This window comes from Dama dama, chromosome 13 (genome assembly GCF_033118175.1).
Source record: "Dama dama isolate Ldn47 chromosome 13, ASM3311817v1, whole genome shotgun sequence".
In the NCBI taxonomy this organism is placed as follows: Eukaryota; Metazoa; Chordata; class Mammalia; order Artiodactyla; family Cervidae; genus Dama; species Dama dama.
Genome location: NC_083693.1, coordinates 53,691,030 through 53,979,387, shown reverse-complemented (window position 1 = coordinate 53,979,387; position 288,358 = coordinate 53,691,030). Strand labels below are relative to the sequence as shown.

The 288,358-nt window shown below is 35.8% G+C and overlaps 4 protein-coding genes across 7 annotated transcripts; 2 read left to right on the top strand and 2 right to left on the bottom strand.

Moving 5' to 3' along the window:
• Positions 1-4,653: 4,653 nt before the first annotated feature.
• Positions 4,654-44,651, bottom strand: BRMS1L (BRMS1 like transcriptional repressor). The gene is made up of 10 exons (XM_061159183.1): positions 44,356-44,651; positions 40,794-40,884; positions 36,930-37,057; positions 35,062-35,141; positions 14,819-14,915; positions 13,693-13,776; positions 12,938-13,002; positions 12,206-12,245; positions 10,172-10,298; positions 4,654-6,264 (listed from the first exon to the last, which is right to left on the bottom strand). Exons 1-10 carry the CDS (start codon positions 44,495-44,497, stop codon positions 6,147-6,149), a joined length of 972 nt encoding a protein of 323 aa, XP_061015166.1. The 5' UTR covers positions 44,498-44,651; the 3' UTR covers positions 4,654-6,146.
• Positions 44,652-52,314: 7,663 nt separating this feature from the next.
• Positions 52,315-53,765, top strand: LOC133068116 (pyruvate dehydrogenase E1 component subunit beta, mitochondrial-like). The gene has a single exon (XM_061159182.1). The coding sequence runs from the start codon at positions 52,323-52,325 to the stop codon at positions 53,430-53,432; it is 1,110 nt and encodes a 369-aa protein (XP_061015165.1). The 5' UTR covers positions 52,315-52,322; the 3' UTR covers positions 53,433-53,765.
• Positions 53,766-67,230: 13,465 nt separating this feature from the next.
• On the top strand, positions 67,231-271,475 carry RALGAPA1 (Ral GTPase activating protein catalytic subunit alpha 1). 4 transcript variants are annotated; one of them, XM_061159179.1, is made up of 41 exons: positions 67,231-67,524; positions 103,469-103,579; positions 104,135-104,184; positions 107,014-107,071; positions 110,742-110,785; positions 112,733-112,910; positions 114,773-114,888; positions 119,449-119,587; positions 120,614-120,822; positions 122,617-122,856; positions 132,199-132,396; positions 137,088-137,225; positions 141,180-141,328; positions 144,627-144,756; positions 146,435-146,672; positions 147,896-148,057; positions 162,110-163,654; positions 165,383-165,507; positions 166,418-166,634; positions 167,917-168,093; positions 169,814-169,966; positions 172,782-172,975; positions 173,214-173,312; positions 174,062-174,217; positions 175,560-175,688; positions 178,586-178,711; positions 182,266-182,324; positions 184,544-184,652; positions 185,935-186,045; positions 194,804-194,872; positions 198,653-198,787; positions 199,180-199,363; positions 205,473-206,337; positions 209,080-209,151; positions 220,838-220,961; positions 225,645-225,800; positions 242,335-242,493; positions 243,795-243,922; positions 261,244-261,368; positions 261,973-262,003; positions 270,123-270,260. In XM_061159179.1, exons 1-40 carry the CDS (start codon positions 67,419-67,421, stop codon positions 261,978-261,980), a joined length of 7,491 nt encoding a protein of 2,496 aa, XP_061015162.1. In that variant the 5' UTR covers positions 67,231-67,418; the 3' UTR covers positions 261,981-262,003; positions 270,123-270,260. The 4 variants fall into 4 exon arrangements, with proteins under 4 accessions (XP_061015162.1, XP_061015161.1, XP_061015164.1 ...); XM_061159178.1 differs by lacking the exon at positions 261,973-262,003 and having other exon boundaries at positions 67,234-67,524; positions 270,123-271,475; XM_061159181.1 differs by lacking the exon at positions 261,973-262,003 and having other exon boundaries at positions 67,240-67,524; positions 162,110-162,277; positions 270,123-271,475.
• Positions 271,476-273,532: 2,057 nt separating this feature from the next.
• On the bottom strand, positions 273,533-275,164 carry INSM2 (INSM transcriptional repressor 2). Its single transcript, XM_061159671.1, has one exon. The coding sequence runs from the start codon at positions 275,162-275,164 to the stop codon at positions 273,533-273,535; it is 1,632 nt and encodes a 543-aa protein (XP_061015654.1).
• Positions 275,165-288,358: the final 13,194 nt, after the last annotated feature.

Sequence of the window (288,358 nt, the reverse complement as noted above, 5' to 3'; positions counted from 1 at the left end):
ACCTTATTTTTGACAAAGGAGGCAAGAATATACAATGGGACAAAGACAGCCTCTTCAATAAATGGTGCTGGGAAAACTGGACAGCTCCCTGCAAAAGAATGAAATTAGAACACTTCCTAACACCATACACAAAGATAAACTCAAAATGGATTAAAGACCTAAACGTAAGATGAGAAACTATAAAACTTCTAGAGGAAAACATAGGCAGAACACTCGATGGCATAAATCAAAGCAAGATCCTCTATGACCCACCTCCTAGAGTAATGGAAATAAAAACAAAAGTAAACAAGTGGAACCTAATTACACTTAAAAGCTTTTGCACAGCAAAGGAAACTATAAGCAAAGTGAAAAGACAACCCTCAGAATGGGAGAAAATAATAGCAAATGAAACAATGGACAAAGGATTAATTTCCAAAATATACAAGCAGCTCATACAACTCAAAACCAGAAAAACAAACAACCCAATCACAAAGTGGGAAAAAGACCTAAATAGACATTTCTCCAAAGAAGACATACAGATGGCTAACAAACATGAAAAGATGCTCAACATCACTCATTATTAGAGAAACGCAAATCAAAACTACAGTGAGTCAGTTCAGTTCAGTCGCTCAGTCATGTCCGACTCTTTGCGACCCCACGAACAGCAGCATGCCAGGCCTCCCTGTCCATCACCAACTCCCGGAGTCCACCCAAATCCATGTCCATTGTGTCAATGATGCCATCCAACCATCTCATCCTCTGTCATCCCCTTCTCCTCCTGCCTTCAGTCTTTCCCAGCATCAGGGTCTTTTCCAATGCATCAGCTCTTTGCATCAAGTGGCCAAAGTATTGGAGTTTCAGCTTCAACATCAGTCCCTCCAACGAACATCCAGGACTGATCCCCTTTAGGATGGACTGGTTGGATCTCCTTGTGGTCCAAGCGCCTCTCAAGAGTCTTCTCCAACACCACAGTTCAAAAGCATCAATTCTTTACATTACATTACCATATGTAAAATAGAGAGCCAATGGGAATTTGCTGTGTTGCTCAGGAAACTCAAACAGGAGCTCTGTATCAACCTAGAAGGGTGGGGTGGGGAGGGAGATGGGAGGGAGGTTCGAAAGGGAGGGGATAGATGTATACCTGTGGCTGATTCATGTTGAGGTTTGACAGAAAACAGCAAAATTCTGTTTTTGTAAAGTAAAGTAAAGGAATTATCCTTCAATAAAAAATAGATTAATTAAAAAAAAATTTCCCAGCACATGGCAGGCATTCAAATTACAAGCATTATTATTGCTGGCTGCTCACGAGCCAGGGATCACACTGGTCCAATAAACAGGGCAGAGGGGCAAAGTACATAGTATAGAAAGAACTGAGAGGGGGGCTGTGCATCTGGCCTTCACAGTGAGATCCCAGTCAGCAGCGCACCAGGAAAAACCAAATCAAAAGCTAAAAATGGAGTTGCCATGATTCAGAAATCCCACTCTTGGGCATACATCCAGACAAAACTGTAATTAAAAAAGATACATGTGCCTCTATGTTATGTTCATAGCAACAGTATTTTACAATAGCTAAGACATAAAAACAACCCAAATATTCATCAGTAAATGAATGGAAAAAGAAGATGTGGTGTTGGGACTTTCCTGGTGATGCAGTGGCTAAGACTCTGCACTCCTGATGCACAGGGCCTGGGTTCGATCCCTGGTGGGGGAACTAAGATCACATATGTCTCAACATGAGTCCGCATGCTGCAACTAAGACCCAGTACAGCCAAGTAAGTAAAAATACACATTAAAAAAAAATATATGTGGTATATATGTACAATGGATTACTAACCATAAAAAGAATGAAATAATGCCATTTTCAGCAACATGAATGGACATAGAGATTAACGTACTAAGCGAAGTAAGAAAGAGAAAAACAAATACCATATGATATCACTTATATGTGGAATCTAAAATAAAGCATAAATGAACATATATATAAAACAGAAATAGATTTCCAAGCATAGGAAACAGATTTGCAGTTGCCAAGGGGGAAGCAGTGTTGGGGAAACATGGATTCGCAGTTTGGGACTAGCAGATACAAACTATACAGGATGGATAAATGACAAGGTCCTAATGTATAGCTCAGGGAACTATATTCAATATCCTGTGATAAACCATAATGGAAAAGAATATGAATTAGAAAATATATGTGTACAAGAATCACTTTGCTGTAGAAAAGAAATTAACATAAGATTGTAAATCAATTACACTTCAATAGAATTTTTTAAAAATCAGATTATAACAATGTGTCCTGCATAATGAGAGGATGGGTGGACTCCCTAAGGTTTCAACAAAACAATCTTTGGATTCCAAGTTTGATTTCACACGGATTTTCCTAGACGGAAACAATATGCCAAATAGTTGACTTGAGTCAGGTCCCCTCCTCAGTTATATTTCCCAATGTAAATTATTAAATTGACACGCAGCTGTCACTTCAATCCACTGTGAATGAGTTGGTCTAACTTTCCCAGAGTGGTCAACTCAGGGCGTGTTACTAGTTTGACAGACTCGCCGTAACAAATACCACAGACTGGGTGGCTTAGACAACAGAAATGCATTTTCTCACAGTTCTAGAGGTTAGAAGTCCAAGATCAGTGTCAGCAGGTTTGGTTTCTCCTGAAGCCTCTCTCCTTGGCTTGCAGGTGGTAGACTTCTGTCTTCATATGGTCTTTCCTCTGCGTGCACACATCTGCTGTCCAAATTTTTCTGTGTCCAAATTTCCTCAAAAGAAATTTTGAAAATAAAAAAATATAAGGACATTAGACTGGATGACGGCCTAATGTAAACACCCATTTTAACTTAATCACCTCTTCAAAGGCCTCATCTCCAAATACAGTCACGTCCTGAGGTAATGGGTGTGATGGCTTTAACATATGAATTTAGGGGGAGGGGCAGACACAATTCAGCCCACAAAAGAGCATATGGATAAAGTTTAAGTTCTGGGGCCTATGAAGGTAAAGGACAAGACTCTGAGCCACAGTGACCAATGATGGAAATGCCTCAATTAATCCCACCTGATGTATCAGGCATACTTCTGGCAGTTCATCCATGAAGACAACGTAAGGAACATGTGTTTTCTCTAACTCCATTCTGAGCTGGCTTGTTCTTTTAAAAATACTTCAGATTTCCTCATCTTTAGCAATTAAAATAGTTTATATTCCAACTTGGCAAGAAATCACATAAATCCTAACTAGTTTATACATTCATCCTACATCCATTTTCCTTATCTTATAAATTCATTTTAATTCAATTTTAGTGTACTGGACTTAGTGGATCCAAAATCAAAATCAGAAATAACAGACAACACCCTTGTTCTTCTTTTAAAATAATTATCAATTATTTAATATTGTATATGGTTCTGTCCAGAGGTATCTGAGTACTGGGTAACAATACATATATCAAAACGACTTTTATGTGAAAGAAGTTTGCAATGAAAAGTACTCAGTGGCCAGTGAGAAGAAGGGACAAAAAGGAGTGTGCATTTACCGTTCGCTAACTATTTTTAGTGATGAACTAGATTAGTAATGATTACATTATTTTAATGGGAAATGTTGGGGAGGGATAGACTAAACATGAAATCCTGGAAGTTAAGACAGGAAAGGCCACATAATGATCCTAAGACAGAGGCTGATTGTAAGGTTACCAGCAGCTGCTACATCACATTTTGCAGATTCCAACAATTCCCCTAGACAGCATATTAAAAAGCAGAGACATTACTTTGCCAACAAAGGCCCGTCTAGTCAAGGCTATGGTTTTCCCAGTAGTCATGTATGGATGTGAGAATTGGACTGTAAAGAAAGCTAAGCACCAAAGAATTGATGCTTTTGAACTGTGGTGTTGGAGAAGACTTGAGAGTCCCTTGGAATGCAAGGAGATCCAACCAGTCCATCCTAAAGGAAACCAGTCCTGAATATTCATTGGAAGGACTAATGCTGAAGCCGAAACTCCAATAACTTTGGCCACCTGATGTGAAGAACTGACTCACTGGAAAAGACCCTGATGTTGGGAAAGATCAAAGGCAGGAGGAGAAGGGGATGACAGAGGATGAGATGGCTGGATGGCATCACCGACTCAATGGACATGAGTTTGAGTAAACTCCGGGAGTTGGTGATGGACAGGGAGGCCTGGCGTGCTGCAATCATGGGGTCGCAAAAAGTCAGACACGACTAAGCAACTGAACTGAACTGAACTGAACAGTTCCCCTAAACTAAACTATTTGACCAGAAGTCAAATGGCAAACTGACAACAATGAAATCTATTTTATAGTACTTCAATCACAGACAAGCATATGCTTACCTGAATCAGTATCAATTTTATGGAATTTGTTTTATATGATATAAACATTGAAGTTCTGAAAGTAAATGTGCTAAATCATGGTTTTTAGAATAAAGACTTTTACTTAAAATTTCAGAACTTATTCAATATATTTTTATTAAAGTAGAACATATATGCATATATTTAAGTATAACTTAGCCATCTTAAATATCTGCAACAGAGGTTGAAACAGAGAAGCAGTAACATTTGTTCAACACTCCATATCTATTCATGTAAACTGGCTCAAATCCTTCTCAGAAGTAGACAGGTTATAAATAAAAGAACTCATGCACAAGTCATTCAAGACACTACGAATGACACTCAAACACATCTTTTTATTATATACTAAATTTAAAAATACAAATCTTATTAAAAATGCTTATGAAACATTGTATACATAAGTACTGTCAAATACTATCAGATTATGACATTATGTACATTTGCTAAGGTTAATTAGAAACAGAACAACATTCATAATTTTGCTGACAACAAATTTCAAAAGTCAAATATTTTAATTAACATTTGGCAACTTTGAAGTAGTGATCTGCACAGGAAGATGTCTGTAGAGGTAAAACAGTGAGAAAACAAACGGAAAAATGCAGATATTCCTGCCCTAAGTGTTAATAAGTAGATCTCTTCTTCATCCTCTTAAGTCTCAATATAACAGAAATTAAAGTGCATAAGACCGCCAGGAATACCTGATTTGGTTGTACCCTAATACATACTACAGCCAATTGTGCTGCCATATTGAGGGCTTCGATCTCTGTACTGTTCCCGAGGTTTTAGAAGTTAATTTTGAATGTGACTAGGGGAAGAGAGGCCAATACTTTCTAAATTGCACGAAGCGGCCTTAAAGTGTAGAAACACCAAAGATAAAAGTATTAATTTGGGAATAGATTCAAGGAGATCATCCCTGTCTATTTTGCCCTAGAAATAAAATTAGGATATGAACCTAGTTTTACCTCTGGAAAATGCTTACTAAAAATCTGTTTCGAAAGATCAGACATGTATAGCAAGTACCACAATACTGTCAGTTACTGTCCACCCACTTACATACTGTATCATAAATACCAGGCATCAATACCTGCCCTCCAAAGATTCACAAGAAACACAGGAAGAAGCATGTTATTACTTGACACTAATCTTGCTAATCAACATAAAGCATGATCTGTAAAAACAGGTCACAACCATACAATCAAGGAAGAGGAGAAGGAAAGCTGCTAGTTGATAAAAGTGCTCCTTTTAGCTTTCAAGCCCAATAGCTTAATTTACGGTAAAATAAGATTGTAAAGTAAGGCCATCAGTTTCTAAATAAGCTGATGAAGCCATCTATACATATGCACGTATATACGTTTAAATTGCAGTTCTGATTTAACACGAATGTGCTATTACAAACCATTTATAGGAAACATCTTATCAGGCTTATTTACAAATATATGATCAGAAAAAAGATCTTGAAAATCAAGAAAACTGCAGATAAATGTAGCCATTGCTAACACAGTTCACTAAAGGTAAGACAGATTTACATAAAAACCAAAGAAAAAAGTTTAGTAAGAAACCCCTACCATATACACCTATTGGTCATTGGATCAAAAAGGCAAATAAATGTAATGATCATGACTAAACTTTTATTACTGTCTCTTTTAATAACATATCAACATGAGGTTTACTTAGAATACTACCTATAAATACACAGTCTCTCATGATTCAATGAGAATATTAAGTTATTGAATACATTTTTTTATTCCCATGGCACATCATACTTGGTAACACTAATAAGGTAGATTTAGATAACACTTAAATCATGATTACGAATGTTTAATTGAGTATTTTCCTTTCTGTAGCTGTGAAATGTAAAGCTTAGATTTGCTTCCATCAGGCCTCTTAAACCAAACTTCATCATGGTTAATTGTTGTAATTACAGCACTAAAAAGAAAAAAAAATATGAATGAATGAATGACAGTATGCCTCCTCCACTCATTTTAGAGCATTAGCTATAAAACCACAATAGCTGGACTGTAAGGGCAGACTCAGGTATGTAATTGTCATTTATCAGAATGCTACTAGCAGGGCATGCGGCCAAAAATACCACATTCAGCAACACAATTATCTCCTTTCTTTTCTTAATAGAGTTGTTAAAATTTACTCTTGGAACCATTAAAAGCACATTGTCCATTCCCACTCCACCTCCAAAAGACAAAAAAGTGGAGCTAAAACCACTCCTTATCTATGGTATTACAGCTCCAACTCATATTGATATGGTTGTAGGATATGTTCTAAATACAAATCTTAATTCCCAGTGTCAAGCATCTATGATACTCAAACAGACTTTTTTTTAAACACTATTAATCTTTAATATATTAGGGTGGTGCAAAGGTAATTGCGGTTTTGCATTGTTGAACTTTGCCATTTGATATTGGAATACATTCTTAAATAAATGTGGTTATGTTATACATCATTTTTTAATATACACTTCTCACTTTATGTATTTTTGCTAATGACTTATTACTTGCTGTGTATTTTACATTTATGTTAGACAAGGGAAATGATGCTAGACAAAAAGCAGATTTGGGTGATTTTTCTTATTCGAGTTCAAAATGGGTCGTAAAGCAGCAGAGACAACTCACAACATCAATGCATTTGACCCAGAAACTGCTAATGAACAGACAGTACAGTAGTGGCTCAAGACGCTTTGCAAAGGCGCCGAGAGCCTGAAGATGAGGAGTGCAGCGGCTGGCCACCAGAGGCTGACAATGAAACTGAGAGCCGTCATCGAAGCTGATCCTATTACAACTGCACGAGAAGTTGTTGAAGAACTCAACACTGATTATTGAGATCAAATCGCCAACACCCGCTGGATATCGAAAAAGCAAGAGAGTTCCAGAAAAACATCTATTTCTGCTTTATTGACTATGCCAAAGTCTTTGACTGTGTGAATCACAATAAACTGTGGAAAATTCTGAAAGAGATGGGAATACCAGACCACCTGACCTGCCTCTTGAGAAACCCCTATGCAGGTCAAGAAGCAACAGTTAGAACTGGACATGGAACAACAGACTGGTTCCAAATAGGAAAAGGAGTACATCAAGGCTTATTTAACTGATGTGCAGAGTACATCATGAAAAACGCTGGGCTGGAAGAAGCACAAGCTGGAATCAAGATTGCCGGGAGAAATATCAACAACCTCAGATATGCAGATGACACTAACCTTATGGCAGAAAGTGAAGAAGAACTAAAGAGCCTCTTGATGAAAGTGAAAGAGGAGAGTGAAAAAGTTGGCTTAAGGCTCAACATTCAGAAAACTAAGATCATGGCATCCGGTCCCATCACTTCATGGCAAATAGATGGGGAAACAGTGGAAACTGGCTGACTTTATTTTTTTGGGCTCCAAAATCACTGCAGATGGTGACCGCAGCCATGAAATTAAAAGATGCTTACTCCTTGGAAGGAAAGTTATGACCAACCTAGACAGCATATTGAAAAGCAGAGACATTACTTTGTCAACAAAGGTCCATCTAGTCAAGGCTATGGCTTTTCCAGTAGTCATGTATGGATGTAAGAGTTGGACTATAAAGAAAGCTGAGTGCTGGAGAATTGATGCTTTTGAACTGTGGTGTTGAATAAGACTCTTGAGAGTCCCTTGGACTGCAAGGAGATCCAACCAGTCCATCCTAAATGAGATCAGTTCTGGGTATTCATTGGCAGGACTGATGTTGAAGATGATTCTCCAATACTTTGGATGACCAGCTCAGCGGTTGGACCAAGAAGCAGCTCCAAAGCACTTCCCAAAGCCAAATTTACACCAAAAAAAGGTCACAGTCACTGTTTGGTGGTCTGCTGCCCATCTGATCCACTACAGCTTTCTGAATCCTGATGAAACCATTAGATCTAAGAAGTATGCTCAGCAAATTGATGAGATGCACTGAAAACTGCAATGCCTGCATCCAGCATGCAACAGAAAGGGTCCAATTCTTCTCCACGAAAACACCCAAACACACATCGCACCACCACCGTCTCAAAGTTGAACAAACTGGGATACGAGTTTTGCCTCATCTGCCATATTCACCTAACCTCATGCCAACTGACAACCACTTCAAGCATCTCAACAACTTCTTGTGGGGAAAACGCTTCCACAACCAGCAGGGCGCAGAAAATGTTTTCTAAGAAAGAGTTCATCACATCTCGAGGCATGGATTTTTGTGCTACAGAAACAAACTCATTTTTCGTTGGCAAAAATGTGTTGATTGTAATGGTTCCTATTTTGATTAATAAAGATGTGTTTGAAGCTAGTAACAATGATTTAAAATTCACAGTCCAAAACCACAATTACATTTGCACCAACCTAACAGAATTCTTTCTAAAACTATGTTTATGTTTAATCCTCTTTTATGCTATTTTATCTCCTTTTTAGGCTACCCTGGTGGCTCAATAGTAAAGAATCCACCTGCTAATACAGGAGACACGGGTTTGATCTACGGTGCAGGAAGATCCCCTGGAGCCTTCCCCTGGAGAAGGAAACGGCAACCCACTCCAGTATTCTTGCCTGGGAAGTCCCATGGATAAAGGAGTCTGACTGGCTACAGTCCAAGCGGTTGCAAAGAGTCAGACACAACTTAGTGACTGAGCACAAGCATTTCCTTTCTAACCACATTTACGCTACACAGTAGTAGTTACATGTCTCAAAAGCAATAAGATAAAGCAAAGAAGCCAGGGGTATTTTATATATATATAATATAATATAAATGCTTCCCAGGTGGTGCTAGTGGTAAAAAACCTACCTTCCAATATTGGATATCTAAGAGACATCGATTCGATCCCTGGGTCAGGAAGATCCCCTGGAGGAGGGCATGACAACTCACCCTAGTATTTTGCCTGGAGAATCCCGTGGACAGAGGAGCCTGGCAGGCTACAATCCATGGGATCACAAAGAATCTGACACAACTGAAGCAACTAGCATGCACACACACAGATTCTAAGTAGTAGTAGTTATATGACTCAAAAGCAAGAAGATAAAGCAAAAAACCCAGGGGCATTATATATATAACCTAGTAATTAATTAGCTCAATGGACTTTTATGAGAAAAGTTTGCTCCTGAAATGAGTATTCAATACTAAATGCAAACACTTTATTTACTATTACTACCTAGAAAAAGTTATTTTCTTATTGTAGAGGACAAAAAAACCTCTGAGGATTAAATAATAAACTACTAAAGGAACTAAAGAAGTTAGGCACATTAATATTTTCCAAAGGTCACATCAGAGAAAACTTAGAAGGCTCTATAAATAATTATACAAACTTTATTTAAGCCCAGACAGGTTGAATCTTTTAAAAGGCAATTTTCAGTTTGCAAGTTATACTTTAATTACCATCACTCTAAATTTTCATTAATTTTCAATTCCTTTCCCATTCTAATTGACGCGATTTTTTTAATAGAAAATACTAAAATATTCCCCCAAAAGTTAAGAATTAAGAGCCACACAGTGGAAGCACACTGTCAAATTTATAGTAGTCTGGTTTAAAGGTCATAACACGAGAATCATTAACAAGTCATCTACTGTAAGAATTAACAAATGGGATTTCTTACCTGGCTAAATAATTCTAATCTTTCCACTTATGTTAATGCTTGTGTCCATGAACTTAATATGTAACTCTAGTGTATAACATTAACACTGGTGTTCAAACATGCTAATCAAATCATACATCACAAGAAGAAAGAAATCCATAGGCAAATATTAATGTATTATGAATGTACTACACAAGCAGCAAAAATTTACCGACAACAACGCAGTATACTCTAATACTAAGCAGCATTGAAACAATAAAGGCTTTTTACCTTGTAGGACATTCATCTTTTTTGTCAATACATATCGTCTGTCCACGTATATACCATTCACCATCATAGTATAACCTTCCCTCTTCGGATCTAGCACTGTGCAGGTGTTTTTCCAGTTTCACGGGTGCTAAAGGGATCAGTTCAAAAACCATCATATTAATAAGACATTCTCAGAAGAACAAAAGTGCAGAACACTTAAGCGTTAATACCAATCCACGCATATATATGAAAACACACTAAAAATATTTTTTTAGATAACAAACCTACATCTAATAAAAACAAAGAGAATTTCATTTCCTACATTTTTTATATAATTCACTGTTTTTAATAGAGCTGTTTAATAAAGCTAAACAATATATAATAAATCAATTAACTAGACAAGTGCAAGAGGGCAGATATATTACTCATTATTAATGCCAGTTTTAAGTAAGATTTAAAATCTGAGTTGTCATATTTCCACTGAAAAACCCTGATGGCTCAGACGGCAAAGAATCTGCCTGCAAAGCGGGAGACTCAGGTTCAATCCCTGGGAGGGGAAGATCCCCTGGAGAAGGGAATGGCAACCCAGTATTCTTGCCTGGAGAAATTCCATGGAAAAGAGGAGGCTGGTGGGCTACAGTCCATGGGGTTGCAAAGAGTCGGACACAACCGAATGACTAACACACACACACAAACAATATATAATAAAGCAATAACTAGACAAGTGTAAGGAGGAGAGACAATGCACTCTGCTTTACTAGTGCCAATTTTAAGTAAGATTTAAAATCTAAGTTATCGTAATTCCACTGAAAATTATATTTTTTCATATTGTCTCACCTGACACTTTATTGTCTCAACTGACACTTTCAAAAGAGCAAAGTTTAACATATATTCCAAGAATTTCCCAGGCCTTTGATTCTAAAAAGCAAATACCCTCAGTAGAATTTTCATTTTGAAATTCTAGAAATGGTTTGAGATTCATCAGATAAACTCATGCAGAAAAAAAAAAATTCTTTATGGAAGCACACTGTCAAAAGCACACCATGAAATACGCCCCTCTGCATCATTCAAATGTCGCCACCTCAGAAAGGTCTTCCCCAACCACTCTACCCACTCCTCGTTAATCTTCCTCACAGCTTTATATTTCCTTCATAGCAATTATTACAATTTGTCATTATCTAGTTAGTTATCTATTTACATATACATTATCATTCTGCCTCCCTCAAGGAAGTTCCAGGAAGATTCAAGTCTTGCACCACTGCATTCACTGACCTCAAAAAGTGCCTGGTATGTAAAAGGTTTTCAGTAAGTATTCACTCATTCATTCATTCAACAAATGTTTTCTGAGCACTGTGACTGAAACAGACAGATTTCTGACCTTTGTGGAGCTTACGATTCTCTCAGGAGACAGGTAAACATGTAAACAATCAAAAAATTACAAATTGTGGTAAGTGCCATGAAGAAAACAAAGAATACACATGCTAAAGATAACAGGGGCTGGGGAGGAGACGCATTCAACAGTGTAGTGAGACTTAAAGGAATCCATGGCTCAAATCTATATAGTGAAAGAAGGTAGAAACAGAGAAATTATTCTAGACAATAATGTCTGTCACTACTTTGGCAGTGATTTCTGGATTTTTGATGAACCCCACTGCAAGCATTCTAATCTCTCTCATAGAAAATATAGGTACAGAAGTAATTTTGCCCACAATTCCACAATTCCTATTCACAGTCTCTCTGAAGGCCATCCACGGACTCCAGACACCTCCCCTATAGAATTATTGAGCCCATTAAAAAACACTAAATAAATACTTTTAAGATTACTGATCCATTATCAGCAATTGTAATGCAGTTGAAATACTAAAAGAAGAAATACATTCCATTTAGAAATTGTGAAACTTTTACATGAGGCAAAGACTCCAGAAGAATTTTTCACAGTTCTGCATATAGTGTTCACTGATGACATGAAACCAGTGATGGGGGAGTGGTTTACTATGTAGATGACTTTAAAAGTCTCCAAAGAGAAGATTTCTGAACTCAGACAAAATGACTTACGTTCTGTTTTCACTCTATGTGGACCAAGTGTAGCCATTGCCTTAATTAAAAAAAAAAGAAGAAAGATGTCTGAGTTCAAAATCAAAGTATATTTCGATATCCATTAACTTACAAGCTTAATAACAAACACAGTGAAACATGATCTGCTTCAATAAATCGGTAATTTCTAAAACCATGGGAATATAAAATTTCTTCTAGAGATGTTATCAATACCTAATATAATCTCAAATTCTCAACTGAGAAGCTTCTGAGAATGGAAAATTTTAATGGGAAAATAAGTCTCCACTTTCAAACAAGCACAGAAAATCTTCTAACATTTCAATGTTTAATGACAAAATGCAAAAATGTATAATAAAGGTTCAAATATTCACTCACTTTCATTCATTCAACAAATATATCTGAGTGCCTTCTGTGAGCCAGTACCAGGCTAAGAACTAGGCACAGAATGGTAATTCATTACTATTTTGGGGCAACCTAAACACTTTTCCATACTTTTGCATAAATTATTAATTACGTTATCACAGGAAAAAATACAATCAAACTGCTAACATGCCTCTCTTAAAATACTCTTGCAATCCACAGTTATCTGTATTAGTAATGACTGCCTTAGAGAGACTGTTGCAAAGTAAAGCATATTTACAACAATATTTTCATATATTAGTGAAAAATTATAGACTCTTAAAAAGTAGACTACAAAAAATATACTTGAATTCCATTGCTCTTTAATCATACCTTCCTTATTGTTGTCCAGTCTTCAAGAATATCAAGATCTTGTAACATATAAACTATATATGGACGTTAAAAAGTCAAGGTCAGTTTAGCTGTAAGAATTTCAATTTTACACTACACTTTCAAATTTCTGTTTTTCAGAGACTGGAACAATGACTTAAGACAGAAACCTTCAGCATGCTGAATTCTGACTCCAAACTGTTTTTCAAAAAACTTAGTATCGGCATAAGTATGTTCTAGTACTTCAGATATTATAACTATATTCTCTTAATCCTATGGTGTCTCTGACACTAAGATACACCAACAACCTAATCACTATTTTGAGGTGGGTGAGGGGAAAGTAGGAGCCAGCGGAGGGCACCATAGGGAATGCCAAGATTGAATGTATACATTAATTTAATTTAAAGACATACCAGTTTCAGAGACATTAAAAATGTTAAAAAGTACACATGAGAATTAACCAATCATGCTATATAATAAACAGCTGCTTCATTTCAAAGCCCTTGTGATCTACAAAGCCATATTAATTTTCAAAGTTGAGATCATGGCTAAATTTCTTATCCTCTCTACCTCGCTTAATCTAAACTATACCCTTCTGCTTTCAATCATTTTTAAAAATCATGTTTTCTTATTACAGGATTATGCAAATAAAGACAATGTATACTAATAAAAGTTACAAAGATATGCACAGTGCAAAAAAGTACATTAAAACAACAACAAAAAATTTAAAAAAAAACAGAAAATTTGAAAAAGGATATCTGACACAACAACTGGCTTCTTTTTGTCAGGACTGAAAGGATCCTTCCTCTTTTTTCTTGACTGAAGCTCATCGTTCCACAGCTCTGGCAAGTAAATAAAAATTAAGTATTATCTGACTTCTTGAGATCAAAGGGAAAAAAAGACTATAATTTCATAGTAGCAAAACTGCATTGGTGGCTATGTTTATATGATATAAATATGGGTATATACTGTATATATATATATATATATATGACTAGATATAATTTCATGAGCAGCTATATATTCATGAATTTTCCTCTGCTTTCATTAGAGCAAAATTCAATTTGGCACTTAATGCCTAGTAATTGATGAACATAAATGTCAGGCACTTAAATATTCATCACATGAGTGGTCTCAACTAATCTTCGAAGCTACCTCTCAGGCAGACAGTTTCATTACTTCAATCATACGAAGAGACTGACTCAGAAAAGCTAAAACAACTGTCACCCATGGTCACCCAACTAATGGAACAGTGGCACAGGAGCCTGCCTACTCCATACTGGAGAAACAGAATTCATAACAAGTAACATAGTACACATGCAAGAATTATAGGATAACCAGGAAATCTTCCAAGGTGTAGAAAGCCTTTCCCTGAAAAAGCCAATTTCACTTGGGCCTAATCTAATTGTTAATAAATATTTCCCTTTTTTAAGACAAAACTCTGCCTCCTTATAATACCCATCCTTTTGTCCTGGTTTGTGTAGGACCAAGAGAAAAGGCTTCTATTCCTTCTTCCACGTGACAATCTTTCAAGACTTAAGAGGAAAGAATATATACTGTAGCTGTCTTCCAATACTAACTACTCTTCTGTTGTAGTAATATTCTTAACTATTCTTACAGTACATTATTCTTATGCCTGTTGTTCTGTCGCACTTCTATTTCATTCCTTTTCATGTGCTTCATTTTCTACATCTTCCTGAAGTATGAGGCCAAATTAAAGCAACACTCACAATCACAGCAAATTCTTTAGCAGTCTTCCTCCTTGCCCTCTCTTTAGGACACCTGATTTATATACCGTTTGTATAGGAGGCGAGATGTGATGAGACACCTCAGTAAACCAGAGGTTCAGTGTCACTTACACCTGAGTCACAGCCTTCCCTTTACCTGAGGTAATATCGATGCTGTGCCGGTCCTCTTCAAGCCTTCTGATCTTCTCCTCCAGCTCACTCTGTACTGTATCATATAACAAAAGCTTTTCACTCTAGGATAAAAAAAAACAGATCACATGTAAGTAGGAAGAAAAGAATCGTTCCATATTTAACTAACAGTATCAAATAACTCACTCTTCAAGTATTTTAACATATGGTGCTTTTGTTGAAATTCAACTTAAAAATTTTAATGATGAAATGTCAAATATATGAATGAACTAAGACTAGAAAGTAAAGAATCTAAGCATACAGTGAACTATACACAATTAAATTGTTTAAGAACATCTAAATCTTAAAAAAAAAAAAAAAGAACATCTAAATCTGCATGTGATAAAGAGGCAAATATTTACTTCATAAAAAACTCATAGTGAGCTCCTGTAGCCCCTTTTAAATACCGGCAGGTCCCCTGTCAGCACAATGGAGAGCCTGTCCTGTAAAATGCATCATTGTAAAACAAACTATTTTTTCTCCTATCAGAACAATTCCTCACTAATATGTCAATCATATTAAAAGAGATTAATATATCAAGAGAAAAAATTCAAGTATAAATTTTATAATTATTTAAACAATTCAATTAAAGATAAAATTGTAAAACTACAGGCTAATTATATCCCAATCTTTCAACAAAACTATAGAAAGACTGAGCCACTGGCTAAGAGACAAGACTATTTACTAGTAAATCAGACTAGAATCCAGGTCTACTTGTTCTAGCCCATTGTTTTTTTTATTACAAAATACTGTATCCTTTATTTTAAAAGCCACAAGATGAGCATCAATATAATGTGTGTGTATGTGTGTGTGTGTGTGTGTGCACTCAGTAGTGTCCAACTCTATGTGACCCCATGGACTGTAGTCCATCAGGCTCCTCTGTTCATGGAATTTTCTAAGCAAGAATACTAGAGTGGGTTGCCATTTCCCACTATAATTTTATATGATAAATCGCATAGATTTATCATCTAAAAGGCTGTGACAGATTGCCACCCACCTACCACATGCATATCTCTAGTAAAAACAATAGCCTGTTGGGATATGGCTAGATATGACTGTCTCATAGCAGCTACTGGAATACAGTTAGTTATGATTTCTTGTGGAAGGCATAAGTCATGCCCATTTTCAGCATTTCCAGTGTCAGTCATGAAGTCTTCTTTTTTGGGGATTGAAATTTAGAGTCTACATATGCTTGACGGTTCTCCCAAGTGGTAGAGAAAAGATGGTTTCTGTAAATTTGAAGCAATCCCGGAGGTAGAGAGAAAGCAGAGCTAAAGAAGGCTAAAACTAGATCTCCTTTGAAAAATTATCTCATTACATGTTACTCTCTATGCTAACTTCCTTTTACTTACTCCTCTGCTTTTGGTAAAATTTTATTGAATAGTTTAGCATTATTTACATTGTACTACAAGAATTGGGAACTGTTACATAGCAGATAAGAAGCAAGAACAGGGTGCAACCACAGTTAAGATTGTGTGATGGCTATGAATAGAACTAGATTCTCCAACCAAAGAGGACTCTGAAAGCTAAGCAGGGGATAAAGACTTTGCTTTCAAGAATATTTCAATGAAAAAATTTTTTGTAAAAATTACCATTAAAAAAAAGAATATGGACTTTAAGCTGGTAAATTCTTTGTATTCCATCGATATATTTGCCCTAGGCCAAGCAGAAATTCTGAAATAAACCTACCAGTCATTGTTTACAATTAAAAAAAAAAAAGGTACAGTGGGACTGAAATGTTTGAAGTTTTGAAGGCATCTCTAAAAAATATTATAGGTATACTTTAAATTACACAAATAGAAGTGTCTTGACTCTATCCTCATTATTCTTTGTTCTTCTCTCCCTTATCCCCAGCCCCTCAACAGCCTCCCATGAGAAGAAAAGAAAGTCATAAATGAAGCAAGTAAAAAGCCAACCAGAAAAGAAAGAGGCATTCAAACTCCCTTGCTTTGGTGCCTCTAGAGCCTTCTATACTGAATGGGTAATTTAGCTTTTTTAAAGTATTACTAATTATAACTACATATTTGGCTTCAAAATCCCACCCCCCTCCAATCTTCACACGTATACGTAGTGAACCTGCTCACTGACCCCTTTCACCAGCTGAGACCATGCTCCTTCTCATCAGAGCCATGTTGGGAAGTGCCAGGAAGGTGGCTCCAAGGTTCCATGTTTGCACTGGTCTCCCTCTGGCCTTGGTTCAGAACCAACTGCCTGTTGGCAGTTCCCTGACTAAAGCATCTCACAGTTTTGAACCTGAACTAGCGTCTTGGGAGATTTTCAAGGGCTAGCATTACCAGAGAAAGAACAAAACATATTAATAAGGCTACAGTCTTTTTTTTTTTTTTAAGTATGCTGCATTAAAATAAAAAGATAAGCAGAATAGGATTTAAAAGCCAAGAAACAGACTCCGGTTGTGGAAAATGTTACAAAAAGGTGACTTTTCAAATCATTTGAAAACCAGATGATAGTAAATGACAAAAGAAAAATGAGTTTAACTGTACAGAGAAAAACAAGTTGGCTTAAAACTCAACATTCAGAAAACTAAGATCATAGCATCCATCCCCATCATTTCATAGCAAATAGATGGTGAAACAATGGAAACAGTGAGAGACTTTACTTTTTGGGGCTCCAAAATCACTGTAGATGGTGACTGCAGCCATGAAATTAAAAGACGCTCCTTGGAAGAAAAGTTATGACCAACCTAGATGGCTTATTAAAAAGCAGAGACATTACTTTGACGACAAAGGTCTATCCAGTCAAAGCTATGGTTTTTGCAGTAGTCATGTATAGATATGAGAGCTGGACCATAAAGAAAGCTGAAGAATTAATGCATCTGAACTGTGGTGCTGGAGAAGACTCTTGAGAGTCCCTTGGAGATCCAACCAGCCCATCCTAAAGGAAATCAGTCCTGAATATTCACTGGAAGGACTGATGTTGAAGCTGAAACTCCAATACTTTGGACACTCGATGCGAAGAGCTGACTCATTGGAAAAGACCCTGATGCTGGGACAGATTGAAGGCAGGAGAAGGGGACGACAGAGGATGAGATGGTTGGATGGCATCACCGACTCAATGAACATGAGCTTGAGCAAGCACTGGGAGTTGGTGATGGACAGGGAAGCCTGGCATGCTGCAGTGCATGCGGTCACAGAGTCAGACATGACTGAGTGACTGAACTGAACTGATGCAGAGAAAAAATTCTATAACATGAGGTTCTTTGCCTTATGTTATACAAAAAAATTAATGGACTAAACAAATTTATAAAATGAAATTTAAAGGAAATATATTGGGATGAAGAAAGCTTTTCAAAGCCCAAAAATCTGAAGGACAAGTTATGTTTTTTTTTAACAAGTTATGTTTTAAAAAACTATTTGTGCACACAGAAATTAAAGACACATTAAAAAGCAAGCAAAGGTAAGAAGAAAGCAATAAAAAATATCTGCAACATGACAAAGCCTTAAAACCATCAGACGAAATTAAACAAGCATAGATAAATCAGTAAGAAAAATCTAAATACTGTCCATACTCACTACCAAAAACAGCCAAAAGAAGAGACAGAGACAAATATAAGGGCAAATTAAATGTGCAGTATGTAATATTATTCTTCACTTTGGCAAAGTTGTTTTATTCTTTTCAATTATAATAAACACCTACCAGAAAAATAAATGACCCAATCAAAAAATAGGTTAAAGAACTAAACAAACATTTCTCCAAAGAAGACATACAGATGGCTAACAAACACATGAAAAGATGCTCAACATCACTCATTATCAGAGAAATACAAATCAAAACCACAATGAGGTACCATCTCATGCCAGTCAGAATGGCTGCTACCAAAATTTCTACAAACAATAAATGCTGGAGAGGGTATGGAGAAAAGGGAACCCTCTTACACTGTCGGTGGGAATGCAAACTAGAACAGCCACTATGGAGAACAGTGTGGAGATTCCTTAAAAAACTGAAAACAGAACTGCCATATGACCCAGCAATCCCACTGTGGGGCATACACACTGAGGACACCAGAATTGAAACAGACACATGTACCCCAATGTTCATCGCAGCACTGTTTACAATAGCCAGGACATGGAAGCAACCTAGATGCCCATCAGCAGATGAATGGATAAGAAAGCTGTGGTACATATACACAGCAGAATATTACTCAGCTATTAAGACGAATGCATTTGATCAGTTCCAATGAGGTGGATGAAACTGGAGCCAATTATACAGAGTGAAGTAAGTCAGAAAGAAAAACACCAATACAGTATTTATTAACAGATATATATATGGAATTTAGAAAGATGGTTAACATCAACCCTATATGTAAAACAGCGAAAGAGACATAGATATACAGAACAGACTTTTGGACTCTGTGGGAGAAGATGAGGGTGGGATGATTTGCGAGAATAGCATTGAAACATGTATATTACCATATGTAGAATAGATCACCAGTCCAAGTTTGATGCATGAGACAGGGTGCTCAAAGCCAGTGCACTGCGACAACCCAAAGGGATGGGGTGGGGAGGGAGGTGGGGGGGGGGCAGTTCAGGATGGGGGACACACGTATACCCGTAGCTGATTCATGTCAATGTATGGCAAAAACCACCACAATATTGTAAAGTAATTAGCCTCCAATAAAAATAATTAATTTAAAATAAATAAATAATGCCAACTGATACAGAGAATACAAACCAACTCAACAATTTAGAAAGTAACTTACAAATAAGTTTTAAGGACTTCACTGACTATATCCTTTGATCTAGTAATTACGCTGAGGATTCCATCCTAAAGAAATAACAACCTTGGCCAATGTTGCATGGAAAAGGATGCCCACAACAGCAATACTTATAATGCATAAAACCAGGAACAAAGTAAAATCCAATAACAGAGAATTGGCTACAGAAATTATTGTACTACTCTGCAGATAAACAAACATTCAGAATTCAAAAAGTAGGGGAAAACTGCTACAGTAAAATTACAAATGAGTCCAGATCATAAACTCTCTCTTCCCGAAGACATAATGACGTAAACAGAAAACATGTACAAAATAAATCAACAAACTACACTTATAGTTATCAAAGGAAAGAGCACAATGCCATGCCATAACCTCTGAACATGATAAATAAACTGAGACAGAACCCCAAGATCTGCATTATGTACACTATACACACGCAGGCACTCTGTAAAGAAAGAATTTGAGAGGGGGGAATACTCGAAAAGTCTGAGTCATACTTCCAAATCTAGAAAGAAATGAAGAAGGTCTGGAGAGGGGAAAATACATGGGAAGCCCCAAAGAGAGAAAGGCTCACCAGTGAGAAGAAAACTCCTAGAGCTCAGCAGCTGACAAGCTCTGCACACAGGCAGATTTTATTGACTCACTCCTAGATATGAATGATGGCCAAAGGTGGCCAGTTGTTTGTGAAAAGCATCAAAATGAAAGACACGGAGACAAATGAACAAAAAAGAAGTATAAAGAAACAAAAACAAGTCAAGATACAGAAAAGAAGTTCAAAACAACTGCATTTAATACCCATAAAGGGATGAGATCACACCCATGAGAAAAGAATAGGAGTTGGAAAAAATATAAAACATGGGTAATCAGAGGACATAAGAGCTCCTGGAAATTAAATACAGAATGGAAATAAAATATTTAGTAGAAGGATTGGAAAAGAAAGTTGAATATACTCTTAAAAAGAATAAAATAAGAATGAAGGGAGGAGGTGGAGGGAAGCACAATAAAAATATAATATGTAAGATTTACATACTATGTAGTAATATAACATATATATGAAATATAAGAAAATTCAAAGATCAATCTTGGAGGTTCAGCAATTAACCAATAAGAGTTCCAAAATGAGAAAACAGAAAATAATGGAGAAGAAACAATATAAGAAACTTCTCAGAATAAAAGATATGTTTCCTGATATAAATGTTCCTCTGAGTATTCACATGAACGAAAAGAGACGCACATATCACTTTGCTGTTCCATAGCATCAAGGATAAAGAAAACATCTTACAGCTATTCAGGAAGAAAACAGGTCATGTACAGGGGATCAGGATTCACAATGATAACAGGCTTCTCAAAGCAATACTGGAAGCTAGAAAACAATGGAAAACTGCCTTCAAAATTCCGAGGAAACATCATTACTTACCATCTAGAATTCCATACTCTGAAAGGTGAGTTAAAAGATGGTTCCAGACATGAAAGATGTTAAGGGTTTTAAAACATGTCCAATAAATCTTTGACATGCCTCCCTCAAAAGGTAGACCCTAATTCCAGTCCCCTTGAAAGTGAGCAGGACTTAATGACTCATCTGTAATGAACAGAATGTGGAAGAAATCTAGGTTATTAAAAACACTGTCACTTCTGTCTTGCTCTTGTGAACCATTCACTCTGGGAGAAGCTAGTCACAAGGTCATGGGAGCCCTCAGTCAGCCTGTGGAGAGGCCTATGGGAATAAGGCTTCCAACCAACAACCAGCAACAACCTGCCAGTCTTTAAGTCACCGTAGAAGCAGTTCCTGCAGTCCCAGTCAAGCCTTCAAATAGCTGCTTCCCTGGCTGACCTCTTCACTGCAATTTCATGTGATTCCCTGAGCCAGAACCACCCAGCTAATGCTCCCAAATTCCTGACCATAGAGACTGCAAAATAAAATGCTGATTACTGTTTCAAGTGACTAAATTTTGGAGTAATTTATTATAAAGCAATAGATAACCAACACAAGAAATCTCAAAAAACTAACTTCTATACACATTTTCCCAAGAAGCTACTCAACAAAACTGAAAAAAGAAAACAAGACTATAGCAGGGAAAGAAGTTAAAGGGAATTACTTTACTTGTGAAGAGATACCCATGAAGACAGAGAAGCAGCTGGCATAGAAAGTATCTGAAGGATGGAGCAGAAAGCAACAGGGTCTAGGGATGGAAGACTTGCTCCCAGGATGGAGAACTCCAGAAGGAAATGGGTCTCATGGATTACCTGACACATCTGACCATGTGGAAAATGGCACTGCGGGTTTTCATAAATCTGCTGGAGTCTCTGGGGAGAACTGATAAATAAAAAAAAAACTAACAATAAAAGAAGCAATTAATTCCAAGGCAAAAAAAAAAAAAATAGTTGTACAAGAAGGGAAGTTTGAGCAAAGCATAACTCTGGGATCAGTAAAAAATAATTATTGTTACAACAAAAACAAAAATTGTGACATAACAATATTAGAAGAATGAGATGAGGGAAACTATTATGGAATCCTCAGCTTTCAAAAGGTACTATCCAAAACTGATATTATTTAGAAATGAGGCTAAACTCCAGAAGCAGTAGATAAAAGATTTAGATAGACAATTGCTGCTTGCATGTAGAACACAGAGATGGGAGTGGAGACTGCTGTTTTGCATTATAAGCCTGTGCTTTCAGAAATATGTATACACATTACCCAGTAAAAGCAGATTTTTAAGAGTATTTAGGGAGGGGGAAACTGGTTGAAGGTCATCAAAAGGTACAAACTTCCAGTTATAAAATAAACAAGTACAACATGATTAATATAATTAACACCACTGTGTGTTGTATACTAAAGTTGTTAAGAGTAAATCCTAAGAGTTTTCATCACAAGGAAAATTTATTTTTCTATCTTTTAATTTTGTATCTATATGAGATGATGGATGCCCATTAAATTTATATCATGATGCTTGTAAATTAAATCACTATGATGCACACTTTAAACTTACACAGTGCTATATGTCAATTACATCTTCATAAAACTAGAAGAAAAAAATTTTTTATTGAAGGATAATTGCTTTACAGAATTTTGTTGTTTTCTGTCAAACCTCAACATGAAACAGCCACAGGTATACATATATCCCCTCTCTTTTGAACCTCCCTCCCATCTCCCTCCCCATCCCACCCCTCTAGGTTGATACAGAGCCCCTGTTTGAGTTTCCTGAGCCACACAGGAACTTCCCATTGGCTACCTATTTTACATATAGTAATGTAAATTTCCATGTTACTCTTTCCATACATCTCACCCTCTCCTCCCGTCTCCCCATGTCCATAAGTCTATTCTCTATGTCTGTTTCTCCACTGCTGCCCTGTAAATAAATTCTTCAGTACCATTTTTCTAGATTCTATATGTGCATTAGAATATGATATTTATCTTTCTCTCTCTGACTCGCTGCACTCTGTATAATAGGTTTTTGGTTCATCCACATCATCGGAAGTGACTCACAGGTGTTCCTTTTCATGGCTGAGTAACATTCCATTGTGTATATGTACCACAACTTATTTTTCCATTCATCTGTCAATGGACATCTAGGTTGCTTCCATGTTCTAGCTATTATAAATGTGCTGCTATAAACAATGGAATATATGTGTCTATTTCAGTTTTGGATATGCCTAGGAGTGGGATTGCTGGGTCATATGTTGGTTTTATTCTGGTTTTATTCCTAGTTTTTTAAGGAATCTCCATACCGTCTTCCATAGTGGCTGTATCAATTTACATTCCCACCAACAGTGCAAAAGCGTTCCCTTTTCTCCACACCCTCTCCAGAATTTATTGTTTGTAGCCTTTTTGATGGAGGGCCATTCTGACCCGTGTGAAACAGGACCTCATTGTAGTTTTGATTTGCATTTCTCTAATAATGAGCGATGTTGAGCATCTTTTCATATGTTTGTTAGCTGTCTGCATGTTTTCTTTGGAGAAATGACTGTTTAGGCCTTTTTCCCACTTTTTGACTAGGCTGTGTTTTTCCGGCATTGAGTTGTATGAGCTGCTTGTATATTTTGGAAATTAATCTTTGTCAGTTGTTTCATTTGCTATTATTTTCTCCCATTCTGAGGGTTGTCTTTTCACTTTGCTTACAGTCTCCTTTGCTGTGCAAAAGCTTTTAAGTTTAGTTAGGTCCCACTTATTTACTTTTGTTTTTATTTCCATTACTCTAGGAGGTGGGTCATAGAGGATCTTGCTTTTATGTCATCGAGTGTTCTGCCTATGTTTTCCTCTAAAGTTTTATAGTTTCTTGTCTTACATTTAGCTCTTTAATCATTTTGAGTTTATCTTTGTGTATGGTGTTAGGAAGTGTTCTAATTTCACTCTTTTGCATGCAGCTCTCTGGTTTTCCCAGCACCATTTATCGAAGAGGCTGTCTTTGCCCCATTGTGTATTCTTGCCTCCTTTGTCAAAAGTAAGGTACCCACAGGTGCCTGGGTTTCTTTCTGGGCTTTCTATCTTGTTCCATTGGTCTATATTTCAGTTTTTATACCAGTAACACACTATCTTGATGACTGGAGCTTTGTAGTATAATCTGAAGTTAGGAAGGTTGATTTCTCCAGCTCCATTCTTCTTTCTCAAGACTGCTTTGGCTATTGAGGGTCCATTCTGTTTCCATATGAATTGTGAAATTTTTTGTTCTAGTTCTGTGAAAAAATGCTACTGGTAATTTGATAGGGATCACATTGAATCTGTAGATTGCATTTGGTAGTATAGTCATTTTCATAATATTGATTCTTCCTACCCAGGAACATGGAATATCTCTCCAGCTTTTTATGTCATCTTTGATTTCCTTCATTAGTGTCTTATAATTTTCTGTGTACAGTTCTTTTGTCTCTTTAGGTTAAGTTTATTCCTAGATATTTAATTCCTTTTGTTGCAATGGTGAATGGGATTGATTCCTTAATTTCTCTGATTTTTTGTTAGTATATAGAAATGAAAGTGATTTCTGCATATTGATTTTGTTTTTTTTTTTATATATATATATATATTTTTTTATTATTATTATTATTTTTTTCCAGTGGGTTTTGTCATACATTGATATGAATCAGCCATGGATTTACATGTATTCCCCATCCCGATCCCCCCTCCCACCTCCCTCTCCACCCGATTCCTCTGGGTCTTCCCAGTGCACCAGGCCGGAGCACTTGTCTCGTGCATCCCACCTGGGCTGGTGATCTGTTTCACCATAGATAGTATACATGCTGTTCTTTTGAAATATCCCACCCTCACATTCTCCCACAAAGTTCAAAAGTCTGTTCTGTATTTCTGTGTCTCTTTTTCTGTTCTGCATATAGGGTTATCGTTATCACCTTTCTAAATTCCATATACATGTGTCAGTATGCTGTAATGTTCTTTATCTTTCTGGCTTACTTCACTCTGTATAAGGGGCTCCAGCTTCATCCATCTCATTAGGACTGGTTCAAATGAATTCTTTTTAATGGCTGAGTAATATTCCATGGTGTATACGTACCACAGCTTCCTTATCCATTCATCTGCTGATGGGCATCTAGGTTGCTTCCATGTCCTGGCTATTATAAACAGTGCTGCGATGAACATTGGGGTGCACGTGTCTCTTTCAGATCTGGTTTCCTCAGTGTGTATGCCCAGAAGTGGGATTGCTGGGTCATATGGCAGTTCTATTTCCAGTTTTTTAAGGAATCTCCACACTGTTCTCCATAGCGGCTGTACTAGTTTGCATTCCCACCAACAGTGTAAGAGGGTTCCCTTTTCTCCACACCCTCTCCAGCATTTATTGCTTGTAGACTTTTGGATAGCAGCCATCCTGACTGGCGTGTAATGGTACCTCATTGTGGTTTTGATTTGCATTTCTCTGATAATGAGTGATGTTGAGCATCTTTTCATGTGTTTGTGAGCCATCTGTATGTCTTCTTTGGAGAAATGTCTGTTTAGTTCTTTGGCCCATTTTTTGATTGGGTCATTTATTTTTCTGGAATTGAGCTGCAGGAGTTGCTTGTATATTTTTGAGATTAATCCTTTGTCTGTTTCTTCATTTGCTATTATTTTCTCCCAATCTGAGGGCTGTCTTTTCACCTTACTTATAGTTTCCTTTGTAGTGCAAAAGCTTTTAAGTTTCATTAGGTCCCATTTGTTTAGTTTTGCTTTTATTTCCAATATTCTGGGAGGTGGGTCATAGAGGATCTTGCTTTGATTTATGTCGGAGAGTGTTTTGCCTATGTTCTCCTCTAGGAGTTTTATAGTTTCTGGTCTTACATTTAGATCTTTAATCCATTTTGAGTTTATTTTTGTGTATGGTGTTAGAAAGTGTTCTAGTTTCATTATCAACATAATAAAAGCTATATATGACAAACCCACAGCAAGCATCACCCTCAATGGTGAAAAATTGAAGGCATTTCCCCTGAAATCAGGAACAAGACAAGGGTGCCCACTCTCACCACTACTATTCAACATAGTGTTGGAAGTTCTGGCCACAGCAATCAGAGCAGAAAAAGAAGTAAAAGGAATCCAGATAGGAAAAGAAGATATAAAACTCTCACTGTTTGCAGATGACATGATCCTCTACATAGAAAACCCTAAAGACTCTACCAGAAAATTACTAGAGCTAATCAATGAATATAGTAAAGTTGCAGGATATAAAATTAACACACAGAAATCCCTTGCATTCCTATATACTAACAATGAAAAAACAGACAGAGAAATTAAGGAAACAATACCATTCACCATTGCAACAAAAAGAATAAAATACTTAGGAGTGTATCTACCTAAAGAAACAAAGGACCTATACATAGAAAACTATAAAACACTGATGAAAGAAATCAAAGAGGACACAAACAGATGGAGAAATATACCGTGTTCATGGATTGGAAGAATTAATATTGTCAAAATGCATATTGATTTTGTATCCTGCAACTTTGCTGAATTCACTGATTAGCTCTAGTAATTTTCTGATACTACCTTAAGGGTTTCCTATGTACAGTACCATGTCATCTGCAAACAGTGAGAGGTTTACTTCTTTTCTGATCTGGATTCCTTTTATTTCTTTTTCTTATCTGATTGTTGTAGCTAGGACTTCCAGAACTATGTTCAATAACAGTGGTGAAAGTGGACACCCTTGTCTTGTTCCTGATCTCAGGCGGAATGCTTTCAGTTTTTCACCATTCAGAATAATGTTTGCTGTAGGCTTACCATATAAGGCTTTTACTATGTTGAGGTAGGTTCCTCCCATGCCCACTTTTTGAAGAGTTTTAATCATAAGTGGGTGCTGGGTTTTGTCAAAGGCTTTTTCTGCATCTATTGAGATTATCATATGGTTTTTATTCTTTCAATTTGTTAATATGGTGTATCACACTGACTGATTTTCATATATTGAAGAATCCTTGCATCCCTGGAATAAACCCAGTTTGATCATGGTGTATGAGCTTTTTGATGTGTTACTAAATTCTGTTTGCTAAAACTTTTTGAGGATTTTTGCATCTATGTTCATCAGTGATATTGGCTGGTAGTTTTCTTTTTATTGTGTTGTCTTTGTCTGGTTTTGGTATCAGGGTGATGGTGGCCTTGTAGAATGAGTTTGGAAGTGTTCTTTCCTCTGCAATTTTTTGAAAGAGTTTTAGAAGGATAGGCATTAGTTCTTCTCTAAATGTTTGACAGAATTCTCCCATGAAGGCTTCTGGTCCTGGGCTTTTGTTCTTTGGGAGATTTTTGATCACAGCTTCAATTTCAGTGCTTGTAATTGGGTTGTTCATAATTTCTTTCTCGTTCAGTCTTGGAAAATTGAACTTTTTAAAGAATCTGTCCATTTGTTCCAGGTTATCCCTTTTATTGTCATATAGTTGCTCATAATAGTCTCTTATTTCTGTACTGTTTGTTGTAATGTCTCCTTTTTCATTTCTAATTTTGTTGATTTGATTCTTCTCTTTTTTTTTTCTTGATGAGTCTGGCTAAAGGTTTGTCAATTTTGTTTATCTTCTCAAAGAACCACCTTTTAGTTTTATTAATCTTCCCCACTGTTTCTTTCATTTCTTTTTCATTTATTTCTGCTTGGATCTTTATGATTTCTTTGCTTCTACTAATTTTTGGGGGGGGGGGGGGGTTGGTTCTTCTTTTTCCAGGCTTCCAGGTTGAATTCTTCCTTCCCTTTGGTTTCTGCCCACCTAAGTTTGGTCCCAGTGGTTTGTGTAAGCTTCATATAAGGTGAGATTTGTGCTATGTGTTTGCTTGCTTTTCCTCGGATGGGCAAGGCTGGATGAGGTGGTACTCCTGTCTACTGATGATTTGGTTTATATTTTTGTTTTGTTTGTTGTTTAGATGAGGCATTCTGCACAGGGTGCTCCTGGTGGTTGGGTGATGCAGGGTCTTGTATTCCAGAGGTTTCCTTTGTGTGAGTTCTCACTATTTGATACCACCTAAGGTTACCCTGGCGTGCTGCTATTCATGGGGTCACAAAGAGTTGGACACAACTGAGCAACTGAACTGAAGGTTAGTTCTCTGGTAGCATAGGGTCTTAGAGGCAGTGCTCCCACTCCAAAGGCTCATGGCTTGATCTCTTAAAGTGCTAAGGAGCGTGGCTTGATCTTGCACATACTATTCTGCATCCCTTTCTGAGCTTTAAGTGAATAACTCTGTATTGTTCTGGGTTCCAAAGCTGAGACCTCATCAGAGCAGTGAATGAGCCAGTGGTTTCCTGAATGTTCACTCAGTTTTGAACTGAGTTGAAAGATGTCGAGTTTCTGAAGAGATTATAGACCTATCTCATGCAGGGCTGGGTTTGTCATTAATGAATCCCTACAAACAAAATCTGAGTCTGTCAACTAGTAGAAGTTTGTCTGTTCCTTTTCTCAACTGCCAAGCACTGAGGGCAGCCAGGTCACTGTAGGGAATCTTGAAGGAAAGAACCTCAGGACAAATGGTCCCAGCAGCTGCTAGGGTCTTGTCCCAATATTCCTTGATCAGGATCAGCTAGCCACGAGCAGCAGGCTCCTGGCTAGCTAAGCCAAATTGATACTGAGTCCAAGCTTGATCTGCTCACTGCATAACAGGCCAATGAATCTAAGAGACAAGGGGCTGAGGCCAGAAAGAGGCTTTTTTGGGGGGCCAGCTGATCAAGAAGATGGCAGGCTTGTGCCTTAAAAGAACCATCTAATTTTTAAAAATAAACAATAAAACACAAAATGACCCTTTAAAAAAAAAAGTATTTAGAACAATAAGGATATGCTTATGAAATGCTGCTTATAAAAAAGTTAGGATACAAATAGTATACACAGAGTCACACCAGCTATGTGAAAAACAATTATACAAACATATGCACACTTAGGGCTTCCCGGGTGGCTCAGTGATAAAGAATCTGCCTGCATGCAGGAGCTTCAGGTTTAATCCCTGGGTTGGGAAGATCCCATGAAGAAGGAAATGACAACACACTCCAGTATTATTGCCTGGGAAATCCCATGGACAGAGGAAGTTGGTGGGCTACAGTTCATGGAGTGACAAAAGGTTGGATATAACTGAGTGACTGAGCATGCATGCACACTTATTAACAGTGATTACTTCTGCTTAGTAGATTACAGTTACTTTTATTCTCTTCTTTAGACTTATTTCTCAAGTTTTCTCATCAAACACTTACTAATGTTATAATCAGAAAAAAAAATAATCAAATGAATTGAAAGCCAAAAAAAATCAGAGCTCTGAAGAGCTCTCACCAATTTTTAAAAATAGGAATGCTAACCCTGAACCCTAAGGGCCTGGTTGAAACCTCGCTACCACCTGCCATCACATCTTAAAACTCATTTCCAGCTCTATGGGGAGGCTTAAATGAGATAACCTAAATAAAGCATCTCTACCCATCTTAGTGTGTGAGGCACTTTATAGTATTCTATAAATATGATTTTCTTCCTTAATTTGACACAAACCATCTGCTGCCTTGATTGCCTCTGTATACTCTCTATGTGCAAACCTGCGTGAACCTGTCTAGTCTCTGGTCCTGGCCCTTCTTTTCTATCTGCTGCTAATCAAACTTTCACTCTGACAACTGGCAGTATGCCTTCCTTCTTCCCACTTCCCTTGCCCCTCAGGTTATTTCCATTATTAATATGTGAGTCAAATGAAGAACTAAGGAATAAGCAGATACAAAGCCCAGTATAACAAAGTTCAGATTTAACACTAAACTACATAAATAACTAGAAAAATCAAACAAAGGATTTCAATCCTTGTTCTGCTGCTTATTAACTGTGTGACTCCCAAGCAAATTACTTAACCTCTCTGAGTCTTTGTTAACCTATTCATAACAATCAAGACAATTCCTATTCTATAAAATTGTTGTAAGGATTAAAATGAGAGTGAATGTAAAACACATAACACTAAATATTTAAAGTTCCTATTCACCTTCTATTTCCTATCTAAAATGCCCTTAACTACTGGTGAGTATTTTCAGATTAACTATATAATTAAACAGATTAATTATAATAGTAATTATATATTAAACATTTAAAACATCAAACCATAACTAAACCAGAAGAAACTGAGGTAAATATTCAGCATCTCTATGAAGAAGCGAGGACTTTCAAAGCTGAAAAATGATGGAAGAGAAAGAATATCAATACAATTGCCTAAGTAAAAAACATTACTTAAATGTATTTTGTTGACTTTTAGTTATGGCAATGTAGAACACTATATATTCACAAAAAACAAAACTAAATAAAACTCCCAACACATCTAGACATTCTAGATAGAATACCACAAAATATCTTTTTAAAGACATAGCTAATCTCTCAAGAAAATAAGAGATATCCCCAAGGATCAAACATAAACAAGGAGCTAGAAACCAGCATGCTAACCTGATACTGAAACTGTGGTTTCCTTGAGGGTATTTGCTGGTTACTGAACAGAGGAGGCATGGTTTTTAGTGGCTGTTTGGTTAAAAGAGAAAGATCTTGGAGGTAACTGAGATCCCTGCATGGTTCTGAAGGGTTACTACATTTTATGAAAAGGCTGACTTAAACGATCCACCTGAGGGAAATCTCTCAGCATAGAGCATAAGTGGAGAAAAAAGTTTTCCCTAAACATGTATCATCTCAGGTCTGACTTCTACATATCTGAGATTTAAACACAGAAAATCCCAAGCCAAAAAACTAAAGCAGTCATGTGCTGGTGGCAGATGAGGATACCTGGCTAAAACAACTCAGCAGAAAAAACAGCAGATACTATTTGAAGGGGGCTTCCCAGGTGGCACTGTGGTAAAGAACCTGCCTGCCAATGCAGGAGACGCAAGAGACAGGGTTTGATCCCTGGGTTGGGAAGATTCCCCTGGAGGAGGAAATGGCAACCCACTCCAGTATTCTTGCCTGGAGAATTCCATGGACAGAGTAGCCTGGCGGGCTACAGTCCACAGGGTTGCAAACAGTCAGACATGACTGAGCATATGCACGCACACACATACACACAATCTCAAGAGCCACGTCTTCTGTCCAAGGCTCACAGAATTCCTACCAATAAAGCCTCCAGAATCATGAAATAAGGAAACAAACTGTGAGGTTTGGCAGAAATAAGAAACAGCAGAATTAGGCTCTGAAGAATGTCTGATAATGACTTACTGAATAAAAATATGAATTCACTGTTAAGCAGTATGAAAGACAGAATGAGGACTTACATATGACTTATTAAAGTTCCAGAAGATGGAAGTAAAGACAATGGAAGAGAGGTAATACCAGAAAAGTTAACAGCTGAGAAATCTTCACATTTTTTGGATTTAATTGAAATGGAATTAATGGAATTAATTGGAATTTCCATTTCAATTAATGGAGGGACTTCCCTGCCAGTCCAAGTGGTTAAGACTTCACCTTGCAATGCAGGCAGTGCAGGTTTGATCCCTGGTCAGGGAGCTAAGATCCCACACACCTCACAGCCAAAAAAACAAACAAACAAAAAAACATAAAACAGAATTAATGGAAAACAAATTCTGCGATGCAGAAGTCACAGCAAATCCAAGTCAGGAGAGAAAAATAATCCTGTGGAGACACACAGTATAGAAACTGAAGAACAACAAATGGAAGAGTTTTTACAGCCAGTAAGGGGAAGGGAAAAAATTATCTACAAATGACTGTAGGCATCTAGCACCGACTGTGGAAAGCAAGATCCTAAAAATATTAACAGGAAATAATTGTCATCCTAGAATGTTATAACCCCCTAAACTGTTATTCCACAATGTTTACAAATAAAGCTATTTTTGAACAAATAAAAACTGAAATAAAAGACTTGCAGGGAAAGAATGCCTAGGATATTCTTCAAAAAGCAAAACATAAACCTGCAGGGAAGGGTTGCAGCTAAAAAACAATGAACAAGAGGCTGCACTGGTGGTCCAATGGTTAAGAATCCACCTTCCAATGCAGGGGATGTGGGTTCGATCCCTGGTTGGGGAACTAAGATCCCATGTGCCTCCAGGCAACTAAGCCTGCATGTGGCAACTACTGATCCTATGCCCTCTAGTGCTCATGTACCACAGAGAAAGATCCCTCACGCAGCAGTGAAGATTCCACATGCCACAGCTAAGATCTGATACAGATAAATTAATTAATTTAATAATTAAAAAACAGTTAACAAGTAACTAGTATTAATAAAATATGGATAAACTTAAACAGAACTAAATCTATGAGATCAAAGTAATGTCTCATCTAAAGTATGAAATGTAAGAAATTGTGAACAACTATAACTTGCAATTTGGGAGGGAGTAACTGCAGTTAAGAGTTCTAAGGTCCTTTATACAGGAATTCTATCGAGAAGAACAGAGCTATTGATTGGTATTTAGATTCTACTAATGGAGGTATGCATACTGAAAATTTAAGATAATCTTTAAAATATAGAAATGGAAAGTGTGGAGGTAATCAATTAAAATAGAAATAGAGGACATACATTTCTGATGTAATTTTAAAACTCAATAAATCACACACACTTACCAAAAAAAGGTCAGAAGAGAATTTTAAAAAAGGATAAAGCAGAACAAATTAAAAACACAGAATAGGCTGGACTTAAATATCAAAATAATTGGACTAAATTTATCAGTTAAAAGACAAAAATTGTTGAATAGTTTTATTTTAAATCAAGGTATATGTTATTTATAAGTAATACACTAAAATACAAGGCCAGAAAAAAGTTGAGAGGAAAAAAATAAAGAATGAAAAAACCTTTTATTAGGCAGATGCCAAGCCAAATAAACCTGGGTACCTGCTTTAACTGTCAAGACAAAATAGACTTTAAGGCAAAAATCACTGTTACAGAGATAGAAGGGTATAAAAAAAGGATAAAATGTTACACTCATTAAAAATACAAAAATTTTAATATGTGTGTGCTAATACAGATTCTCTCTCTCTCTCTATATATATATATATATATATGTATATACACATATATAAAGCAAAAACTGATAGAATTAAGGAGATATGGGAAATTAAAAATCTCATTTACAAGAGTATCTAAAATAATAAAATACTTAGGAATACACTAAAGTGAAAGGCTTGTATACTGACAATATAAGACACTGATGAAAGAAATTAAGGAAAATACAAATAAGTGGAAAGAGAGCCCACGTTCATGGATTGGAAGACTTATTATTGTTAAAATGTCCATACTACCCAAAGCAATTTAAAAAATCAATGTAACCGCTATCAAAATTCCAATGACTTTTTAACAGCAATAGAAAAAACAATCCTAAAATTCATATGGAAATACAAAGGATCCCAAGTAGCCAAAACAATTTTGAGAAAGAAGAACAAATGTGAGGAGGCCTCACATTTCCTAATTTTAAAACATATTATAAAACTACAGTAATTATAACAATATGGTAACAGAATAAAACTTAGAGCAATGGAACAGAAATAGAGAGCCTTGAAAATAAACCCATGAATGTATGGTCAACTGAACTTCACCAAGGGTGCCAAGAATACATACATCACTTTCACTGCAGCATTATTCACAAATCACATTATTATTTATATGATGATTTATTTATATTATTTACACTCTAAATTAAGAAAGGGTAACATGGTTGGATATAGTATCAATATATAAACTCACTCATATAAACTCTTCAATATATAAAGCTCACTTTTCTAGGCAGCAGCAGAAAATAAAAAGTAAAAAAGGTAATTTTTAAAAAGCTGTTACTAAACAACAAATAAAATTAATAATAATAGCAACTGTAAGAAGAAAAAGAGCAAGGTAAAATTATTAGGCTATTGAGTCATCAACTTATTAGAATGAAAGCTGTAAAAAGAGAAATTGTGATACTGGTGCAAGGGGAGCCAAAGAGACCACTGGAACAGATGGAAAAAACACTAAAAACAAGCCAGCACATATGTGGATATTTGGTATAAAAAAGAGATGGAATTGCTGATTAGTGGGGAAACAATGAAGTATGTATTAAGCAGTGAGATTACCTATCCATAAGCAAAGAAGTAAAATTAGATCCATACTTTAATCATACACAAAAATGAAATAAACGTAGTTTAGCAACAAAAAGCAAAATTTCAAATTTTAAAAGAAAACATATCGTTTTAATCAAAGTGGGGAACACACAAGAAACATATACAGTATTATAAAGGAAAGATGATAAATTCAACCACATTAAAATGTGAAATTTTGTTTAAAAGGTCATCAAAAAGAGTGAATAAGATACCCCACTGCCTGGGTAAAAATATTTGCAAAGCTTATAACCAGCAGTGCATTTGTATCCAGAATATATGAAGAATCTCTATAGTTAATGAGGAAAAGACTAAAAGCTCAACATAAAGGCAAAAGATATGTACAGGTACTTCTTAGAAAAGAAAATCCAAACAGCCAGTAAACATCAAAAGATGTTTCATCTCATTTATAACCAAGAAAATGACACAGGCTCCATCATTTTTATATCTATCTACTCCCAGTATTTTAATAGTTTATAAAGATATGGTACATTAAGATAAGAATCATCACAGAACTTGTTCTTATTTTCACTAGTTATTTATGATCTTGTCTAGGTCTTATGAAAAGTAATCTGCAAAATCAACACTATGTTTTCCAGCCTTATTAAAAATAAACAGAATATAGAGAATCCATTTTTCCCCCATAGAGAATTTTGCCCTAAGATATAGAAACAGATCTAAAAATTGAGAAATTAATAGAACTACTGGATATATACATTTTTTGAGTCTTTAGCATTATACTAATTACACTATTTGGTGATGCCAGATGACATAATCATTACAGAGTCTTTTTAAGGTGAGCAAAACTTCTAAAATTATATCACTAGTTCTTTTGTATGATTGTTTCTTTGTGTCCTATTTCCAATATAGCTTCCAGTGAAACTGTATTTTAAAAAAATTGCATAAGCAGACTGAGCTAAAGTACTATTCAATTTTGTTTCATTTATTTTACTTTTTTAACTGCTGCACTAGAAGAAGACTTGAAGAATTGAAATCAGCTTAAAAGTTAAGCAAAATAACAGTACCTCACAGTGCTGGCGAGAAGCTTGAATTTCACATTCATATTTGTTCTTTACAGATTCTAAGCAGAGCTCTCTATAGATTCCTGCAACCAAACACAATTACTCTGATTATGTTAGCAATAAGGAGTTTCATTATCACTTCCCTGTAAGAATTCTGTCCTATTTTATAAAATGAATCAAGAAGAAATTGGCAGGTCTAACTTTACCCTTAAAAACTAGAAATAACAAGGCTCAGTCAAAATATATGTCAAAGAAGACTACAAAACTAAGAGTTTAAGAGCTAGAGAGAAACTACACTACAAATTTTAGTTCTTACCCATTTTTCTAAAGAATATTTCTAAATGCTTGATAGAGAATGATTAAAACGAAAATAAAACTCTTCACCTATGAAAAACAATGTCTCAGGACTCATAAGGGAAACAGAGTCAAAAAACTCTGGTTTCTCAATCACATATACCCAAACTAACAACTGGATACCGTAAACATCGAAACCACTCTTTTTTAACTATTACTTATTTTCAGAGTCCAAAGCTTCCAAGAAGACTAAATGTATAAACTAATATAACAAAATTTATAAATTAACCCGATGTTTGAGTGCTCCTAACAGAGCTTTACCTAGAGGATGGATGGTCAAGAGAGTTTAACTTAGAGGTACCGAAACAACCACATAAAATAGGCACCCTAAAAAAAAACACATAAAATAGGCCATGCAAATACACCATCACAAAAATGGCAAAGAGGTCTAGATGTACATACTTAACTCTATGCCATAGCTGCCCCTAGAACTGCAATACTCTTTCCTGTAGAGTAAAGGCAAGGAACAGATATCTGGAACTATGTCGTCAGCAACACAGTCACACACACGACTCTTTGTACAATCAAAAAGCAAAGGAGGCCACCTAGTAGCAAAGTGAATAACTGACTCAAGTAATATTTTCAAAACATTAGGAAGTCTCACTTAGTTCTTTTCAAATGTCAAATAAAACTAAGGACATGTTTACTTTTAAGGATGTCTAAGTCAATATGCAAAGATAGCAGATTAAGCATCACATTATCTATACACTTAATATTAAGCACTCAAGACTAAAATTCGGTTTAAGGAGGATTCAGTATAAGAACCTATTATCAACAATGCCATACGTATTATTCATAAATAACAGGTGTATGAGGATCAATGATTGTTCCCCAAAAAGAAAACAATCAGTATCTCCAGTAAATTTCAGTTTTTAGTTTGACTGTGAAAAATCATTACATGATCTTCAAATAGACATATCCTTTGTTAGGCATGGTAGGACACAATTCTGAGGCCAGATCCCAGTTACAAACAGAAGACTGAAATTTAACCACACAAATAAAATACATCTTCATTTATTCATAGTCACAAATGCGTCACCAAACTTTTCAAAATAAAAACTTATAACTGAACTACAGGTTTGAAGGTTAATTCCCTGTTCTTTAACATCCTGATCAAATTTTTTTTAATGCTTTATAAAGAAGAGCTCTTTATCACTCTTAAAGATGAAAAATACTAAGAGGACTTAAATTGAACATTAATAGAAAAATAAATTATGGTAGTAACAGTATCTCTTAATGAAAATATCCTGGTTTCTAATTGTTTCACCTGTGGAAATACCTTTTCAACAACACTGTGACCAATTTGAGGGCTTTTTTTGTTTTAACCCTCCATAGCAGCAGAGAAAAGCAGGAGGCATTTAATAAAATAACTGTGGGTTGATTGATAGTATAATAATCTGGTCAATGTAAATACATTTGTACTTCTGTTAACAACAACCACTCATTTGACAAACACCTTTTAAATCTATTGAATAATTCATATTCTACTATACGGAAAAGATGTTTCACTTTCCTACCTGCTACCTTTGTACGAATTTGCATATTTTCTTGTAAAGTTGCCAGTGGTTCCAAATATTCTGGTGCTTTTCCAGCTATGACTTCTTGTAGTTTTGCATCCACCTGACTTAATCGTTCTTTATAAAGTCTTAACAAAGCAAAAATTAAGATATTAATTTTAAAAGCCCAGCAAAGGCTAACAATTTACCATTTCTATACATTCTCTCTTAATATCCTTCATATTCTAATAGCCTACCAAATGTATTTTTTCCTTGATCTCAGATGACAAGAACACAGTTACATCATTTGACTTTTATGCAAATAATCACAAAGAAATATTTTTCTATTTTTTAGATATATCGCTTTTTAACGGTTAATTTACAAATCAAAAAAAATACAACCAAAATAACTACCTCTGGACACTGGAGATGTTTTTAACTGCAGAATAAATCAATTCTAAGAGAAAAGGTCAAATAAACACTGAATTTAAAAGGAACAAATCATTTTGAGTAATTTAGATACAGGCATTACTAGCTGTCAGAAATAAATAATTTCCTGTCTCATCTCCAAATCTCTTGAAAAGGAGTCAGTATAACAATATTCAGCCTACTTAATTTTTAAGAGAACAAAGAAGAAGCAGAGTGATGAAGGTAAAACCAAAGGCTAGGGAACTTAAGACCTGGCATACTCAGCTCATCTAGACTGTGAATGAAGAAGCTACAACAACAAGAGTTATTCGGCAGATGGGGAAGTGAAAAGTGGGGCAAAGAATCCCCGTTGCTCTTTTTAAGAGTCTACGTGCAAAGAGGCCTAATGTAACAGCTGTCACATCAACACCTTCAGCGTGATTATCAAAGATGGTATGTGAGGCAACTCAATGTTTATTTTTACCAATAGTCCTACAGGATAGAACTTTTTTTAAAAGAAAATGTTGAAGCTGTCATTCTTTATGAGAAGCGTTTCTAACCCTGGTTTTGTGGCATTTCAAAGATATCCTAAAATTTCAAAGCAGGTTAACAATTTAAGATCATTATGTAAAAAAAATTTTTTGCCATTTATTACTGCATCATAGGTGAATATCTCACAATACATCACAAGGATGTCATGTAGTACCTCCCAGGAGAAACCACTGATCATGCTTATAGTTGTCTGTATAAATAGCAGTTGACTATTGAAAACATGATACATGGCGTTCATATAATATTCCACTCTTTCCTCTTGAAAATACCAACTAAGACAACTAATATTGCCTATTATTGATCATTATATTTAGCATAGCAATTTATATAATGATTTTAAAGGAATAAAGCAAGTTTGAGTGTTCATACTAGTTAATATTCTTTTTTTTACAACCAGAAAGGAAAAATTATCTGAATCAACTTCCAAAATAATACATCATCATGTCTGGGTTAAATTTTTCTAAAACTCAACATACAATGTATGAAATCCAAAAAGTATAACACGATACTAATAGTTTTTGAAATTATAAATACAACTTCAAACAAAATGCTAAAAACTAATACAAAAGATGACTGCACCTGAAAAACATCAAACTCATACAAAATATGGATAATAAGGTATCCTGAATACGTGAATATCCTGAATGAAGAGGATATGTGAATTAACAGTATTCAATTAACTCACTTTAAAAAAAATCAGATTCCTCAAAATCAGTATAATTTCTACAACCTTGGAATCAAGTATAAACTCATCAAAGGCAAGGATCATGAGTCCTGCAGCAGAAACCACAATACTATTCACAGAACAGAAGCTAATTAATGTTTGTTGGATGTTGAACACGGAAATGAATGGACACTTAGGTGGGACAAGTCCCTCTTTCTTTTTAAGAAGGTGGAAGAACTCACCTTCCACCACTTTACAAACTGCAAATTGTGGATTTTCTGCCTTAGGAAAGGAGTGCTATATGTGCCCTATAGTGCTAGAACAAGCAAAGCAGGATATTTATTATTATTATTAATATTCTATTTCCCACCTCTTCCAAAGAGGATTTGAGACAGCTTAAAGAGATACACAGTATGAGAAGACAAAAATAAAAAACAAAGCAACAGGGTAAGACAAAAAAATAATTATAAACCTTATGCCAGGATTTTTTTTCAAAAACATATTTATAGATACCAATTCCTTGAGAAAGAATCCTATTAAATAGTGTTAATGAGTCTACTTTTAATACTTTCAGAAATGAATAATGCTGATAAGGGAACTGGCAGGTGATCATGGTGAGCCATGAGAAAGCAAAAACCAAGGCAACTGCCTGCCCCAAGGGGAACAAGATCAGACCAAATGACTCACTAGATGCAAACTTCTCCTATGTAATATATTATACTAGAGCTTTACAACAATTTTCATTTCTTGGATAACCAAAAAAGGCTCTATAAAAGCTCAATACGTGTATCTTAAATAACTGTTTAAGACTCACTCATTCATGGATTTCTTATGCTAAAATACAAATTTGCTTCCTCTTTTCCAGAATGATCCCAAATGAACTGAATGAACTCTCTGTGCTGCCCAAATAATGGATTCCTGGGAATCCAAACTAATTTTAACTTCAAATTAGTAATGTAAATCTTTAGCATTAGAAAATATCATGCTTTTTAAAAGCAAAATTTTACACTATGGATTATTTTGGATTGCTTATATTAATTTGTCACACTAGCATAAAACATTATCTATATATTCATCACTAATACCAATGAAAGTTAACACCAGAAATGGCATAAACAGCAGGATTTGTCTGGTAACGAAATCTGTCTTATTTCAGGCTGGCAATTCCAGATATTAAATGGGCTTTCATCTCTTCTTTGGGCCTCTCTAGGGAAGAAGTAGGAGAAAGAGAATAAGCAGCAATATCACAAAGAATCCATAAACTAATAGGCAGCTTCTGAATAAGTTAAGCTATCTATGGTCTCAAAGGTTTCTCCCTTTCATTTATGTTTCCTAAAGTATATCATGCCCCATGACCTTGCCAGCAAGTTCCAAACTGAATGTTCACCTTTAAGATTTCTTTAAAATCTGCATCTATTCTATTCTCTCCAATCACCGGAGCCCCTTCTTGCATTACCAACTTTACATAAGAGTTCTGGCATTATAAAGAGGGGGAAAAAAACAGTATCTGTAAACACACACTACATGTCAGACAAATGGCCGAGAATTTTATATACTGCTCATTCAATCTTTACAATGGATAATAAAGAACCTATTACTATATTTTTAAAATCTGTCAAGAAAGCCTGGATTCAGGCCCTGTGATTCCACCATGATTCCTCCAAAGTAATGTGCCTTAGTGGAAGGAACACGATAGCACCTAAGATGTAAAGCCTGGCTTAATTTATCACCTTCTGATAAACTATGAACAAGTGACTTAACCTGTGTGATCAATATTCTCAAGAGTAAATGAGAGATAAAACTATCTTCCAACCTTACAAACTAAACAATGCATGTAAAAACATGCATTGTATACATTATTCAATGTTAAGATATAAATAAAAATCACCATGCTATCTCTTGGAAATAACTCTTATTCTCAAATTTTTAAAAAAATGTTATCTTTATCCAGTTATTTAACAAAGGAATGAATGAAGTATATTAGAACCAAGGGTGCAGCAATCCAAGGAAAACACTTTCATTACCAATACCCACATAAAAATCTTATTAAATTCCCCCCCAAAACCAGCCTCAAAACCCTTGATTAGTTAGTTAATGAGGCCTTCAACAGGCAAACAACAGTTGAAGCCTTTTTCAGGTCAGTCAGTCCCATAAAAAACAAAAAGGAAAATAGTTTAGAATGAATATAATTTCTCTTATGCCAGTATACATGTGACAAGGTTGAGATTCAGTGACAGTGACCTTCAGAAATTACTACTTACTGATCCTTGAGATCGGTAAATTGTTTTTCAAGATTGGACATTTCATCTAAACATTCCATTCTTCTTCTTTCACAGTCTTCATCGTCCATTTCTGTTAATAAAATGCAAATATCAAAGATAAAACTAATGCTATGTTCCAAATACATCTGAATGTTAATTAGAATGGTTAAAAAAAAAAAACAGAAGTACTACTTTAGGACTTAAACATTTATCAAATATAATTCCCACTGTAGATTTAATGTAAAATACAGATAAGAGTTAAAACAGTTGCTAGTTCTTAATTTTATTCATTTTTTTAAATAATTGTATTTATTTATTTTTGGCTATGCTGAGTCTTTGTTGCTGTGTGGGCCTTTCTCTAGTTGCAATGAGTGGAGGCTACTCTCTAGTTGCGGCACGTGGGCTTTTCACTGTGGCAGCATTTCTTGTTTCAGAGCGCAGGCTCCATGGAGCCCGGACTTCCAACAGCTGCAGTACTCAGGCTAGGTAGTTACGACTCCTGGGCTCTAGAGCACAGTCTCAATAGTTGTGGTGTATGGGCTCAGTTCTTTACAGGATGTGGGATCTTCCCAGATCAGGGATCATTCCCGTGTCTCCTGCATTGGCAGGCAGATTCTTTACCACTGAGTCACCAGGGAAGCCTCTTGATTCACTCTTAAATCATTTTATTAAAGGGCTGATGGGGCAGGGGTCCAGCAGTTAAGACTGTGCTCCCACGTGTAAGGGGCACAGGTTTGATCCCTGGTCAAGGAACTAAGTTCCCACGTGCTGTAGCACAGCCAAAAAGAAAAAGGCTGACCTTAAACTGTGACTATATAGTAATTAGTCCACTTTTGGCTTGTTTTTCACCAACTCACCAAACTTAAGCACCAAAATGATTATGTCCTTTAAAGGTTAATATTGCTCAAGAATACTTATGGAATTCCATTTATGGAATGCTCACATGGATAATTTGCAAGTCAAATAAAAAAAAGAAGATTAATCTCAATACCACAGAGCATTTTGGTTTCCTACTCCTAGGCCCCCACTGTTCCCACTCCCCAATTACAGTCAGTCAGTGAGAAAGAGGAAGGAGGAAGACAAGCAAACTTTTCAAGGAAAACAACTGACAGCTACCAGCTCTCTCCTATATTTCACATTGTCTGTTTTTGTCAATACATCACATATAGCTGACAACATCAGAATAACTTAAGCACAAAATGATGTTCATATTGATCATCATCAAATAAAGGTCAAACTATGAGAAAAAATTAAATTATGTTCAGTTACTTTCTACAGCAAGTTAGTATGATTTTTTTTTTAATTTTTCTGAAACAGATTAAAATTATTTCTGGCTCTTAAGAGCTTATTCCTTGACTCTTTAAAATGTGGTCCCTCAAGATGATTCACTCCCCAATATCTCTAGATAGAGTTTTTCTGTAGCCTTAAGACTGGCCCAGTACCAAGGATGGAGAAGAATAAAATTGTGGGAGTTTAACATGCAAGATAAATGGTAGAAAAGAGATGCAAAAGCAACATGCAACTGAAAAATTTATTTAATTTCTTTGTACTTAAAAAATCTGACTTGTGCTTCAAATCATTATCATATTCTTCATAAATTAATGTGTCCATTATTTTTTGGGACAGAACAAAAAACAGTTAAAAAAAAATAAAAACCCACAGGATCAACATAAAAATTAGAGAGGCAGAATTTTAGTAAATAGATGTCATTTTGAGAGATCCTGACTCCCATAAAAACAAAAACAAAGAACAAGTGAAGATAAAATGTTTTACAGATCCAGAAAACATACTCACATATAGTATAGATATTCTCTGTATTCCTCACTTTTGAAATCTCACCTATTTTCATGACTAAGCAGGTGAATTCCAAACTATGCTTCCCATCCCAGGCAGGTTCCAATGCCACATTACCACCTGTCAGTTGGGCACTCTGACTCAAATATACCATTAGGACCTCGAAAACAACATGTCTTTCATACTTTCATCTCAAATCTTTTTTTTTTTTTTTTTTCTGTTTCTGTTCAAACTACCACCATTCTCCTTGTATTTGGGTTTTTCTTTTTACATTGACTCCTAAACTTGTATTCATCAATACCACTTTCTGCTTTTTTTCAAGTCTTACACACCTATATCTTTTCCTTTTCTAGCTCAAATCCTTCTGCCAACCAAACTGGTTTTCTCATCTTTTAAATAAAGCTTAAGTTCTGGCCTTGCACTTTTTCTTATATTGCTTCTTCTACAGAAAACACCTGAACTTTACCACTCCAATCCAAATTCCACCCATTCTTCAAGATAATTTAGGTAATCCCACTAGCCTTTGCTGACCACCCTGTATTGAAAAGATTTCCTCTACCTCTGAATTTCCACAGTATTGTTTATAAATAAGCGTTCATTTGGCAATTGAATCAAGTGGTGACCTATGACAGCTCTTTAATTGTGATCAGATCATAACTATTTATACCTTCCACTGAGTAGAACCCAATACTGCAAAAGGAAGTCACTCAGAAACACTTATTCGGGGTGGCTGATTTATCGACTGAAATTACATACTTCCATGGAGGTTTTCTCTGAAAGGGAAGCCTAAAAAAGACAGTGTCACGGTGATAGGCTGTCGTCAACCTGTCATCAATCCTTGCTTCACATGGCCAAAATCAGGCCAAAACAAAGAAATAAGTCTCATCTTCATTGTATGGACAGAAGGAAAAGAACCCACATAATCATAAATTTCATTTCTTTTTAAAATAACCATTCCTAAAAGACTGCAAAAATTGATTTAAGGTGTTAACCTGCCCCCCTCCACTCTATCCTATCCCACGCCCTTCAAAACAGAAAACAAAAACAAATAAACAGACAAAAAAACCAGCACAAAGTTAGAAAAGATTGCAGGGGAGAAGATTTGGAGAACTTCAAAGCTGCCAAAAATCAGCCAGTTATTTATAAGCATATGAAGATCTCCAATCAGTCCTGATGTTGGGCTGTTCTTCTCAGTCTTGAAAAGTTCACAGAAATGATGCAGATGACCCAGCTCCCACGTCAGCCCCCCGAAAGAGGACGAATGTCCAGTACGGACTGACACGCTAACTTGGAAGCTGACATTAATAAATTCTAAACCATCCAAGAGCGAGTACCCTCGGGTCCTGACAACCCACACACGCTGAGAAGGGCTGCAAAGGTGCAAAATAAGCCGGCGGTGTGGGCAGAGGAGGCATTTCCAGCGTCTGCTAGACAAGATGCGGGACATTTTCGCTCCGGATAGCCCGAGGCACTACCCAGAGGTCCCAAGGGCGGGGCGGATCGAGAACGGAACCGAGCATCGTCCGTGAGCCGGACTAGTCCAGGCCCGCGCCCTGCCCCGCTCCGCCCCGTCAACCAGGACCCGCCAGGAGCTGGGCAGCGCCCCGCGAACAGTTTGGGTGCCTAGGAGGGCCGGGAGCCAGTCTCCGCCCCTTCCCTCGCTCCCCGCCCCGCTCTCCCAGCAGGACGCAGCTGCCCGGCGTGCGGAGAGCGGCCTGTCGCTAGCCTGGCGCGAGGACTCGGGGTCCCAGCCCGCTGGCTCGCGTACCTGAGCTATCTCCATCCTCGGAGACCGACGAGCTCTCGGTGTCCTCGTCCTCGGAGCTGCTCCCCTCGTTTTCGGCGTAGTCCACCTCCATCTCATCGTGATGGTTCGTCTCCTTCTTATCCCCTCGGGAATGGACTGGCATTTTCCAGCCGCGCCGTCGCTTCCCACTCCCGGCGCCCAGCCCGGCCACCGCCGCTTCAATGAAGGGCGCGCCGAACGCCCCGACCCACCCAGCAGCCGAGCTCGTTCAGAACCCCCTCGGCTCCTCCCCGCCCCCGCCGGAGCCTCACAACCTAACCCGCAGGCTCAGCACTGAGAGCTCTGCCATTGGTGGAGGCAGCCCTCCCGAGCCGGGGGCTGGAGCTAATCCTGCTCCGGTCCGGTTGGTTGCCGGTAATTACGGCGCGGCCTCGGGATGTGTGTCGGGAATTGTAGTCCTTACTGTTCAGACCTGCAGGGGCCGCCGGCTTCGAAGCTTCAGCTACCCTGATCGCTTCTCCCCTCTGGACTTCAAGTCCCACAAGGCACGAAAGCTGCTAGACTCGGTCGCAGTTTATAAACTAAACAGAAACAGATTGTGAGATTTTGGTCTGTGTTTATTCTTTTCCCGCCAAGTGCTTGTCTGAGCTTCCAGGCCATCCAGGATGTTACTGTCAGATGTGAGAAGGTCTTTTGCCTGAGGGTTTTTCCTCCTCTTTAAGGCTACAGGAACTGGAGAAATGTCTCTTTACCAAAGCCCTTTTATTACCACTATTAAACTATTGTTGAATTAGTTTCTGCAGACAACTTGCACTTTCTATGTTACACAAAAATCTTTAAATTATTCTTGAAACTTTTGCATTATGAAAGGAAAGGAAGTTTTATCTTGGCAGTTTTCTCTAATATGTTTTACATTTGTTTTTTACCATATGCGGGTTTCCCTGGTGACTCAGATGGTAAAGAATCTGCCTGCAATGCAGGAGACCAGGTTCGATCCCAGGGTCCGGAAGATCCCCTGGAGATGGGAATGGCTATCAACTCCAGTGTTCTTGCCTGGAGCATTCCATGGACAGGGCAGCCTGGTGGGCTACAAGTCCATGGAGTGAAAAAGTCGGACACAGCTGAGCGACTAACACAGTTCCAGTTTACCATACGCAGCCTGAATATGCCCCCAGTCTTAACTTCAGTTTTCAATGAAAAATATTTATTTGACTTAATGAAATGTTTTATTTTTTCAATAGTAGGGATGATAGACAAGGAAAACTCATTATATATCCTAATCATAATAACATACTAATTGACCACTTTTACTCTGTATCAAATACCCTGGTAAGTTCTTTACATCACTTACATTGAGTTGAATTCCCAATTTATTAGCCCTGAGTTAGGTGCTATTATACCCATTTTACAGATAAGGACAAACCTAAAAACTGTATTTTATCCATTATAAAGACAAGGCTTCTTCCTGAAGTGGCAATTTGCTATTGAAAGAGATTTCATAGAATATTGTGGGTTGTAAATTTCTTTCTCAAACACAAGGTCCAAAGACATTTGACAGAGAATGGTTAAGAGTATCCAAGCATAAATGCATTAAAGTTAGATTTAGAATTTAATGACAGAAAACATCTCAAGGGCTATCCACCTCTTGGCTGAAATCCAAATTAAGGGACTTTTATTATCTAGTGTCAGCCTACTTGTCCTTTTCTTACTGTAGTCTCCAAAACTGGACTCATCAGTTGAGAAACAGACGAACTGTTGGCCATTTCAATGTTCTTTGCGTATCCTATTTCTCTGCAACCCTCTTGCACTCCTTTTTTTCAAAGCCACTTTCTTGACAACATTCATCACCAGCAACCCCTCCACCATTCAGTACATGCCCCTGTTCCTTCAGATTACTGCTTGGCAACTTTGTACTTGTTTCTGTCAGACTGTATTGTGGGTTGTTTAGCAGATGCATCTCACCAATTGGATTGTGAATTCCTTGAGAACAGGGATTGTCTTAGCCTGGGATGCGGTTTCAGAGTCAAGCTTGTGAATACATTATGTGAATGGTGTGTACTAAAGCTGGGTAGCTGCTTTTAGCTCCAGCCAGTTGTTGCTACATCTGAATTTGAGGCTAAGTGTCAGACCTTCTGATTTTCAAGAGAAACTTAGAAGTTTACGTGAAATTTAGAAGTTTACATGAAATTACCAGATTTGTAAACATTATTTCAAGTGCATTTTTTGCTGTTACTTTGGTTTGGTTTGGTTTATTAAACTCCAGACCAAACAAAAGCAGCTGTGAGTAATATCCCTGGCCTCTGTTAATCTCTGTTATATCAGCAGCTAGCAGAGTACGTGCTAGATAGCAACACTAGCTTGGATTTCTGGTCACTCTTCATGTTCCAAGCACTGTGTTTGCTTTAAGGAGATTAATTCATTTAATCATTATAACAACTCTATGAAGTAGATATAATTATGCCTTCCATTTTGTAGATGGAGAAACTGAAGCACAAAGCAGTTAGGTTGCTTGGCCAAGGTCACACAGCTAATAAGTAGCAGATTTAAGATCTGAACTTCAGTAGTCTGACCTCAGAGCCTGCAGTCAACTATCAGTACACAGTGTCCCACTAGCAGATGATTTCTGTGTTTCCGCTGTTTAGAGAAAAACAGAAGGAAATTGGAGAGGAGGCATGGATTCTAGCCCTGGTTCTGCTAGTAACCAGGCAAGTCAATTTGGCAAATCATATACTCTCTGGTCAGTTGTAAAATGAGAAGTTTGCATTATGTTATCTTTAAGTTCTCGTCAAGCGTCAAGCTCTAAAATTCCTGTCCTCGATGTGTTTATGTTTAAGGCAGACAAAATAATGGGAGATTAGGCAATTAGAGTTGCACAAAGATGTATTGCTTAAAAGGAGTTTCTTTCTCCTCTCCCCAAACAGATTTTAGAAAAGATACATAGGAAATGTAAGAGGAACCATAAGGGGAAAAATGAATAAGGCTGGAAAAGAATAGTGTCACTTTTAGAAAATACAAATTAACGTTAAAAAAAATATGAAAGCAGAATGAAGTTTTCTCAGTTGAGGCATTTTAAAAGGTAGGAATGATGCCTTCCATTTACGTTTACATTTCACAGAGTTTATACAATCATTAGATACATTTTAAGTCTCATTTTTCATTAATCCTTAATAAGCATTCATTTATTGAGAGCCTTCTAAAACTCATGGTCGGTCCATCAGCAAAATCTGCTATATCGTTACCCTCTTCTCTGGAAAGGTCCCTTAACTTTCCTGTTCTGAAGGGAGCATGGCGCTCTGCGAGGAGCCTTGTCATGGATAGGTGTACTTGGTGTCCTTGTTCCTTCTAGATGATCATTTCCACCTCCCCTCCCTAAAAGCCCCCAGCTTGTCATCAGGATATGCCACACAGTCTCTTTACTTGTGGCTGGTCTGTACATACCTCCCAGGCTCACCTCCCCCCCTCATTTTTTGGAGATTTTAGCTCTTGGCTCATTCTCTCCCATGGTATGCCCACCAGAATCCTTAGTCATTTTAGTATTCAGTAAATAGGCCAATGCCACTCCATTTCCTACTGGGTTTGCTCTGGCTTGTGAAAGTCGTTCAGCCATTTCTGACTCTTTGTGACTCCGTGGACTATATAGTCCATGGAATTCTCTAGGCCAGAATATTGGAGTGGGTAGCCTTTCCCTACTCCAGGGGATCTTCCCAACCCAGGGATCAAACCCAGGTCTCCTGCATTGCAGGCGGATTCTTTACCAGCTGAGCCACAAGGGAAGCCCACTCTGGCATAGAGTAGACGTAAAATAATTCTGGCTTTTTCTTTGTAGTTTTTCTCCTGTACCTCCTTTAGTATAACTTTTCAATCTGCTTTATTAAAATTTTAACATTGACATGATAATTTAAACACATAGAAAGGTAATTCAGAATATTATATATATAACAACAGAATGCCCTCTAAGCTTTGTCAGATCTTATCATTTTATTGCATTTGTTCCACATCCATCTTCATTCCCAATTTTCTCCTTCCTTCTCCAGAATAACCGTTATTCTCACTTCAGTGTTTTGATTGCCATGCATGTGTACATTTCATTTTTTCTATATTTAGAAATGATTATGTGTACATTTCATTTTTTGTATATTATAGAAATGATTATTTAACATATTTTAAACAATCGTGTAGTAGAGTAGTGTTAGTCATTCAGTCATGTCTGATGTTTTGTGACCCGATGGACCATAACCTCCAGGCTCCTCGGTCCATGGAATTCTCCAGGCAAGAATACTGGCGTGGGTTGCCATTTCCTTCTCCAGAGGATATTCCCGACCCAGGGTTTGAACCTGGGTCTCTTGCATTGCCAGGAGATGCTTTATCATCTGAGGCACAGGGAAGACCTAAACAATCATATCATATATGATACATATAATACATATGTATTATATAATGCATATAATACTAAAACTTCCTTTATCCTCAACAATGTTTTTGAGACGTATCTATTATGATACAGGTAGCTCTAATCCAGGTAACTTTGATCTGCTCTAAGGTAGTCCCTTGAGTACACTTATTCCATTGAATAAATATTAAAAGTTTCACTCACACACACAAAAAATTCACTCACTTACCTATTAATGGACAGGTAGGTTGCTTTCAATTTTTTCATTACTAAAAATAGTTGCCTCTATGAATATTTTTGTATTTATCTTTTGGGGCCTGTGTGTGAGGATTTCTCTAGGTCAATGGTCTCCAAAGTACGGTGTGTGTATTCAGGGAGTATATTCTAGGGGATAGGAATAAAAGATTAAAACTTCAGTGTATAAAATTTTCAATTTCATTTTTATTTGGAGTAAAGTAGATATAGGGAGGAAGCTACAAGCCCATTTTTTTTACTCTGATTTATCCTCATTATGGTTTCCCTGGTGGCTCAGGGGTAAAGAATCCACCTGCCAATGCAAGAGATGCAAGAGATGCAGGTTCAATCCGCTGGAGAAGGAAATGGCAACCCTTCCAGTATTCTTGCCTGAAAAATTCCATGGACAGAGGAGCCTGATGGGCTAAAGTACAGAGGGTCGTAAAGTGTCAGACACGACTGAGCAACTGAGCAGCGCACATGAACTTAATTCCAAACACTACCACGTGGTGGAGCTGAGACATCAACTGTACATCCACAAACCTCGTCACAACTGACGGACCCAGGCCAGATGCCAGTAGCTAGAAAAACAAAGGCAGGAGGCAGTAACTAATGGCTAATACTCAAATCAGGGTAAACATTTTAATCATTCAAACTAAGTCTAGGTCTTTAGAGATCTACTAAATAACTAAATAATAATAATCCACTAAATTGACAACTAAATAAGACCAATTTATTATCAATTATATGAGACCATGATAAAGAACCCGCCTGCCAGTGCAGGAGACATAAGAGATGCGGGTTCAATCCTTGGGTCAGGAAGACCCTGGAGAAGGGTATGGCAACCCATTCCAGTTTTCTTACCTGGAGAATCCCACGGACAGAGGAGCCTGGCGAGCTACAGTGCATAGGGTTGCAAAGATCAGACACAAGTAAAGCGCATTACATGCACCATGATTTCAGTTGCTTAAGAATGAAACTTTTTTTAATGTTAATCATTTTATTGTTATAATAAGACAGATGACAGTTTTTCATATCACCATTGCACTCATGCTAGGGATAACAATACTTCCTGTACTAATAATGCTACTTGATCTTTTTAAGATATGTTATTTACTAAGCTTGGAATATCTGGGAATGCTTAATGAAATAAAAAATTATAAAACATTCCAAATTGTTCTTTTACTTAAGCAAAATACCTAATTTTATTCAATTTACACACAACTTATCACTTAGAATGAAACTATTTCACTTCTGACATTTAACAATTATTAGTATAAGATTATTAACAATTACTTTTAATAAAATCCATTCCCTTCTCCAGGGGATCTTCCCAACCCAGCAATCGAGCCAGGGTCTCCTGCATTGCAGGCAGCTTCTTTACCAGTTGAGAAACCAGGGAAGCCTAATATAAAATTATTATAATTATTATTAATATAAGAATAGATTCTGGGAAAAAAAAGAATAGATTCTGTCACCAATATGATGGCCTTGGCATCTCACATATTACGTTTGCAGTTTAAATTAAGTCCTATTTACCAAGCCAGGATAATGAATGCATGCATGCTAAGTTGCTTCAGTTGTATCCACTTCTTTGTTGCTTCAGTTGTATCCACTTCTTTGTGAACCAATGGTCTTATGGTCGGAGGACTCCTCTATCCATAGAATTCTCCAGGCAAGAACACAGGAGTGGGTTGCCATGCCCCTCTCCTGGGAAGAATGAAACTATTTAAAGGTTCTTGAAATAGCCTGTTGACAGTACAGGGCCCATCCCTGTATTAACTGTCTATTTGCAGAAATTAGTTCTTGGATTAGTTCAACTATAAACCTGATAATATTCTATTAGCATATTTGTTATTATTCCACTATCTCATAGCTCATATTATCATGTTCTTTTGTTGTCAATAACTGATTTTTTTTTAAGTAGAGAAATTTTTCTTTTCTCTTTTAAGATTTTTCTCAATGATAAACATTTTACATACAGTTTTATTTTTAATCTGTATTTTTCCTCTTCAGATAATTTTTCAGTATAGTTACAGTGGGAATCTTTTAGCCTCCTCAATATCCATCCCCTTTTTGAAGGAATAGCTCTTTGATTTTCCCTTCAATAACTCCCTCTGCTTCATTCTTCCCATGTGGTTCAAGTGGCCAATCAGAATATTATATTCTCTTGGTCCAGGGATGGACACGTGGACCAACCTAGGCCATGATGGACATTGACAGACTTCCTGTTGGAGCTACTGAGGAGTTTTCGTCTTTAGAAGTTAAAAGGTCCATGAAGCCTATGAACCTAGCTTTGCTAGGGCCATTTCTCCTCTACGTGCAACTTGGGGAAGCAGGGAGGCAGGCGTGGGAAGCAACAGAAGAGCAGAGAGAAAAAGCAAAGATTCCTGATGACTTTAATTTAAGCACCTGGAACCACATGTGTTCAGTGTTAAACCTTAGACTTTCAGTTACATGACCTAATGAGCTACTCTTCTTATTGGAGTGGTTTTTCTGGTTATTCTTACTTTCAGCTAAAAGAGTTCTGAGCACAACAGACAGCTAATTATTTTTTCTTTAAAGTGTGATTTGAAAAGCAAATAAAATATTTTAAAATCTCCTATCGTAATTTCTTCTCTGTTCTTATCAAAAGTCCCCTCTCATATTCACTTATATATTAGCTATTTATTGAATGTGTATTGTGTTTCAGGTAGTGCAGTGGTTTCAGGAGATTCATTGATGAACAGAACAAACAGCGTCTGCTTGCACAGAGCTCAGAGGAAAGTAAAGAGGTAAATATTAAACAGTTAATTCTGCAAATTAAGGGATGTTCTCTACTGGTGTTACGAGAGTGTAACACAGAGACCTGTGGAAGTGGGCATCAGGTAAGACCGCTCTAAAATAGTAATATTTCAGCTAATATCTGACAGTTTGGCATTAGGACAGCTTGTATGGAAAGGAGGAATATCATAAACGGAAAGAACAGGATATGTAAAGATCCTGATGTAGAAAAGAGCTTTCTCATGTTCGTGTTTGAGGAATTAAGAGATCACTATGGACAGTCAGTGTTTAAGGGTAAAAAGGGCACAAGGTGGGGTAAGTTAGAGAAAGGCCACATCTCTCAGGGCCTGGTAGATTATAAGGATATTTGATTTTTTTCTAAATCCTAAATGCAATGGGTTGCCATTAGGAAGTTTGTACGAAGGGATGCCATTAGATTAGTGGTAAGATTATACTAACTTAAAATCAGACCTTTAAAAAAAAAAAAGATCACTGGTTGCTTAGTGGAAAATGAATTGAGTAATAAAGGAAGAAATCAATCAGATATTGAGGTAAGATAATGGTGGCTTGGACAGGAGTAGAGGCTGTATGGCAAAAAGAAATGGACGAAGGGCTAGAGGACACGGTCAAGATGGCGGTGGTTGCTGTGTTGGTGCGGAGACCCCTTGAGCAGGTCTCCGGGCTGCTGAGGAGGCGGTTCCACCGGACCGCGCCGGCTGCACTGCAGGTGACAGTTCGTGAGGCTATAAATCAAGGCATGGATGAGGAGCTGGAAAGAGATGAGAAGGTATTTCTCCTTGGGGAAGAAGTTGCCCAGTACGATGGGGCATATAAGGTTAGTCGAGGCCTGTGGAAGAAATATGGAGATAAGAGGATCATAGATACTCCCATATCTGAGATGGGTTTTGCTGGAATTGCTGTAGGTGCAGCTATGGCTGGGTTACGGCCCATTTGTGAATTCATGACCTTCAATTTCTCTATGCAAGCCATCGACCAGGTTATAAACTCAGCTGCCAAGACCTACTACATGTCAGGGGGCCTTCAGTCTGTGCCCATAGTCTTCAGGGGGCCCAATGGCGCCTCAGCAGGTGTAGCTGCCCAGCACTCACAGTGTTTTGCTGCCTGGTATGGGCATTGCCCAGGCTTAAAGGTGGTCAGCCCCTGGAGTTCAGAGGATGCAAAGGGGCTTATTAAATCAGCCATTCGGGATAATAACCCAGTGGTGGTGCTGGAGAATGAATTGATGTATGGAGTACCTTTTGAACTTCCTTCAGAAGCTCAGTCAAAAGATTTTCTGATCCCTATTGGAAAAGCCAAAATAGAAAGGCCAGGAACACACGTAACTATAGTTGCTCATTCAAGACCTGTGGGCCACTGCTTAGAAGCTGCAACAGTGCTGTCTAAAGAGGGAATTGAATGTGAGGTGATAAATTTGCAAACCATCAGGCCAATGGACATTGAAACAATAGAAGCCAGTGTCATGAAGACCAATCACCTTGTAACCGTGGAAGGAGGCTGGCCACAATTCGGAGTAGGAGCTGAAATCTGTGCCAGGATCATGGAAGGCCCCGCGTTCAACTTCCTGGATGCCCCTGCAGTTCGTGTCACTGGTGCCGACGTGCCTATGCCTTACGCAAAGATTCTAGAAGACAACTCTGTACCTCAGGTTAAAGACATTATATTTGCAATAAAGAAAACACTGAATATCTAGTTTGGACATGAAGTTCAGGTCATTGGAATTTGCTTAAAATACTTGCTGACTCTTCATCTGGATTGTCCTAAAGACCTTTTAATTCATAAAGTTATCTCTGAAGCAACAACAGATTTTTTTTTTACTGGGAAGAAGTTTAAATGTGTTTGTGGTAAAACTCTCCTAAGTTCCATGTTTTTTTGGTCTGTTACAGTACCATGTTCTTTGAATAAGATTCATGTGCAATTTTACCCTCTCACTGGAAGAACATGGTGTAAATGTGGCAGAGTCCTGATGAAAGATATATCCAAAAAAGGATAACTTATATGTAAAAATAAAAGCATTTAATCTACATTTACTGTTAAGATTGTTTTGATAAGGAATAAAGGAATTCCTAACTATGAAAAAAAAAAAAAAAGAAATGGACAAATTTGAGATAATGGGAGATAAAAATCAACAAAACTTACTAATGGATTAAGTATGGGGCATGAGAGAAAGGATATACAATATAGTTTACTTATCTATCTTCTCTTTGAATTAATTTCCTGATGCTATTAAATAATGTTAGCAGCCTTTGCATCAACACATCTCATTAAAAATGTATTTCACTTAAGAACTTCTATATTCATTGTAATACTATTTTCAGCATTTTCTGACCTTAACCAATCATAAAGTTTCTTCCAATGCTTCTTTTTTTTTCCAGTTTTACTGAGATATCCTTGTTCAGTTCCGTTCAGTTGCTCAGTCGTGTCCGACTCTTTGCGGCCCCATGGACTGCAGCACGCCAGGCTTCCTTGTCCATCACCAACTCCCGGAGCTTGCTCAAACTCATGTCCATCGAGTTAGTGATGCCATCCAACCATCTCATCCTCTGTTGTCTGCTTCTCCTCCTGCCTTCAATCTTTCCCAGCATCAGGGTCTTTTCCAAAGAGTCAGTTCTTCGCATCAGGTGGCCAAAGTATTGGAGTTTCAGCTTCAGCACCAGTCCAAATGAATATTCAGGACTGATTTCCTTTAGGATTGACTGGTTTGGTGTCTTTGCCGTTGAAGGGATATCCTTGACAGCACTGTGAAAGTTTAAGGTATGCAACATAAAGATTTGATTTACATACATTAAGAAGTGATTATCACAAGTTTAGGATAAACCCATCATCTAATATAGTTACAAAAATTTAAAAAATAGAGAAACAAATTTCTTGTGATGAGAACTCAGGATTTACACTCTTACTAACTTTCATACATAACATATATCAGTTAATTATATTTATCATGTTGTGTATTACATTCCTAATTCTCCTACTCCTTCTTGGCTTGTATGTAAATGCTACCTGTTTTCCCAAAAAATTAAATCATAATGTATAAAATTCCAACAGAAAGAAATTACAAAATTTATTGACATTGGAAGTGAAGGTACAAAAGCAATGATAAGTAAAATGGTTGGCACATTAGCATGAAGGCAGTGGTACCAAATGATATCAACATTCATTGTATTCTTCATCACCAATTTCACTTATGAATATCCTAGATGAATCAAGAGAGATTATTCTTTATGTGATCCCAAGCATTGAGTGGGCTTCCCTGGTGGCTCAGTGATACAGAATCCTCCTGTCAATGCAGGAGGCATGGATCAAGATCTCTGAGTCAGGAAGATCTCCTGGAGAAGGAAGTGGCAACTCACTCCAGTATTCTTGCCTGGGAAATCCCATGGACAGAGGAGCCTGGTGGGCTACAATCCATAGGGCTGCAAAAGACTTGGACACAACTTAGAACCTAATCAACCAAAGCACTGAGTACATCATTTTTAATATTTTCTGTGGCAAATCCTACATACTAAAGTACAGTGGTGGTCTTCAGGAAGAATACTTGCACAGTTGAGTTGTAAGCTAACCTAGCAACTTGATTCAAGGAATGACATTTTTATTTGAAAGAACTGACAAACTATAGTTTTTCAGGCTTGGATATTTGGCAAATATTTTCACAAAATATCAAATAAACAAAGTGAGCCTGTCACTTTTAGTAAAACAATTGACAGTATTTGTTACTAAAGGTTAAATTCAAGCTTCCAAATGATAATTAGGAATTCAGAAAACTTTTATTCACCATGGTGAACATGACAACTTTCTAATACTTAAAGGATTTTCTGATGTATTTGATTTTTTAAAATATTTATATTGTTTAATGAAATGTATTAACATTTGGAATATCTGTATATCTCAGTGAACAATTATTTTCCAAATGGTAAGTGTATAATGCTACAAAATTATGCATAGGTAAAAGTTCCACTTAAAGTGCAAGATTTTAATGTAAAGAATACAAAAAGTTTATTGATATGCTTTCATAATCCATGTTACAACTAATATTTAAGAAACTACCCCTCACTGAGTTTAGTTTTAGTAGAGTGGCCACAATTATCTGAAAAAATTATTAAAATATTCCCCTTTTCCAATTATCTATTTGTTCTCACAAAACATTTGTTGTCTTTTAAAAAAGATTTTTTTTCATAAATATGTCAGTTCAAAATACATTTTTCAAAAAATTATGAATGTTATCTTGCAATGGCATATCATTGTTATTTTATGCATATTAAAATAGGTTCACAATTTCTCAGGTTTAATGATTTAAGAGACTTTATTTTTAGAACAGTTTCAAATTTATACAAAAAATTGAACTAATACAGGGAGAGTTCCCATTTGCCCTGCATCCAGTGATCCAACAATGATACATCATTAACTAAACAACATAGTTTATCAGGTTTCCTTGGTTTTTACCTAATGTCCTTTTTGTATCCCAGAATCTCATCAGAATTCCTTGTTACCTTTAGTTTTCATTTCTCCTTAGGCTCTTCTTGACTATGATAGTTTCTCAGACTGTCCTTGGTTTTGACCTTAACAGTTTTGAGGAGCACTGGTCAACTGGGATTTGTCTAATGTTTTCCTCACGATTCGACGGAAGTTATAGGTTTCAAATAGGAACCACAGAAGTGCCATTTTCATTGTATTATACCAAGGGTCCGTACCCTCAATGTGATACCTCGCTGCTGATTTTAGCCTTGGTCACCTAGCTGAGTGTGTGTCATTTCTCCACTGTAAAGTTACTCCCTCTGCCCCTTCAGTACTCTACTCTGGAAGAAACTCTTAATGTGCAGACCACACCTAAGAACGAGGGGCTTACTCTCCATCTCCTTGAGTCTCTATATAAATTCTTTGAAAATCTTCTTGAATGGGAGATTTGTCTCTTCTCCCCCATTTACCTTTTATTCAATTATTATTTACATCAACATGGACTCATGGATGTTTATATTTGTGGTTATAATCTAAGATTACCTTGTTTATTTTGTTGTTCACATTATCTTAACTTTTGCTATTGAGTGCTCTTTCAGTTGATATATTCCTGTCATTTTTGTGTGTGTGTGTGATGGGTTTCCTTATTTCTGGCACTACAAAGTGCTCCAGGCTCATCTTGTAGATGGGAGAAGGCAATGGCAACCCACTCCAGTACTCTTGCCTGGAAAATCCCATGGACGGAGGAGCCTGGAAGGCTGCCGTCTATGGGGTCGCACAGAGTCTGGACACGACTGAAGCGACTTCGCAGCAGCATCTTGTATAAGTGAAACCTAGAATCAGCTCCAGTCCTAGAACCAGACATTTTTCCAAAGAGCTTTGTTGTTGTTTTTTAGTTGGAAAATGGTATTAAAGCCAACATCTGGCTATCAGGGTGCTTGCTGCTACTAGGGTGTCATTGCTTCTAAATCCTCTCAGCTGACAGAGCAAGGAAATACACATGTGTTTACTAATCCATCCACATATACCTATCTGTAAATATTTCCACATGTAACTGCCTGTATCTGTATTAAGATAAACAAGTTCCTGGTGATCTCTTCAACTCAAATCCACTACCAAAGGGATTATTCTACCCACCTCCCTGTGCTTATCTGAAAAAGTCCCACTCCAACAGGGAGAAGCTTGGGTCCTGCCATCTGCTGTCCACTTACATAGTTATTTAATTTCAGTATACATGTATACCAGTATCAGAATTAAGCCATACCCTCATGGGAAAAAGACTTAACCAACTAAAGTACGGTGTTTACATACATTTTCTTTAGTCTTTAGTCTTATAGATTTCTTTCATTTTCAAATGAGTATGTTTTCCCTACCTTCTTCAGTGAAGCTGGCTCATACATGTAATAGTGTTAAATTATTTTGTCACATTCTGTGTTCCAACTTGGGATCCTATAGCCTTCTAAATGATTTCTTTTAATTTGCATGTATTAAGGTTCACTAGAGGTTCTATAAGTTTCTATGAATATTGATAAATGCATAGAGTCAAGTATCCACAATTAACATGTCATATAGAATAATTTTACCCCCTAAAAAACTGCCTGTCCTTTACCTATTCAACCTTCTCTCCCTCCTTTCCAAGCTCCTGACAACTATTAATTTTTACTGTTGCTATCATATTGTCTTTTCCAGAATGTTATATAATTAAAATCATAAAGTATGTGGCCTTTTCAGACATTTCTTTTATTTAGTAACACACATTTAAATTCACCCATGTGTTTTCTTGGCTTGCTTTTTTTTTCACTGATGAATAGTATCCCATTGTATGGATGTAGCACAGTTTTTTATTCACTAACCTATTGAAGAACATCTTGGTTCTTCCAAATTTTGGAGTTATTAATAAAGATAATACAAATATTTGTGTGCAGATTTTGGTGAAGCCATATTTTCAAATCAGTCATATTTTCAATTTCAAATACCTTGGAGTGTAACTGCTGGATCGTATTGTAAGAATACGCTTAACTTTATAAGAAACTGCCAAGCTGCCTTCCAAAGCAGGCTGTACCATTTTACAGTCTCACTAGAAATGATACTTTCCCACCAGTATTTAGTGCATCATTGTTTTGAATTCTAGTCATTCTAATATATATGTAGTAGTATCTTACTGTTGTTTGAATCTGTAATTCTCTAATGGCCAATGATATTGAGCATCTTTTCATTTGCTTATTTGCCATTTGCATATCTTCTTTGGCAAGGTGTCTATTCAGTCTTTTCACCATTTTTTTAATTGAGTCACTTGTTTCCTTGAGAGTTCTTTGTATATTTTAATCAAGTCCTTTATCACATATGTATTTTGCAAAGATTTTCTGCCAGTTGGTCAGTTATCCTGTGATTCTTTTAACCATGTCTTTCCTACAGCAGAAACTTTAATAAAATCTGACATCATTTTTTTTCTGTCATGGATTATGCTGTTGGTGCTATATCGAAAAACTCACTGCCGAATGAAAGCTCACCTAGGTGTTCTCCCATTTTTTTTGTTAGTTTTATAGCTTTGTACGTTACCTTCAGGAATGCTCCATTTTGAGTTAACTTTTGTGAGTTGAAAGGTCTATATTTAGGCCTTTTTTTCTGTATGTGGATGTCACTTGTTTCAGCACATTTATTGAAAAGATTATCTTTTCTCCATTGAATTGCCTTTGCTCCTTTGTCAGTTGACTATATTTGCATGACTCTATTTCTGTTCCATTGATGGTTCTATCTATTCTTTCACCAATACCACACTTGTCTTGATTATTACAATTGTTAAGTGAGTTTTCAAATAAGGAGGTAGCAACTTTGTTCTTCTTCAGTGTTGGTTGGCTGTTCTGGATCTTCTATCTTTCCACATAAACTTTAGAATCAGTGTGTTGATATCTACAAAATAGCTTCCTGGGGTTTTGATTGGTATTGTGTTCAGATAAGGTTGGGAAGAACTGACCTCTTTAATAACCTGAATGCTCCATTCCATGAACATGAAATATTTCTCCAGTTATTTTTGGTTGCACTAGGTCTTCATTGCAGCATGTGGGCTTTTCTCTAGTTGCAGTGAGCGGTCACAACTCTTCATTATGGTGTTCAGGCTTCTCATTGTGGTGTGTGTGTGTGTGTGCTAAGTCGCTTCAGTCGTGTCTGACTCTTTGCGATCCTATGGACTGTACCCGACCAGGCTCCTCTGTCCGTGGGATTTTCCAGGCAAGAATACAGGGGTAGGTTGCCATGCTCTCCTCCAAGGGATCTTCCCTACCCAGGAACAGACCTGCATCTCCTGTGACTCCTGCATTGCAGGCAGATTCTTTACCCCAGAACCACCAGGGAAGCCCTCTCATTGTGGTAGCTTCTCCTATTGCAGAGTCCAGGCTCTAGAGCATGTAGGCTCCAATAGTTGTGCCTCTAGAGTTATAGTGGGCTCAGTAGTTGTGGCACATGGGCCTAGTTGCTCTGCAGCTTGTGGGACCTTTCTGAACCAGGGATCGAACCTGTGTCCCCTGCATTGGAGGTGCATTGCTATCCATTGCACCACCAGGGAAGTCCATTTCTCCACTTATACACACACACACACACACACACACACACACACATAATTTCTTTCATCTGAATTTTGTAGTTTCCTCAGCTTTAATTTTAATAATGTTATAGATTAGCAAAAGCTATTTGTGTGTGTGTGTTAGTTGTTCAGTCATGTCTGACTCTTTAGGGACGATAGCCCACCAGGCTCCTCTGTCCATGGAATTCTCCAGGCAAGAATACTGGAGTGGGTTGACCATTCCCTTCTCCAGGGGGTTGTCATGACCCAGGGATCAAAGCCAGGCCTTCCACGTTGCAGGCAGATTCTTTACCACCTGAGCCACCTGGGAAGCCTTTTGGAGGCCCTCAATAATTTTGATCCTGAGACACAGAGGTTTGAAAACTATTAGTCTCTCTCCTGATCACTTCTTTTGGTTTTTAATTTTGTGTTAACTTCAGTTCCTTGCCATTCATGTCTCATTAGGATTCAGCTGGTAAGCATTCTGCTCCTCCTTTTACTAATGCAACACAGTTGGAATTTCAACCTTCTCATTCACAAGTAGTGAAACTAAAACTGACGCCATGTCTAAATAGAAGAAAATGTACAGCTTTTATAATAAAATGCAGTCAACTAATAATGACTCACATAGTGATTTTCCTCCGAAGAGGATGGTAGGGAAAAGCCAAGAACAAATCAAAACAAAACAAAAATTTACATTGGAGAAACCTGCCAGTACTTTAGTCAGGTGATCTAGGTCGACATCAACAGTGGAGGTCAGGGTGATAGTACTTACCATTGATACGATGTGATGAAAATGGCTTTGCCTCTGTGATCTTCCTCCCCCAAACCCACAACTTTAGTCTAATCATGAGAAAAACAACTGACAGATTTCAGTAGAAGGGCATCCTTCAATAAACCTGACCAGTACGCCTCAAAACTGTTAAAGTCATCAAAACCAAGGAAAATATGAGAAACTATCACAGCCAAGGGGAGCCTAAGGAGAAATAATAACTAAATGTAATAAGGTATCCTGGATAAGATCATAGAATGGAAAAAGGACATCAGATAAAAAATAAAACTGTGGAATGTCGTTAATAATGATAACATGTCATTTTTATTTTTTGGCTGCACTGGGTCTTCATTGCAGCCCAAGTGCTTAGCTGCCACCAGGCATGTGGAATCTTAGTTCCCTGATCAGGGGTTGAACCCCCATCCCCTGCACTAGAAAGTGCATTCTTAACCACTGGACCCCAGGGAAACCCCTTGTTGGTTTATTAATTGTAATAAATATACCATACTAGCAGTTGGGCACATGAGAAGTCTTTATACTATTGGCCTAATTTTCCTGTAAGTGTTTTAAAAAATGAGTCTGTTCAATAAAAAGATCAGTGGTTGCCAGGGGTTAGAGAGAGGGATGAATAGAAGAAACACAAAGGATTTTTATGGCAGTGAAAATACTCCATTTGATATTATAATAGTGGAAAAATGTCATTATACATTTGTCCAAGTCCATAAAATGTGTATCACCAAAAGTGAACCCTAATGTAAACTATGGTCTTTAGGTGACAAGGATATGTCAGTGTAGGCTCACTAGTTGTAACAAATGTACCATTTTCATGGGGGATATTGCTAAATGGGTGAGGCTGTGTACATGTGGGGGCAAGGAGCATCTGTGAGCCTAAAACTGATTTACAGAAATAAAGCCCATTAAAAACAGTTTTTAAAGGTCTCTTCAATTTGAATAAACTTGACTTTATAAAAAATAGTAATGTAATGTTCGCATATGGGAGTTTGATGATGACATATTTTTCTTGGGATGCTCATGATTTTAAACTTAAGTTTGAAGTCTAGTTTCACAAGCAGTATTATAAAGATAATTTTCTAGGTTTGTCTTTTCAAAATAAATATGTCTCCAATGGGGAGAGCATTTAAAGAGAAAATCAGGCAGTGGATTGGGCATGCTATCTCTAAATTACATTTGTGCCAGCTTGTTTTGCTACGGTGTTATGGTGTTTCCTTTTTCCTCAGTTGTGCCAGCCATATAATTATTAATGATATGTTACATTTTTTGTTTTCTAAAATTATTTCATTCATTCATCAATCATTTACTGAGTGCCCTGCAAGAGAAAGGGAAGGGGACTGACACTCATTCTTCCATTCAACAGGTATTTATTGAGAGCATTTTGTACTGGGCATTTTGCAAGAAAATGGGATATAGGATAGTGGGGTTGCAAATTTTTATTTATTTTTTTTATTTTTTTGCAAATTTTTAAACAATTACACAAGTTGCTCCACTAAAAGTCTATCAAGGAAATGAAAGGGAAGTAACATTATATATCAGCCATTGTAGAAGTAACTTTCAATACCACTTCTTACCTAATTATCACAATTACTGATATGGTTTACGTTTGAAGAAAATGAGGCTTAGAGAGATTAAACTATACACCAGAGATCCCTGATAAAGTAAATCCTGAAATGAAAGGTCCAGCTCAGATCTCCCCAACTCTAAAGATCGTGGCTGAAAACACTATTATTTCCTGAATTTCACAAATCACTGAGCGCACACCTTATCTTGACTTTCCTAATGAGAAAACTGATGCTGAGAGGAACTAGAACCCAAATCCCTTGAATAATTCATCTTTCCACTGAATCATAATGTTTCCTCAAAACAAGCTCTGTAACTTTCATGATACAAGCTATGCATGTGGGAAATGAATAATTTTTGTAAACTTAAAAAAAGGATATATTGTCATTGAATTAAACTACTATTAAGCAACACATTGGGGTGGGTTTTTTTTTTTAACATGTTGGGGTAGGTCTTACAGCTCTCTTAGCTGAATTTAAAATTTTTTCTATGCTAATCAAGTATTTCATTGTATTTTAGACAGGGCTATTGATATGGGTCAGGAAAACAGTTTTGCAAACAAGCAGACTTACTCTTATTTTATAGGAGAAATTTTCCAAGCACAATTTCAATTTATACCATTCAGAATTTTACAGATTTTTTTCAGCTATTGCAGATTCTTTTGGTGACTCCATCAATGTAATAGGACATCCTGAATTTTTCTTTGCAGAGGAAAGTGTTTTTCTTTGCATAACCATGTTTATATGAGGTACAAATAGGGAAAGAGGATTTAAAAAACCACAATAATAGGAAAGGAAAGCAAGATTAATTTCACAGAAAACATATAGCTCTGCTTAGAAGCCTTTCTGTTTGCAGCAAGAAAAAAAACTGGGATATGATATAGCAAATAGAGAAAATATATACAAAACAAACACAGAAATAGCATGCGAAATATTCTTAGTAATACATTTGGGACAGAATGAATTGCCCAAAATGTAGCCTCCAAATTTATCTTTCTGCTTGAGTCTCTGGGGACCACAGCTTATGTTCATTTTCATGGATAAATCATGGAAACATTTAATAAAGACTACTTTTCTTTTCCCCTATTCCTTGCATCTTTATTCTTGTCTCAATCATGTACAACTTTCTCATCTTTTAAAGCTTTAATAGCTGTTTGACCTTCATAGTTGAAATAGATCAACATAAAAGATGGAAAAAAAAAATTCCACCTCAAACCCTAAGGAAAATATAGAACACGTTTCCCCGTGAATTGAAACCTGAAAAATAATCAAAGATTGACTTTGCTTACATGCTGGCCTGCCCCTACTGAGCATTGTTTCTCCCTCCTTAGTCCTCTTTCCATCATCCTCAGCGGAAACTGCAACTATTATCTTTGCATAAATTCAGTAGGCATTTACTGAGTGCCTAGTGTTTACTTATTCTTTCTGTAAATATGTATTGAATGCCTACCTCATGCCAGGTAGCACTAGAGAGAGCAGAGAAAGAGACAGAGAAGACAGAGGAAAAGCAACTCTTGGAGCCTGGAATTATGCAACATAGGAAAAATTTTAAAAACCTGCCTTAAAGACAGATTACAGCTTAATATAATGGAGATGAAGCATAGAATGACTATAACATAGAGTAAGGTGAGTGTCATGGTGGAGAAAAAGTGCCGGAGGACTTCAGAAGAGGGTTGTAGTCTTGCTTTCAAGCAGGTTTTTTTTTTTCTTTTAAAATTTCTACTCCCTATTCAGCCTAGCAGAGTATCTTTAAAATGTCTAAGTCAGGAACTTTTCCTATTGCAAGTGACTGAAACCCAAGTGAAATTGGTTAAAGCAAAAGAAGGACTTTGTTGACCTGGGAAATAGAAAAGACCATGATACTTCAGGCAAGTTGGATGCAAAAGCCCAAGTAATTCAAGACTTACTCTCTACTTAACTATCCCCTCTGTTCTCAAGCGTATTGGCCTTGTCCTCAGCAGATTCTTTTCACCTGTTAATTCCTAGCAGTTCCAGGCCTTCATCTTGGAAAAAAGAACTTCTCTTTTGCAGTAGTTATAGGAGAGAGTTTTATTAGACTGAATTGGTCAGGTGCCCATCCCTAACACACTTTCTTTGCCGAGTGCTAGAATACCAAAGTCTAAAGGGGGCAGTGCAGCAGCATATCAGATGAGACCAAGAGAGGGGTGGCTTTCCAAAGAAAAATCTGGGTATGTTACCAGATGGTAGGCAAGCTAGCGTGTATCCACCACAATCAATGTGGCTAATTACTTTTTTTAAAATTCCACTTCAATAAGTTTAGAAAGAGCAAGAGTCTAGGTCTGCTTTTCCTGCATCATCTTAACAAACTTAGAGACTGGTTATAATCACTATGAAGTGGGAGCAAGGCATAAAATCTGGACATGTTTATAGCCTTTCCTCAATATGGGTTTTGTTCTTTGATCGAAAGTGCTGTGCATTTCCTGGCTATAAAATATATCCTTAAGCAAATATGTATACCAAAAAAAAAAAAAGAAATGTCTTGATTTATCCATGCCACATCTTTTCCTCATTAATACAGATATTCAGGGACTGATTGCAAGACCATTGGGCATCTTTTTTTACTCTTAAAATTTACTTAAAAAGGAATGGGTACTCAAATCTTACTAAGATGTGGGGGTAGGGAGGAAACCCCTGCCATTTCTAGCATACATGGCTAGAGATGGTGAAGCCCTGAGCCTGAACAAAGGTGGTGATAAAGGAGAGAAGAGGACTAAATCAAGAAATACTTAAGAAGTAGACTCATCAGGTGTTGGTAACTGACTAGATGGCAGAGAAGAAGAAGCCTTAAGGTGAAACAACTGGATTGAAAATCTGAGCTAATAGTGGTAGTACCAGTGAAGATATTTAACAAAGGAGGATCAGGTTTGGGAGTGGAGAGGACAAAGATGATGAGTGTTGTTTTGTATACACTGAATTTGAGTAGCTTGTGGAAGCTCAGAAAGGAGACTTGGGTTACTAATAGGGACATAAGTGTCTAAAATCACCAAATAAATGATAGTCAGAATCATGGGGTTGGATGACTCTTATACTAGCAAAAGAAACCATTTTAATGTAAACATAATTTAAATATCAACAAATATTTATTCTGTACCACAGTAGGACATATCATAAATTTTTCAAAAAAGGCTTTATTTTCAAGGAGTTTCTATTCCTACACATACATCTTAATTTGTTTTGTGAGTTTAAAATTAGTACATTAGATTTTCTTAATTTTCTTTAAATAGACTTGTTAAGTCGTGAAAGCAATATATAACTTTTAGTTTAAAAAAGCTAAGCAAAAATGTAAAGAAAATGATTAAATTCACCTGTGATTTTACTTTGCAGCTATAATCACAATTTTGGAGGCTTTTTGACTTTTTTTCTAACTACATTTTACATGCATAGCTTCTTCCACAGTTTTGATAATATCTTCAGCATTGTATTGCTTTTTCGTTTAATAGTGTCTTGAGTATTTTCTATGTCATTAAAAAGTCTTCATATTAATAATTTTCATGGTTCTGTGACATTCCACCTACTGGATGTTTTATCTCCTAATAGACATTCATTGTTTCCAATCTTTCAGTGTTATAAATCATGCTTTAATATTTTTATATAAATATTTTCCCATTTCTGATAGTTTAGAATAGGGTCCTAAAAGTGAAACTAATGAATCAAAGTATATATAAACATTTTAAAGTGTCTTGATACACAATGCCAACTTTTGTAGTCATTACTGCTTCTCTCTAGTAAGCAGTCTGCTGCTGCCTTCACCTGCTGTAAGATGACTAACTTAAACTCCTAGTTTGACCAATGAAATGTTACATTATTTTAAAATAAGTTATATTGAGTGTAAGAAATCAGACAAGAGTATACTATAAGCATACATTTCCATGAAACTCTAGAAAATGCAAATTCCAGGTGACAGCAAATCAGTGTTTGGCCAAAGACCAGGCTGGGGGCAGTAGGAGGGAGGGATTACAAAAGGGCAAGAGGACCATTTGGGTGCTGATGGGTATGTTCACTATTTTGACTGCTTAAGTTTTCATGGTCATATGCAAACATCCAACTTCCCAAACTGCACATTTTGAAAATGTGCAGTTTACTGTATATCGAGTAAACGTCAATAAAAGCTGTTTAAATTGTTTAAATATATGTTGTTTTAATCTGATTTTTAAAAATTACCCACGTGTGAACATTTTTCACATGTGTTAGTTGAGCACATACTTCTGTAATACTTGTTTCATGTTTTCTACTAACTTTTCTACTTGTGCTTTAGCAATTTTCTCCTGGATTTGTGAACTCTTTACAGATGAAGAAAATTAACCCTTACAGCTCTCCAGATTTCTTTTCCCTGTAATTTTTCTTTCTACTACAACAAGCTTTTGGGAGAACTCATTTGTGCAAGACAATTTTAACCAAGAGGATGTACTACCACAAATCTCGAAACTACAGTAAATTATTAATCATCACTTTGCCATAAAAACAAAAATTCTTTATACAAAATTCAAATTAAGGAAATTAAGGGGTGTTACAAACAAAGCCTTCAGAAATGGCGTCTAAAATACACTGCACATCTACTCTGATGTTCTGGAGCTATGTTCTTAAGTTACTAGTAAATAGCCGGGACAGGCGGAGGACCTTTAAAAACAGACTACTCTGTGGGCTTGGCTAGGAGAAACTGTGCTTTCAAAGGCGCACGCAGGATTTCCGTTCCCTGATTCCCTCAGGCTACTCCTCTGTCTACTAACACAGGAAACTAAAAGAAGGTAATGCCACGGGTGATCTCACGCTGGCGTGACGTCAAGAACTCTTGACGTCAGAAGGTGGTTGCCACGGGGACCATTCGCCACCGACGGCAAAGTCGTGAAACCCCATCACCACACTCCGTCTCCTTGGCGGCTGCTAAAGAAGATTTAACCTTAAGGGGGCCTCAGGGAGAGAGTGCTGCCGCTGCCGCCGACAGCCGCACCTCCGCGGCTACGGGTCCTGGGTGCCCGGCCCCGGCCTGTGGCGGCGAGCGGCGGCCGGAGGAAGCGGCGGCGGCGGCGGGCGACTCGCCCGGGTCTCCGTCCCTCCGTGCAGAACTGGAAGAGGGGAGCCGCCATATTGGAGCTAGAGGCGAAGGTGCCTTGCAGACGCCGCGCGAGTCGGGTGGAGGTGGCGGCCCTGGCCTTGGTCTGGGAGGAGTCGGCCGCGCCGGGGCCCGCAAGGTTGGGGAGTGAATGAGCCGCTCGCACTAGTCCCCTCCCCGCCCACTCCCTCCACTTTCCGCCGCTGTGACCTGGCCGGGAGGGGGCCGGAGTCGGCCGTGGCGGCGGCAGGATGTTCTCCAAGAAGCCGCACGGGGACGTGAAGAAGTCTACCCAGAAGGTGCTGGACACCAAGAAGGACGCGCTGACCCGCCTCAAGCACCTGCGCATCGTCATTGGTGAGGGGCGAGGGGTGACGGCGTCTGGAGGCCTGGGTTGCCCGGCCTTCCCTCTCCTGGGAGCCCTTGGGGACTCTCCCCCCGGCCCTGGCGCGATGCTCTAGTGGAGGGCGAGGCATCGCCTCTACAGACGCGGGAGGGCGGATAATTTGGGGAAGGGAACCCTTGATAGTTGGCAAACGCTAGTCACACACAGGGTTACCTTGTTTTGAGTTAATAGCCCGAACTGTTTTAAAAACATCTATTACTCTAACAACTTAGATTATTTTTAGACTTTCTGGAGACTTGTTGTTGCAGATAATGGTGTTTATAGGATATGTTTGTCAGATGACTACCGCCATCCCCACCCAAGTGAAAGGAAAAAAAACAAAGACAATATAAACCCTAATCTTTCAAGTTTCTTGGCTAAGGAGGGCAAGGAGGAAGCAGTTACACCTCTTTGGGAAGTGGGTGGTTCCCTAAAAGCTTGTGGGAAAGAGCCCCGCCCTTGTTAATGCACCTTGTTCATAATTACCCTCATTTAGAGGGAGAACTATGATTAATTGTAGAAAACAAGGTAGTTTATAGTTTCCTTTTCTTTTGGAGACTCATACAGCATTCTATTTTTAAATAAAATTTTCTTACCGTCTGTTACCTTCTGTTTTGCGTCCGACCAAACTACTCTTGAATTGTGGATATAGGGTTAAATGAGTTTCTTGCACTCTTGGTAATTTCGTGATCCAATAGATTGTAATAATACTTATGGAACAACTGGTCCAGAACTTGGATCTTTTTATACGAAGTTTGAGGTGAAAAGGAAAGTTTGCCTTTGTTGATACAGAGAGTTAATGGCAGAACTGAGTTTAGAACCCAGATGCCTGAATCCTAGTCCAAGGTTTATCATCTCGGGCTCTCTTCGTAAAGAATGTTCCTTTTGAAAAGTGACGTTTATTCAGTGAATTAAGTCTCTCTTATTTGAGGTGCATGTTTCTCTACTATGTGGTTTACGCACACCAACAGGATACTACCAGTACCCAACTTTTGTATGACACTTTACTGTTTACAGAATTATTTCACATAAGTGATAACTGATCCACACAATAACTTTAGAGTTAGTTAAATTATTATTCTCCTTTTTTACAACTAAGAGAGCTGAAGTTTGGGGCTGTTACCTGGTCATCCAAGTACGAGGAGGCAGAGTCAGAGCTGGAACCCAGATTTCATGTCTCCAGTTTGTTTTTCACTCTTTCTACATTTATGGCAGCAAATCTGTATCACAAGCAAATTATATTTATTCTTGTGTAATAGTAAGAAAGCAATTAAGTCCAGTTTAGCAATGTAAAAAGATATTTTTTCAAGAAAATACAAATTTTCTAGACATAGTTGACATTGTGATCTTTTTATTTTCATTTTACTTGAGAGTTAAACCATTGAAGAAAAAATTTGGCTAGGAGACTGCGACAGGGCAAGTTAAATGTGTAGGAGATTTACCACAGATAGTGGCAGTTTGAAATTGAAGACAATGATATTTGATAACCTACTTAGGACAAGATGTAGGTTGGGTAATGGCAGAGCTCTAAAGTTGAATTCCAATAGAGTATTGGCATTTTCTAAATTAATTGCCACGGTTTGTTGGTTAAGGAATGGTTTGTTTATACTTCTTTGGCCTTAGAAGTTTTTTTTTCCCACCCTGGAGACATGGCCTGAATGAAGAGGTCATAGGTATCAGGTATTTTGTAGGGCCTAACTTTCTCAGTTTGAAAACAAAACAGTGTTTGTTTGTTTTTAAAAAAAAAAAAAAAAAAAAAACAAAAAAAACCTTTGCTTTTTAGTAACTTATTATTTTTTTAAAAGGAGCATATACTATCTATAAACATTTAAAATATTCTTAAGAACTTTCAGATGGAGGACTCTGTTTTCAGACTCCCTTCCTGTGAGAGAAGGAGGTCCAGATAGATTACTGCACTCATTTTAGTAATTCTCAACAGGGACTGTTTTGCTCCCCTGAGGATAGTGAGAATTTCTGGAGACACTATTGATTGTCATAACTATGGAGAGATTCTTCTGGCATCTAGTGGGTAGCAGGTCAGCTGAACATCTTGAAATGCTCAGGATAATATAATCCCTCACAACAGTTTTCTAGCTCCAAATGGCAATAGTGCTGAAGTAAACCTTGTCAAATGTAGAACAAAAAAGATGGATCTCTAAGTACTATACTTGGTTCTAACATTAATTAATTGAATAAAATATTCTGTATTTCTGAGTGGTCACAGTGACTTTGAAATATAATTAGTGTAATTCCTAAGCTAATGAGTAGGGGAGAGTAGAACTACCAAGACTGAAAGATGTCTTAGAGGTCTCCCATTTTGCAGATGGGAGAGCCACTTCAAATCCTCTTTGCAAGTTAAGTGCAGGTTTTATTAATACATAACCATTATGAGGAAATAAGTTTGCAGAATAGGGTATTCCCAGTTACACAGGATTTTGATTTTTGTTTGGTCCCATCTAAACTATATTTTTAACCTTTAAATTAAACTGCCATTCACTAAGGGTCTTTTTAGAATTCAGTGCTTACCAGTATATGAGAACATAATTTAAGCATCTAATGTAAACCTTTGTCCTGGCATGTAGTCCCACTGAAGGACAATTCCTGCTGAATTTATAGAACTTGGAGGATTTAGATTTAAATCTGTGTTTATTGATAGTGTTGTATATTTGATTTTTAGGAACTGAAAGTTAGAATTATTACAGAATAGAAATAAAACCTTGTCTAGTTGCTAAAGTTTCCTATTACCGTCTTGCTGTGCCCCATCCCCTCCCTTTTTTTCCCCCAAGGAATGGCCTTAAGATGACAATAAGCACATAACTTAGTCTCTGACAAGTGGCTAGCCTAAGGCTTAGCATATAATGGATATTGACTAAATGTTAATTTTCTTGTGTGGCAAGGTAACAGTTCAGTCTTCTTGGCTTAAAAAAAGGTAAGTGCTTACGTAGCTAATATATTGATTATTTTGGATCATTCTTTCTAGTAACTTTATTGAGGTATAACTGATAAATGATGTAGCACACAAATTTAAAGCATATAATTGAATACTTTTTAAAAAGTTGTAATATGGTGATACACAATATTGTATAAGTTAGAGGTGTACAATATAGTGATTCACAGTTTTTAAAGGTTATACTCTATTTATAGTTATAAAATTGGCCATATTCCCCATGTTACGCACTGTGTCCTTTTAGCTTATTTTATGCATAGTACTTTGTACCTCTCAATCTTCTACCCCTATCTTGCCCCTCTCCCCTTCCCTCTGCCCACTGGTAATTACTACTTTGTTCTCTGTGAGTCTGCTTCTTTTGTTGTTGTGTTTGCTGGTTTATTTTTTTGATTCCACATACAAGTGATATCATAATATTTGTCCTTCTTTGACTTATTTCACTTAGTATAATAACCTCCAGGTCCATCCATGTTGCTTCAAATGGCAAAATTTCATTCTTTTTATGGCTAAGTAGTATTCCATTGTATATATACACCACATCTTCTTTATTCATTCATCCATTCTGGACACTTAGGTTGCTTCCATATCTTGGCAATTGTAAATAATGCGGCTGTGAACATTGGGCATAATTGAATACTTTTGGACATACATACACTTTGTGAAGCCATCATGACATCGTGATTAGGAATATAGTCAGATAATCAAGAAAACAAATAACATCTATAATCTTCCAGAGTTTCCTTTTGCCCCTTCGTAATCTCTTCCTCTCACCCTTACTTGCCTGCCTTCCTACCCCTGGGCAACCATTGATCTGCTTTCCTCTACATTAGTTTGTGTCTTTTGTATACATAACGTGTGTGTGTGACCCCTCTTTGTAACCTCTTGGACTGTAGCCCACCAGGCTTCTGTGTCCATGGGACTTCCCAGGCAAGAATACGGAGTGGGTTGCCATTTCCTACTCCAGGGATCGTCCCAACCCAGGGATCAAATCCACGTCTTTTTTTTTTTTTTTTCAAATCCACGTCTTTGACATGTCCTGCATTGGCACTGTGCCACCTGGGAGGCCCATGCATAACATAGACATGGAATTGACAGCGCTTACTCTTTTGGATTGGTTTCTTTTACTCAGCACACTTTGAAATTCCTCTGTATTTGTTGTGTGATGATGTCTGTAGTACATAGCTCTTACTGCTTTTCTTGTATGGATATGCTATAATTTGGTTGTCCCGGTCACATGTTGATAAACATGTGGGTTTTCAGTTTTGGACTATTACATGTAAAATTGCTGTGAGATACACCTATTGTGTAGACATATGCTTTCTTATTCTTGGAATCAGAACTTAGGAATGAAATGGATGAATCCTATGACAGTTGTTTTCTTTTTAGAAACAAATGTACTGTTTCTTGATTTTTGGTTTTTTTTTCAACCAATTTACAATCTCACAAGCAGTATATGAGAGTTGTAGTTCCTGCAGAAATGCACCACCACCACCTGATAATGGGCTTTCTTTTTCTTGTCAACCACTATAATAAGTTATGTAGCAGGTGTAGTTACTATTTCCCTGATATCTGATAACATTGAGCTTCTTTTCACGTGCTTATTTGCCATTGTATATGATTTCTTTGATGAGATCAAGTTCAAATCTTTCACCTATTTTTAAATTGAGCTGTTTGCTTTCTTACTCAGTTTTGAAGATTCTGAATATATTCTGTATGTGTGCTAAATCACTTCAGTCACATCTGACTCTCTGCAACCCTGTGGACTAGCCTGCCAGGCCCCTTTGTCCACGGGATTCTCCAGGCAGGAATACTAGAATGGGTTCCTGTGCCCTCCTCCAGGGGGTCTTCCCCACCCAGGAGTGGAACCTGTGTTTGTTATGTCTCCTGCATTGGCAGGCGGGTTCTTTACCACTAACGCCACCTGGGAAACCCTGTACTCTGTATATAAGTACTTTATCAAATACATGATTTGCAGAGTGTTTTTTTTTTTTTTTTAATATCTTTTAATTTGCTTAACATTTTCTTTGAAGGGATAGGAATTCTTAATTTTGATTAAGTTCATATATCAACTTTTTCTTGTATGGTTCATGCTTTTGTATCTGAAACCTTTGCCTAAGTCCAAGGTCATAGTAATTTTCTCCTATGCTTTCTTCTAGAGTTTTATCATTTTAGAATCTATGTCTGTGATCCATCTTGAGTTAGCTGTGAATATAGTTTGAGATAGGGATTGAATTTTTTTTTTGCATATGGATCGCCAAGTGTTCTAGCACTGTTTGTTGAAAAAGACTTTCCTTTTTCTGCTGAATTGCCTTTGTACTTTTCCAAAATTCAGTTGTCTCTATATGTATAGAACTATTTTGGGACTGTTTTGCTCTGGTGATCTGTCTGTCTGTGTTGCTGCCTATACCATGGTGCTTTTTATTATTGTTGTTATTGCTGTAACTTGATAATAAATCTTGAAATTAGATGGTGTATACCCTCCAACTTTTTTCTTCCTTTCCAAAGGTTTTTTTTTTTTTTTTTGCTGTAGGAGGAGGGAGCTATGCCTTGTCTTTTAACTTTCCATAAGATTAGCTTGTCAATTTCTAAAATAATTAAATGAATAAGTAAAAAATTTTGCTGGCAGTGAGATTGTGATGAATCTGTAGGTCAGTTTGGGAAAAATTGACAGTAATAATTTTTCTGACTCATGAAGAAGGTATGTTTCTTCATTTTATATAGAACTTCTTTAATTTCTCTAGCAGTGTTTTGTATTTTTTAATCTACAGGTCTTAAATGCATCTTTTGTCACTTATCCCTAAATATTTTCTACTTTTGATATCCTTGTAAATGGTATCTTCATGACTATTTCTGATTGTTAGTAAAATACAGTTGATTTTCATACATTGAGTTTATATCTTGAAACTGAATTCACTTGTTCTATTAGTATTGTATAGATTTCATTGATTCTTTTACATACTCGAACTCATTGTCTGTTAATAGAGTCTTTAAGTCTTCTTTTTAATCTGGATGCCTTTGTATCTTTTTCTTGTTTTATTGCACTTATTAGAATTTCTAGTACAGTGTAAAATAAAAGTGGTGAGAGTGGATATCCTTGTTTTTTTATTGATCTTAAAGGTAAGGTGTATTTTTTAACTAACCATATAATACCATGTTCATTGTAGCCTTTGAATAAATGTTCTTTGTCATGTTGAGAAAGTCTTACTCTCTTAGTTTGCTGAGAGTTTTCATCAGGAATGGATACTAGATCTGTCAAACACTCTTTTGTGTTTCTGTTGAGGTTAACAGGTTTTTAAATTTTTTTCATTTTGTTTTTTAAAGATTTTGTTGTTGACTTTTTTTAAAGTCTCTATTGAATTTGTTACAGTATTGCTTCTGTTGTCTATGTTCTATTTTTTTTGGCCTTGAGGCATGTGGGATCTTAGCTGCTGGACTAGGGATTGAGCCCACACCCCCTGCACTGGGAGGCAAAGTATTAACAAACCCGTGGACCACCAAGGAAGTCCCTCATTCTGTTAATATGATAAATTCCAGTATGGATTTTCAAATGTTGAGTCAACTCTGCAGTCCTCTGTAAGCCTAGGTTGATTGTGACATCTTGTCATTTTCATATAATGTTAGATTTTGTATGCTAGAATGTTTGTAATTCTGTAGTTATATTTTTGGGGGATATTACTTTTCTTGTAGTGTTTTTGCTTTTTTTAAACATAATGTTAACCTTATATTATTAATTGAGAAACGTTCCTTTCTTTTTAGTTTTCTGGAATTGTTCATAGAAAATTTGTATCTTTTTTTTTTTTTCGTGAACGTTTGGTAGACTTCACCAACAAGGCCATCTAGATACGGAGTTTTCTTGGAGGGAAGGTTCTTAACTACTTTAATAGGTAGGGGGCTATTTGGGTTATATGTTTCTTCTTGAAACAGAAGTTTGTGTCTTTCAAGGAATTTTCTTATTTCATATTAAGTTGTCAGATTTATAGGTATAAAGTTGTTCATAATGCTTCCTATTGTTCTTTGATACCTATAGAATCTATGAAGAACCAGTTTGTGACTTCATTGATTTTTCTCTATTTACTGGATTTCTGCTTTGGTCTTTATTATTTCTCTTTCCTGCTTAGTTTTAGTTTAACTTGCTCTTTTTTTAGCTTCTTTAAGTGTAAACAGAGGTTATTAATTTGACACCCTTTTTTCTTGATAATGTATGCATATGTTGATATAAATTTTCTCTAAACAGTGTCATACAAATTATGGCATTTTGTATTTTCATTTTCATCTAGGTCCAAAATGCATTCTAATTTACCTTTTGATTTCTTCTTTGATCTATGGGTTATTAACTTGTGTGTTCTTTAGCTTCAAATATTGGTGGAGTATCCTGATATCTTTCTGTTATTGATTTTTTTGTTGTTGTTATTGATTTCTAATATAATTTCCTTATTGTCAGAAAATGTATGTTTTATGACTTGAATTATTCAAAATTTATTGAAATTTGAGGGCCCGGAATATGTTTTAACTTGATGAATCTTTCATATTCACTTGAAAACAGTATATATTCTGCTGTTGGGTTGAATGTTTGAAAAGTGTCAGGACAAGTTGTTTGATAGTATTGTTCAAGTCTCCTATATCCTTGCTGAATTTCTTTCTTCTTTTATGAATTATTGAACATGGGGGTGTGAAATTTCTGACTGTAATTGGGGGTTTGTCTATTTCTTTTTGAGTTCTATCAGATTTTGTTTAACGTATTTTGAAGCTCTGATACTAGGTTTCTAAACATTTGTGGTTATTATCTCCTCTTTATAAATTGACTTCTTTTGCCTTATGAAATGATCTTTATCTGTGGTAATAACCTTTGCTCTGGAATCTACTTTAATAGTGATATAGAGACTTCTGCTTTCATTGCTAGCATTACTAGGATATATATTTTTCTGTTTTTAATCTATTTGTTTTGTTACATTTATATACAAATTTTTTGGAGGCAGCATATATGTTTGAATCTTAATTTTTAATATAATGTAATCTTGGCCTTTTAATTAAGATATTTGGATGACTTTTTTTTCTTTTTTTCTTTGTCACTGTGCTGTACCTTACATTCCCAGAACTTATTTATAACTAAAAATTTATACCTTTTCACCCTCTTCACCCATTTTCCCCTCATACTCACTGTCTCAACCACCATTCTGATCTGTGTGAGTTTCGTTTTTTAGATTTCACGTGTAAATGAGATCATACAGTATTTCTTTCTCTGTCATTTCACTTAGCATAATGCCCTCAAAGTCTGCCTATGCTGTAGCAAATGACAGTGCTTGGTAGAATTCACCATTGAAGCCATCTGGTTCTGGATATTTCTTTGTTGGGATACTTTTGATTAGTGATTTAGTCTTCTTACTTATAATTGTTCTGTTCAGATTCAGACCGATAACTTATCATTTAGAATTGGATGATATACAATTAAAGACATTATTGATTTGAGTTTGATTTAAATTTGTGTGTTATCTTGCTTTTTTCTATTTGGCTTATCTTTTCATAGTTCTCTTTTTTTGCCCTTTTTTGTATTAGTTGAATAAATGTATGATTTTTTTTTTTTACATTTTTCTTTTATTGTTTTAATTAGCTATAATCTTGTAATATTTTACTGGTTGATTTAAGATTTATAATAACTGTTTCCAACTTGCCAGAGTCTATTTACTATTTGAGTGATACACTGCACCACTTCTTGTGTAAGAACTTTACAACAGTTTACTTTCATTTATCTTCCCAGACTTTATACTTTCTTGATCATACATTTACTTACACATGTTGTAAACCCTATAATAGTTCATTTTGTCTAAACAAACAGTTATCTTTTAAGGACTTCTAAATAATGAAGAAAAAGATATATATTTACCCATATAGTACCATTTTCAGTGCTTTTCATTCCTTTGCAGAGATGTTTCTATCCATCCAGCATCATTTTGTTTTTGTTGGACTTCCTTTAACATTTCTTTTGTAATGATGCTCTGCTGGTGATGGATTCTTTACTTTTTTAATGTCAAAATCTGTATTTTGCTTTCTTATTTGAAAGATGTTTTGCTGCAATTAGAATTCTAGGTTGATGGCTTTTCTCCTTAGTCCTTTAAATAAAGACTTTACTCCACTGAGTTTTTGCTTGCTTTGTTTCTGGTAAGAAGTCTGCTTTTCCCTTATCTTATTCTGTATATAGCTTCTTTTTTCTGTTTTTTTATTTTTTTTTATCTGGCTACTTTTAACACATTATTGACCATGGAATTTTTGCTGAAACTAACGCCTGTGGCATTAATACATCTCTGATCAATGCTCAGTAATGTATTATGATTTTCTCTTCATCACTTGTTTTGAACAATTTGATTATGATGTGCATTGGTGTAGTTTTCTCAATATTTCTTGCCATAGAATCATTGAGACTCTTAGATTTGTAGGTTTAGCATTTTCATAAAGTTTGTTAATTTTTGGCCATTTTTTCCCAGTTATTTCTTACCTCCCTTCTCTTATTTTTTTGTTTCACTTATTGACATATAAAAAGGTATTAATATCAGGCTCATCTATTAGGAAGTATTGTATTGGAAGGTCTCATAGCATTTGAAAAAGAACTGATATTCTTTTCATTATTTTTAGATTCTTTCTTCTGTGTTCTATCTTGAGTAGTTCCTATAGCTACTCCTCAAATTCACGAGTCTTTTCTTCTGCTGTATTAGTCTGCCATCCCACTGGTTTATTTTTCATCTCAGACATTGTAGTTTTTATCTAGTTCTTTGTGTATGTGTCTGTATGTACATATAAAATTATATCATCTGTGTATTTTCTTAGCTTCTTGAACATATAGAATACAAGTAAAATATCATTTGTTATATTCTCTGCTCATTCTAACGTCTCTATCTATTCTGGGTCAGTTACTGTCAGTTGGCTATTCTTCTCATCCTTTGGTTGTTTTTCCTGCTTCTTTAAATGCTCAGTTATCTTTGGATGTCTCATTGTGAATTTTACCTTCTTAGCCTCAGGGTATTTTTATATTCCTGTAAATTCTTGAGCTTTTTAGTGAGATGCTGTTAAATTACTTGAAAACAGTTTGATTATTTCAAGTCTTGCTTTTAGAGTTTGTCGAGTGGATCCATCTAGGGGTAATTATGTCTTATGAGGCAATACCTTCCTGAATATTCCATTTAGTGCCCCACAGATGTGAGGGAATTTTTTGTAGCTCAGCTGTCCCCAGCTTATATGAACCTCTGGCACTGTTGTCTCATATTCTCTCATAGTTCTTTTTCCTGTCTTGGCAAGTTTCCTTGCACGTATTTATGCTCAGACTGAAAGAAACTTCCTCCAGTCTTCTAGGATCTTACTGGGGCTCTCTCATCTTTGGTACTTGTCTCATGTGGGTTCTAATTACCTTGGTTTCCTTGGACTGTCAGCTCATTTTCTCAACTCACAGTTTCCACTGGCTCTGCCTGGATTCCCTTTCCTCTCAGCATGGCCTGTAAACTCTTAAGTCAGTAAACTGTAGCTTTCAAAGGTATACTTCATTTGTTTGCCATCTGTCAGGAATTACTTTCCCTATCTGATGTCCATACCTGCTTGAAATATACAAACCAAAGAACAGAAAAACCCCTGAAACATAAACAGTTTTCAAAACATTGGACCTCAGATGCTGATAATAAGTTCTCCTAAATGAAGGAGACTGAAAATTGGATTCATAGCCATGCAACTTGGCCCCTACTTTTTAACATTTTTATATTTAGAGAAGAAATTTATGATCAGCTGACTATTGATTATATCTGTGAAAAATATTTAATTGTTCTCTAATCTGAATATATCAATGTTTTAAAAAAGAAAGGTGGATTAAAGTATCTTAAATCAGGAAAATGAGAAACTAGTGTTCATTAGATATAAAAAGTAATGTATAAAGACAGAAACAAGTATTTCTTATGTTCATTAAGTAAATAACTTGAAAGCGGTATAGATTATCTTGGAACAGATATGCCTGGAAATCTGAAAATGTATAGGAGTCACTATGAACTGTAAACTGCCTACAAAAATAAACTAAGTTGATAGTTGAATATGTTTTTAGGATTTGATATGCAAAGTTAGTAAGTAATCCTATATACATGTCATTAGACTCTTTATTATTATTTAATTTGTATAAACTCTTTATATTCTTTAGTGTGACTCTTGAAATGTTTTATCTTTGTATATTTATGAAAAAGTGATACACTGAGTAGATTATTTACATAAACAATGTTACTGATTAATTTGCTTAGTAAAATAAACTGTTCCATAATACACCAATTTTTTTTTTTTTTGGTATTTTGCATTAACACTTATTAAGGATTTTATCACTTTACATGGCTTATAGGACTGAATAAAATGTAGACTAGAACAATTAGTGATAAACAGCTGAATAGCCATTACTTAAAGGTAACATTATCAGGTGCCAGAGATGAGCTGATTATAGCTATAAGGCATTGAACTTGATTCTTAGATTTCCTGGCAGCCAAAGTGAAAAGAGAAACATGTTGAGTTACAGGTCTACAATGTCTTAGAAAAGAAAGCATACTTTTTTTTTGGTTAAAACTTTTTATTCTGAGTTCGATCACAATTTGTGTATATATGTACATTCATATATTATCATATATTATCTAATGTCTCTTTTAGAAAGGTCATGTGGTAGAAATAGACTTTAGAGAAAATAGAAAAATAGCCAATTAGTATGTTTGTTAGATCTATTCGAACAGACAAGATCAAATGTCTACAAATAAATGTCTGTAATTTTTTTTTCTATTTGTATAAGTGACATCACCATCTTTCACGTATGTCTTAACATAAGACTTTGACAATGTGGTAGAAAAAGAAAATTTTATTTTAGTCTCAGTTTCTTTTTCTTTTTTTTTTTTTTAGTCTCAGTTTCTTCTTCAACTTCTTGTTACCCCTCTCTGGTATTTTACATTTCATTAATATTGAATGAGAAATCACTTTCTGTGATGCCTGTGCTTTTGCTAATGATATTTACTGTACCATAATCAAGAGCGCATTTCTTTTAACCTTCTTACTAAGAAAGAATAAGGGAGGAAGGAAGGAGAAAGGAAGAAAGAAAGAAGCATCAGCAACAAAATAATCCCACCTATTGGATTTCAAAAGTACAGTCTGGAGGGACAGTTACTATGGAAAGGAAGTAGACTTTGTATGAACTCTAAGTTGAAAACCTAATATGGTTTGGATGCATGCATCAATCCATTTTTAGAAAATATCACTACTTATTACTTACAAATCAATTTTGAATTAGGTATACTGTATGTGAAAGTGGTACTCTGTGAATATGAGTGGTAATAAGACTTCTGGGATGCCCACTGGTACAATGAAAAAGTAGACCAGATGCTATCAAGAAGGCATCTAAACAGTATAAGATGGCAACTGTATTCAAAGAAAAGCAGGGGATAAAACTTATGCTTACACCTGAAAGCCTTAAGCCTTAAAACCTCTTCCTTAAGAATAGCGGGAAACCTGTAGAGCTTTGCTGAAGCCTTCTCTGTCATGTGGTAGGTATAAGAACTTTTCTTATTTACTTCTAGTAATTTGGTTACTTTACTACAATGTAATTACTTACTTGCATGCCTATATCTTACAACCTTCCTGAGAGTAGAAGTGTGTCTCTTCAGCTTTGTATCCCTAATCTCAGCATAGTGCCCAGCATGTATTAGGTGCTCAGTAAATATTATGTAATTCATGAATGAATATATTAGGTACAAGGAGAGCAAAGCTGCTCTTCTTTGAACAACTTCCTTTCAATGAAGAATGATAGAAAAAACCGTTAAAGTCAGTATCAGAAGTAACCCTTGGGTTATCTTAATTACCTGTGCAAAAAATTGTCTCAATATCTAAAATTTGTCCTGTGTGAAACAGAAAAATAAAAGCAAAAAAATAGGACGTTAAATGAAGAATGCTTACAGCATTATGGCAGAGGTTATTGTATAATCTTCACCATTATTGAAAGAGCTCATGATTCTTAACATCTGATTTTCAAAAAACTTATGAATCAGTGAGCACAACAACATGTCATGTTTGAAGTATATACCACCACCCCACCACCCCCAACATACCTAACAGAATAAACTGACTTGTAGATAGACACGGAGAAGATGAAACAAAATACTGAGTTTGTGTCTCTTAATTGGTCACAGCAGCCACAGTAGACTAATATAAATCTTTTAGTGTTTTGTTGTTTTGCTTCTCCATATGAATTTGAAAATCAATTAAATTTGTGAGTATTGTTAGGACTTTAAAAATTGGATGGCCTTAAATCCATAGGTTTAATTTAAAGGAGATTGACGTCTGTGGTATATCTACAGTTGACCCTAAGACAGCATAGAGGTTTAGGGCACCAACCCTCTGCACAGTTGAAGATCAGCATGTGACTTACAGTTGGTCTTCCACATCCCTGGTTCTACATCTATAGATTCAACTATGGATTGTGTAGTGCTGTAGTATTTACTTTTGAAAAAAAATTCATGTGTAAATGGACTTGAGCTGTTTAAACCTGTCCTTTTCAAGGGTCAGCTATATTCTTCCTATCTCACAGAGTCTCCATTTATTTAATTAGGCTTTCCTTAAAGTTCATAAAAGAAAATTTTATATTTTTCTCTGAGAAAGATTGGCGCATCTTTTATGGTCAGGAATAGGTGCATTTAAAAAGAATGTTAAAATTAAAAGGGATGGCTTCTGTTTGCTGCAGAAGGAACTCATGTGACCACTTCATTAAATGGTGGTTTAGATAAAGATTAGCAAGAAAGAATGTTCGTTTGGATAAAAAGTATATATAGATCACTACTTTATATCTTTTAACAGAGTATGGTCTACATTACTTAGATCCTTCAGTATGAAAAGGAAGGCAAATTAAACAAATATATTTGCAATATTGTGATAGAGAAGACAGCTCTTAAAACTTAAAGTTAGAAACTGCCATGGAAATGTTGGATAAATTTGCCTTTATAAAACATTTTAAATTTTTAATGGTAAGATCTGTCATTAACAGAGTTAAAAGACAAACAGCCAAGAAGCATTTGCAGCATGTTAAAAGGAGTTAATTTCCTTAATTTATGAACTGTTAAAAATGTATGAAATTGGGAGAAAATTGTAAAGGGTATTGTCAAGACATAATGGAAGGAGATTTTCCTCATACATTGCTGGCCAAGTGTAAACTAGAAAGCTTCATTAAATGTGAGAATTTTAAATGTACATGTGTATATGCTTTGAAACCAGTACTTCCATTTCTTAGTATTTTTCCCCCTGAGGAACTAAGTGGATGAATGTGTCTGAACACTGCAGTGTTGTTTAGAATAATGAAAAAATTGAACTAGTCTAAATACTATTTGGGGATTGATTTTAGAATTTAGGTATGTTCCTTTAGATGAACGTTAGCATTCTCAGAAACTGTTAGCATTCTACAATTACTTCACAAATAGTTTGACCTTTTTCTCATGAACACAAAGTACATTTTAGGTATGGGTCTATCTCTTCTGTATCTTTTGGAAATTTTTTAAAAATGAAATTGTTTATAGAAGCAGCTGCCATGTATGGACATAAAAGTTAATATTTTTGAACACTTACATGTGACAGGTGCTGGACCAAACATTTCACATGTGTTACTTGACTTAATTCCTTCAACAGACCAGTGTGGCAGATAGTAATTGATCTCCAAGGAAATTTGAGTATTAAATAACTAGTAACAGGGATATAGTATGTACAATCAGAATATCTGGGTTCTGATCTCAGCTATATTATTTGCTTAACAATTTATAGATACTTTGGCTGTCTAAAAAATTAACATAATTTCAGGTATTATATGGAAAAATGCATTTGAAGCACAGAGTTCATGGAAAAATTTAAAACATTTGAATTTTAATTGGAACCTTAAAGGTGCTAAAGTTGAATCAGATATTAATGATCTATTTAAAGTCAGCAGAGTTTTGTTTTTAAAAAATAGAGTACAAACCTCTGAATACACTTGATGATGGTCTGGATTCTTTATTTTCAGTTTCTAACCTATTAAAAATGGGTAAATTAGAGAGGAACTTATTTAAAAATTATATTTTGATAAAACAATTGAATAAATGAAAGGAAGTGAAGTTCATTGTTGGTATTTTATTTTGAATAACACAAATCTTTAAGTTGCATCACTTAGCAACGTTATTCTTTGCATCACCACCCCAAACTAAAGTGCCATAGCTAGCAAAAGGTGTGTTTGTGTTACCAAAAAAAATGTGTTTGTGTTACCAGTGTTTGAATTTTTTAAAATCAGTAGCTTCAGAGTTCCCAGTCATCTTTTCTTTTCTGTCAGTTGTCCTTAGGACCTTCTGCAGGCAAGTTGGTTGTTACCATAAGCTTCTGCTTATAATCATGCCATTTCTTGTAAATTGTCTTTAAGAAAAGTAATTATTTGTTTCTGCCTCCATTTCTTTAAAAATCTGAAGATAATAGTTCTGAACAACCATTTGAATAGCTGACTATAATATAGTGCTTTGCTAGGTTTGGGGCAGCTGCAAAAGAATAAAGGACTTGATGGTACAAAAAGAGAATCATGTCAAATATGAAAGATGAGTATAAAAGGCAAAGGGATCATATATATTATATATTATTTATTTGGTTGCACTGGCTCTTATCTAGTTCCCTGACCAGGGATTGAACCTTGGCCCCCTGCATAGGGAGGATGGATCTTGTAGTCTCGGAAGGATCATATATAAACAAGATCCCTTGGAGAAAGCTTCCTGAAACTGGGTCATTTGAGGTGTACCTTGAAAGATGATTGAAATTTTAGTAGATGTAAAAGAAGAGCACAGCTATAAATGCAGGAATGTTGAGGGCAGTGGTCTTTCAGGCTTTTAAAATATAAAGGTATCAGGCCTCACCCTAGAAATTACAACTTAATGGCAAGGTTCCTGAATTTCATTGCAGGAACAGATTCCTCATTTCAAGTACCAGTATTAAGGATACTCAGCCTATATACCAAAACCTCTGCATCATTCTTCCTAGTCAATACAACTGCTACTCAAAATGTAGCCTACAGACTGGTGCAAGTTTTTCAGGTATTTATTACAGGTCTGTAACATGTTAAGTGTAGAAATTGAGGTGTTGAGAAGCTCATCTCAGTGTGATAATACTGTGACATCCAGTTGTGTGATTGAGGACCTGCCTTGTTGAATATAGACTATTGAATAGAGTTTAGGTGCTTTTCACTGTATTTTCTAGCAATTTATTGTACAGCATGGGTCTGTTTTGAATTGGAATTTAAAAACAAATGAACAAAATCCAAAAAAAAAACAAAAAGCAACTGTCCCTATATATAATTTGAGAAGCATGGTCTACACAGTGTTTAAAATTAACTTTGCACATTCTGACTCATTCTGTTTTTATCCTGTTTTATTTTGTTGTTGTTTTCACCCTCTGTTGTTTTAAAGTATGCCTTCTTTTCCTAGTGTAATAGTATTTACTTTCCCTTACTAGTATTTTAAAATGTGTGTATGTTTAATTATTTTCAGTATTCAAAAGAATGCCTTTGAATTTAGGGATGTGAATTGAGAAACTTTTCTATTTTAGAGGTACAGAACTGGATCAAGAATAGATTTCTGGATTTAGCGAAAATAGTTTTCAGTCTTTTTTTTTTTAATACAGAATTGTGTCTTTTGTGAATAGAGATGTAATGCTTCTCACTTTATATATGTGATTTTTATTTATTTTAATGCCTAATTTGTTTGACAAAAACTTGCAGTACAGTGTTGAATAAAAGTGGCAAAAGCAGACATCCTTGTCTTGTTCATGTTTTTAGGGGTAAAACTTTAGGTCTTTTACCAGTCATCATGAAGTTAGGTATGGGATTTTCATAGATACCCTTTATTAGATTGAGGATGTTACTTTTATTATATATAATTTTATTTTTTTATTTTTGGCTGTGTTGGGTCTTCATTGTCTTGCAGGCTTTTCTCTAGTTGCAGAGAGCCCAGGGGCTGCTCCTCATTGCAGTGCATGAGCTGCTCCTCATTGCAGTGCATGGGCTGCTCATCGCCAAGCATGGACTCTCCTGCTCTGGTAGATGCAGTGTGTGGTCTCAGTTGCGGTGCCCAGGCTCAGTGATTGTGGCACATGGGCTGAGTTGCTCCATAGCATGTGGGATCTTCCCAGACCAAGGATTGAACCTGTGTCTCCTGCATTGGCAGGCAGATTCTTTACCACTGAACCACCAGGGAAGCCCCGAAGAGAGAGAGAGAGAGATTTTATTCCTAACTTTCTGAGTGTCTTTGTCATTAAAGAATGTTGGCTGTTGTCAAGTGCTTTTTCCATGTCTATTGAGACTGTCAGGTGGGTTTTGATCCTTTTACTAATGTGGTGTATTGCATTGATTGATTTTTGTTTGTTGAACTGACCTTGCATTCTGGGATAAATCCCACTAGGTCATGATATATAATTCTTTTTATATGTTGTCGTATTCAGTTTTCTAGTGGTCTGTTGAGGATTTTTGTGTCTTTATTCATAAGGAGTATCAATCTGCAGGTTTCTTGTAATGTCTTTGATTTTGGAGTGAAGATAATACTGGCCTCATTGATTTAGTTTGAAAGTGTTCTATTTTAGAATTCACCTATGAAGCCATTTGGGTGGGCCTGGTCTTTTCTTTGACGTCAGTTTTCTTTTGTATTAGTCTGTCTTTTTATGGATCTGTTCAGATTTTCTGTTTCTTCTTGAGGCAATTTTGATAGTTTCTTTTATGTCTTTTATTTGAATTTGTCCATTATATGTCAGTTCAGTCACTCAGTTGTGTCCGACTCTTTGTAACCTCATGGACTGCAGCATGCCAGGCTTCCCTGTCCATCACCAACTCCTGGAGCTTGCTCAAATTCATGTCCATTGAGTCGGTGATGCCATCCAACCATCTCATCCTCTGTCGTCCCCTTCTCCTACCGCCTTCAGCCTTTCCCGACATCTGGGTCTTTTCAAATGAGTCAGTTCTCATCAGGTGGCCAAAGTATTGTAGTTTCAGCTTCAGCATTAGTCCTTCCAATGAGTATTCAGGACTGATTTCCTTTAGGATTGACTGGTTGGATCTCCTTGCAGTCCAAAAGACTCTCAAGAGTCTTCTCCAACACCACAGTTCAAAAGCATCAATTCTTTGGCGCTCAGCTTTATTTACATGTAGATCACCTAATTTGCTAACATACAATTTTCCTAGTATTTCTTAATATGTTTTCTATTACTTTAAGATTGGCAGTAATGTTTTCTTTTCCAGTCCAGACTGGTGATTTGAATCATGTCTCTTTTTATCTTGGATAGCCTAGCCAAAGATTTGTCAATTTTGTTATCTTTTCAAAGAACTAATTTTTGTTCCTTGATTTCTTACTGTTTTTCTTGTCTCTGATTTACTTATCTCCATTCTAATATTTATTATTTCCTTTCTTCCCCATGCTTTTGCTCTTTGTTTTCTAGTTTTGTAGAGTAGAATATTAGGTTATTGATTTTCAGATCTGTATTGACGTGTTTATTAAAGCTCTGAATTTATCTCTGTGCATTGTTTTAGCTGGATGCCATACATTTGGTTTATTATTTTTTCACTTACAGGTCAAAGTATTTTTTCCAACAAATTCAGTTTGCTGTCTAGAATCTTTTCATTTCATTTTGATGGATTCACTTGCTAACAGCAAATTCAGTTTTGGTGTATTTGGGGATGCCTTAATTTTGCCTGAATTTTTGAAGGACAGTTTTGCTGGACATAGAATTCTTGGTTGCCAGGTGTATTCTTTACGCTTTTCAACTGTGTCATCTCAGTGACTTCTGGCCTCCCTGTTTTCTGATGACAAATTATATTTTTCTTTTTGAGGTTTCTTGTTAACTGATGTGTTGTTTCTCTCTTTGTAGTCTCAAGATTCTTTTTGTTGTTGACTTTTGACAGTTTTGTTATGAGGTGCTTAGATATGGGTCTGAGTGGGTTGCCATTTCCTTCTCCAGGGGATTCTCCCAGGCCAGGGATTGAACCCACATCTCCTGCGCTGGCAGGTGGGTTCTTTACCACTGAGCCACCAGGGAAGCCCCAGTGAGTTTCTTAAATATATGGAGAAGTGTGTTTCATCAAATTTGGGAAGTTTTCAGCCATTATTTGTTGAAATTCTTGTGTTTCTTTTCTCTCCTTTGGGTTCTCCTGATATATATGTATTATTGCATTTGATGGTGACCCAAATATTTTAGGTTCTGTTCATTTTTATTCATTATTTTTAAGTTTTGTTTGTCAGACTGGGTAATTTCAACTAACCTATTTTTGAGTTGCTTATTTGTATTTTATTTTTTAAAATTCTTTTATTTTTGACTGTGCTGGCTCTTCATTGCTGCATGGGCTTTTCTCTAGTTGCAGCAGGTGGGAGCTACTCTAGTTGTGGTGCGTGGGCTTCATGCTGTTGTGGCTTCTCTTGTAGAGCACAGACTGAGGTGCACAGGCTTCGGTAGTTGTGGGATGTGGGCTCTATACAAGCTCAGTAGTTAAGGCACACAGGCTTAGTTGCTCAACAGCATGTGGGATCTTCCCAGATCAGGGATCGAACCTGTGTCATTGGCAGGCAGATTCTTTATCACTGAGCCACCAAGGAAGCCCTGCTTAGTTTTAATTTTGCCATTTCAAGTGTGCTGTTAAGCTTTTAGTGAGCTTTTCATTTTGTTTATTGTACTTTTAAACTTTTTTTAAAACATAAAGAAGTGAAAGTGAAAGTTGCTTAGTCATGTCCGACTCTTTGGGACCTCGTGGACTGTAGCTTGCTAGGCTTCTTTGTCCATGTAATTCTCCAGGCCAGAATACTGGAGTAGGTAGCTGTTCCCTTCTCCAAGGCATCTTCCCACCCCAGGGATCGAACCCAGGTCTCCTGCATTGCAGGCAGATTCTTTTTTTTTTTTTTTTCCCCTATGACTGACTGACTTTATTTATTTTTTTTTAAATTTATTTATTTATTTACTTTTTCAGTGGGTTTTGTCATCCATTGACATGAATCAGCAATAGATTTACACGTATTCCCCATCCCGATCCCCCCTCCTAACCTCCCTCTCCACCCGATTCCTCTGGGTCTTCCCAGTGCACCAGGCCCGAGCACTTGTCTCATGCATCCCACCTGGGCTGGTGATCTGTTTCACCATAGATAATATACATGCTGTTCTTTCGCAACATCCCACCCTCACCTTCTCCCACAGAGTTCAAAAGTCTGTTCTGTACTTGTGTGTCTCTTTTTCTGTTTTGCATAAAGGGTTGTCGTTACCATCTTTCTAAATTCCATATATATGTGTTAGTATGCTGTAATGTTCTTTATCTTTCTGACTTACTTCACTCTGTATAATGGGCTCCAGTTTCATCCATCTCATTAGAACTGGTTCAAATGAATTCTTTTTAACGGCTGAGTAATATTCCATGGTGTATATGTACCACAGCTTCCTTATCCATTCATCTGCTGATGGGCATCTAGGTTGCTTCCATGTCCTGGCTATTATAAACAGTGCTGCAATGAACATTGGGGTGCACGTGTCTCTTTCAGATCTGGTTTCCTCAATGTGTATGCCCAGAAGTGGTATTGCTGGGTCATATGGCAGTTCTATTTCCAGTTTTTTAAGAAATCTCCACACTGTTCTCCATAGCAGCTGTACTTGTTTGCATTCCCACCAACAGTGTAAGAGGGTTCCCTTTTCTCCACACCCTCTCCAGCATTTATTGCTTGTAGACTTTTGGATAGCAGCCATCCTGACTGGCGTGTAATGGTACCTCATTGTGGTTTTGATTTGCATTTCTCTAATAATGAGTGATGTTGAGCATCTTTTCATGTGTTTGTGAGCCATCTGTATGTCTTCTTTGGAGAAATGTCTGTTTAGTTCTTTGGCCCATTTTTTGATTGGGTCATTTATTTTTCTGGAATTGAGCTGCAGGAGTTGCTTGTATATTTTTGAGATTAATCCTTTGTCTGTTTCTTCATTTGCTATTATTTTCTCCCAATCTGAGGGCTGTCTTTTCACCTTACTTATAGTTTCCTTTGTTGTGCAAAAGCTTTTAAGTTTCATTAGGTCCCATTTGTTTAGTTTTGCTTTTATTTCCAATATTCTGGGAGGTGGGTCATAGAGGATACAATGGAAAAAAGACAACCTCTTTAACAAGTGGTGCTGGGAAAGCTGGTCAACCACTTGTAAAAGAATGAAACTAGAACACTTTCTAACACCATACACAAAAATAAACTCAAAATGGATTAAAGATCTAAATGTAAGACCAGAAACTATAAAACTCCTAGAGGAGAACATAGGCAAAACACTCTCCGACATAAACCACAGCAAGATCCTCAATGCAGGCAGATTCTTTACCAACTGAGTCACTAGGGAAGCCACCTTACTATTGACATTCTCTCCTTGGTGAGATAGACATGGTTTAGTTCTTTCCTTTAGTTCTTTTAGACATGGTTTCCTTTAGTTCTTTAGACATGGTTTTCTCTATCTTTTGGAACATATTTAAAACTTGTGATAGTGTTTGATACTATCACACTTGTCTGGTATATCTAATGTTTGTGCCTTTTCAGGGACGGTTTCTACTGACTTCTCTTTTACATGGAGCATACTTTCTAGTATCTTTGTGTCCTGTAATTTTTGTTGATAAGTTAACATTTTAAATAGCACAGCAAACCTGGAAAACCAATGTCTCCCTCTCCCCCATGATTTATTGTTGCTTCTGTTTGTTATTGTTACTATGTGATTCTTTAATGACTTTCCTGAACTATGTGTAGTCTGTTTTCTATTTATGACCACTGGATTCTCCACTCATTCAGCCTAGTGGTCGGCTAATGATTGGATGGATACTTCTTTACAAGCCTGGAGTCTGTAAGTCTCCTAGTCTTCACCAAGGGGCTCTGTGTATGTGTTTGGGACATACTATCAGTATTCAGGAAACAGTTTACAGTACTTTTTTAGCCTTCATATCCTTCTTCTGTAGTTTCAAAATCAGCCAGAGGTGAAAGTTTAAATATTTTTCCAGTCTTTCCTTAATACACTTGTAGCTCAGGCACATGGCCTTCTATACTCCGTTTAATGTGTTGGTGTTCTTTAAAGTTCCCTATGGATAGGACTTCCTCTGGCTTTTCCCTTTTTTAATTTTTTTTTTTTTTTGGTTAGTTGTTTGCCTCATCATTGATTGCTGCCCCAGGCAGCTGTGGTGTTAAATAATTGCCACTGACTGTTTTTCACAAATGACTCCCAGAGAAAAACTGTTGCACTGGGTGAGTTCTCAATTAAGTTAAATAAAGACAAGCTTTGTGAGCTCGGTTTTCGAAGGAGCAGGTAGGTAAGTAAAATAGTGATGTTTCTCAGAGTGAAGCATTGAAAGAACTCTGATTCTGTTCTGACTCTTCCAGTAACTGATAGGCAGCTGCTTGTCACTGTGTTTGTGGGCTGTTGGTTTTTAAGGCTGCCATGGAGATGAGGATGGAGGATAGGAACACAATAAGTTTGAAATGACACAAAGCTTACTGTTTTTATTGAGATTCATCCATTTTTCATGAATAAATGTCTTTGTTGCAAGCCTTTGATTAATTTCTAGGTTTCCAAAAAAGTTTTGGTTTTTAGTGTTTACTTTTGCTTGTTTTTAATGGAGATCTTCAGAGTTATTCCACTAATTTGCTGATATTATCTACTTATAACCTGCTTTTTAAATTATAAATACTTAATGTTTCTTAGTTTTATTAAAATAATTCTTTTATGAATATTTTTAGTGACTGCCTATTCACTTGCATGTATGTACCATGATTCATTGAGTGTCTTACTGTGTAGGGGGTAGTGGACAAGATAGTGGAAGTTAGGGAAGAAAAATAGGACTTGTATATCATGTAAGGGAACCTGGGCATTATCCTCTTTACAGTGGGAAGCTCTGTGAGTATTTTAAGTAGATGAGTGATACAGGTAGTTGGACTTAGGTGTGGGTAAATTATTCTGGTAGCAGTGTGTGGAGGATGGATAAAAAGTGGGCTTAGAATATTGTGAGAATAGGTAAGGAGGCTACTAGTAAAATTCAGGCAAGAGATCATGAAGTATCAAATGATAGCAGGCATCGAGAGAGAGGAATGCATTGCAGAGCTGTTTAGGTGAAAAATGAGTGCTCATTGAGTAGTGGGGGTGGAGTGGGGTGGAGTGGAGGGAGCTGAAAAGAGGGGGATAAACCTGAATTGAATGTCAGGCTTAAGATTTAGATGATATTACCAAAGTAGTAAGGGAATGTTAATAATAAAGATTTTGGAGAAGATGAGAGGAAAGATGGTGGATTCATTTTGGGCCAAGTTGAGTTTGAAACACCTGTGGAAGATGTAAGTGGATAGGTAATATAAGCCCGAATCTCAGAAAAGAGCATGAAATAAATAGTAGCTGTGGATTGGTGGTGGTCAGTTGCTTTAGTGGTGTCCAACTCTGTGACCCCAGGGGCCATAACCCACCAGACTCCTCTGTTGATGGGATTTTCCCAGCAAGAATACTGGAGTGGGTTGGCATGCCCTCCTCCAGGGGATCCTCCCGACCCAGGGATTGAACCCACATCCTCTGCATTGCAGGCTGATATCTTTACCTCCACCAAAGCCCAGGGATTAGGGAAGTACTTTTATGTAGATAGCGTTCAAGTTGTATCAGATGGAGGAGAAGGACGTGTTCCTGGTAGACACCACAATTTAAAGAGAGAGTATACAGAAAGAAAAGTTCATAGTGAACATGGAAAAAGCTCACGGCTGACATTATTTAATAGTTTTTCTGTATCCTCTTCCTTCAGCATTGACTTGTGTCAGTCCTAAACTTTAATGTCACAACTGTTTGTGTGTCTTGGGAGGTAGCATAGTGTAAGGCATACTTTATTCTTAGTTCAGTTTGGTTCTGTTAATTGCTGTTTGACCTAGTGTCTTGGTCTCTGTGAAACTTGGTTTTGAGTTGATTTTTAACTTTTTAATAAAATGAAGAGGTAAAATAAAATTGCTAGGTCCCTATCTCCATGGGGATTAATGAAACTAAAAGTATCTAGCTCAGTCTTTAGAGAATGGTGGGTGTTCAGTAAATGATATTACCTTCTTTCCTCCCCATCTTCACATTGTATGAGAATTCCTTTGCTCCTTTGCTGTGTTATGAGGAAAGCAGTTGGTACCAATTTATACTAATGTTTGAATGGTACTTAACTCTTTACACTGTGTGTTAGAGTGGTTTGGTATCACAAATAAATTTAATTAGTGAAATTTTAGGTATTCTGATGAAGTGAATAGGCTATAATCAGCCAGTGTCAGGAGTTACTTTAAGATAGTATGCATGCAGCTGCACTAAATCCTCTGAATTCTTGGTAATTTGCAGTGTCTGCCTGTCCTAAACTTCAAAGTTCCTATCTCATCCCTTACTAGACTGTGTAGCTTTCAAATAATTCTTTAAAAAGACTGTTCTTTCAGAATGAATTCAGTTAAAATTGGCCACATGTTTGTTTTGGTCTACCACCTCAAGTGTGGCTAATATGGTGGTGTTGATTGAGAGCTCAGAAGAGCTGGTTTGGAATTGTTTAATAGCTTTGTGTGGAGAATTTTAAAAATACATTTATGGAGAATGAGTAAGATCATGTTTGTGTAACTGTAAAAGTGCTATCTATGCAGATATAAACTATTAAGTAAGCGTAAGTGATTACAACTTGTTTGCCTTTCCTTATCTTTATGTTGCCATACTTAGCTTGTATGTTTGATAAAACAGAATTGACTTTGTTCTTAAATCAGACACTGTATCTTTGTTTATTAGGTTCTCTTTTTCACTGTATCTCCTCATTTCCTCTGTGCCTATGTGGAATCATTGAAGGCAAGAGAAAAAATTTTATTTTACTTTTATCGATTTTAGTCTTAAAATTAAAGGGCTTTATAAATATTTTCAGATCATCAGCTCAGTCGCTCAATCATGTCTGACTGTTTGCAAACCCATGGACTGCGGCTCGCCAGGCTTTCCTGTCCATCACCAACTCCTGGAGCTTACCCAAACTTACGTCCATTGAGTCAGTGATGCCTTCCAACCATCTCATCCTCTGTCATCCCTTTCTCCTCCCACCTTCAATCTTTCCTAACATCAGTCTTTTCCAACGAGTCAGTTCTTCACATCAGGTAGCCAGAGTATTGGAGTTTCAGCTTTAGCATCAGTCCTTGCAATGAATATTCAAGACTGATTTCCTTTAGGATGGAGTGGTTGGATCCCCTTGCAGTGCAAGGGACTCTCAAGAGTCTTCTCCAACACCACAGCTCAAAAGCATCAATTCTTCAGCACTCAGCTTTCTTTATAGTCCACCTCTCACATCCATACATGACTGATGCAGAAACCATAGCTTTGACTAGACGGACCTTTGTTGGCAAAGACATGTCTCTGCTTTTTAATGTGCTTTCAGATCATGATCACATATTAATGCTTCCTTCAGTGCTTTTTGTTCTTTCAGTTCTATACAGTTTTATCTTCCTATCAGGAGCTTTTCTGCAGTTATTTTGAAACATCAGTATGATAAAGAGATGAACTACATATCTTAAACAATTTTGCTTGCTTTGAAATTTTAGCATGTTTTTAGTATGATTTGTATCTGCTTGCTTTTCATGGTAAAGGACTAATGAATAATAAGTATTAAAAAAACAAACATCTTAAGTATTTATACAGGAGATAGGTTCCTAGCTTTTGTTTTGATGAGTTAAAACATTCAGGACAGTTATCAAGAGAGAGATAGACTTGCCTGCTTGCTACATTGTTAAATACAAGAGTGAGTTTGCCATTTTCATTTATGTTGATGTTGATTCATTATATAAAAATGCAGATCAATTTTAGTAATTATTTTTTGAGTTAATTTTTTCTAGTTAAAATGATTTTCTGGTTAAAATGTTTGGACAGTAGACTATTTTTGAAAGCATCAAGAAAAAAGTGTTTTTTGGTTTTGTTTATATTGCCTTAAATTCCTTTATAAATGTGTTATGAGTGTTTTCCAAATATTGGGGTTTTTTTCCTTAAGAATGCATTCACGGGGAGCTTCCAGGTGGCGTAGTGGTAAAGAATCTGCTTACCAGTGCAAGAATGTATTTACATGTACAAAAACTTCTGTGGACACAGAGGAGCATAGGTTTAAGTGTTGAGGAAATACTCTGTGGATCAATCAATGCATTTCCTAGGGTGATTCCAGAAACTTTATTTTTGAAGTTCCATTTCACCCACTCTCACTTCAAAAAGCATACTGGAATGAAACTAATGAAAATAGTGTTGAATATATATTAGGTTTTTTTTAAAGAGCTTTATTGAGCTGTTTAAAATGTATGTTAGCTATATGTAACTAACATATAATAAACTGCATATATTTTAAGTGCACACTTTATATTTCTCGTGAGCAGTGTAGTTGAGTTTTGCTTTTTTATCCATCTGACAGTCTCTAACATTGTGAGGGTATCATTTTTATTTAATGTGATTATTTATATAGAGTCTGTCATCTGCTCTTTATCTTCTACTTACCCTCTTTGATTATTGTTTCTCTTTTTCTGCCTTTGTTTGGATTAATCAAGTATTTTTGTATTCTTTTTTTTTTGGCTTATTACCCGTACATTTTTATTTTAGTAGTTGCTTTAATTTTTATAGTAGTTGTTCAGTCACTAATTCATGTTTGACTCTTTTACGGCCCCATGGATTGTAGCCCACCAGACTTCTGAATCCATGGGATTTCTTAGGTAAGAATACTGGAGTGTGTTGCCATTTCCTTCTCTGGGGAATCTTCCCAATGCAGAGATCGAACCCGCATCTCCTGCATTGCAGGTGACAGTTCTTTACCACTGAACCACCTGGGGCAGCCCAATGTTTGTAGTACCTGTATGTACACATCTCTTAACATTTCACCTTAGACGCTGTAATTTTGATTGATACCTGGAAGCTCGATTTGAGTAGTTCTTTTTATACAGCTTCCATTCCCAACTTTCTGGATATGTAGAATATGGTTAGAATAGCTGTCTATGTCCTTCTCTGCCTGCCTAACATCTGTGTTAAAATCTGGTTTAAATCTGATTTGATGATTATTTTCTTCATTATGATTTAGGTTTTCCTGCTTCTCTGCATGCCTGGTAGCCTTCAATTAAATACCAGACAAGATGAATTTATTTCATCCTGGATATTTGTATACCTATAAAATTGAGCTCTGTTCAGATGATCTTGAAAGCAGTTTGATCTGTTTGCATCTTGCTTTTATGACATGTTAGGTGGCTCTGGAGTAGTGTTCATTCTAGGGCTAATTGCTGCATCAATTGTGAGTTTTCCTAGTCTGGCTTGTGGGAATTAGGTACCCTTCCTGGCCTGTATGAGTACTTGGGACTCTTACCTCTAGTCCTCTCCAGCACTTTCCTCCTTTTATATGGGGGGTTAACTTTAGTTATTAATTCTAAATTATGTTTAATTTTGGGTCAGAGAGCACGTGTTAGTCAGTCGTGTCTAACTCTCTGCAACCCCATGAACTCTAGCCCACCAGGCTCCTCTATCCTTGTGATTCTCCAGGCAAGAAGACGAGTGGGTTGCCATTCTCTTCTCCAGGGCATCTTCCTGACCCAGGGAGATTGAATCGGGTCTCCTACATTGCAGGCAGAATCTTTACCTCTGAGCCACCAGGAAAGCCCAGAGAGCATGCTGTGTGCTGTTTTTCCTGGTTCTTTTTCTCTTTAGTTTGTGTCTTTACTAGTTCAGTTTTACGTGAAAAGATTCATACTGTGTTGAATTCAGACTTTGAAGGGTAAAGTGCTAATTGTGTTGTTCAAATCTTACACATAGTTACTAGCCTTGCCTTTGCTAAATATGAGATAGATGTGTTAAAATCTACCATACTTTTAAAAAATCTGTCTGTTCTTAATCAAAGGATAATTGCTCTATAGTATTGTGTTGGTTGCTCCCAAACATCAGCATGAATCAGCCGTAGGTGTGCACGTGTCCTCTCCCTCTTGGGCCTCCCTCCACATCCCACTCCGCGGGGTTCAGAGTCCTGGTTTGAGTTCCCTGAGTCATTCCCATTGGCTGGCTGTTTTTGGTCTGGTAATGTGTGTTACCATGTCACTTTCTCCATATATCCCACCCTCTCCAAAATCTACCACACTTTAAGTGACTTTGCTTTTCCTTAGATAGCTATTGGTTTTTGCTTTTTATATTTTATAACTCTTAATGCATAATTGAAATTAAGGCTTCCTGGTAGGTGGAGCTTTTTGTCAAAATACATTCAGTTCAGTTCAGTCGCTCAGTCGTGTCTGACTCTTTGCGACCCCATGGACTGCAACACACCAGGCCTCCCTCTCATCAGCAACTCCTGGAGTTTACTCAAACTCATGTCCATTGAATCAGTGATGCCATCCAACCATCTCATCCTCCATCGTCCCCTTCTCCTCCCACCTTTAATCTTTCCCAGCATCAGGGTCTTTTCAGATGAGTCAGTTCTTCGCATCAGGTGGCCAAAGGATTGGAGTTTCAGCTTCAACATCAGTCCTTCCAATGAATATTCAGGACTGGTTTCCTTTAGGATGGACTGGTTTAGGATCTCCTTGCTGTCCAAAGGACTCTCACGAGTCTTCTTCAACACCACAGCTCAAAAGCATCAATTCCTCAGCACTCAGCTTTCTTTATAGTCCAACTCTCACATCCATACATGACTACTGGAAAACTCATATCCTTGACTAGACGGACCTTTGTTAGTAAAGTAATGTCTCTGCTTTTTAATATATTGTCTAGGTTGGTCATAACTTTACTTCCAAGGAGTAAGCGTCTTTTAGTTTCATGGCCACAGTCACCATCTGCAGTCATTTTGGAACCCCAAAAAATAGTCTCTCACTGTTTCGGGTGTTTCCCCATCTATTTGCCCTGAAATGATGGGACCAGATGCCATGATCTTAGTTTTCTGAATCTTTAGTTTTAAGTCAGTTTTTTCACTCTCCTCTTTCACATTCATCAAGAGGTTATTTGGTTCCTCTTCACTTTCTGCCATAAGGGTGGTGTCATCTGCATATCTGAGGTAATTGGTATTTCTCCCGGCAATCTTGATTCCAGCTTGTGCTTCATCCAATCCAGCATTTCTCATGATGTACTCTGCATATAAATTAAATGAGCAGGGTGACAATACACAGCCCTGACGTACTCCTTTTCCTGTTTGGAACCAGTCTGTTGTTCCAAGTCCAGTTCTAACTGTTGCTTCTTCACCTGCCTCTCAGGAGGCAGGTCAGGTAGTCTGATATTCCTGTCTCTCTACCACAGTTTGTGGTGATACACACAGTCAAAGGCTTTGGCGTAGCCATAAAAGCAGAAATAGATGTTTTTCTGGATCTCTCTTGCTTTTTCGATCATGCAGTGGATGTTGGCAATTTGATCTCTGGTTCCTCTGCCTTTTCTAAATCCAGCTTGAACATCTGGAGGTTCACCGTTCATGTACTGTTGAAGCCTGGCTTGGAGAATTTTGAGCATTACTTTCACAGTGTGTGAGGTGAGTGCAATTGTGCAGTAGTTTGAACGTTCTTTGGCATTGCTTGTCTTTGGGATTAGAATGAAAACCGACCTTTTGCAGTCCTGTGGCCACTGCTGAGTTCTCCAAGTTTGCTGGCATATTGAGTGCAGCGCTTTCACAGCAGCATCTTTTAGGATTTGAAATAGCTCAACTGGAATTCCATCACCTTCACTAGCTTTGTTCACAGTGATGCTTCCTAAGGCCCACTTGACTTTGCATTCCAGGATGTCTGGCTCTCGGTGAGTGATCTTACCATCATGGTTATCAGGGTCATGAAGATCTTTTTCGTATGGTTCTTCTGTGTATTCTTGCCATCTCTTAATATCTTCTGCTTCTGTTAGGTCCATACCATTTCTGTCCTTTATTGAGCCCATCTTTGCATGAAATGTTCCCTTGGTATCTCTAATATTCTTGAAGAGATCTCTAGTCTTTCCCATTCTGTTGTTTTCCTCTCTTTCTTTGTATTGGTCACTGAGGAAGCCTTTCTTATCTTTCCTTGCTGTTCTTTGGAACTCGTGTGTTCAGATGGGTATATCTTTCCTTTTCTACTTTGCCTTTAGCTTTTCTTCTTTTCTCAGCTATTTGTAAGGCCTCCTCAGACAACCATTTTGCCTCTTTGAATTTCTTTTTCTTGAGGATGGTCTTGATCACCGCCTCCTGTACAATGTCACGAACATCTGTCCGTAGTTCTTCAGGCACTCTGCTGCACTCCATTGGGTGGCAAAGAGTTGGACATGACTGAGTGACTGAACTGATCCAGCCTTGGGGTCTACGGGCTCTATGGTAGGGTTAATGGTGAACTCCAAGAGCATTTACACTAAGGGGGCCCTTACCGGCCTGATCCTGCCAGTGCCCCTGTCCCCATGCCGGCCCATGCCTCCACAGGCAGCCCTCCTGCACTAGCAGGTAATTTTGGTTCAGTCTCCTATGGGGTCACTGCTTCTTTCCTCTGGGTCTTGTTATGTGCAAAATTTTGTTTGTGCTCTCCAAGACTGGAGTCTCCCTTTTCTCCAGGCCCCTGGAAGTCCTGTAATCAAATCCCGCTGGCCCTCAAGGTCAGATTGCATGGGGATTCCCACTCACTTTATCAGATCCCCAATCGCTTCTCGGCCTTTTGGCTAAGATCAAGTGTATCAGATCCCCAGGCTGCGAAGCCTGGGGTGAGGTTCAGAACCTTCGCAACAGAGGGAGAACTTCTTTGGTAGTATTGTTCTCCAGTTTGTGGGTCACCCACCCTGCGGTTACTGGATTTCATTTTATCATGATTGTGCCGCTCTACCATCTTGCTACAGGTCTCTTCTTTGTCTTTGGACGTGGGGTACCTTTTTTGGTGGGTTCCAGCGACCTCTTGTCCATGGTTGTTCAACAGCTAGTTGCAATTTTGGTGCTCTTGCAGGAGGAAATGAGCACACATTCTCCTACTCTACCATCTTCTCTCGTCATCTTTATATAATATTTTCATCTTGTTGTTATTCTGTGTTACAACATTTTGAATAAGAGCACCAGACTCTCTTCCAAATATTTGTTTCTTTCTTTTGTCCTTTCTTTTCTTCCTCCATTTTCTCAGTTTCTTCTCACTTCTCATATATCTGCCTTGTTTTAGAACTTTATAATGTATTATTTATAGTTTTCCAGCCTGTTTGTGTAGTTTTACCTCCCTCCTCCTCTTTTCTCTTTTCCTTCTACTTTTCTCTTCTGCTTTCCTCCTTATTTGTGCTTAACTCCATATCGTTTGCATCTTAATACTATATTTTTGTGTTTCTTTTCCCTTACCTTTCTCCCTTCTCTTCATCCTTCCTTCCAATCTCCTCCCTCCATATTTCCCCTTCAACCCCTTCCTGCCTTTCGCCATTCCACATTCTTACCATCTTCCTCTCCCCTCTTAGCCCTTTTCCAACATCCCACTTCCTCCTTTCCTACTTACTCTCTTTTCTTCATTTCCATTCCTTCTCCCCTCTTGTTTTGAGCTTGTATTTATTTTTATCCAGCATTTCTGTATCTCTGTAATTGGAGAGGTTTTTGGTGTGTTATTCACCATATTGGCATCAGTCCTCACTATTATTGGTTATTTTAAGGAAATAATTTGCATTGTTTACTTTATTATTAGAACCAGATTCCTTGTGGTACATTTCATAGTTTAGTGTATTACAGTGTCATCATTTGAGAAAAAGTTCCAAATAGTAATTTTTGTTTTTTAACAAATAAGGAGGAAGAATGATGATATTGCAAAATTTGTTGAATTTTTGGTGTTCCAACTTGGGTTATGTGATAACTTTTATAAGGGAGGTATTTAGTGCAGGTGTTTGAAATTTAAGCTCAGGAACACTGGCTTCTAAACTGTGTAATTTTTAATTATGTATGTTACAGAGCTTAAATGTCTTCAAAGTATGTAGTAGGAAATAGATATGTTAACCTTATTCATTAAAAAATCTTAAAGAGACATTGAAATTTTATTTGTGAAAACTCAGTGAGGTCTGGAACTGTTTTGCCACTTAAAGTTAGTATTCCCAAAGGTCTTCAAAGCATTCCTAAGCCTGAGTCAGTTTTTTACAATCTCAGAAACTTCAATCTTAATTTATGGTTGAAATGTTTATTTGATTCCTTTAAGGAAACTCTAGTTCACAAACAAATCAAATAGAAGTATTTCTAAAATTGGGGAAATTTTTGAATGTTTGAGCTTTTAGGTTCCAGCCATCCATTTAGCACTGTGCAGAGCACTCCCTCAGATTAAAATTTTGAAAAAAATATCAAAGGTTAAAGAAGTTAAGGCATGCTTCCTGTCCCCCAGAGCATCCAGTATCTATAAGAGAATAATATAATTGGCACTCCATCTTGGAGTGGTGGGTCTGCATCATCAAATTCAACCTACCGTGGATCCAAAATATTTAGAAAAAATTCTAGAAAGTTCCAGAAATAAAAACTTGAATTCACTGCACCCAGTCAGCCATTTATATAGCATTTATATCGTGTTAGATTTTAAAAGTTTTACATCTACAGATGATGTAAAGTGTGTGGGAGGATGTGCATAAGTTACATGCAGATATTCTGTCTTTTTATGTAAGGGACTTACTTGAGTGTGCTTGGATTTTGGCATCTGATGGGTTCCTGGAACCATCACCTGCTGATACAGAGGGACAGTTATACCAGCTAATGTGACATAATTAGGAGCCATATTGACTGAAATTAATGGAGGCATTCACAGAGAAAAAAACAATACCCATAATGGGTTATGGGCATTTGCTGGGGGAAAGGTATTGGGTAGACGTTTTTTCCATAATCTTTCTTTCTGCTTTTCTTTTCTTTTTTTATATTTTCCTTTCTCTTGTGTTATTATTTTATAGAGTTGTTTTTAAATTAGTGAAGCCTTCTTTTATATTATTCATTTATATCTACTTATCCTTTTATATCCACTTTTTTGTGTTTCTTCTCCCATTTTCCCCCCACCATGTAAATTTTGTGAATTGATGAGCAAAAGTATTTTATAAGAGTTTTTATTTGCTAACTAATCATTATAAATAGATACAGATTTTAAAAAACAAATTTCTTAATTTCAATCCAGTACTTTTTATTAGTAAGTATATAGTTTCCAGGCTTTGTTTATCCTGGTGTATGGGAAGGAAATAGAAAGAGGCTGTCTTGGCTCCTAAGTTATGTTACAAAATCTTGAGTTGATTCATGTTTGCTTCTGTTACGTTTTGATTTTTTTTGTTTGTTTTACTTTGTTTTTGTTCTCATTTTCTTTTTTCCCTGGGGACATTTGTTTTGTTAGAAACATTAGTTTCAGGAAATTGAGTGATAATTATAGCAGTTTATTTATTCTGATTTCATAGTTCTTTGTTATTTCAAACTACTCTATGGGGAAAATAGAGTACTTTTCCTGTTTATTTTAGTGTATGTGTTTTATTTTGGTATTGTTTAAAATATGTTTAACTAGTATTCAGTGACTATTACTCTTACCTTTGTTCTTTTCTTATTTTCCTTATAAATGTGTTAACACTGGAGGTGAGTAGCACAGAGGCTAAGAGCATAAGCCCGAAGCCCAGGCTGTGTGTGCTGTGCGTAAGTCACTCACTCATGTCTCACTCTCTGAGACCCCGTGGACTACCCGCCAGGCTCCTCTGCCCATGGGATTCTCCAGGCAAGGATACTAGAGTGGGTTGACATGCCCTCCTCCAGGGCATCTTACCAAGCCAGGGGTCGAACCCAGGTTGCCCACATCGCAGGTGAGTTCTTTAGTCTGAGCCACCAGGGAAGCCCAGTCCAGGTGTGTTGAGTTTAAATCCATGACTTTCTCTCTTACTAACTAAATTACTTAAACTCTCTATGTCTGTTTCCTCATCTTTAGTCAGGATAATAATAGTACTTATTTTATAGTGCTGTTCTGAGGAATATAGGAATTAATTTCTATAAAGAACTTAGAAGAGCGTCTGGCATATGGGAAATGTGGTTTATGTTAGCTGTTACCCCCCTTTCCCCTGGTTCTCTGAAGAGTCACACAGGTACTATTACAGGTAGGAATAGAACCTGGGTGTTCTTATTCCAGTCAAGATGAGGCAATGCTATTTTGTTTGTCAGTAGGTTATGCAGTATTTTCCAAGATAAAAATTTCCAAGCTAAAGTGAATACAGTAAAATTAAAATTATTTATAATAAAACACATTTGCATGTTCAGCACTGTGCTTAGGTTTTGGAAGTACTAAGGTAGACATACTTTCTGTCCTAAAGAAGCTATAGACTAGTCCTGGAAAAGAGACAAGGAAATACTTGAGACATAATTACTTTCATGAGAGAGAATTGTAGAAAACAAAAGGAAATAGAGAGGAGAGGGCATCCATCCCTTCCTTTGGGAGGGTGAAGCAAAAGGGAAAAATGGTCTTGGAAAACTCCATAGATGAGGTATCATTCAGGAGTTACTATGAATATTCATAGGATAAGATAATACACCACAGAGAGTTTAAAGTGCTATGTATTTGTTGTTAATATTTCATTTTATGCTGAAATCTTCTATTCAGCCTTAAAGCATTCCAAGAAATTAATTGATTCTTACCTTTAACTTGAGTTTACCAACAAGTAGTAGTTTATCCTATATTTTACTCCCAGGGTGTAAAAAAAATTTTTTTTTCCAGTTGCTTTTTTCAAATTTGTTTATTATAGAAGAGACACATGCTTTTTGTAAATGAATTTGAATAGTTGGAAGTATCTAAAAGTTATTAATCCCTCTCCCTCTCCCCAACTTTCTCACTCCCTCTGAAAACAAACAATAAAATGCATAAGTAAAGAATCTGCCTGCAATGCAGGAGAGCCTGGTTTGTATCCTGGTGGGGAATATCCCCTGGAGAAGAGAGAGGCTACCCACTCCATTATTCTTGGGCTTCCCTGGTGGCTCAGACGGTAAAGAATCTGCCTGCAATGTGGGAGACCTGGGTTTGATCCCTGAGTTGGGAAGATCCCCTGGAGGAGGGTATGGCATCCCACTCCAATATTCTTGCCTGGAGAATCCCCATGGACAGAGACGCCTGGTGGGTTGTAGTCCATGAGGTCGCAAAGCATTGGACAAGACAGAGCAACTAAGCCCAAGCACCTATATACTTGTGTAAATATCTTGCTTTAAATGATAATTGCCATTTCCTTAGTTTGCACTTAAGACATTTCATGACATATCAAAGCTACTTTTTCCATTTTATTTTTATCAAAATGCTCAAAGCTAGCCAAAATGAATGATTTTTGTACATTTTATCCTGTTTTCCTCACTTCATGTTTTTGTTTATGCCAAGAATGTCTGTTTTGTTCAAAACCACTACATCATATCCAAATTACTTCCTGTCCATAAAGGTCTTTTCAGATAATACGTTCTCTGTCAAAGCTTTTCTTTCCCCACCTTCACTCCTTCCTGTGTTTTGAAAGTAATTTTGTGTTAGTACCCAACACTTGCTGCTGTGGATGCAGTTAAATGTTTGGTTTTTCTGTGCTTTGGACTACACTGACAGTTCTTGTAGCAGTATTTTATGAGTTTTGTAATACTTAAATGCCTATTTGTAAAGCCTGTTGTTAGATATTTAAAATAAATGTATTTTAGTCATGTTTTATTTTTCTCAGAAGTACTGATTTTTAACTGTCTTGGGGAGAAGTTACAAAATGTGAGCTGTGAATTGAAAATAAAACTACTTTTTTTAGTTTGGTTAATGATTTTGGATGAGTGTTTCTGAGACATTGTTGTCTTCAAAGATTATGATAACCTGATTTGGCCAATTTTTAAAATTAAAACTAAAATCTTTAAAAACTAAAGTTGTGAGAATAAGGTATAAATAAATCTCTCAAATATTTTAATAGAAGTTTAAGAGCAGTTTTTTTACATTTTTGAAGGAAACTTGCCACAATAAATATTTGCTGAATGTGATGTAAATAGTAATCACTAAAAACTGTTTTCATTTATTTTTCAGAGAATGCAGAATCCATTGATCTTAAACAGTTTTTTGACCAACATTTTTCACATATATATTATGTGTTTTTTGAGAATTTTGTTACTATTGAAGCTAGTCTTAAACAGAAAGGTAAGATGTTAAAATCAATCCTGACTTAGGCTGATGTTTCAAATAATTGTCATAAACATTCACTTAGAATAGACTCTTGCACGTTGGAATTTTAGTATTATTTCACTTCTCCTCTCAAATGGCTTGTAGACACCCTGCTCACACTGTGGCTTAGCAGTAGTAACAATACCCGTATTATTTTGAGAAGGCTTAGAAGAGTTGCCTTTTCTCTGGCCAGATTTCCCTGTTTGCTCACCTTTACTCTGCCCTAGGGCCATCTGTCAGGTTTGAGCAGTCATTTTCATAATTTCATTTTTAAGAGTTCACTTAAGACTTTGCCACAATATATTATGATTTGTTTTTTAGACATAAATATGTAGAACCTAAATTTAATAGTCTAGAAAGAGTAGAGATGTTATGGTATTGTCTACACATTGAACAGAATACAGTTTAAATATTTTATTAAAGAATCACTGAGAAGAAACTGTGCCTGAAATATTTTAAGCTTTTTAAGTGGTTGTTGACATTGAGGACAAAATGATAATGTTTAAATATTTTTCTGTAAAAATGTTTTAGGTCACAAGTCTCAAAGGGAGGAATTGGATGCTATACTTTTTATTTTTGAGGTACGTACCTACCCATGTAACTTTTTTCCCAAAATTAATTTTTGGAACATACAAAGGAACATATTGAATATTAACAAGCACTGTGAATCTGCCATGCTTTTAAAAAACTGAATTCTATTGTTTAACCTAAAAAAAACACCTGTCTTAATTATTTTCTGAGGTACATTTTAGGTACAGATAGAATTAATGGTTTTATGCATTTGAAGCCACAACTGTACAATATTTACAGTATTTACAAGCAATGAAAATTTTAATTTGTGGGATGCTTACACAAATGGAGAATTTTTTTAAGAAATTCTAAAACATTCTTACTTGAGAGGGTAAATTCATGGAACTGTTACATACCTAAAGAGTTCATAGTTTCTGCTTTAACTGCTTTTCATTGAAAACTTGTATAGAATAGTTTTAAACATTTTATACATTGTTGTTCTACCACATTACTTTTTATTGGGGTAGGACAAGTTTTTATTGCTAAATAAGCAGAAGGAAATAACAACATATGATACTCTGTTAAAATTTCTCTTTTATTTTTAGCACAGTGATAAAAATGAGGGACACACATGCTTCTCAAATAACTCCTTACTCTTCATTTTGGCTTTCAAATCGAATAGTGATAGGAATATTCCAGTCTTTATTGAGAATTTTAGTCATCAGGAAACAGCCAGGATTAGACCTTGTGTTTTGAAAGGCGTAAAGAATTTAGAAATTAGTTTCTAAAGATGGAACTATTCTATTTACTGCTAATAAAGATAAAATTCACTGTCTTGTATATTGACTATTTTGGTATGGTTTAGAAGAATTTAAAGAATTTGATCTCTCTAAGTTGCTGAGTTAGTCACAGCTTAAAAAAAGAAAGTTTGGGTTTTTTTTTAAGCATTCCAAAAGAAGTAACTGGTTTGGTACCTGTTTTGCAGTTAATTTTCGTTAGTCATTAACCCTGAGGAATTTGCTCATATTTACCTCCCAAAGTGTTTGCATGAATAGTTTATAGGGGAAATATTAAAGCATGGATATTTTGAGAAAGAATAAAAAAGTATGTACAGAGAAAAGATAATTCCTGGAAAGTATTCCTTCACACATTTGTGAAACTATATTTAGGAAATTGAGATCATTGACTAGTTAATAGAAGCTCTTTTAGGGTATTCCTTCTATTAAGACATAATACTTATTTTTCTGTATGTAATATATACTGGTCATTTGTTACTCTTTGAACTGAAATGTTTGTCTATAATCTATCACTAAATTTCATTAGGAAAAGTAGTGTTAAATGTAGGGTTTTTATCTTTGGAAAAAGTACTTAACCTGTGTGCTGTTTTTGTATGTATGATGGTAACAATATCTGACTTCCACCTTTAGAGACTAATGATTTGAAAGATCAAGAACTTACCTAAATAAACTGACTTCCTTTTTCTGGAATAAAATGCATCTTTGTGGAATGTTAGTATGACACAGGATTGATATCCTGTTTTCTTCTGTGTAGTTAAGAGTATACATAATTTCTTTCATCTTTATATTACTGAATAAAAAGATGATAAAGTGTAATTTAATAGTGATAATGTGGAAGTACTTTAAGTAGTTCACAGACTTGTCTTTTTAGTTTTCTATAATTTTATCTCTTTCCATACTGCAATAAATATAATTATACAGCTGCTGGCTAAGTATGGGAGAAATGTAGGAGGGCAAGCCTGAAGAATTTTCTGTATCTTATGTGGGAATAGCACCTGTCTGTGAAGAACTTTGTGATTTCTTCTTCATCTTCTTATATGAGAAGGACTAGAGACGATTATCAAAAGGAAGATAAGAGAAGTGTAAAAACAGGCATACCATTCTTTGAACAGAATAGTATGAAAGCACAAATTCTGGAAATAGGAATATGGAAGCTGGAATCTGTTTTTCCACTTTCTAACCTAAGCACATTTCTTAACCTGTTATGGCAAATGAGATCACTCCTTTTAGGATGGTTTTGAGAATTAATGAAATATCCTTTATATAAAGTGTCTATTATTTGGCCCTTATGAACATTCAATTAATGGTGACTCTAAGTAGTAATAAAATAGAGCAGCAATAATAACAAATACCATTCAGCAAGCAGATGAGTATTGAGAACATAGTTCAACAGCATAATAAGGCAGCTATTGAACTAGAATAATTCATACAGGTGCAATATGTAAAGGAAAATAAAGACAAAATTTTGAAGATATTATATGTAAGAAATATTCTAAACTTGTAGAAGTATGTATGGGTTAGCTTAACCATAGGGCTCCTGAATTAAAAATTTTTTTTCTCATACCTATAGCTATTATATAAGTATCTTTGGGTTCATGTGATTAATTTAGTACAAGTATTTGATAGGATTTTTGTGAAGGCAAAATATTTCCCCTCTTAGGTTTATCAAAATAGGAGAAAGAAAAAAACTACTTGAAGAGAAAATATCACAGATATTAGTATCTAAAAGAATTTAAAACAGATCAGTAGTTTCCACAAAGTCTAAGAATAGAAAACAAGCCTTAAAAAATATAATATTTATTCACTAAAGAGAAATATAATTTTTACATCATTGTAAAAGGTAAATTTCATCAATTTCCTGTTCCAAGACTTGGTCAGTGTAGCTTGTTTCCTGGAGTTTTCAGATGCTGATCAGTATGCTAGTGCTGAAGCAGCGGCACTGCCGTGAGACTAGCTCAGAGATGATTCTGTGTTTGTAATACTGTTCTGCGTAAGAAACTTTTAAAGGCTTTGTGTAATTCTTTAGTTTTTCACATTGTTCAAGATGTGAACTTGTTCCTTGCTTTTCATACTTTTCTTTTTTTCATTCATATTGATTTTTAGAAAATTTTACAACTTCTTCCAGAAAGAATTCATCAGCGATGGCAGTTTCATAGTATTGGTAAGTAATATAAATACTATTTCACATTTGAAATAAATGATAATATTTGAACATATTCTGTTAATGAGTTGGTTATTATTTGACATGAGTTCATAGTTCATACTTCAGTAAAAATAAATAACGAATACAGAATTAAACTTACTGGGAATATAAGATAAAAACATACATGAAAGCATGTTAAATTTCTTTGACCCACCTGTTAACTTACTCTGAACATGTTAGCAATGATGATAAACTATAAAGCCTAAAAATAAAAGTAGACTCTGCATCAAAGTAAATATTCTGTAATCAGAAATTGAAGAGAAAATGCAAAGTGCCAAGTAGAGTAAGAGCCATGGGTTCCAGCTTTCAAAGCAAGCAGTGTAGGTTGGCAGTTGGCTCCATTTAAAAAAAAAAAAAGGGAGGGAACCTGGGGTTTAGCTTACTGCTTGAAGAGCCAAAGAGAACTTCCCAGATCAAGAAATGAAGCTGAAAAGGAAAGGGGGAAAGGAAAAAAATGCAGCCCTGCTGTGGATAACTGTGAAAGACCAAGTAGGCAGGAGGTCACAGGCTTCTCTTACAAGGAGTTAAGCCAGGATGCTGGCTAGCTTGGAGTCTGCTTCTTTGACAATCTATAGCATTGCCGCAGGACTCTCTGATTCTCATTCTAAGCCTTTTTTCCCTTTTGGATGAAAAAGGAATCTGCAGGTAGGCAATTTCTGGCTTTGGTTCAGTGTCTCAATGAGAACAAAGGTGATTGCTAGTGATTCTTGTGACCTTTCTCTCGTGGTGAATACACAGCCAGCCACCATATCTACATTGTTGAGGTAGAATGTTATAGGCCTTATATTCATTTGTAAAAATTGTATTTTTCTCTTAAAAAAGAGTCATAGATTTATTTAGGCCCTACAATTCTTAATCAGTTATGTCAAATAAAATCTCTGAAGCTTTCAAACGATAAGTCATCCCAATTAGCAGTTCTGGAAACAAAAGAAACTACATATAGGATGGATATTGATGTAGAGGCTAAAAAAGACAAAATTTTAAATAATAAAGCCTTTTGAGAATAAACTTCTTGATAAAGCTCAAGACTAAAAATGATGTGTCCTTAGTATATAAAGAACTCTGGTATCTCAGTAAGACAGATAAGTTTTTTAAATATGCAAAATATTTGCATAGATAATACACCAAAGAAGATATATTAGTTGCTAATAAGCATGATAAGGTGCTCAGTAGAATAGTGTAATCCTGTTTTTTATTTTGTAATTATTAAAATGTTCTTGGTTATCTGTGAAGAAACTTCTCTAGACATCTGAACTTCTAAAGTTTTTCTCCTGAGGAATGTAGTCTTCAATCTGTAAAAGAGCTTTGCGCTATCTAGTTGTCGTGATCAGTAGTATTCCAATAAATGTCCAATTGGAGAAGATATATCAATGGTCATTTTTTCTTTGTCACTAAGAATCCTTAAAAAAAAAAAAAAGAGTAACTTGAACAACTTTACACTAACAAGTTAGGCAGTTTTTTCTTTAAAATATTTATTTATTTATTTGACTGTGCTGGGTCTTTGTTGCAGCATGTGAGATGTAGTTCCCTGACCAGGGATAGAACCCAGGCCCCCTGTATTGGGAGTACGGAATCTTAGCCACTGGATCACCAGGGAAGTCCCAAGGCAGTTTTAATAAAATCAACAAATTCCTAGAAAGATACAAATTATTCAGACTGACTCAAAAAAGAATGTGCTCAGTCCCTCGGTTGTGTCCAGCTCTTTGCGACCCCATGGACTGTAGCCTGCCAGGCTTCTCTGTCCTAGGGGATTTTCCAGGCAGAAATAGTGGAGTGGGTTGCCATTGCCTTCTCCAGTGGATCTTCCCAGCCTAGGGACTGAATGCACATTTCCTACACTGGTGACAGATTCTTTACCACTGAGCCACTTGGGAGCCCTTGTTTAGATTACTCACTTTCAGAGCTGCTGCCCGAAAAGCTGTATTCCATTTTGCATCTCCTTGCATCTGTCGTCGTTCCCTGTTGTTGAATACTTTAAAAACAATCTACTAATTCATTTCAAATATACCATCTAATTTCTGTAATTTTTTAATCTCTGGGGCACTTAAAGTAATAATTACAAATCTTCTCACACAGGAAAGCTTAACTCCAAATATCTTAAAAAGATGTAATATCAATTGGTCACAAACTCTGAGAAAATAAAGGAACTGTTCCCAGTCTATGTACATGTCTATTATTATCTTGATAATAAAGCCAGATTAAAGACCTCACAGAATAACACAGTAGTGTTCAATATCCATCATAAACACAGAGGCAAAAATCTTTACTAATTTATTAGCAAACTAAATTTAGTAGTATGATGAAAAGACTGTGTATAAATGGTAACCAATTGGGATTTATCTCAGGGATGCAGGGTTGGTTTAACATTTGAAAAGCATTGTGTGAAAAATACGGTTTTAATAGAATAAATAGCAAAACCACCTGTAATGCTGACTGTGATCATGCTAGTAGAAGAAAAAGCATCTGACAGAATTTACTGCCCATGCATGATTAAAAACGCTCATCAGATTTGATTAGTTTTCCACTTAAGTTCTTTTTCTGTTCCAGGGTTCAGTTGGTGATTATACATGCTAAATGCATTGTAGTGATTTTTTAGGAGAGCTGATTAAGACCTAGGCTTTACATAGAATTGATCTAAGAAAATGAATTTGCTCAGACACTAGGAGGGGAATTGCAAATAAATCAACACAATTTGTTGAAATAGTAAAGCTTATTTTTGTATGATAAATAAAACTTAAGCAATAGAGTCACAGTCTTAATCATTTTATATATATATTTCATATAAAAATATGTAATCTTGTTAATAGAAAGAAATAAAGATGCAAGATTAGAACAAATAGCTGTAGAGGAAATTTTGTTACTGGTATAAATTTTAAACATAGAAACAATTTCTAAATATTTTATGGATTTATAAATAAGTAGTAATAACACAAAATATTTTTGGAGATAATTAAAAACAAAATCTGGATAAGATTTCCTCTGGGGAAGGAAGGAGGAAAATGATTCAGGATGAGTTCACAGGAGGCTTCTGTTTATATAAAACATTATAGATAACATAAATAAATGAAAATTTGAAATTATAGGAAACATGAGACTGTTTAGATTTGTTCAAACTGAATGGTGGACTTCTGGTTGTTTGTGAATATTATTTCATTATAGGTTTGAAATATTGTATAATCACAAGAAAAAGGACTATTATAGATGGTTCTGAGTAGTTTGAAAAGAAAAAGTAGTACAGGGGAAACGTTTGTTGAGTTTCAGGCGTTTATTTGATTAACTATATAATTTTCTACAGTGGTTTTTATTTGTATTAGTGATGGTGAAAGTTTTTATTTATATTCTCAGTCTAAGTAAAATATATAGATTGTTGCCCTTAAATGCAATTTTGGTTTAATTGTTTGTTTTAATAGGATAAATCATGTTTAATTCCAGTAAACCATGTGTTAAAATGGTGACTTTTTTATATGCCCTCTATCCCAAGACTATGGCCAGAGGGATGTTAAGGTCACCAAGAATAATTTGGAGGTGGCCAAGGACTTGTTTTTAAAGTGTTTTCAAGTCTACCAATAACTCTTGACATTTAGAAATGAATAAGATATGAATGTTTAAAATCATGTTTTCTTTTCAGGATTGATTTTAAAGAAACTACTACACACAGGAAACTCCTTGAAGGTATAATGTAATTATATTTCTTTTTTATATTAAAAAATTTTTTTTGAATTAATTATCTTCAGCTGTGCTGGGTCTTCATTGCTACACAGGCTTTTCTCTAGTTGTGGCAAGCGAGGGCTACTCTCTCGTTGTGTCCGGGCTTCTCATTGCGGTGGCTTTTCTGGTTGTGGCTCCTAGGCTATAGAGCACAGGCTCGGTAGTGGTGGCGCACAGGCTTAGTTGCTGTGTGGCATGTGGGATCTTTCTGGACAGGAATTGAACCCATGTGTCCTGCATTGGCAGGTGGTTTCTTTACCCCTGAGCCACCAGGGAAGTCCCATTTCTGTGGGTTTTTTTTTAAAAACTGAGTAAAACATATAGTCAACTGCTCTACTTGCCTGCATCAGTGTTTTCCTAAATAAATTTGAATAATCTTCAGTTCCTTTGATTGAAGTGAAATCACTTAAAAAATAGCAGCATGGTCAGTATGCGTGAGGTTGACCATGCTATTGAAAAACTCTTGTAGTTTTACCACTGCATTTGACTCATTTGGCAGAAACACAGTCAACTCTTGATGTCCATGGGTTCTACATCCATACCATTTTATACATCGGACTTGAGCATATGCTGATTTTGGTATCCATGGTAGGGGAGGTCCTGGAAGCAATACCTCATAGATACTGAAGGACAACTCCAGTTTGCCCTGTGGTCCCCAGAAGATACAAATTATTAAGCTATTCAACAAATAATTCTTCATTTTACCATAGCTGTCATGAGATGCAGAGGGAAGTAGTACACCTGTTAAAAATGGTTTGTTTCTTTTTTTCCTTCTTTTTCATTATCCCATTGTGCTGTTTAGAAAAGCTTCTCAGTCCAAAAGCATCTTGCTGTAAGTTAGGTAAAAGTCTCATTGTAGGTACTTTTGGTGTCAAGACTTGGGTTTACAGTATAACGGGATAAGCCAGCCTACAGCTTTGTCCTGTTTCTAACTGAACTGAGAGGGTGGCAACAGATGCCTAGCTTTGGCAGTGGCTCTTTACAAAGCATGCATGCGTGCTAAGTCGCTTCAGTCGTGTCCAACTCTGTGCTACCCTGTGGACTGTAGCCCGCCAGGATTCTCCAGGCAAGAATACTGGAGTGGGTTGCCATACCCTTCTCCAGGGGATTTTTCCAACCCAGGGATTGAACCTGCATCTGTTACATCTCCTGCATTGGCAAGTGGGTTCTTTACCACTAGCACCACCTGGGAAGCTCAGTTGTCTGCAAAGCTGTGGTAGAGTAATATCCGAAGCTATCAGTGAGGTTAGGTTAGTGAAGAACTTTGTGTTTCGCTGGAAGATTTGGCGTTTCCTTTGTTTTCTACTTTTGTCTTCCTGAAAGAGCATTCTTCAGTTTAAATATCTATTTTCTGTGTATTGGGCATTGTTCTATTTGCTTAAAAATACAGTAATAGGCCACATTTACCCTTTAGAAGCAAATTAAATAAATGAGATAATTTCAGGCTGATAAGCCTTTAAAGGACAAGAGCAGTGAGTTAGCAGTGAATCCGGATCCCCATGACCATTCCTCCTTTTAGCAGTTAATAGTTATAGCAAGGAGTGGTCATTGCCCTCTCTCCTTTCTTCTTGGGTTAGAGTGGCAGTGTTGGAAAGAATGGAAGTAAACAAGAAGGAAATGATTTTGACTTTTTATAAGTGAAAGTTATAGCATAAAAATTACCTGATAGCTTTAAGTAGTTAGAGACCAAGTTTATTTGTTCGGAATCCATAAATTCAGATTTATAAGTGCTAAGGGGGTCAGTAAATTGTCATGGCCAGCATTCTGTCTCCCTCTTCTGCCTGCCTGCCTTTCTTCCTCTCCTTTGCAGAGTATCAGTCTATGACCATCTTCCAGAGAATTTTGGCATGGAAGGAAGAAAATATTTCCATTTTAAATAAAACTACTGTTTTCCATTTCATTTCATTTTAGATTAGGCGGGAAGGTGTTCGGCTTTTCTTGTTATGGTTGCAAGCTCTTCAGAATAACTGTAGCAGAGAACAGCTTTGGATGTTTTCATGCTTAATCCCTGGATTTTCAGCACCACAGTCTGAGTATGGACCTCGAACTTTAGATAATCTGATTAATCCTCCACTCAACCTTCAAGAAAGTAAGATTCATCTTTTCCATCATTATTTTAAAAATTTTGTGTAGTTTGTTAATGTATATTTTTAAATGTCCGTACATTTTTAACTGGTTAACCCAATGCCATATTTTTAAATGTAGGATTTATAAAACAAAACTCCTAGAGAAAGGATTAGTGGTTGCCAGGGGCATTTGAGCAGAGTGGGGGGAGGGGTTTGAGGGTGGGCAAAATTGGTGAAGGGGATCTAGAGTTACAGTCTTCTAGTCAGAAAGTAAATAAAATAAGTCATCAGGATGTAATGGACAACATGGGGAACTGTAGTTGATGACAACTATTGTGAATTTGAAAGTTGCTAAGAAACTAAATATTATAGTTCTTACCACAAGAAAAAAATTTTTTGTAATTTTGGTGACAGTAAATACCTACTGGAGTGATTATTTTATACTGCGTGCAAATGTTGAATCATGTTGTACACCTGAAGCTAGTATAATATGTCAATTATACTTTAATAAAAAAGGTAAATAAATAAAACTTTTAAAGCATCCAAGTATAATGAGGCCAACAGATCAGGAGATGATTGCTGTTAAAAGATAGCTTGTTACTCATAGTTCCCAGGAGAAGGGTGTGTGCCACACCAAGGAGGGTGGTAAGACAGGAAACACCAGGGTCAGTCGGGAATGGGGCTTGAAGGACAGGGGTGGATATCTTGGGCAAGAGCTCAGTCAGAAATGTGTGAAGTAGGGTGAGCATGTCTCAGACTGGTTAGTTCGGATAATTTTATTAATAGCAGGCTCTGGGGCATAGAGGTTGTCTCTGGTTATTTGGTACCTAGTCCTAGGAGTTATTAGGTTAGGGACTAGTAGCCCTGAGTGTAAGAGCCCAACAGAGGAAGTGGTAGAGATACGGGCTCTGGATATTTAGTTTGTATTTGGAAGGCAAACTTCCAGGCCAATAGTTTTCTCTCTCTAGGAATTAGCTAGCTGTGGGAGAGGCTTTCTCACCACGGTCTGTAAGACCCCTGTTATTGTTTAATATAGGCCATTTTTACATTTAATTTTGAATAGTCATGTATCAGCTTGTATCCTTCAGCTTGTATCTTTAGGTAATTTTGATGTACACTGAAGTGCAAGTATGTTTTACTTGGTGCAAAGAGAACTGTAAAAAAAAAAAAAATACATCTTCAGGCTTAATTTCTTGCCTGCTATTTACTCATAAATAGGTTTAGGAACCTGCTTATGCTAAAACAGGTGTACTGATTGTGTTGCCTGGGAAATATTTAAGAGAATTTAGCTAGTTGTGGGTTGATTTTCTTGAATTGCTTTTGTTATAATCAATGTTTTTGAATATCTGAAAAGTTTTAAAATGTGCAGGTTTCTTCTTTTTTTTACAAGTGGACTTCTATAAATAAGGAACTAAAATGCTAACTTTTCTTTCTTTCTGGAAGGGAAATATTAATAGTATTTCATCCTTTGAATAAAGATGCTACCAGGGTAATCAAATTGTTCTTTAATTGATGAATAAGCATATTATTATTAATGTTTTTATAATATTCATGGAATTTTGTAGTGTACTCTCTTAACCTGAATTTGAAGACATCATGAGCAGTTCTTCTTCAGGCCAACGTTATTCACTTTTAATCCCTGAATATCTGTCCATCCCTGTGTCACATTTCCTTGATCAGGGGTTCATGAAGCAGTTGATTATTAAAGTTGATGGTTGTTGTGATGGGCTGTCAATATGACCTTAGATTTATTTCAAGTTTCAGTCATTAGAATGTTCCCAAGCTTTGCTTATTCTATGCTTATCCATTTTGTAGTTAAATTTTATTTGGGTCATGTTATCATATTCTTAAATTTGTGGTTATATTAAACTTTTGTCTTGGATAGCTCAAGTCACTATAGAGGAAATCACTCCACTTGTCCCCCCACAATCAGGAGATAAAGGACAAGAAGATCTTACAAGCTATTTTCTTGAAGCACTTTTAAAATATATAGTAATTCAGGTATGTGTAATCTTCTTTTATATCACCCTCCTTACTATCCTGTGGGTAGTTCATTTTCAACTCCATCCAGTTATTCTGTCATAGTAGATACTTGCCTATTTTCCTAAAGGAGGAGTAACAAATTTTTACTTCTGAAAATAGATGTTAATATGCCCTTCCTGAAATAAAATCACTAGAGGGATTATGAACCTCTTAGGGAGCTGGAGAGAGAAATTTTTATAGTGGACTCTTTATACAGTCAGCAAAAACAAGACTAGGAGCTGACTGTGACTCAGATCATGAACTCCTTATTGCCAAAATCAGACTTAAATTGAAGAAAGTAGGGAAACTGCTAGACCATTCAGGAATGACCTAAATCTAATCCCTTATGACTATACAGTGGAAGTGACAAATAGATGCAAGGGAGTAGATTTGATAGAGTGCCCAAAGAACTATGGAAAGAGGTTCGTGGCATTGTACAAGAGGCAGGGATCAAGACCATCCCTAAGAAAAAGAAATGCAAAAAGGCAAAATGGTTGTCTGAGGAGGCCTTACAAACAGCTATGAAAAGAAGAGAAGTGAAGGTGAAGGAGAAAAGGAAAGATATTCCCATTTGAATGCAGAGTTCCAAAGAATAGCAAGGAGAGATAAGAAAGCCTTCCTCAGTGATCAATGCAAAGAAATAGAGGAAAGCAATAGAATGGGGAAGACTAGAGGTCTCTTCAAGAAAATTAGAGATACCGAGGGAACATTTCATGCAGAGATGGGCACAATAAAGGACAGAAATGGTATGGGCTTAACAGAAGCAGAAGATATTAAGAAGAGGTGGCAAGCATCGACAGAACTATACAAAAAAGATCTTCATGACCCAGATAATCATAATGGTGTGATCACTCACCTAGAGTCAGACATCCTGGAATGCGAAGTCAAGGGGGCCTTAGGAAGCATCACTGTGAACAAAGCTAGTGGAGGTGATGGAATTCCAGTTGAGCTATTTCAAATCCTGAAAGATGATGCTGTGAAAGTGCTGCACTCTATATTGCCAGCAAATTTGGAAAACTCTGCAGTGGCCACAGGACTGGAAAAGGTCAGTTTTTATTCCAATCCCAAAGAAAGGCAATGCCAAAGAATGCTCAAACTACTGCACAGTTGCACTCACCTCACACACTGTGAAAGTAATGCTCAAAATTCTCCAAGCCAGGCTTCAACAGTATGTGAACGGTGAACCTCCAGATGTTCAAGCTGGATTTAGAAAAGGCAGAGGAACCAGAGATCAAATTGCCAACATCCAATGGATCATCAAAAAAGCAAGAGAGTTCCAGAAAAACATATACTTCTGCTTTTATGGCTACGCCAAAGCCTTTGACTGTGTGGATCACCACAAACTGTGGAAAATTCAAGAGATGGGTATACCAGACTACCCGACCTGCCTCCTGAGAAATCTGTATGCAGGTCAAGAAGCAACAGTTAGAACTGGACATGGAACAACAGACTGGTTCCAAATCGGGAAAGGGGTACGTCAGGGCTGTGTATTGTACCCCTGCTCATTTAACTTATATGCAGAGTACATCATGAGAAACGCTGGATTGGATGAAGCACAAGCTGGAATCAAGATTGCCGGGAGAAATATCAATAACCTCAGATACGCAGATGACCACCGTTATGGCAGAAAGTGAAGAACCAAAGAGCCTCTTGATGAAAGTGAAAGAGGAGAGTGAAAAAGCTGGCTTAAAACTGAGCATTCAGAAAACTAATTTCATGACATCCAGTCCCATCACTTCTCAGCAAATAGATGGGGAAACAGTGGAAACAGTGAGAGACTTAATTTTGGGGGGCTCCAAAATCATTGCAGATGGTGACTGCAGCCATGAAATTAAAATTTAGACACTCCTTGGAAGGAAAGTTATGACCAACCTAGATGGCATGTTAAAAAGCACATACATTACTTTGTCAACAAAGGTCTGTCTAGTCAAGCGTATGGTTTTTCCAGTAGTCATGTATGGATGTGAGAGTTGCACTGTAATGAAAGCTGAGCACAGAAGAATTGATGCTTTTGAGCTGTGGTGTTGGAGAAGACTCTTGAGAGTCCCTTAGACAGCAAGGAGATCCAACCAGTCCATCCTAAAGGAGATCAGTCCTGAGTGTTCATTGGAAGGACTGATGTTGAAGCTGAAACTCCAATCCTTTGGCCACCTGATGCAAAGAGCTGACTCATTTGAAAAGACCCTGATGCTGGGAAAGATTGAAGGTGGGAGGAGAAGGGTACGACAGAGGGATGAGATGGTTGGATGGCATCACTGACTCGATGGACCCGAGTTTGAGTACCGGGAGTTGGCGATGGGGAGGGAGGCCTGGCGTGCTGCTGTCCACGGGGTTGCAAATAGTCAAGACACGACTGAGCGACTGATCTGAACAGAACTGAACTTTATGTGTATATACCTTATGTGAGCCAGTTGTGTTTACTTTCTAGTCTTTCATTTATAGTTAGCAGCTATGGTACTTTAAATGAAAAATCGTTTGATTTAGGGATCAACCTGACTAGAGGCAGCAATTGAGGAGGTGGACTGAGGATGCCCGTAGAGGGTGGAGGGATGTAATTTGTACTTAAACCTACTTGTACTTTTAAATTTTCTAGGTGCATGTATTATGTAAGATAACCTGTTTGTCTCTATATATGAAATGTGCATATCCTGATTGATGAAAACACTTTTAGCATATACACATTTAATTGTTCTGAACACAAAAATTCCCTGTGTCTCAGAAACAAACATTATGAAGTTAATTTGCACCCTGAGCGGGATGGCCAGGGTTTGAATCCTACTCTGCATCTTACTGATAGTGTGACTTTTGGTAAATTATTTAACCTCTTTGTGCCCACAGTAGAGACAAAACAATAATACATATCTCATTTTGGTGTTTGGGGCTTAAGTAATTAGTGTATAGTACTTAGAATAACCAACTATGATATAGTATGTGTTTTGTAGTGAGTAGTTACCGTTACTGTCAGTATTACCAAAAAAGTCTGTTGTACTTCATGTAAATTTTTAAAATTGTTTTACTGGTTTATTAAGATACCTTTTATGTAAGGTAAACTGGTAATGTTCATTTTAATGAATTTTACTACATGTAAATACCCATGAGACCATCACAACAGTCAAGATAATGTATCTATCACCCCTCAATGTTCTCAGATCCCATGGTAATCCACCCATCTGTACCTGCCTGCCACCCTTCATCATCTTGTTCCCCAGGCAACTGTTGATCTGATTTACTCTCACTGTAGTTTGCATCTTCTGTATTTTCATATAAATGGAATCATATTGTACCTCTTTTTTTCTTTTATTTTTGGTCTGGCTTTTTTTTTTCCCCCCAGCATAATAATTTAAAAAATATTATTATTGTATGTATCTACAGTTTGGTTCTTTTTATTGCTGAGTAACTTTTCAGTGTATGGATATGCTATGATCTTTTATCCAGTCATCTACTGATGGTACGGTGAATTGTTTCTAGTTTTGGGCTATTACAGATAAAACTACTATGATTATTGGTAAATAAGTCTTTGTGTGAATACAGACTTTCTTTTCCCTTGGGTAAATACCTAGTAGTGGAATGGCTAGATTGTATGGTACGTATATATTGACTTTTTTCCAAATGGTTGTACCTTTTTATATTCCACTAGCAATGTATGAGACTATAATACGGTTGCTTTGTATCCTCACCATCAGTTGATATGGTCAGTCTGTAGTTTTAGTCATTCTAAAGTTAATGTACAGTAGTATCTTGCTGTGGTCTACTCCGGGCTTTTATTATCCCCCTACTTAGATATCTTCCTCAGCCTTCTGGAGTTTTCACACCCTATATTTCACAACTCTGCTCCTTCTGACTTACTCCCCTCTACACTTCATGGGTACTTTCCTCACCCCTGTAAGACTCTTGAGGCCCCACTGAACTGCTGCCTCTGTTACACTCCCTTCATGGATGCCTCCTGCGGTCAGGCTCTCATTGCCCGCACTTGACTGGCACTGTTTCATACCTTCCTCTCTTTCCTCTCACATAGGCCTGTTTTGTTTGACTTTTAGGCTGAATTATTCAGGAAGGGAGAAAGAGGAAAGATCACTATAATCTTTGTCAGTAGTAGAGCCGAGTTTTAAGTCAACTTTGACAGTTTTCTAGAGCACATTATAAGATTTTTGAAAAATAACATATATCATTGACCTTTGAACAATATAGGTCCCCTTATACACAGATATTTTTCAATAAATATGAGCTACACTACTGCACAAGCCACTGATGCTTGAATCTATGAATATGGAGGGCTGACTACAATGTTACAAATGGATTTTTAAGTGCACAGAGGATCAGCACTTCAAACCCCATATTGTTCAGGGGTCAACTGTATAATGTATTTGCATGGCACAAGTTTTTCTGTTTACATAAACATACGCATATACACAGATTTAGCCTCTTATCTTTGTAGTCTAAGTTTAGTTTATTGCTTAGGTAGCCTCTTATAAGCTTGTTTTTAACAGCTAGTATTTTTTTTTCCTCTTGGAATAATTCTAATTTTTTGTTTATCTTTAGGTAAAAAGTTTAGAATGGAAGAACAAAGAAAACCAAGAAAGAGGATTTTCATTTTTGTTTTCACATTTTAAGAAATATTATTTGCCTTATATTTTCCCCAACATCTGTAAGGAGAATAGTTTATATCATCCTGTACTTGGTAAGTAATCTTTGTAATTTTCTAAAATATTATACATAAGAGTAAAACATTGATCTGTATGAATTTAGCATTTATTACCTGCAGAAAACTTGCCATATTTAATTTGTATTGATTAATTGGAGATAGTGTACCATGATTCATACTGAATTTCATACTGAAAGTGCAATTTTATTAGTGGAGAATTTTCATTCTGAGTAAAGAGATTTATCAAAAACTTATTTCTGGGTATCACCTCTTGGAGAAGTTAGCCTACCAGGAGTATTTATGATCACAAATTAAACTTAATTCTAATGTTTGGTATCATCTTTAAACTATTGTAAAACTTTTTAAAGGTCCCTCGAAGGTTTGGTTTTGTATGTCTTTTTCAAACTCTGTATGAATAATTACATTGTCATATATTTTGATCATATCTTGTCCAGTATTTAGTGACTGTGCCAAAATGTCTTTCGGAACTTTGAAGCTGTAACCTCAAGGTCAAATCCTGGGTTAGAAGTAGACCACTGCCATGTATAGAAGGCATTGACAGCCTGTATGTGGAAATGTCTTTTTTGCACAAAGATGTTTCTGATTTAAACTCTGCCAAGTTTTGACAACTCACAAGCTTAGGCACAGTCATTAAGGCTGGTAGAAATGACTTAAATTAGAGTAGCAGACCTTTACCATTGAAAACAGTATTTGCTTTAAAAATAATTTTTCTGTGAAAATTCTCATACTTTGTATGATATCAAAATATGTGTCTCAGACTTAGTTAATTGAAGTGAGCTCTCATTAATTTTAAATGGCTCTGGAAGTTTCTTAGAATTTTTAATGATTTTTTTAGTGATATTTTTGCACATTTCCATATATCAGGTGTATATGGTTCAGTCTTCTAGATTCCATGCTAATATCTAGCAAATTATTTTAAAATGTATGTATGCTATTTCTTAAATCAGGATATTATCACAATGTTTTCTGAAATATTTAAAAACATAGATTTATCTAAGCATAATTCCTTTCTTATTCTGGTTTTTGTTTCATTCTGCGTAGATATCCCACAGATGAGACCAAAGCCACATTATGTCATGATAAAGAAGGATGCTGAAACCAATGAGGCAATCTATTGTACAAAGGAGCCTTTCATTAAGGCTCGTGTTATTGTCATTCGTTGGCTGGTTTCATTCTGGCTGGAGCCAAAGCCGCATACAGGACCTCATATTCCTGGGATGGAAGGTGAAGTCTTGCCAAAAAATATTCAGGTAATACACACACAGAGCAAACTTGTTAAAGTTAAAAATGGGTTTAGGGATTTGTCCACTGATTTCAGTTCCTTAGGTGTAGAGCACATTGAAAACAAATAATAACACTACATTCTTTTTATAAATGTATTTTGTAAATCCAGATTTTTTTAAGTACTATAGAAACAATAATTTTCTTAATGAAAAATGCAGTTTGTAAACTTGTAAGGTATAGAAGATAATTTTCAGTCATATACAAGTCTCAGCTTATTTATTTCATGTTAATTGTATAGTACTAAAAATATTCTAAATTGTGCAAATTATTGCAATTGGAAACAACTTGCAATTAAATGACCTTCATAGTGCTATTTATTTTTTATTTATTTTTAAAATATTTAGTTACTTACTTTGATTGCGTTGAGTCTTGTAGCACACGAGCTCAGTAGTTGCTCTGTAGCATGTGGAATCTTAGTTACCCAACCAAGGGTCAAACTCACATTCCCTGCGTTGGAAGACAGATTCTCAACCACTGAACCACCAGGGAAATCCCATTCATAGAGTACTGTTTTAAAGTCCTATCACCATGTCATGTCCCCTCTTTTCAGGAACACTGACTCTAGAAATGTGATGTAAAGTTACACAGCTATGTAGCGGAAGGGCTAATATTTAAAATTCTGTTATTTTTAAATAAACCATTACCCACTTTTTTCACTTGCCCCTCCTCTCAATGTGCATTTTTTTTTCCTGAAATTGTCTTTATTGCAGTGATTTTCAATTTATTTTTATTTTCCTTTTCTCAGATTTCCTCATTTAGTTTTAAAAATATTTTATGTATGTGTGCTTTTTATACAACCTCTTTAAGTACTTTGAAAGTTAAGTGGAGGTATAAAGGATGTTCATTAACATTCAGAAAATTTGACTTATATTCCCTCTAGCCTTTTATTTGTCTGTAGCAGATTATGTGATGTGTTTTCCCCAAAACATTGTTCTAGGTTCTCTACAAAGAATTTTTGAATGTAGACACTCTCAAGCAGAACTATGCTTGCTGATCCCAGAATTCAATAAACTAAAAATCAAATTATTTTTTTTTTAGTTGGGAAGGTGCATTTGAGATCATTTACATACTTAAAACCCTTCTATTTTATAGATGATAGAATTGAGACCAAAAATTGAATAACATACCAGAAAGTATATTATCATTCCACTATATAGTGCTACCTCTCATACTGTGGCAGTAATTTATCACTGCCTTAAGACTTTCACTTTTGCCCTAAGTTTAGCCATCATCTTCAGTTATGGTGAAAATTGTTAAATTATTAGAATGTAGAGTTTTCTAATATATATTTTCTATTAGCTTCATTTCTACTTTTTCTGTCATATTTTTTTTTCTGTTCCTTTGCTTTTTTTAAGAAGTTTTGCTTGCATAAACTCTGTTTATGGTAAAATAGAGATGACTTTACACATTTAAGACAAGCAATAGTCCAGTTTTAAGGTATTTGTTACTGAAGATCAAGGTGACTCCACTGGCATTATTCTTTTACCCAGTCTAATTCGTAACTTGTTTGTGCTGCAAACACATTGAAAAACTTAATTGAATAGATGTTTAATGAGTATCACTATGTCACTTAGATATTGAGTTATTTCATTGCCATTTAATTATTTAGCATGGATTCTAAATGAAACTCTATTCCTAGATTTTAAACAATGCTATAAGTTACTTACGGAATGCTTTGGATTTTGTCAGTATTTGCTTTTGGAAGACAAAATATTGAGTTAAATGATTGTGATATTCTCCCCCTTTTGTTTTTATTTTAGAGAGCAGCTGCTAGTTTGGTATCCAGAGAAGAAAACAAAAATGATAATGCTGATAAAGCAGATAGAAGTGCAGAACCTGAACAGTCTCATTCCAACACAAGCACTCTCACGGAACGAGAACCTAGCTCTTCTAGTCTCTGTAGTATTGATGAAGAGCATCTCACAGACATTGAAATAGTTCGCAGAGTTTTTTCTTCTAAAAGAAGTAACGTTAACTTTGTCACAGAGATATTTCGTCAGGTAAAATATCTCTCAATATTTTTAATTTGTAATACAAACTTTGCCTTTAATATTGAATATACTGACTTTTAGCTATTTAGAAGTTATTCTTCATGAAAAATTTTTTTAAAGTTCATATTTAGTTTTTAAAACTTACTACATCTAATCCTCGAATATTTTCAGTTATTTTTTTAGTTTATAATAACTTTGGTTTAATAATTATCTCCCCAATATTTCTTCTGTTACCAGAATAATTTTCTTAGTTACTCACTTTATGATTTGAAAGTTTTCTTCCTATAATTTTTTAATAAGTTAGAGTAAAATTATTTATCTTTCACTCTAAAATTAATAAAAAGTGTTTTATGAATACAGAGTGTCTTTATCCTCCGCATGGAGGCTTGGTTTTGTCTTCTAAGGCATTCTGAAATTAAATTTGCTTAAGGCATATATTGTTTGGGGAATAAAATAAAGAAGAGGGAAGGGAAAAGAATAAAAGCTATTTCACATGAAGATAGTTAGAGATTCCTAAGTGCACATTTTCAGTTACATAGAAATTTTATGGGAAAATAAACCTTTTGAAAACTAATCATTTGCTCTTAATAGCAAAGGTACTTAACTTTTACAGGTAAACATCATTGAGTTTTGTAGCTGAAGGGGATCATTCAAGTCTCACAGCAAGTAAGTGGTAGATCCTGGACTAAAATTCTGTTAGTGCTCTTTAATCTGTGCTACACTGTCTTCACATGCCAGGGAGCTCTCCAGGCAAAGCAGATTTTCATCTCCTACATGTTTGTTGATATGTAAAAGAAAGCATGAGGCAGCATTAGTTTTGTCAGTCTGAGGTAAACAAAAGAGCTGTAACATTTTGTCCAGCTTTGGCAGTGAGTTGCCAGCTTTAGGGTTTGGGTTGACAGGATATATGACAAGTGCAAAGGGAAAGATATTTGACAACTATGAGTGGAATTCTTTGCTTATGGGAAAATTTAAAGCTTATAGAACTATAAAGGTTTTCTGGTTCTTGAGTCGGTTTGAGTATGTTTGTTTTTGTACGAATTTGTTCATTACGTTTGTTTTTAAATGCATTCTCTTATAATCTTTTTAAATCCCTGGAGCATTTATATTCATGTTTTTTCTTGTCATTCCTGTTATTATTTGTTCCTTGTTTGTTTTTTCTTAATGATTCTTACCAGAGATTTGTCAGTTTTATTAGTCTTTGGAAAGAGTGAACTTTTGGCCTTGTTGATCCTCTGTGTTTTATGTTCATTTTCTCATTTATTAATTTTGCTACTTGTTATTTCTTTCTGCTTTTCTTGATTTTATTTGATGGTTCTTCTGCTAGCTAATTTAATTAGCCTCATTTTTTCATATAAGCATTTTTGAGACTGTTAATTTACCTCTTAATGCTATTTTAGCTACAGTCTACAAACTTTGTATGTGTATTATTCACTTCTAAGTGTTTTCTAATTTTCGTGTTAATACCTTCTTTGACCTGAGTTATTTAGGTGTCCATCTGCCAAACAAATAAGATTTTTCTAGTTTTCTTTTTTCTCACAGATTTCTAATGTGATTCTTTTTGGTCAGAGGATATAATTTGTGTAATCAGTATGTAGGCCGTCCTCATAAATGTCCTGTGTTTGAAGAGAATGTATTCTTTTCTATGAAGTTCATGATTTTTAAAGTTTATTAAATCAAGCTTATTTTATTGTGTTGGTGAACTTTTCTGTATTCTTACCTAAAATTTTTGGTCAGCTTGGCCTCATAGTTATTGAGAAGATGTGGTAAAATCTTTTGTTTTGATGGTGATTTGCTTATTTTTTTCTTTGTAGTTCTGTAAATTTTCCTTTGTATATTTTGAAGCTTTGTAATTAAGTACATACATATTTATATCTTCTTGGTGAGTTAAACTTTTTGTTTATGGACCTTTTAATCTGCAGAAATTATCTGTATTAAAAAAAGAAAATTTAATTTGCTTAAAGTCTACCTATAGTAGTCTGTCTACTTTTAGTACATTAATACCACTTTTTATTAGAATTATCCTCATGTATTTTTTAAAATTCTTTAATTTTCAGTCCTTTTTATTACATTTTATATGTCTCTTATAAATATGGTTGGATTTTAAAAAATCTTTGTCTTTTAACTGAAATATTTATTATAATTACTGATATGATCTTATTTTGTTCTTTTTATTTTTCTTATATCTGTATTTTTTTATATTCCTCTTATTTTTTGCTTTTATTTAATTGATGTTTTTTCATTCTGTATCCTCCTTCCTATCACTTGGTTTGAGAGTTTTTTCTTTTCCTTGTCCTTTAGTGATTACTATCTAAATTTTAACATACATACTTCACTTTCCAAGTATAAAGTTATTATTTTTTTACCCTCTTCCTAATCAATACAAGGTTAACAGAATCCTATTATTCTAATTTCTCCCCAAATAATTTATTGTTATTAACAAATAATTCAGTTCTGTTTTGCATGTTTATATATTTAACTCCAGTATCATTATTATCTGTGTGTTCAGTTGATTTACAGTTAGTTTTATTCATCACTCCTTTTGATTATGATTTCTTCCTTTTCAGATCTTTCATTTAGAATTACTTTCCTCTGCTTGAAGTTCATCATTTAGAATTTACTTTAGTGGATGTCAAACACTTATAAATTTTTGCTCTGAGAATACCTTTATTTTGCCCACATATTTTTTCTACTGGATATGAAATTCTAGATTGACAGTTATTTTCACCCAGTACATTTCAGATACTTTCCCACTTTTCTGGGTTACTGTTCACATGTCAATCAGCAGTTGAACTCTTGATGCTTTATAGGTCAGTTGTCTGGCTTTTAATACCTTTTTTTTTTTTTTAACTATTTGGCATTTTATATTTTACTGTGGCATATTTGAGACTTCCCTGATAGCTCAGTTGGTAAAGAATCACCTGCAATGCAGGAGACTCCAGTTCGATTCCTGAATCAGGAAGATCCACTGGAGAATGGATAGGCTTACCAACTCCAGTATTCTCGGGCTTCCTCTGTAGCTCAGTTGGTAAAGAATCCACCTGCAATGTGGGAGACCTGGGTTTGATCCCTTGGTTGAGAAGAGCTCCTGGAGAAGGGAAAGGCTACCCCCTCCAGTATTCTAGCCTGAAGAATTCCATGGACTATAGTCCATGAGGTCGCAAAGAGCCGGACACCACTGAGTGACTTTCACTTTCATTTTTCACTGTTCAGGTCTAGATTTCCTTTTATTCTTCAGGGGATACTTTGTGGATACTGTATTTATGGATTAGTATAATTTGACAATTCTGGTGGAAAATTTCCAGCCGTTCTGTCTTTATATATTGGCTCTGTCCTTTTTTTTTTTTTTGGCATTTCAAGATATATGTTAAACCTTCCCGCTTTCTACATCTACTAATCTCACATATATATTTTCAGCCTCTTTGTCTCTCCATGCTACATTCTGATTACTTTCTTTCTAATTACAACTGTTTCTGGAAGTTGGCCAGTCTGTTTGGTCAGTTTTAGGTGTCTAGTTCATACCTTACTTTTTATGTATTGATATGAAAATTTTTTATTATATTTTCTGTTGATTGATTGATCCTCCTGATATCCCTGAAGTCTTTATAGGTCTGAGTCTGCCATATTTTGTTTCTGAATGCTCTTCCTCATGGTGCTATATATTCTCTTGAAATATTTTGTGATCAGAATTTTTATTCTGAGCTTTTACTACTTAACAACTGTTTCTTGATTTGGTTTGTTAAAGGTTGATTGTTCCAGAAAGGGGATGCATTTACTTCGTATAGATGCAAGGAAACTCTTCACATTAAACTGAATTCCTAAAGTTTAAGCCAGCCAGATAATATGAATGTACAAGTGTAAACCTGTATTATGGCTAGGATTTGGTTACAGTGTCTGAGGAGATGTCTGTTAGCTACTTTGCCTCTATGTACAGGCACTTTTCCTTGCAGACTTTTATGGGGTAGTTTTAAGTTATGGGACTGGAAGCCGTGATCTTTATTTTTTGAATGTTGAGTTTTAAGTCAGCTTTTTCACTCTCCTCTTTCACTTTCATCAAGAGACTCTTACAGGTCCCCTTTACTTTCTACCATAAGGGTAGTGTCATCTGCATATCTGAGGTTATTGATATTTCTCCCAGCAATCTTGATTCCAGCTTATGCTTCATCCAGCCTGGCATTTCGCTGATGATATATATTCCTTTGGAACTCCAACTTTGTTTGGAGGTTTCCTATCATTCTTTCTTCCTTGCCCCTTTAGATCCATAAAAACCAGAGTAATTGGTTCCATTCAAAATGAAACCACTTTATTGCTATACCTAAAACCTCTCTTGAGTTTGGACCTCATGTAGGTTTTTATTTTCAAATATTTCTCCCTACGTCTTGGCTCATCAGTGCATTTAAGAAGATAAAAGTTTTTTTTTAAAACTGTATAACATTTTTTTTTTTCAGTTGTACGATTGGTTACCTAGTTATCACACTCTTAGAAATAGAATTCCCCTTATTGGGTTTTTAATGATACTATTTATATTTTAATTTCTAGAAGTTAATATTTGGTTGTTTTAAAATATCTGTGTAGTGCTTTTTTTACAGTGGCTTATTCATATTTTCACTTTCTTAATATTAAAATGTATTAAAATATTCATATTCCTTATTCTGGTAGTTCTGGTAACTTAGGTTTTTGCTGTTCTGGCCTTGTTTGTTGTTTGTTTATTCACCCTCATTTGTTTGGATTTTTATGTTAAGAGCTTGCATTTCTTTGGAATCTTACAAAAATTACTTTAAAACCTGGGTTGAAGCTTGTGTTCCTCCAGAGAAGATTTGCACTTGCTTCTCTCAGGTATTCAGGAGTCCTGTCAACCTTGGTTTACTTTACATTACAATTCTTTGCTTATGATTTTTCTCACTTTGCAGCACTCAAAAGTTAGGTGATAGCCAGCCTATGAATATGAGTTTCCAGGGAAGACTGGTATTCCTTACTTGAAGTCAGCAGACAAGTTTCCTTACTGACTCTTCTCTGGAGTCAAGTTTTTTCTTCCTGTCCTAGCTCACCGTTGTTTTGAGGATGTACCCTTGATTGGTTTTACGTTTGTATGGTCTCTCAGGCCCACACAGAGGGCATTAATGCAGAGCTCTGAAGGCTGTCCAGGGCAGCACCCACGTGCTGCATTGCTCACTTGTCCCTCTAGATCAACACTTTCATTTTGTTCTAGACTCAGAATATCCTTACAAGCTGAGCCATTCATTTAAAAGGTATATTATACTTTTTATGTGACAACTTTCAGGTGTTCAGTGTGAGTAGATTCTAGGGTATCTTTCTTAAAATACTTCCAGGAACTGAAGTTCTCTGAGATGTTATTTTTATTGTAACAGCTGCTTTTTAAAAGTGGTTTTTAAGGCAAAACGTAAAGAAAAATAGATTTTAGGATGGTGACTTCAATGAATCATTAATGTTTTGAAAGGAATCAATTTCTAAGATTAGATTGTAGTAGAAAAGCTATTTTTACTTGCTTAATACTGATGATAAGTTTGCACAATGGAGAATCTGTGTAATAATTTATTTCTTAATTTGAAGGCTCATATGTTTCATATTGTGGTATAGACAGAAATATTTAATTAATTATTAGGTATATGAGCATATGATGATTTTGCCCTTAGCAGTCCCAGCTAGAGCCCAAGTCCCTCTGTAGGTAAGTTTAGTAGAAATGTCTTTTCATCTTTCAAATAATTTCATCCTCATAGCCATTACACTAAACTGGTTCCCTGTCTTCAGCTTTCCTCTCTTTCCTTCCCACCTCCTCTTCTTACCTGGCTACTCAACCTTTAAGATCATAGCTTAAATGTGAGTACACCAGAAAAGTCTTCCATGACCACCCTCACCCATTCACTTGCCCACCCACGAAGCAGGTATACGCATGTGCACATACACACACATGCTCAGTAAGGACCTCTTTTTAATGATGTTTTTGAAAACTATACTCTCCTTCATAGTATCTCTCCTGAGTTTTAGAAATTTTTTAATGTTTAATTTTGATCTTTCTTTTTACCCCCCATAAATACTTATCTTAGTCATTCATCATTGTAGCTGTAGTGCCTGGCAGTGAGTTAGGCACCGAATAAATTTTGGTGAATTTGTTTAGTGAATTTTGGTGAGCTATCAAATTTGATGAATTAATCAAGAAGCTAAGTAACTGTTGAGTGCTGGGCACTTTGTTAGTGCTAGCTGTGGGCTAACATGTATTTCTAGAAGCCAAGTCTTGAGATAATTTGTTATATAGGTAATAATTTTTTTTAATACCACTTTAATGATTGTGAATTCTGTCTCAGATGAGGGTATCTATAATTTTATGTGTCTTTAAAAGAAAGGTACAACTGCAAAGCGTAAATGCCCAGATTATTTGAAATGATAAAATTATTCTCCATATCCCTTCAGTTCAGTATAGAATGGGCATAATAACACACCAGACATCAACACTCTATTTTATGAATAAACCCATTCTTTGTGCTGTATGTTGTTAGTACTTGGAGGCTACAGTGAGGAGCCACAGGTACTTTGATGTGAGGTAAATAAAACACAGAGTTTAACCTTTAAAAGCACCACAGATTTATTTATATGTATGTAATTTTAAAATATATAAATATACATATATATGTAAAAAAAAATTTTCCGAAGGCAGTGAGTGGCAAAGTATAATCTGGGGCTCCTGAGACATCCCCAGAACATTTTGAGGTTCATAAGGTCAAAACCTTTTTCACTGTTGCAGTGAAATTTTCCCCAGTGTACAGTGGGGAAAGTGTACAGTGTACAGTGAAATTTTCCCCAGGATACCTGACATATGATACTATATCAGATTTAATGCGGAAGCAAGTGGATAAGAGAATCCAACTGTCTTCTATTAAGCTAAACATTAAAGAGATTTACAAAAAAGTAAATAATTCTACTCTTCTTTTAATTTGGAAAAGGAATTATTTGTGTTAACATACATTAGATTAAGTATTCTGAAACAAAATGTGAACCTCTTTGTCTCTAAGGAGGTTTGTCTCTAATCTTTTTGTCTCTAACCTCTTTGTCTCTAAGGAGACAAAAAATTAACAGGTCTGCTAAATGCTCACTGTATTTAATTAAATTTCAAAGAATGTGTCTGTCACAATCTGGGTTGGTTAATAATGGAAGCCCATTAAAAAAGTAATCAGAGACTAACATGTTTTATTAGTGTTTTTTCACCAAAGAAGAGAGGCTTAGCTAGCAGTAAATCAGATCCCGTTGCTGAAGCCAGTTATTAGAAAACTATGTACCAGTTTGCCTTAAGCTGATACCATTAAATATTTTACTTATTTTTTTTATCTCTTGTTGTTTTGATTCTTTCTCCATGTAATTTTCTGGTTCTGATGTAGTTTTATGGTCATAGAATCATGAAAGTGGAGATGACCTCGTAGGTCTACCTGTAGAGAGAAAATTTGCTGAGTATTGATTGACATATTCTTGCCTATAATGACAGACTCCCTTATTATCAATTAATACTTGTATTTGATTGTGAGTGGTACTTCTTTGTAGAAAGATTATGGTGCCACTATGTGGATTTGACTTCCCTGGTGGCTCAGACAGTAAAGCGTCTGCCTACAGTTTGGGAGACCCGGGTTCAATCCCTGGGTCAGGAAGATCTCCTGGAGAAGGAAATGGCAACCCACTCCAGTATTCTTGCCTGCAAAATCCCGTGGATGGAGGAGCCTGGTAGGCTACATACAGTCCATGGGGTCACAAAGACACGACTAAGTGACTTCTCTCTTTAGGTTCAAAACAAAATGAGCAGAAAATACAGAGACTTTTCATGCTAATTTTTAAGTAAATTTTTCAGTATTTGAGAATAGAACTTTTAGAGATTGAGCTTTTTTTTTTCTTTTAATATTTTTAAGGAGCTCTGAAGTGTTGCTTCAGTTGTAAAATAGTCTTAGAGCAGGCAGTGATGATCAAAATTATGCCATTGACCATTAAACTGTCAGAACATGAGAATTTGGGAATGGGTTTGTTCAGTGGAGGAAAGTAGCAAGTAATGCAGTTTTCTAGGGAATCAATAATAGCAATAAATAAAAGGATTACCAAACAACGTGAAATACCCTATTAATATTACACATGAGCTTTTCATCATTATTTTCTTGGCTAGTTTCAGTCAGATAAAGTAGTCTTTTGACCCCATGATTGTTATTAAATATTCATAGATAATTCTAGAATAGAAAGTATCAGGTTTTAGGTAAAGGTTTTGTGATTTTTACAGTTGAAATTCATAGATAATCATTATGAAACATACAAAAACAAGTAAGTTGAATACCAATTTTATTTGTTAAAAAAATACAATGAAAATGTTAACACATAAACACAAATATTATAAGGGAAGGACTTTGAGTAGTGAGACTGAGTGTTTTTCTTTCTTTATTTTTGTAAGTATGAATTGTATAAAAAAGCTTTTTTTTTTCTTGTGATGATGTTTTTGTGTTGAGGAAAATGTTATTTTCCAACTTAAGATTACTACTGAAAGGAAAGGATAACTGTAAGGTACTCCTTTAAACTTTCTAAATATTTTTGCCATGTTATTTAGCTTGTAAAATTTTAAGTGTGTAAAATGACAGAAGAAAACTCTTACCTTTTTAAACAATATGTTGTGAAAAGCTAAGTTGCCTTGTTACATAGTGTTTTTATTGCTTTTTGGAGTCATTTTTTAAATAAAAATCTTTTTATCAAAATTTATTTTAATCTACAAAAATGTGATTTATTATGAAAAGTTGTATTTACATTAAACTTATAGGAACACAGTTACAGGGAATATGTTCATTCTGAAATATCACTATTGAAACAAACCTTTGCTCCTAGGACTGGAAATCCATGTCTACCTACCAAAAGTATTTGTCTTAATGTATTTACAGATTATTTGGAAACAAAAGGTTTTTTCTGACAATGAATTGTTTAACTTTAGCTCTTTAAGATGGAGAAGGCAGTGGCACCCCACTCCAGTACTCTTGCCTGGAAAATCCCATGGACAGAGGAGCCTGGTAGGCTGCAGTCCATGGGGTCGCAATGAGTCGGACCCGACTGAGCGACTTCACTTTCACTTTTCACTTTCACACATTGGAGAAGGAAATGGCAACCCATTCCAGTGTTCTTGCCTTGAGAATCCCAGGGACGGGGGAGCCTGGTGGGCTGCCGTCTGTGGGGTTGCATAGGGTCAGACACGACTGAAGTGACTTAGCAGCAGCAGCTCTTTAAGAATCATTTATATCTCACATTTTATTAAGATAGAAATGTATATTTTAGTAGTTTGCTGCAAAGTAAAAGGTGTTATTATATTCTTTTTTTCACTAGGCATTTTTATTACCAATTTGTGAAGCAGCAGCTATGAGAAAAGTGGTGAAAGTATATCAGGAATGGATCCAGCAAGAGGAAAAACCTTTGTTCATGCAAGAGCCTGAAGAAATTGTGATCTCTTCTTCAGACCTTCCATGCATTGACAATGTCACAGACCATGATATTTCAATGGAAGAAGGAGAAAAAAGAGAAGAGGTAAAATAAGACTTACATATTTTAATATAAGTTTAACAGAAGATTTTCACAGAAATGTGGTGATGTGGGATAGACGGGAAGGTAAAGATACTTTTCAGTATACAGTTGATCCTTGAACAACATGAGTTTAAACTGTGGGTCCATTTAGATGAGGATCTATTTCAATAGTAAATATTACAGTACCACATAATCCATAGTTGGTTAAATCTGTTGATAATGGAGAAACTGTGGCTATTGAGAGCCAACTATAAGTTACATGCAGATGTTTAACTGCTCGAAGGGTTGGTGCCCTACACCCAGTGTTGTTCTTTTTTTTTTTTCATGCAGTAACTTTTATTTATTTTCTTTTTTTTATTTTTATTTTTTTTTTCCAGTGGGTTTTGTCATACATTGATATGAATCAGCCATGGATTTACATGTATTCCCAATCCCGATCCCCCCTCCCACCTCCCTCTCCACCCGATTCCTCTGGGTCTTCCCAGTGCACCAGGCCGGAGCACTTGTCTCGTGCATCCCACCTGGGCTGGTGATCTGTTTCACCATAGATAGTATACATGCTGTTCTTTTGAAATATCCCACCCTCACATTCTCCCACAAAGTTCAAAAGTCTGTTCTGTATTTCTGTGTCTCTTTTTCTGTTCTGCATATAGGGTTATCGTTATCACCTTTCTAAATTCCATATACATGTGCCAGTATGCTGTAATGTTCTTTATCTTTCTGGCTTACTTCACTCTGTATAAGGGGCTCCAGCTTCATCCATCTCATTAGGACTGGTTCAAATGAATTCTTTTTAATGGCTGAGTAATATTCCATGGTGTATATGTACCACAGCTTCCTTATCCATTCATCTGCTGATGGGCATCTAGGTTGTTTCCATGTCCTGGCTATTATAAAACAGTGCTGCGATGAACATTGGGGTGCACGTGTCTCTTTCAGATCTGGTTTCCTCAGTGTGTATGCCCAGAAGTGGGATTGCTGGGTCATATGGCAGTTCTATTTCCAGTTTTTTAAGGAATCTCCACACTGTTTTCCATAGTGGCTGTACTAGTTTGCATTCCCACCAACAGTGTAAGAGGGTTCCCTTTTCTCCACACCCTCTCCAGCATTTATTGCTTGTAGACTTTTGGATAGCAGCCATCCTGACTGGCGTGTAATGGTACCTCATTGTGGTTTTGATTTGCATTTCTCTAATAATGAGTGATGTTGAGCATCTTTTCATGTGTTTGTTAGCCATCTGTATGTCTTCTTTGGAGAAATGTCTGTTTAGTTCTTTGGCCCATTTTTTGATTGGGTCATTTATTTTCCTGGAATTGAGCTTCAGGAGTTGCTTGTATATTTTTGAGATTAATCCTTTGTCTGTTTCTTCATTTGCTATTATTTTCTCCCAATCTGAGGGCTGTCTTTTCACCTTACTTATAGTTTCCTTTGTTGTGCAAAAGCTTTTAAGTTTCATTAGGTCCCATTTGTTTAGTTTTGCTTTTATTTCCAATATTCTGGGAGGTGGGTCATAGAGGATCTTGCTTTGATTTATGTCGGAGAGTGTTTTGCCTATGTTCTCCTCTAGGAGTTTTATAGTTTCTGGTCTTACATTTAGATCTTTAATCCATTTTGAGTTTATTTTTGTGTATGGTGTTAGAAAGTGTTCTAGTTTCATTATCAACATAATAAAAGCTATATATGACAAACCCACAGCAAGCATCACCCTCAATGGTGAAAAATTGAAGGCATTTCCCCTGAAATCAGGAACAAGACAAGGGTGCCCACTCTCACCACTACTATTCAACATAGTGTTGGAAGTTCTGGCCACAGCAATCAGAGCAGAAAAAGAAGTAAAAGGAATCCAGATAGGAAAAGAAGTAAAACTCTCACTGTTTGCAGATGACATGATCCTCTACATAGAAAACCCTAAAGACTCTACCAGAAAATTACTAGAGCTAATCAATGAATATAGTAAAGTTGCAGGATATAAAATTAACACACAGAAATCCCTTGCATTCCTATATACTAACAATGAAAAAACGGACAGAGAAATTAAGGAAACAATACCATTTACCATTGCAACAAAAAGAATAAAATACTTAGGAGTATATCTACCTAAAGAAACAAAGGACCTATACATAGAAAACTATAAAACACTGATGAAAGAAATCAAAGAGGACACAAACAGATGGAGAAACATACCGTGTTCATGGATTGGAAGAATTAATATTGTCAAAATGGCTATTCTACCCAAAGCAGTCTATAGATTCAGTGCAATCCCTATCAAGCTACCAACGGTATTTTTCACAGAACTAGACCAAAGAATTTCACAATTTGTATGGAAATACAAAAAACCTCGAATAGCCAAAGTAACCTTGAGAAAGAAGAATGGAGCTGGAGGAATCAACCTGCCTGACTTCAGACTCTACTACAAAGCCACAGTCATCAAGACAGTATGGTACTGGCACAAAGACAGAAATATAGATAATGGAACAGAATAGAAAGCCCAGAGATAAATCCACGGACCTATGGACACCTTATCTTTGACAAAGGAGGCAAGGATATACAATGGAAAAAAGACAACCTCTTTAACAAGTGGTGCTGGGAAAACAGTGTTGTTCAACAGTCAGTTATATTTCACAGTTTAGATAATATGTTATCTTAGTACTCTATCCCAAAGCTCTTTGATGTCACAACTTCAAAAGAGCTTGTATATTCAAAAGAGCTTGATTCTGTAAAGAATCAGAATTGATTCTTTCAGTCATTGTTTAGATCAAAATTGGATGGTATTACAAAAGGTATAATATTTTAAAGTGTGGTGGGAATTCCCTGGTGGTCCAGTGGTTAGGAAGTGGTACTTTCACGGCTGGGGCCCAGATTCATCTTTTGTTGGGTAAGTAAGATCCTGCAAGCTGCGCATCCCAGTCAAAACAAAACTGTAAAGAAAAAAAAAAACTGAGACTAAATCAAAATGGATGCTGTAGTACATACACTGCAAATACTTTTATTTGGCTGTAGCTAAGAGTCAGTGGTTGAGAGTGATAGGAAATGTGAAATAGACAAGAACTAGATCCTGTTTAGTAAGTTGTATGCTATCATGATTGACTGATTACATTCTGGACACTGGAAAGATTATGAATAGAAAAATGGCATGGATAGTTACAAATCTCAGAAGAATCATACCAAGCTTAGAATGGAAGATAGATTGGAGGCCAGTCTGGAGACAAGGACACTAGCTAGGAAGTACCAGAAGGCGATAATAGGCACCTGATAGAGGAGAGTGGTAGTTGCAATGGAAATATAAGGGAGAAGACAGATTTATGAGCTCCTTTGATGGTAAAATCAAGTATTGATGATTAATCATATATGAGGAATGAGAAGGTGTCCCAAAGCTTTTTCTTTTACAACCAAGTTAGTTGCCATTCACACATGAACAGGAGTGAAAATAAGTGCAAGTGTGGTGATTATGTCCAAGGAGGCTATATTAGGATTGGTAGAAATGAGGAGAGCATGCTTGTATGAATTTACTTTTAAGTGTCTTGAATTTGAGGTGCTTGTAGGTCATTCAGGAAGAACTGTTCAGAAGATACCTGATCAAGAAGTATGGAGCTTAAGAGAACAGTGTAGACTAGACCATGATATGTTGTATTGGCTACTTAGACAAAGCTGAGTTCCAATACTGCTTCTGGTAATGAAACAATAGTTTGATTAGACTAAATCTCCTATGTATTAAAATTGTAAGTTCTAGGCAGAATACCACAAAAAAAAAAAAAAAAATTGAAAATACTATTGAGTGACCAAAAGCAGAAAGAAATTAGAAACTTTAAAAATAAAAGTAGAACAACATTGAGTGAAATTTCTGTTTAACTGAGAGAACTCCTTAACCAGCAGAACTTTTGACAGCTAACACTCCGGCAGAAAGCTGCAGTATTAATGGTTTGAAGTGTCAGTATTCATCTATCTTTGGATAACAGGAATTTTATTTTTCTTAAGTAGGATAAATAGAAGCTATTTTCTTTTATTTAAGTCATTTGGATTCTGGCATGTCCTTTAGAAGAGGATTTATCTTTTACAAAGCTATAAATAATACGATCTCATTCTTTTTAAGATTTATTTATTTACTTATTTGACTGCGCTGGGACTTTCTCTGGTAGTGAGTCAGGGCAGGGGCTACTCTTTGTCGTAGTGTGCAGGCTTCTCATTTCAGCAGCTTCTCGTTGCAGAGCACAGACTCTAGGGATACTGGCTCAGCAGTTACGGCTTGTGGGCTCAGAAGTTGTGGTGCACAGGCTTAGCTGCTCTGCATCATGTGGAATCATCCCAGACCAGGGATGGAACCTGTGTCCCCTGCACTGGCAGGTGGATTCTTAACCACTGCACCACCAGGGAAGCCCAATGCAGTCCCATTTTGAGTATGTAAGTGTAAGAGGGGAGGTTTATACATTAGACAGGTAGAAAAATGTCTCTGTATCTGAAATAATACAATTCCTGACTGGTCCTAATGGGTGATTTTTTTATTCCTTATATTTTTGTCAGTGAGAACTTGTTTTTACAGTGTACATGTGTGTTACTTTTGTAGTCAAACAGGATATCTTGTATTTTGAGAGAATGTATAACAGAGGGACCTAGTACTTTCCAGTTTACATATTGAACTTACTGACTTGTCACAGCATTCTTAATTGATAAAGTATTAACTTGATATTTTGCTTCAGGAAAATGGGACCAATGTTGCTGATCATGTTCGAAATTCCACTTGGCCTAAAAATGGCACCTACCAAGATGTTCTTCATAATGCTTCTGAAGAAGCCATAGAACAAAACATACGAGCTGGTGCCCAGGCAGTTTTGCAGGTAGATCACTTTCTGTTTATTTTTATAAAATGAAGTAAAAATCATTAACTATTTCAAATACATATTTCACTATTTCAGTGTAATTTTTTAAGTACAATGAAATTACCACACACATTTATCAGTTACTGTTATGCCCTATTAATGTTGTTTTTTCCTTAACCTTCCTATCATAATGTGTGTTGATAAACATTGCATTTTTTTTTTCTATACAGTTTTAAAATTTATATAACTTGTGTCGTGGTATACTGTCATCAGCAACTTTTTACATTATCCATTATGTTTTTGAGATTTCTTGTTGATACATAGCCATTATGTTAATTCATTTAAAACTACTTTGTGGTATTACAATTTTGATTATTTTGCATTTAATCATTTTTCTGTTAATGGTCTTTGTGTGTATGTGTTGATGGTTTTTTAAGTTGTTTTTTTAAGATGGTTTCCAGTTTCTCAGTATTTCAGATAATGCTGCATTGAATATTCTTATACATGTATTTTTGGGTACATGTTGGACAATTTCCCTAGGATAGGGAATAGAAGTGAAATTGCTGGGTTGGTGCATTTGTACGTTATCAGTTTTACTTAACTATTAATTGCCAAATTGTTCTTCAGCATGATTATATTTTATATTCCCTTAGTAGTGCTTATAAGTTCTTATTTCCTTGTCTCTTCCTCATAGCTTATATTGTCAGATTTTAATTTTTGCTACTCATGTGTATATGGAATATTATTCTTTTTAGTTTGTATTTCCCTGCTTTAATTTAATTTGCTTTTCCTTTATCACTACTGAAATAGAGCATCTTTTCTTGTGTATGAGTTGACCTATTAATATGTTTTTCCGTTATTCTTTTGGATTGTTTTTTTGTTACTGATTTTTAGTTCATTGTATTTATTCATTTTTTAAATCTTACTGTTCTTGTCAAGGTCACATGTGACTTCTCCATTGTTAAATCACATGAAGTCTTTCAGTCCTAATTTTACCAGATATGTCAGCATTTTTACAGAGTAGATCATTCTTCTCTGTTAAAACCATTCTTCAAATGGCCTTCAGAATATCACACCCTCCTGTTTTTCTATTTTCTCTTAACTCACTGGCTACTTCTCAGGTTTTTGGTTTCTTTTTTGTTTTGTTTTGTTTTTTACTGATTTTTCAAAATATTTCTGAACTTTTCTTGTTGAAGTACCCAGGAACCAGTTCTTGGCTCTCTTTTCTGTGTAAACTTACTGATGTCTTATTGATCTTATCCATTCCTAGGGCTTTAAGTGTCATCTATACACCGCAACTTATACATTTTATTTCTAGTCTGAGACTTATTATCTGAACTCTTAAGAGTCCTGAACTCAAATATTCAACTGCCAAGTTGGCATCTTCACTTGACTATCTACTAGACATCTTAAATTTGACGTATCTAAAACTTGACTTACTTGTTCAACAAACATGGTCTTCCTGCAGTTTTTCTCATTTCATTTGATGGCAGCTCTGTTTTCCAGTTGCCATTTGATTTCCTGTATTTCTTTTATATCTTATATCTAATTTGACAACAAATCCTGTCAACTTTCAGAATGTATATAGAATCTGACTACTGTTCAGCACTCACACTACCTCTTGTATTCAAGCCTCAATAATCTTTGATCTGGAATAGGCATTAAATTTCTAATTACTGTTCTTGCTTCTGGTCTTGCACCTGCCATCACCGTGGTATATTCTCAACCCGATAGCCAGAGGGATCCCATAAATCAGATCATGTCATTTTCCTGTTTTAAAGTCTCTGGTGACTTTTCATTATCACTGAGTTCTTCCCAGTGATCTGTCAAGCCTTTACATCATTGCTCCTCACAGAATGTGGTCCACTGGCTAGTGCCAACCCACAAGTAGTTACAAAATTGAGAGTGAAAGTTTAGAAACTTAAGTCATTTAATATCTCTTGATTCTGATGAGAAGTTTGGGTTTGTATTTTGCATGCTTTTTCTCATTTCCTTTTTCCTATTCATTTTTTAAAATTGTATTTTACAATAGGATTGGTCTGCAAAAGACTTGGGGGAAAACCTGTACCTCACCACTGGCAGTATAAGAAGCTCTGCTTCATGTGCTCCGGTTATTTCTCAACATACCTCCCACTGCTTTTCCCCTGCCTCACTTCACTCCATACTTGGTATTCCTCATGTATGCTAGGCCGGCTCTCACCTCAGGTCATTTAAACTTGCTTTTCCTTTTCTTAGGAACATTTTTCTTCCAGGTTGCTACATAGTTGACCTTTTTCTTTTCTGTTTTAAGTCATCCTTATTTATGTTCATTCTTTGCTCCCTGTCACTTCCTTTGGTTACTGGGTTCCCCGGGACAACGAGATGATAGTGAGGAATCCTTGTCTTGTTCTTGAATATTGGCCACTACTTCCATATATTCAGGTTCAGGCAGAACTTTTCAAGCTTAATTGCTGTTAAAACATGCTGTAGTTCCTGATAAATGCTCTTTTTCAGATTAAGAAATTTTACCTTTTCTCTTAGTGTGGTAAATTTAAAAAAATGAATAAGTGCTAAATGCTTTTCTTTATGCAATGTGATGAGTCTACCTTTTTCACATTTTAATCTGTTGATAGGGTACATTATATTATTAAACTTTGCTCATGTCAAGGCATTCTTACATTTCTGAGGTAATTATTACTTGGTCATAAAGTATTATATTTTGCTTGAGTTGAATTGCTACTTTTTTGAAGATTTTCGTCTGTATGTTCTGAAGTATCTCTTACTTTTCTTATATAGTCCTTATGTGTTTTTGATAACTGGGTTATAGTTTTATAAAAATAAATTTGGCAGTTTTTCTTTCTTTTTTTGTTTCTGAAACACTTTATGTCAAATAGGGATCATTTTCTGGGAAAACTGGACAAAACTTTGCCTGTAAAGCAGCATAGGCCTGGCGTTTAGGGATGGATCAGGGATACCTTGATTAGCAGTTCCCTGTCTTTGTATTGTACCTCTTTTCTATTTTTTCTTGAGTCAGTTTTGGCAGTTTATGTTTTATCTACAAAATATAATCCATTTTATTAAATTTTCAGTTTTATTGGCATAAAGTTTTTCACTAAACCATCATTTTAAAATTCTCCACTGGGTATGTAGGTACATCCTTATTTTATTTCTAATGTTATTTGTGCTTCTCTTAAGCTTTTCTTAGTCAGTGTTGGTAGACCTACAGAGTCAGCTCTTTTCACGATGTTAAAGTTAGCTTAAGTGTTCTTTGCTCACATGATTTTACAACTATATTCTGTTAGAGTTCATCCAGGGAATTTAAATCAGAATTGTGGGTATGGAAGATGTAAATGTCCTTGATTCACAGTAGATGTAATGTTCTATTCCTCCAAAGTGTTTTGAGAACCTTTGCACTTACCTGTCACTAATATAACAACTTTGTCCTCTATAACAAAGTATAATTAATGATATTATAATAAATTTAATTAAAGATACATATTGATGGATCCTGATTAGTAGTACTGTAATATGCAGCCTGTTATTAACAAAACAGATATGCACACAAAATCAGTAAACATGAAAAAAGAAAACAGATGATTTTGAACACTTCATTCAGAAAGTTCACCTTGATTGAGATATCTATCATCTTGATTGAGGTATCTATCCTCTTTTATCCTAAACTGTTTTTACTTTTTTATTGTTCTTTCCATTTTGTGACAGCAGTAAGGTTATTATGTTAAAGCCTCACTTTTAAAACTTACTGTTTTTCACTTGGTTTATTTTTTCAGTGCCTGCTAGTAACCGTATATTTGTCTAGATAAACATAAAAATAGATTTAATGAACTTAAATTTCCCATATCAAGCTGGTGGTAGAAGCAGGATTAGAATTAACCTACAGTCTAATGCTTTTAAGTTTGTTGTAGATCACCTAGCAATTTGATTTTTTTCCCTTTAAATTTTATAACAAGCAGCTTATGATTTCTTTTATCTTAGGTGTTTATTATAAACTCTTCAAACATATTTCTTCTTGAGCCTGCAAATGAGATAAAAAGTCTTCTGGATGAGCACACAGATATGTGTAAACGAATTCTTAACATATATCGGTTCATGGTTGTACAAGTATCAATGGACAAAAAGACTTGGTAAAAAAATGCTTTTTTTTTTATAGTGTATATGCACATAGTAAATTCTAGAGGAATAGTGTCTGAATAGGGCTGGTAACAGTATTGTACAGGCTTCCATTATTGAATGAATGAATGACTATAACATTTTAGGTAATAATCATGATGGCAACAATGGTCTCCTTCACTTTATCTCAAACATCTTTGATCAAACTTTACAAGATCCCTTTGTTTATCTTTCTAAGATGGGCATTTGATGGCCTCCCCAGGAGTGAATACTGGCATGCATGTATGAATAAATGAATTTATGTATGTTTGAATGAATGATTGAATAAATGTTTGAGTGTATGAATGCCTGATTCCTGAACCTGATATTCAAGGCCTTGTACAGTCAGGCTCCTGACTACTTTTTAGCCCTTTCTCAAGCCTAAATTCTGTCCTGCAAGATGCAGTCCTACCTGCCAGCTTTATCAAATTGCTCTCTTTTAAGCAATCTGAAATTTTCTTGAGAGAATCTAATTCCTGTCATCTTTTCCTGTTGTTACCATAACTATCCTTAGAGTCTACCTTCCTTTCCTCACATGTTCTTCCTCTTTCCGTTCTCTTCCTTTCATTCTGTGTTTTTAGCTTTGTCGTTTTGTGGTTTTGCAGTCACTAAGTCATGTCTGACTCTTTGCAAACCCCTGGATTGCAGCATGCCAGGCTTCCCTGTCCTTCACCATCTCCTGGAGTTAGCTCAAATTATGTCCGTCCAGTTGGTGATGGACATTTATACAAGTAATTTAGGAACTAAGACAATTTTGACAAGATCTACAACAGAGATGAGGATGAGATGGTTAAATAGCATCATCTATGTTGCAGATCTTTTCAAAATTGTCTTAGTTCCTAAATTACTTGTATACATGTATGTTTACCTCACTGAATTAAGATGCTCTACAAGATATATACTAATTGTCTTGTCTTTATATTTCCTACATTTCTTAGCACAGTATCATTTATTATGGATACTCTATAAAAATTTAATTGAAAGAAAAAAAGGACTTCTAGAGAGATGAGAAGAGCAGTTCTTCAGTTTTTGTAAAGATACTTGTTCATTGTAAAATTCAAACAAAGAAAAGTTTTAGAAAGAAAATAAAAGTTTCCCAGAAGCTCATTCTCTATAGGTAATCATTGTTTGTCCTTTGGTGAACGTTTGGTTCACCAAACCACATAGAGTCACATAGTGTTATGCCATATGTATGTACCAAACCTTAACTAACCTCTTGCTGGACATGTAGTTACTTATTTTGTTGTTGGAGGAGAGAAGGACAGTGAACATCCTACTATGTATATAATTTTCCTCTTTTGACTCATTCTTTAAAAGTGGGAGTACTCAGTAAAAGAATATGCCTAGTTTGTTTTGTTACATATAGGAAAATAGTTTTATTTTTAAAAAACTTTTTATTATCCATATTGATATAGTTAGAAGTAGTTACTGTTATTAACTTATTTGGAGCACTTTTCTGTTGTCACATCTTTTTAATCTTTTTACATCTAATTTTTTCTTAATCCTTGTAGCACCCCATGAGGTAGATAATTTTACATGGTGATTCTTAGGCACAAAGAAATTAAGTAATTTATCTTTGTTTTGAACTGTGGTTCTTCTGACTTCAGAGCCCAAGTTATTGTCCGCCAATAACTTTTACTTTGAACCATTCTTTGTTAGTCCCTCCCCTTTTTTTCTTTTCATATGCTTTGAATCAATGGTCTTGAGCCAGGTTAAAGTGAGAGACTTCTGTGTGGAACACAACTTTAAATTTTTGTAAGTTCCCTTGAAGTCATAGCTTTATGAAAGATTACTCACATATTTACATTGAATTTGCAAGACTTTATAATTAAAATCATTATTGTATTATAAAGTGAAAAGTTATCTAATAATATATGAGTGAATTGGAGTTTGACCACAAATTAGAAAGTTTTACTTGGAAAATCCATTATTTATTGAATGTGTAGTTGACTTTAAATGGCTTTTTGTTTCATATAGTGAAACTGGAAGCCTAAAGGTTACAAATACATTACCTCTGATTTTTACCTTATGAGCTGAATACATATATTTGTTTAGTTAATAAGTTCAGATATTGTTTGTTGAGGGATACTTTTATATTTAATTCTGCCCTCACTTCCCAGAAAACCATGATACCTACATCTGGGATCTCTTGCTGCCTCTGGCACATTTCTCACGTGGACTGTCCCACATATTGCTGTGCCTGGAATGGGCCTGCAGACAAGCCAAAGAAGAGGAAGCTGTGATAGAGACTTGGGCTATTAGTCTGTCTATATACCTGCCCGAAATCCCCTTTGTCAGGTTTTTTTTTTTTTTTTTTTTTGCATGTGGTTGAGTCAGTTTTTGAATTACCAGGTGCAAATAAGGTAGGTTTATGGTCTTAAGCATTAAGGAAAGAGAGGCATGGTAAGGATAATATAATAGGATTGGGTGACTTGCAGTACACATCGAGGATAAACAGTTGAAAGATGACCAAACTAGAAAGGACAGAAAGGAGTAATGATCCTTGCTTTCTCATCAGGCTCACTGTGCTCTTTTAATCTTAAAGTCGGAGAAGGCACCCCACTCCAGTACTCTTGCCTGGAAAATCCCATGGATGGAGGAGCCTGGTAGGCTGCTGTCCATGGGGTCGCGAAGAGTCAGACACGACTGAGCGACTTCACTTTCACTTTTCACTGTCATGTATTGGAGAAGGAAATGGCAACCCACTCCAGTGTTCTTGCCTGAAGAATCCTAGGGATGGCGGAGCCTGGTGGGCTGCCGTCTATGGGGTCGCACAGAGTCAGACACGACTGAAGTGACTTAGCAGAAGCAGCAGTCTTCAAGTATCATGCAGTTTTTGAAATTGAACCTGGTACAATTCTAGATATGTAGTTTCTCTGTGTTGTAAAGATGAATGAGGTAGACTGGCATCAAGGTAGAACCGTATTGTAAAGACAAATGAGTGTTCTTCAGACAGCTCCATAAGGTCCCTGCTTGATTTGTGGGGTGGGGGGATGGGAGCAGTCTCTGTATTCTCACCCCTAACTCATCAGCTTTTGTACAGATTTTTATTTGATGGAGAGATACTATGGCTGAAAAATGGCTGGTGTAGATTTGGAAAATGAAAATTTATATTTTAATATTTAAAGAGTTCTGAAAATTTGAAAGATATTTGATATTTGAATTATTGAAAGATAATACCTTTTTTATAGCAAATATTAATTTCAAAGTTATTCATTAACCAAAAGCAAATATATGCAAGAAGGAAAAATTAATTAATTTTTTTACTTTAAGGGAACAGATGCTGCTTGTGTTGCTCAGAGTCACGGAGTCTGTACTGAAGATGCCATCACAAGCTTTTCTGCAGTTCCAGGGGAAAAAAAATATGACTTTGGCAGGTCGACTTGCAGGACCACTTTTCCAGGCAATAAAAATAAATAAATAAATAGATAAATGGGTGGATAGATATGTAATTTTTCTTAAGATTCATTGAGCCCTGAACTTGTTTCCTGGGGAAAAAAGCTTTAAATCAGAAATCATATTAAAGGAGCTTTTGTAGAGCCAAATAAAAGTTGTGTATCTAAGTAGTATGTTTGCCATACATACAAACTAACAGCCTAGCAGAATAGATGAAATACCAATCAGGCCTATGAAAAAAGTATTAAACTGATGACATTTACTTTATCTTTTGTGGGGTGCACTTTCGTATGATTGCAGAAAGCTGCCAGATGGTTTTGTGGTAATGATTTAATTGTTTGCTTTATGAGTTTCCAAGTCTCTGGCATTGTTAGAAAAACTTTTAAGTTGTTCTGTAGTTTAAAAAAAGTAAATCAAGATTCTTTCCCACCACGGTATACTGTAAGACTTTATTCTCTTCACGTCTTCATTTGAATTATCAGTAGTAATTGATTATATAGGAATTACATGTTGTGTTTTCCAACCGAAGGATAGAGTACTGACTTTACATGTGTAGTATATTATTTGGGAAACAGAAAGCAAAATAATGTTTTTTTAAAGACAAGACATTAAATATAAACACATGGATAAAATGGCTCTTAATGTCAAGGATAAATATGATCTCAGATCTAATTCTTGGCCATTTAGTGTAGTGTTTCAATTTAATATTTTTTCCCAGATAGTGCTAGTTTACCTAAAATTCTGTGCTGATAGTGAATAAATCTTTCAAATCAGCTACATTTATTATTTAAATTCCTCTTGACTTCATTAGTCTTTTATTCCCCCCCTCATCATTAGAACTAACCCAGTGGTGAGTGCTATTTTGGATGATACAATTTTGCTTGCTATATGGAATAATTTCTTCTCTGAATGGAATGGAAAGCACTAGTTATTACTGTTTTATGTCATAAACTCTGCTTATTTTTATCTTTATGTTTAATGTTAAACTTATGTAAAATTTGTTGAGTTAACGCTTTTAAAACACTTATTTTGTGACTATTTCTTCAGTAGGATTTTATCTTCAGTAGAATTCTACGAAGTCTCAAGGGTATAGTCTGATCAGTAATTTCTGCCCTTTTATAAATAAGTTTTTTATTCTATGATTGAATTTGTACAGAACGCCTTTAATTCTACTGGTGTCTTTAAAATCAAATTTAATTTTATCCTTCAAGTTTACATACAAATTTTCAGAAACATGTATCAGTAAGTTAAATACATTTCTAGTAACTTTTTCTTTTAGAGTATTCAAATTGTGTAGTTAGTGATTCCAATCTTTTTTTGAGAATGTTAGTTCAGTAACTACTAATTACTCAGTTATTTCAACCTGTAATAATGTGGAGACTTACCTCTTTTTGAACAATGTGTACTTAACATTAATGTAACGTACCATGAAGGGTAGTTAAACTTTAGGGAGATTTCTTTTCAGTTTTGGTAACTTGTCCTAATGTTAGAATGTTGGAAATTGGCAGCTGTTGAAATTTGGAGTAGACGCTAATGAGTGCATGTGTTACTTTTATAAGTATTATGTACCAAGAAAGGATATCATGGATATTATGTGATGTAAAGTTCTACTAGTTTGGGGATAATCTTTTAATAATTGATTTTGAACATATTTCATTATTATTTCTGATTATTTGTCTTTATAGACTCTTATAGTTGCCTGGATTAAAGCAAATCTAAATGTGTACATCTCTCGAGAACTTTGGGATGACTTACTCTCAGTATTGTCATCGTTGACCTATTGGGAAGAGTTAGCCACTGAATGGTCGCTGACTATGGAGACACTAACTAAAGTTTTAGCTAGAAATTTATATAGTTTGGATCTCAGTGATTTACCATTGGATAAGCTGAGTGAACAGAAACAAAAAAAGCACAAAGGGAAAGGTAAGAGTTGTTCACAGAGATGCTTCATATAAATTTGTTTAAATAATTTGGTCTGGGAGTATCAAGCCAGGGGGAGGAGTGAAGGTGAAAGTCATAATTTCTCTTAATTATTCCCTCCTTAATTTACCCTGAAGGTTAAAATTTTTCAACAGTGAAACATGTACTTACCTTGTAACTGTTATTGAAGAGCCTTAAATTCAGTGGTTCTGTGCATATCTAATAAAGTTAAGTAGTTCAGAATCTTAAATATTTTATTTTTAGCAATTAACCAAACTGAAAAATTATAAAACACTCTTCCTTCTTATCATACACATATTTTTATGAAAACTTAGAAGGTGATTTCATGTTACTGTATTTGAAAAGAAGTACTTGAGAAATTCCTTTGAAAGCATTTCCTTAGTTTTAACTAAAACCAAACATTCCCTGACTATGGATTATATATCTGTCTAATGTTAAAAAGCTGGAGAGGGACAGTAACATAGTGATTATATCAAAGAAACATGTCTTTATAATACTGGTAATAGTGCTTTATCACTAAAGTCATGTCTGACTCTTGTGACCCCATGGATGTAGCCTTCCAGGCTCCCCTTTCCATGGGATTTTTTTAGGCAAGAATACTGGAGCGGGTTGCCATTTCCTTTTCCAGGGGATTTTCCTGACCCAGGGATTGAATCTGGGTCTCCTGCATTGCAGGCAGATTCCTTACCTACTCAGCCACCAGGGAAGACTTGTATAATATTGAGTTTGCTAAGATTTTTTGTTATTAGTAATTAGTTGCTATCTAGAGATTACACGAGTCACATTTCGTACTTAACAGCCCAGAGTGGTAAGTATGTCAGCAAACTACTTTTTCCTGGACTGTTTATTTTCTAAGTGGCTATTATTGTCAGGTAAAGATAGAGTAACTTCCTTCACAGGATGGGTTTTGGTTAGTTCATTTTCTATCCTTTTTTGCTTGTCCAAATGCTTTACTTCTATATGAAACAAGTGGGTGGCAGAGGATTTATTATTGCTTATTGTTGATGGTGTATTTTTTAAAATGTGCCTCACTTTTGGAATGTGACTTTTACACAATAAATTTCAGCAAACCCTTTCAGTACACAAACATGTTATCTAGTTACTTTATGAGTAAACCTAAGAATCTGAGGCAGAATGGCATACATAATTTGATGCAGTTATTGATGAGGTAACAGTGCACTGAGATTGAACATCTGCATTTCTAGGAGTGGGACACGAATTTCAGAAAGTTTCAGTTGACAAGTCATTTTCTAGAGGATGGAGTCGCGATCAACCTGGCCAAGCCCCAATGAGGCAGAGAAGTGCAACAACCACTGGTTCCCCAGGCACAGAAAAGGCAAGGAGTATAGTACGGCAAAAAACTGTTGGTATGTACTTTTTAAAATCATGAGAATTGTATGCAGCCATACGTTTATAGTTCTTAGTAACAATGTATGTAAACACACAGTTTTCCTATCAGTTGTTTTTTTGTTGTTAAATGAAAAACTATAGCAAAATTTTTTTCAGGAATACTTGGAGTCTGATGACATACTGTGTTATTCCTTTATGCTAGTAAGATGTATCTTACATTACTGTTTATATGTAGTTTATTTTACCATTGATGTCAATAATTTAAAATTGTTATTTTACAGAATTGAGAAGTAGAACTCTGGTTCACTCTACAGAACTCATGCATTAACTGATGCAGTTTCTAATAAACATGAAAAAATAGGGTAGCTTATTTTCAGTGCTACAATTATATAATTATATTGGCTTCACAGACTTCCAGTGAGGAATTTACGTTTTCTTTTTATAGACAGCTGAGGCTAAGGTAGAGTATATTGCTAGGTTCCTTGCTGCCTTTAACAGGTAGGGAAGACATTTCTAGTCTTGGAAATATCAACAGAGGTCAATGATGGAAAGAATTTCTGGATGTGGGATCACTCGCATACTGTGAACCTGGTTACCATCTCACTCCTTTACCTCTCAGATTTAAAACTTGGCCTTCATCATAGTAGAAAGAGTGCTGCAGTGAAAAGCAAGAGGACTTGGTCCTCATCTCTTCCACTCTCATCACTAAGTAGCTAGATAACCTTGAATAATTTACTGAACTTTCTAGGCTTGATTTACTTCATCTGTGTAGTTGGAATGACAATACCTCACATGCCTGAAACAAAAATTGCTTGAAGTTACTTTAGGCTTTGCAATCTGTGATTCTATGAAAGTGGAATTTTTTTGTGGGAATATATATTTTATAGAGTCAATGAAAAATACTTCTTTTAAATTAAAATTGTTGTAGGATATGTCTCTATAAAATGAGGTGTTCTAAAGTGTTAAGAATTAGAGTTCTAAAGGAAGAAACAAGTAGAGAATAGGGAAATTAAAGGGTTTAAAAGAATTTAAAATGTTTAGTTTAAAATTGTTCAAAAGAATACTTTCACAGTTGTCTCCTGCCTGTAAAATAACTATAGAATTATACTGATCTATGTCAAACAAGAAGAGTAAGAAATTATACAAGGAAAAAGGATATTGGATAAACATTAATATAATACTTAGACACTTTGGTATAGAATTATATTTTGAAATTTTTAATGGAACATGTTGATTACATCTGAAATGCCTTTCTTCATTTTATGTTAAGGTCACATGTATAGAAAATATTTCTGTATTGGTTAAGAAGGAATTCTTCTAAGTTTAAAATTTTACTTTATTTTACTTAAAAATAGAATATTTTTTAAAGGTTATATATATTTTTCTGATTATAGAGGTAATTTATGCTTAATGTGAAAGATAAAAGTTTAAGGAAGCACAAAAACATCTTAGGTGTGTAATGAGAAGAAATCATGGCTAACATGATGGCATATTTCTAATCTTTATAAAAGCATATAATGATTAAAATACTCATCTTAAGTGCATGCCTGACTATAATTACTTTGTGATACCTCTGTCAAAATCTTATCTGGCTTGTTCATTGGACTGACCAATCAAAAGTTTAATGCATAAAAAATTTTGTTTAGAAAGTTGCTTACATAAAGTTAGAAAGTACTAAAAGGGGCAACACATTAGATTAGGATATTCTTTAGACATATATTTTCTTAAATTTTTAATTTTTTAGGGAATGTACATAGTTAAAAATTCAAACTGTGATAAAGCATATATGTGTTCTAATAAGTCATTCCTGCATCACTGCTCCTCACCCACCCAGGTCACCTCACTAGAAATAACTGCTATTACTAGTTTTTGAAGATGTTTCTAAAACTGTGCATATAGTATAATGTATGCATGGCTTTTAGTCATTCAAATGAAAAATACTTGTACTCACAGTGGAAGCTTTGTTGTAAGCATTGAGGATACATGTGAGAACAAACTTAATACATTGAAGCTGACAATTCTTGTGTCGGGATAATCAGATAAACCAAACATCAGGCAGTATTACATGCTGTGAAGAAAAGTAAAACAGGGTAAGGGGGAAGAGTATAAGGATAGAGAAATGGGACTGTGTTAGATAGGGAGGTCGGTGAAGACCTGTCTAATCATACAAGAACAGAGACCTGAATAAACTGAAAGGAACCATCTAGGGAAAAAGTGTTCCAGGCAGAAGGAAAAGAATAAAAGCCGTAGTCTTAAGAGTGTGCTTTTATTTAAGGAAGAGTAAAGAGGCCAGAGTGAGTGAAGTGTAGAGTAAGAAAGACAAGAGTGCAAGGAGATGAAGTCAAGCTGTAATGCTATACCTTAATGATTATTGCATGTCAGAAAATGTCCAACACCTTGCATCAGATGTACATTACATGACAGTACCATAATTTAACTTGTATCCTGAAGATGGACTTTCACTTTATTTCAGTTTTGTGGTGTTAAAAATGACACAGAATACAGTTACGAATACTTCTGTAACTTGAGCTTGTATGCGGATATGTCTGTAGGTTTAGTCTATAGTATTTGAAATTAAATTGCCCTTAAAACAATGAAATACTACATATCTATCAGAAATGTTGAAATTCAGAACATTTATAACCCCAAATGCTGACAAGGATATGGAGCAACAGTAATTCTCATTGGTTGTGGGACTGCGAAATGGTACTGCCACTTTGGAAGATGATTTTGTAGTTTAGAAAAGTAAACATATTCTTACTGTAGACTCAGACCACCTTTGGCATTTATCCAGGTAAGTTGGAAACATATGTCCACACAAACATTGGCATGCAAATATCCGTAGCAGCTTTATTCATAAACTTGGAACTTATGCCAAAACTTGGAATCAACCAAGTTTTCTTAAATAAGTGAATAATTTAACAAACTATGGTACATCTATACAGTGGAATATTATTCTTTGAAAAGGTACAGTGAGCTATCAGGACATGAAAAAAATATGGAAGAGCTCCGAATGCTATTGCTAAGTGAAAGAAACCAATCTGAAAATGTTACATATACAGCGATTGCAACTATATGATATTCTGAAGAAGGGAAAACTGAAGAGACAATAAAAAGACTGCTGATTGCCAAGGAGTGGAAAGCAGGGCCACGAGGAGGGAGGAATAGGTGGAGCACAGAGGGTTTAAATAGAGCAGTGAAACTATTCTGTATGATACTATGATTCTGTATGCATGTTATACATTTGTTAGAAGCCTGTAGAATGTACAGCACAAAGAGTGATCCCTAATGTAAACTATAGACTTTTGTTAATAACACTATGCTTTGAAGCTTAGAAGCCAGACAGTAACTTCTCTAATTATGAAAGTCCTTGATGGCTTCTTCCAGTAGAAGCTGTTATGTCCACATTGAAAGTCTTTTGTATGATGTAGCTACCTTTGTTAATGATTTTAGTTAGATCTTCTGGATAGCTTACTGCAGCTTCTGCTTCACCACTTGCTGCTTCCTATGTACTTTTATGCTATGAAGGTGGCTTCTTTCCTTACATCTCATGAATCAACTCTGCTAGCTTCAAACTTCTGCAGCATCTTCACCTCTCTCAGCCTTCTTAGAATTAAAGCGAGTTAGGGCCTTACTCTGGATTAGGATTTCGCTTAAAGGAATGTTGTGGCTGGTTTGATATTTCCAAATAACTTTCTCTTTACCAGCAATTAGACTGTGTTGCTCTCTTATCATTTGTCTCTGCAGTCTTAATTTTCTCCAAGAATTTTTCGTTTGTATTTACAATTTGACAGTTGGGAGCAAGCAGTCTAGCTCTTGGCCTATATTGACTGTTTACATGTCTTCCTCACTAAACTTAATCATTTCTATTGATAGCATTTGATTTAAAGTGAGAGATGTGTGACACTTCCTTTCACTTGAACACTTAAGAGATCATTGTAGGGTAATTCATTGAAGTTGGGCCAGTTTCAGTGGCTTTACAGAGATTCTGTGATAATAAGCTTTAAATTAGTAAATCCCCCCAAATCCCCGTAGCTAATTCATTGTGAGTTATTTTCTATAGTGTAGATTGCACATCTTTGAGGCACTTAACAGATTTCCAGGTAAACATAAAGATAGTAACAGATGGAGGGGTGTCTTTTTGAAGAATTCATTCAGGATCATAGCACACAAACTTACATCATAGTGATTATGGGGAAAGTTCCAAGGGAAATGCCCAAGCTCTTGCTTCAAGTTGGTGGTAGAAAAGAAGGAATTGTTATTTCCAAGGAATTACCTAACCCAACGGGGAAAATATCAAGAAAGCTTGGAATTCATCTGGGGAATCGAGAATTTGATTCAATTTGGTTCTAAAATATATCTTTTTAATCACATCTGATTATCACTGTAGATGGTATTTTACCTTTTGTGTTGATAAGCAGCACTTTAGGTTTTACCTTTGTGTTTATATCTTTGTTCTAACAAGTTTTAAGGAATGAATATCTTGAAGTCAACATAACTTTTATTTCAAATTGGATCATAAAATAGTTGGCCACTTTCACAAGAGGGAGAGGAAGCCAGCAGAAAAACATGATTAGGGTCAGACTCTTTTCATTTTGTATATGGTTCCCATTTTAAAATACACTTAACCTTTAGTATACTACTTGGGAAGTCATACACTGAAGGCACATTGTTGCCTTTTCTTAACATATTCCAACCTTCCACATTTTGCTACACATAAACTTATAGAAAAGCTACTCTTAAAGAATCCGTTATTTTTCCAACATTAATAAATTTGGGGAATAGGGACTCTTAGATTATTCTTTTCCAATGATAAACTCTATTGCATACATCTAGTTTTTGGTTAGTAATTTTTTTTGTTTTCTGTATGTTCACAATGAACACTTTAGTTTTTTTCAAATGATTTTGCTGTGCTATCCAAATATAGGTTCTCAGTCAGTAAAGATTTGTTGAGCTCATATGTGCCAGACACTGGAGATATAAAGATAAGAAGATACAGTTTTTGCCTTTGCAAAACGGGTAGGCCTATAAAACGTACAGTCCACTCAAAATAGATCATAAGCTTTGTGAAAAAGAGGAATTCTTGTTTGTTTTGGTAACTGCTGTATTGCTAGTAAATTAATTATGTGCGGAAGTCTTAAAACTTCACAGATGAGGTGACATTTTATATATGAAGGAGTGTCAAGAAGAAAAGAAGACCAAGTATATTATGAACCCATAAGGCCATGTTGTGAAAGAGCATGGAATTTTCAAGAAATGGTATAAAATTCTGTATGGCAGTAGCATGGAATAACAGTAGGGAGGAGATGAAGTTTCAGTGGATATTGTGGTTGGATTGCAAAGGCCCTGATACACTTAAGGGATTTAGGGATTTAGGCATTGGGGAACCAGCTGTTTCTAATAATCAGGAAAACCTAATATTTTTGAAATGATGGTAACATTCAAATATATATGTGTATATGTATTATTAATGTCACCATTACACTGGATTTTATGCAATATTGTTTCTTTTAAAATCTTCATACCTTCATTTATTCAAGAATCTCTAAATGTTAAAAAGTACTTGAGTTAAAAACTTGACTATTACTTATTTCTAAGTGTGTCAAAATTTGCCTTTAATTTTGCAAACTGGTTACTTTTCTTTTAAGAAAATACCAAATACAATTAAATACAAATGAAAAAAATTTTTAATTTAATCTTTTAAGTTTTTATGTAATATATAAGTTTTTATGTAATATAGTTAAGATTTGAATAAACACAGACTTATTTTTCTCAATAACTTGATTCTTCATGCTGATTCCAAATGCTATTTTCTATAAATATTTTTACTTAAAAATTTAAAATTTAGGTACTGTTATCTTTAAATAAGAGATACTGATTTAATTAAACATTCTTCTTCTATCAGGAACAGATACTAACCATGAGATTCAATCCTTTAGATTATAAATTACATACAATTCTCTAAAAAAGACCTGTGAGTAACTTTGAAACTTTATTAGGGAAAAGTATGAAAGTAGGAATTTGCTCTTGGAATTCAGCTTCATTAAAAAGAGTGGCTCAGAAAAATGCCCAAATATGGTACCCAAAATCTCTTGAAACTGTTGGTCTGGGTTCTTTCCAGTGTTTCTGTTCAACGAACTCTTCAGTCTTTAGTTTTGAGAACATAGTGCTAGTTAAAGTGTATGCTGTTTTTAATGCTACACCACTGTAATTGCTAATAATGAAAAACAAACCATTTTCCTGCTTTACACAAAGAATTTACATTTGAAATGTCATGTGTGTTCTCTGATTTCTTACAGCTTGCCAGTATTTGCCGTGCTGAAATGTTTTAATTTAAGATTTCCTTCCTTTGTATCTTTTAGTTTTCTCTGTTGCTGCTTTTTCTATGACACAAGCCTTTCATTATAGTCACTCTTCTTTTTTCCTTCCCCACTTCTTTCTTTTCCTTTTTTAAAGCCATGAGAAGCCGATCCATTGGTGAATGTGCTCTGCCATCGGCCTATATACGCAGTGCTAAAAGTGCTCCTGTTCTGATCCATACTTCCAAACCCTTCTTGCCTGATATTGTTCTCACTCCCCTTTCTGATGAGCTTTCAGGTAGTGCCACCTCTGCTAATTTCTGCACCACCTTTTTCACTTTTTAATCCTTCTGCTTTCAAATTTTGCTTAATCAAATAAACTCTTCAAAGTTAATTTCTTTGGGGGAGGTGTGGGAAATTGGGAAAGTGGTTGAGAAATCAACATTTTGAGTTATTTGAACTCTAATGCTATCCTTGCAGTTCATTCTGGAAGTGCTAAGTTTAGTGCTGTGCCAATGACCAATACTTGGGGTTGTAAATGGCTGGGGGTTTTTTTTCTGTTCATGTCTGATTTTTTTTCTTCTCAGGTAGTCAGGTGAAGTAGTAATGTATATTTATAATTTCTTGTATAATGTCATCATTTGTCTGAATATATGGTAAATATTAAATAATGCATTCTCCACCGTCTGTAGTAATGAAATTTAAGCTAGGGGAATCAAGTATATAAATGAAAATTTGCTTTGGAATACATCTTTGTATAAGATTATGGTAGTGTATAGAATTCTAATAACTAATTTTTAAACCAAATAACAAAACCATTCTGTGAAGCCCCAATTTCTAAGGAGCCTCAGAATCTTTGCTCAGAAAGTGGTCAGCTTTCCACTTCTGCCTCGGGTCCTTTATCTACAATATTGGGATGATCTCCTCTTTAATAAGGCATAATTAGCATAATAAAATGCATAGTTCCTAGGTTCATTTCAGTTAGATTTGAGAATTGTACACCGATCATCATCTTTCCTCCCAAAGAAAATGTAGAATATTTCCATTACTCCCAAAATTTCCTAGAGACGCTTTCAAGTCAGTCTCTCTCTCTCTCTCTCTCTCTCTCTCACACACACACACACACACACACACACACACACACACACTGTCATTTCTACCACCTTAGCTTAGTTTTTTCTTTAAAAATTTTTTTCTGTATGACTAAAATCTTATAGTGCCTTGTCTTTTAGACAGAAGCAAGTTTGTTTTTAGTATACATTTGGTACTTGAGCAATGCAAGGGTGAGGGTTGCTGTCCTTCCACATTATCCAAAATCCATGCACATTATCCAAAATCCATGTATATGTAACTTTACAATGAGCCCTCCACTTCTGTGATTTCACATGGGCATATTTGATCTACACATAGTGTAGTCCTGTAGTACATATTTATTTATTTGTAAAAACCCACAAATAAATGGACCCACACAACTTAAGGGCTTCTCTGGTGGCTCAGTGGTAAAGAACCCACCTGCCAATGCAGGAGAGGCAGGTTCAATCTCTGGGTTGGGAAGATCCCCTGTAGAAGGAAATGGCAACCCCCTCCAGTAATCTTGCCTGGGAAATCCCATGGACAGAGGAGCCTGACAGACTATAGTCCATGGGGTTGCAAAAGAGTTGGATACAGCTTAGTGACTAAGCAGCAGCACAGCTCAGAGCCCTGTTCAAGAGTCCGCTGTACTCATTATGCAAAATGTGCTGGCTTAAAGTTACTTGTGCATCCGTGGGTGCTTTCCTATCGTTTTCTTAGGAGTGTTTCTCTCATATTGTGACTTTTGGTGAGGTTACTGATTTTTATTTTTTAACAACCTATCTTTGTACCCTTTTAGTTCCTCATAAACTGTGTAGGCTTATGTGAGAGAAGGTGCATTTTTATTAATAATGTTATTTCAAGTTCATGAAGGTCCCTTCCACCATCCCTAATCCTGGTAAGGTCAGACGTTTTTCCCAAGAGGAGGTACATAAGTGAAAGCTAAAAAGGAACGTGAACTATGTTTTTCATAGTTTAATCTCTCCCCCTGATGTAAGCAGGCTTAGTTGAGCTCATAATAAATAATTCCTGGGTGCATCATCTTAAGAACAGAAGTTGAGGTTTCTATAACTGCTTCACCATTAAGACAATGAAACTACCCATAGATAATCACTCTAGCTTTTGGTTAGAAGTATAATTTTCCAGAAAAATATTTACCTGATACTCTTGAATACTTACATGGCAAAAAGACACTCCTTTTAATTCTTTTATATTTGTTTTAACATACTATGATTTCTTTCTAAGAATGAACTGTCAGTTTTCAGTGTACCCTATTGTTATCTTGCCCTTTTTTCTCCTCCAGTATTCTGGGTTAGATGACCATTCAGTCTACATTGTTGTAAATGTGATTCTATGTGATATAACTTTATATAGATAGACTAAACTAATTGAGTCGCTGAATATCCTTGGAGAGTTTTTCTTAAGCTCCGGGAACTATTTCAAGGCCATTGACATAGTCAGTGACATGAGTTCTCAACATCAAACTCATCTGATGTTGAACAAATGTTTCCTCCCAGACTTGTGTCTGTCTCTGGTTTTGATATAATATCCTGGGGGTTGCAGGAGATCTTTATTTTTTAAAGCTCTGCAGTTAGTGCTGGTGTCTGGGCAGACACATTTTCCGTGTCGTGTCTCCTATATCACCAGATTGTACTTTTACATATATGGTAGCCCAGTCTAGCAGTCTTTATTTTCCTGAAAAAACAAAGAGAAGTCAGAAATCTCAATAATTTTTCTTAAGTAAATTAGCTTTCACTGCCAAAAATAATACTTTCATGATAGAAGGCATGTAAAAGAACATAAGCATGGTAGACAATTGACTTTTGCAACTGTTGTTACTATTTTCTAATCAAGTACTGTCTCAGTCTGAAATTGTTTACAGGCCCACTTTCTTCCCAGTTAGTTCTCAAAACTGCTTATTTGTTTGCCACATTTGATGCTGTTAATTCCAGGCTGTCTAAGCCATGTTACATAGACTGCTAAGGTTATTAGCAGTACTTCATTATTTGAATTGAGCACTGTAGAGCAAAATGTTTTTGATCTTTCAACTTTTATTTTCTGAGTATCAGGAGAAAGAAGATGGTATGTCTCATGCCCCGTCTTGTTCCTAAGATCTGCCTAATCAGGAGAAGAATTTCCTATCTAATCAAACAAGTAGGCACTTCTTTGCACAATCAAGGAATTCATTCTTTCTCACCAATATGTGATAGTAATTTTCTACAATTTTTGCACCTAGAACACCAGCAGATTCTAGTGTAATTCTAAATTAGAATTTTTTTCACTGAAATAATTTGTGTTAATTCTTTTAAAAGTACATCTCAAGAAAAATTTGAAGCTAACTTAAACACGGTATTATTTAACATGTTTGCAAACAAATACTAAATCTGTATAATTTTCTTATAAAAAATATATTGGTAATTTATCTATTCCCAGAATTTGAGTCAAGGAAACAACATTAAAAGGGTAAGAGTAGATGATAGTTTAGTATTTTAACTTTTAGTAGTCTAAAATTAATTATTTTAGCTTGGTTTATTGCTTTTCAGTCTTTCCATATGATTGAATGATGTGGATACTGCTTTGAATTACCTACAAAGTGAACATCTAGTCTTAAAAAGATGTAGAGTTTTTGCTAGCCTCTACTAATAATAATTCTTAACTTACCTTGAAGGTACATTTTCATTATAGCCCAAATAGGCAAAAAAAAAAAAAAAAAACACTTTTTTAATTACATAAAGGACATTGTCTTTTCCTTCAGGTAATTCCAAAAGAAACCTCGAGCCTCTAAATAACATCAGTTTCTACATGTATTAATATAAATGATTTTATGAACTCAAAAGCTATAAAAATATTGCCACTCATAGCTGTTGTTTGTGATTAACTGGGAATAGAATTTAGCTTTGGTAAAAGGGATTTGGGTACTTTTTTCTGTACCTCGTTTTAGAAATTATTAAAATTTTCCAGTAGTGTCTTAGTATTATAAATTAAGTTTTTCCCCTTGAGAAACTAGCTTGATATTTTACTAGTTAGCAGCTACTAGTTTTTAATATAAAAGATATGCTTCCCTTCTACCAGTATTTATTGAGCCCCTACTATGTGACAAGAGCTGTTTCAGACAGTGTAGATATGGTCATGTTAATATAAAAAAAGAAAATCCTGAAAAATGGTAAATTCAGTGAAAAGAGTTTTGTTTTTTTTTTTTTGGTTACATGTTACAAGCTAATATTACACTTGGATTTACAGCTTATCTTTTCAAAATATCAAAGAAAACTTTTTTTGAAACACAACATTCAGAAAAAACTACATTTTAATCCAGAGATGATTTCCAACACTTTAATGGTAAAACATCATTAAGCAAATCTAGAGATGAAACTTGACATTTCAAGTACTTTTTAGGCTCTATAGGAAGCATTTTTTCAATGTTCACTTATTTTTTTAAGTTTATTAAAAAACTTTTTTCTTGTTTTGTTCAGTCATTGGTTAGTGATTCTTTAGATTGAACTAATTTAATTAGACACTTGTTCAAGGTAAAATGTAAGCAGCGTAATTAAATAGTTTTAAAGGCCATGTCTGTTTTAACCTGTTACTACCCTTATTTTCAGCAATCTAATACAAAGTTTATCCATTGTGTTTTTCTGTATAATTTACTAATACTTGTAGTTGACCTAAGTTTTGATTCCTAAGATTCTTAGCTTTATAGAGATAAATTACTGTGCTGATTTATCATTTATTAATAGTAATTTTTAATTATTTCATGAATACATAATATATATTATTCAGGAGATAAGAACATGGACTAATTTTTGCCTTCCTTCAAATCCCAGCTCTCCACCTCCTAGCTGTGTATCCTCAGGCAAGTCTTACAGTTTCTTCATGTGTAAAATGGGGATAACACACCTAATTAATGAGGCTATTGTGAGGATTAAATGAGTTAATATATGTAAGATGCTTAGAACAGTGCATGTAGGAAGGACTGTACAGTCGGTCCTTCTTATCCAAGGTTGGTTGAATACAAGTAAACCTGTTGGTTTGGAGAGCCAACTGTATTTATTGTACTTGGCCATTTTATATAAGAAACTTGAGCATCTGTGGATTTTAGTTTCCATGGGGCCTTCTGGACACCAGTCCCCAACGAATACAGGACAGCTGTGTATGATTGAGCTGTCATTTAGACATTATCTTCAGTAAGGTTCAGGGTTATTTCTTTAAACTTAAAGCCTTGTTAGAGTCAGTTTTGCTTAATTTCAAGTGCTGATTTTGATTTCCTCTCGGCAGTTACTTTCTTCTTTGATTTTATCCAAGTAGTATTAGTGTTACATGCCCGGGTAAGAACTGTATTTAAAACTTAAAACTTTCAGAAAGCTTTTTTGTTGAAACTTAGATTTATTAATAGTACATTATTGTTAGAAAAATATTTTCATTGTCTTCAAAGCCCTTGCCCTCTTAGACTTGAAAGTTTTTTAGATATTCATATGTACTAACAAAAGTTTAGGGAAAATACAAGCTGAAATAATGGCTAAATTTCCTAACATGCAACATGAAGACTGGATTTTGGAGGAAATGCCTAAAAACAGAACTTCACAGTAATCTTGATTGGTTTCTTTAGAATGGAAAAAGTATGAGATTATCAATAAAGGAAACTAAACATTAAAACTAATGTTCAGCTTTTTTCCTGAAGTTCATACATTTTCTAGTCTCAGCATTAGATTTTAATAAGATTTTAATATCTTGATTTTAAATTTTCAGCTAAAAAAATAATTCCAACTATAAAATTCTTAATAATTTTTATAGAAAAGTCATATAATCTGTATTCCTTGATGAGTCCTTTTAGAATATTTTGTGGGAAGAAACTGGAGTGCATGGTGAATATAATCTCTTGGCAGAGATTCTTATGACCTATTATGGGACACAAACCAGAAATACTTAGCATTTGTCAAGATGCACAAATATGCATTACTTATCTACTACAGTAATACAATATATGCATAAAGTTTCTGCGGAAATGCTTTGTTTTTCATTTAGAAGAATTTGTAAGTGAAGTGTATGAAGAAGAAAGCTAACATTTTTTAAAAGTATTCTCAACTTAATGATAAAGAGTTGTTTCAACTTTAGGAGATAGTTTATATTTGATGTGTATTGGGAGTCTCAGTGTATATCTTCAGGAATATAGTGCGATTTTAGTATATCACAAACTGCTCTTGATTTGAACTTAGTGTAAGGTGGCTCCTTTTGGACCTCATACAAAGAAAGTGATATCAGTGAAACAGCAGAGGTACCAGCTTCTCTTCATCCCTCACATAGATCCTGAGAATATTTTGAATTACTGTCCCCATCTTATAAATGAGAAAACTTGCTTCTCAGAGTCTGGAGTAAGAAAACCAAAGTTTTAGATCTTGCACCATTTCAGTGAATATATCTGTGATCTTGGACAAGTAACTGTTCTCTCTGGATCTAAATCTCATTTTCATCACTTATAGTTCTGTTACTTTTAATCTATGCATTACAAGCCTAATGAATACCAATATCAGATTTTTTGACTTTTGACTCTTTGTCCCTTTTTCATGATATTTTTTGGTATTTTTCTGTCTTTCAGTAAAATGCCAAGATGTTTTTGTAGACATGACATTTTATCAGTAGTAAAAGTTTTAATTTGTATATATCTCTACAATTAAATAGTATTTCATATTGTGATTTTCAAGTTTGTATATATTTTTGAAGACTTGTCATATACTTAGCACTTCAGGCACTAAAAACAATGTAATGACATGGAACACTAAGCCTGCTTCTCAAACTTGAGAGAGTAGTTTCCTCTCTTTAGGACTCAGCTTGTTCAGTAGGAGAGTTAAATAATCTATAATGTCCATTTTGACTCTCAAATCTGTAATTTTTAAAAGAAATGTAAGAAGCTGTAGGTGCATTTTTTAGGGTTCAATGGTTACCTAGTGGAATGGGCCAGTGTTTGGCAGAGGAGATTTCTTCCTAGTAGATTAATGCTGTTTGTGTCAGAAATGAAAAAGCACATTTTTTTAGCAGTGTATTGATTTTATTTGATAGGGTGAATAGATTTTGCAGGGTAGGGGTAAATAGATTTTAATAGTATAATAAAATAAAGTAAAATACCTCAGTAGAACAGATAACTAGTTTCCTGACAAAGAGAACTTTAGGAAGAGGATGGAGATTTTCTTGTGTAATAAGTGATCAAATAGATAAGCAAAATTTGAAGAAAAGGTGATATTTTTTGCTTGATAAGGAAGGAAACAGGAATTTATGAGACCCTGTGAGTTTCTGTAGTGGGATACTAAGATCAGCTTTTTTGTGTTAAGAGCTACTTTTTTCTACCTGAAACTTTATTAGGAAAAATTGAATAGCAAGTTTGAATTGCTTGATTTATTGGCACAGCTCTATCTTTAACTGCACTTCCAAATGTTTCATCACCTCACTGTCCTATGCATGTTAACATTTTAAAATGTATTCTGATAGTTTTCTAATTCATTTATACTACATGCTATATTGGCTTGTGCCCATCATTATTTAAAAACAAATTTGTAGATTTTCTTTCGTTGAGCTTACAAAAAAAAAAACTCAAAAAATTTTTATTTTTAAGCATATGCTTAGAAAATGGTTGAAATTAATACTTTTTTTCTGTGTTTGTATAGTTTCTACTCTATAATTTTTCTTTTTCTTTTCTATTTTTTTTAATAGATATTGATGATGCTCAAATACTTCCTCGTCCAACCAGAGTCAGACATTTTTCGCAAAGTGAAGACACTGGAAATGAAGTTTTTGGTGCTTTGAGTGAGGAGCAGCCATTGCCTCGAAGTAGCAGCACTTCTGACATCTTGGAACCATTCACTGTTGAACGAGCCAAAGGTGCAGTTCCTGTCATTGACAGTTCATCCCGTCACGCACCGAGCTTGCAGAGTTCCACAGAGGCTTCTTCAATAACTAGATCCACTGAGAGCCACATCACTGACACTCATAGTAGAGAGTCTTCTCTGGAAGTTGGTGATAGCATATATGACCATCTCTGTCACTTAATAGATCCAGTAGAACTTGCAGATTCAGCTTTCGAACAAATCCAGTACATTGACCTTGAAGGAGATGATGATCTTCTTTCCTCCCTGAAAGAATATTTTAAGGAAACCCAAGAAAGTCACAGTAAAAACGAGTTAGAAAAAGATGCAGCTTTGCAGGAGGTGATCTCTTTTGCAGTAAATAAGGATGAAAGATCATCCTTAGATAAATTAGAGTACATAGACCAGGAAAGTAAATCAGAAAATACCACCTCTTTTGTTGGAACTCCTGAAAACATACAGTTTCAAAAAGAACCAAACTCCACTGTCTTCACAAATATTAGTGCACCCAACCAGTTAGACAGCTTTATGAAAGCAAAAACTTCTGAAAAATGTAAACAACTAAACAATGATAAACAGTCATCGGAACCTAGTTTAGGTAGCCCTTGTGATAAAGAAAAGAGAAAACATCTGTACAGACAAACAGCCACAGAATTAGATGCCTGTATAGATATAACACTAGCTGAAAAGGTTAAGGGTGTGCAAATTAATGAAAAAATCACTGCCCCACATGTTTTGCATGCCAAGAAAACGACACTAAAAGCACCTGTTAACCGTAGAATGCCTCATGTTACAAGCACTAGCAAGCTTTCTCCAACTAAAAGGAGCTTGTCTGAAACAGTAACTCACAGAGCCAAAATCATGAAAATTGCTACTAAAAAGCGAAATAGTGTTCATGTTACTTTTAGACCTTCTACTGAGTCAGTCCAGTTTTATAATCCTCTGGAAAACAAAGAGGCTCCATGGAAGATGAGACTACGAAAGCTCAGTGGCTTTAGTGGTGGTAGTAATAGCAACATCAGCAACCCCCACACCAGCTCCAACAGTGCTGCAGAGCTAGTAAAGCCTGGTGTGTACAGGCCACTAGATACAATTAGTGCAGCATCAGCAAGCAGTGAAACAATTAAGGAAACAACAGAGATTCCCACCGCCATATTACAAAAAGAAGGAACCTCAACTAATCAGTTAGGTAGTCGTAGTACTATTAAGTCATCAAGTCATGAGGCAGGACTACAGCAGGGCTCCCTGGGTGGCGTTTATAAAACTGTTGTCCATGCTCTTTCGAAGCCGAAGGCAAATGTTTCCCCACAGAGGCAGAACAGAATGCCACCAGAGGCTCCACTGAGGGATCTGTACAGTCATGTAATGGGCTATTTTGGAAGGAAAGCTGCAGGTGAGCACTAACAGTGTGCAGAGCGCAAAAGGAGAAGACAGCACCAGTTTGGCTTAATGCAACTGAAGCAAGCTCTAAGCAATCAAAAAGCTTTGGGATGGTCACTGCTTTCTCTCTGTTTGGTTATGCATGCGCCTTTCCCCAGCTGTATTTTTCCCAGCATAAAGTGTTTATTTAAATTACTAATTTCCCTTATAAAGCATTTAGTTAAACCTCTTTGCTGCTGAACAAGATAGAGAAGAGGGGATACAGGAAAATTTAATGACCTTCCAAAGACTATCTAAATCAAATGTTTTTAGTGTTTACTACATGAACTTGAAATTAAGATTACTGAGGAGTTGGAATACTTTCTCCCTTGCTCCCCCAAGTTTACATTTAAAAGGATCCCAGCTCTATATAATTGGTTTCATTTATTTTTCCTGCTGACTTATTTAATTTCTTAATGTAGAAAATTATTTTGACATAATGTAATGGAAATCAGGGTCCTACAATGAAAACCAACATTTTTAGTTAATTGTTGAAGAGGAACTTATTTCTTAAACCTCAAAGTGGGCTTCGTTACTTTCATGTACTCCATTTCCAAATAAGCTGTAGGCTTTTTAGTTTTGCATTCATTTGTATAGAATGCAAGTCATATCTTTAAAACACTTATCATTACTTTCTTTTTTCTGAGATTTTAGATGTGCATAAAGGTTTCATGATAGCCAATCATGATTTAGATATGGAACCTCTATGGACAGATTACAGAAAGCAAGATTATGGTAACTGTTTTATCTTGATTCAAATTTAAAATAACTGTACAGTTATAGAAAATTAACTTTCAGCAGTAAGGTAGGTTTTGATTTTATTTGTTTAACCTGGTTTTGTTAGCATGATTAACAGAACGCTGCATCTTGCACTGAGCCATTAATGCCACTTGAGGGCAGTATTTGACAGCTTAGCAAAGCCTGGCCAAGTAGTATAAAGATAATGGTATTTCACAGTGAGTTCCTGACCAGTATATTTTCCTAACCTGAAATGCTCTGAAGTTCATTAGGAATATTAACAGTGTTGATTTCCTTTGGTTGTGGAGAAATCCCCTTTTCAATGGCATAATAATGAAATAAGTAGATATCTTACTTTCTGTCAGTTTCCCAAGTTTTAAAATGTCTATATTAATGTAAATCACAATATAGTCTTAAAAAATTCAAAGTAACTATTTTTTTTTAAACAGAAAAAGTTTTGTGAAAATCTTTTTTTTTTCAAACAATAAAATTAGATTTTGTAGTGAATAGAAACAACATTGTGTCAAGATCATAGAATTTAAACGTATTAATATCTTAACTTAAAATTCAGGGGATCTATTCCTTGTAAATATTCTTTGGGGAAGATGGATTTCTAAATTATTAAGGCTCCAAATAGAAGCATAGAGACAGGAAGAAAGAAAAATATACCAGTTTCTTTATAGACAATATTAACCTAACTCCCAACTAGTGCTTATCTATAAGCTTTCTTGCTGTTTAAGGTTGTACTGAAGATTGACTAACATCTGCTTAGTTAAATAAAGTAAATATCAATTTACTAATTCTTAAAATTAAATCTAAAAGGAGAAAAATTACTCTTAGATGCATGTTTGGCAAATAATTGATATGGCATAGGTAATTTGTTGTGGCTGTTTTTGTTTGTTTTAAATTTAGGAAATGTAGTTAAGTCTTTACTCACTATATATAGTTATTTATTTGTTTTTAGTCAATAAAGAGGACATGAGCACAAAACTGCCTCCTCTTAATAGTGATATTGGCAGCAGCAATGCTAATGTTCCTGATCTGATGGATGAGTTTATAGCAGAACGACTTCGAAGTGGTAATGCCTCAGTAAGTGTTATTTTATTTATTTGTTTTTAGAGAGGAGGGTAGAGAAACTAAAAAAATACATACCTTTTACATATATATGTGTGTGGTACACATGTGAAAAATTTTATTCCAATCAGCCGTCACCCCAAATTTAGGGCTTTTTTTAAAATTAAGATTTTTAAATTTATTAGCAGAGTGAAAGACTGGTATACATGGTTGCTCAGCTACTGCATTATAAGCCACTACCTTCCTAGCTCTTTGTTTTTCATCTTTGCTCTTAGGGTGCTCTGATGCCTGCTGCCAGCCATCAGCAGGAAAGATAACAGTAGAGGTCTTCTGGCCCAATTCCCACAATTTTAAATATAAATATATGTGAAATTATATAGATAAACATATGTGGAGTTGCTTTTTTAAAAAAGAAAGCTATTTCACTTGGATTTCCACTGTCTTCAGAGAAAGTCTGCAGCTCCATTACATTTTCCTTTCTTCTTAAATTTTTCTTTATTTTGGCTGTACCACACAGCTTGCAGGATCTTAGTTCGCCAACCATAGATGGAATCCAGGCCCCGTGCAGTGGAAACCTGAAGTCCTAACCACTGGACCACCAGGGAATTTCCTCTTCCATTGGCCTCTTTTTTTTCCATTTGAATTTCTTAACTTAATATTCACTTGATGGATCCTTTTAGGTCTTCAGAGTCTCAGGCCCAGCATCATATGATATTTGACTCTTTGATTTAGGCAGACCAACAGTGCTTCAGGCTCTGACTCCATACAGTTACGTAGACTCTTCAGTTGGTGTCCCCACCCCCCGCCCCCATGGGCTAAATTTCAGTACTTATTGTGATGATTATCTTGGAAATTAAAGATTTCAGATGCTTAATGAGAACTAAAAGCAAATTTTTTAATGGTAAAATTTTTCTTGAATTTTTAGACTATGACACGAAGAGGAAGTAGTCCAGGTAGCCTCGAAATTCCCAAAGACCTCCCTGATATTCTGAATAAGCAAAACCAAATGCGTCCTATTGATGACCCAGGTGTACCCTCAGAATGGACTTCTCCTGCCAGTGCAGGGAGCAGTGATCTTATCAGCTCAGATAGTCATTCGGATTCTTTCAGCGCTTTCCAATATGATGGCCGAAAATTTGACAGCAAGTATCTTTTTACTGCTTGAGCAATATGGTTTTTTGTTAACTTGTTTTCTGTTTGCGACTGACTTATGAACTATATAACCATCACCTTCCTCTCTAATGTTGGTTCCTATATATGTATTTTGATTTCATTTTCAGTGAAACTTTGTAAGGATTTCGGGGATCACTTCAAGTTGAGACTACTTTGTTTTGCCAACTAAAGGCATTAAAAAAAAAAAAAAAAAAACACTTTTCTTTCATAAAACAAATGGTATCTTAAGACCACAAACATAGAAGAGAAAAAAATTAGGATGGACTTGGTGTTAGAATAAGGAACTGTCATGCTTATGAGAGGGACTGTTCATGCGGTCATTTTAAGGGACCACTATCTAGTCATGGGGGCTTGCCTGGTGTCTCAGACAGTAGAAAATCTGTCTGCAATGCAGGAGATCTGGGTTCGATCCCTGGGTCAAGAAGATCTGGAGGAGGGAATGGCTACCCACTCTAGTATTTTTGCCTGGAGAATCCCTTGCACAGAGGAGGCAGCTGGGCTCTAGTCCCTGGGGTCGCAAAGAGTCAGACACGACTGAGTGACTAACACTTAACATCTAGTTACGGGCAGGGCTTCAGTATGTTCAGTACAGTTACAGTCAATGTTCCATTACCCACAATCTTCCTTGAATAATCGTGTCACGTTAAAGTGACATCAGTGATGTTACCTGGTGCTGTATTACTACCGCATAGCTTTTCTGCTATAATTCTGTATTACACTTGGCAGTCAGTGAAGGATACCGACATTTAAAAGAAGAGAGTCAAAATCTTGGGAAGTAAGTTTATGAAGAGCTGGGAGATTCATTGGAGAATTGTATTTCTTGCCCTCGTGGATTATATACTACTCTAATCTTGGACTGGAAATGAGTTTTAAGAGAAAAATTACTTTTACCACATATGTGCCATTTTTATGTTACATATCTCTTTCAGAGATTGTGAAACTTGAAAAGCAGTTAGCTTTATTTCCATCTATCAGAAAACATGGATAAGAATAGTGATGATATGTGTTTCTGTCCTTTTATCATTATTTTTGTTAATAATAGGCTCTGAAGATCTTTAAAAATTTATTTCTAATTATAAACTTCAAAGTGTTAACATTGTTTACACTTGCCTGAATGGTATGTAAATATGAAGGAGATTTAGGGGGGGGTGTTTATATTTAATTATTTTGATAAAGTAGCTCCGTCTCTTTGGTAAATATTTTTGTTTTGTAATCAGAACATCTGTTCACTAGCATGTCTTCTTCCTGTAGATTTTGGTTTTGGAGCTGATACTGGGAATGCATCCTCTGCTGACATGGATTCAGGTTCTGGCCATTATCAGAGTGCCGAAGAGCAAGAGGTGGCTAGTCTAACCACTCTACACATCGACTCGGAAACGAGCAGTCTTAATCAACAAGCTTTCTGTACTGAAGTTGCAACGGTTACTGGTAAAGTTACTCAAGGGAATGTATTCCTTAAATGCATTTTTTTAAGCCACCAAAGAACTTTTGCAGGCTTTTATTTGATAGATTTTATTTATTACTTATTACTATTTAAGTGTTATTTTTTTCCCCACTCATCTTTATGTAACAATGGAGAGAGAAAAAAAAGAAAAAACATCATTATAAGAGTTGCTTGACCTGGAGTCCACATGGATAAGCTTTAGGGAACTCTATGAACTCCTAATATCATATGCAAAATTTTATAGATATTTGCACCAGAGCATTTCCTGCAGCAGTTTTTAAATAAATACCGAATAATGTTAAGGGGCACTGCACTTTATCTCCTTCATTGATTTTCAGAGTTAGCCTAAATTTTTGTAGATTTCTTTGGTAAAATATTATTGAAAAGATAAACCACACCACCAAAAAGAAACTGTTTTTACTAATACTCTGTATTTATACAGTCAATTATGAATTTCAACAACTTTCTATGTGTGGTTAAACCTGACAATCATGTGACACGTGGGGTCCAAGAAATTGAGTCCTGAAAGGTGTCACTTTATTCCCAGAGCAGTACAGTGACCATAGGAAGCCTGAGCAGCCTGTGACTCATATTCAAGAGTTCCACTGTCTTATCCAAATTTACTCTGATTCCCACTGTAGTTTGATGCCCTTTTGATGGATGATAGGTGCAATATCTGCCCATTGCAGAATGAAGGCTGAGTGGGAGACAAGAGCCAGTTAGGTTGGATCCACAGTTTGATTGTTGGAGAATTTAAATTACTACTGAAAGAGAAATACTAGAAAAAGTTATTGTTTTACAATAACACCTTTTACTGTAGTTGTCCTGAAACATAGATTTAGATGAGAAGATACTCAACATTACTAGTAATCAGGGAATATAAATAAAATCCATAAGATACCGCTATACATATAATAAATCAGCTCAAGTTAAAAAAAACCCCTGACAATACCAGTGTTGAAGAGAATGTGAAGCAACTGGAAATACCATACATTACTAATTGGAGTGCAAAGTGATATGGCCAATGCAAAATCATGGTAGTAGCTTTTAAAATTAAACAATACATTTACTATATGACCATCCCTAGGTATTTATTTCAGTTGTTTATATGTGAACATTCATAAGAGCATTATTCATAGTAGCTAAATTGAAAATAGTCCAGATATCCATTAACTAGTAAATAAATGATCAAATTCTAATGTATTCATTCATTCAGTATTCATTGAAATTGTCCTCAGCCATTTAAAAAAAATTAAATGCTTATATTTGCAAAACCACAGATGGCTCTCAAAAATATGCTTTTAAATGAAAAATGTTGAAGCCAGCAATGGTAGTGGCATATAGCAATAAGGAAGTGTCTCTCCTGAATCGTCAAGCCTGAAGTCAGTAAAGTAGCAGTGGGTACCAGAGTTTCTGTAGCTGACCCGGGAATGGGAGTAGACATTCTTGCTTTCACTGATGGTCCCTGTTAACTGGTAAGTCCCGTTCTCATTCCACACTAGTCCCATGGTAGACATGGAATGAGACTGCTAGATATGAATCTTGTCCAGTATCATGATTTTATTGAACTCTTCATCCAGTATATAATCTATTTTATCTTATGATATTTTCAGTTTGTGTTTTATTGGGCTTTTAAGCATTACATCTTAGATTGAGGGTATTAAATATACTCTTTATGGTAATTTTATGAATTTATATTTACAGGTTCAGAAAGTGCCTCTCCAGTCCATTCAGCTCTGGGATCCAGGTCACAGACACCTTCTCCTTCCACCCTGAATATAGATCACATGGAACAGAAGGATCTACAGCTCGATGAGAAGCTCCACCACTCTGTTCTTCAGACACCAGATGACCTAGGCAATATTTTAAAATTAGATCTTTGCCATTTTTTCTTTTGGGAGCATTAGTGTCAGGAGATCTTGAATAATGCATCTTAAATTTGATTGTGTATTTTATATATGTTATATAAGTATTATTATAAGTCTTTTGAACTGTTCTGTCTTTGGGAAATTTATTGCTGTAACATTTTTTCCCTGCCCTTAAAGATATTTATATTCTGATTTTTGTTATTTCATATATTATTATAAACTAGGCAGTCCAAATGAAGTATTTTTATGCTTAAGCAAATGTTTAAAAGTGACTGGGAAGCCTTAGAAACTGGAAGTTAATAAAAAGTTATCTTTGCTGTGCCCTGTATGATGTAACAAGCATCAGGATAAAAATCATTTTGGAAATATGCTAAAAACTTTTTCCAAGGACACAGTTGATAAAATAGTTATAATGAATAATATAAAATACTAGTTTTCATTGGTGATGCAGGAAATTTACTCTTTGGCCAAAGGAAGAAATTTAAAACCACGTGACTTCTCCCTCTCCCCAGTCCCCCGCTCCCTGCTTCCTCCTCTCCCCATCCTCACCTCCCTGCTTCCTCCTCTCCCCATCCTCACCTCCCTGCTTCCTCCTCTCCCCATCCTCACCTCCCTGCTTCCTCCTCTCCCCATCCTCACCTCCCTGCTTCCTCCTCTCCCCATCCTCACCTCCCTGCTTCCTCCTCTCCCCATCCTCACCTCCCTGCTTCCTCCTCTCCCCATCCTCACCTCCCTGCTTCCTCCTCTCCCCATCCTCACCTCCCTGCTTCCTCCTTTCCCCACTCCCTCACCTCCCTGCTTTTTTTTTTTTTAAGGTACTCTAACTCTTAATTCCCAATTACCTTGTAATTATATAGCCCTAATTTTCTGGTTTGTATCAATAGATTATTTCTGACCTTTTCTTTCCTGCTCTTAGCCTGCAGTCTTTTGGCTTTTTGATTTTTATTTTCAATTTTTCCCACAACATATGGAAAAAATTTCAAACTGATAGAAAAGCTGGAAGAGTAGTAAGATGAATACCCATAAATCCTTCAGATAAAGTCACCAGTTGTTAATATTTTACCACTGTATCTTTCTCTGTACACACACACACACACACACACTCCCCACCGTAACACACACACACTCCCCACCGTAACACACACACACTCCCCACCGTAACACACACACCCACCCACCACCACCACCACCACTGCACCTGCCCTTTTTTTCTGAGCCATGTAAGAGCAAGTATCAGACTCTTTACCTCTAAACACTTCAGCAACTATGTCCTAAGAATAAGTATACACTTCCTGAAAAATCATAATATAAGGGCCACATTCAGGATATTTAACATTAATTTATTACTACAGTTTTAGTCTATAGTCGGTTATCCTCAGTTGTTCCAATTATATCCTTTGTAGTTACAAATCAGTTGATTTATCACTGTATTATGAAGTTTCTATAGAACAGAGAAGATGTTAACAGTGATGATTAACTCTAGTGTTTTTTAAAAATTTCATTTTAGTGAATTTACACTGGAAGCCTGTTTTTATTATTATGAAAGAGTGTTTAGTAACTTTTTAATAATATAATCAGTTACTGCACACTTTACATGCAAAGAGAAAAAAGTTAAACATTAAGCGTAAAGGATATATGTCTACTACATATGACTTTGTAAATTATCAGTACATTGAGATATTATCAAGCAGGGAAAACCTTCACTGACTTTCTAATGATTTTACATTTTCCATTATATATGTTGCATAGGATAAAGACTTCTTTTATCTGGAGGAGGTCTATAATGATACCTACCTAAACCATCTATTCTACAGATGAGCTGTAGTTTTAGATTATTGAATAACTTATACAATATCACATAATTAGTGACAGAAATGAGACTAGGACCCTAGGTTACCTGTAGGTCTTATATATAATCATGCCAATATTAATAAAATTTAATTATGGAAATTTTAGATTATGGTTTTTTTTTCATGCCATTGTGATAATCCCTTTTGATGCTAGACCTGACTTAATTGTGAAATAACAGAAATATTATTCTTTGAAAGTTTTAATTACAAAGAAACAAGCTTAGGGGAGACTTGTTTCCTACAGGATTTGCCTTCAGCCTGAGATTTTCTGTTAAATTTGATGAGGTAACTTGAAATAGCTATTAGATGGAAGAGAGAGTACATACTTATAAATAAGATCTTTATTTCAAAACTTAAGTTTCTCCATCTTGTATCTGTGTCATTTTCTCCTTAGGTAAATCTAGATAGAAGCACTATTGAAGAAGTAATTACTGTCATAATAAGTGAAAGTGAAAGTCGCTCAGTCGTGTCCGACTCTCTGCGATTCCATGGACTGTACAGTCAACAGTCCATGGAATTCCCCAGGCTAGAATACTGGAGTGGGTAGCCTTTCCCTTCTCCAGGGGATCTTCACAACCCAGGGATCGAACCCAGGTCTCCCGCATTGCAGGCAGACTCTGCCAACTGAGCCACAAGGGAAGCCCAGGAATACTAGAGTGGGTAGCCTATACCTTCTCCAGGAGATCTTCCCAACCCAGGAATCGAACCGGGGTCTTCTGCATTGCAGGTGGATTCTTTACCAACTGAGCTATGAGGGAAGCCCATATTGTCATAATAAGGAATTATGAACTAGTGAGGTTTTGACCTTACCAGGACAAAATAACACTAAGGCATATTGACATTTCTCTTATTCACTTTTGTAGATATTTAAGATTATTAATTTTACTCCTATGTATTTTTTTTATCAATTCTCTGGAAAAATTACTGACACTTATGTATAATTTTTTTCTGTAGAAATCAGTGAATTTCCGTCTGAATGCTGTAGTGTGATGGCAGGGGGCACTCTTACGGGATGGCATGCTGATGTTGCTACTGTAATGTGGCGAAGGATGCTGGGTATTTTGGGAGATGTCAACGCTATTATGGATCCTGAAATACATGCTCAAGTTTTTGATTACCTCTGTGAACTTTGGCAGAATCTAGCTAAGGTAAAAAAATAAACAAAAGCTAAAAAGGGAGAAGGAAAGAAATAAAAAGTATTACGAAGTATAAAAAAAGCCTAAGATAACATTCCCTCCCCAGTCCCCTACTACAGACTGATGACTTAACCATGATTGAATATATAGTTGGTGGTAGGAACCAGATCTCAGGTTTAAGGTAAGGTAAGCCAGAAAAGAGAACACTTTTCATATCATAGATTTGTTGTGTTTTATTTGAAAATTACAGATTAGAGATAATCTTGGCATTTCAACTGATAACCTGACCTCCCCTTCTCCACCGGTTTTGATTCCTCCACTGAGAATTCTTACACCTTGGCTTTTTAAGGTAAGTTTAATATATAAAATATTAACTTAAAAATTGCATTTAGTAAATAAGTATGTAGTCTCAAACATTTGAGAGAGAAAAGACTGTTGTGTAGTCTTCTAGAGCACTTCATTTTGTTTTATGTTTTGTTTTGCTTTTTAAAAATTTGTTTCATTGAAGTATAGTTGATTTACAATGTTGTGTTAATTTCTGCTGTGTAGGAAAGTGATTCAGTTATGAGTGTGACACATTCTTTTTCATGTAGTGTTCCATTACAGTTTATCACAGGATATTGAATATAGTTCCCTGTAAAGCACTTAGTTTTTAACTAGCCATTAGGGGTTATATAGAGAGGAGTGGGCCTAGCAAAATTATTATTTAGGATGCATCAATTTTATTACTGAAATAAAAATGAATATAGAAAATTATGCTATTATATTTAAATGAAATGTAAACTTCAATTTTCTGTTATAGAGTATGCTGTGTACTTTTAAGGAACTGATTCTTTTAAGTATTATTTGATATGTGTGGTGCATTTCCCTAAGTGAAACAGTGTGTAGTTATTCACACCTACATTGTATCATTTTAGTAATAAAGATAATTCTAGTAATTCTGATATTTGGTTCAGTAAAGAAAATGAGCCAACAGAGGAATAAATGAAAACGAATATATTGCTTGTTGTATTCAGTTGCTTCAGTATTTAACAAATAGTATTTGGTTTTGAGTATTTTTTTGGTTTTGCGTATTGAAACAACATCTTTTAATTGTAGGCAACCATGTTAACTGATAAATATAAACAAGGTAAATTACATGCCTATAAACTTATTTGTAATACAATGAAAAGGAGACAAGATGTTTCTCCAAATAGAGATTTTCTAACACATTTCTACAATATAATGCATTGTGGATTACTTCATATTGATCAGGTAAATATATGTACTTTCTAAGAAATTGCTTTATGACTTTATCTTTGATTCTTGAATCTGTTTTAACTCTTGACTTTCAAGGTGTAGAATTAAAAAGCATTCCTTTATATGAGTAATTTATTTACTGATTTCTCCTATTTATAACATCATTTATCCTGAAAAATGACTTCAAAACAAGCTATTGTAGTTGAGAGATTAACTTGATTATTAAGTGCATGTTTCTTCTAGTGTTATACCAACTAGTTTGTTTTTGAAGAACCATCCTTTGCTTACATTGAGAGAATCTTCCTTTAATGTCCTAATATACGACTAAGCGCACACACGCACGTGCTTAGGGCTTCCCCGATAGCACAACGGGTAAAGAAACCACCTGCAATGCAGGAGACACAGGAGATGGCGAATTTGATCCCTGTGTCAGAAGATTCCCTAGAGAAGGAAATGGCAACCCACCCCATCGTACTTGCCTGAGAAATCTCATGGACAGAGGAGCCTGGCGGGTTACAGTCCATGGGGTCACAAAGAGTCGGACATGATTGAGTGACGAAGCACACACATAGCTGGCACTTAAGACTTAGAATTTGCTCAACTAGTCATGCAGTGATCAGAAGTTTTTTTCCTATTCTAAGACTCCGTATATCACTTGCAGTTCATTTAAGGAGCATTAAATTAATATCAAAGATGATATATCTTTCTGAAAAGTAAAAAAAACTTCTTGTGTTACTTTGAAATAATTAGTGTTTTACCTTACACTCTTAATTATGGATAAAGAGCTCCATTTAAGGTAAATTGGATTGAGTAATATAACCTGGTGCACTTGATCTTCATGGTAAATTCCAAAGGCAAAATGAATGAATAACCAAGTTAAGAATATTCCCTCAAGAATGCCTGAGTCTAGATTTTTGAAGCTAGATGTCTATCATCTAAGGGCTTCAGTTTTTCTAAAAAAGAATTTTCCAAGTTGCCACATAGCAGGTCATGCAGCTTCAGACTTCAAAGTGATCTCATGGAAGCAAGTAGGAGGCAGGAGGAACTACTCTGCACTTAAGTTTGACAACACAGGGGCCTTAGATTTTTAACCCTATGAAGTGAAGAGCCCTCTGACTCTCCAGGGTTGATGTCAGTTAAAAAAAAAAAAAGTGTTCTAAGTTTACTTTCCTTTGACGAAATACAGTACTAAGCATGTATTATTATGAAGAATTAAAATTAGTCTTTCCTATTAGGCAAGCACCTATAGTTATTACTTGTTTTATTATTTCGTATCTTATGTGTATTTAAGGATACTGATTAGCTGATGCCCAGATTGCGCATTTGTGATTTTCCTCCTCTTCTCTTTCTCCCTAAGGACATTGTCAATACCATCATCAAGCACTGCTCTCCTCAGTTTTTCTCACTCGGCTTGCCTGGTGCCACAATGCTTATTATGGATTTTATCGTAGCAGCTGGCAGAGTGGCTTCTTCAGCTTTTCTCAATGTAAGTTTTTATTTCCTATCCTTCGTGATGTAACAAACAGCAGTTAACCAAGATGCAGCTAACAAAGCAACAAAGGAAGAGCTATTGTTGACAAAATATGACAAGCTGATGTTCAGGAAAAATATATAATTTAATTAGAATTAAGCCTCTATTTATTTATTTTTTTTTATTTATTATTTTTTTTCATTTATTTTTATTGGCTGGAGGCTAATTACTTTACAATATTGTAGTGGGTTTTGTCTTACATTGACATGAATCAGCCATGGATTTACATGTATTCCCCATCCCGATCCCCCCTCCCACCTCCCTCTCTACCCAGTCCCTCTGGGTCTTCCCAGTGCACCAGGCCCGAGCATTTGTCTCATGCATCCAACCTGGGCTGGTGATTTGTTCCACTATAGATAATATACATGTTTCGATGCTGTTCTCTCGAAACATCCCACCCTCACCTTCTCCCACAGAGTTCAAAAGTCTGTTCTGTACATCTGTGTCTCTTTTTCTGTTTTGCATATAGGGTTATCATTACCATCTTTCTAAGTTCCATATATATGTGTTAGTATGCTGTAATGTTCTTTATCTTTCTGGCTTACTTCACTCTGTATAATAGGCTCCAGTTTCATCCATCTCATTAGAACTGATTCAAATGAATTCTTTTTAATGGCTGAGTAATATTCCATGGTGTATGTGTACCACAGCTTCCTTATCCATTCGTCTGCTGATGGGCATCTAGGTTGCTTCCATGTCCTGGCTATTATAAACAGTGCTGCGATGAACATTGGGGTGCACGTGTCTCTTTCAGATCTGGTTTCCTCAGTGTGTATGCCCAGAAATGGTATTGCTGGGTCATATGGCAGTTCTGTTTCCAGTTTTTTAAGAAATCTCCACACTGTTCTCCATAGCGTAAGCCTCATTTTAGATCCTGCACATATCATCTTCCTTTTGTTAATCCCCCCATCCCTAGACAGAAAGATTACAAAGTAATTTGATTAGGTGTCACCTTTCTTAATTACAGTTGCATTCCAGTTGTGCCTTCCATTATGCCCCACATACCTGAACAAGTATTCCCAATTTTATTGCTCAGCTTTAAAGAAAACCCATAGCTAATCTCTGTCATTGATTTTTTTTTTTTCACTTTTGTAGTAAAATTGATTTTTAATTGAGATAGTGGTGTGAGCCTACCGTGCTCCATTATGCCTCTGGCCTTGTATCCGTAAATCTAGATTATGTTTTAAATATGGAAATGAGTTATTTTGTTGAAGATTAGAATACTCCATCACTTCTGTTATAGCGTTTATTAACATAAGGAAACCCTTTTGGAGATAGATTCTTGTTTTATGTGTATAGAAGATGTTTTATATTTCTAATAGATTTGTTTTAGCGTTTTTGTTAGGCGTGCTTAAACATACATCAGTGTGTAGGTATTTTAGTAATTAAGTAAAGCATTGTATCAGTAGGTGGATGTTGATGGTTCTTGGGCATGAAAGAAGGCAGAAGAAGAAAAATAAACATTCAGTGCTGATACTTAAGAAATGGCTTAATGTAGCCAAAGAGAAAGGATGAAACGTTACCTTCATCCCCAATCTAAGCATAATTTATTTTTCATTTATTTTTATTAGTTGGAGGCTAATTACTTTACAATATTGTAGTGGTTTTTGCCATACATTGACATGAATCAGCCATGGATTTACATGTGTTCCCCATCCTTATCCCCCCTCCCACCTCCCACCTCCCTCCCCATCCCGTCCCTCTGGGTCATCCCAGTGCACCAGCCCTGAACACTTGTCTCATGCATCCAACCTGGGCTGGTGATCTGTTTCACACTTGATAATATACATGTTTCAATGCTATTCTCTTAGATCATCCCACCCTCGCTTTCTCCACAGAGTCCAAAAGTCTGTTCTATACATCTGTGTCTCTTTCTGTGTCCTGCATATAGGGTTATCGTTACCATCTTTTTAAATTCCATATATATGCGTTAGTATACTGTATTGGTCTTTACCTTTCTGGCTTACTTCACTCTGTATAATGGGCTCCAGTTTCATCCATCTCATTAGAACTGATTCAAATGTATTATTTTTAATGCCTGAGTAATGTTCCATTGTGTATATGTACCATAGCTTTCTTATCCATTTGTCTGCTGATGGGCATCTAGGTTGCTTCCATGTCCTGGCTATTATGAACATTGGGGTACACGTGTCTCTTTCAGATGTGGTTTCCTCGGTGTGTATGCCCAGGAGTGGGATTGCTGGGTCATATGGCAGTTCTATTTCCAGTTTTACAAGGAATCTCCACACTGTTCTCCATAGTGGCTGTACTAGTTTGCATTCCCACCAACAGTTCACCCTCTCCAGCATTTATTGCCAAGCATAATTTTTAATTTTTTTTTATTAAGTTGTATAGGTGGTGTTTTATCATGTACATAATACCATAAACTCATCTAGTCTAGTGCCTATTTCTTGAAGATACAGTGAACATTTTCATTCCTAGTTACTTTATTTATCCTTAGGTTGTTACAGATGTAATATAGAGACACCGAGTCTTCTACTCATTAGAACAATTTATTACAATACATAAGTTGCCTTTAAAATGAAAGTATATTTTTCCTCGAAATTAGGGTAATTTTATGCTGTTAGCTAAAATTGTATTCCTGTCTACATACTCATTAGCTGCAGCCACATTTCTGCTTTTTAGCTGCTCTTAAGGAAAGCTCTGTTTGTTCATTGCATTTATTGAGAATAACAGTAGTTTATATGGAAAGTATAGGTGAAAACCTACTCTTTTTGTGTTCCCCTTTCCTTTTTGAATTTTGTCTTGTACTCTGACTTCTCTGTGTAATCTGATTAGGTAATAAAGTAATTTTTCTGATAAGTTAAAGATTTTTAAAATCTGATACATAGGCACCAAGAGTGGAAGCACAAGTTCTTCTGGGATCTTTGGTTTGCTTTCCCAACTTGTATTGTGAACTGCCTGCTCTCCATCCCAACATCCCTGATATTGCTGTGTCTCAATTTACAGATGTTAAGGTAAGAAGTCAGAGACTAATTTATAATCATAACAGTACATTCAGGAAAATTTGCATTCTTTATTTTCCTCTAGAAAGCCACACAATTTTTAAAGAACATTAGCCCGCTGTACCCCTCACACACAAAGGCTGGAATGTTCATTAGGAGCATAGCCTTTATTATTTGTAACTACTATGGAAACATTTTCTCACTGTTGAACCCACTTATATGTCATTATCTTAGGATTCATTCATTCACTCACTGAACATTTATTGAAATCCTGAGTCAGATATGATGCTGCTTATATAAGGCTTCTAAGATTGATGGCACTCAGCCTGCGCATTTGACTCTCCTTCCAGTTTGCCAAGGTGATGAATCAAACAATGTAAAGGAATATTCTTTTCTGCTCTAGGAAACTAGGGAATTGGGGTGGGGATCCCATGTACCTGAAGTATTAACAGGCTTAAACAAGAGATGGTGCAAAATTGAAGTGACCATGCAATTGTTTACCCAGATAATAAACCTCTCTTAGCTACTATAAATTCCTGTGGGTTTAACAGTCCTAAGAAGTTGTACTTGTTATAGTAATTGCCAAATGGTCTCTGTGAGCTGAGTTGGCCCTAGAATTAGAAAAAGAGAATAAAGAAGGGACAGGACAGTAGCATTCTGTCTCCTTGAGAGTCATGCTGATGACTTTTTTAAAACAGATGTGCTTTCTCTGAAAAATTTTTTAAGACTAATTTTTGTCTGGAATATTGCATATACTTTCCATACCACCTTTATTTTTCTTTATCACACTTGTTATTTTTCAGTGTCTGATTTATACTTTAGACAAATAAACACCAAGGTCTTAGTTACTGCTACATCCTCAAGCTTACCATGATGCTTGGCATGGAGAATATATTCAGACATTTTTTAGACAAGTGAACTTCACTGAAACATAAAATCGTAGGGGCTGATGTGAATTTGCAATGATACTTGATTGAAATTATACAAATTGGCCTTTACTCTTTAGGAATATACTGGCTTTGGTTTCTTCTACGTTCAGAAGATTCTGAAAATCAAAAATAAGTTAAGAGCTTCAGTGTTCTTAGGCAGTTTTGAGTTTGTTTGAGTTTAGCTTAGCCTACTATATGTGATTTGCATGAACTGAGCGGCCTTCTACTTTGTTGGCCATTGTGTAGGACGTAATGGCTGAAGTGATTTAAAAAATAATAATAATAATAACACTGTCACATAGAGGGGCTGCCCTGGTGGCGCAGATGGTAAAGAATCCACCTGCAGTGCAGGAGACCTGGTTTGATTTCTCGGTCAGAAGATCCCCTGGAGAAGGGAATGGCTACCCACTCCAGTATTCTTGCCTGGAGAATTCCATGAACAGAGAGGAAAGAGTTTGCATAGAAAGCTCTAGGGTTTAAACAATAGGTAACTTCCACCTACCTATTAATTCCTAGCCATTGGGCTAGATGCTAAATTCACAAAGGTAAGTAGAAGTTCACTCCTCTTAAGGACCTTACAGTCTGTATATGTGATAAATCTTTAGTGAATGAAATATGAATTCTATTCCAGTTTCTATAGACTATAAGCCAGGAGACACTGGCACATATCCAGGGACATAAAACAAGATACAAAAATTTCATGGCCTAATGATATTGAAATCATACAGAATCTGTTCTCTTATCACTGTAGAATTATGTTAGAAATCATTATCAAAAGATAATTGAAAATATTTTGAAATGTAATGTGACATTTACCAAGAAAGATATTTGACTTAGCCATTGAAAACCTCTAATTGAATGATTTTTAAAAAATACGTTAACTATTAACTGGCCCTTCTCCCCAAATTCATACATATCATGGTTTACAATTTTTAAAGAAGCAGTTTTTTTTTAAATGATAATTCTCAAAGTTTTGAAAAGTTTAAAAAGATGTTCATACCTTTTAGCTATTAAATCTGCTTTAATTATCTTTATAGTGAACATATTATTGCTTTTCTAATCAGGAAAAAAAGCTGGCTTAAAACACAACATTCAAAAAACCAGGGTCATCTGGTTCCATCACTTTATAGAGAATAGAAGGGGAAAAGTAGAAGCAGTAACAGATTTTATTTTCCTGGGCTCGAGAATCACTTTGGATGGTGACTGCAGCCATAAAGTTAAAAAACGCTCCTTGGAAGGAAAGCTGTGACAAACCTAGACAGTGTATTAAAAAACAGAGACATCCCTTTGCTAACAAAGGCCATATAGTCAAAACTATGGTTTTTCCAGTAGTTGTGTATGGCTGTGAAAGTTGGACCATAAAGAAAGCTGAGTGCTGAAGAATTGATGCTTTGGAGTTGTGGTGCTACTAAGACTCTTGAGAGCCCTTTGGACTGCAAGGAAATTAAACTAGTCAATCCTAAAGGAAATCGACACTGAATATTCATTGGAAGGACTAATGCTGAAGCTGAAGCTTTGGTACTTTGGCCCTGTGATGCAAAGAGTCGACTCTATGGAAAAGACCCTGACACTGGGAAGGATTGAAAAAATAAAGCAAATTAGGCAATAAAGGTTTTTGAAAATTGTCTAGAAATAAAAAAAAAAAAACAAAAGGAGAAGAAGATGAGATGGTTGAGGGTGAGATGATTAGATAGCATCACCAATTTAATGGACATGAATTTGAGCAAACTCTGAGAGATAGTGAAGGACAGGGAAGCATGGCGTGCTGCAGTTCATGGGGTCACAGAGTTGGACATGACTTAGTGACTGAACAACAACAAAATCAGGAAAAAGTTTTTGAACATATACATTTGGTGATAAATTTCCAAAAATATTTGTCTGCTGTAACAAAATACTACAGAATGGGTAGCTTATAAGTGACCAAAATTTATCTCCTACAGTTCTGGAGGCTGAGCCCCAAATCAAGGCTCTAGTATAGTCACTTTGTGGTGAAGGCCCTCTTCCTGGTTCTTAGCTTGTGCCTTCTTGCTATTTCCTCACAGAATAAGAAGTGCTTAGGGAACTCTGTGGGAGTCTCTTATAAGAGTGTTAATCCCATTTATAAAGGTTCCACCCTCATGGTCTAAGTACCTCCTAATACCATCATCTTCAGGGGTTGGGATTTCAATGTATGAATTTGCAAAGAGAGCACAAACATTCAGGCCATACTATTGTTTTATTTAGGGCTTTCCCTAGTGGCTCAGATGGTAAAGCGTCTGCCTACAATGAGGGAGACCTGGGTTCGATTCCTAGGTTGGGAAGATCCTCTGGAGATGGAAATGGCAACCCACTCCAGTACTCTTGCTTGGAAAATCCCATGGACGGAGAACCCTGGTAGGCTATAGTCCACGGGATCCCAAAGAGTTGGACAGGACTAAGCGACTTCACTTTCTTTCTTTCTTTCTTTTGTTTTATTTATTTAGCTAATTTTATGAATAACATTGGAATATATTAAAATTATGTACATGAGAACAAAAATGTCTGTTTTATTTCTCTGTTGTATCCCTAGTGCCTAGGCCCATAGTGACTATTTAATAAACATTTGCTGAATAAATGAATGAAATCTTAGTCATGGCTACTGTTTCTCCTTCATTTTAGGAACTTATAATCAAAACCGTGTTAAGCTCTGCAAGAGATGAGCCCTCTGGTCCTGCACGGTAAGTCAGACTTTCTTAAGACTTGACATAACTCTTCTGTGTGTGCAGTTTTATTTTAAAAGTTAATTGAGTTATTTAGCAGTCTGGGTTGTTTCAGATGCACAAAAGCTATTCTGAATCACAAATTTAAATTATTTGGATGATTAAATTTTTCATTACAAACTTCCTTCAGTAAAAATAAAATCCTAGTTACCTTCTTCAGTATCTTCACCTTCTGTATCTAAAATGATTTCTTTTAATCTTATTAAAATTCAGCTACACTAGAAAATGATATTGTCTTTTCCATTATTCCACATTTTCATTTCATTTAGCTTTAACTCTAAATTTGATGATTTTCAGTATTCTTTCCCTAGCATTTTCTGTGCTAATAATGACAACCTTCTAAGTTTACAGAGATATTCCTATAATATTATTCTATTCAATCCTCATCACAATTCTAAGAAATTATTAGAATTATTATTCTTCCAATTTTACTAGCAAGAAACTGGCAGCATAGAAATCTAACATTCATTAAACTTTTTCCAAGTGCCAACCACTGTTATAAATACTTTATTACCTCACTTAATCTTTGCAACAATTTTTATCCTCCTTTTTATAGATGGGAGCCCAGAGAATTTTAGTAATCTGCCCTATCACACAGAAAATGTAGAGCCATAATTGAAACCCTGGCAGTTTGTCTTCAGAGCCTTATTAGATGTATAAGTAATAAGTGGCGGAACCAGATTTGAACCTTAAGCTTCCGATTCTAGATCTTCTGCCCTTTTCTTTTCTATTTTTTTAATGTCATTGCCTTTCCAGTGAAAGAATATTTAAGCCTAAAACATAATTATTCAAATATAGATTTAGGAATCATTAACATAACAGCTGGTGTTGACAAGTATAGGAGAATCCCTGAAGTTGAACATTAAACATTTTCTGAACTTGTTTGATTATACTTTTCGGAAATGTGGGGCCTTACGCACACAGACACAGACACACACCCTTTTCCTATACTTTTCAGGAATGTATGGCCTTATATACATATACAACCAAAAAACAAAACTTAAATATTTGTATTCCAGTTTGTGCCTTTAGTTAGCTGCACCCATGGAGAACTTTGCTTCACTTCAGAGTTTATTGTTATTTTAGGATTACAGCTCCTTCCACTGCTAAGCCTGACACTTGGCCATTTAGATCTGTGAGTGTGTAAAGTTTATGGGTGGACAGACTGAGAAAGCAAGCAAGCAGTAGACCACACATAAAGACTTTCTGCAGTTTTGATAGTAAATTAGTATGAAAGGGGGACTTTGATCCATTACGTTCAGGAAGAAAAGTATTTCTGCATTGAATTATTCTGAAATTTAGCATTATACTGAATTTAATTTAAGAGTATCACGACATTGAAGATATATCAGAAAAACTAGAAGGAGTTGACTTATTTTTGTACCTTGAAAAATTACATGCTTCATTAGAAGCTTATACTTGAACACACTAATAGAATTTTTACTGATTCTGATCATCAGATAACTTTCTTCAAGCTGAAACTCAGACATAGTAGGGAACTGGAGTTTCACATTAGAAAATAAAACAAAAATTCTCCAAGTTCTATTTCTGTTGGAATTCCTTTATAAAGTGTGTAAGTTTTGTGTTCTCAATTTGTTTTAAAGAGAATTGTTAGCTAGTTATGTTAAATTTAAAAGATATGAAAGAAAAAAATATCTTATTACTGCTATCAGTCAATAAAATTACAGTTTCTATTTTGAAAGCAGGTTGCATATTTGTTTGGGAAATTGATGATATCAATTTGTCAATATGGGTTTGTTAGAAATATCCTGTATCTTTATCCCCACCTATGATCTTGGGAGTAAATTGTAGTTGAAAATAAGGCTTAGAACAGGAAATTCTACTCAATAGTCTGTAATAATCTGTATGGGAAAAGAGTCTGAAAAGGATGGATATATGTGTATCTGAATCACTTCGCCGTACACCTGAAGCTAACAGCATTGTAGATCAACTATACTCCACTATAAGATAAAGATTAAATTAAGCTTAAAAAATAAGGCTTTGCGTTTGGGTTCTCCCACTTTATCTTCTTAGGTAACAAATTGATTAATTTGCCTAAATTGTGCATCTTCACTCTAGGTTGGTTGGTTGGGGATATTTTGGTTGTGGTGGTGGTTTCATTTCATTTACAGGCACATCCGCTTTTATTTGTATCATTACTTGTTGCCTTTTTGCAGATGTGTAGCACTTTGCAGTTTAGGTATTTGGATTTGTGAAGAACTAGTCCATGAGTCTCATCATCCTCAAATTAAGGAAGCTCTGAATGTAATTTGTGTATCATTAAAGGTAAGTAAGTAAATATTTAGAAGACTGTATTAAGATAGTATAGAATGCATGATTATTTTCCCCCAAATGTTAATTATATCTTGTGCATTACATTATTTCCTTGATTCTGATGTTTTCCTTAGTAGTTCTACTCTTGAATTTAGGGTATCTTAGTGATGGCCTGTTTTATTCCAACTTTTTATGTATTTGGCTTTGTCCATAAGATACATATGGATGACTGCTATAAAGGAAACCAGTCATTTAACAACATACGTAGGGCTGTTTACCATTTCTTAATCAGTATTTTTATAACCTACTCTTTGATCTTTATTACCTCCTGTATTCTTAAGCTGTTCCACTTTTTGGCTTTTTCATTCAAGTTAAATGCTCTGTTTATGACCAGATTCAGATTTGTTCAGAAATAATAACCTGATTATTTGGAGTCTGAATGAACAAATGAATATTTTTATTAGTAAAAAGATTAGTGATATTATTTTTTGTTGTGTGACTTGTAATACAATATCTATATAGAACTCTAAACACATAAAATACAAAAATACTTGACAGGTATTTCTGAGTATATACTATGTTTGAGGTGCTTTGCTAGGCAGAGGAGAAATACAGAATAAAAAAGAAATGTAAATATTAGATTGAAGAGATTAATAGTGTGGCTGAAAAAGATCAAAATTTGATCAAAAATTAATCTTAATAAGAGTAATAAAATATAAAAAGCTGAGAGAACCAAATGAATGGTGCATGTAAGCTGCTGATTCAGTTCAGAGAAAGCAGAGGTTACTTTGACTTAGTTATCAGAGAAGACTTTAGAAAGAGGACACATCTAGTCAGGGCTTAAAGAGCGGGTGAGATTTGGTCGTAAAGAGATAAGCATAGAAGTTTGACTATACCAGTGGGGAGTCATCTAAGAATTTTAAGCACAGAGAATGTCAGCATCAGAACAGTTCAGAAAACAATTTGGAAGTATCATACACAGTAAATTGGAATGGGGAAAAATGGGATAACAAGATTAGCAGTTTAGAGGCCATTCTAGAAATGAAATAAAAACTTTAATGAGGACAAATGTTACAAAGAAAAAATAAAGTTAATTATATATTTGGAATGTGTTATGATTTTTAATTTTGCAGGTTATATTTATCTTTCTAATATTTTAATATAAATATAGAGTGACAAAAATAAACATGTATATACGATTAAAAATTTTTCAACAACTAGTGCATAAATGAATAATATCAAGAAGAAATTTTTTATCATATTTCTTTTTTATTTTTTTTTCTTATTACTGCAGTTTACTAATAAAACAGTAGCCCATGTAGCTTGTAACATGCTTCACATGCTGGTTCATTATGTACCTAGACTTCAGATTTACCAGCCTGATTCTCCCTTGAAAATTATTCAAGTAAGTAATTTCTCATTTGTTTATTATGACTTGTTAAGGATTCTTATAGTTGGATACCTTGAAATATAAAATTATTTAATAGTTTTCTTTAAATTTTACATAGCTAAATAGTGGCCACTCGGTACATATTTGAAATACCATAGTTCATGGTAGTCCTTTTCTATATTACGTTATCATAATATATTAAGAGATTATGTGGTTGGTTTTAAATGCTACGTGCAAATTTATTATTGCTGTTGTCTTTATAATGTAAATTCAGTATAATTCCCTGTCTTAGGTTAGAAAACGGTTACCAAAATCAGAACATTATTTTAGTTCATTCCTTCCCTTTCCTCTTCTGCCAGTCATTTATAAAGTGTTTTCTTTCTTTCTTTTTTTTTTTTTTCTTTTAATTCTGTGTGTTCTGTGCTTCCTGTAACACAAGGTACTATAATAACCTTTTAAACTGGTCTCCTGGCTTCTGAGGTCATCCCTCCAAGTCATCATTCATATTGACATGACTTATGTCACTATCCTGAAGGAGAAAAAAACAGTGAAACTAAAGTCTCCAAGTGGTTTTCTTTTACCTATAGAATAAGACCCAAACTCTTTAGTTGCAACTTACTTGGAAGCCTCCAGATGAGAACCCGTACCATCTTTTCAGAATCATGTACAGATTCCTTTGATGAAATACCCTGTAGTCTAGGCACCTGAGTCAGCTATTATCCCCTAAACATACCCTTTACTCATCTTCTTACCTAAAATGCTCTACTTTCTCTGCCCACCTCATCTTTCAGTGATTGGTTTAAATACCATCTCCTCAAAAACCAAGAATCCTTATTCTTTCCAACCAGAATTTATCTTTCTTATCTTCATGTTCTTATAACATTTTTAGGAAAGACAGTAATATTTATTAAGCACTTACCATTTATCAGTCATTATACTAGTCACCTTTTCATATGGTTACCTCATTTAATTCATAAAAGGTCATTTGAAGCAGATTGTTATGTTATCTCTTCCTCCTCTTCTCCCTTTATATGAGATGAGAGAAGTGAGGATATAGTAACTATATAAAGTCATAAGCTAAACCAGGGTAGAAACAGAGTTCAAACCCAGTCTCTTAAATTTCAGGTCCAGGCTTTTGCCACTCAACCATTGTCACCAAGGCCCTATTGTAGCACTAAATATATTTGTGTAAAAAATCTAAGCTTCTTTAAGGCAGTGACAGTTTTTCTTTATTATTTTTTATGCATAGGATGACTTTCATATAGAATCTCTTAAATACCTGTTGAGTTTAATACAGTATTATGGATCAGAGATGGGTTTGAAGGTTAAACCTAGTTTAATTAACCCACAACTCTGCCATTTACTAAGTTTATAACTATGAACAAATTACTCAGTCCTCTAAACTTTGACTTTCTTTATGTTTGCATTTGGGATAAAAATACCTACCTCACAGAGTTGCTCTGGAAACTAAATGAGAAAATATATATAAAACACTGATACATTTTGCCATAAAAGTGATGGGACATAAATTTTAAAAAGTGTGTTGGCTGCAGCTACTGCTGCAATCATGCAAGATTTGATAACTGGATGTAAATGTGAATGTTCATATATATATATATATATATATATATATATATATGTATTAAAGCATTTGTAATTTTAAAACTTGAAAATTTTACTCTTTAAGATTGGTTATTCTGTTGAAAGTTAAGGTATTCTTTAAGCAGATTTTTTTTTCTCATTTGAAAGCCTCCAAATGCTCTCTTACATTTTCTTTCTCAGTTTATGTATTTTAATACTTACCTAAGTAATTCTTAGGTGTATAGAGTTTTTGCAGATTGCCTCACTATAAATTATGGTGGCCAATGGCTACAGATAAATAGTTATACTTCACCTCTAATTGAATGAAGAAATGAAATGCTAAAATAATAGAGGAATTCCCTAATGGCTGCCTACATGCATATTTAGGAATAGAATCCCAGTTCTATTACCAGTATTAAGTATTAATCTGATATACTAGATTCATTCTGTTAGTGAGTAAAACCTTTTACAGTGTAAATTACCTTAGAGCAATTTTTTTGCTTGAAGCACTCATTTATAAAAATATAATAGCATGCAATAAAAATACAATAAGTTTAAGAAGTGAAACTCTCACTGTTTGCAGATGACATGATCCTCTACATAGAAAACCCTAAAGACTCTACCAGAAAATTACTAGAGCTAATCAATGAATATAGTAAAGTTGCAGGATATAAAATTAACACACAGAAATCCCTTGCATTCCTATATACTAACAATGAAAAAACAGACAGAGAAATTAAGGAAACAATACCATTCACCATTGCAACAAAAAGAATAAAATACTTAGGAGTATATCTACCTAAAGAAACAAAAGACCTATACATAGAACACTATAAAACACTGATGAAAGAAATCAAAGAGGACACAAACAGACGGAGAAACATACCGTGTTCATGGATTGGAAGAATCAATATTGTCAAAATGGCTATTCTACCCAAAGCAGTCTATAGATTCAATGCAACCCCTATCAAGCTACCAACGGTATTTTTCACAGAACTAGACCAAAGAATTTCACAATTTGTATGGAAATACAAAAAACCTCGAATAGCCAAAGTAATCTTGAGAAAGAGGAATGGAGCTGGAGGAATCAACCTGCCTGACTTCAGACTCTACTACAAAGCCACAGTCATCAAGACAGTATGGTACTGGCACAAAGACAGAAATATAGATCAATGGAACAGAATAGAAAGCCCAGAGATAAATCCACGAACCTATGGACACCTTATCTTTGACAAAGGAGGCAAGGATATACAATGGAAAAAAGACAACCTCTTTAACAAGTGGTGCTGGGAAAACTGGTCAACCACTTGTAAAAGAATGAAACTAGAACACTTTCTAACACCATACACAAAAATAAACTCAAAATGGATTAAAGATCTAAATGTAAGACCAGAAACTATAAAACTCCTAGAGGAGAACATAGGCAAAACCCTCTCCGACATAAATCACAGAAAGATCCTCTATGACCCACCTCCCAGAATATTGGAAATAAAAGCAAAACTAAACAAATGGGACCTAATGAAACTTAAAAGCTTTTGCACTACAAAGGAAACTATAAGTAAGGTGAAAAGACAGCCCTCAGATTGGGAGAAAATAATAGCAAATGAAGAAACAGACAAAGGATTAATCTCAAAAATATACAGGCAACTCCTGCAGCTCAATTCCAGAAAAATAAATGACCCAATCAAAAAATGGGCCAAAGAACTAAACAGACATTTCTCCAAAGAAGACATACAGATGGCTCACAAACACATGAAAAGATGCTCAACATCACTCATTATTAGAGAAATGCAAATCAAAACCACAATGAGGTACCATTACACGCCAGTCAGGATGGCTGCTATCCAAAAGTCTACAAGCAATAAATGCTGGAGAGGGTGTGGAGAAAAGGGAACCCTCTTACACTGTTGGTGGGAATGCAAACTAGTACAGCCACTATGGAAAACAGTGTGGAGATTCCTTAAAAAACTGGAAATAGAACTGCCATATGACCCAGCAATCCCACTTCTGGGCATACACACTGAGGAAACCAGATCTGAAAGAGACACGTGCACCCCAATGTTCATCACAGCACTGTTTATAATAGCCAGGACATGGAAACAACCTAGATGCCCATCAGCAGATGAATGGATAAGGAAGCTGTGGTACATATACACCATGGAATATTACTCAGCCGTTAAAAAGAATTCATTTGAATCAGTCCTAATGAGATGGATGAAACTGGAGCCCATTATACAGAGTGAAGTAAGTCAGAAAGATAAAGAACATTACAGCATACTAACACATATATATGGAATTTAGAAAGATGGTAACAATAACCCTATATGCAAAACAGAAAAAGAGACACAGAAATACAGAACAGACTTTTGAACTCTGTGGGAGAAGGTGAGGGTGGGATGTTTCAAAAGAACAGCATGTATACTATCTATGGTGAAACAGATCGCCAGCCCAGGTGGGATGCATGAGTCAAGTGCTCGGGCCTGGTGCACTGGGAAGACCCAGAGGAATCGGGTGGAGAGGGAGGTGGGAGGGGGGATCGGGATGGGGAATACGTGTAAATCTATGGCTGATTCATATCAATGTATGACAAAACCCACTGAAATGTTGTGAAGTAATTAGCCTCCAACTAATAAAAAAATTAAAAAAAAAAAATATAATAGCATACAATAAAAATACAATAAGTTTACCTCAATACATTTTTAACATATACATTAAAAAATTGAATAAGATTAAGAAATTTTCAGTAAATGATAAAACTATATTAATATTTTGCTTTCTTTAATAAGGTCTTCTATTTCATACTTTATCACTTTTGTTCATACTATGTTCAGTGTACAATATATGTTAATTTAAAAAGTCACATTATAAAATTGTTTTTTAAGAGTCATATATTTGCAAGTATATATACCACAATATCCAGGAAGACAAGAGTAAATTATTTTTCCCTCACTTCCTTGGGGAATAACTGATAAATATATTATATTTAAAATGTATAAAGCAATGATTTGATATTATAGAAGGGTTATAAAAATCAAGATAATTAACATATTGATTATTACACATTGTTAATATTTTTTATGGTGAGAATGCTTCAGGTCTACTCTTAGCAACTTTAAGATAATATTGTATGATTAACTGTATTTACTCTACTATATGTTAAATCCTTAGAATTTATTATTTCTTTTTTTTTTTAGAATTTATTATTCTTATAACTGAAAATTTGTGCCCTTTGACCTCCATCTCCCCAGTTCACTGGACCTCAGCCCCTGGCAACCACTATACTATTCTATTTCTATAAAATCAGCTTTTTTTAGATTCCACATGTAAGGGATACCATACAATATTACCTTTCTCTGGCTTATTTCATTTAGCATAATACCCTTCAGGTTTTTTCATGTTCTCGCAACTGACAGGATTTTCTTTCCTATGATTTAATAATATTCAATAGTGTATGTATGTACACCACAATTTCTATATCCATTTATCTGTCAAAAGACATGTGGACTGTTCCATATCTTGGCTGTTTTGAATAATACTGCAGTGAACATGAGTGTGCATATATTCCTTTGAGATACTGATTTTATTTCCTTCATATGTATACCCAGAAGTAGTATACATGGTACTACTTATATAGTAGTATATAGTTACATTTTTAGTTTTATGAGGAACCTCCATACTATTTTCCATAATGACTATACCGGTTTCCATTCTCACTAAGAGTGTATAAGGGTTCCCTTTTCTCCACATTCTCGCCAACATCAGTTCTCTCTTGTCTTTTTAAAAATAGCCATCCTAACAAACGTGAGGTGATACTTCACTCTGATTTTGATTTGCATTTTCCTGATGATTACTGATGTTGAGTACTTTACCATGTTCTTATTGGCCATTTGTGTGTCTTTGGCAGAATGTAACTCAGAATCTTTGCCCTTTTATAAATTCAGATAATTTGTTTGGCTGTTGGGTGTAGAAGTTCCTTGTATATTTTAGATATTAACCCCTTACAGATATACGGTTTGCAAATATTTTTTCCATTTGTAAGTTGTCTTTTCACTTTATTGATGGTTTCTTTCTCTGTGCAGAAGCTTTTAGTTTATATAGTCCTACTTGTTTATTTTTTCTGTTGCTTGTGCTTTAGGTATGATTTCCAAAAAATTACTACCAAGACCCATGTCACAGAGCCTTTTTCCTATGTTTTCTTCTAGGAGTTTTAAGGTTTCAAGCCTTTGTATTGAGACTTTGATCCATTTCAAGCTAATTTTTATGAGTGGTATAAATTAGGGGTCCAGTTTCATGCTTTTGCACATGGATACCCAGTTTTTTTCAACGCCACGTGTGTGTGTTCTCACCATCCTTGTCAAAAATAGACTGTATATGTGGGTTTATGTCTAGACTTCATTCCAATGTACTGGTCTGTGTGCCTATTTCTATGTCAGCCCCTTACTGTCAGTGCCATATTTTGATTGTTGTTGTTAAGTCGTGTCCAACTCTTTGTGACCCCATGGACTGCAGTATGCCAGGCTTCCCTGTCCTTCACTATCTCCCAGAGTTTACGCAGACTCATGTCATTTGAGTCAGGTGATACCATCCAACCATCTCATCTTTTGTTGCCCCTTTTCCTCCTGCCTGCAGTCTTTCCCAGCATCAGGGTCTTTTCCAGTGAGTCAGCTCTTCCCATCAGGTCCTAGGTATTGGAGCTTCAGCTTCAGCATCAGTCCTTCCAATGAGTATTCAGGGTTGATTTCCTTTGGTACTGACTGGTTTAATCTCCTTGCAGTCCAAGGGACTCTCAAGAATCTTTGCCAGCACCACAATTCAAAAGCATCGATTCTTCGGGTCTCAGTCTTCTTTATGGTCCAGCTCTTACATCCGTACATGACTACTGGGAAAACCATAACTTTGACTGTATGGACTTTTGTCGGCAAAGTGATGTCTGTGCTTTATAATATGCTGCTTGGGTTTGTCATAGCTTTCCTTCCAAGGAGCAAGCATCTTTTAATTTCATGGCTGCAGTCACTGTCCACAGTGGTTTTGGAGCCCAAGAAAATAAAGTCTTTCACTGCTTCTACTTTTTCCCCTTCTGTTTGCTGTGAAGTGATGGGACCAGATGCCATGATCTTAGGTTTTTGAATGTTGAGCTTCAAGCAAGCTTTTTCACTCTCCTCTTTCACCTTCGTCAAGACACTCGTTAGTTCCTCTCCACTTTTTGCTATTAGAGTAGTATCATATGCATATCTGAGGTTGTTGATACTTCTCCTGTCAATCTTGATTCCAGCTTATGATTCATCCAGCCCAACATCTCACATGACGTATTCTGCATATAATTTAAATAAGCAGAATGACAGTATACAGCCTTGTTGTACTCCTTTCCCAATTTTGAACCCGTCAGTTGTTCCATGTCCATGTTCCATATTTTGATTGCTCTAGCTTTATAATAAAACTTGAAATCAGGGAGTGTGACGCCTCCAGCTTTGTTCTTTTTTCTCAAGATTGCTTTGGCTCTTTGGTTTTGTTTGTGGTGGGGGTGAGGAATTCCATTCATATTTTATGCTATTTTAGGATAGTTTTCTCTAATTCTGAGAAAAATGCCACTGGAATTTTGATAGGTATTACACTGAATCTGTAGATCACTATGGGTAGTGTGAACAATTAAACTGTTAATTCTTCCAATCTATAGCATGGACTATCTTTCCATTTATTTGTCGTCTTCAGTTTCATTCAATAGTGTTTTCTAATTGTCAGTATATAGATCTTTCACCTCCTTGGTTAAATTTATTCTTAAGTATTTTATTGACTTTGATGCTGTTATAAATTAATTTCTCTTTGTGATAGTTTATTATTGGTGTATAGAAATGCAACTGAATTTTATATGTTGATTTTTGCATCCTGCAAATTTACTTATGAGTTCTAATCTAACAGGGAGTTTTTTTGGTGGAATGTTTAGGATTTACTGGGTATAGGATCATGTCATCTACAAATAAAAATAATTTTATTTCTCCCTTTCAGATTTGGATGCTTTTTATTTCTTTCTCCTGCCTAATTGGTGTGGTAGGACTTCCCATACTGTGTGGAATAGAAATGACAGTTATGAGCATCCTTGTCTTGTTCCCAACTTTAGAGGAAAGGACATTAACTTTTTACCATCAAGTATGTTGTTAGCTTTGGGCTTGTCCTGTATGGAGTTTATTTTGTTAAGATACCTTCCTTCTTAACTTGTTGAGCAAAGCAGAGGTCTTGAGTCATAAATTACCAATGGTTTTTAATATGTCATTTTGCTTGTCTGTATCTTCTGATTTTTCTGTCAGAACATATATTCAGTTCAGTTTATTTCAGTCTCTCAGTCGTGTCCGACTCTTTGCAACCCCATGAATCGCAGCACGCCGGGCCTCCCTGTCCCATCACCAACTCCCGGAGTTTACTCAAACCCATGTCCATCAAGTTGGTGATGCCATCCAACCATCTCATCCTCTGTTGTCCCCTTTTCCTTCTACCCCCAATCCCTCCCAGCATCAGGGTTTTTTCCAGTGAGTCACCTCTTCGCATGAGGTGGCCAAAGTACTGGAGTTTCAGCTTTAACATCAGTCCTTCCAATGAACACCCAGGACTGATCTCCTTTAGGATGGACTGGTTGGATCTCCTTGCAGTCCAAGGGACTCTCAAGAGTCTTCTCCAACACCACAGTTCAAAAGCATCAATTTTTCGGTGCTCAGCTTTCTTTACAGTCTAACTCTCACATCCATACATGACCACTGGAAAAACCATAGCATTGACCAGACGGACCTTTGTTGGCAAAGTAATGTCTCTGCTTTTTAATATGCTATCTAGGTTGGTCATCATTTTCCTTCCAAGGAGTAAGCGTCTTTTAATTTTATGGCTGCAGTCACCATCTGCAGTGATTTTGGAGAACATATATTACTTGTATATTTATACATATTGATTCAAGAATTGAATCTATAAGAAAGCCATTTATAGTTAAGAGAGCATATATAACTTTGGTTCTGTACATTAAGATTGTAAATGTTTGATAGTTAAGTATACTTGAAAAACTGACCTATTAAAAGTTACTTTGAAATAACAATATATTTTGGCTTAAATTTTCAACAATATATTTTCTATCACTTTATTAGCATTAGTGTTCGTTTTAAGATACAGCATTAGTTTGACGTATTTTGAGCTTTTTTTTAATTTCTTACAGATTCTAATAGCCACTATTACCCATCTTTTGCCAAGTACGGAAGCGTCATCTTATGAAATGGACAAGAGGGTAATTTAAATTTGTTTTTATATTTAACAATGTGATTATCTAGCAAAATATTTATATTTTTAAACCGTGAAGGTATATATATTTATGTGGGACACAGTTAATCTTAAAGTTAATTATAATATGAGATAAAGCTTTCCATTATTTAAGTATAGCTAAATTATATTTTTAGTTCATATTTCAAATTAATCATGGTCATTTGATAAAGTCTTTAAATTTTAGGGTTGTAAGGAACTTGGGAGGGTTCTGTCCATTTTATTTTTTTTTACTTGTTATGATCTTATTTATCCTTGAAAGTTATTAATTGTGAGGAACTCATTCTTAAGGAAGCCATGCATTTTTATATAACTATCACTGATAGGAAGTAAAGAAATTTCCATTAAGGAGAGTTCATATAATGTATAAAGGTATGATGCTTTGGAGAAGACATACCCTTTGGCCATCAAAAAGTTCTATAAGATTGTATTTATCTCAGTACATTTATGATGAGATTCCTTAATTATTTCAGATATTGTACTTATCAGTCTATAAAGTTTCTATTTGGTATCTCTTTATGGTTTTCATATCTTTCCTGAAATTCTGCATTACTTCATAAGTTATCTCCATTTTCTCTTATAGATTTTTAATATATGTATTGTAATTAAAGTTCTAGCTGCTAAATTCAATATCTGGATTATTGATGAGTCTGTTTCCATTGAACTTTTTTCCTAAATACTGTAGGTTCCACTTTGCTGTTGGTGCATATGTCTGTTAATTTTTTGCACATAGCTTGTTATAGAGACTAGATACGTGCTGCCCAAATGATAGCTACTTACCATGTGTGACTTTACATAAAATTAAATTGAACATTTACATGAAAATTTTAATTCCTTGTTTGTACCAGCCACATTTCAACTGCTCAGTAGCCACATGGGCAAATATATACCAGTTCCATCATTGCACAAAGTTCTCTCAGACAGTGCTGCTAGATCCTGTTAATTTTCTCTGAAAATTATTCCTTCCCATTTTCACATCCCAGTCTTGAATTCTCTTCTTCAAATCTCAGTGTTATGATTTCTTAATCATATTGTGTTGAAATCTCATGTATTCTGCCCATTGTTTACAGAACTCTGTAGTTATGTTTCTGGACCTGTTCTCAGTTACTTTCTTGTGTGGGCTTGTTGTTGTTTAGTTGCTAAATCATGTCCAACTCTTTTCGACCACATCCTGCAGCACTCCAGGCTACTTTGTCTTTCACTATCTGCCAGAGTTTGCTCAAATTCATGTCCCTTGAGTCAGTGATGCTTTCTAATATTTTTTGGTCTTTCCTGTTATCTTCCATATCACTAACTTCATGAGTTTACCTAAGAATTTTCTATTCTTCCTCTGTGTACTTAGTTTAAAACTTATTTGATCGTATTATCTCCCATCCAAGTACTAACCAGGCCCGACCCTGCTTAGCTTCCGAGATCAGACGAGATCCGGCACGTTCAGGGTGGTATGGCCGTAGACTGATCATATTATCTAATGATTGATAAGTACATTCTTCCTCATCTTTAAAAGACCCTGTTACTCCATTTTTAGGCAGGAGTCCTTCATTTTAGTGTCTTAAACTATGGTCAAGAATTCCAAATCCAATTTGTGAACTATATCTAGGTCACTAATTAGCCACCTCCTTCTTGATCATTTTGTCTTCCAAAGGCCTAACTATTCATATGAAAAAGCTCCACTACCAGGTTTTTGTTCCCCACCTACTTTATTCACTAAATATTTATTGATCACAAAATATGTCTGTGGTATTCTGCTTGGAGCTAGTTAAACAGACATAAATAAGATGGTCCCTGCTCTCATGGATTTTGAAGATTAGAGAGGCAAGTGAAGCCATCCAGTATAGTAAGTGCTTACTGTAAAAAGTAGAAAAATGTGTATGATACAAGGTAGAGAAGGAAGTAAATAACTATCAAGGCAGGAAGACTTGTTTTAAGGGAACAATAGCTTAAAGATGAATGGGGTCTTCTACATAAATGGAAACAAGTAGAGTCAGAGAGTTATTCCAAGTGGAGGGAATAGCATGAGTAAAATCATGTGTACAGTGTCATGCTGTGTTATGGGAAGACAGTTGTTGTTATTCAGTCAATTATGTCCAACTCTTTGTGACCCCATGGACTGCAGCACGCCAGGCTTCCGTGTCCTTCACTATCTCCCAGAGTTGATTCAACCCCATGTTCATTGATTCGGGGATGCCATCCAACCATCTCGTCCTCTGTCAGCCATCTCGTCCTCTGTCATCCCCTTCTCCTCCTGCCTTCAATCTTCCCCAGCATCAGGCTCTTTTCTAATGAGTCAGCTCTTCACATCAGGTGGCCAAAGTATTAGAGCTTCAACTTCAGCATCAGTCCTTCCAATGAAATTTCAGGATCAGTTTTCTTTAGGATTGACTGATTTGATCTCTTTTCAGTCCAAGGGACTCTCAAGAGTCTTCTCCAACACCACAGTTCAAAAGCATCAGTTCTTTGATGCTCAGCCTTCTTCATGATCCAACTCTCACATTCATACGTGACTACTGGAAAAACCATAGCTTTAACTATATGGACCTTTGTTGGCAAAGTAATGTCTCTGCTTTTTAATATGCTGTCTAGGTTTGTTATAACTTTTCTTCCAAGGAGCAAGCGTCTTTTAATGTTATGGGAAGACAGTAGGCAATTATTTCCATATTATAGGACATGAAATGCATGATTCAAGGTTGGGAAATTAGGTATTAGATATAGAAAGGGGTCAGAATTCTACATTAAGAACCTTGGACTTTTGAGAATGTTGTTTTTTTGAAAGCGACTTTTTGGAAAGGTTTTAAGATGCAACAAAATGCCAGATGTGTGAGAGATCACTTAAGAACGTGTGAAAGTCAAAAGGAATAATATAGTAATTGTTAATTACAATAATCTCCATGAGAATTTATAATGTTCTGAAATAAAGCTAAAGGAATAAAGGTAAATATTGACAAAGTGGCATTCATCATTAGCATCGGGAATAAAGAAAAAGTCAGGATATTTGAAGAAAGATGCATTTCAGTTTTTAGTGTGTTGCACATAAGAAGTGATGCCCAGGTAGAGACCACCATCTATATAACTAATGTAGTAAATTTGAGGCTGGAAACAAAATTATTGGCATTGTCATTACATGAGTTGTATTAAACTGGAAATATATGTGATCACTTAAGGAGAAGCTAGAGAGTAAGATAGGTTAGCAAAGGTATAACACCTTGAACAGTAAGAGTTAAAGAACAGGCAGAGAGGGAGTCACCAGGATAGTGACCTAGAGGGCTCCTGAGTTTTCCTCCTCTCTTGGGCCTGTGGAAGATATAGCTACACATGGAGCATTTCTGTCTGAGAGAAATCCAGAAACTAATCAAGTGACCTCTACACATCAAGTGACTGAGAAAATGCCACATCAAAAATAGGTAGGAAAGGCTGTAGCACTCTTGTCATAAACCCCACTCCTAGCATAATTCCATACAATCAGGAGGAAACTCCCAACTCATGCCCTGTCACAGGAGAGAAGGGTTTAGACCATACATCTGGCACTCCACCATTTAAGCCTGCCACCCAAGGGACAGGCCAAATCACCTGGCTTGTACCTAGTTCCTCTTTCTCTTTTACGCTCGCTCTTCACGAAAGCTTACAGTGGGAGAATGGGTGAAAGTTCATTGGATTTGCTATGTATATTTTATACTTAGAGATAATTTGAAGTTTGAATGTTCTGTTTTGTGGTTATACTGAAGATGTGGGATTTTGTTTGTTGTTTCAGTTGGTGGTATCCTTACTTCTGTGCCTTCTGGACTGGATCATGGCCTTACCTCTTAAGACACTGCTCCAACCAGTCCATGCTACAGGAGCAGAAAATGATAAAATAGAAAAATCTGTCCTTAATTGTATTTATAAGGTAACCTTTGCTTTATTATTTATTTGGTAACCAAGGATTTTTGAAACCTAAAGAAATAACATTTCTTGGTATTGCATTTTCATTGTTTTAGAGCCAGGAATTTCCTAAGAACATAGATTTATCTTACAGTACCTATGGATAATTAAAAAGTACTGCTTACAAGACTTTGTTTCATTGCAAAATTTTGAAAAGTCAAATCTTTGTTGAATGTGTGAGAATCATTAGTTAAATATTGCTCATTCTTTTTAAGATAAATTTTACCTTGATTGAAGAGCTGTGTTTAAATATTTAAAAATTTTGTCAAGTTCTTATATTAGCAGGTGTTTTCTCCTTTTACTTTTGTTTTCACTGAAAAGGAAAATTTGGTAATGTTTTTTCCCCTGTATTTGCAGGTATTACATGGGTGTGTTTATGGAGCTCAGTGTTTTAGCAATCCAAGGTATTTTCCAATAAGCCTTTCTGATTTGGCATCTGTAGATTATGATCCTTTTATGCATTTGGAAAGCCTGAAAGAGCCTGAACCTTTGCACTCTCCTGATTCGGAACGATCCTCTAAACTCCAGCCAGTAACAGAAGGTAAAATGAATTCTCTTCAGGACAGTATTGTTGCTTGGGTTCTGCCAGAGTATGATTTGAGGCCTAGGTAGAAATACTGGAAGGTGGTATACCTTAATTTATAATTGTTTACCTTGCCATGTATATTATAACTAAGTTCATTTTTAGTTTAAGAAATAACTTCAGATACACAATTACTAAGATGATATGTGATGACATTCCCTTTATAGGTATTCTGATACGGATTAAGTTCTTTAACCATATTGTGGTTAAGTTCTGATTAAGTTCTTTATTTTGGTTAAGTTCTTTAACCATATAGTTTTTTATTCAGTGAGTTTACTATCTGAGATAAGGAACTATGTAGACAAGTAACCTTATGATATGATTACGTATAAAAATAAAAGTACATCCAAGATGCAGGGGTATATTATGATGCAGGGAACTCAAACCCAGCGTTCTGAGACAACCTAGAGGGGTGGGAGATGGGAGGGTAGTTCATCAGGGAGGGGACATATGTATACCTATGGCTGATTCATGTCGATGTATGGCAGAAACCAACACAGTATTGTAAAGCAATTATCCTTCATTTTAAAAATAAAAAAAGATGCAGGGGTAGCCCAGAGGAATCCCGCAATTATTGAAGGGTTTTAAGGAGGTGGTATACATGGTAAAATTAGTATTAAGAACTCTTTGAGAGTGGTACTTTAGGAGTCAGCAGACCGTGACCCACACCTGCCACCTAAATACAGTTTTATTGAGACACATCCATGCTGTTCATTTATGTATCATTATGGCTGCTTTCGTGTCGTAATAGCAGTGTTGAGTAGTTTGGACAGAGAGAGCATGGCCCATAAAACCAAAGATAATTACTCTGTCCTTTGCAGAAAAGGGGATTTGCTTGATCCTCTAATATGTTAGATTGATTTTTAGGGAAGTTAATGCAGGATCAGAGACCAATCATGATGCTGTTGCAGTAGGAGAAACAAGAGTTTTGCTAAAGGGTTAAATTGGTTATATCTTCCTCAAACTAGACCACAAATATGAGAAAGTTTAGAGAATTAGGAAGGGAAATGAGAGCAGTATTAGAAATGGTTTAACTTGGAGCGCCTATTGGATATTCATGTGACTTAGTGGGACAGTTCATTGTACATGCAGATTGACGTCTTAGCAGAGAAGTCTTCGTTAGGAATATGTATTTATACGGATGTGTGTGTTCTGAGAAGAAAAGGTTGAAAAGGAAGGAAAACCAGGAAAGAGTAGTTTCTCAGAAGCAGAAGAAAAAGATTTTTGAAAGACTGGCCACAGGTATTAAATGATAGAGATATTAAGTACAAAAAGACTGACAAATACATCTACTTTGGTTTTAGCAGAGAAGTAGGACAGAAGTGGATGACTATGGGTTAAAGAGCAAGCAGGACGTAAGGAAGTAGAGCCATTTGTCAAAAGTGCTCTTTAAAAAAGCTCAACTTTTTTTTATTTTAAAAAAGTCAAGAAAAATGATAAAACATAAGATTATTCAGGATTAAAGGAGTTTTAAAGACAAAAAGAGTTAAACTCAATTATAAACTGAGAAAGAAAGTTGTAAGGGGTTCATTAACAGAGTGAGGTTCCTGAGAGCTAGAAAGTTTAGGTATTAATATTAGCTCTTCTTCTGAAATCAGAAAGATGAAAAAAATTGAAATAAATTAAGAGGACTGACAGAAGTTATTGAGGACCCAATAGAAAGTAGAAACCACAACGTTTTGGTTGCATCTCTCAACATTCAGTAAATTGGATCTGGCAGATAGACAAGGGAACGATAGCTTTCAGAATATTGGTATAGGTTTAGTTATAGAATCAAGGGTTGGTAAGGATTGAACTGATGTTAGGAAATAGCTAATAAGCTGGAAGAAAGTAGAGGAGATCCTGTGAATCAGAAAGTAGATGTGGTTGGTGATAAGAAGTTTGAACAATGATTCTCAGCCTTGGCTACACATTACAATACTGATATTCTGGTCCCATCCATAGAGGTTTTGATATATTGGTCTGGGATTGCTGGAACTTTTAAAATGTTGCAGGTGATTAATATCCAGCCAAGGTTGAGAACCGCTGACCTTATCAGTATGTTAGGATGGTGGTTTATTGAATGAGCAGCAGACACTCTTCAGATAAATTTCACAAGGAAGTCTACTTTGTAAAACTTCTTAAAGTAGAGCTACAGTGAAGACTCTGCTGACTTCTCTCCCATTCATATCTAAGAGCCCTCTCCAAGGGCTCTACAGAACAGAACTGGAAAGTCACTAGACTAGGAGGTTGTGGTCAGAGTATAAACTATTAAGGAAGAGTTTGACTTTTAAAGGTAGAATAGTTATAAATGATTAAAACATCCAGAATGTGGCCATGGTAATGGATTGATGCCGTAAAATGCAAGTGAAGGTATGAAGTTATCTATCAAGGAAATAGAGGGCTTGGGTTTTGAGTAAACCACAAATACCTAATAGTTTGTCTAGAACACGTATGTACTAGGAATGTAAGAAACTAGAAATTGATACAGGTGACTTATTTCCTTAGATTTGGCATAGTATAATACAGTGTTTATTTTACTTAAAAACAAAGTTAAATGAAAATATTCTTTTTGCATTTTTAAAGGTGTAAAATGATAAAACTTGTTTCAGGACTATATAGTATATTTCTTAAACAGTGAAATAGTTTACTTGATATTTACTTACTAAAAGGGAAGTTTTAATGTATTTTAAGTAAAATTTACTGTGCCATTAACAGTCACTGTAAAAGAAAGGTGTAAAGATTTTAAACAGACGAGCTTTATATTGATACCAAATACTCCATGGGGTACTATTCTCTAAATGTATTAAAGTTGTTCCCTTTGGACTTTCTTAAAGGTAGTAAGGACCAGATAAATGCAGACCCTTTTAGGAGCAGCTGTGAGCTAACAGCAGGTGATTCTGTGGTCTGTAGTGACTACATGCTGAGGGTTTGTTTTTTTTTTAATGTGGCATAAATGGCTAATCATTGTGCCCTTGTCTAAGGCATGCATCATCATCTTCAAGTACTTTTTTGGCCAAAGATTTCTAAACAGTGTCCGTAATAAGCTCAGTATTGGACTGAACAAGTCTGATTTGAAAACTATTGGCAGGAGTAGCTGTAATTATTAAATTTACTAAAGAATAAAGCAAGGTAGTGAAGTTGGCTTTTTGTCAAATGGCAGTAGTCTTATTAGCAAAAAGTCATCATTTGCAGGGTCACAGTGAAAGGAGGCTCCAAAGGATTCATTCTGTCTTAATTATAGTTTCACCTATACATATTATGCAAAGCTAATATTTAAAGCATTTGCCAAAATTAACTTCCTCTGCATGTTCTGTTATAGTGCAGTGAATTGCAGCAGCTTTTTATGTCTTGCTGCTTTTGTGTGCCATAATAATCTGTAATTATGGGTTTGCTGCAAATGCTGTAGGGTTTGTTTAATCTGACGATCTGAAAAGACAACCTTGAATAGATTTATTTAAATGAATGATAGTTACCCAATGCATTAGAAGCATTGATATCTTCATTTTGCATTTTCTCACAAGGCTAGTTATTTTAGAATTTCATTTTTAATTTCTAAATTAGAGAATTTCATGTTTTTTATATCTAAGTATATATGTAGAAAATATGTATGTTCAATAGCTTATGATTCAAAATAAATCTGAGTAAACCTAACTGCCAAATTAACAAGTTGAAAGGTGTGTTTTTTTTTTTAATCCTTTTATATTTACAGATATCCTGAATTTAGAGAAGCAGTTTAGGAAAGAAAATGCTTTTACCTACTTGTGAAATCTAAGTTCATTTGTTAAATGTTCTTGGTGTTAGTAATTATGACATTTGTGAACAAGCTTACTAAACTGTGTTCTGACTGTCTCTTTCCTTGAGGGGAGCATGTATGGGATGGACAGGACCTAGACTTGGGTCCTATTTTAGGGAAGGAGCTGGCTTATTCTTACAGTTTAGTTATAGGCAAGTTTGCAAAAGGAACTCATAAAACCTTTGTGACTTACAGTGCTCTCAAAATTGATTTGTATTGTTTCAGTTATATCAGGCTTTGTATATGAGTTTTCAATTCATCTTTACCAAAAACCCCATGTTATCCTTAGAGAAAAATGGAGTTTAAGAAGTTTTATGTGACTTGTCCATGATCACAGAAGAAGCCAAAGTTAGACATTCTTCTCTTTTCTATAGTCCATTTCTATTAAGTTACACTCTTTTGCTTCTTGAGAAATGTTCTGCAAAGAAGATTCACTGCCTAAATGAGTCACCTGTTTGTCACTCAAAAGGAAGAAGGGAAAAAAGTTTTCCTGCATCCAAAACTTAATTTAATCATATTTTTCTGTTACTCTTTAAAACATGGCTTAGTTTATTTATTTATTTTTTCAATGCTTAGTTTAAATGAGTTTTTCCAGTTGATCTTCGCCATTTATTAATTTATGCTAAGTACTACTTTTTTGTCTCTGTATGCAGAAAAAAACTTTTTTGAATGCATTGTTTCCATATGTCAAAGTAATTTGCCAAAAGAAAAGGACAGTTTAACAAAAGAGAAAAATATGAATATTTGAGTTGTGATAAAGATGAAAATAACATTGCCCCAATGTGATATCTTCTGTGGCAAATCCCTGAACTTGTGAACCCATTCGTCGTCTTGTACAAAATGAGAAATATTGGCTAGTTTATCTGCAAGGCCTCTTACAGTTGGAACACTCATTATATTCTAAGTTATAATTAGAGAAGCAAAAGGCAGACACTAGATTCAGATTACCGGTTTCTCATCATTTAGTGGCATATCTTTTTGCTTTACCATAATAGGTCTTGAAAATGTAGGATTGAATTAAGATTAGCCATTTAGTTTGTTATCTAGTGTTAAAATAGCTCATTTTCAGAGCTAGTCCTAACTGTAATCAAAGAACAGCTTGATAAAACTGGAACTTTTTAGGTAGATTGAAGAATGTTTATGTATACATATATGTAATAAAACTTGATTGATTATGGAAGAAGATTAAAATTTTGACACAGTAACATTTCCAAATCAATAAAAGTCCAAAGAAAGTTGTTCTTTTTTATATTCAAAATAATGAAGAAGATGTTATTGGTATTAACGGCATAGCTGCTGACTTGTTGCTTACTCTTCGCCTGTACCCAGGGGTGTCAGTTCTGAATCTTCCAGGCTGTAGCCTGGAATATATGACACTATTTGTCTCTCTTGCCTCTTTTTAAGTAACCATACCAACAATGTACAACTTAGTTACCTTATGAACTTTTAAAACTTGAGTTTACTCTCTTTCTTTTTCCCTTTACTCTCTTTCTGTGTTATTTGTCTTCTTTCCTCACTCCCCTCCATTTTCCTCTTCCTTCAGGTCCTGACGTTAGGCACCTTGCCTTTTCAGGCCTCTTACTGCTATATTCTTTGAGTTTTCTGTTTTTAACATTTCCTATGGGTTTGTTTTTTTTTTTTAAGTTACTCATATAGATGTACTCCTTACCTGTTTACTGCCTTAGAAAAATAAGCAAGCCATAAATATTTTTCCTTTAAAATTTCCTTGGCATATGCAGGCTACACTGACTCACTGTTTAAATTGATCCTGACTCCTGAAGTTTAGTTGAAAGATCACTTTTCTCTGACACTTTTACATCATCCTTATAAGCCATAGTTAAATGACATTTAAGGCATGTTACAAACTATGTCTCTGCATCTCCTGATAAGATAAGAAACTTACCAGTTGGATAAAAATCAGTTGGATTTTGTTGACTTTTTAATCTGGGAGCAAAGCTATTTCACATGTTAAAACACTTTTGAACCTTCTTTGAAGGTATGATGTACATTTAAGGACCTCAATTTAAATCATTAATATGAATCCATAAGCAAAAATTTCAAAAATGGCTTTCTTATAAAAATTAACAAAACTTTATCTGAGTAGTTTTCTTCTTCTTTGCCATCATTCTTGTAGTTCATATGCTACATTGAAAATATTTGCTCATATATTTGCTTTAATCTTTGAATGTGATTTTGATAATGTGATGGAATCCCTGTTTGCTGTTTCATTGTTATATGACTCTCTAGGAAGCAGCAGTATTCTCACTCACTTATATTTTTCTTTATTCCTAGTGAAAACTCAAATGCAGCAAGGATTAATCTCCATAGCTGCCCGCACTGTTATTACACATCTGGTGAATCACTTGGGCCATTATCCAATGAGTGGTGGTCCTGCTATGTTAACAAGTCAGGTGTGTGAGAATCATGACAATCATTACAGTGAGAGCACTGAACTTTCCCCTGAACTCTTCGAGAGTCCAAATATTCAGTTTTTTGTGTTAAACAATACAACCTTAGTGTCCTGTATCCAGATCAGAGCTGAAGAGAGTATACCTGGAGGAGGTTTATCTGCTGGTCTTGCATCAGCCAATTCAAATGTCAGAATTATAGTACGTGATCTTTCTGGAAAATATTCATGGGATTCTGCCATCCTGTATGGACCACCTCTTGTAAGTGGTCTTTCAGAACCTACATCTCTTGTACTTTCATTGTCTCACCAAGAGAAGCCAGAAGAGCCTTCTGCATCTCATGAATGCTTAGAAGATATAACAGTTAAAGATGGGATTTCCCTCCAGTTTAAAAGAAGTTTTAGAGAAACTGTACCAACTTGGGACACAATAAGAGATGAAGAAGATGTTCTTGATGAGCTTTTGCAGTATTTAGGTGTAACCAGTCCTGAATGCTTACAGAGAACTGGAGTCTCACTTAATATTCCTGCTCCACAGCCTGTGTGCATTTCTGAAAAACAGGAGAATGATGTTATTAACGCTATCCTTAAGCAGCATACAGAGGAAAAAGAATTTGTTGAGAAACACTTTAATGACTTAAATATGAAAGCTGCAGAACAAGATGAACCAACACCTCAGAAACCTCAGTCAGCATTTTATTATTGCAGATTGCTTCTTAGTATATTGGGAATGAATTCCTGGGACAAAAGGTAAGAATAAAGAACAGGTTTTTCCTTTTTAAAAGAAATAGTAATCTTATTCATCTTACGATCAGCATTTTAGTCTCCATTCTTTCCATCACTAAATTTTACCTACCAATTAGTTCTTTGACCAGTAGGCAGATTTTCTTTCTTTTTTTAGTCCACTGAGTCATAATCAGGTTTCAGAGGAATAAGAAGATAATTGAATGTAATGAATTAACTTTTAACGTTTTCATAATGACTAGTATAACTGTCTGACTTAGAACACATACCTCAAATAATTGAGAAAAATCTCTTCTTTCCAACCTTCATGTAAGCTAATAGGAAAAACTGTTTTTCCTTACAACACTTCTGACACCAAATGTGTGAGTTTCTCACACCAGGCAGTTTCAACAATACCTGGAGTTGCCACAGACAGGTTAAGAGCTTAGACTGATGAGATTGCCGTCTACTTCAGACACCAGTTGCAAGTCTGGGTAAATCAGAGGTTCCCACAACCCCCTTCTTGGATTTGATAATTAATTATAATGACTCTTAAAACATTTACTTAGGTTTATCAGTTTGTTATAAAGGACAATTAAGGATATAGATGAAGCAGCCAGATGAAGAGGTAAGTGGAGTAAAGTCTGGAAGGATTCCAAGTGTGGAAATTCTGTCCCTGTGGAGTTGGGGTGTGCCACCCTCCCAGCACATTGAATGTGTTCAACCAGGAAAGCTCTCTGAATCCCGTTGTTGAGGAATTTTTATGGAGGTCCTACCGTGTAGGCATGATTGATTATTAACTCAATTCTCTAGTTCTTCTCTCTACTCAGAGGCAGGCCTGAAAGTTTCAAGCTTGCTCTTTCTGGTGGCTTACTTTTTCTGGTGATGAGGCACCATCCTGAAGTTAATGAGAACACCACTGAGAGTTACCTTATTAGAACAAAATTAAAAGGAAACTCCAGAGGTTTTAGGAAGTCTGTGTAAGACTTTACTGTCACCTCCTATACTCAGGAAATTACAAGAGTTTTAGGAGCTCTGTTTGAGGAATTGGGGACACAGGCCCAGTGTATATTTCTTACTGTGTCATATAAGCCTAATTTTTTTATTTTTTAGACAAACAATGATATGATACTTTCTTGTTTGTATCAAAGAAATTAACTCAGGATTTAGCATCAAATCACAAAAAGAATTTAGATTTAATTTTTTTAATGTTATTTAATGTTGTTTTCTTTCATGCATATTGCAAAACCTCGTTAAAAACTTGCAGTACACACAGAGTTTTGTAGGAAGTTAAGTAGGAGTTAAATGAAAAGGCATGAGACTTAAATCAGAAGATCCAGGTTAGAGAAACTTAAACTTTGAGCCTCGGGCCACAGTCTGCAGATTGAGGAAATAACTCCGACCTCACATGATGGTGAGAATTAAATTAGACAATGTATATAAAATAGTAGAACTGTACACTGTACAAGTATAAGTTGTAACTGTAAACTATACAAGTATAAGCATTATTAGCATACATTTATTTTTTTAATTTCTGTAATACTAAAAGCTGTAGGGAAGTGAAAGAAGAAATGTTTTTATATATATAATGTATTTTTGTTCAATTTATAGTAGGGCAGCTCAGATATAACTGGATGAATAAATCTTAAAGTAATTCAAATCCATTTGAAGCATTAAATTGGAATTCTACTTGCTTACCTAGTGTTTATAATCTTACTTGGTTTAAATACTTCCATTTATTAAAAGAGTATATCCTCTGCCTTATGGGAAAGCCAGGTTATATCAGGAACACAATTTGGTATGTCCAGTACAGGTAATTGCTACTAATTTAAATTTATTCTACTCTCTTTTCGGAGAAGGCAATGGCACCCCACTCCAGTACTCTTGCCTGGAAAATCCCACGGATGGAGGAGCCTGGTGGGCTGCAGTCCATGGGGTCGCTAAGGGTCGGACACGACTGAGTGACTTCACTTTTTTTTGTTGTTGTTGTTGTTTTTGTTTTTGTTTTTTTTTTTTTTTTGATGAGTGACTTCACTTTTAAGCATTAGAGAAGGAAATGGCAACCCACTGCAGTGTTCTTGCCTGGCAAATCCCAGGCATGGGGGAGCCTGGTGGGCTTCTGTCTTTAGGGTTGCACAGAGTTGGACACGACTGAAGCGACTTAGCAGGAGCAGCAGCTGCTCTCTTTTGTTGTTCAATGGCCCATATATTGTTTCTTGAGAAAAATTAGAGAAGGGAAGCTCTGTTTTACTTTCATGAATATAATTTATATATATTCAGCACCTGTATAATGTATTTGGTAAAATTTATACACTGCTTTATAGTGTAAAAAATACATATAATGTAAAACAAGAAAGAAACAAATTCCATCTGGATTACGCATCCCTGTCTGGTGAAGAGTTAGATTTTGTGAAATGTTTCCCATGAGGGACAACTTTCTCACACATTTTTATGAAACTCTTGAGAAGGAACCTACAAAGTACTTTTATCCATTTTTCTGAATATGAGTTTGGGAAACTCATAGCATCTTCAAGGAGACATTTACATGGTCAAGAGAATAATGATGCACAAGCAGAAATGTATGAGGGACTCAGTAGAAATAATGACATATTCTTTACATTTTTTGTAGGGTCTGTTCTCCTTTGTGTTAGAAGTATGAAAAAGCAAGGACAGTGTAACAATTGCATGAGTAGACTGGAAAGTGTTTCCGGGACTGTCATGTCATTCACTGCAAAGATGATGAACATGTTTATGAATCTCTCTATTTAGGAGGAGCTTTCATCTCCTGAAGAAAAATGAAAAACTACTTAGAGAACTTAGGAACTTGGACTCAAGACAGTGGTAAGTCATTGAGAAATTTTCAAGTCTATATCTAGCACATCAGCTGTTTCTATTCATAATGTGAATAATAATGTATTGTGTATTGTTGAATTATAAATTTCTGAACACAAACTTTTTTCATTTATACGTATCTTAGAAATAATAAGCATTTTAAAAAAATGTACAACTACATTTAAATGTTTGGTATCTTTGGATTATTTATATCTTTTTATATACCTCAGAATCATCTTCTGAGTTGAATAAATCTGATTGAACCTATAAAATGTCCTTTAGTTTCCCCATACTTAGATAATCCCTTTTGATGAGTGTAAGAGGCCAAAGTGAAATGACTGGTGTAAATAAGCTAGTAGCTACGAAAATATTAATGAAATGAAGAAGATGGAGATAGTTTGTTATATTGCTATAAACCTGATTTCTTTTTAAAACCTTGGATATATACCCATTTTTATGTGGTTTTTGGTGTGAAAACCTTGTTATATCATTATTTTAATAATCTCTAGATTCCTGGTGTATCTGGATGCGATTTCCTGGGAAACTCATACTAGAAACTACAAAATACTACTTAACTGAAATTCCCGTATGGTCAACTTACATATATGTACTACTTTCCTTTTTAGGTTCATAAAAATAAAATTTACTGATAGGTGTTTTTGGCAGTATAACTAGAAAAACATTAGTAAAGCAATACTTCAGAAATACTTCATTATTAAGACTGCTTATATTTCTCAAATTTGAAATCCACAACATCCTTAACATTCACATTTCTTAACTGTCTCAACATCTTGCTTGAGTGGTGTTTTATACTTTTGTGTCTACAGTTTTTGCTTTTCATGTTCTCCCAGTCAGTTTGCCTACCCACCACTGATTCCACTTGCCTGCCTATCAAGCAAATTCACATATTGTTAACCATTTTTAAAACGCCTTCTCTTACAACATCAAAACTGTTGTTTATAGATGTATATTTCTATAACCAGTTCTTTAATCAGAATCACTCTTAACATCTGCTTTCTCTACTCCTAGGCAGCAGTACATTACTAGAGAAAATTATCAGAACAATATGATACAGGGAGTTACTGTAGATTGATGCATCTTTACTTCGACAATGCTATCTCTGTTGTTTGGCAAATTTTTTATCCCTTGATCACTTTTATAATACTATACTTCTTAAAGTAATTATTATAAATCACTTCTTTGTTCCTCAAGCTGTCAGTATAATCAGAAGTCATCTCTATATTCTGACCATTGAGAAACTAGTTTGTAACAAGCCATTCACCCTGCCATCACTATTCTGTAGGAATGCAAAGTGAGGATGATTCACACCATTCCCACATCAAACACACATACCTTACATCTTCGTTTTTTAAATTTCTCTGTACTGAGCCATCTTCTCTTGCTCGTTTTCTTTGTCAGAAAAGCACTTTTTTTCTTTCTATGCTTCTGCTTCCTACACCTTCTTAGTCTGCTCTAGGATCTTTAGAAAGTTATTCCTTCTTTATCTTGTATTTCTACTTCTCTTGCTGTAAGTTTGTTATGTGTTTAAAACAAAACTTTCCTCAGTTTTTATCCTTTCAAGCTATAGTTCATCCCTTTCATGTTTTTACTACCAAATTTATAGAAAAATGTAGTTTTTATTCACTTCCAGTCATTCTTGTTTTTCCTTGTTTTTAGCTTTCCTCAGAATAGTTCTTTAAAATAATATATGATTTCTTTGGCTATTACAGCAAATAGAAGAATAACACTATTGTTATTCTTAAGACTATTGTTAACATTTCTTTATGTATTTTAGTCTTTCTTTTTGATAGACATATATATCATTTTTGTTTTACAAAGTTGGAATCATAGTAATATGTAGGAAGTTATGTCTTTTAAAAAAACTCTATTGTGAGCATTTTCTTCCACCGTTTTGATATTCTTCAAAAAAATATTTTTATGGCACCAAGTTCTATGAATTTTTGACATGAGTTTTTATTTCTTGCCCTATGGTAGATTACTAGAAATAGAATTCTTAGGTCAAAGCATAAGAACTTATTTCAGGCCATATATATTATAAAATTGCTTTCCAGTAAGTACTGATTTCTAATCCCACCAACATTGTGTAACTGCAGCCTGTTCAGCACAAGATATTAATCACATTTTCTTAATTTTTATAATTTGAGGGGCAGATCATGATATCTTATTAGCCTATAGTTTTTAAATACTAGTGAAGTTAATATTTTTCATATATTTGTAAAAAATTTTTAATCCGTTTCCAAATTCTTTCTTACTGTCCTTTTCCTCTTTAGGAATTTTTATTAATTGTAAGAGCTCTCTTACATGTGTATATGTCTTAAGGATTAATTTTTGTGTTTATTGTGGGAGTTCTTCTAGCTTAGTTTTCAACATCTTTAGGTTGCTTAACATAGAGGTTTTTCATTTTTATGTAGTAATTATTATCTCTCAGTCTTCTTTTTAATTTCTGTGATTGTACTTAGAGAGTTCTGTCTTCAATTAGTTACATTTCCTTCTAGACTTCTAAGAATTTATATTAATTTTTTATCCCATCTGGAATATATTTTGATTTATGGAATGAGAAATGGAACCACATTGAAAGTTGGAAAATAGTCTATTTCTATAATTTGTTTTAGAATTTGTTAAAGATCATATCTTTCCCATTGACTTGATATTGTCTTTGTCAAATATTAAGCTGTTTCAAAGCTATCTGTTTATTGCTATTAATTTGTCAATTTTCTGGAGTATTACTGTTTTTATTACAGCTTTATAATTTAGTATCTGATAGGATCAGTCTTCTTCCTCATCTCATCCACACATATTCTTTTTGTAGATGTTCTTACCTGTTTTTTCTTCCAGAGTTTTGTTAGAATTATGTTGTTTTCCAGGGAGGAAAAATCCCATTGATATTTTGATTGGATTTGCAATAAAACTTTCCTGTGGAAAGAGTAAACACCCTTATTATCATCATTCTTCCCATTCATAATCATAGAGTGTTTTTTATTTGTTTTGAGGCCTGGATATTACTTTTAGGGGTATATTTTACTTTTGTGTTGCTATTCTGAGTAGAATCTTTCCCCTCACTGTATTTTGTATCCAGATACCTTAATGAATTCTCTTATTGATTTTATTTTTTTTTTGCCATTACCAAATCAGAAATTTATTTATTTTAATTAAGGCTAATTACTTTACAATATTGTAGTGGTTTTGCCACACATTGATATGAATCTGCCACGGGTGTACATGTGTTCCCCATCCTAACCCCCCTCCCACCTCCCTTCCCATCCCATCCCTCTGGGTCATCCCAGTTCACCCTGGGATGACTCTTATTGATTTAAACATTTTATAGTTATCTCACTCTTAGGCACTCCAGTACTCTTGCCTGGAAAATCCCATGGGTGGAGGAGCCTGGTGGGCTGCAGTCCATGGGGTCGCTACGAGTTGGACACGACTGAGCAACTTCACTTTCACTTTTCACTTTCATGCATTGGAGAAGGAAATGGCAACCCACTCCAGTATTCTTGCCTGGAGAATCCCAGGGACGGGGGAGCCTGATGGGGTCACACAGAGTCGAACACGACTGAAGTGACTTAGCAGTAGCAGCATAATCATTTTCTGCAAATCATCTCCTTTCAAAAAGTAATGACAAAAAAGGTTATACTTTCTTTTGCTTATATCATCATGTCTTATTGCACTGATTAAAACTTTCACTACAGTTTTAAATAGCTATAGGAAGACTGGTCATCCCTGTCTTTTCTACTTTTAATAGAAATGACTCTTCTATTTAATCTGTAAGGAAAATATTGGTTATTAGTTTGAAATAAATTATTTTTATCATGCTGAAAAAGTAGCTTGTTTCCTATGAAATTTTATAATGAAACGGTGTTAAATGTTGTCGGAATCCTTTTCAGCATCAATTCAAGTTTTCATATATTTGTATTTATTTTGCATTCAGCCTTTGCTTTCTTACCTACTTGATACGTATTTATTAGATTGTTTATATTAAATAATTCTTGCATCCTTGGGATAAACCTTCCTTGGTCCTATGACTTCTTGCTGGGTTAAATTTACTAGAATTTCATATTTAATTAGGGCATGGTTTATCTATTACAATATTTTAGTTAAATTTTTGTCTGTTCTCATGTTTTTAAAATTAATGTTACAGCCAGATACATAAAATGAATATTCAGTGCAGTTCAGTCACTCAGTCATGCCTGACTCTTTGTGACCCCATGAACCGTAGCACGCCAGGCCTCCCTTTCCATCACCAGCTCCCAGAGTTCATGCAAACTCATGTCCATTGAGTCAGTGATGCCACCCAACCATCTCATCCTCTTGTCTTCCCCTTCTCCTCCCGCCTTCAATCTTTCCCAGCATCAGGGTCTTTTCAAATGAGTCAGTTCTTTGCATCAGGTGACCAAAGTATTGGAGTTTCAACTTCAACATCAGTCCTTCCGAGAACACTCAGGACTAATCTCCTTTAGGATGACTGGTTGGATCTCTGTGAAGCCCAGGGGACTCTCAAGAGTCTTCTCCAACACCACAGTTCAAAAACATCAATTCTTTAGCACTCAGCTTTCTTTTTAGTCCAACTCTCACATCCATACATGACTACTGGAAAAACCATAGCCTTGACTAGACGGACCTTTGTTGGCAGTCATGTCTCTACTTTTTAATATGCTGTCTAGGTTGGTCCTAATTCTCCTTCCAAGGAATAAGCATCTTTTAATTTCATGGCTGCAGTCACCATCTGCAGTGATTTTGGAGCCCAAAAACATAAAGTCAGCCACTGTTTCCACTGTTTCCCCATCTGTTTCCCATGAAGTGATGGGACTGGATGCCATGATCTTAGTTTTCTGAATGTTGAGCTTTAAGCTAACTTTTTCACTCTCCTCTTTCACTTTCATCAAGAGGCTTTTTAGTTCCTCTTCACTTTCTGCCGTAAGGGTGGTGTCATCTGCATATATGAGGTTATTGATACTTTTCCCAGCAATCTTGATCCCAGCTTATGCTTCTTCCAGCCCAGCATTTCTCATGATGTACTCTGCATATAAGTTAAATAAGCAGGGCGACAAATATATATCCTTGACATACTCCCTTTCGTATTTGGAACCAGTCGTTGGTCCATGTCCAGTTCTAACTGTTGCTTCCTGACCTGCATACAGGTTTCTCAAGAGGCAGGTCAGGTGGTCTGGTATTCCCATCTCTTTCAGAATTTTCCACAGTTTACTGTGATCCACACAGTCAAAGGCTTTGGCATAGTCAAAAAAGCAGAAGTAGATGTTTTTCTGGAACTCTCTTCTTTTTTTGATGATCCAGCAGGTGTTGGCAATTTGATCTCTGGTTCCTCTTCCTTTTCTAAAACCAGCTTGAACATCTGGAAGTTCATGGTTCATGTATTGCTGAAGCCTGACTTGGAGAATTTTGAGCATTACTTTACTAGTGTGTGAGATGAGTGTAATTGTGTGATAGTTTGAACATTCATTGGCATTGCCTTTCTTTGGGATTGGAATAAAAACTGACCTTTTCCAGTCCTGTGGCTACTGCTGAGTTTTCCAAATTTGCTGACATATTGAGTACAGCACTTTCACAGCATCATCTTTTAAGATTTGAAATAGCTCAACTGGAATTCCATCACCTCCACTAGCTTTGTTTGTAGTGATGCTTCCTAAGGCCCACTTGACTTCACATTCCAGGATGTCTGGCTCTAGGTGAGTGATCACACCATTGTGATTATCTGGGTCGTGAAGATTTTTTTTGTACAGTTCTTCTGTGTATTCTTGCCACCTCTTCTTAATATCTTCTGCTTCTGTTAGTTCCATATCGTTCCTGTCCTTTACTAAGCCCATCTTTGCATGAAATGTTCCGTTGGTATCTCTAATTTTCCTGAAGAGATCTCTGGTCCTTCCCATTGTATTGTTTTCCTCTATTTCTTTGCACTGATCACTGAGGAAGGCTTTCTTATCTCTCCTAGCTATTCTTAGTGCATTCAAATGGGTATATCTTTCCTTTTCTCCTTTGCTTTCCATTTTGCTTTTTTGCATTTCTTTTTCTTGGGGATGGTCTTGATCCCTGTCTCCTGTACAGTGTCACAAACCTCCATCCATAGTTCATCAGGCTCTCTGTCTATCAGATCTAGTCTCTTAAATCTGTTTCTCACTTCCACTGTATAAATCATAAGGGATTTGATTTAGGTCATACCTGAATGGTCTAGTGGGTTTTCCCTCCTTTCTTCAGTTTAAATCTGAATTTGGCAATAAGGAGTTCATGATCTGAGCCACAGTCAGTTCCTGGTCTTGTTTTTGCTGACTGTATAGAGCTTATCCATCTTTGGCTGCAAAGAATATAATCAATCTGATTTTGGTGTTGGCCATCTGGTAATGTCCATGTATAGAGTCTTGTATTGTTGGAAGAGGGTGTTTGCTATAACCAGTGTGTTCTCTTGGCCAAACTCTATTAACCTTTGCCCTGCTTCATTCTCTACTCCCAAGGCCAAATTTGCCTGTTACTCCAGGTGTTTCTTGACTTCCTACTTTTGCATTCCAGTCCCCTATAATGAAAAGGACATCATCTTTGGGTGTTAGTTCTCAAACATCTTGTAGGTCTTCATAGACCTGGTCAACTTCAGTTTCTTCAGCATTACTGGTCGGGGCATAGTCTTGGATTACCATGATATTGAATGGTTTGCTTTGGAAACGAACAGAGATCATTCTGTTGTTTTTGAGATTGCATTCAAGTACTGCATTTTGGACTCTTTTGTTGACTATGATGGCTACTCCATTTCTTCTAAGGGAGTCTTGCCCACAGTAGTATATATAATGGTCATGTGAGTTAAATTCACCCATTCCAGTCCATTTTAGTTCACTGATTCATAAAATGTCAATGTTCACTCTTGCCATCTCCTGTTTGACCACTTCCAATTCGCCTTGATTCATGGACCTAACATTCAAGGTTCTTAGGCTGTATTGCTCTTTACAGCATTGGACCTTGCTTCTATCACCAGTCACATCCACAACTGGATGTTCTTTTTGCTTTGGCTCCATCCCTTCATTCTTTCTGGAGTTATTTCTCCACTGATCTCCAGTAGCAAATATGCCCCAATAGGGCACCTACTGACTTAGGGAGTTCATCTTTCAGTGTTCTCTCTTTTTGCCTTTTCACACTGTTCATGGGGTTTCTCAAGGCAAGAATACTGAAGTGGTTTGCCATTCCCTTCTCCACATTTTGTCAGAACTCTCCACCATGACCCATGGGTGGCCCTGCATGGCATCACTTAGTTTCATTGAGTTAGACAAGGCTGTGGTCCATGTGATTAGATTGGTTAGTTTTCTGTGATTGTGGGTAACACATAGTTACCCATATTATTTTTATATTGTATCATTGTGGTACATTTGTTAAAATGATGACCCAATATTGATATGTTATATTAACTGAATTTTATGTTAGAGTTCACTCTTGGCATTGTATATTGTATGAGATTATGAGATTTAACAAATGTATAATGACACATGTACACCATTCGGGCTTCCCCCATGGCTCAGCAGTAAAGAATTCACCTGCAGTGCAGGAGACACAAGAGACGTGGGTCGGGATGATCACCTGGAGGAGGGCATGTCAGCCCACTCCAGTATTCTTGCCTGGAGAATCCCATGGACAGGGGAGCCTGGTGGGCTGTAGTCCATGTGATCACAAAAGACAGACACGAATGAAGTGACTGAGTGCACATACCCCATTACAATATAATACAGAGTAGTTTCTGCCCTAAAAACCTCATTAGTATTATATCCCCTAAAAATGCAATACCGTTGTCTGTTCTCTCTCTTTTTTTTTTAATTTGTTTTTTTATCATGTGTCTATTCCCTCTAAATGTTCTTTTCCCCTGGCTTCAAAAGTCATGTTAAAATTACCTTGTTCTAAATAAAATTTTTATTTTATTCCTTAGTGACTTCCCAGTGCCTGATCAGATTCTTTAGAACTCAGGCCATACCAGCCAATCTTGGCTATTCATGGTTTCTTTACATTACCTTATGCTTTTCTGTTTCTTGGCTTCTGCTAAACTACTTCCATTCTCGTATATAGCTGGAGTATATGGAGGACATCATCACTGAGACAGCATAGATTCTCTTTTTGATATTATATGCCAAATGAACACATGGCATTTATTTTGCTTTTTTATAAGATTTAAATAATGAAACCAGTTCCCTTTCTTCTTCTGACATAATGGGTTCAAATAAAAATTTATTCTAATTATGTGATAGTAAGGCAACTTTGAGCTTCTTCTGAAGCCAAGAATCTGGAAACAAACCTGATTATTTGTTTGCAGGATTAGGGAGAAAGAAAAGGAAAAGATACTTTCTTTATAGTCTTATCTCTTCAACTATTTATAGATCCTCTGTTTTCTTTGACTAACTCATTCCTATTCTTCACGGTTGAACTACCATATTTTTAAATTTCAAATCTCAATTATTTTTTTTATTCTTTCTATTTCAATGTATATATAGGGAATCAGAGTGCTTGTAACTTAGCATATTTCACTTTTAACTTTCCAATAGTAAGCTCATAATATTTTGCCAGTACTGGACTTATAGAATATTTGTGCCTACAAGTTCACTAAACTCCCTTTTTTCTAATCTTTTTTACTTCATTCACTTTTGTGGTACATAATAATTTAATGGCAATCTGATATATACCAAGCATTTTAGCAGAAGTAGTAAGTAGAAAAATAAGAAGGAATGGTGAAAAATTAACATCTGATGTTAAAGGGCAGGTAAGGTCTCATTCACATTAGAGGCCTGCAGTCCATGGAGTCACAAAGAGTCAGACATGACTGGACGACCAAACAACAACAAGCTCTACTTTTACAAATTTTAAAAAGGGCGTATAAAGTGATTCCTCTTTTACTTTTGCATTTTAAAAATTTATTTTCTAAATTTTCCTATTTGGCACATGTATTTCTCTTTTTGACTTAGTAATAGGTGAACATTTGTATATAACTCTGCACAACTTTATTAATTGTGATTTATGACTTCTAGCTGATAGTCCTTTACCTGGAATACTGAGAACACTGAGAGGTCCCCTTTCTGCCAGGATCAGAATTTACACATAATTCCAACTTAAATTTACTTCATACTTCCGACTTAAATTCTAACAGCTTTCTTGAGATGTTATTCACATACCATAAGGTTCACTCAAAGTGTACATATTTTTAGTATATTCATAAACAGCTATCACAGCAATTTAATTTTTGAGTATTTCCTTCAAAAAGAAACATTGTTCCCATTACTAGTCATTCTCCATTACTCCTGAACACTACCCCCTACTCACCAGCTGTAGACAACATTTATCTACTTTCTTTCTCTATAGATTTGCCTATTCTGGATATTTAATATAATAGGAATCAAACATATGTGGTCTTTTGTGAGGGCTTCTTAGCACCATGTTTTCAAAATTCATCTATGTTGCAGCGTGTGTCAGCACTTCATTTCTTCTTATCCCTGAATAATACTCATTTGTGAATACACTGCATTTTGTTTACTCATTCATAAGTTGATGGACATTTGCATTAGTTTCACTTCTTGGCTGTTATGAATAATCCTGCTATAAACATTCATGTTGTTTTTTACATGGACATTTTATAGTTCTGTTAACTTTTTAATAAGATTTTTATATTTTAGACCTTAAATTTAGAGTCTATGATGCTTTTTAATTTTTGTATATGGTGTGAGGTAAGATTCCAACTTTATTCCTTTGCATTATAGATATCCAGTTCCCTCAGGACCATTTGTTGAAAATACTAATTTTTTTCTCCCATTGAATTGGTTTGGTACTGCTGCAAAAAGCCTTTTTTGTCCATTAAAAATTACACAAATGTTTATAGCAGCATTATTCATAACAGCCGAGAAGTGAAACTGACGCAAATATCCAACAACTTATGAATGAATAAACAAAATGTAGTACATTCACAAATGCAGTATTATTCAGGGAATAGAAGAAATGAAGTGCTGACACATGCTGCAACATAGATGAATTTTGGGAACACTGTGCTACAAATCCTGTCACAAAAGACTACATATCTCTGTCTCTGCTCTGGTGGTGCCACGGGCTTCCCTGGCGGCCTGCAGTGCAGGAGACCCGGGTTCTGTCCTTGGGTTGGGAAGATCCCCTGGAGAAGGGAATGGCTACCTACTCCGGTATTCTTGCCTGGAGAATTCCATGGGCAGAGGCACCTAGCAGGCTACAGTCCAGGGGGTCAGAAAGAGTCGGCCAGGAATGAACTACTTTCACTCCCATGATAGTCCCACAGTCCATTGATTGCTGTAGTTTTGTAGCAGGCTTTAAGACTGGGAATTATGAGTCCTCTGACTTCATTCTTCTTTTTCAAGATTATTTTGACTATTTGGAATTCTTAGCATTTTCTTGTGAATTTTAGGATCGGCTTATCAAATTCTACCAAAAAAAGGAAGCTAGGATTTTTGGTAAAAGTTGTATTCAATTTATAATCAATTTGGTAAATATTATCATAATAAGTTTTTAAGTCCATGAATATGGGATTTTTTTTAAAGATCTTTACTTTTCTTCAACAACATTTTGTAGCTTTCAGAGTATTTAAGTTTTGTACTTTTGTTAGTACAAAGTATTTTTGTTAAGCATTTTTATTATTGTGTATTTTTGATGCTATTATAAAAGAAATAGCTTTCTTTATTTTGTTTTTGTATTATTCATTGTTAGTTTATAAAAGTACAGTTGGTTTTTTTGTATGTTGGTACTATATCCTAAATCCTTTCTGAAGTCATTTACTAGCTCTAATAGCTTTTTAGTCTTTATTGCTTGTACCATACAAATATGGGAATGGGGACAGACAAATGGGGAGGAGGGAGAATTGTCGGATTAATGACATATATACACAGAAAGGAAAAAAGAACCCCTTGTACCCAAACCAACCCCCACCTCACCCTAAGACGTCTCTCTCTGAACTACCTGTAACATTTTTATTTAAAAGTCTAATATAGCAACATCAGCCCTTTTGATTACTGTTTGCATAGCATCTTTTTCCATTTCTTTTACTTTCTACTTTGTCTTTGAACCAGAAGTACATTGGTTGTTGTTGTTTTCTTGTGTCATTTATTGTTATCTTGGAAAGCCAAATTTCATACAAGAAGTTTGCATTTAGGAGCATTTTTAGTTTTAGGGAGAACTAAAACTAAAATGTCAGAACTTGTCAGTTATTTCATAAAGTTTTATAGTATTTATGTATGAATTTCTTATAAGTATTTGGAGAAATGGATCATTTCTTATTCATCTCTATACTCCTACTTAGTTTTAGGTCTAAAACGCAGTCCCTCTAACTCTGGGATTCAGCCACATTGTACAACAGGCAGCTCTTTGGACGCCTTGTGTGTTCACACCTATGAGTCTTTCCTGATACCTTCTCTTCATCTGTCAAATCTTAGTTACCTTTACCGAGCTTCATATTACCTCCTCTTTTAAATTTCTGTCTAATTTCTCAGTCAGAAGTAATCATGCTTTTCTTCTGTTCAGATCACAAATTTGTAACTTTCAGATTTTTTTACTTACTTAGATCTCTCTCTGTAGATTATAAGGTTTAATTCATTTTCATCTTTTTTATTGTCCCATATTTAGAAGTTTATTATTGGATGAATTAATGATTAAATGAATGGTGGAATCTTTTGTTTTATAGCCGAGAGACACACAAGATTGCAGTATTTTATGTTGCTGAAGGACAAGAAGACAAACATTCCATTCTTACCAATACAGGAGGAAGTCAAGCATATGAAGATTTTGTAGCTGGTCTTGGTTGGGAGGTATTGTTTTTAAATTATATAAATATCATTTTATTTCTATTTGGAAGCAGCAGTTTTTCCTTTTAGTTTACTTTAGAAGCATTATTTTAGGAGACTCAGCAACTTAACGATGGATTTGTTATTGTTTCTGCCTTATATCTCATCTACAAAGACAGCAGCAATTGGGACTTAGGAAATCTTTTGACTCTTTTATCATATAATATATTGTCAGAGTGTGCTAAACTCATTAACTTAAAAGATCCGGATTTTCCTCACAATTATGACCATTAGACTAGTGATCTTAAAATGAAGATATAAATATTCTAGGACTGTCCCAAGGAGTCTAACTAACCATGTTGGCATGGTTAGTTTTGAGGAGATAAATTTCTATATCCTCAACTTTACTAAAATTAATGTGTGAGAACCCTTCTACCAGTCTCTTGCCTCTCCTTTTCTGTTTTTCATCTTTGTTAAAGTATACCTCTCACTCACCTGAGGCCTACATTGCCCTCTAAGGTTTGGTACCCAAAAAAGAGACAGTTCATTCAAGAGGGCATGTTCCTGAGAGAGAGTATCTCCAGTCTCAAAGCAGGAAATATTGGAAGGTACTGCACTTTATGTCATGCTAGCAACCAATTCTTGTCGAGGTTCCTGAACCAATTTGTCTGTCTTAATAATTATAACTGGGAAGTGAGGTGTTTGTCACAGATTTGAATTAGTATGTTTATTTAAATTGTAAAATGGTGAGGCAGACATGTTCTAACAGAAAATGAATTTGATGTGGTTGATTAATTTGTCTTTATTAATAGCATTTTATATATATTGGATCAGCAAAATTTGTGCTCTGAGATACATATATATTCATCATATATTAAAATTTTAATTCATATTTAAAATATATATAAATGGAGGAACCTACTTTTTTAATTTTTATTTTTAATTTATTCATTGTTGGCCGTGCTGTCTTCATTACTATATGTGGGCTTTCTCTAGTTGTGTCTAGTAGGGACTACTCTACATTGCTTTGAATGGGTTTATCATTGCAGTGGCTTCTCTTGCTGCGGAACTTGGGCTCTAGGCACGTGGGCTTCAGTAATTGTGATGTGAGGAGAAAATATATGTAAAGTACACATATATAACTATAGTATACTAGAAATTGGGCTTCCCATGTGGCTCGGTGTTAAAGAATCCACCTGTAAATCAGGAGATGTGGGTTCAATCTCTGGGTTGGAAATATCCCCTGGATAAGGAAATGACAACCCACTCCACTATTCTTTTTTTTTTCACTCCAGTATTCTTGCTTGGGAAATCCCATGGAAAAGGAGCTTTGCAGGCTACAGTCCATGGGGGTTGCAAAAGAGTCAGACATAACTTAGCAACTCTACAACACCACCACCAAGCAAATATTCTTGGCAATTATATTACAAACGGGAGGGTTAAAGGACATAAAGTGACATAGGGTTTCTGTGTTTCACTCAAACTGGTAAAATGACAACGTCAGTAGACTGTAATAAGGTATGTTTAATAAATACCAAGAAAAACCAGTAAGAAACATACAACAAAAGATACACTCAAAATGATAACTAAAATCAGAGTTCTAAAATATGTTCCAAGTAACCCGTGGGAGATAGAAAAAATAAAACAGCAAATGTGCAGAGAACAAAAAAATAAAATGGTGAGATTATGCTCTCATATATCTGTCATTACAGGAAATAATAATGATCTAAATATAACAATTAAAATTGGCAGAGTCGGGACTTCCCTGGTGCTCCAGTGGTTAAGAATCCACCTTCCAGTGCAGGAGAAGCAGGTTTGATCCCTGGTCAGGGAGCTAAGATCCCATATATTGCAGGGCAACTAAGCCCATGCCTGTGCTGCAGCTGCTGGGCCCACATGCTCTAAAGCCTGTACACCGCAACTTGAAAGAGAAGCCTTGAAACCACAGCAAAGAGCTAGCATGCCACAATGAAAGATCCAGCATGCCGAAAGATGCCACATGCTTCAGCTGAGACCCAAAGCAGCCAAATAAATAGATTTTTTTTTTCCCCCAGAAATTGGCTGAGTGGATTAAAGAACATGACTCACTTATAGGCATTGTAAAAGAAACTCACTTCGAGTATAATAATATAGGCTGGTAGAAAGTAAATGGACAGAAAAAATTATATTGTGCAAATCTTAAAGCCAGAGTGACTGAATTTATATTAGATAAGGTAGGCTTCAGAGCAGAGAAAATTATCAGAGATAAGGGACATTCTATAACAGTGATAAAAGGGTCAGTCCACTAAGAAGACTTAAAAATCCTAAACCTGTGTGCAGCAAACAACAGAACTGCAAAATATGTGAAGCAGAGCTGATAGAACCGAAAGAAGAAATAGGCAGTTTCACAATTATAAATGGAGACTTTACCCCTCTCTCAACAGCTGAGAGAAGTAGACAGAAAATCAGCGAGTATATAGAGGGTCTCAACACCACCAACAACCAATAGGACCTAATTAACATTTATATAAAACACCCCACCCAGCAATATCATAACATATTTTCAGTGTCTAAGGAACATATACCAAGATAGACCATGTATGAACCATTAAAAGAAACTTCAGCACATTTTAAGGTGTTGAAATCATACAGTGTGTTCTCCAACTACAGTAGGATCAAACTTGAAATCATTAACAGAGAAATAATGGGAAAATCTTCAAACACTTGGAAAAGTTACATGCCATATAGTCCACTTACATAACATTCTTGAAATGACAGTTTTAGTAGTAAAGAACAAGTTAGTGATTGCCAGGCATTACGAAGGAGATGGGGTACGGGGAAAGTGGATGTGGGTCATGTAACAGGGCAACACGGGGAATCCTTGTGGTGATGAAAATGTTGTCTCAGTCATATCAATATCAGTATCCTGGTTATAATATGGCTCTGCATTGGGGGAATCTGAGCAAAGAGTACATAAGATCTCTTTCTATTATTTCTTAAAACTTTGTAGAATCTATAATTAATCTCCATATAAAACATTTAATTAAAAAATAGAGATCTGCCCATGTTACAGAACTGTTTTATAGCAAGGAGCTCTAAACTTAGACTTTCTCCTTTATGTACTCAGAAAATTGACTTGAAAGTAAATAACTTTCTCACGAAAACAAAACAACAAAAATGTACACTTAAAATATCATTTTTTTAACCTATCAACAGAGGTCATACAGTTTTATAATATATTTGAGAGCGTATGAGGGAAACACTCATGCAACTGTTGGTACAATCTACAGAGAGCAATTTGGTAGTGGGTTTCAAAAATCAGAAATACACATGTCCTTTGACTTACATTTCCACTTTCGATTGTTTGTCCTACAGATCTACTTTCACAAATGCAGCATGGTATGTGTTCAGTGTTATCCATTGCAGCATTGACTGTAATAGCAAAAGATTGGGAAAGTCTAAATATCCTTCAAGTAGGGCACTAAATTATTGTACATCAAGAAAAGGGACTTCTGTGAAGTCATAAAAGGAAAAAGATGAGGAGGCTCTTTACTTACTAATAAGGAGTATTTTTCTTTTTTTTAGGAGTATTTTTCAAGAAGTTTTAAACGCATTAAAGCAAGTTGTAGAACATTGTATATCTATGTTGTGTGTGTGTGCATGTGCACATACATACCTTTAAAATTTAATTGTATATAGAGAACAGTTTTGGAAGCATACTTAGTAGCTAGAGATGAGAAATATGGAAGAAAAAATACTGATGTATCTTTTGAACTTTTAATTGTATGAATGTATTACTGAGTTAAAAATAAATTTAAAGCATTATAAATGAGGAAATATTATGGTAATGGCACGACAGCTAACTTGTTATTTATACATTCATCCATTAGTAGGATATACTGCTAGTAGAGACTTGTTCAGTTCAAATATGCAAAAATTTGCTTTTGTAAGTCTCTACTTTGCACTTATTTATATTTTGTTTTTTACAAGCATATACATAGCTGGTTTCTCTGAATGGAGAGATACAAGCAGTGTTTAAGTTTTGGTTTTTTCTTTACAATATTTCTTCGGTTTTCTACAATGAGCACAAGTTACTGGTCTGTGTGTCGAACAAGTCCAGGGGATATCATCCAGTGAAATGATCCTGATATTAAATATATCATACTTAAAATTAGGGAAAAGAGATTTAAAAGTCTTTGCACAGATTAATTTGAAGTTTTTTTTAATGCATTTGAAGTGTACATTTTTGTATTTTTTTCTGGGCTATGATAGGTACTGATAATTAGGAAGCCAGTTTTGATGATTAAATATGTCACACCAAATTAATTATTTAATCAAAGTGACATTACTGTTTTTTGGGTTTTTTTCTAACTTTTCCCCAGATCATTTCCAGTCTTGATTTTTGCCACTTGGTTTTTACTCTCTGCCCTTGGTGTCTCCCCCATAGCCTTTACAATTTAACACCTAGTAGCCTAACAAAAGATGTACAGTGCTCAGCAGTTGATTCCTTTGCTAATTAGTTCCTACTAATTAGAGATCCTCAGATACTTAAGATCTACCAGTGTATAGGATAGCTCTGACTAATAATTCTGGGACAAGCCATGGTTGGTAGTATGCAAAAGACTTTATTCCCTGTATTTTTGCAAAGTGAGAGATTTGAGTCTTTTTCCATAGTGAGTTTAGTTTGGTTTATTTGATAAACATTATGTGTCTTTTCATTGCTTCTAGGTAAATCTTACAAACCATTGTGGTTTCATGGGAGGACTACAAAAAAATAAAAGCACTGGATTGACTACACCATATTTTGCTACCTCTACAGTTGAAGTAATATTTCATGTGTCAACAAGAATGCCTTCAGATTCTGATGACTCTTTGACCAAAAAAGTAAGTGCTAAGGAAAAAAGTGCTCAGAGTTAGAATCTTAGTAAAATATGTAAGCAAGTAATCTAATTGATTAAGAGCTGTTTCTGAGTACTCTGTTCTTCACCTAATACTGTCTTAAGAAACAGTATTGTTCCAGAATAAACTGTTTGCCTTAATGATACAATTGAAGGTTATAGTCTTAAAAAGCTTTGCCTTCAAGAAAATGGGCATTTCACAAATTGAAAAACTACTATATATATTCAGATTAGTGAAATTATAATTCACGTCCCCACACAGAGATGGATATAACATTTATATTGATTGAGGGAAAGGGGGAAAAAATGAAAATGTAAATTATTATAAAGCATTTAAAATGTGCTTTATAATAAATTTTAACTAAAATTAATATAGCAGATAAAATAAGTCTTAATTCTAGTAAAATTCTAAATTTTAAATTCTAAATTTTACTGCCTTAGAATTTTTGGGAGGTATAGTGAAATGGTTTTAATGGCCCATGTCTTTTAAAACTTACACCACCATTTTGCTGCAGCTAATGCTAGCATTCAAAAATCATTCTAGTGACACAGATATACCCTGGAATAAAGTTGTGTGTGCTCAGTCCATGTTTGGTGTTTTTAGGGAGAAACATATTTTTCAAGTGAAACCTTGTCCACCATTTCTTTTATCTTCTTTTTTTCCTATCCCTCAGTTTATTCAAAACCACTGTTGAATGTAACCTGCTTAATCATTTACTCAATACTCTTATGTTACTTAATATCAGAGCTTGTCACAGTTCATTAGTAACCTATGAAAACAGTTTTATACTCTTTTGAAAAGGAACTTCAGAATTCCTCTCAAATACTTTATAAGATTGAATTAATACCCTTGATGTTTTTTATTTACATTTTAGAATACTGTTGGAAATTGCCTACTAAATGAGTAATGGTTAGAATAACTAATATATGGATGCTAATTAGATTGGAATGAATAGTAAAGGTATAGGTAATTGATGTGTAGGAAGTTAAGTATATTTAGTCACAGATTTTCTATAGACTATCTTAGCATATAGTTTTTAGTAATACAGAATGAGACATGAATACTGACAAGAAAATGGTAAAGAGTTGGGTTGGCATAAAACTTGAGTAAAACTTCAGTTAATCACTTTCTTCCATCTTCTCATTTTAAATCTGTATGAAAATAAGCCATACCCAAATTAGAGACAATTATGGGTACAGTGCAAAAAGATAAATTCTTGTAATCATTAGGAACTTGTCAGTGATCCTCATTTTCATGGAACCGTGGATACAACTTTTAAACCCCAGAGCCGAGTCTAAAATTAATAGTATCGTCAATTGCAAACATAAGAGCTGAACAAAGTATATCACTTTTTGTTGAAATTTTCTTAAAGAAACTTATGTAGGATATTTTTATTTCAATATATTAAACCTGATGGTTATAAGGTACTTGAAGTTGTATTTTTGCAACCTTTGTAGAAATGTCTTAAATTAAGACTTCTTATTTCCTTCATAACAGTCACAAAAGTCTTCCTTAATTATTTAAGAAGAAGCTGAGGATGTTTAACAATCCATTATCATAGCAAAATTAATTTTGGAAATGTGTTAACACCATTTAAGAATAGTTAAATGGTTGAGTTCTAATTAAAATTATACCCTAAATGGTGAAATTTTAAGTATTGGATATATTAGAGTATATTGAGGGATTAAACCTTAAATACTAACAGTTTGCTTCATTTATATAAGTACAGAAATTTTTTATTGTGGTAAAATATGTATATAAAACATAAATTTACCATTTTAATCATTTTAATATGTACAGTTCTTTGTCATAAAGTGTGGTACAGCCATCACAAACATTCATTTCCAGAACTTCTCCATTTTTTTCAAAATATTTTTTGACCTATGTGTTACTTAGAACTGTGCTGTTTAATTTCCAAGCATTTGGGGCTTTTCCAGCTATCTTTTTGTTATTGATTTCTAGTTTAATTCCATTGTGGTCTAAGAGCAGACATCATATGATTTCTATTTTTTTTTAATTTGTTAAGGTGTGTTTTATGGCCCAAGTATAGTCTATCTGGTGAATGTTGTGTGCGAGTCTGGGAAGAATGTGTAATCTGCTATTGTTGAATGAAATAGTCTATAAATGTCAATTATATTCACTTGATTGATGAAGCTGTTAAGTTCAACTATATCCTTACCAATTTTCTGCCTGCTCGATCTCTCCTTTTCTGAGAGGGGTATTAAAGTCTCCAACTATAATAGTGGATTCTTCTGTTTTCCTTGCAATGCTGTCAGTTTTTGCCTCACATATTTTGACACCCTGTTGTTAGGTACATACACCTTAAGGATTGGTTATGTCTTCTTGGAATATTGACCTCTTTATCATTAGGTTATGCCCCTCTTTATCCCGGGTTATCTTCCTTGCTCTGAAGTGTGCTCTCTCTGAAATTAGTATAGCTACTCCTGCTTTCTTATTGGTGGTATCATTGTATATCTTTCTATATCTGTTTACTTTGAATCTGTATGTGTCTATATTTAAAGTTGATTTCTTGTAGACAACATATAGTTAGGGCTTTTTTTTTTTTTTGATCCACTCTGACAGTCTCTATGTATTCAAATCATTGACATTTAAAGTGATCGTTAATATAATTGGACTAATATTTACCATATTTGTTATTATTTTCTACTTGTTACTCTTGTTCTTTGTTTTTGTATTTTACATTTTTTTCCTGCCATTTGTGGTTTTAACAGCATTTTACGATTCCATTTTCTCTCGTTTCTTAGCATATCATTTGTGCTTTTTTTAAAGAATTGTTTTCCAGTTCTTGCCCTAGAGTTTGTACTATTCATCTATAACTAAGTCCTGTTTCAAATAACACATAGTGCTTCACTGAAAGTACCTATATGCCCAGTTTTTCCCTCCTATCCCTTGTGTCGTTGCTATCATTCATTCCACTTTTACTTAACCATGTATATGGATGAGTGTGTTAGGTACTCAGTTGTGTCCTGCTCTTCACAACCCCATGACTGTAGCCCACTGCTCCTCTGTCCATGGAATTCTCCAGGCAAGAACACTGAAGTGGGTTGCCATTCCCTTTGCCAGGGGATCTTCTTGAACCAGGGATCGAACCCAGGTCCCCCCCACTGCGGCAGATCCTTCACTGTCTGAGCCACCAGGGAAGCTCTTACATACATAAGCATACATTGTCAAATACATTGTTGCCATTTATTACCTTAAACTATGATGTGTTAGATCAATTAAGAATAAGAAAAATAAGTTTTTTTTTCACCTTCAGTTATTGATTCACTTTTCCTTTCTGCATGCAAATCCAAATTTCTATCGTATATCATTTCCCTTCTCTCTGAAAAGGTATTTCTTATAAGGCGGGTCTGCTGGCAACAAATTCCCTCAGTTTTTGTTGTCTGAGAATGTCTTTATTCTCCTTTACTTGTGAAGGATAATTTCACAGGGTATAGAATTCTAGATTAGTAGTTTTTTCTCTCAGCACTTTAAGTATTGTACTCTACTCTTCCTTCTTTCATTTCTTTTTTTTTTTTCCATTGGGTTTTGTCATACATTGATATGAATCAGCCATGGATTTACATGTATTCCCAATCCCGATCCCCCCTCCCACCTCCCTCTCCACCCGATTCCTCTGGGTCTTCCCAGTGCACCAGGCCGGAGCACTTGTCTCGTGCATCCCACCTGGGCTGGTGATCTGTTTCACCATAGATAGCATACATGCTGTTCTTTTGAAATATCCCACCCTCACATTCTCCCACAAAGTTCAAAAGTCTGTTCTGTATTTCTGTGTCTCTTTTTCTGTTCTGCATATAGGGTTATCGTTATCACCTTTCTAAATTCCATATACATGTGCCAGTATGCTGTAATGTTCTTTATCTTTCTGGCTTACTTCACTCTGTATAAGGGGCTCCAGCTTCATCCATCTCATTAGGACTGGTTCAAATGAATTCTTTTTAATGGCTGAGTAATATTCCATGGTGTATATGTACCACAGCTTCCTTATCCATTCATCTGCTGATGGGCATCTAGGTTGCTTCCATGTCCTGGCTATTATAAACAGTGCTGCGATGAACATTGGGGTGCACGTGTCTCTTTCAGATCTGGTTTCCTCAGTGTGTATGCCCAGAAGTGGGATTGCTGGGTCATATGGCAGTTCTATTTCCAGTTTTTTAAGAAATCTCCACACTGTTTTCCATAGTGGCTGTACTAGTTTGCATTCCCACCAACAGTGTAAGAGGGTTCCCTTTTCTCCACACCCTCTCCAGCATTTATTGCTTGTAGACTTTGAGAAGTCAGATGTAATTTTTAATCTTTGCTTCTCCATAGGTAAAATGTTTTTCCTGCTTCTGGCTTCTCCCAAGACCTTTTCATCTGATTTTCTGAGGTTTGAATGTGATATGCTTAGATGTAGTTTGGGGGCCTTTTATCCTGCTTAGTGTTCTCTGAGCTTCCTGGATCTGTTATCTGGTGTCTGACATTAATTTGGGGCAGTTCTCAATCCTATTGCTTCTGTTTATGTCTTTCCTCCTATACATAAATGTCACACTTTTTGTGGTTATCTCACAGTTCTTGGATGTTGGGAGGTTTTCAGGTTTTTTTTTTTTTTCTCTTTGATTTTCAGTTTCAGAAATTTCTGTTGTTATATCCTCAAGCTCAGAGATTCTTTCTTCAGCCATGTCCAGTTTACTAATGAGCCTATCAGGGGCTTTCCTCATTTTACTTACATTGTTCTTTTTTATCTCTAGCATCTTTCTTTTTTCTGAGAGTGTCCATCTCTCTGCTTACATTATCCATCTGTTCTTGGATGTTGTTTATTTTTTCCATTAGTGCCCTTAGCATATTAATCATAGTTGTAATTCCCGCATCCCTGCCATTTCTTATTCTGGTTCTGATCTTCATTCTTTCACTCTTATTTACGCTGAGTCCCCAGCAGTTTGTCAACAACAACTCAGGTTTTCCTGCTCTGGCACTGGTTCCTGCAGAGGTTTCTGCTCTGTTAAATTGTTTTATTCGTCATATTTGCCTATCCAATTTTGGGACAGCAGTTTTCCCTATGACCTCATTTTTCTGATCCAAGAAGAGTGCTGTAGTTGATTTTTCAGTTGTTCAGCTTTTACCTGTTGCTAGGACAGAGTGACAACTTCTGTTCTCCTTGCTTGCCAGGCTGGAAACTGGAAATCTCCGAACGTTATCCTCGCAAACAGAACTCTATATCCATTAACAATAACTCTACATTACCACCTACACCCAGCCCCTAGTAACCTCTAATTTGCTTTCTTTCTCTTTTAATTTTCCAATTCTAGATATCTTATATAAGTAGGAATCATACAGTATTTGTCCTTTTGTGCCTGATTTCATTTAGCATAATGTTTTCAAGCTTCATTGATGGTGAAACATGTCAGAATTTCATCCTTTCTATGACTGAATAGTATCCCACGATATGTATATGCATTTTGTTTGTCCATTTATCTATTGATGTTTCCACTTTTTAGCTATTGTGAATAATGCTGCTTTGAACATTGTCATGCAGGTATTTGTTTGAGTTCCTATTTTCCGTTCTTTTAGGTGTATAGACTTATGAGTGGAATTGCTGGGTAAGATGGAAATTACATGTTTGGCTTTCTAAGGAATTGTCCAACTGTTTTCCAAACTGACTGCCATTTAACATTTCCACTAGCCAATGCACCAAAGTTCCAGTTTTTCCACATCCTTGCCATTACTTGTTATCAGCTATCCTAATAGGTGCAGAGTGTTATACTGTCTGTGGTTTTTGACTTGCATTTCCCTCTTGAATAATGATGTGCATCTTTTCATGTGCTTATTGGCCATATGTATATCTTCTTTGGAGAAATGTCCATTCAGCTCTTCCACCCATTTTTTTTTTTTTTTTTTATTAGTTGGAGGCTAATTACTTCACAACATTTCAGTGGGTTTTGTCATACATTGATATGAATCAGCCATAGAGTTACATGTATTCCCCATCCCGATCCCCCCTCCCACCTCCCTCTCCACCCGATTCCTCTGGGTCTTCCCAGTGCACCAGGCCCGAGCACTTGTCTCATGCATCCCACCTGGGCTGGTGATCTGTTTCACCATAGATAGTATACATGCTGTTCTTTTGAAATATCCCACCCTCACATTCTCCCACAGAGTTCAAAAGTCTGTTCTGTATTTCTGTGTCTCTTTTTCTGTTTTGCCACCCATTTTTTAAATTAGGTTGCTTGTAATTTTCTGGTTATGTTGTTGGAGTTCTTTATATATTCTAGATGTTACTGTCTTATCAGATATATGTCTAGCAAATACTTTCTCCCATTTTGTGGGTTGTCTTTTCACTCTCTTGATAGTGTCCTTTGATGCACATTAGTTTTATTTTGATGGAGTTCAGTTTATCTATGTTCTCTTTTGTTGCTTCTGAATCAATTCAAGAATTCATTGCCAGATCCTATGTCGTGAATATTTTCCCATGTGTTTTCTTTAAAGAGTATTTTAATCTTTGCTTTTATGTTTATGTTTTGGATCCATTTTTAGTTATTTTTTTGTGTAGAGTATGAGATAAAAGTCTGATTTCATTCCTTTATATGTGGGTATTCATTTGTTGCACTAATGTTTGTTTAAAAGATTACGCATTTCTTTAGTGAGTGGTCTTCGCACCCTTGTCAAAAATCAATTGGTCATCTGTGTAAAACTTTACTTTTGATCTCCCTGTTCTATTCCATTGGTCCAAATGTCCTTTTGCTTTAATTAAATGTTTTAATTATTGTAGCTTTGTGGTAAGTTTTGAAATCAAGTAATATGAATTCTACAACTTCATTCTTCTTTTTCAAGATTGTTTTTATTATTCATAGTCACCTGAGATTCCATATGAATTTTAAGATTGGTTTTTCTATTTCTGTGAAAAACTTTGTTGGGGTTTCAGTAGGATTACACTGACTCTTTGAGTCACTTTAGTAGTCATTTTAATAATATTAAGCCTTTCAATCCATGAATATGGGAAATGTTTCCATTTTTTTATGTAGTCTTTCATATTTTTTCAGCAATATTTTGTAGTTTTCAACATACATCTTTCTCCTTAAATTTATGCTAATATTTTATTCTTTTAATGTGTTAAAAATTGAATTGTTTTTACAATTTCCTCTTCTGTTAAAAATGCATCTGACTTTTGTGTGTTAATTTTGTATTTGTTGAATTCATATATTAGTTCTAACAGATTTTATTATAGAATCAGGGTTTTCTGTATATAAGATTGTGTTTTTTCAATGTCTCTAAAGAAACAATTCCTTGGTCCACGGTTTTGCTGACACAATACCCTAGACAAAAATTTTGGTTTTTCTCTCCTTTTAAGTTAATTATAAATGAGAAATTGTATATCTTAACAATTTACCAAGTGGAATAGGACAGGTATTTTTTTACTTAGTGGGTTTTTTTTTTTTCCCAAATTATTAAAAAAAAATGCAGACAAATACATGGCACAATTTCCCAGTCGTTTAGTACTGAAATGTAAGAAGTATTATAACTTTTTTTTTTGGTATTGTAACTTTTAAAAATACAGGGGACTTCCATAGCGGTCCAGTGGTTAAGACTCTGCACTTCCAATGCAGGGGCACAGGTTCAATTCCTGGTCAGGGAACTAAGATCTCACATGTTGTGTGGTACCACCAGGATAAATATATAAATAGGTAGGTAGGTAGGTAGGTAGAAAAAAAATAAAAATGTAAGCAAATATTTATCATATTAAAATTTATAATGCAAGCTTGCTGTTATGTTAGTTGCTAAAGTAACTATACCTGTTTTATTGAAGAAAATTATCCTGGCTAGATAGGCTTTTCTAACCTAAAGCATTTTAGGAGTTTGTTTGTTGTAGTGAAAAATCTTAAAAATATCACTTCTTTCACATATAAAAACAAAATACCATATAAAAACAAAACCTGTCAAAATTATAAACAATAAACAATATGTAATAAAGGTATAGTTCTCTTGTTTTCTCCAGTGGTAATTTAAGTAATCTGAAACAAAGTCTACTCTATCAAGGTGGGACTAAATTGATGCAATATTTCACTTAATTCAGTAGAGATGAAAAATTTACCTCATTTCATAATTCAGTGTGAATTATTCTAAATGTTCTTTTCATAGATATCAAAAAGGCTTAATATTTATTGCTCTCTATATGAGGCTTCTTTTTACCTATTTTCTCTGCTCAGTGCTCTTCAGAATCCTAGTATGTAAGATTTTTCTAAGTAACATTAGCTTATATTTTAGCTCTAGTATAGTATCAGTTTCTTTTTAATAAAAGGTTAAATGCTTAAACTTCATCATGGAAACTAGTTGTCTTATACCAGTTCTCCTTAATAAAAAAATCACTTTCTGTATTGGTATTTTTTCTCCTGAATTTAATAAATTCCACATTAGTGGTAATAAGTTGAGGCCTAGAACATGTGTCCTATTACAAATGAACAATTGGATATCATTAGGTTGTCCCCCTTTGCTTTGTACATACATCTTTAGGTGTGTTAATCCATTCAGTAGACACATTAATGAGCACTGGTTGAAGTGTAATATTGAAGGAAGTAAGGCTTGTTGACCTCAGCATGGAGTTTAATACCTCTAATTAAATTAGATAGTCGACAGTCAGTATAAAGAAATAGCTGTGCCTCTGGCAAGGTAGAATTATTTATGACTCTGGTTCTTTGTTTTAAACTTGATAGGAGAAAATCATTTATATCTATTTTATAGAAACTAGTTTTTACTTTTGTTTAAGCTATCATGTGGTAGTTCTGTAAATTATTTTTAAGCATTTTATGTTCTTAGAATTAGAGATAAATAGCTTTGGTAAATAGAGGTAAATAAGTGTAGCCGTTTATTTCTTGTCAAGAAAGGCTTTTTCAAGGATCAAAATGATAGTAACAGAATTTTTACAACATGGACTAACTATACTTTTTTTTTTTTAAACAAATTAACCAAGCATTCAGTCTAACAAAGTAGTCTCTCTTAGAAATATTACACCTTCATATTAAGAATCCTGATGTAACTCTAGTCCAACCTTCTGTTCTGTAAATTATCTCTACCTGAGGAAGATTGACAGAAAATGGTTAAAAATAATTTCCACTTAACTGAGTTTATTCACCCCTAAAAATCAAAAGTGCTGCAAGCATTGGTATAAAGTGTTCACAGGAGCTTGTCTCATTTCCTCTGTCTCCTTGTTCTAGCCACTTGCTGATACTCTGCTTCATAGGTAGCTGAATCACCCTTTTAGGAGTTTGATGAAGATCCAAGTTGAGATAATTGTAACCTACTTAGTTGGACTCTCTAGCCTATCTTTCATTTCCTGGACCCCCCAAAAGAGGGGAAAGAGCACTTTATTTAAGTCAGTTCCCTCTGAAACACTGTTAGTGTCTTGGACAGCAGTTCGTTTTCTGTTTTGAAATTTGGTCACAATAGTTTCACAAGTAAATGAGCTGTATAGAACTGTTTGGTCTGATTTTAACTTTAAATCCATTTTTCTGGATTTTATCTAGAAATAGAATTAACATACTTCATTTTCCAAAGAACTATATTCTAGTATAGTCTGGAAAATGAAAAACAAATTGAAGAAATAATAAAAATTTTTTTCATTGTGTTAGTAAAAGTGTAGTTAATGTAATAGTTAATAATTCTATGAAATTGTATACATCATTTTAGTCCCAAATTTAGCCACATTACATAAAATAATTTTGATATAATAAACTCTGCCTTTAACCACAGGTGGCTCAGTGGTAAAGCATCTGCCTGCAATGCAGGAGATGCAGTTTCTATCCCTAGGTTGGGAAGATCCCCCCTGGAGAAGGAAATGCAACCCACTCCAGTATTCTTATCTGGAAAATTCCATGGACAGAGGAGCCTGGCAGGCTACGGTCCACAGGGTCACAAAGAGTTGGACACAGCTGAATGACTAACACCTTTAACCCAGTTTCTCTAAATATACTCCTGATGATAAGAATCGAAGATAGAGAAACCAGGAAATATAAATGGTTCAGAGTAAATTTATCTTATCACTGTGGCTGGTTTAATTTGGATGGTATAGCAGTGGCTTCTCATTGCATATAGATTAAACTAATTCCTTACCATGGCCTTCAGTGCCCTACAAGATCTGGCTATTTGCCTGTCTACTTCTCCAATCCCATCTCTTGTCACTTTCCTTTTCATTTACCAGAACCTGGCCTCACTGGCTATCATTCTAACCTGCCATCACATAGAGCTCATTCCCAACTCACAGGCTTTTCACTTACTGTTTCTTTCCATTTGAAATGCTCTTTTGCCATCTCATCTCATCTCTTTTGCCATTCTCCCCGGAGGAGGGAATGGCAGCCCACTCCAGTATTCGTGCCTGGAGAATTCCATGGACAAAGGAGCCTGGTGATCTACAGTCCATGGAGTGGAAAAGAGTCGGGCATGACTGAGCAACTTACACAAACACACACAGCAACTAACACACACACACACACACACACACACACACACACACACTTTCTCATCTGCATTGTTCTATTCTCAGACTCACCTGACAGTTCCTCAGAGAGCTTTCCAGACCATCTGAGCTAAGGAAGCCCTCTCTACCCAGTAACACTATCACATTATCCTATTTTATATTTTTAAGCACTTATCACCATCTAAATGGTATATTTAAGTAAAGCCATAAGTGCAGGTAGTTTTATTTTTATGCTGTACACTATGTAATAATAGGAAAAAAATTGCTAAGTACTATGGTATTATCTTTTTAATCGCATATTTATCAAGTGTCCACTCTGCTAAAGTATTATACTACTACATGCTGTTCCTGTTGCTTCAAAAATCTTTTCTTAATTACTAGGAATGAATGATCCAGACAGCAAGTGAGTTATGAAAATGTATGAGAGTATATTTTTTCACATGGTTGAAGAGTATGTGATAGTTTATGTTTTGCTACATATGAAAATGAGGGGCAAAGAGTGAAGGGCTTGGGACAGTGAGTATTAACTCAGTTTCAGTTTCTACACATATACCACTAATCCCCTGAAGTAACTGCCTTAACTTAATTATCATCTATGCATTCTTCAAATGCCATTATAGTTCAGTTGTCTTTGTTATTTGCATTCAGAAAGGTATATTTGTATCATTGTCTATACTGTTAATTGTTCACTAATTGAATCGTTTTTTACTTTCACTCCACTGCTCCTAAAGCTTTGTGAGAGTAGAAAACACATCTGTTTTTCCTCCCCATTGTATCTCCAGTAGCTGGTACAGTGCTTCCGTGGTGGCTCAGACAGTCAAGAATCTGCCTGCTAAAGCAGGAGACGCAGGTTCAGTCCCTGGAGAAGGGAATGGCTGGCTACCCACTCCAGTATTCTTGCCTGGAGAATTCCATGGACAGGAGAATCTGGTGGGCTACAGTCCATGGGGTCACAAAGAGTGGGACACTACTGAGCAACTTAACACTTTCACTTTCACAGTGCATTTGGCTTTTAATATTTGCCAGTGTTTGAAAGAAGGTAGATAAGAAAGAGAGAGGGAAGGCCTTTTAAGAACTCAAGAACTAGTCCAGCAGCTGTTAGGATGACTACATCTTATGTAGAGCAACAGTAGAGGCAATAGGAAGGAAAGCACAAAAATGGAATATGATAGTTTTAAAAATGTTTTATAAAGAGCTTGTTAGAGATACTATAAGTGTAGCTGTGTCCGACACTTTGCGACCTCATGGACTGTAGCCCACCAAGTTCCTCTGTTCATGGGATTCTCCAGGTAAGAATACTGGAGTGGGCTGCCATTCCCTTCTCCAAGGGATCTTCCTGAACCTGGGTTTCCCGCATTGCAGGCCAGTTCTTTACCATCTGAGCCACCAGAGAAGCCCAGAGGTGCTATAAGGAAAACGGAAATGGAAGACTTTCAGGTTTTGACCCTAAGTAATTATAATTAGTTGTTAGGTGCTTTTAATAGAAATAGGGACATTGGGGGATAAGTTGATTTTGTAAAAGAGATGATATAGTTACATTTCCTGAATTTTAGTCTCCAGCACTAAATGAATGATTTTCACTGAAGAAATCTAGAATTAACTCTGGAATCTCTCCTGAAAATCATGGAAAATGAGAAGCACTGTTGTTGATAGGCAAACATCTGATTTTCATAAAGGACATGGAACAGGCCACCAAGTACAAAAATTACTAACATTCATGAGCTCCATGTCAGTGCCTGGCAAAATAGGATTATTAAACAGATGGTTTGTGAGCACTTAGGTAATGAAGTAGTGATCACTAGGAGCTAGCATGAGTTCACCATAACAAATCACATCAAACTAACTTAATTTGTTTTAATAGGATTACTACATCAGGGAAGGCCATAGACAGTATAAAGCATTTAACTAAGTCGTTTGTTGTGGACAGGTTGAAGAAATGTGGTCTTAATAATAGTTCAATAAGTATATTCTTGACTGGTTGTGTAATTATATCTAGAGACATAAATTAATTATTTAATGAGAGGCAGTGTATAGAGGTGGTTAAAGTGTGGTTTCTGAAACTAACCTGCTTGGGTTTCAATCTGCCACACTAGTTATATAACTTTGTCTTTTTAAGCGTCAATTCTTCACCTATAAAAATAAGGTTAATAATAATTATACTTACCTTATAGCGTTGTTGTGAACATTTAATAAATTATCACAGAGCACTTAGAATAGAAAACATTTAATAAATGTTGGATATTCATTTAACTAAGAAGGACATCTGTAATGACTTGCTGTAAGGCTCCTACCCAGATCTGTCCCATTTGACATTTTTATCCAAAATCTAAATAAAGACAAAAAAATGTGATTTTAAAGATAACCCAAATCTAGAAAAGTCAGAGCCAACATGTTGAATAGAAGAATCATGCTAACAAAAGACCCTGATAGGTTTAAAGATAATCAGAACCTGGTAAGATAAAATTTATTAAGAGCTGTAGTTCTAGTAGTCAGTTGTACCTACTTAAAGTTTCTAAGAAAAAGTCTTAAGGGTTTGAATTGACTACAGCTTCTGTTTAAGCCAGTGTTGTAAAAATGCAGAGAATAGTTGAGTGTACAGAACAAAGGAAGTAGTCTCTGGTTGTATTAGAGCATATGTAGATTTTATATTCTCTTCCACAGGTGGCACTAGTGGTGAAGAATCTGCCTGCCAGTACAGTAAATATAAGAAACTAGGGTTTGATGCCTCGGTCTAGAAGATCCCCGGAGCAGGAAATAGCAACCTACTCCAGTATCCTTGCCTGGAAAGTTCCATGGATAGAGGAGCCCATGGGGGTCGCAAAGAATCGGACACAACTGAGCGACTGAGCACATTCTACGTTTGATATTGTTCTATTCCACACACCAAAATTTAATAGAAATATCAATAAGCTGAGATAATAATCCAGAAAAATGAATGTTTGTAAAAAACCATTTTGTCTTCATAAATTGATAATGATAATCTGCAGCTTATGTTATATACCTTGAATTCCAAAATGACTTCAATAGCAGTCAAAGTGAATTTGGAAGAATATTTTGCTTGCCTATCATTTTAACAGACCTATCCCATATATAGAATTCTTATACTCTATTTCAGAAGTGATTGGCATCTGTGTACAAAAACACACAGGTGAAATTCCTTTGTGAGTTTTCAGTATATAGAAAAACTTTCTCAGCATACATAATTACATGCATGCTCAGTCACTAAAGTCATGTCTGATTCTTTGTGACCCCATGGACAGGCTCCTCTGTCCATGGAATTTTCCTGGCAAGAATACTGGAATGGGTTGCCATTTCCTCCAGGGATCGAACCCAAGTCTCCTGTGTCTCCTGCATTGGCGGGCAGATTCTTTACCACTATGCCACCTGGGAAGCCCAGAGAGAAACCAGTACATAACACACAATCCTTTAAATCCTTATAAGGTATAGATAAAATAATTTAAAATATAAAATACTATATAAAATATGTCAAACATACTTCTGAAATTTCCATTAACTGTTAACCACTCAAAATTCTTATTTTCAGTAGTCTTTAAAAACTCCAAGATACATGGTAGTGATTAGCAGTTTCTCCATTTGTTTAATTATTATATAATAATTAGTAATTTAGTTAATTTTATATAACAGATTTTTAAAGACAAAGATATAAAAACATGCCTCAATATAACAGTATAAAATAATTACTTTTTTAGCATTTGGACATAAATGATAAGGGATGTTCTTGAAGCTTTTTCGTTAAAATGATTCAACATGTTTTGAATGACTTTGTCACGTGCATGGTTCTATGCCACAAATACCTGCATTACAGTGTTTTTGTAAAAATATATTATTCTTTTCTGTTAAACTTCCATAACAGACTTTTAATACTCTGTGGTAGATATTTGAAGACAAACTTTCATTATGAAATAAAACTACAGTTGCCCTTTTCTCTCATTTCTTTAGATAAGTGGGCACTAGAAATTATAGATAGCTTTGGCAAGAGTTCAAGGGTTAATGTAGCAGATAAATAAAAGGAATTTTCTGTAAATTGAGACCTGCATTATTTCAGTTGTCTTGTCTTTCCTAACCTAACTCATTTAATTTTAAAAAGTAAATACTTAAATTCTTCCTGACAGTGTGCTCAGCTTTTACTATCGTTTATTACTTCAATTATACTTGATATCACTTAGAACAATCTGCCATTTGGAAATCTCAGTATAGCCTGGAGCTTAGTATTAGATCTGGCTGCTATTGTAACATGTACAGCATATGACATTAATGTATCAAAATTAGATTGGATCATCCCTCCTGGTTAAATTTATTTCACATTTCTTTTGTATTCAGTTAACATAAACCTATTAGGGAAGCTGACACATGGGGATGGCTGTATAGGAAGGATATTTTTAAAGTATTTTGATTAAAAAATGAAATTATAGAGCCATGGCTTTTCTGAGTTGTGTAATCTTTTTTGGTTTTTAAAAATGTCATAAAGCCCAAGCTGTGCATTTATATCATTCAAGGGGTGTGTGTGTGTGTGTGTATGTTGTAAATAATGATAATTAAAACTTGAAATAAACATTGTTTTGATATTTGAGGTCTATCATCATGTATTTAGGGCAATAAGCACATTTATGTTTTCCAAAAAGAAACTTTAATCCACTTAAACCTTAAAGTCTTCTTTAAAAGAAAATAAAAATCTTTATATTTCTAAAATAATAAATTCTGCTCTATAGATTTAGCTAAGCACTGTCTTTAGAGTAATAGCTGGCACTATCTTATAATCCGTCAAAGAAGAGAGGATGTTTCTTACTTAGGAATATAAATTTTAAAGTTCAGGGATTTACCTTGTGTTTTCACACACTTCATTTTATTCATAGTGATTAGGATTTTCTAGATAGATTGGTGTTGGGGACTTTTAAGAACCACTAGAACATTGGTTCTTGGCTTTTTTTGTTACCTAGTCCTGTATGATAGACTCTTCTCAGAAAAATACATAGAATTTGCAAAAACATAGATTCCCTTGAACCCAGATTAAGAACTCCAGGGTTAAAGGATGACAGAAGAGAAGTTTTTATTAACTGGACTTAATTCCTTTCTTTGTTTGAATCACACGTTTGTAATCCTGCTGTGTAGTAAGTAAGCCAAAATAAATCGCTATTTCAAAAACAGAAATTGCCTGTATTTTAGCTCATACTAAGAATATTGACAACACTTACCCTAATTTTCTCTTCCACACATTTCTGTCTACTGTATCTCAGGTTATCTGAAGGTAATAGAAAAACCTGTGAGATAGGCACCAATAATGGACTCAAATGTTTGCAGTGGCAGAATCAATAAATGTACCAAGATAACCAAACTGTATATTAAAATACATGTTTAAACATATTTCCTTGTAGAAAACTCAGTACTGATGGATATTAAGTTAATTTTTCTAATAACTTAATAGAAATCTAACTTCTAGATACTTTTCATAATTTTAATCAACACAATGTTAACTCTCATTACCAAAAACATCCTCATAGGCAAAGAAAACCTGGAAATAAATTTGTTAAGCCAAGTATAATCAACTTTCTCTTACTCCTAAGGTAATTTATGAATTATTTACTTCTTTTACTTCTCTTCCTGTTGCCTCCTTTAGTCCCTTTCACTTTGAGTCATTAGCACTTCCAGAGAGTCGTCAGAAAAAAAGAACAGTCCTAAATCAGTCACTTTTTAAAACACTATTTTAAACAATTTTGAAAAGGTTTGGTAGTGGAAAATTGGTACAATTGCTGGTTAAGAAGAGTGGACTGTACGTGAACCTTTTTTAATCTAATTTCTCTGTTTCCCATTGACTGTAGACGGTTGAAAATTATCTGGTCTTCTGCAGCATCTCCTAACATCTTTTTGAGTGTTTGTGTTTTGCATGTTGTGAAAAATGGTCAGATGAAGTTTTAAAAATATTTTTAAAATTTCTTTCCCTTTTAATCTTTTTATAGTATGTTGTCTGTAGCTGTATGACAATACTCACAGGGCTTTTCTCAAGCACTATGAACTATTTTCTTGGTTTTCCAGTTGAGACATTTAGGAAATGATGAAGTGCACATTGTTTGGTCAGAGCATACTAGAGACTACAGGAGAGGAATTATTCCTACAGAATTTGGTGATGTCCTTATTGTAATATACCCGATGAAAAACCACATGTTCAGCATCCAGATAATGAAAAAACCAGAGGTAAGAATTCTTTATCTTACATTTTAATAAAATATTTTGAGTTCTATGTGGATTTGTGAGTTTCTCTCAGATGAATTAGGCTATGTAAAAATGGAGAGGGAGATGAGACACAGACTCTAAAAGCTGTGTAGAATTGTCCAAGTCTAGTTCAGAAGGAGCTAAAACAGGAAAGACAGAACCTGTACTTGAATGGGACAAGGCCAGGTAGTGCCAGAGTGGAAGTACCTTTCACCAAGCTCACAAAAAGACTTACCTTTATTAACAGGATGATTTAGAGCTTCCTAAAACACTCGGTAATCATTCCCTTTTAGAACAGTATGATTCCTATATTTTTAGTTGATATATTTTGTTAAGATTACATGATTATTTAGTTATGTCACTTAAGTGAGAATTCTACAAAGTTTAAAAAAAGCAAGTAGTTCTAGTTGAATGTCTTATAGGGCTGAAACACCTGCAGAAGTATTTTCTTTCAGAAGAATAAAAGTTTGGCAGTATTTTGGTGTCTTTTTTTTTTTTTTTTGAGTACGTTTTGTTTATGGAAAAACTAGTTTTTGACTGTTGATCATGAATCTTCTTGAAGTGGATTGTTTCCCATGTGTGAAGCAATGGCTTATGGCCAGGTTTTTTCAGGATTCATCTAATCAGAGGTCAGCAAATGATGGCCCGTTCCCTGTTGTTTTCGTATACCCAACAAACTAAGAATGTTACATTTTAAATGGGTTTTTCTCATTTGAAAAATTGAAGAAGAATATACAGCAGAGACAACATGTGGCCACAAAACATAAAATATTTATTGTATTATCCATAGCTCATGTCTTTGCCTTTAGCTGCCATTTGTACTAGCCATATTCAAATGGAATACTTTTGAAAATATCAGTTATCTGATAATAGTGACATAGATCTTTTTCTAATAAACCATATAATAAAAAATAGTGTTTTAGGTTCATTGGTAAAGCTGGCATTGCATGAAAATAATAAAGTAACTTGAAGTGTTGGATTTTTGTATACAATTGAGGCTACAAAAATTGGAAAATTGGCAGGTAGTATAAGTTGTTTAATCAGTTACATGAAGCACATAATTCTTTTGAATGGAACCCCTGTAGACCTTTGGCATTTTTTGTTCTGTTTGTTGTCCTAGTATGAATGACCCATCACAGCAGAAAATTTGAACAGCATTTCTACTAAAGGAAGAACTAAAGAGGAAGCAGAAAGATTTTTTTTATATGCAAACTGTTTTGATTGTTGTTATTTAAAGCCTTTTTCCAGTTTGAATTGTTAAATTATTCTAATTTCTCAATCAGGTTCCCTTCTTTGGTCCACTCTTTGATGGTGCTATTGTGAATGGAAAGGTCCTACCTATTATGGTTCGAGCAACAGCTATAAATGCAAGCCGTGCTCTGAAATCACTGATTCCATTGTATCAAAACTTGTATCCTTTTTAACAGTTGGTTTAACAGTTGTTTTCCACTTTCCAAGGTAACTTCTTCTAATTTGCTAAGACCTATGGAGTTTTTGTTTATTGACATATAGATGATGGAGTTCCTACCCAGTGTTTAAACAATTATGGTATTTTCTTTTATACAGTTGTAGTCAGTACTTGTCTTTTGGTTAATTAATTAGAGCCCCATTGTATACTAGGTGTTCTGCTAATCTGGATGTGCAGAGATAACCAAAACAGTCATTGCAAAGTCCTCAGTCTAGTTGAGGAAATATATTGTTTTCAGTATCTACACTGTAATAAGTGTTAGGCATGGAATGTTCTGCAAGTTATTATAACAAGGGGCCTCTCAGCTGGAAGGGATGGTGGTATATCAGCAAACACTTCTGAGAATATAAGGATTGACCCAGTCTTGAAGGATGAATGAGTTAATCAGGTAGATGAGATTAAGAAGAGTATTCCGAGCAGAGGGAACAGAAACATGGGAGTATGAGAGGACATGGAGTGTTTTAGAACATGACTTCTGGAACCAGATTGCCTGGACTCAAATACTGGTCACCTCTTCCTTAGTTCTGCAGCTTTGGGCAAGTTATTTACCTTCTCTGAGTCTCATTTCCTTATCCATAAAGTGAAGAATGATAATAATATCTAGCCTATAATGTTACGAGAACTGAATCAGTCAATATGTGTAAAACTCTTAGAGCACTGCCTGGGACGAAATATGCACACAGTTTTAAAATTTAAATTGTTTTGTTACTCCTTCGTGAAGTGGATTTGTGTCTTCGCATACTTTTTCTATATGGTTAAAAACATTTCAATTATTTTTCTTCTACATAATAAACTATAGATGTTAAGCTTTACAAGGAGGGCCTTTTAAAATATCCTATTGCACATAAAATAGATGTATCATAAGTCTACAGCATATCCCAGGGACGAGAGCCTGGTAGGCTGCCATCTATGGGGTCACACAGAGTTGGACACGACTGACGTGACTTAGCAGCAGCAGCATATGTTTTCTTCTTTTAAGGAACATTGACTTAAGTAACCTGATTTCTGTGTAATTTCTCATGTATTCTGACCGTGTGGAATAGAATTACAGGTAGATTCTGACGTGTTACATTGGTTAATTAAGCTTAGTGACATTTATATAGCATTTCTTATGTATAGTAGTGATGTAGTGGTTACATCTTCATTTACTTCTAGTTGAAAACTCAGATTTAAAGTGGTCATTGTTATGAAATGTAAAGATTCAGTTTATTATTTCCTGAATATATCTAGAAAGCTTATTATGCATAAACTAATTTTGTCTGCATAAACTAATTTTGTCCACCTTGTCAGCTCTACTGCAGTTGACGTCCTTCTGACCTTTGCCTCTTTATAGTTCCCCTGATCCTGATGTTTGTCCTGAGGTTAGTGTTTTCCATCATTTCATTTAAGACACAGTAGAAAGAATGCCTTAAATCTTTTTTTTTTAATATTAATTGGAGGATAATTATTTTACAGTATTGTGATGGTTTTTGCCATACATTGACATGAATCAGCCACAGGTATACATGTGTACTCCATCTTGAACCCCCCTCCCCCCTTTCTCCCCTCCCTAACCCTCTGGGTTGTCCCAGAGCACCAGCCTCAGGTACCCTGCTTCATGATTCGAACTTGCACTGGCCGTCTGTTTCACATATGGTAATATACATGTTTCAATGCTATTCTCTCAAATCATACCACCCTCACCTTCTCCCACTGAGTCCCAGAGTCTGCGTGTCCTTTGCTGTGCTACATGTAGAGTTGTCGGTGCCATCTTTCTAAATTCCATATATATGTGTTAATATACAGTATTTGCCTTTCTCTTTCTGACTGACTTCACTCTGTGTAATAGGCTCCAGGTTTGTCCACCTCATTAGATGTGTTCCTTTTTATAGGCTAGTTATATTCCATTACGTATATGTACCACAGCTTCTTATCCGTTCATCTCTTGATGGACATCTAGATTGCTTCCATGTCCTAGCTATTGTAAATAGTGCTGCAGTGAACATTGGGGTACATGTGTCTCTTTCAATTCTGGTTTCCTCAGGGTATATGCCCAGCAGTGGGATTGCTGGATCATATTGCAGTTCCGTTCCATTTTTAAGGAATCTCCACACTCTTCTCCATAGTGGCTGTACCAGTTTGCATTCCCACCAAGTGTGTAAGAGGGTTCCCTTTTCTCCATATCCTCTCTAGCATTTATTGTTTGTAGACTTTTTGATGATGGCCATTCTGACTGGTATGGGGTGATAACTCAGTGTGGTTTTGATTTGCATTTCTCTAATAATGAGAAGTGTTGAGCATCTTTTCATGTGTTTATTAGCCATCCGTATGTCTTCTTTGGAGAAATGTGTGTTGTATTTTGGAAGTTAATTCTTTGTCAGTTGTTTCATTTGCTATTATTTTCTCCTATTCTGAGGGCTGGCTTTTCACCTTATAGTTTCCTTCGTTGTGCAAAAGCTTTTAAGAATGCTTTAAATCTTTTGGGAAAGTGATGAGAGTGAGATTAGAGTGTAATACAAACCTCTACTTGCCTCTTGTGTCAATAGGAACTCAATTTATTGAACTAACACAGTTTCTGGCCTGAGAGACAAACAGCATGTAAGATGCACATCTTACCAAGTAGTTCACGTATACCAATGAAAAGTAAGAATATGACTTAATTTCCTTTACCTGCACCTCTTGAGGACTATTTCAGATTTGCATGTTACACTAGAGGTATAATAGCTGGATTTGCTGTTAGAAACATTGATTTTAACCTGAGGTCTGCCTTGTGATCACAGTCAAGTCCCAGAATCTCTCACCCTAACTTTCTTCATCTTTAATAAAAAACATGCTAATACCCATCTCAGAATTGTGGCAAAGAATAAATGAGATAATGAATTTTAGATGCGCCTAGTAAATGAAATAAGGTACATTATCTTGTGCCATCATTAATTCTGTTATGTGTAAAGATTCCAGTCAATATAAAACAACTCTACCCAACAGCAAGGAATTGCCTAATTGGGTTTTTATATTTGGTTGGTTGGTCAGTTAATTGATTGAATTGGATTTTCAGTCTTGTTTCGTGAAGTTCTTATAGTTAATCTTGCTGAGACATTAATAGATACCACAGTGGAGAAAATTCTGAGATGAAGAGAGAGAGTTTAAGATGAAAGCGGTAAACAGGAACACTTTACAACAGCAGATGTGAGGAACGCCTCCCAGGAAAAGCGCTTCAGCAGCAGTCCCTGAAAATACTAGATCAAACAAGCTTTTCTTCACTTGGAAGCTTGAATTTAGAAGCTGTATAGGAGTTGTTTCCCCATACTATTTAAGTATATAGTAGAGATGCTCTTAGCCTTTGCTAATCTGAAGAACTATTCTCTTTTCACAAAGGTGTATATTAATTTTAAATATTGAGGGAATTGACAATATAGGTAGATTACTTGGTTTTTAAGTGAAAGTTTACATAATAAATTACAACTAGATGGTTTCATTTTAAGATACTAAAATATATATGTCCTTTCATTTTAAATATCAAATATTTCAGAAATAAAATTTTAAATATGTAGTTTTGACAAATTCAGATAAGCTCACATTAAGGGAAAAAATCATGTATTCTAAAACAGATCAATAAAGCTTATGAGAAATTACAATAAAAATTGAGATAGCAATAGGCTTTGAAAACCATCAGGTTCTATTTTAATCCTCATAAGAGAAATGAAGGAGTAAAAGAATATGTAATAAACTCAATTATATTTGGATAATTGAACTGCTGTGTCAGTTATTTTTTGCCCAATAAAAGTACCCACTAAGATTCCACAGCATAAATTGTGCTATTTATGATCATTAAATACAGCTTAAATTTTATCCTAGGAACATCTTCTGTATCTGTGAATCTAATGCTGTTCACTAAATGAGGACAATATTGATTGTCATATGCTGCCCAAATCGATCATGCTGGCAGCCAGAATTACAGTAATCTGTCAGTATTGATGACTGTCTTTCAAGCTTTGAAACCTCCCCTTCACTTCACTTGTCATTTCTTGCATTACTTGTACTTGAAAAGCATTTCCTTACAACCTCTGACTTTATCAGCCAGGTTTTTCTTTTTTTTTTTTTTTGTCTCAAGCTCAATTTGTTGGTTTGATCATGCAGTTAGAATTGAAATGCATCACTGGGGAGGAAGAGTAGGCACATTCTGGTTAACCATTGGATCTGAGGACTATTTCAGGATGATGTTTAGCCATCATTTAGTAGTTACCTGTTGAAAGAATGTATGTGTGTTTTGGCGTGGGGTTTGGGGTTTTTTTTTTTTTCCATTGTTTTTGACTTTTTTGTAGTGAGAAAATAATTCTAAAACATCAATTTCATGATCAAAAGTCGTATCGTGGCTTTTTCTTAAATAAAAATTTTTAATTATTTGTTTTGACCCCAGAGACATTATGACTGTATAAGTGTTAAATATGTTGATATTATATACATCCTATTTTTCTTTTTTAATGTGAGATTTATTATACATAGAAAATTTTCAGAAGTTACAGTATATAATCATATTGTATTTGGGTTCTCAGAGAAACAATCAGTAGGATGCATGTTCTTAAGTATATATGTAGAGAGAGGTTGATTTTAAGGAATTGACTCACATGGTTATGGGTACTGGCAAGTCTGAAATCTGTGGGAGTTAGGGTAGAGATGGTAATCACACCAAAAAATTACCTTCAGAGCAACATCTAAGCTGGTACTTAACCAAAAACTGGGTACCATGGCCTAGCCAAGTTGACATAAAATTAACCATCTCCCATGTCTTAGTTTTCTTAAGTTTTCTTCTTAACCTTTCTTACTCCAAGATATAATTTGAAAAAAGTTTATAAGTGTTAAATATGATGAATAATTAGTTTAACCACCACCAGGTAAGAAGAACTGTACTATTTTTCTTCTATCAAAAATATTTATTGATCACTTATATTGTAATGGTAAAGATTTTGAGAGAAATGCAAAGACAAATCAGATGGTAATATCTTCTATAAGTTTATAATTTAATAGGAGAGATAATATATATGTACACTAGAAATTACACAAGGTAAAACGTGTCACAGTCAGGTTGTAGATAAAATGCTATGGGAGTCCTGAGGGAAAAAGTCATTACTTTGGAGTCGGAAAACTAGGGAAGAATGTGTAGAAAACCTGGGCCTCAAAGGTGAGATTTGAGTAGGTGGAATGGAACATGTCTGTTATAATCCTTGTCATTTATATTTTGAGATTTTATGTATATATGTGTATAATACATATGTAATATTCTGAAATATACATTGTAAGGGATATTATGAAACTAAATGGTTGTCTTTAAAAAAACACTTTCCTCCTAGATTTAATATTCTTCCCTACCAAACCAATATTATTTGATTTCTTCTAATCTGTTTAGATTTGACTTTTTTCGTAAATGCCAGAATTGGGTTTCTGTTTAACTTTATTAGACAAATTACCAGAAGTCAATGATCATTCTTCAATTAGTCACAGTTTGTTATCCCTGCAGTTCTGCTACTCAAATGTAAAGAACCTGTTGCAAAAGTATAAGAGCCAAAACGAAATGAAATGTAATTGATTGGCTCTGCTAATGCAGTTTGCCATTCATTACGATAGAACATTATAAAACCTCTTAGGGAGGCCCATCAATATTGCTGCCATTTCATGTTAGAAGAAAGTGAGTTTATTGAGAAATTACATAAATTTATATATCTACTGTCTTGTAGATCATTTCCTCAGAAGATAATATTGATAAATGCAGACTATCCTTAGTTAAGTCCTTAATTATAAATTAATTATTCTTTACAGTGTGGCAGCTGACTGTTGGGAAATCAGCATGGGCTTCAGAGTCCAGAAGTGTCTGTTAAGTGTGTCCCTGTCTTTACGTCTGATTTTTATTTAATCTGTAAAAAGAGTACCAAACTCAGGAATGTTGTAAGGATTAAATGAGATTATCCATATGAAGCACTAAGCAGCGTGTCTGCCATGTAGCAAGAGCTCAGAAAATGTGCTTTTACATACTATTATACTTTAACATGTTGTTGACAGATGAAGTATTTTTATCCTTTTCTGATAGGAAAAGAAAGCACTACCAACATCTTACCTGTTTTGTCACATCCAGCATGACAGTATGGTCCACATATGGTCCAATCTAGATATCATAGTATACCAGAAAGAAAATAGAAAACTATCAGGTGATTGTCCAACTTTTCCCTAAAAACAACAAAACTTGAAGTTTCTCTACTTCTGTATCTTTACTAACTTCTGACCTATGCTAGAAAGGAACTTTTTCTCTATTAAACCCTTATGTTGTTGATATTAGTGACAAAGATGCACTAGTGTGCCTCTGTTGTTATTAAGTATACCTATTACATAATGTGTAAGTTTTATTCTAGTCTTTTTTTAACTATAAAAAATAGTCGTAGATTCAGATGCTATTTGGGGATTTCAGAGAGCAAAGAATGAAGGATGTAAAGCTGAAATTACTCTAACCTTGTTTAATGAAGGAATTGCAGTGCTTTTAATCCGTTAATTTCCTTTTTTACTAAATATAAGGAATTTTGCTGTTGAATTTTTAATAACTCAATAATGGAATTAAAATTAAACTATGGATCACAGATCTCCTCATTTTCTTCTAACCGCCTTTCCTCTCAAACACTAGAATACAGCCTATTTAAATCTTAACTTTTGCTTGCCAAACCACTGTTACCGTCCATCTGTTCATGCCAATTGTAAAGAAGGTTCGGTTTTTAGTGAAGCTTTGCATTTCACATAAGGTATGTGAAGTGAAATTTCACAAGGGACATGATGGATCCTGATTCTTAGTGATAAACCTTTGGGGCCATCAGGGTTGGCATATGGTCCAGTATGATATGAAGGCTTGGGTTCCCTGGCTTCACTTCTTTGGCGTGAAGCTGATAAAACCTGGCTCTTGAGTATTATTTCACTGGACACCAATCATGGGCAGCAGGAACTGCCCATTTAACTCTCTGTGGGAAGGAAGCCCAGAGAGCATTCACAATGGTACCATTGTCGAGTTGCAAACTGCTCTGAACAGCTTGACGGCACTAGGGAGGAGGGGAAGGGGTTGCTTTACTAATTGCTGTTGAGAAAAAGAGAAGCAGCAAAAATAGCTGTTGTGGAACTGATGTTTCTGCATTTACTTATTCTCTCTTGATAAAGGTGTTGATTTTTCTTTAGCACATACCTGCTATCAAAAAGAAAGCAAATAAATACATTTAAGCAACCACCTGTAGTAATTCTCAACAGCCCTTGAGATTATAGCAGAGCAAAAGTCAGTTTTCCTTTATGATGTTTTTATGTTTAAATGAAATGAAAATAATGTTTTGTAATCTTGATAGAAACTTAAAATAAGGGAAAGTGGGTTAAAACCACCAAAGTTTATACATCACATAAGATTAGAAACAAGTTTGGTTTAATTTCCTTTACTGTGTGCTTTAACAATTCCCGAATATCATCTGAATATATATAAGCTATACTGATACAGAAATATGAATCAATTTTATGTGTAACAGTCGCAAATGCTAAAATAATCCACTAAGCAAATCTTAAGGTTAGAGACTAGATTTATCATTTAAATGAGTAGGTGATGCCTGTTTCAGTCACTCATGATTGTCTTTCTCTCCTTGAATTCTGTTTTGGATATCTTTTTTAAAAGTGAGGCAGTGTATGCTGTAGTATTTGTATAAACACCACTCTAGGTCTTTCCATTTTCTTCTGGTCAGTCTAATCAAGCAGTTGGAGGTTCTCATGCATAAAAACAATGATCTACAACTTAAAAAAATATTAAAAGCTTATTTCAGCCCCCAAGATCCTGACCCCACAATATATTTCCATAGATGATTCTTTTTTTTCCAACAGAAATTAAGTTGACTAAATTATACTGCAGTTTTGTAATTTATGCAACGTGTCCTTTCAAAGGATCAGGGAGAGTTATTTTAAGAAAAGTTTTTCAGTCTATAGATTTTTAAATTTTTGATGTTCTTGCTAAACTGAGGGAAAATCAAATGCATGTTTTATAAAATTAGTAACATTCTGTAAAATTTAACTAGTATTCATGTCTCATATCCGCTTAAATTATTTTAGTAAATGAGCACCCAGTGCAATATTTCAAAAACAGTAATTCATTGAATACCCATTTTTCCTTTTACTACAGAATAGATTATAGTTAAGTCAAGATTAATGGGTAGATTTTAATGTTAAAGTCCTGTCTCTGAGCCTATTATTCCCTGGGGGCATATAGTGCATTAGTTTAAGCCAATATATTGTTTATCATAGATTCTATGACACTTTCTTAAATGATGGTTTGCTGTACCCTGTAACTATTTACCATGATAATAAATCACGTTTTGTACTCCCAATAATTATAGCATTTAAACAGAATCTTAATTAAGTTAGTGCACATTTAGGTAGAGATAACACTTAAGTAATTGTACACTGTAAAATTTCACTTAGTTATTTTTTTCCTTTTTTGCAGTCTTCTGACATAACCCAAGTTTAGTATGTATTCCGAACACATTGATTTCCTTAACTTAATGTACTGATACTTTTGTTCCTAAAAGGAAAAACAAGTGATTGTTTCTAATTTTCCCCAATATTTTAAAAACTCTTAATACTTAGTAGTTCTGAAGCAGTTCTCTGGTGACTGTGAAAGTCTTATTATTACTTAATGATAATATTTTCAAGCAGATCTTACTGAGAATGAGAGTACAAAATTTTAATTTCATTAAATTTGAAATCCAAGTAACTTAGTTTTTCTTTTAGATGATTTGGTTTATACAACTTTCATGAAAGTGAAACATATACATATTTGATGATGTTAGTGCTTTTTAGAAGCTGCCAATGATTATTGGATTACTAAATCAGGAAGGATTTTCAGAACCTTTAGGTAGGTTTAAATTTTTAATCCTATTTGCTTAAGGTTAATCTTTTCAAGTGTGTTTACATATATTTTGTTATATAGAATTGGGTTTATCAACTTTTTACTTAATGTTTTCATTTAATAATTGACTGATTTATGAGCAATTATATATGGTCCAAATTTTATACAACTCCAGCTTTCAATAGCAGGCCTCTCCTCACAGTGCCTTAGCACCTGTTATGGATTTTGAGTCATCTGGCAGCCCATGGGACGTAGAGAAAGAAGTACCAGGTGTCTTGCCTGTCTCCTAATTGAGACGCAGTGAAAACAATATAGACTTGGCAGTATGGTTAAAAGGATGGATTAAAGCCCAGCTTTGTCTACTCTGACAAATCACAGCTTTTCCTTCATGGTGTAGATAGTATCAACTACTAAAGAATTTCATCAATATTAGACATCATAAAAATCATACACAATTATTTGTCATAACCTGTTGTGGATTTTCAGAATTTCTGTTAAATAAACAATTCTAAGATTCATACTGTTTATGGAGGAGAATTTTATTTTTACTGCATATGAACTAGACTCCATGTTTCTTAAAGAAATTAGTTGCCGTAGGAAAGAAATGGAGTGTTAATTTACTAGATCTTTATAAAGTAAGCAATATAGCTTACTTTTATAAAGGAGCAGTGCCTTTTAGTCTATGGGATACTTGATTGCCCTGTATATTTCAGGAAAGTATGCCACTTTACTCCTGATGATAATAGTCATGAGATCCTTGAGTTGTACTACAAAATGTATCTACCTATGTACTATATCTCAATAAAATTTTAATTTTCCATTATGTTTTCAAGATCCTATAATGATACTGCTTCAGAATGTTTGAAAATATCTCGTGGCCTTTTAGAACTGAAAAGCCAAATGTGGTTTATTTTCTCATTTTTTAGATCATGCTATAGATTTTTACTATACTACATATGAGATTCAACTATATAAACAAACATTTTTTGAAAACTGCCAATCTTAGAAGTTAAGCTAATAGTCATTGTGTCATCCCTGAGCTGATTAAAATGCCTTTTATACTTTTTTTTTTTTTTCCATCTAAAATTCATACCATTGAGATTATAGAAAGAGCACTGGACTCTTAAATGATCAGGGTTCTAGTCCCAACTCTACCAATCAGTCAACAGCTTTGTTTTTCTGAGCAAATCTTTATATTCTCCTTCAAGGCAAAGCTTATTGTTGAATAAGCATTTTGCTGAGTTTCCTGAAATTAATGTTGGTAGATCTTTATTGTATCCTTCCTCAAGTTCTGACTTGTCCTAAAATATTCTCCATAAATGATGCCTTAGGATCAGTCCTCTCAAGATTGCCTTTTTAAAACCTTAAATATTTAAATTCCCAAGTATTTTTTTCAAGGATATTTTTTACCTCTCTTCTTAACGGTGTACAGAGCAGTTTTGGATAACTGCCTAAAATGATTTTGAAAATACCTTTCATCTGATTTTATCTATAGAGATATTCCCAGTTTCTTCCCTTTTCTCCCTTCATTGCAGATGGCCACTTGAATGATAAGAAGTAGAATTGATGAAAAATTTTTTAATTTCTTAAAAAAAAAATCCCAACCAATGGGACAAAATGTTTATTTCAGTGCCAAATTGTAATGAGTTGTGATTATGTTGAACATTATGGCATTTCTTCTATAGGCAATTATTTTATGTTAATATCAGCTTTCTTTTAATGTTACACCTTACATAGGTATACATGGTGCTTTACTCACTTCTTTCAAAAAAGGTCGGCTGGCTCAAGGATAGGGGTAGAACCAAAGTCTTCCTTGTAAGTGAGATTCAAACTGTCTCTAAATTCAATCCTAGGAAGGTCCCAACTATATTTGCCCCAAGGGGGTTTGTCTCTGGAGAGCCTAATTGGGATTAGAGGAAGCAGGCTCTCTGCATAAGTGAAGTCGCTCAGTCATGTCTTACTTTTCACGACCCCATGGACTGTAGCCTACCAGGCTCCTCCGTCCATGTGGTTTTTCAGCCAGAAACACTGGAGTGGGTTGCCATTTCCTTCTCCAGGGTATCTTCCCAACCCAGGGATTGAACCCGTGTCTCCCGCATTGTAGGCAAACACTTTACCGTCTGAGCCACCAGGGAAGTCCGCAGGCTCCTAATCAATTATCAAACTAACTTTATTCATTCCTTCTATAGTTTATAGACAGTCAAGGCGTACTGCTGGGTCTTGTGCTAGGTGCTGGAGACATTAAGATAAAAAGGCGTGGCCTCCACCCTCAGACATTAGTCTCCCACTAGCTTATTAGAAGAACAGGCATGAAGAAAGAGGCACACTTGGTGCCTAACAGCTGGCTCTGGAGAGCAGGAAGAGGCCTCGATTCGTGGCATTTACTGAGTTCCATGATGTGAAGACTCCCACCAGAGTCAATATCAAGCTACCAACCATCTCGCAAACTTTGTAAATAATGTAGGTGGTAGTCGCAAAAAAAACTTTAAGTCACTATGCAAAAGCCTTTCTCTTCCTGCAATTACCATTCTTGGAATTTTCTATAGAGAGAAGGCAGACGAAATTCCTAACTGGTAAAGCAGCAAAGAAAGCACATTCATGTGAATGTGGGCAGGTGCTAACTGAATTAGGAATTTCAGAATGGGCCTTGAATCTCTGAGGCTGTGCTGTCGAGCACAGATATAGACACTTCATACTTCGCCTTTGCTCAAAAAGGAGTCAGTAGGGTTTTTGTTTGTTTTGGAAAGAAAGCATTAAACTTGAATTTAAGAGGCTATTAGTTAGGCAATGATAGGCCTTTGATGTCTGCTTATAATTTTCATTAACACCTTTTTATGAAAAGTTATACTTTATATTCGTTCTTACGTACTACATGTGTACACATATATACAAACACATACATATACATACACAAATTTCAATTTCTTTGAAACTAGTCACAAATTACATTGGACGTATAAATCCCCTGATTACACTGTATTATTAAGAAAATTATTGTGGAGAATGAAAGGTGGTTGCTTCTTTAAAACCAAATCTACCTTTTAAAAAATATTACCTTTTGTCTGTTTTTCCTATACATTAGTAAAGTTGAAATAAGTGGCACTAATTAACTGTTTACCATCTCTTTTCTTCATATTCTGTTTTCTCATGAGAAATCAATTTTCTCAGAATAACTCAGAAGTTCCTCTTGTACTTACCATAGACAAGTTTTATCAAAGCGTTCTTGCAAATGAATGCATGTATATTTCTTAAACTGATACTGAAAAGTGTCCACATGGAGACAACACTTGCTAGTTATTAGGTTGGTGCAAACATAATTGTGGTTTCTGACTGTGAATTTTAAATCATTATAGCTAGGCTCAAACGGATCTTTATTAGTCAAAATAAAAACCATTACAATCCACATTTTTTACTAATAAGAAATAAGTTGGTTTATTCCTATAGCATAAAAATCTGTTTTTTGGGGATTCGATGAACTCTTGGAAAGAATTTCTCTGCATTCTGCTGGTTGTGGAAGCATTTTCCCTGCAAGAAACTGTAGAGATTCTTGAAGTGGTCGTTGGTAAGAGGTCAGGTGAATATGGCGGATGAGGCAAAACTTAATGGCCCAATTCATTCAACTTTTGAAGCGTCGGTGGTGTGACACACGCTTGGGCGTTGTCATGGAGAATTGGGCCCTTTCTGTTGATCAGTGCTGGCTGCAGTTGTTGCAGTTTTTAGTGCATCTCATTGATTTGCTGAGCATACTTCTCAGTTATAATGGCTTCACTGGGATTCAGAAAGCTGTAGTGGATCAGATGGGCAGCAGACCACCAGTGACCATGACCTTTTTTTGGTGCAAGTTTTGCTTTGGGAAGTGTTTTGGAGCTGCTTCTTGGTCTCACCACACTAAGTTGGGCATTGCCAGTTGTATAAAATCCACTTTTTGTTGCATGTCACAGTCTGATCAAGAAATGCTTCATATGTTGTTGCATAGAATAAGAGAAGACAGCACTTCGAAACAATGTTTTTATTTCTGGTCAACTCCTGAGGCACCCACTTATCTAACTTTTTCATCTTTCCAATTTGCTTCAAATGCCAAAAGACCATAGAATGGTTGATGTTGAGTTCTTCCGCAGCTTCTCATGTAGTTGTAATAGGACCACCCTCAATGGTCTCTCTCAAATGATCATTGTCAGCTTCAGATGGCCAGCTACTACACTCCTCACCTTCAGGCCTCGCGTCTCCTTTGCAAAACTTCTTGAACCACCACTGCACACTGTACATTCGTTAGCAGTTCCTGGGTCAAATGAGCTGTTGATGTTGCGAGTTGTCTCTGCTGCTTTACGACTGATTTTGAACTCAAATAAGAAAATTGCTCGAAATTACTTTTGATCTAACATTATTTCCATAGTCTAAAATAAATGTAAACAGCAAGTAATAAGCCATTAGCAAAAAAAAAGGCGAGAATTGCAAATTAAAATGATGTATAACATAACCACATTAATTTAGAATGTGTTCCAGTATCAAATGGCAAATTTCAACAATACAAAAACCGTAGTTACTTTTGCACCAACCTGATACAAGGACTTGAGTCAAAGGTCAAAATAACTGTTTTTAACATTCAGATTAAAATGTGGCACAGAGAATTCATGCATCTCTTTCCAGGAGTGGGCTGAAATTGAACCCTAGTTTCATGACAGCTGATCTTGATCCAGTGACAGAGGGCCATTATTTATTATTTCATATGTAAGTTTAAAATCAAAAGTAGTTACTTAAAATGAATACTGATGTTAACATTGTGTTAATGAAGTACAGATTGGGTTTAAACTATTTATTTATACTATAAAAAATATTTAGTTCCTTTTTCTTATTTTTAGAATGGGTAATACTCCTTCCCCCCATTTCTGCTTTTGCCGAAAGTAGAAGGAAAGGAGGATTAGTGGATAATTATATTGCTGTGATTGCAGCACCTGTGTGTTATTTCTTTTGATTGGCTAGTTCTGTATTAAAGATTCCTACCAGACAAAAGTCTCCTTCATCAAATGGCTTTTTACTAGCTAGTTTTGGCTTCGGTTGTTTTAGATTTGCAACAAAAACTGTCTTAATTCAACTTAGACTTGTACTTTTAAGTTTTACTCTGAATTTGTAAGTATGCCATCACCTTTTTAGCATCTCACCCATTTCATTTGTAATTTCAATGCCAATGGCAACATACAATTGCAGTAGGAATATAGCTTGAATTGTTATTATCCATCAGGTTTGTGTAGGCCACTCAATTTGTAGGTACTAATAACTCTTCCCTAGAGAGCTGCCTTTTAAGGAATAAGTGGGTAACCTATTTTAAGGACATATAGGAATTAACTCTTTTGGATTATGGTTACCATTGCAGATGCTAACGTCACTGTTTAGAACTTTATAATCATCTTAGTCACAAAAGGCTCCTTTTTCATGGACTCAGGATTATGGTTTAAGTACTTCGAGTTCAGTATATCACCTTAATATATGTTTTCCAAAGTAAAAGGAGAAAAGATGTAAGTACATAGATTGGGTTGCTTTGATATTATTGTTTGTGCTTTTTTTATTTGACTATAGCAAACTTGGAAAATTAGAAAGAATTTAGCTTTTAGAATGTGGTTTACTGTAGTCTACTGTTACTAAGCTAACAGTATTTTCTGAAAATAATCCCCCAAAAGTAAACTGCAGACATCACCATTACAGTTTTTCATTTAAATTCAACCATCAGTGATTGTTTTCCTTCACTCTGCCACCTATACTTGAACTTTAAAAATTATTTAGTAAGGATTATTACCTCTAATGATTTTTTTTTGCAATTTTATTAAATACATCATGTGGTTTTTCTATAAAATGAATACATTATGTCTAGATAATTTTAGTTTGTATAGTTTTATTATTGAAGTTTCTTGAGAGTTTTATGAATCTCCTTTTATATAGTGAAATAGAATTACACCCCAAAATGTATCTTCTCTAGATATTCATTTCTTGTCCAAATAAATTTTACTACTTTGGAAGTATTCTGCTTGCTTTAGAAATACTAAATTTGCTTTCTCTCTGCCTAATTTTTGTGTAAACTCTAAATATAATAAGATAAAGTAAAATATTTCATTTATAGGCCCTCTGAAAGTAGAGCATTTTAAAAGCAGGTAGGTGTCTCCACCCTACTTTTCATGAAGCATTTTACCCATTCAAGCAGACTTTTAAAAACAGCTTGTTTTGATAGCAGACTGTTCTCCTGTGGGCCTTCAGCCTTTGCTTCCTGGCAGCACCTTTGGTGCGAAAAGAGAGTGATCAATTGGGAGACTATCAGTGCCAGCATGCATAGCGTGATAAGTTAACACACCACTGGGAATTTCTAGGGCCCACCAAGATACTTCACTTCTAATGTGCTAACAAGCTCATTTTTCTACCTCTTGCCTCTTCAGTTATTTTTTTTCTCAGAAGAGCTTAGAAGTTGAGTGCATCAGGCATAATGAAAAGCTCTGTAGGAGGGAGAAGCAATAACCCCATTTTTCCCTTTTCAGCCAAATAGAAAATTAGTTTCTGGTAATACACAAAGGCCAGTATTTTTTGTACAAGGGGCACTGCTGTGAATCAAAGGACTCTATTAACTGCAGAAAATTCGGCAGCTGTGAATCTCCCCCAATGAAAAAAGTACTTTCCAACAAGTTGTGAGATATGTGGTATTATTTAGATTGAACCATCAGTTTCATCCCCTTTCATTTATAACCATATACTCTCTTTTAAAAGTGTGCTATGTTACTTTTCTGGGTTAACACTCAAAAATGTCTGCATGATCCTTCTATAAAATCCTTACTGCTGATCATTTTAATATAGCATCTTTTCCTGTTGCTACCCATTGCAGGAGTGAAATTATTTTGAAGTTCAGTCTCAGAAGTGAAAATAACAGATTACAAGGAATTGGAATTAAGATTATTTGAATATTTGATACATAAAATGTAATATAAGAGATTACTCAAGTCATTTAGATGGCAAAAGACATCACAGTCGTAAGTCAAGTGCATAATGAATATAGACTTAACTTTGTTTAATAATGCCTCGTAAATATAACTGGCTATGGGATCTCCCACTGAATTAACATTTTAAATTATCTTCCTCTCAAAATTTTTTCTTGGTCTTGATTATAGACCTGGTCTACAGTTTAAAGAACTGAAGGACAAAAATTGAATTGCAATTTTAAAAAGAAAGAATAATGAATTTTGAGGGTAAAATATTAAAATGGGTTTTAGGGAAAATTCAATGAATAGGGAAGAAAAAATAGGCAGATTTTTATTATCTTTCATACTTATTTATATGTTTTATGTAAAGCCTGCAAACATAGCACACCGAGTACAGCAGGAAAACTTTGAAAAGTTGTAGAAGAAAGGTTAACGGATTTCTCAGTTCAGGAACTGTACGACATGAAGTCAGCGTGTGAGTTTTTCCTGATAATTGTATGTTGCTGCCTGCTGCTCTGCATTTTGACAGCCATTTCCATAGTTGCTTTCGTGAACAACAGAAATATTCTCTCTCTTTCTCGCCTTCTCTGTGCTAACAGCACAATCAGGCCTGCTGAAACAGGAAGCCTGGAGTGGGTTGTTCAAAAGCAACAACACTTCAAGGTACTGGTTGCTTGTCAATAATATCAGAGAAGAAAATGCGGTGAAAGGGAAGTACAGTATTTTTTCTGTCAGTGTCAGTGCCCTGTAGACGCTTTTGTTAGACAGTATTTAGGAGTCCTGTGGACTCTTTGCAAATATTCCTGCCTGTTTCAGTGTTATAATTGACTACGTATTTTTTTCTGACATACAGATTCAACTGTGTATTTATCTTAACTGCATGGAGTTATTCAAGGATTACAGCAACAGTAGTCTTCCATTCAAAATGAGAACAATTCTTGGGAAAATGCAGGGATTTAGAAAAAGAAGAAGATATGCAGGAATTTTTCACAATAAATCATTGCAAATGAAAAATAGAATTTCAGACATAGTATTTTAAGCAGCATTATAATATTTATCATGTGGCTTTTCAGAGTACATCTGCAGATCAAAGCTGCTTAACGAGACAAGATGAGCCTAGGCGGCCCTGGTAGCAGTTGAATCCTCTTCCAAGTAAACTGTTAACCTTTCTTTCTTCCAACAGTTTACTGTTAGTTATATTCTAATAAATGTATCCCTGTTAAGCTACCAGGTATAGTGGTGTCCGGAAGAGTAAACTTATGTTAACAGCTACATTTTTTTACTCTTTGTGATATGCAAGAATAGTTGGCGAATATATTTATCAAGAAGTAATGGCTTAGAAGTGATAGGCCTTTTTGAGCAGATCTGTTCTTTTCTGATGTAAGCTGCACTTAAGTTCAACCTTAACTGAAGGAAATCAGCTATGAGGAGAGAGCACGGTATCTGCAAACGATTGTCCAGCACCATTTAGAACCAACGACATTTGAAGATTTTGCAGCACAGGTTTTTTCTCCAGCTCCCTACCATCATTTACCATCTGATGCCGGTAAGGTTAAAAGCAAGTATTAGTTACTGGTCATTATTCGAACTTGAAATGCAATACCCTTTTGTTCTGAGAAAAAAAACAAAACTCTTAATGAAAAACTTACTTGACTACAATTCCAGTCATTGAAGTATAGATATTTTTCATCATTATTTTCATATTTGGCCTATAAATTTGATTTATACTTTCTTTTACCTAAATACAGTTCCTTTAAACATCAACGGTCTTCATTAAAAACACATACACTACATTTTATCTTAGCTAAAGGGCAGTAACAATTATGTTTCACAGAATCATTGCTGAAGTATCTGCAAAAGAAACACAGTTGAGCAGGCACTCTTAGATTTGGAGGATCAAATTTTATGGCCAAGAATATTGCCTTATCATCTCTGATTTTACAAATAAAGTTAAAATAACTGATCTAGATTTAGAAGTACTTAACAGAGTAAATTATTTGTAATATTTGAAGATTATAAGAGGGTACTGCATTTTTACAATTAACTAATTTTTAAGAAATCAGTAAGAAAATAAATGACTCATGGCCTTCCTATCTGTAATACTTTGCACTCCTTATGATTGTTTCATTTATTTTATTTTCCCTCTTTAGATCATTAAATATCAGTTCTGTTTATCTGAAGGTAAGACAAAGTGTCACACAAAACACCCTTTGTTCTTCCCCCATTTCCTTTTTTAAAAATTAGCAAGCACTAAGCTTGTAACTCAGTTAATAAGCAAACTTAACACTGCCCTGGTTCATACTAAACATTTCAGAAATTGTCACTAAATTTCTTCCAGAATTATACTTACTAACCTAGGTCTGCATGAAACACTAACATTGGTTCTGGGATAAAAATAACTAATAATAGAACCCTTGGTTGAAGTTAGTTACACCTTGTTGTATTGACCTTTTTATTTCTCAGCATGAAAAAGTAGTCCTACTGAACTGAAATGGTGTGTCTGTATTTTGTAATGTGTTGCATTGTTATTGGATATCCTCTCTCATCAAATAGTTATTGTTGTGTGCCTTACACTGTACTAGGCACCTGAAATACAAAAACTATTTTAATGATGCTCAAGGGAAGCAGGAAAAAAGAATACAGTATACTTGAAATTTATTATAACAAGCCTTCAAATTCTCTTTATACTATATAAGTTTTCTTTGTATTAAATAAGTTTAACAGGCACAGTACTTTTCTGGACTAATTGGCTTGAAAAAAGTAACAATAATTCTCAATTGAGGTTTAGTCTGTGAAATTAAAGTTTCAATTCCTGTCACCATTTAATTGACCATTATAAAAATAATTTTACAAAGAAACTTGGAGCCCTTTCAATTAATAATATAAAATACCTAACAAAGAGAAAATTATATTAGACTGGGTTCAATCTTTTGAAAGATTTAAAAAGTCTTAAGGTTTGCTTCGGTGGATTGACACTATCTGAAATTACTCAGCTTGGCATTAAGAAAGATGGTAAAAGAAAGATACTAAAACTAATGAACAACAAAGTAAAAACTAGTTAAGTATACCTGGATATTTCATTTTTAATAGAATATCTGATAAAATATCAGACTACATTATTGAAATAGACATGAACACTTTTGTGTATCATAGTTGAACCATAAGTTTCACAAGTGAAAATATTGATAAGACCATGTTCAGACTAACTTCTCCCCTTAAATGTATACAGGCTGTCGGGTTTTATGTTGTAGTTGTTTATTAGCTGGAGTCCTTCATATTCCTGTTCTTAATGTTTTTCTTATATTTTATATATTATCCTGCACATTTGACCAGATACATAATATGGGAAGTAAGTAGTATTCTCACTTTCTGAGACTTGAGGTAAAGGATGATGATGCAGCAGCCAACTCAAGGCTCTTTGGTTAATTTGGGGGTGAGGGGGTTGTGGCTGGTCTTAGTCGCAGCTTGCAGGATCTAGTTCCTCAACCAGGGATTCGAATGAACCCTGTCCCCCACATTAGAAGAAACCCAGAGGTCCAAGCCACTGGACCACCAGCAAAGTCCCTGGTTAGTTTTTTTTCTAATTGTCTTTGCTTTTAGGAACCATTAGAAACATGACCTTGAATTTTTTTTAAAAGGTCTTTTTACCTGTAAATAACTTTTCCAGTATTACTGAACACATTTTTATGCTTTTTTACAGACTTGAATAGTTATGAAAGATAAAATTTTTATCAGAGTAGTTTTAAGGTGGTTTTTTAATGTGGACCATTTTTAAAGTCTTTATTGAATTTGTTATAATATTGTTTCTGTTTTGTGTTAGATTTTTTGAGCGCAAGGCATGTGGGGTTTTAGCTCCCCGACCAGGGGTGGAGCCCACACACCTACACTGGAAAGTGAAGTCTTCGCCCCTGGACCCCCAGAGAGACCCCATAGTGGTTTTCAACTCAACACAATAATATAAAAAAGGAAACATTTACCCGTTTACAGTAGCAAAAACATAATGACATCTGAAGAATGATTCTTTGCCCCAATCAGCGCAGATTTTGATTTTCCTGTCACAAACCAACTCATACATGCAGAACTCCCTTTAAAGTTATAAGTTAAAGTATAGAGAGAAGACATGGACCACATAATAGCCATATGGACCTGACTTATGGTTTGTAAAAATTGCATAGTAGTGTGAAGATTTTTAGGTTCATTATTACTTTTTAATATAATGAAAAAATTGATTTGCTACACTAAGGAAATGGCATTCAGAACTGCAATAGAGAATCAATTCAGATAGCCTATGCATACCACATCTATATAAACTAATACTAATCAATACAATAAATTGAAATTATGTTTTAAAGGAATACAAGAATGATAATCATATAAAGGATATAATTCTGTTCCTTCTAGCCAAACCTGTAATATAATTCTATTCAGTAGAATAGTGAAAAAATACTACTATAAGTGTACTTAACTTGGCTCAAGCTTATTTAATACCTACTTCCTGTATAACAGTAATTTATCAGTTGTGATGACATTGAAATCCAAGGAGGATTTTTCTAGGTAATTTATAGTATTATTTAAATAGACATGAAAAACATTTTTGGTGTATCATAGTTGATCCATAAATTTCATAACTATATTTTCTCAAAATGGACTCTGTCTGTGGCAGTAGACTGATACTTAAGGGAAATTATTTTTATCCCTAAGGTCATTGAGGGAGATATCGTGATGTCACACATTGTTGATCTTCCATAACCACATTAAAACATTATTAGATTTTTCATGTCCTTTATTTAAAAAAAAAATTACAGGAAAAAAAAAAATCCCTTTATCTTTGTCAGGCATGTGTGTGGAAAATATCAAAAGTTTTACAGTGACCTTCTTTTTTAACATCTTAATATTCATGAACACCTCTCCTCTAGCTCTGAACTTTGAAATTACTCCTCTTCCTGGTCAGATTATATTGGCAGTTCAAAATCCTGATATTTTCCCCTAATGTCATATTATCTTCTCAAAGTAGCTCTTGTCTTTTCTCCCCCACTTCAGGTCTTTTCCAGTGTTACGTTTTTTTACTATCATCAGCCATAAGTATTTTTGAATACATTCTGTTAGTAGCATATCTAGAGTTACCTCTAATACTCTATTATTTCAGTTGAACTAGTATTAGATACCTCCCTTTGGATTTGTTTCTCTACAGATTGTTAGAAATTTTAGTATTTTAAAAAGTAAAGGGTTGATTGGTATTTGACTCCCTCTCACTTGCACATATATACATACATATATACATACACACACACATATACATGTACAGTTGACCTTTGAACAACATGGGTTTGAACTGCAACAGGTCCACTTACACATGCATTTTTTTTCAGTAGCAAATATTACAGTACTGCACAATATTAGATTGGTTGACTCCATGAATGCAGAACCACAGAATCAGAGGAACAAGAACTACCTACCTATAGGGAGAACTGCATATATAGAGGGCTGACTATAAGTTACAGGCACATTACATAGAGAGTTGACACCCCTAATCCCCACATTCAAAGGTCAACCATATATACACATAAATATATGTATATCTACATATACATACCACTTTGTATAATTACCTTTAGAAAACATATAGGTTCCTAAGTAAATATTCTAAAAATAAGTAATAAGATTCAAATAATCCAAATAGTGATTAAGAAGACCTACAGTAGAATCTAATCTTTCTTCATTCCAACCTCAGTTTTGCTATTAATTCATAAAATCTATATTGCCACATGTAGATGAGACAGTATCACAATTGTCAGACCCATCTCTTTGAATCTTTCAATGGAATGAATCATCAAAATTTAGCCATTAAAAGTTTTCTCCTTTTCCCAGACTTTGAAATGATCTAGAAGAAAAGATTTTAGCTTTTCAGAAGATAGTTATTTTATATATATGCTAAGTATTATTTGTGAATGCCAATAGAAAATCAGCTGCCTTTGACATATAAGCTATATGTTTGTTTACTGTGTTTTTAAAAACAAATTCCTAATGATATTTATTTATCAGTAGGTTAGCCTCAAAAGCAGCCAAATATATTCTAAGTATTTTGAACTTAGAAATTTGGCTTGTATGTTGACCAAGAAGCAGATAATATTAATCTTAAATAAAGTCCATTAACCTTTAATAACAATAATTACTAGGTTCAGTTTTCACATAGACCAGTCATTCAGATATAAAATTTGTGTAATGAAAATAACAATAATTGAACAATCACTGTGCATCCTCTCATTGAATCTCCTATGAGATGAAAACCAAAAAAGTTTACCCAGTCACCTGATAGTCAGAGTCTGACTTCAGAGTGCACGGTCTTGACTACTATAATTATTAATTTAGTCTAAATATTTTCAGTCCCTTCTTGATATTGAGGGAGGAGAGAAATTGCCCAGTAACCTGTCATGTTTGCAAATTAGAGTTTGTTAAAAATTTTTATTTTGAAGGCTCTACTTTTCCATCCATTGAAAAATCTTCATTATTTTTTATATAGTTTTAAGGTTGCTGTGGGCAAACTATGGGCTTTGGAAGTCAGACTGATCTGGATTTAAATCCTAGTTCTGCTGTTTATTATCTCCATGAACTCAGATGAATTCATTTATCCTAAACTGGCGTGCTGCGATTCATGGGGTCGCAAACAGTCGGACACGACCAAGCGACTGAAACCCAGTTTTCCCATTTGTAAGGAGATAAAATATGACAAGTTTAGACTGATATGTTCTCAGTCTGCAATAATGGTAGTTCTTGAATATCTTAATAAGAAACCTCATGTTTGCCTGTATTTCTGTGTTGTTTTATTTTAAATTACGTGTTAACTTTATGACATTCAGTGGTGCGTCCACACTAATCTTAACCACATATCTACTCCTTTAACAATATTAAAGCAGTAAGATTATTTGGGTAATCTGTTCTTTAACAAAGGTTATATTTTGTAGGAATATTAACATAAAAGTGGATAAATTCTCTATTTTCCCCCAAACTAAATGGTTATGTTCTCCACATTTTACCAATTAACATTTTGTTATTGGTCATTTTCTTCAAAAACTATTTCTAGTTTCTATCCCGTCTTTTCTAATCTTCATCTGTTTTGATTTAAAGTCTGTTAAGTTTTGCTCTTATTGTAGTTTTATTGTATACCTGCTATATGTCAGGGTCTTTGCATTTGTAGGCATTCATTCCCACAACTTTGGAATACAGCTAGTATTGTCTCCATTTTACAAATAAGAAAGCTGTCTCAGGTTAGTTTGCCCAGTATCCAGCAAACTAAACTTGTCATTTAACTTAGGTCTGTCTAACCCATGCCTGTGCTGTTTCTAACATGACGCTACCGCTTAGTTCAATATTATTTAGAATTGCTTTCAAAGTCACAATATTTTTAAAGGCATCATTTAGTAGCTCCAGTAACTTTAGCAGTTTTAAATGGGTCATATCTGTCAGCAAGTAGTATAATCAAAGCCACAACAAATAACGATCCATTAAGTGCCCTTTTATAATCTTTATAGATCCCCAAAGTCATATTCTTCATGTTGCTTGTAATAAAGTTCATTGTAATCAGTGTACAAAATATGAATCAATATATTGTACCATCAAGATACAGACACCAGTCTGTGTGAGTACTGTAAAAACATTAGTAATAGATACATTTTATAAAGCATAGGAGCATATACTTTTTAAACTTGATACTTGAGAATATGTTACTGATAGAGATAAGTCAGTATTCTTTATGACTCAGGTGACATAAGTCAATACTTAAAGTAGGATGTGAAATGAAGTGCAAGTATCACATTATTCTTTAAATCTAAAACTGAGCTCTATCCACCATCGATTATTTATGGAATTTGGGTATGCTGAGTATCCAGCACAAACATCATTTGCTAAAACGTGAGGAGGTCCTAATAGCTCTATACCACACACACACTAAAAAGTCCGATTTGACTCAGTTGACTGAAAGGGGTTTCACCTTGAAGGCAGTAAGGGGGATGTAGAGGAATTGCTGTTTTTGAAAAAAAAAAATGTTCTTTGAATTTGGCATACTCTAAGCAGCGTTCCTTTCTGTGATGATGGAAATGTTCTGTGTCTGCACTGTCCATTAGGGTTGCCACTAACCACTTGTGACAGCTAAACAATTTAAAAGATGCTCCTTTGTATCAAGGAGCCAAATGTTAAATTTTCACTTAATTAACTGTAATGTGGCTATGGCTACCATGTTGGACAGTACAGCCCGAGAGAATCTATGATTGAGTGATTAGGATAACCTGCCACCAGTACAATGAACACTTTAAAAGGTAGATGTTTATAGAATTTCTCATAGACCTTTTTTTTCTTTTCTTTTTTCCTATTTGAACTTGTTTTGTTAGTGGGTAAGTATAACATTTGAATGTACAAGCATTTGTCCATTGTGAAACTTCATCACCCTAACACATTGCATGCCCGATTGTATTTCATAATAAAAACCTGATTTCTGTCTTCTCGGCTCCTTTGTTAACACCTGTAAAATTCTGCACTATGTCGCTCATATCTGTTATCTGTCTTCTCTTTTGTTTTCTCACTTCTGCTCGCTACTCCATTTCTTCATTCACAACAAAGAAAGAAATGCAGTGATAGTTCTCTTCCTCCCAAAACCTCCACTAGAAAACATTGGCCATCTCAAGGTAAACAGACATGGGAAGGCCTCTCATGACTGGCCGGAAATAAGTATGCATTACCCGAAAAGCATGAGCTACTGCTCTTCACCTTCCTTCTGCCATCTGTCTGCAGTGCTCCCCTAGAAAGGGCCATGGATTCATATTCTGTAAGATTTCCAGTATGGGTCCAGTATGAACCAGTTCAGATCTTTGGGAAGAGTAAAGGCGAACAGAAGTACATGTCCTTCTTGTATTTTGAAGGCCAACCTCATTTCAGTTAGAAAAGAAAGAATGTTGGAGAAGTTACTTTGAAAAAGAGGGCAATTTACCTGAATTAGGATTAGTGATAAAATATTTTTTCCTTGACAATATACTTGTTTTTCCTTGACAATATATACTTGTTCTTCCTTGACAATATATACTTGTTCTTGAGTATACTATTTGACCTTGAAAACACTTCGAAGTGTTCTACAGAGATACATTCTTAATTTTCTAAGACATCTCAGTAGGATCTGTACCCCTTATAGAACAGTTTTGTTTCCTTATAAATATTCATAACTTAAACTTAGGCACAAGTGTTTCATTATATGGAAGTAGTGGTATCAGTATTCCCAAGCTCAGGGTGTCAGTGAGGAGCTCCAGTGGCTAACAGATGTGCCAGAAGTTTCCTACAGAGTAAGGAGCTGGGTCAGTTGAAACCTGCAGCTTGTGTCATGTACCTTTGTTTGTGACACACATAATATAAAGGAAACCTGGATTAAAGTGCCTAAAAATATACAGAATTTTTAAAATTTTGTTATTTGAAGATTTTTTTGTTTATTCAGGGGTTTTAATTTTTAATGAAATATTTGAGTGCCTATAGTATGCAAAGTTCTGTAGTACTGCTGTAAATTAGAGAATCATAATTCATAGAAATAACATGCAAAGGTGAAGAACTGCTTTGTACATGATATGAAGAATTTTCCAATTTTGCTTCTTTTAAATATTTAAATCTACTGACTCTACTGGTAACTACAGAAGTTTAAGAAAACAAGAGCATTACTTATCTCTTCTAAATTGAGACATTTTGAGAGAGTGGCTTTTTCTTTTTGAACTGACTTTCAGATGAGAGATCTTGTCCTCACCCTCCTCCCCCCCCGGAATTTATCTTGTTCCTTCTTAAAACAAATTTAACTTCCTAGCATGTTTAATTGTCTCATACTACTAAGTTCCTTCTGGGAACGTTTGGTGCTGTTTTATTTTCCAGTTTGAGCAGTGAAGGCCCTTTTGTTGATTATATTCTGTACCCGAGAGATAGGAATGGGTCCTTCTCACCTGCTTCTTAAGCCCTCACATGCATGCTGATGGTGCTTTGGATCCCTGTCCTTTCTGTCCCAAAGATCTTGCTTCCCATTGCTTCTTCTGGGGAGCTCTCTGGTTGGTTCTGGTTCTGGAAATAATAATTGGTGTTTTCTGGCTACTATGATGACATGAGCCCACCAGATCACTGGGTTTTAAATAAAATACTAGTAGACTGTTGTAACAAGCAAATCTGGGGCTTGCTCTTTCCTCTCAAAAGGCCTCATTAAGGTCTTTGGATCTCTAGCAGAGAAGTTACTCTTGTAGGAGAGCCAGAGGATTTGCACTAATGCGCTTGCTGTTTCCCACAGGCTCCTACCCAGAGATCCTACCCAGTGAAACTCCCACAGCGGCGCAGGTAGACGGGGCCGACCTGGCCTCTCCAATGTCTCCTCGAACGAGCAAAAGCCGCATGTCCATGAAGCTGCGTCGCTCCTCTGGCTCCGCCAATAAGTCCTAAGGAGACAGCAGCCTGGCAGTGGCCACCAGTAGCCACCTTAGCATGAACATGGCGTTAACCCTTCCAGGCTTTGTGTTTGCCGTAATATGCATGTTCCTTCCTGAACATTTATTTTAGAAAACACTGGATTTCAATAATTTGTAACTTAGTATTTTAGATTTGGGTTGTTTATTCCGTTGGTTTTTTCCCCCACACTCCAAGCTGCCATATGAGGGAGGAAGGGGTGAAGCTTTATTCTACACCCTTTACCTTCCCTCGATAATTATGTCTAAGTAGTTTTACTTTCAATTTCATAATTAACTTTGAGCCAAAATATAATTGGACAGATAGCCTCATGATTTTATCATGCCCCATTACAACTTTATGGCTCAGTAAATATATAATTTTTTAATAAATGTACATCTTTAAACATTTGTAAAGTTGTGGCAAAAGTTGCAGATTTGTTAATACACTTGATGTGTATGGATTATTTATGTTATCAAAATAAACCACTTAAAATAAATGGTCTTTTAGCATCTCAAGTTCCAGCTGAAATAATTTTAGCATTACCTTTTTCTTCCCAAAGCAGTGTCTCATTTCTTGGCTGTGCAGCAGGTGATGCCATGACATATCTAATAACCAGAAAAATCACTGTGCTGAACTCTGATTCATGTTTAGCTTCCAAATATTTTTCTAGTGTTTTGCTTTTTAAATGGTATCACTGTTAAATGCCACTTCTGTTTTGAGATTATGGCCCCTTATTATTGGCTGCTGGACCCTGGTATATCTATGTTCTTTCTTAAGTACCAAAAAGGGAAGAATGAGGTGGGGTGGGTAGAAAAAAAAAAAAAAAAGAAAACTTTTCTAAGTGTGTGGCTTAAATTATGTGTACTATTTTAAAAGAAAAGGGAACATGACCCAGGAGTCTAAATTAATCTAATATAGTTAATATTGAACATGCAGGTGCAGGTTGGTATACATTCCACCCTCCAGAAATATTTTCCTACAGTAGATAAGCTGCTCACATTTTGCTCACATTTTTTTTTTGAACGAGCATCTCCTAAAGAAATATGTAGCATGACATTGGTACTAACTGCATGTGTAAATACATCATATCGGCAAACTATAAAATATAAATTATGTATCATCATTCATGTAGTATCTACAAATTTGTAACAGTGGAAAAAAGATGGTATTTAATAATACAATAAAAATATTCTTATCATTTTGTGTTCATGAGTGGTCTTATATTTTTTCAGATTTAATAAGCAGGGCCATAAAGCATAAACCTAGGTTTATCTTAGCTAATCATGAAAAATGAATTTTAATTCTCTTCTTTGGATACACCCCAGTTTATTTCTCAGAGATCCTAACCACAGTTACTAAAAATAGAGTTTTCAGTTTCATAGCCTCTCGCCAGAAACTTCCTCCAATGCACTTGGTTAAAGCATCTGTTTATCTCACCCTCATGCTTCTTTACTTAAATTTTACTTTTTTTGGTAATATATATTCAGGAACAAAACTTTTTACAGTTTGTAAAGGAAGCTTTCAGAGTTCCTATGCACTTAAAATTTTGATTTCCTTATAAATAAAAACAAATTCCTATGAAACTATGTAGAAAACAAACTAAAATTCCCGTTAAAGCTTATATAAAGGATAAACATGGATAGAGAGAGCCCTGGGAACAAGATTAAACAATATAGACAGTTTCCCACAACCAAAGTGAAGAACTGCAAAAAAGATAAAATAACCTACTTACAAATTTCTATAGTGCTTTTCCTTTAAAAAAGAACAAGTTAATGGTTTCATAATATGTAACAAATTGAAAATACTAACGTAAAAATACTGAAATTAATTAGCACAGTTAACATTTTGCTCATCTTCAAATAAACTATTCACTAACTTTGAAAAAGAAGAAAATATTTAAAATATTTTCTGTTGACATTTTTGGGTGGTAAAGTATCTTTAATATTTGAAGAATAGTACATATCCCTTGCTTTTTGGAGTTCAGTCTATGCAGCCATACTTCCAAGGAAAATCTCCCATTTATGCACCATTATAATCATTTACAAAATATAATTTCTCTTTGTATTCTGACTAAGTGGGTCACCAAGATTACTGGCTTTGGGGAGATGAGAAGTGTGGCATTTAGAAACAGGCTGTGTTCAATGGGATTCTTTAGACAAACACAGAACACAACAAAGCACCAGCTATGTACATTTATTTGGTGGTAAGCATCTTACAAATATGGGCTACCTGTCCAGCAGTACTCAGCCAGTGTTCCAAACTCTGGCTATTAGGGCACAGGTACAGAATGCATGCTAAATATGGTTTACAAAAAGAAATTCAAAGCCAGGTTGCTGCTGAAATATTGAATGAATTGCTATTCATTTTCATAGTGGGTTATAAGTATTAACATCTTCCTTAAGCTGAACATATTGTCATATATAATACACATTATAAGATTTACAACAGAAGCATTCAAACAAGTTGGATGAAACCCTACTAAAACAAACTTTAAGAAATGAGTTCTCTATTTCCCAAAAGCTTATATTAAAGGTTCCTGAATACTGCACACAAAAGGGCTAGAGATGAGAACCTGGGAGGGGTCTCAACTCCTTTCAGTAAGAGGTGTTATTCCCCACCTCCAGACACTAGCTTCAGAGTGGACTAAGCATTGAGAAAAGGAAAGTGTACAAGGAGATCTCCACATCACCCAAAAGTTCGCAAACATCTTACATTTCCTGCCCACAGACACTGGTCTTGTATTTCCCACCCACCCAATGTAAGTTTGGCACCAATCACATAACTTTTAATTCACAGAATATACAGTGCAAGACATCTGACCCTATTGAGACAGAAACTACAGAGGCGCTTGCAATGGCTAGAGGAAAAAAAAAAAAAAGGACCTCCACTTTTGGTAGCTAGAATTCTTTGTAGAGACATGGCACGCACTCACTGCGACTTTCCATAGGAATTACAAGTCATATAGGATTCGTTGGGGTCTCCAGAGTTTGGTGGGGGCGGGGAGAATCCTATCTTGTGAGGAAGATTTAAAGCTGACAATTCTTGACCGGGAACGCTTATACCATATACATACCTGCTCTAGAGAGAGATTTTACATTTCTCTGTCCGCTCCTCGGGCGGAACATTGACACTATTTAGAGTTTCAAGTGGGAAAATAAGGAAAGAGGGTAAACTCGCAAGTTGAAGGAAACCCCACAGAAATCCCCAGGATCGTTTCCTCCGCGGCCCACCTTACAGCCTTCCTCGTCTCAGCCCTCAGCAGCCCGGCCGCAGCGGCATCTGCAGCAGCAGTACCTGCCGACTTTCTGAGGGGTGGCACTTACTGATGTGTCGGGTCAGCCCCGGGGAGCTAAAAAAAGTGGACGGGCAGTGCTTGCACGAGAAAATCTGCTGAGCACTCCCGTCGGATGCCCCGCCTGGGTTCGGCGCATCGGGAGGCGCCCCGGCCAGAGCGGGCAGGAGCAGCTCGTCGCGGACCGCATGCCACAGCCGGTGTTTGTCCCTGATGTCTGCCGACGGGAAGTGCGCCCCGCACAGCGGGCAAGCGAAGGCCAGGGGGCCGCCGCGTTCCGAGCCAAAGCCGGCCCCGAGCGCGCGGGCCGAGCCCGCCTCGTGAGTGCCCAGGTGCTTGCGCAGATAGGCTTGGCGACGGAACTTTTTGTGGCAATATGGGCACACGAAGATCTCGGGTCCCCCGACACCACTAGCACTGCTGGGCTCAGGCACCCGGCGCCCCAACAGCCCCGCCGAATAAGGGAGCGGAGGCTCGGGGTGGGACAGCACCTGGAGGCCGGGCTGCGAGGCGCTGTCCTGGTGCTGCTCCTCCCCGGAGCTGTCCCTGGCCCGCGGGTGCTGATCTGCAGTTCGCTCCGCCCGGCTGTTCTCCTTCCCCTCGGCCAGGAAACATGCAACAGTCCTGGAATCCGGGGAGGACGACGACGGGGGCAGCTTCCCGTCGGCCGAGGAGATCGTGGCTGCATTGGCCGCTGCGGGACGTGGTCTGTGCCAGCGACGATGGGAGGCGAGGTTCGCAGGGCAGCTGAAGACCTTGTCGCACTCGGGACAGCGGTACTCGACGCGCACGATGCGGGAGCAGCGGTGCTGAGCCAGCGCGAAGGGGTCTGCGTATTGCTCCTTGCATAGCTGGCAGATGAACTCCCCCAGCGGCGTGCGGCTGCCCCCGGGGCCCCGGGACGGCGCCCCGGGCTCCTCCTCCTTGATCTTCAGGCCCAGAACAGGGGACGTGGTGACTTCATCGGCGAAGCTCAACTTCCTCATGGCCTTTGGCTTCTTGACTCCGGCGGCCGCGGGCCCAGATGCGCAGCCCGAAGGAGCCTTGGCGCGGCGGTCGCCGCCGGTGGCCCGCTTAAGGGGCGCGGGGTCCGGATGGAGCGCGGGCTCCGGGAACGGTGCCCGGAGCGGCAGCAGGAACTGCTCCCCCGAGGTCGGTGCAGCTGCTGGTGCCACCGAGCAGGAGAAAGAGGCCACGGCGGCAGCGCCCCCGGGGAAGGACTCAGCAGAGACGGGTGAGCTGAGGCAGCGCTCCAGGAACGCCCGGCGCAGTTCCACACCCGCCGGCTTCGTGGGGCTGGGGCTGGGCCCCGGACCCTCCCTACCATCCGCCCGCCACTCCACACCTTCCCGCCCGCCCGCCGCTGGGCTCACCCTAGCCGCCCGACAGGATGACCCTGACAGTTCACGGGCCGCCTCCTCCTCCAGAGTTGGGGGTGCCTCCCGCTCCACACCGGGCTGAGGGGCACTGGAAGCCTCCTCGGGGAAGGGCGGCGCCCCGGGAGGTTCCAGAAGCGGGAAGACCCGCTCGGCTAGGCGCACTCGGTAAGAGCCGCCCGTCCGTTTAGTTCTCTTTACCAGAAAGCCCCTAGGCATGATGGAGTCGGAGCGCTCAGGGGCAAAGAGTGACAGGGGCGCCGCGGGGTCTGCGAGAGGGCGAGCACCGCTGCTGCCAGAGCTTCGCCGCGGCCGTCATGCGTCCGCCGCCTTTATAGCTGCGACGCGGGCCGGGGGGCCGCCGGGTCGCCTTCGGGCTGGACCAGCCAATCAGGAGTGGGAACGGGCGCGGGGGCGGGGCTTTCACGCGACTGGGCTCGCGCGGGTCAGCCAGGCGGGAGGCGGCGCGGGCCCGGCTTAGCTGCTCCTCCTCCCTGCCGCCCACCGGGTGAAGACACTAGAAGGTTAAGTGCGGAGTGTGAGGAAGCTCGGCGCTCCCTGCCTCAGCGGCCTCCAGGGGCCGTCTGGGGTGCCGGGCGGAGAGGCCACCTCACAGCGCCCTCCTTGCGGGCGGGACTCCGCTGCCCCCGCGTGGGGGAGGCTGATGGAAAGCCACCTCCCTCCCCCCCCCACTTTGCGGGAGCAGAGCTGAGAAGAAGGGCGCCGGGCCGCAGGTGCCGGGGAGGCGACGGGGTGGGTGTCAGCCGGCGAACGGGTTAACGTCCTCTGCTGGTATCGAGCTGATGAGAAGCTGCGACAGAGCGGCAGGGCGGCTGACTCCACCGCCCTGTGCCTACACTTGACGGTGGGAGCACGTCTGCCATCCAGTATCGATCGAGGCTGCGCGCGTCTGTGATACTATGAGAATTCATCTGGGAAGAAGGGCTCTCAGTGCGGGAGAGCGTGCGTGCTGGCAAGCCTCTGGAGCTCAGGACGCCAGCAGGTTTCTGGGCCCCGGTCCTCGGGGCTTATGAATGCCTCCTCCCCATGGGAATAGGAGCGGGGAGGGGAACACAGGATCTAATTTTCGACTGTCCTCAGATAAAGTGCTTTCTCTGTTCGCACCTTCCACTTGTACTACCCAGAGACATGATAGTGCCTAACTGAACTGTTTAGCATGGAGTAGATTGAGAAATACTGGTGGAATCAGGATTTCTTCTGCTCCCCTTGTGTAAGAGATACTTGGCCAAAGATGTGCTATGGACCTTTAAAAACTCAATACATTTTCATCCAACACTGTTTTCAGCACTAGAAAAGATCTGAAAGTTTGTGATACTAGTTGAACTATGAAAAACAATTAGAATATCTATGGCAGATACATAGTAAAGTGCCCCAAATCCATGGTATAGACAAGTACAATCAGAGAATAGGAAGGGAAAAGAACTGTGTGTTCAAGCCTCCTCCCTAAGTAAAATTGGAGAAACAGACTGAGCCGATATGTTTTCAGAGTAGACTGTGGCATAACAGATCCAGTCATCAATAACACATTTTGTCTTCCTTCTAGTGCATGAAGCATTTTTGCATAGCATTATTTGAGGAAAGATTTGGAAGTAATTATATATTTGTTAATCAGCAGCTATATTTTGTGCATTCTACTTAAGTAATCTCCAATCTTTCCACAAACACAAAACAGAAGTAGATATTACTCTCCTTTTATGATGAGGGGACTGAGCCACAAGAGACGTTGTGTCACTGGCTGAAGTCACCCAGAGCCCGGAATCAAACCAAGTTCTCGCTAATTCCAAAGCTCAGACTTTCCACTAGATCAGTGTCTTCAAACTATTTATTTTCTAATCACATCCCACATTAAGAAATGTTTTACAGAACACACAGGTAACTGAAACAAAAGTTTTACAAAATAACATTTACCCTTAACTAGGTGCAATGCATTTTTGTATTTTCTATTCACTTCTATTTTATTTTTTTAAAATGCTAGTCATAGCAAACGAATTTATTTGATAACTCACTAATGGATTAGGTCCCAAGTTTGAAAAAAAAAATCATTATGACCTCCCATTAAATAGCACGAAACCATGCAAAATTAAATAAAATAAATAAACCTGATACTTTATGATCAAAATTAATATTCTGAATCACTACTTAAACTATTTGAGTCCTTTAGTTGTGTAGGTAAGCTTTGTTTTTCGAATTGCTTCTGACATGCCACTTTATGTATGATTTCTAACTCAACTTCTCAATTTTTGTCCTCTTATTTCTCCTAATGACCCAGATACTGTATGGTTTGGAAAATTGAATATAAGAATTTTAATACTTTAAGACAGCCCCTTTTTTGGGGGTTGTGGCTTTTCATTGGGTGCATAGTACTCTGTCAGAATTGCTGTCAACCATATGACCCAGCATTCGTGCTTCCAGGTATATACACAGAATTGAAAACAGAGGCTGAATGACACGCCGGCACACTGATGTCCATCAAGATGTAGCGTTATCCACAACAGCCCAAAGGTGAAAACAACCCAGTGTCCACCAACAAACACACCAAAAAAATGTAGTATATACAACTAACGGGGTATTATTCAGCCATAAAATGAACTGAAGTTCTGACACATACTACAACATGGGGACTCTCAAAAACATTATACTAAGTGAAATAAGCCAGAGACAAAAAGACAAATATTCCAAAATTTCACTTACACGAAATGTCTATAATGCTTATTGAAAAGAATGCTTATCCTTATTTTACTTAAATGAAATATCTAGGCAAATTCATAGAACTAGAAAGAAGATTATTATTGGTTGTCAGGGGCTGCAGGAATGGGAACTTATAGCTTAAGAGGGTTATATAATTTCCTTCTGGAGTGATGGAAAAAGTTTTACTAATTAATAGTGGTGAGAGATGGACAACGCTGTGAATGCAATTAATGCCTAAACTGCACATGTTTAAATTTAAACAATTTTAAATTGTTTAAATGGACACTTTTGTTATATATATTCTCTTTTACCACAATACAAATTTTCACACACACACCAAACAAAAAAGAGTGGAAGGCAAAACCATGGCATATGAGCCTGTGGAAAGAATGTAAAGGACTAGGTCATGTAATCTGGACTTAATTACACAGGACAGGCAGAGAGAGTCACTTAAAGTTTTACAGTGAGGGAGTGACATTTGCTTTTGAAACTGCATAAGGGATAATATCTTTGCCTAAAATTTCTGCCAGAGAGAGAAAAGGAAACAACAGATAAAGCAGTCTCCTCTCCTCAGTCTTTCCCCTTTCTGAAAATATGGATCTATTTTCTAGGGGAAAAAAAAATATGGAAACTTGAAAAGTCAGAAGAGCAGTTATAAGGTGAGAATACTTAGTGAAGTGATTGGCATAGAGCTGATATTCAATAAATATTTTTTGAATGAATGTTGCTGATTGTTAAATGGCTAGTGAGTGTGTCTATCCATCTATCCAAGCATCCTTCCATCCCTCCTAGCTTCCAGACGTCCTGTCTTCTTCCATCTGTACAACTATTCAATCAGATCAAGTAACTGCTCTGTAATCTTTCTGTGATGGTTTAGAAACATGGTGTTCAAGGATTGTCTTTATTTTCAGATAAACAAATTCATGGAGAAGAGGGCCTGGCCTGTACTATTTCTATTCCTGACCACCATTTTACAGAAATCTACCCTGAAATTTCCGGTTGACCCAATGGACATCAGCATCACCCGGGTTACCAAAGGGTTTGCTCCTGACCCATCCTCCTACCAGCTCTGCTTCATCCCTTCCAGGGAAGAGCTGACTGCCTGCCTGGGAGCTGCTCTGCTATTGCAGTTCCCCCTCCTCTGGGGGAAACAGCCACCTCCTTCTCATTCACCCCCTTCCCAGAATGCCTCTTCTGTTCCTTCCTTTCCTTATCACCCCATTCTCTCAATATCCAGTAAACATCAGACCTCCACTAAAAGGAGAGTTTCCCTGCACAAGTGCATCTGCCGTTCTCCCTACTCTGTAACACTTGTATTGGCTACCGCATAGGCTAAGGCTAATACTCAGCTAGTATTGAGTTAGCCCTGTGTCACCACAATGAAACAGAGCAACTAATGATTAGTACCTAACAATTCTCAGGTGGCTCAGTGGTCAAGAATCCACCTGCCAATGCAGGAAACAAAGAGACACAGATTTGATCCCTGGGTTGGGAAGATCTCCTGGAGAAGGAAATGGCAACCCACACCAGTTTCTTGCCTGGAAGATTCCATGAACAGAGGAGTCTGGAGGGCTACAGTCCATGGGGTCGCAAAGAGTCAGACAAGACTGAGCACACACACACACAGACACACATAAAAAACGCATAGTCATTTCTCTTCTGTGTGTTCAAAATAAAAAAGCATTATTTTTTTAAAAAAGAAGAAAAATTGCTATCAGATATTTTCTACAGATCCAATAGTTCTAATAGGCCTCCCTCACTTCCCCTCAGGTGAAACTTGATAACAGCCTTTCTGGAAATCAGTATAGCAGTGAATATCAGAAGCTTTAAAACAAATAGGTATACCCTTTCATTCACCAACTCCTCCTTTAGTAAATCATCCAAAAGAAGGGAAAAGATACATGCACAAGCCATTTTCCACTGTGTTTTTGTAATTGTATATAATCAGAAACTACCTGAAACTACCTTGAAATTGTGGTGCAGCTATACTAAAGATGATTAAGTAGCCATAAGAATGCAATGATGCTGGAGTTTCCCTGGTGGCTCAGTGGTAAAGAATCTGCCTGCCAATGCAGGAGACCCGGGTTCAATCCCTGGCCCAGGAAGATCCCACGTGCCACGGAGCAACTGAGCCCATGTGCCACACTGCTACGACAAGAGAAGCCACCGCAGTAAGAAGCCCGCACACCGCAACTAGAGAGTAGCCCCCGCTCACCACAACTAGAGCAAAGCTTCTGCAGCAAGGAAGCCCCAGCACAGCCAAAAATAAATGAATAAAAATATTAAAAAATGCAATGACACTAACATATGTGTATGTCTTAATGTTAAACCAAACAGCAGGCTACAAAGCTACATGGACAATAAAAAGCTCAATTATGAAAGTACAAAATGAATAAAAGAATAGAAAGAAATATGCCAGAAGGTTGTTGGACTTGCTTCTAGTTAGTAGAGATTTCTTTTGTTATTTTTAAAAATTCTGTTAACAATTTTTTTTACAATAAGCATATAGCACTCAGATAATGAGGGGGAAAATTAATGTCTTAAGTCCTTTCTGGTATTAGACGTGGTACCCCTCCTCCAGGACACTGTTGCAGAAATGACAGTGGGACATCAAATGGGAATTGCACAGTTAAGTAACATTCTCCAGAACTCAGGGCCCAGAAAAGAGATGAAAAACTTCTATCATGCTATGGCCTTCCAGTTGAAGAACACTTTGGGGGAGAGATTAGGGGTTAAATAAAAGGTAGAAAGGGGGCTAAAGGGGGGAGAAAATAATTTAGATGGATACTCTCCTCTTAGCTGTAAATCCAGATAATCCTTCAACATATGAATACTTCTTTTTCCATTTTCCCACTTAGAAATTATGATAAATAGGGTAGTCCTTAGCAAGATTGTGAAATCTTTGCTTTCTTTATCTGTAATACATCCTTTCTGTTGATAATCACACTTTTTTTTTTTTTTTTTTACCACTCAAGACCTTTTGAATACACAATAGGACCTTCATCTGCTCTGGTACAGTTTGATAAAAAGTCATACACACTAAATTCTCTCTCAAGCTATCTGCATTTCAATTTTCCTATTTCTAATTATGGAATGAATTACTTTGACTTAAATTCAGGAATTTTGTGATAATAGCAATGGGGAAAATTTTCTGTACAGAGAGAGACTTCTTGCCCTGAAATCAAAGTGTGTATAGACAAGCTCAGATAACTGACCTACTTTCTAGTCACTTGAATATCAGATGATTACTCAGAAGGAGCTCTATCTCTTCTATTTCTCTGCTGCCTCGCCTCAACACAGACATGCCCCTGTGCAAGGTAAAGACCTGTGGCATCTACTATGGGCCTTTCCTCCCACAAGAACTTGTAAGTCACATGGCCTCTCATTCATCTAAGGAAACGCACTGGATTTATTTTTCTAAACCCAGTCCTCATTTTGGTAAATGGCACCTCCATTCAATTAGCTGCCTAAACCAAATTTTAAAAACCTCTGACTGAAGCCAAACACTCCACATTCAATCTATGAGCAATTCTTATCAGCTCAAGCATTTCCTGAGTCTGAAGACTTCTCAGATTTCCCTTCCACTGTACTCTCTTCAGTCTCTGCTTTCACCCCCGCCCCTCTATAATGTTTCTCATTGGGCAGCAAGATGGATCCCATTAGAACATAAATCTGACCCCTTCACTCCTTTGCTCAAAATCTTGAAATGACTCCCTGCCATATTTGGAATAAAATCCAAAACTCTGTCTGGTCCCTGTGATTCTTAAACCACAACTCCCACCACGCTCTTCCTCATTTTGTTCCACACATATTGATCTCCTTATTTTCCCAAGACATGACAAGTATACTTCCACCTCAAGGCCATTCATTCTAGCAGAATGTTCTTTCTACAGATATGCTCACAACTTCTTCTTTCACTTCACTGGGGTCTTTACTCAAAGAATTCCACCTCAGAAAAACTTTCCCTGGCCACCTGAATGGAAATGGCAGCCCCATACCCACTAATACCCTTCATCATTCACTACCCCTGTACCACCCACCTTGCTTTCTCTTGACAGAACTTACCACAATCTGTCACCACATTATATATGTATTTATTTGTTAATTGTCTGTTGTCCCCCCAAAGCTATTCTTTGTTTTGTTCACAGTTGTATATCCTGTATCTATAACAATGTCTGGCACAGTTGTAAATGAATTGATGACTAAAATAGTGAGCCACTGGATTTTAAAAAAGCATCTCTGTGCCAAGTGGGATATATAGAACAGAAAAACAACAGGGTCCTACTGTCTAGCCCAGGCAACTATATTCAGTATCCTGAGACAAACCATAATGGAAAAGAATATGAAAAAGGAGATATATATATATATATATATATATATATGTAAAATATATATGGGGGGTGTGGGTGTATGTGTGTGTATAACTGAGTCATTTTGCTATACCAGCAGTAATTAACACAACATTTTAATTCAACTATACTTCAATAAAAAATAAATTTTAAAAAAGTGAAAAAGGCACAGAGTAGAAGAAAGTATTACATCATATTTGTGACAAAAGATTTTTATCCTAAATTTATAAGGACCTTCTACAAATTCAATAACAATAAGAGATAATCAAGTAGAAAAGAAACAAGAAGAGGTACTACACAGAAGACTGTATCCAAATAAATGAAAATGTGCTCAAGCTCATTCATCATCAGGAAAATATAATATTAAGTCCACAGTGAAATGCTTTGACACCACCACCAAATGACTAAAATTTAAATCTGTTAATATCACAGTGTTGGCATGCATATGGAGCAACTGGAACTCTCATACACTGCTAATGGATGCTAACTCAGTACAACTACTTTAAAAAAGTTTGGCACTGTCCACAAAGTATAATAAACATACTCTTTGACTCAGGAAATAAAAGCATCTCTGTTTTTTATTACTGCAAATTATAAATCTAGAGCCAACCTTGAGCACAGAAAGGGGAGACAAAGTCATAAAGAGTCCCAGATTCTAGACATTTGGAAATCTTGGTACAGAAAAAAATGAGAGGAATAGAAAGGTCTTCCTTGAATTTTTGCATCATTGAAGGATCTTTTCTCCCCACCTCAGTCGCTTGACCCATGGTTTGGATCACTCCCACGCCCTTCCTCTGAAGTCCTTTCCTCCAGGGAAAATAAACACCAGCTCCTAAACCAGACTTTCTGTCTTAAGCTCTTCAGTACCCAAGAAACCAGGAGAATGGGAGCAGAAAGAAGCTTGCTGGCTACTTAGATGGAAAGACAAGACTTGCAAGATAAGACTGCCTGTGTGGAAAACAAGGAGTTTCAGGCATAAGGCATGGAGGTTATTGACAAGTTTAATAAACTACACTATTCTGTCTCTCAGAAGCTTTGTGAGGAGACAGAATAGTGTAGTCGTCAGGGGCACAGGCTATAAAGTGAGATGGTCTTGAGTGCAGTTCCAGCTTCACTTCTAGCTGTTTCATCTCAAGCACCTTACTAAGCATTTTTGCAGCTTCAGTTTCCTCATCGCAAAATAGAAATAGTAACAATTATCTCAAATAATGCTTTGAGCATTAGATATTTTAATGTATTTTAAAGGCTTAACGCAATGTATAGCACACAGTGAGCCCTTATCATTATTATTACTGAGGTAAAGGAAACCTATTGACACTAATGGCAACTATAAATTCTACAGAAATAGCAGACTCATTTATGTGACTGGCTGATATTTTATACCCAATTATGATGCCAGATAGCACTGATGGGGCATAGCATTTGGTATGCTCAAAATTAATTTTGTTTTACTGAAATAAGATTCACAAGACATACCAAGACAGAAGACAGTGTAGTTGACTGGATTAGGCCCATGATTTGGAGTCAGGCCTGAGTTTGAATTCTTAGTCTGCCATTTACCTGCTCTATGACTGGGACAGGTTCTTTAAACCCTCTGGCCCCAGACTGTTGTCACATGAGCACCACAGCACTATGTTCCCCACATGTGGGCAAGAAGTCTGATGTCCCTTGTGGTGAGGAGATGCTGCCAAGTAGAGGGGCTGAGGCTGGAAAGATAAGTCAGGGCCGGATTGAAAAGAACACTGTACACCACACTAAACTGAGTGTTGGTGTTATTCAGAGAAAGCCACTGATTTTCCTTCTAAAGCACTGAAATGATACAATCAAACCTTTGTTTTGGAAATATAATTAAAGACTGTGTAGCTATAAGGCTCTGGGGTTGCAGTGAAGATGTAGAGAAGGTTAGGACAGTGGAATGAAACTTGAGGTAGGGAGTTCATCCAAGAGGGTATTAAAGAAATTGATATTCAAAAAGATACATGCACCCCAATGTTTACAACAGCACCGTCCACAATAGTCAGGACACGGAAGCAACCTAAATGTCCATTGACAGAGAAATGGATAAAAAAGATGTGGTACATATATACAATGGACTGTTGTATATAAAAAAGAATGAAATAATGTCATCTGCACTAACATAGATGGACCTAGAGATTGCCATACCAAGTGAAGTAAGTCAGACCGAGGAAGACAAATATGATATGATATGCCTGTATGTGGGATCTAAAAAAAAATTATATTGATGAATTTATATACAAAACAGAAGTAGACCCACAGAAAACAAACCTATAGTTACCAAAGGGGAAAGGGGAGGGAGGAATAAATTAGGACTTTAGGATTAACATATACACACCACTAGATATAAAATAGATAATCAACAAGAAGCTAGAGCACTGGGAACTATACTTAATGTTTTGTAACAACCTATTAGGGAAAAGAATCTGGGAAAAAAAAAAAAAAATATATATATATATATAAAACAATCACTTTGCTGTACACCAGAAACTAATACAACATTGTAAGTCAACTATATTTAAATGAAATAAATTTTAAAAATTAAATTAAAAATAAAAATTAAAAAGTAGTTGACAGAAGATGATATGGCCTTAATTATTCAAATATTGAATGGATTTAAATGAATGATTGCTGAACTATACTAGTATAGTATCTCTATAAGTGCTTTTCTCCCCATGTTATGCAGTGAAATAGATAGTTGACACCTTCTTAAAAACTGGGAAGTAGAGAGAAAACTTGACTTTCACTTGGCCGTGAAAGACTGCCTGTTGAAACTGAGATTCACTTCAGAAACTGTAAGCAATAGGAAAAGAGTGAGTTTGAACTAGAAAAAAAAGATTTTCAATGGCATCAGATGCCACAATGGAAGGCATTTTAATTTTTCGTGCAACAAACACGACCGCTCTTCACTCCCAGCTGTTCTCATGTTCCCAACCACCAGCCCCATCTCAGTCTTTAAGATACTTCTCTCATCAAATTCTTTTAGCTACTTCTTCAGCTCAGTATATAACTCTCCTGTACTATCAACACTAAAACCTTTGTGAAGGCTGCACAAAGACTTCATCTTCCTAATTTTATAGAGATCCTTCTATATGGAAACCTACTGCCTTACTTCCAGACTCAAAAAGATATTTCATGGAGCTGGTTTATTGCTCATAAGACAAGTAGATTTCAACTCTAACATTGTCATTTAATGAAGATGTGATCTTGCAAAATTTACTTCATCTCTCTTGAGTCTCAACAATCTCTAAATTAGGTATAACAATACCTACATCAACTAATGAGAATTAAATTGAATGAGATGAACTAATATTCTCAACAGCACTGGCTCTTGGGCTCACTATTGATATATTTTTTTTCTCTATCAGTATTTATACACTTGGTGTTGCCTGCAAACACTTATGGGTAGAGACTGACTATCTAACCAGTTTAGCATTACACAGAACGTGTGTGTGTGTGTGTGTGTGTGTGTGTGTGTCTCAGTAAATATTCTGAAATAATGATGACAGATGTCTACATGGCTGGGGGAAAAAAGCCTTCTCAGTCTTTATCTATAATTTAAATAAATCCCATTCATATGCTTGAAAAGAATGTGCATATATTTTGCAGCTGTATATACCAAGTACTGGAGAAGGAAATGGCAACCCACTGCAGTATTCTTGCCTGGAGAATCCCATGGACAGAAGAACCTGACAGGCTACAGTCTGTGGGGTCACAAGAGTCAGACACGACTTAGCAACTAAACTATTACTACTAAAATTCATGTTGGAGAAGGAAATGGCAACACACTCCAGTATTCTTGTCTAGAGAATTCCATGGACAGAGGAGCCTGGAGGGCTGCAGTCCACGGGGTCACAAGGAGTCAGAAACAACTGAGTAACTCACACACACACACACACACACACACACACACACACACACCCCAAGTACAAGAGAGTCAGACACAACTTGGCAACTAAACAACAGACTAAGTATTAGATATGTATATGCCTCCTTCCACATATATATGGTGAAAGTGTTAGTTGCTCATCATGTCTGACTGTTTGCAACCCCATGAACTGTAGCCCACCAGGCTCCTTGGTCCATGGAATTCTCCAGGCAAGAATACTAAAGTGGGTAGCCATTCCCTTTCTCCAGGGGATCCTCCTGACCCAGGGATCAAACCCAAGTCTCCTGCATTGCAGATAGATTCTGTTACCGTTTGAACCAAGGTAAATTATGATATTTCTCTTTGTAGTCTCTCATTTTTGTTCCGTACAGTTTGAGACTTTGTCATAGGTTCATATAAATTAAAACATTATCTGTTCAGATAACCAAATGTCTCAGAAGTATACAGTATCCCTCTTTATCTGTAGTGATGCTTTCTGAGCTAAAGTCTGTTCTGTCTGATGTTTTCTTCTAGACACATCAACTATTATTTGATGGGCATTTACAACATATGTATTTGACTTTAATCTTTTTTAATATTATTTTTTAAGGGTGTCTCCACTTAACAGTAACTGGATTTTTTTAACCAGTCAGATAATCTTTAACTTTTAATTGGAGCATTTAGTCCTTTTACATTTGTGTAATTGCTACTATACTTGAAATGAAATCTACCATCTTCAAAAGTGTTTTCCACTTCAAAAGTGGATCTGTTACATTTTCTTTTTTTACATTTTAGATTGATTTCTGATTTTTATGTATCAAATTCCCCCTCTCTACTAATTTAAAATTATACTCTTTGCTTATATCCTTTTATTAATTCTTAAATTACATCACAAATTTTTAATTTATCAAAGGTTATTTTCAAAACATTAAGAAAGTTAGAAAACTTTAATGCATTTACTCTTTCTGACATATGTTATTATGACTTTGTATTTTTAAAAATCTACAAGACATCATTATTATTGTTTTTCACAGATAATATTCGTTAGATCTACCTACAAGTTTTCCACTGTCTTGACTCTCAATTCTTTCTTGTATCTCAGACTTCCGGGGTGGGATCATTTTTCTCCTGCCTAAAGAACATGCTTTAAAATTTCCTTCACTGTAGATTTGCTAGGAGCAAAATATCTTAGCTCCAGTGTGCCTTTGCTACTGCTGCTGCTAAGTCGCTTCAGTCATGTCCGACTCTGTGTGACCCCATGGACGGCAGCCCACGAGGCTCCCCCGTCCCTGGGATTCTCCAGGCAAGAACACTGGAGTGGGTTGCCATTTCCTTCTCCAGTGCATGAAAGTGAAAAGTGAACGTGAAGTCGCTCAGTCGTGTCCGACTCCTAGCGACCCCATGGACCGCAGCCCACCAGGCTCCTCCATCCATGGGATTGTCCAGGCAAGAGTACTGGAGTGGGGTGCCGTTGCCTTCTCCCAGTGTGTCTTTATCCACCTATCGAATTCTAAAATAACTATTTTCTTTTAGCACATTGAAAATAACATTTCACTGTCTTCTGTTTCCTGTTTTTCACTTGTGAAAAGTCAGCTATCAGTATATTGTTGCTCTTATGAAAGTAATTTATCTGTTTCTCTGGCTGCTTTTAATATTTATTCTTTGTCTTTGGTTTTCAGATGTTTTATTTCAATGGGCTTAGATATGGTTTTCTTTTCATAAATCATGCTTTCATAAGACTTCTTAAAATCAGTGACATGAAGTCTTTTGTCAGTTTAGAAATTCCTCAGCAGTTAACTCTTCAAAGAATTGTTTTATCTCATTCTCTTTCTTCTCCTTCTAGAAATATGGCTGAACCCATCTTAGACATTCTCACTGTATCTTCTGTGTCTTTTACCCCCTCTTCTTTTCCCCTCTGCAGGCTGCATTCTGGATCATTTCCCTTGATGTATCTTCAGATTCATTAAGTCTTAAAGGTGTGTCTAACCTACACTTAAAATCTTATTGGACTTAAAATTTTTATTTATCAGTTTACTCATAAAATTTATTTTTATTTGTAAAATATACCTATATATTTTTGTTTAAAATAAAGTCACAGCATTTAAACTCACAGTAAAACTGTACTTGGTTCTTTTTTCAAATTCAAATTTGCTGTTTACTTTCTGTGGTTTCCTGTTCTCTGTAGAAAGCATCAAGCTGGTATTTTATTTTTTATTTTTTTCATTTACATTTTTAAACATCACCATCATAATTGTGTTATAGTCCATGCCTCATAATTCTAGTATTTAAAGTCTTCACGGGTCTGTTTTTGTTGCTTGCTGTCTCTGACGACTCTTGTTCATTTAATCTGGCTTCCTCATGCACCCGATTATCATTGAGAAGAAAATACATTCTCATATTCTGCCAGATACGAGAATGTGCTGAACATCATATTTGACAAATTATTTATAGAAATTATTTAGGCTTATGATA

Bases quoted from the DNA above. Each gene is read 5' to 3' on its own strand.
- BRMS1L (XM_061159183.1), bottom strand. From the start codon at position 44,497: ATGCCAGTCCATTCCCGAGGGGATAAGAAGGAGACGAACCATCACGAT. The intron at 14,916-35,061 runs GTACTGTTATTT...TTTTTATCCTAG, and splicing joins CTTCTCGCCAGCACTGTGAG to AGTGAAAAGCTTTTGTTATA. The intron at 13,003-13,692 runs ATATCCTTTTTC...TGACTTTTTAAC, and splicing joins GAAGCCAGTTGTTGTGTCAG to GTCCATATATAGTTTATATG.
- LOC133068116 (XM_061159182.1), top strand. From the start codon at position 52,323: ATGGACGAAGGGCTAGAGGACACGGTCAAGATGGCGGTGGTTGCTGTG.
- RALGAPA1 (XM_061159178.1), top strand. From the start codon at position 67,419: ATGTTCTCCAAGAAGCCGCACGGGGACGTGAAGAAGTCTACCCAGAAG. The intron at 169,967-172,781 runs GCAATATTTTAA...TTTTTTCTGTAG, and splicing joins TCAGACACCAGATGACCTAG to AAATCAGTGAATTTCCGTCT. The intron at 225,801-242,334 runs GTAAGTGCTAAG...TTGGTTTTCCAG, and splicing joins ATGACTCTTTGACCAAAAAA to TTGAGACATTTAGGAAATGA.
- INSM2 (XM_061159671.1), bottom strand. From the start codon at position 275,164: ATGCCTAGGGGCTTTCTGGTAAAGAGAACTAAACGGACGGGCGGCTCT.